The following is a 261307-nucleotide window of genomic DNA, read 5'->3' on the forward strand; positions in this document are numbered from 1 at the left end:
GTCTGCACCATAATCCCCCGTCACATTTATTTACATTTTTTCACAAACTAAATATTATTAGTTTTCCACCTCCAGTTCACATATATAGTAATTTCGAAATGCAGTAATTCAGTATGTCTGTGTACACGTGTGTGTATGCATTACTGCATTTAGCTATTCCATCTGCCGATCTCTGTTCGGAGTGGTTAGCACAGCGCGCTACTACGCCGAAGCTCTTTGGTTCGAGTCCAGCCCTTGACATGGGGGTTTTTGTGTGTGTCCCCTTCATCAATTTCATCATCTCATCACTCATCCTCAGCTTTCCGATTAGCCAAAAGTGGCAGAAAATCGATGTAAAATAAACCAAATCAATTAATCAATCATAGCTATTCTGCCTACTATATTTGTCCCATTCTTGAAAATGAGATGAATCACGGAAACTATTGGGTGAGTAGTTAGTAGATTCACAATTATCAAACGAGACTTTTATCCAGTAATAGATTTTAAGATATTAAATGTATTAAACACCTTCTACAAATTTTAGTGCTCTTTCATCTGCCCTAGATTTTTAAAGCAGAAATAATTCAAAATCAACATTGTGATAAAGTAAAGCAAATTTTTGTCATGTAAAATTATAAATAATCGTATTCGGTGCCGGCCCTATAAAAATAGGTGGGTGCGGGGCCTATGACTAAAGTTTTCAGAGGTCTGAAAAATCAGAGATTATTGTTGTCTGAAGTACAGGTGTCCTGTATAATATCAATAATAACATTATTACAATTAATTTATGTATTCCGTAATATTATTTGAAAGCAATAAGCAGCGCATGTTGAAAGTTTAAAGCCAGAAATTATGGGAAGCTAATAAAAGTATCTAAATTATTGTATCTTTTCAATTTCGAAGTGACACTGGTAATTGACTAATTGAGTATGTTCAATATCAAACTATTATTTTACCTATCGAATCATATCCAATGGGGGTATCAATTATTCTCTATCATAATTCTCTTTTGTTTATTTTTCATTGAATTTTGACGCTGTAGTGAATTCACACTATTTCATATAAAATAACATTTTCACATTATGGTTTCATTCTATAATTAGACGAAATTTATGATTCAAATATTTCAACACAATTTTTATGTAGGTAGAACTTTATTTAGAACATGATTTCAGCGATTTTAGATATTTCTAAATGTCAAAGCAATCCAGCAATGTCAGGAAAAAACAAATTAGTTGTTAATTGGAAGCAACATCGTTCTATAAACTTGTAATAAACAGTACATAAACAAATATATTTTATCTAGTGCGAGCAGTTGCGGCGATTAGGGGGTCAAGGGGGCCAGTTGCCCCCCACCACACTTTTCGCCACTCTTGCCCCTGCACTATGCTAAACCTTATCTAAAAATTGACCCCCCCCCCCGGTTTTGGAACCCAATCGCCGCCACTGGCCGGGCCTAATGAAACGTAGGGCCCCGCGCGAGCTGGTCGCATTCTATGTACTGTATTTCAGTGCGAGTTCAATGCATTAAACATTCCAAATATATTTTTCAGTACGACTTTCATGTAAATTAACAGTATCCAATTCTTTTCGGAAATGCCAGAGTTCATAAACAAAAGAACAACACAAATATCATTGAAAAATTACAAGAAAAAAACTGTAAACTATATCAGTTCACACGAACGGACAAAAGGCTTTGTGTCGTGTAACACAAATGGAAACTGAGTCAGACGAACCAGTTTTTACAAGTAATAAACTGTGTTAATCGGGTGTTATTGAGACCGACTTCGCAAACGTTGCCAGTGACAGATAAATCGGTCTGCTATTATGCGCTTTGCAACTGCAAGAAAAGGTCTAAAAATATTAGGTGAGATATCTAAATGATTAAAATTAGAGTGTGAATATTATGCTGTCTCATCCCACCTTCGTTTTATGGACAATTACTATTTGGTACATGACTGACGGTTTGAGGTGATTCCAGAATATTTTTTGGAGGTCGGCGGAGGGAGGGGAATGGCTTGTGGGGGGGCATAAATATTGTCTTATAAGAATTAATTAAATTGTATTTACATTCAATAACCTCAAACCCCACCCGCTACACCTACATACATTGAATATACTGACATGTGACATCCATTTACTGTGCAGGACATAAAGTGAATTTCCCCATAAAGACTTGTAGGTCTGTCCTAGATAGGTCTTTATGTGGAAAAGATTAGAAGAGATCGTGGGTTGAAGTCTGGAACGCAATGATTTCATAAACTGAAGGATACAGACGATCGGAATGTTATTTTCCATTCTGATATTGCTCGATAAGTAAATAACTTGAGACAAATTTCATACCATTCTGCCAGCCAACTACAACATATTTATAGGTGCACATCAGTGGCGGCGATTAAGGGGGCGAGGGGGTGCAGTCCCCCCACTTTTTGCCAATTTTGCCCCCGGACTATGCTAAACCTTATGTACCAAGGGAAAGTAAACTGTCCTTGCCCCCACCCACTTTTTGCACTTTGCCCCTCCTAGATTTGAAACTCAATCGCCGCCACTGGTGCACATGATTGGGTATGGAGGCGTTTCAATAGGGTTACTTGACCCTCCTCTGGTATATGAAAAAAAAAACTTATTAGTTCCTTTACCCGTTTTCTAAATTTACGCCTTCCTTCTTTCCTGTGACAGATTCTATTTATTTCTTCTTGTTTATGTCCTCCTCTTCTCCCGTTTTGTGTCTCGTTTACTCCTTTATTCTCTTTCCATCGCCCTTTCCCCTTCCCCCATGTCAATCTTCTTTCATTTCTCTGGATTGTTTTATTTATTTATTTCAAACGAGTCTTTTCCTAACTCATTTTCTTTCTGTCTCTCTCACTCACTCAATTGCATTTATTTACGTTCCGTTTTCTTTCTCTATTTTTATCTCTCTATTTCTCTGTGCTTGTTTTAAAATATGTTTGTTACCCATAACAGTGGTCACAGGATTTTCAATATCACTTCAGAACGCAACTTTATTTTCACTCAATATTACAGATTTGACACTAACGCTTTTTGTGATAGGGTCTCCCAAATGGCGCAGTGGTAGCGTCGTCGCCTTGTAATCAATACCCTTTTGGAAGCAAATAGTGGTTCGATCCCACTTTAAACTGTAGGTCCAGTCCCGATCATCTTTACTGTGCATAAAGTGGACTTAAAACACCAACTCAATCAATCCATCAACCTTCTTGTGACACTTGCAAGAAAAACCTACCTCCGTGGCGGAGTGGTTAGCACAGCGCACTACGCGACGCCAGGGGTTCCCAGTTCGAATTCCGGCCTGGGCATGGGTGTCCTTTATGAGTGTCCTTTCATCAATTTCATCACATCATCACCCATCCTCATCTTCGCGATTAGCCAAAAGTACGTAACAGAAAAATGAAGTAAAATAAACCAAATCATTATTGCAAGAAATTCCCGGGAGTTCAAAAACTAATACAGAATACGTGAATATGTTTATGTACGATTACATAGGCTTATTAATAGTAAAATTATTTGGTTTCAAAACTGCGGTACGGAGTGTCAGTAAATTTTTGTAGGGTGTAACCTTTATATCGTCTCTGAATTCGGAAAACTGCGAGTATTCATCGGGAACTTCTTTCACAGAAAGACGTTTGCTGTATAATTATAACTACGATTCGGAAGCTACCTGAAAATTTTCCAAAATTATAAATTATTATTATTATTATCATCACTTTGGAGGGCGAATTTCAGGCGGGCACTTTACCGAGGCGAAAAACTATTCTTTCATTTCATTGATTTTATATAAACAAAACCATTTGTAGTAGTACAGAAACTAAACGGATCTCCGTGTTCTAGATTAACGTATCGAACTGAGAATCCCGTAGAAATATTCCACGTAAAATGAAGAAACGTATGAACAATCATTTGTATATGAAAGTTGTATCTGCCGCCTAGGTGGCCAAGCACATGAGTAGTCGACTAACTATTGAAGGTAGCGAATTCAAGTTCTGTTTTGGGCATCGGTGTTATATTCTGAAAGTCCTTTCATAAATTTTATCTAATCAACATTCAGACAAAAGTGATAGAAATGCGATGTCAAATTCCCTTCCCTGCGGCGACATTGAAGGGAATTGCTTCCAAAAAGAAATCATCTCTATATAATATACGTACATGCAACAGCAAAATCGTTTCATCATAAATAAAGTAAAAAATAACTATAAGAAGACTTACTGCATAATGAAGCTAAGGAAAACAATCTACCTAGGTATATATAGACTCTGCCGCAAATTGTAAAATGCAGGAAAACACTCATTGTAAAAAAAAAGTTATTTTTCAGAAACCAACAAAGCATTAAGAAAGGATTGCTTGCTCAAAAAGACCAATAAAAGCACGATAAAGTGATGTCTATAAAAATGACTTTCCGCAACATCAACAACCGTTAATTTTGAAATACCATCTACATGTATATAAATTCCAATATGATATTGCCCTTGTAAAGTTTGGATAAGCGCCTTTCTTCCTAATTATTTTTACAAAGGCCCAATTTGTGGTCACTTTGGCGCCGGATTTACTCTTGCACCACCATAAAAAAGATATCGTACTCACTACGATGTTAAATTCTTGATAAGCCACTGGCAGAATACGAAATAGTTTTTATACGGACAATGGCTAACGGCGTCAAGTGAAAAGAAAGCGAAAACTTACCAAAAGAAAATTCTTGATAAGATGTTTGCTCTTTTCCATGGGTGTTGTTTCTCGGACTTCTTAGAGTGGGACATAACAACTAACACGTCAGGCACCTTTACATAAACTAAACCACTCGGACTTTTCTGTCGAGTTCTGGACAGCTAAGGCAACGGTATATTTCTTTATCGCGCCTTGGCGGGGGAACAGTTGCTCCTTGTATCCAACGAAAAAGGCAAGTGTTTTATCAAAGCCACAGGGATTGCTAGGCTTCCGAAAGGTAACACAACATCAGGGTCACACATGCAATTCTTCAAACCTGACAGGGGGAAAACAAACTTTCCTCGTTTACGACAAAGAAATTAGTTACTGTGCCTAGTTTGCGATAAGTGGTGCAATGAGTTGGAGGCAAGGGAGTGGGGAACTGGATTTAACGTTGTCCAAATTCTTATTTGCAGTCTCGATCCATGACTACAAACCACGTGGGAACATGTGCAGCCTATCTGAATCTGTTCAAGGAGTTGAATAATCAGTTAGGTAAAGTTTGGATAAGATAAGATTATGCTCAGATAGGATAATTGGGACTGGGCGTATTTTCCCATGCGGTAAATCAACTTGTCATATATATACAAATTGGCGGCCAGCCTCCGTGGCGGAGTGGTTAGCACAGCGCGCTTCGACGCCAGAGATCCTGGGCATGGGTGTTCTTTGTGATTGTCCCTTCATCAATTTCATCATGTAATCACTTATCCTCATCTTCGCGATTAGCCAAAAGTGTCAGAAAAGCTAAGTAAAACCAATCAAGTTAATCAATATAAAAATTGCCGGAAAATTTGAAATTGTCGGGCTTCATTTGTTATGCTTGCATTGGTATCTTGTTTCTATTATATCTAATTAATATATAATAAGTATATAAAATAAATAAGAATTATTGCAGTAAATCATGTCAAATTTTCAGAATACGCCATTGGGCTACAGTTTAAAGCGTGATTGATTGACTTGCTTCATTTTACTTGTGCCACTTTTGTATAATTTGCGAAGATGGGGATGAGTAATGATATGATGAAATTGATGAATGTACACTCACAAACATCCATGCCCGGGCCGGGATTCGAACCCGGGACCCCTAGCGTCGTAGCGCGATGTGCTGACCACTCCGCCACGTGGTCCGGCAGTTAAAAGTGTGATTCGAATTATTGTGAAATGTGTCTCAACCTGGAGTCTAACTCAGGACTCTTTGATTACAATGTGATTAAAATGGGGGGAGATCCTGGATAGGTGTATGGGCATGCTCTACATAGATAAAAATTATCTTTATATCCATAATTAGGGAAAGGATTTCTAATTCCATACTTTTTTCTTTTTCTTTTTGCTACGTTCTAGTAGATGTATGATATTTAGCTATAAGAAATTTGCGTTTTATGTACACAGCACCCCTCTAATGAAATTCTATAGGACCTAAACCACTAAATGAACCGTAAATTCCTATAAATGCCCAAAAACCCTGTTTGTACCTGCAAATGACTTTTAAACGTTTCGCATAAGTTTTGAAATAACTTTTATTAAGAACTACCTTTATTTTCCACCACAAAGGTTTGGGGCCATTGATCCTTGAACGAATACGAGCGACAAAAGAAGCAATGCAACAGCATCTATGCAAATTCCCCCCATCTTCTAGCCTGCATCACGAAATTTGAAAAATGTGGAATGGTGCTGATAGGATGAGGTGTTCTCCGTTGTTGAACGCTCCGAGGCCGAGTTGGAGGTCGGAGGCTGAGGCCGTGTGAAGTCGGAGGCCGACCTTCAACTCGGAGGCCGAAGTCAAATGGCCATCTCTGCTCCCGTGAAGTCCAGTTCCCAGTTGCTTGAAATTTACCAGCGCCATCTGCTGTTTGCGAGTTTGACCAGAAGTGAAAGCGGCGCCTCCAAACGAAGATTGTACCAACTTCTTGCAGAAACCGCAATAGGTTTGCTTCCTAACTCAATGTCTGCCAATTACCTTTGTCTGTGGTACTTCCCAGGCGATTAAAGGGATCGTGGGTGTAGTTTACCAAACAGGGACGTCGTTATGGGGGGGCACTGGCCCCCTCAAACGTACACGTGGCCCCGGCAAATGTTTCTGTATTTTACTGGAAATTTTAATTTGATGGCAAATATTGCAAATTTGTTCTTCAGTAAATTTTGCTTACAGTTTGAAACACTGCTCCCAAATTTCCCGCGCCATGCACGCCAAAGCAAGACTTGTACTCATTTTCCTACTGGTTGCCTGTCGAAAACAGATGCAACGCAGGAGCTGCCGTGTAACCCGTCCCGTTAAGGGAATTCGGAGGTCTTTTGAAAATGTACTTTTCCTCCCTGCCAGGACAAAATTCTGGCCGATTGTCTGGTAAGCGGTAACAGATGTCCCTCGGGATCGATGTTACTTCTTCTGGAGCTCTTTGAAAACAATTTTCATTCTTGTATCAGATTACCGAGACAGTCATAGTGTGGTGCGTGTGACTGAAGTTGCAAGATAGAACTTCAGGGGGAGGGGGATTTCCGCTAACACATGGCTATTATGAAGAATAAGCCACCCCCTCATTTATGGAGGATAACGAGGTATGTGCTAAATTATTAACAATGATCTACACGCTTTAGATACATTAGCTTTTCAAATTCTAAAGCGCTTTCTATTATCATTTGTATAATTACTCAAGAAAGATGGCGGAGTGGTTAGCACATCGCGCTCCGACGCCAGGAGTCCTGCGTTCGAATCCTGGCCTGAGCATGGATGTTTGTGAGTGTCCATTCATCAATTTCATCACTCATCTTCATCTTCGCAAATTAGCCAAAAGTGCCAGAAAAGCAAAGTAAAATCAATCAATCAAGCAAACCCCCATTACTGGGCTCGCCGATGGCGCAGTGGTAGCGTCGCCGCTTGTAATCAAGGGTTCCCATTTTAGGATCCCAGAGGAGGCACACAGTGGTTCGGATCCCACTTTAAACTGTAGGTCCAGTTCAAATTAACGACCCTCTGCATAAAGTGGGGTTAAAACGCCAACTCAATCAAGCAAACCACCATTAAAATTTGCCACGATTATTATTTTTTCTTGGTACAATTATAACCCCAGAATGTATTATCCACTTTTTCAATTCTACCCACCCCCCGCGCCAGAAAAAACATCCTGCGTAGGATGGTTAGTGGCGTGGTGAGAGTTGATTTTAATTTAACAAGGTCTGCCTGTCTCTCATTCTCTCTCTCTCACTCCTCTCATACATATATACAGGGTGTCTCATAAGTAATAGCGCAAACTGACACAGGTGACACAGGTGAAAGTACACGATAATAGAAGCAAAAAAGTCTCAGTAAACATGGGTCTGCAAACGAGCCGTTTTCGAGATAATCGCGAATGTGTGATTACAAGCCGCCACTGATTGCATTGTAAACGTCATCCTAGTTAGTAAAATGCTAATAATGTCTGCGAATGTGTGATTAGAAGCCGTCACTGATTGCATTTTATAAACACCGAGTGCTTTACTCCTTGCGCGTTCCGAGGTTTGCTCTTAGTTTACAAAACAGAACATTTACGAGAGGTAGCGTGGGAATCAAACAGGATGGATACAGCACTCGGTGATTACAAAATGCAATTAGTGACGGCTTCTAACCACACATTTGCACACATTATTAGCATTTTACCAACTAGGACGACGTTTACAAACAATGAAGTCAGTGGCGGCTTGTAACCACACATTCGCAATTATCTCTAAAACGGCTCGTTTGCGGACCCATGTTTACTGAGACTTTTTGCTTCTATTATCGTGTAATATATATATATATATATATATATAATACACATACATACATACATAATGTTGGTTGTTGTTAAATTTCTTAATGATTTGATCGAGGAATTTCTGACATTTGGGTTCCCCCAAACTGATCAACCTAGCTACGTCCCTGATACCAAACAAAGATGCAGGCTGAATCTCAGCTATAAAATCATTCAGTTGTTAAAACACGGCCGGCGTTATTCCCGACCTCCAACAGCGTAAGAGCGCAGGAAGATTCCAAGAATACCTGTCTGATTGGCTGTTTCGAGCACCTGCTGTGACGAGTAGGAAGGGATACATTGCAATTTGCAAGTGACCAATATCCTTGCCTATTTCCCCCATTGACACAACAGCCTAAGTGAAAGGGAGAAAGGAACTACAACTGCCCTAGCATAGTGGCTGTTCATAAAGGAGAGAAGACCATTGCGTACTTGCCTTTGGTTTGAGTTTGTTTTTTTCAGATCACTGTATACACAGATCGGGAAAACCTCAATTCTGCCTGCATTGCATGCATTTGTCTACATAAATCCTATTTTTCTCTTAACGGTACCACTCCTTATTTATTAAAAGAGTGGCGACGATTAAGGGGAGGCGAGGGTAGGCAGTTGTTGCCCCCCCCCACACTTATGTATCAAGGGAAAGTAAACTGTTCTTGGCCCCTGCAACACAACATTAAACTGAGGGATTGCCATTAACTGGCTGTATATTGACTGTACTTATTGTTACTACATCAGTGTTGTAGAACTATAGAACTGCATGTCCATAAATTAAGGATCATGGCACGTTAGACACATACAGCTATTTAACGTACACTAATTTGGTTTAAATATGTAAGATACCACTGAAAATAATAAGAAACCAACAATCGTGCCGGAAAACAATTGTAAAAATTGAAAAAGCAAATGTCGAGTTACACAGTGATTGGCACGTCTTCGCACAAAAGCAAATTTAAATGCTCCACAGAAATGTTAATAGGGAATATTGTGTTCCATCGTTGTGGCTCACTGCATACCTCAGCATATCCCACACATGTTCTATTGGGTTCAGATCGAGGGAACTCGCCAGCCAGTCTATGCGCTATCCTCTGATTCCAGCGACTGATTGACAAGGTCCGCACTATGGGTGCGAGCATTATCGTCCATAAACAGGAAAGCAAGTCCCATTGCATCCCTGAATAGATGGACAAATTGTTTGAAAATCACTAGGATCCCAGCACCTCCGAAATGATAACGTTCAATGATGTTCTCCTGGTTATATCGACTTCCACATGTAACCATGACGTGTGTGTACTTATTGTTTTCAGAGGATTTTCGAAAGGGAGGTTACATGTAAATTTTTAATATTCAATCCTCATTTTACAATATTTTCCTGCTATTAATATTCTTTTGGGAATACTGGGCCCCAAAGAAGGGTCATGACTCCCAACCCTACCCCCTTGGGCACACCACTGGTTGTACCTCACATATGTAAACCAGATTGCACATTAGCTAGCTGTATGTGTCTGATGTGCCATGATCTATAATTTATGGACATGAGTGTAATAAAACATGAAGTACTATTTCATTACTGATATTATTAATTAATACTGATACCTTTATGATGATCACTTCATCAAAATGACTATTTGCCAATTTGGGCGTCTCCTGTACTGCCAATGCTATTGGTCATTATCCATGTATTCTCCTTTATGCATTCGTTCGAACCATTTGTCAAAGCAGTTTTTCCAATCTTCTTGAGACACCTCCATAATATGGTTTTTGAACGCATCAACGGTGTCTTCCGCCGACGAAAATCGTTGTCCACGCAATTTATTCTTGACATTTGGGAACAAGAAGTCATTGGGTGCCAAATCAGGACTGTACGGTGGATGACCCATCAATTCGATTTTTTGACTGTTCATAAAGTCGGTTGTTAGACGAGATGTGTGACAGCTGGCATTGTCTTGATGAAGAATGATCCGACGGCGTTTGTTTGTTTTCTGTATTTGACCGAAGACCTCTGGCAAACAAATTGTTGTGTACCATTCAGAGTTGACCATTCTACGTTCCTCTAAAGGCATAGTTGCCACATGACCAGTTTTCCCGAAAAAAACAGGCGACCATTTGTTTCGATGTGCTTCGAGCGCGAACAACTTTTGTTGGATTGGGTTCATGTTGAAACACCCATACAGTCAACTGCTGTTTACGTTCCGGCTCATATGCATATATCCATGATTCGTCACCTGTTACAATCTTATATACGTCTTTTGAAGCACCACGATTGTATTTATTGAGCATGTGTTTGCACCAATTAACGCGAGCGTCTTTTTGAGTTTTTGTCAAATTGTGTGGGATCCAACGAGAACATACCTTTCTCACAGCTAAATGATCATGTAATATTTTATATATGCTGGTGGAACTAATGCCTATGGTTGTCTCAATCTCACAGTATGTCACATGACGATCTTGCAGTATTAGGTTTTGCACAGCATCAATGTTTTCTTGAACAACAACTGATTTTGGACGACCTTCGCGAATCTCGTCTGTGAGCGAATGGCGGCCACGATGAAATTCGTTATACCAGCGTTTCACAGTCGCAAAGGATGGGGCTTCATTGCCAAATGTGGAAGTAAGTTGATCGATGCACTCTTGTCTTGATAATCCACGTCGAAAATCGTAAAAAATCATCGCACGAAATTGTTCACGAGTTAATTCCATTTTATTGTTTGTCGCGCAATCTCCAAGGCAACATAAACAACACATATCAAGCTATTGACAAAACATTTGAAGTACGTTATGGTCAATAATGCCAGACGATTCCGTGCAAACGTCAAATCGCGCCCAACTTCAATCAGTGTTGCCAAGGCTCAAAATATAAATAGTGACCCTCGTACCTACTGCCAGCTAGGGACCTGCAGAATGTGTTTCGTGGTTTCCTTCTTGACACTTGACAGGAAGAGTTGAACGCAGTAGCAGGAAACAAGCTTCACGCCATTAATGCCACCACAGGTGCACAGCGTTCCTCATCCCGTTCCTCCCATCGATAAGCTCTTCTCAACTGTGTATTGGACACAGCCGTCTAACACATGGTCACTTGCTGCAAGGGCTGGACCCTCCGATGTGTTGTGTTTGTTATGTTGTTTTAAGTATTCAGCATATTCTTGTTGAATGTGCCGATTTTGCTTTCCTCAGGCAGACGTTTAATCTTCCCAAACAGTTTTCCATCCCTGTTGGGTGATGACAACTGTGTTTTATCAAATGTCTTAACCTTTTTGAGAAGAGCTGGTCTCTTCCTCTCTCTGTGAGGAAGATTTTTGTATATTGTTACTTTCTAATGTGTTGCGTTTGTCTTGTGCAGGTCCTTTTACAACTTTGCACTTTTAATTATTGAGAACGGACTTTTTACATCCCTTGTTTGTAAGAATTTTATATAAGGGGATATTTTCTATATACATTAAAGGGTGCAAAATGACCTAATGTGCCAACGCACCCAACAATTTTAATTTCGTGCTACATGAATACATACACTGCTCAAAATAATTAGGGGATCAGACAAAAATAAGTTGGGGATCAGACCAGATATGTTGTCAACACCTGTATGAGCTACAATCAGCTGCTAAAGCCCCGTAAATGAAAGTTCCAGTGCCTTAAACATGACGTAACCTTTGCACTGGCGATATCGAAGGGTAGATGGGAGGAGTTGTGCGTGCTAGAGTAGTATGCTAGTCGTCTCTAGTTAGCGATACAGTTCAGTTGGGGCAAGGCAAAGATTCAGGTGAGAAAGGCAATGCCGCACCAACGTGATTTACCGGAAGCTATGGCTTGAAGAGCCATAGGAAGGATTGAAGCTGGGCAGTCACAACGCCAGGTAGCACATGCCATTGGAGTGTCGCAAAGTGTGATTTCCAGACTGTGGAATCGTTTTGGAACAACAGGAAGTGTTCGCAGAAGACAAGGCCAACAACGAGCAACAACATCGAGAAAGGACCGTTATCTCTTAATCACAGCCCGTCGGAACAGTGGGCAGAATGCAACGCTACTGCAACGTGCCTGGCAAACAGCAACGGGATGCAGAGTGTCATCGCAAACTGTCCGGAATCGTCTTCATGAAGGTGGCCTCTATGCACGTAGGCCCATGGTGTGTTTTCATTAACGTTACAACACCTAGAGCCCGTAGAAACTGGGCGGAGGAACATCGTGGTTGGGGACATGCCGAATGGAGGTCTGTTCTGTTCTCTGATAAGTCACGATTCAGTGTGGAACCTGACTGTCGACGTGTTCTCATCTGGAGGGAACGCGGAACACGAAACAACCCAGCTTTTGTGCACGAACGCTCCCGATATGGTGGTGGTGGACTAACGTTGTGGGCAGGAATCAGTATTGGTGGACATTCGGACCTGCACATCATCCACGATGGCACCTTGACAGCTCGAAGGTATAGATACGAGATCCTCCGACCTTATGTCGTGCCTTATGCTGGTGCCATTGGTGATTCTTTCCGTTTCATGGATGATAATGCTCGTCCACACCGAGCTGGGTTGGTGGACGACATGCTGGACCAGGAGGGTATCGAGCGTCTGCCTGGCCAGCTTGCTCTCCAGACTTAAATCCAATCGAGCACATCTGGGATGCATTAGGCCGACAAGTTGCAGTTCGATTAGCACCTCCCACAACTCGTACAGAGCTGCAAATTGCCCTTCTGGCAGAGTGGTGACGTAACCCCCAACAGCTCATTGACCAGATCATTGATTCCATGCCATGCAGGTGTGCAGCAGTGTTGGCCGTTAGAGGAGACCATACACTGTACTAGAGGAGACTTGATGTATTGTTTGTGTCTGTTTTTGTGCTTTTCTTGTGCTGTCCTACTGATGCTCTAATTGGCATATCACGTCACATGTCATTAATGTCATTAACATCAGGTAGCGTGACAGCATATCTTGCTGTAACTAATCTCAGAATGAAATAAAGGATCTGGTATTAGTAAGCTTACATACGTTTTGATATCTGGTCTGATCCCCTAATTATTTTGAGCAGTGTATTTGGTGCACAGCATATCACATCACCGTGAACAAATCATAATCAATAAGCCGATCTCCATGGCGGAGTGATTAGCACAGTGCGCTATGATGAGAGTGCCCCAGGTTCAAATCCCAGCCTGTGCATGGGTGTTATTTGTAATATTATATAGCCTACTTCATCAATTTCATCATGTCATCACCTATCCTGAACTTCGCAATTTGCCAAAAGTGGCAGAAAAACTAAGTAAAATAAAGCAAATCAAATGTCTGCAATGACTGTCTTTTAAGCAACAAGTTTGTTTGAGTCCACTTTTTGCACTGATACGCTAGTCCAGGCTTACCTACTTTTTGAAGTGGGATCTGAACCACTACGTGCCTTAACCGGATATAGAACTGGGATAGGGTGACCATACATTCAGTTTTGACCAGGACAGTCCCGTTTCAGAGGTGTGTCCCGTTCATCCCATCAATATATATATATAAAAAAATATTATCCCGTTTTATAAAATCTAGAAGTTAGCTTGAAAACCAAGCCTTAATTTGAGACACATTTCACGCTAAAAGAAACGTTGATGGAATTTTAAAACTAGCGTGATGGCAACACTGTGGCAAAAGCTGGACTGCGTTTCAAGCACTTCATAACAATCAGAATGTTCCATTGTCGTCGAAAATGTTCGAGCAGATATCAGTTTACTGTTGAAGTTAGCTCACGTCGTGAGTTTTATTGCTTTGTGTGTGTTCCGTTATTTGTAGAGCAGTGAATAAGCATGGCCAAGAAGCGTATATGTAGTTTCAATACAGGCCTACAACAAGATTCTCGCATCTTGACACAAACTCAAAAGACAAATCTTAACCCTTAACTAGGCGCTCAGGGGTAAATTTGACCCCCCAGTAGGTATTTCTTAACACCCAGACACTTGTTGGTTGCCTCCTGTGTTAGCTTATCTAGTACCTTCCTAAAACAGTCTGATTCAACTGTCGAGGTCATTTCCTTCATTGTGTGTGTAATTGCAGCAAGGTGATGCTGTTCCAAAGTTGGTGGGGATCAAATTTACTCCCACGCACCTAGTTACGTATGTGATTTTTTGTTGTTCAATTTTTTTAACTTTCGCTTACCATGCTTCGTGAGTGAAATATTTTAATAGTTTTTACTTGATCTGTGTTGTGTGACCCTGTTTTAAAGTGAATGTTTACTTTTTCTAAGAAATCGTTCAAAAGCTCGTAGTATGAAATACAGCAGGGGAATATACGGTGGGTTGGAGAACATTTCGAACCTAGTTCATCTGAAGTGCTTCAAGATGAATAATTGACTTCAAATCAGATCATGATGTAGAATATCATGTTACCGAGTGAGAGCATTATACTAATTCTAAGGCAAATCATGATGATGAGAATATCATCCCGGATGAAGATGAAACTTATTTCCTGGGAAAAGACCAAATAACTCGATAGAAAGAAGCCCCTGATCATGTTCGAATGTTCACGAAAGAAGTATGAACATTGTTTTGTCTTCTTGGATCACTTGCAACTGTAAAAAATGCCAAATCTGCTATCGAGGATTTTCACTTTTCATAGATGACACACAACCGTGAGAATCATTGTGGAAAATACCAATACCTACGTAGAAATTGTACGGGGATATTCTGTAAGGGAAAGAAATGCCAAATTTGCCGATAATATGAAGTTTTAAAAAGAAGACATATTATTTGACATAATACATGATAAAAATAATAATACAATCGTCCCATTTAGTTAGTTGTATAAAACAATTGAGATTTTGAAAATTGATATGTACTGAAACTTCAATTTTTTCAAGGGAAAACGTACTAAAAAAAAAGGGTGTTTCATAAAGGGCACAGGTTTTAAATCGCTTGTAATTTTTTTGTATGAAGGTTGGCAACACTGTTCTTATCATTTTCGTTATCTCTTATCATTCCGATTATTAATTGAGCAATTTTTTTTTCTTTTCAGATGTTCAGTTCAGTTGCCATGGAGCAGTTCACTATCAAGCAACACATCGTTATTTTGAAAACACATTACAGAAACGGGGAGTGGCCTGCTCTGGATGAACTGGATACCGTGGATATGTGATTTCCCATACTTTTCTATTGTTGTCGGGGTGCTAGGCATAAACATCCATTAAGCAAACAATGCATAGCTACCACATAGTCGACACTTTATAAACTGTCTCTGCATAGCACAGCGATTTAAAACCTGCACACTTTATGAAACACCCTTTATTTGTATTTCTTTAAAAAATGATTTTGCTAAATTTACACAAATATTTGAAGTGTATACCCTACAAAAAATATTTTTTCTATTGCTTTTTCCACACTTTCCTCATTGTTATCATTTGATTTAACTATTGCAAGAAAGGGTTTTGAAATGTTGAAAATGCAATGTCTGTCCATATTATTTTTTTAAAATTAATTGCACCTCTTTTCTAAAACTACTTTAAGTTCTTGAAAATAGTCAATTTAATTGTATAAAAGTCTTATTTTGGTGCATATGTATCTTACTTGATTACAAATAATATTTTATATTTGCCTATTTAAGGTAGTGAAAGAGGTGCGCCTGGTTAAGGGTTAACACTGTGTGTCGGATATGTAGGGAGTTTAATGAATGACTGCTGAGAATGAAGTTGTTCTCAAGAAAATTGGCTCTTCTGATAAATTCTTCTGGCATTCCTCAACTTCAGCGTATGAACTAACATCAAAGGTTGATCAAAAGGGACCAGAAACATTACGTATATGTATTATAATTAATCCTAACCGATATTTCAGGAAAGGGAAGGGGGAAGAAAACTGACCTCTTTTGGATCATAATATTATGGTCACCCAAAACTGGGACCACTTGATTACAAGGTGACAGAGTTATCACTACACCATCTTGGAGATCCTTAAGCAGTAAGTATAAACTTTGATGTGCCTCCTACAGAGGTGGTGATAATGCGAGCGATACGAGAAAGAAAATTTGTTTCATAAAAACTGACAATTAATGGCGGCAATTTGGACAGTTTATTTTCTCTTGGTAGACATTTGGACAAGGCTTACCATTAAAAGGACATAGTGCAGTGGCAAGAAGCAAAGGGCACTGCCCCCATGCCTTAAACCCCCTAATTACCGCCACTGCTGACAATAATATTAATTTTATAAGCTGAGAACATTTTCATGGGATGCCTCAACTTGAATCCTGGTATGAGCATGGGTGTTCTTTGCGAGTGCCTCTTCATCAATTTCATCATATCACTCATCTTCATCTTTGTGATTAGCCAAAAGTAGCAGAAAAGTGAAGTAAAATAAATCAAATCAATCAACCATATTTCTGTTTTTAAAAACTAAATATGCTGACCAAGGCAGAAATTTATTTTATTATAAAACATAAACTAAATAATATAATAAAACAAATTTCTGCCTTGGTCAGCATATTTAGTTTTTATATCATGGTAACAAAGCTTAATTCTGTTTTTAGCATCGCTTTTTGCCACTTTTGGATAATCGCAACAATGAGGATGAGTGATTAGATGAAATCGATGAATCAGACACTCCCAAAGAATACTAATGTCCAGGCCGGGACTCGAAGTCGGAAACTTCGGTGGCTAGATCGAAAGTTGTCCACTTCATCCATTTTTCTTCTTCTTTTTTTTAAAAAGGACAACCCCTTAGCAGTAGTTCCCAGTAGTTAAATAGGAATCATACCTTTTTCAACAGAAGTACGTATATTACCATTACAAGCAGATGAAATCCTTTTCAGTATTGCTGACACCAGCACCACTACAAAAGAGGTACTACAAGATGTCCATATCACAATAAACTGAAACGCCTGTTTCGAAAGATGGTACAGAGACCTTGACGGTCTTTTAAGAATAGAGGCGAGAATGAGATGAGACTTCTCGAGAACGAGACAGGCTTCTGTAAAATCGAGATGAGACCAAGACTGAATATTCGATATTTTCGGTCTCAGTCAATAGTTTGGCTAATCGGGAATGGATCTGTAGTTTAGAATTGAATACGAACCACTGTGCAATGTGAATGTGCCTTTGCTGGGAACTAACCCGAGACCCCTCAGGGGATGGCAGACTTTGATATGACATTTCAAAAATGACTTACACAAAATTAACTTCTTCAAACATATTAAGCAAGTTTCTATCTGATTATTTATAAGTAAGACGAGCTACATATGTCAAACAGAAATAATATTGTTAAGAAATTTGTATGAGTGTATATGTGTGTGTGTATTTATTTCGGATTCAGTGTTTGAAGCTGGATGTAACATTTACTAAATTAAAAAGATTAGAATTCTCTTAGTCATTGTCACAGGTTGCTATTTTTTTTAAATTAGCCTAATTTGTACTTTGTACATTAATTGTTTGAAACAATGGAAGATATGCCAATTTTCTTGCATATGGAAGAAGCAATACCATGGATATTTTTGATTGTTGATATTTTAAAAATCAGCAGAGTTTTTCCATGGAATTAGTGCAGCGAAAAATCAGATTAGCACTAAATGTATATTTTGCGGTAAGCAAAGAAATAAGAAAAAATAATAGTGAGTGATATATTCATGAGGGAAAGGGAAAAAAGGTAGTGAAGATATAAGTAACATGCCAAGTAAAGAGCAATCACGGTCAAGTGTTGAAGAAACTGCGACAGATACAAGTGTATGTGCTGAGGCTGGGTCATCAGCTGAGGCGAACCCTTCTCAAAGCCCACTACAAAAGGCCACCGCAAAGCTAGTTCATCTCAAGAGCTTTCGATGGAAACAGCCGAGAGGGGATGATAAGGTGAGGAACAGAACAAAGAGGTTCCCCCTCACAGTGGTGAAGTTCCTTTCTGTCGTCAGCAACTGTTCACGTTCGATAATCTCAGAGCTTCGAATCCGGCAGGAGACTCCAGACTCAACGTATCAGATTGATGGAATATCCTGGTGAGGCGAAGTACTTAAAGAGGATGAAAAAGGCATTCTACTACCTCATTCCCTGCATCAGCTGAGGTGCACTGGCATACAAAAAAAAAGAGCTGTAGAACATTTAAAAAAAAAAAACTGCTCTATGTCATGTGGTTTGAGAGTTGTTTGATTGTAATGGTAACAGTACTTTAGGAACACCCTGTATATTAATATGCAGGCAGTGAATAATACAACTGTACATTATCCAAATAAAATATATTATCAATTTGGCTATTTTTTTTTATCCTTGATATTCCCACCTTTATCAGACATAAAATAGCCAAGAAAACAGATACCGTATTTACTCATCACGTATGAACACTTTTTTTCCAAAATTTTTGCTCCCAAAAACTGGAGTGTGTACTATGCACGGAATAATTTTGACAGCCAACATGAAACCATACAGGGTCATTCCATGATTTTCTAACACTTGCATTAATTGTTCATATTTACGGAACCCTATCATGTTATATATCATTGTAAAGCTTACATCCTGCAGTTTCTGAATATGGTAACAGAATTACATTCAAGATAGTGACACTAATGTGAAATGCAGTTGAATAACTTCATCACAAAATGAAAGAAGGTTCTGATTTTTATGGTACTTTGGATGAAAGAAAAGACAAGGAAAAAGAAAATAATAATTAAAATGTATTACTATTATATATATGGAGTATGTAAATGCCATAATGGAAGAAATCTTGTGCTGCTAACTGCTAGTTTTTATGGTCCTGAATGTGCCTCATACAAACGTTACATTACTCACGGAAAAAGTATATATTTTCAAGTTTTCTTGGAAAAAGTAAAGAAGGAATGAGCAAAACCACGTATAAAAACTTGGCAATTTCCCACGATTTTTTACTTTGTAATGTAATGTTCTGCGACACCAAGAAAAGCAGTGTCATTCTGGCGGGATTCAAGAATGCACCTCACGTCACATGGGATGCATATTAGCGGTATTTGTTGGGTAAGAAATAATAGAAAATAACTTCCTGATCACTGCAAATCCATAACATAATTTTGATCTTGCTGTCTACTATACAGAATAAATAAGGTGGTTAAAGATTGAAAGCTTTGGGATGCTAAACACAGTAGAGGGAGAGGGGGGTGGTGGCGTGGGTTGGTGACTCACACCATACACACGTGATATTCTCCTCCTCTTGGTCCACATAGCAACAAGTGATTCATTGAATAGGTATGATGTCATTCACTCTTGATCAGCATAACAATAGCTTTACGACCTACAACTAAGAAAGCCATTTCTTGTAACTGAATTATACTGCGCATTATATATGAGATATAATTGTTTGTCACTTTTTCCCATCAAATACCAGTGTGTGCATTATACACGTGTAAATACTGTATTTAGGTTCAATGAGAAATACAACCCTAAAGGCCAACTTTTTTTTAAAATAACAGAAATGGCGTTAATGGTTTCATTCTCACATTTTAGCTGATTTTATCTTAAATGTTATCAATTGACGTAGTACATCACCAATTTTAATCACTTCGAGGCTATGAAAAGTATTTTTTATAATAAAAGCAAGCCACTGCTTCTGACATGATCAGAAAGACAAAATTTAACAGTATGTATATTATATCGTTACATTTGATATATGTAAAAATAAAACTTGCATTTGACGAATAAGTACATCAATTTACAAATGTGAACAAGCTGATAGAATTCCAACAAAACAAATAGTTTGCCTGAAATAAAAAAAAATAAAAAAATGTTGCGTTAACGCATCACTGGCCTTTAATGGGTTAAGGAAGAGAGACAGAAGAAAACTGCATTATGCACTTTGCTCTGATTTTTTTGCAAAATGTTTCCAATCTACTCAACATCTATGGGTGTCTTTAATACTCAGGATAAAAAAATATAATTTACATATAAATGCACTTGATGATCCCTCAGAAAATACTTTAATTAAATTTAAAAACATTTACATTTATCTTTAAAAATGTATACAAAAGATACAGTACTTCAATTCTTCCTACATAACTAACCTATTATGCATCTAAATAAATACATAATGTACAAGTACAGATACAGCCTTCATTGAGATCTCTATGTGCTATAGTTTTCCTTTATGAAAATACACTTTTTTATATACTAAATGAAAACATTCCTTAACAGCAACAGAAATTTTTCATTGTAATAACCAGTTTTTATTTCTGGAGTTATTTCTATATTAAGAAAGAAAAGTATATTATTCATAATAACACTTTGTATATACAAATATGACAGTTCAGCAAGATTATATACTAGTCTGCACTACTTTTCCCCTCCTCTCGCATAGACATTAACCGTAGAATCTGAGTTCAGGACCATATTTTATGCATGGACTTGAATACACATATTGTTACCTTACTCAAAAGTTCTGTGAAAGTTGTGGCTCAACGAGGTGTCTTTGGCATTCTCTGCTAGTGCCCCACCATTGAGCTACCAAACTAACCTCAATTTTCCTTAATTTAAATCTCTACACCAGGAATGGACATTACAATCTTACACTGATCTAAATTGTAGCAACTGGATACTTTTGATGAGTGACCTGGTATTGCATTTGAGTGAAATCAATCTATGTATTTCACAATGGCAGACATTTTTTTTATTCTCCAGTATTGCAGGTGTTCAAAAGTTTGCTGGTATTTTCAGATTTCTGTCGAGACTAAGAAAGGAGTATTTCTGAACTTTAATAGCTGATAAAATTAGTAGAAAAGAATTTTTCTAATTTAAATAAATTAGGAATGTGCCGATATGAAATTTTGGCCGATCCCGATAAAGTACTGATATAAAATTTACCGATAACCGATATTCTACCAATCCGATATAAAATTAGAAATTGTCCTTGAAGAACCTGAAAGATTCACTGACCTCTTTAATAAATGTGTGTTTCGAGGTGACTGCAGTGCAAAAGAAGTTGAATATTTAGACATTTACTTTTTTAGAAAGTAGGGTATGGAGATTATCCATAAAAATTACAACAAAATGGCAGAATTTTGCACTAAATTATCAGATATTTATCAATATATCGGATCGGTAAAATAATCGGTAATTTTACCGATACCCCGATATGCCTATATCGGCCGGTACCGATAGAGTACCGATTAATCGGTCCCATCCCTAAAATAAATTAAATAATTACGGGTGAATGAACTGTAAAATACTATGTCAATGCACTTTGTTATCAAATAGGAGAGAAGGGAAATGGCATGCCGAGAGAGAAGATTGAAATATCGTTGAAAAAGTAGTACTAAAAATAAGGCATGGAAAAATTAGTTTTCTTTGTCCACTTCCCAATACTTAAGTTACATATCTCTCATTTTCTTACCTACGGATGGAGTAAAATTGTCATGTAAACACCTTACTGTACTGTGTTATAATGAAAATCTTTCTTACTTATCCACATTCACAAAACTACAAATAAATGTCTCATGAAGGGAGCATGCATTTTCCCGAAATGTTAAAAGATGTGTTCAAATGCTTCCAAGTGTAACTAGGGAGCAGAGGGTTAAAAAAGAAAGTTATCTTCTCTTTATTTCATTTACTTGAAATGATTTTATGAAAACACAATTACGAGAGAACTTTATAATGCAAACAAAATTTCCGTAGCTTCGATCTAAATAATTGCATTGGAAACTATTACCTGTTCTATTAAGAAATTTTGGATTATAAAAATTAGCAGTCAGGAGAATTGAAGTCCACTACAGTCTCATTTTCATCAAAATGCAACACTGTTCCCTTTTCTTTTATCAAACCCACAGATTAAAATTTGTTCTGTATTTATTGAAACTGATATAATAAAGTAAATGAAACGTGGTACCTGCTGGTTTAGCAGTGGATGCATACAAAAACATATCTTCATAAACATATGTTTATTAACAGTACTTAGAAAACAGTAGTCAAAGCAGTGCTGCACCTTCTAAACGACTCACAATTGTATGCACATAGTATACTACGTACACTGATATTAAATAAATAAAACACCACACTTGCATGAAAAAACACACTTTGTAATACTCTGAACAAGTATTTGTTTCATGTAAATGTTTCAGGTTCACACAAGGAACATAAGCTTGTCAGAAACATAAATAATTCTTCAAATATATATTTGACTATAAAAAAAAATATGAACCAAATTCTCTCCATCTTGAGTTCTATAGAAATCCAATGTGAATCAGGATCAGAAAAAACAAACAATTCTTTATTGGTGATATTTTGTGCACAAAACAAATTAACTGTACCCATATCAGAATAGAGGAGGGCATTCACTGTTGTAGTTTTTGATATGTAGCACATACATGTACTGTATACACATATTGAATTGCTAAGATACTACCAATTTATCTTCAATGTACAAGCTAGCAACTTACAGGTTACTTACACTTTCATACTTTGAACAGAAATTAAAGCTTGCATATTTAAAACGAAACTTAACAAAAACTACTTCAATCTCTCTCTACCCATCACACACACACACACACACACACTCACACAGGGGCATGCTGGTTTGCTCACAATAGGCTGGGGTGCAGAACAGAGTGTATGAATGTTGAAAAGATTCTCTCAGGCTATCGACCAGGTGAATTGTGGAAAAGATTCCAAGCTTTCGAGAGCCAGCATCACTCTCATCTTCACTTGTCGCCAGGAAAGCTTCAAGCCTTACTTTGAATGAATGTTATCAGTATTCCCAGCCACAGTTTTCTTCCTTTGAGAATACAATCCCTAAAATTTTATACTAAGGCTTCATGACTTGTTTTAAAAGGGCTCAAAATATTATTATGAGGAGGTGGGGACCAGGAGGTGCATGTACATTTCAAGTAAATGAAATAAAGAGAAGATTAAACTTTGTCTATAGGACAGACAGTATGCTCCTGCAGTTATTTACACACACAAATAAACATACATGAGCATTTTCTCAATGTACAGGTACATTCATTTTGTCTTGCCACGCACACGCACACAAAAACTACATTTATAACCATATCAACTGGAGAGAAAACTGCAACACTTTACCTGCCTACAGGCAGAAATCAGCTGTAGCAGACCTATAACAACTTCAATTAGGTACTTGTTGATAAAATGCCATCCTCAGAATCTTAATGGCACTTAGCAATGCCAAAAGTGTACACCTGAGGGGCTGTGAGAGTATATAGTGAGAGTATATAACTCTAAACTGGCCACTTTGGTTCTAGCTTTTACTTTTCTTTTTTAAAGAAGAAATCTCTTCTTCAACATCTGTAGCCCTAAGTTATATCCTGACCTTCCACCTTCTGTGAAGTAAAATCTTCTATGTGCATAGTTGTGGTATCTGAAATTTACAAGAACATGGTTAGATTTCAAAACAGTTGAAATATTTTTTATGGTCTCTTCAACTGATAAAAGCCATTGTAATATGAAAAATTCACATCTCTGAAACAGAAATGTACAGGATAAGGCAAAATATTACTGTTCACTTTATTAAGTTTTATTTCTTTTACAGAAATGCCAATATTGCTAATAAAATGCATATCTTTGCTTTGTGAATGAAGCCTACATTTGTAGGTGCTTTTTTTTTTATCATGTTCCAAAATCCAATTAATAAGCCACTCTTAAGTTAATAATAGTTATAACCTGTGTGGGGTCTGAAAACTTTTCCATAACTTTTGTGAGGCATGTGTACATACGTATACATTAAAGTGTGTTAAAATGTGACATAAACAAGACATACTGCAAAATTACACAAGTGTGCCCTACAATGTTCAGATGTAATGATCAAGTTACATTGAACACAAATCCAAATAGTGGTTTAAGTTGACAGTGTGAGTTATTAGGCTCTAAATGAATTCCTGAAGAATGAGCTTGAGGGTAGTGTTGTCTTTGTCTTCATGACACAAAAAGAAACACACACATGAAGAATGGAACTTCATAATAAAATATACATTAACTCATAACCAATGTGGATATATGGTTCTTACATATAAAAAACAACCTAAACAAAACTCATATTTGTTATTAGGCACAGACTATTGCACTTCATCATAGCTGACAATTCACCATGCATAATAATACAATATACAACTGTGTGGCTGCGGTGGCTCAGTCGGTAACGAATCTGACTACCATGCTCAAGGTCCCAGGTTCGATCCCCGGCCGGTTCAAATCAGGGAACTTTTCTAACGTTGGAAGTGGCCCCGGTGCCCACCCAGCGTCGAATAACATGGGTACCTGGGGGAAACCCTGGGAGGTAAAGGCAGTCAGGGGCATGATGCTGATCACATCACCCCGACTGATGACCGGATCAAGAAAGTGTGGGGCGTAAGCCCCACACCCCCTATACGCCTTCATGGCATGGTGCTAAGCACTGGGGAGCACTTTACCTACCAGGTATTTTAAATTTCATGTTATGATACATAACATAACTCAAATGATGATGAACGAGTGAATGGAGTGCCCTGCAGTAGTCTAGTGTGAATTAATTTCCCGTCTGTATTACTGAACCACAGTGGATCAAAATTCAAGCTACCATTTAAAAATCCAAAACAATCTTCATAATGATATTTTTCTTTATTTCAGATATTAACACTTCAACCCTTGGAAATTAGTTATCGAGAAATTTATCAAGAGCCAAAATTGTAATTTTCTTTTCAAATCGAAGGTTAAACAACGGTCAAACAAACGAGGTGTGCAAACAAAGAGCATACATGTGTCACTATCCAGTGACAAATCCACACTCTAAACCTACAATTATTTGTCTAATATATTTTTCCAATGTATAGGTTTTGTGGTCGATTTTCCATGCGTTGGGAGACCATGTTCTAGGCGAACCCTGGAAAAGAGAAATTGTGGAGCAAAGTATTCAGCAGGATGCAACAACATCCAATTGATGCTGTTTCTGTGACTGTTAATATCCCCAGTACGTCCGCCCAGCTAATCAGGATTAAATTTTTTCTGTGGGAAGTTTTTGAAACTCCACAATATCCAGGGGCTGAAGGAAAACTTCCGAACAAAAAATCACTCACTGGAACCTGACATACAGGATTTTTCCAGGGAGGGGCAAGTAGGGATTTTTTCCTGGGGGACAAACAATGCACATTTTCCCCAAAAATAGTGCTGTTCCCTAAAGAAAAACATTACGTAATTTTGAATTTATGGTGTTCATGCAATAATTAACAGATATTATTGTGGCTAAAATGAAATTATATGTGTGAAATATAAAATTTTTGGTTGACTTTCATTTTCCAGGGGGGTGGGGGCCATGGTCCCCCCTTCCAGACGCCCATGCTGACATACCGACAACATCATGAAAAATTTACTTCAAAGAGCAACCGCTTGTGGGGCAGCAAATGGAGGTCTCTTGAGTGACATTACGAGGCCCACTATTTATATCTTGAGCCTTGGCAACACTGATTGAAGTTAGGCGCGATTTGACGTTTGCACGGAAGCGTCTGGCATTATTGACCATAACATACTTCAAATGTTTTGTCAATAGCTTCATTTGTGTTGTTTATGTTGCCTTGGAGATTGCGCGACAACAATAAAATGGAATTAACTCGTGAACAATTTCCGTGCGATGATTTTTTACGATTTTCGACGTGGAGTATCAAGACAAGAGTGCATCGATCAACTTACTTCCACATTTGGCGATGAAGCCCCATTCTTTGCCACTGTGAAACGCTGGTATAACGAATGTAATCGTGGCCGCCATTCGCTCACAGACGAGATTCGCGAAGGTCGTCCAAAATCAGTTGTTGTTCAAGAAAACATTGATGCTGTGCAAAACCTAATACTGCAAGATCGTCATGTGACATACTGTGAGATTGAGACAACCATAGGCATTAGTTCCACCAGCATATATAAAATATTACATGATCATTTAGCTGTGAGAAAGGTATGTTCTCGTTGGATCCCACACAATTTGACAAAAACTCAAAAAGACGCTTGCGTCAGTTGGTGCAAACAAATGCTCAAAAGACGTATATAAGATTGTAACAGGTGACGAATCATGGATATATGCATATGAGCCGGAACGTAAACAGCAGTCGACTGTCTGGGTGTTTCAAGATTAACCCAATCCAACAAAAGTTGTTCGCGCTCGAAGCACATCGAAACAAATGGTCGCCTGTTTTTTTCGGGAAAACTGGTCATGTGGCAACTGTGCCTTTAGAGGAACATAGAACGGTCAACTCTGAATGGTACACAACAATTTGTTTGCCAGAAGTCTTCGGTCAAATACGGAAAACAAACGCCGTCGGATCATTCTTCATCAAGACAATGCCAGCTGTCACACATCTCGTCTAACAACTGACTTTATGAACAGTCAAAAAATCGAATTGATGGGTCATCCACCGTACAGTCCTGATTTGGCACCCAATGACCTCTTCTTGTTCCCGAATGTCAAGAATAAATTGCGTGGACAATGATTTTCGTCGGCGGAAGACGCCGTTGATGCGTTCAAAAACCATATTATGGAGGTGTCTCAAGAAGATTGGAAAAACTGCTTTGACAAATGGTTCGAACGAATGCAAAAGTGTATTGACCATAAAGGAGCATACTTCGAAAAACAATAAAGCAGTTTTCAATGCCAAATTCCTGTTTTTTCATTGTTAGGCTCAAAATATAAATAGTGACCCTCGTATCTTCCATAACTGGAATATTATTTTTTTTTGCCAAATGGCATATTTTCATTCACAGAAATTTTCTTCAAATAAATATTTTTAAAAATCAGATTCTTAATGGTAACATAACTTTTGGGCCACTGTGTAACGTGTTCATCTGAAGAATTAGGATTCTAATTAACATTCCTGCATAAAATATACTGTACATACATGGAACTTTCTAAATCATCTTCTAAGAAATGTGTGCATTATCTACAGTACAAGCAGATCAACTCATTATGAGAACCACTTACCCATATGACTTGGTTCTACTGTGACTGCTGTGCATTCTGTTGCACTTTCTGGCTTAAGATATGCAGGTATGACAGCGTGTTCCTCTTTCACTTCTTCTTCCTTAGAGTCTATCTTTGGAACAGATTCTTCTGCAGGTGTAACCTTAGAACAACAAAAAGTGATGCAAAATGTAAATTTACAACAAAAAATGTGGGAAATAGGCACTGGCATTCATAGTGATTACATACTTTCTTCTTTGGGTTTGGTTGGTTCTATATACATTTGATGCTCATATTGACTAATGGAGGTTTTAAAATACGATCAAATCCACTACGCAATGACCCTACAATGGGGTTCAAACCCAGGGCCCCTCAGTTACAAGGCAACACCATTACTACTATGCCATTCGAGAGACTTGTATGGGAACGTTGAAGTCATGCCAAGTACTGTTTAAGCCAAGGTCAAATGCTAGAGATCTTAAATTTTCACAATCACAATAACAGAGAAACGGTTGTTGCTAGAAAGTAGTTATAAAATGGACATAATGATATAATAAGCACAGTTGTATGCATAGCAAGTTGCAAAATAGCGTAAATTTGGACTTGTACAGTTTTCTTTAATTATTTGAAATTTCAAAAAAATTTAAAGTTTTGTCTCATACTTAATATGTCATTCTGAGTTTCTCTTTGAAGTCAAAGGAGGAGTTCAAATTACTTGGAAACTTAATTCATTTCTTGCATGCAAGATATATATTCTTAAAAATCTTGCAGTTCAATAAAAATGGGCTTTTGCATCTAATTAAAAAAGTTTTCAGTCAGCTGTCATATCATAGCCATTCATTTTGTGATGGAGAAAATACCACGTGTTTCTGGCTGAATGTTGTGTAATACAAATCACGTTTTTAGTAAAACAAAGTTTATTTTAACATTTTCTAAATTAAAATAACAATAACATATTGGTTACGTGCGTGTTACTCACTATCTATAAACAAAAATACGTTAGAGCATTCAAATTGGTCTACTTACGCAAGTGAGTATGTATTATTACGTGGACGACGTTTCGGAAGCTTTACTGCTTCCTTCCTCAGGTTGTCGTTTTCAGCTCGGAATATCAAGCCATGTCAGAGAAGTGTCATGTAAGGATACTGGGTAAAAGGTTCGGGTTAAAAACGCTTCATAGTGCTTGACCTATACAGAATTAAAACCACTTTGCTAAAAACCCATTAAAACTCACAATAAAACATGTAAAACCACCGCTACGGTAAACTGGAGTGGCCGTTGAGAGCCTAAACTCCCTGTCAAGGTGAAGCGAGCGGGCAGATGGCACCACGCAGCGGAGTGGTACTTCCCCTCCCACGATAGATCCCTCCCCTCTCTTTTTCTTCCCCTCGTCACCAATCCAAGGAAAATTCCCGTTCCACCTCGGCTGCTTTCCTTACTTCCGATGTGACATGGAAGCCCATCGGGGCCCTTTTATTATTCAAATTGTCCCACTTTTTAAAAAAGCTAATCCATACGTCATCTAAATTGCCCTCGTCCCGGTTCAGTTTATTTCTGTGTCCCGCGCATATCAATGCCGTTTCGTACACGTTCCTATCCAATTTACTGTTACTTTTTTTGACAACCTCTCTTTTTATTATTCTATGCCCACTGTTTATTATATGCTCTGCAAGCCCAGTTTTCGGATCGCTTTCTTTGATGTTCTTATCATGTTCGCCCCATCTAATACACATGCTCCGGCCGGTTTGTCCAATATATTCCATCCCGCAATTGCATTCAATTCTATACACCCCTTTTTGTTCATCAGGGTTATCTCGAATTTTTACCCCCCTCTTATAATCCGTGAAATGCTTTTCAATATTTCTAGGTGCTCTCGTCCCGCATTTCACACCATACTTTTTCACTGTTTTTTCAATTTTCTCAGTGAGCCCTTTACAGTACGGTATCCCAACATAGTTAACTTTACTATCCAATCCTCCCTCCTCTTTTTCCTCCTTTTCTAATCTGCTATCAGAATCGGGGTTCCCCTTTGAAATATTCTTCCTTGCTCTCCTAGCTAACACGTTCATTTCATATTTGGAAAATCCATTCTTCATTCCTACCTCTATTATCCACGATATTTCTTTTTCTTTTTCTACGGCATTATTGCATAACCTCTCAGCCCTTATGAAAAAGTTTAAATAAACATTCGATTTGACCCTACTTGAATGTTCCGATGCCTTATTAATATAAAGACTGAAACACCCCTGTCTTTATCCCCTTTTCAGTTTTAGTAATACTTAGGTCCAGGTAGTTGATATTACCTTCCACCGAATTCTCCCTAGTGAAGCTTATTCTGTCCTCTTGTTTTCCTAACTCCACAAAAAGGGTGTTAAGATCTTTTTCTTTTCCAAGTACAAGGATATCGTCCACATACCTACAGTAATATTTTATGTCTACTCCCACCCTTTCCATAACCGCTTTTTCTAAGTAATGCAAGAAAATGTTTGCCGCAAAACCCGATATCGGGTTGCCCATCGCTAACCCTTCTTTCTGTCGAAAAATCTTATCGTTTACGCGGAAATAATTGTACCCGGTTACAAGAAAAAACCACCTGACATATTCCCATGCTACCAATATATCCACGCCATGGTCTAGTAGCCATCTTTGAAGGCAGTCACCGGCTTTCTCTCTCAGTACACTAGGGTACAAATTTGTTACATCAAAACTGCTAATTTGGTCATCCCTCCCGATTTCTAAATTTTCAATTGACTTTTTTACCTCAAAGGAGTTTTTAACGCTATACTGGGTGTTAACATTAATCTTCTTCATTCTTTTAATTAATTCCTTTGCCAACCCATAACCTGGGTGTTCATAGGTGGGGATTATTGGTCTAAGTGGGATCAGTGCCTTGTGCGTTTTTGGAATGCCGAATGCTGTGGGGATATTCCCCTCCTTCACTTCTTTAATGAGCTTCTTCTTTTCCCCACTGCCTAAGGTTATGCTGGTTTCTATCCCACGCCTAATCTCATTTCTAATTTTACTAATTGGGTTCCCATTAACCATTTCGAAATCATTATTTAGAAAGCATTCTTCTAACTTACTTTGACAGGGTGGCTACAAACAAGCAAAAATGAAATTCCCTGACTTTTCCAGGACAAAATTTACATTTTTCCATGACAATTACAAACTAAACTAAATCGATGTTTTTGCAAATGGAAATAATAAACGCATACAGATCCACGTATGGTTTTGTTAAGTACCAATATTATCTTCTATGAAATTGACTTAATTTCTCTATTCTCTATGATTTGAATTCAAACTGCAAAATAGTGAATTTGGAAAAATATTACAATTCACAAGCTAGGGAAGGATTACGGAATTTTGTCATATGCAGTAAGTTTAAAATAAAATACTTGATTGTTTTTAAAATTACAACTAAATGAGATAAGAGTGAAGAGTGATTGATTAAGAAATACAACTTGTAATTTATCAGTTTCCTTATACATTCTCGGTATTATATGTTGATATTTCCACTGAGGTTTGGAACCCTCTGCTTGCATGAACCATCATGAGTGCGGACTCATTTTTCGATGCATAAAGCTACTTACTTCTCTGTTCTCTGCAAAGCAAACAACTTAACTCTTTCAGATAAGTGAAACAATTGAATTGAACAAAATAAAGTGTCATATTTCCTTACATTATCAATGGGATTTCTGCTTCAGTACAGTATATCCAAGTGAAGTACTGTGAAACTGACAACTTGCAGTTATACCATAAATGCTGACGGAAAGGGTATGTAGGTATTAGCATTTTAACGCAAGGAATTTATAGAATTGCATTGTATAGGTACCTGATTAAGCTAACCACACATTAAAACAGGAACACTCTGTTAATAACAGCTTCTGGAAGTTCATATACGAGGGACGTCCTTAAAAAAGCTCCAAATTATGCTATACGCAGCACTAGTGGTTGGAGAGCGACGCACACACATGCAGGCAGGAAGAAGTGGCATGTAGCTGTAATCTGGTACAGTTGCAATGCAGCCGTTTTAGGACAGTTCTAGGTTAAAGACTGCAGCTCTCATACAGTCTCAAAGACTGCAGCTCTCATACAGTCTCCCACTGACTGCGATGTAGCCTACATTGCACACTCAGAATTTGGCACAGAGCCACCAGCAATTGTGTGAGGTGTGCAGACCGGACGTCGTGAGTGATAGTATGGTCAGACGATGGTGCAGACAATCAGGAAAGGCCAATCGAAAGTGCACAACCCCATACAGCTGAGTACACACAGGCCCTTTGCATCACTTCAGGTGAGAGATCTTGGACCACTCCCTGTACAGCCCTGGCCTTGAATGTAACGACTTTCATCTCTTTGTTTAACTGAAGAGGTTTCTGGTAGGGCAAGGATTTGACTGAGGTAGAGATAGTTCCAGTCTTTGCTGTCAGAAACATATACCATGGGCATACAAAATTTAGTGCCATGCTACGACAAATGCCAGAACAACGGTGGTGATTATGCCGAAAATTAGGTTAGGAATCACTGTTACTAATGCAATAAATTACAACTGATATTCTTGTTTTATTTATGCCTAATCGGTAGGGACCTTAATACTTTGTTATTTTTTTCAAATTGGTGTATTTTCTTATTTTTTACTATACGGTGTAATTTTTCCCAAAATTCACATTTTCATTTTAGCGGATTTTCTGGCAAATATCTGAAATTATACCTTCATGGTGTTTTTAAGCTACTGTTTCAAATTGTAAGTCACATGGCTTACGCCTCTTCGTGAGAGTTTGATATCTTGAAAGTTATTTTGGAAAAGTTATTTTCCATACCAGTTTTTTAAATTTCAAGGTAAGGATTTTAGATAATGGCATTTTCCCCGTATATACTGAAGGGTGCATAATGAACATAAGAGGCGATGTACCCAAAAAATTAAAATCAATCAATCTCACGTGATAAATACCAATATATTATGGCACCAAAAATTGGTATTATCTTTTTTTGAATTGTTAGTCTTACGTTTCCCAAAATTCGCGTTTTTGTTTTAGAACATTTATCTACCAAATATACCGAAACTTAATACGCCATTGTGCATTTAAACTATTATTTTAAATTATAGGTCACATGGTCTACGTATTTTCGTGACAGTTTGATATGTTGGAACAGATTTTTGAGGAAGTAAAAGTAAAGTGCTCCCCTGCACTTTTCCATGAAGGTGTATAGGGGTGTGGAGTTAGGGCCCCACACTTTCTTAATCATGGCCGATGGTGGGGGTGATGTGATCAGCACCACGCTCCTGGCTACCTTTATCCATCAAAAAGTTTCCTCAAGGTACCCGCTTCGTATGATGCTGGATGTTGCAGTCCATGGAATTTCTGTCGCATGTTGTATTGAGATACATTGTCGGGTGGTGATATTCAATAAAAATCGTATGTATCAATGGAACCTACGTATTTGTTTCCATGTTCCTTCAGTTTGCCCAACAAAATGCCTTACTACGACGTCCGACAACTATCGGACGGCACCACCCGCTCTTATCCCCTCCATCTGTTGACAAGTCCCCTTACTACTCCCATACGGACAAGAAAAAAATATAATTCAATGTATTTTCCACGTAATATTAAGAGGTTTAACCTTTACTCCCCCGATGATACCATATGGTATCATCAGAGTAAGGTCGTACTGGCCCGATGATACCATATGGTATCATGGTGCTGATTACGAAATGAATGTGCTTTTTGGACCTTCATACTCTTATGTTTGGGTGGAAACTCTGACACAGGTCTGGAGCAAGCCTGGGGAATTCACATTGATGACCAACCTTCCGCCTCTCACCCCCCTCCCCTCCGCAACATATCCATGCCACATTTCCGAACAGAGTTTCACATTTTGGCTCATTATTCAACTTGTATGGCACCCAGGAACATGAAACATGTTTCAATCTCTTTGGAAACGTCCATTCTTTGAAGGGAATACTAAGGATTGTGCCTTCTCCCTAAAATAGCGGGAAAAGAGGGGGACAAACTCCAGATTTTAATGTTTTTTTCATTGAAATTCGGTGATCGCGCCCCCAAAACCTCCCTTCCTTCGTTCTGCGTTCTGAGTTGTACACGGTTGCATGCTCTGATGTTTTAGCTGCAAAACAAAACTTATCCGAAGTAGATTGATCCCATAGCGCCCGAGTTATAGCAACTTTCTGAGCAATATGCAAATTACCTATTTTTAGTAAAAAACAGAGTTTCACATTTTGGCTTATTATTCAAGTTGTATGGCACCCAAGAACATGAAACATGTTTCATTCTCTTTGGAAACATCCATTCTTTGAAGATAATACTAAGGTTTGCACCTTCTCCCCAAATAGCGGGAGAAGAGGGGGCAAACTCCAGATTTTTATGTTTCTTTCATTGAAATTCGGGGGTCGCGGTCCAGCGTTCTGAATTGAACACGGTTGCATACTCTGATGTTCTATCTGCAAAACAAAACTTATCCGAAGTAGATTGATCCCATAGCGCCAGAGTTATAGCAACTTTCTGAGCAATATGCAAATTACCTATTTTTAGTAAAAAACAGAGTTTCACATTTTGGCTTATTATTCAACTTGTATGGCACCCAAGAACATGAACCATGTTTCATTCTCTTGAGAAATGTCAATTCTTTGAAAAAGAATACGAAAGTTTGCGCCTTCTCCCCAAAATAGTGGGAGAAGAGGGGGCAAACTCAGATTTTTATGTTTTTTTCCATTGAAATTTGGGGGTTGCGCCCCCCAAACCCCTTCCTGGGTTCGGCGTTCTGAATTGTAAACTGTTGCATGCGCTGATGTTTTATCTGCAAAACAAAAGTTATCGGAAGTAGATTGCTCCCATAGTGCCCAAGTTATAACAATTTTCCTCCAAAGAGTGTTCGAATTTAAAATTCCCGCTGAGAAGCCCGCCCGAGAGAAATTTCTCTCTCTCTCTCTCTCTCTCTCTCTCTCTCTCTCTCCTCCTGCCATCACTGGTTTCTGGTGCCGTGGTTGTGTTGCGTATAAAAGGGACCTAAAAGTTATGAACGAGATTTCCTGTTCCCGTGCAGAGTTCCATAACGATATCTTTGAATAAATATTTTTTTTTAAAAAAAAAGTCAATAAAGACGAAATTCCCTGACATTTCCCTGACTTTTTTTGACACCTCAAATTCCCTGACTTTTCCCGGTTTTCCAGGTTTTCCAGGTCTGTCGCCACCCTGTTTGATATATGCCTTTTTCTATTACTACCATCTTATTTTCTTTGTCAGATCGAATGAGATACACATTATTATCTTTGGCCCATTTTTTCACAGTGTTTAAATCATCCCTAATTCTCCGGTCATTTTTCTCTTTTTGCGTTCTATTCCCACCCCTGGAAACACACCCTCTCTTAATTTGACTCAACATGTATTCATCAATAATCTCACTTACACCCTGCCTGACTTTGGACTTATCTTCTTTCTCGTCTAACTTCCCGATAATTTTCTCCGTGGCGATAACAACCTCCTCTTTCACAAACCGTTCGTTCTTTACAGCGAATTTATGCCCCCTGCTCAACATATCACCCAAAGCTTTTGGGTTGTTATTGGAAAAGAAAAAGATCTTAACACCCTTTTTGTGGAGTTAGGAAAACAAGAGGACAGAATAAGCTTCACTAGGGAGAATTCGGTGGAAGGTAATATCAACTACCTGGACCTAAGTATTACTAAAACTGAAAAGGGGATAAAGACAGGGGTGTTTCAGTCTTTATATTAATAAGGCATCGGAACATTCAAGTAGGGTCAAATCGAATGTTTATTTAAACTTTTTCATAAGGGCTGAGAGGTTATGCAATAATGCCGTAGAAAAAGAAAAAGAAATATCGTGGATAATAGAGGTAGGAATGAAGAATGGATTTTCCAAATATGAAATGAACGTGTTAGCTAGGAGAGCAAGGAAGAATATTTCAAAGGGGAACCCCGATTCTGATAGCAGATTAGAAAAGGAGGAAAAAGAGGAGGGAGGATTGGATAGTAAAGTTAACTATGTTGGGATACCGTACTGTAAAGGGCTCACTGAGAAAATTGAAAAAACAGTGAAAAAGTATGGTGTGAAATGCGGGACGAGAGCACCTAGAAATATTGAAAAGCATTTCACGGATTATAAGAGGGGGGTAAAAATTCGAGATAACCCTGATGAACAAAAAGGGGTGTATAGAATTGAATGCAATTGCGGGATGGAATATATTGGACAAACCGGCCGGAGCATGCGTATTAGATGGGGCGAACATGATAAGAACATCAAAGAAAGCGATCCGAAAACGGGGCTTGCAGAGCATATAATAAACAGTGGGCATAGAATAATAAAAAGAGAGGTTGTCAAAAAAAGTAACAGTAAATTGGATAGGAACGTGTACGAAACGGCATTGATATGCGCGGGACACAGAAATAAACTGAACCGGGACGAGGGCAATTTAGATGACGTATGGATTAGCTTTTTTAAAAAGTGGGACAATTTGAATAATAAAAGGGCCCCGATGGGCTTCCATGTCACATCGGAAGTAAGGAAAGCAGCCGAGGTGGAACGGGAATTTTCCTTGGATTGGTGACGAGGGGAAGAAAAAGAGAGGGGAGGGATCTATCGTGGGAGGGGAAGTACCACTCCGCTGCGTGGTGCCATCTGCCCGCTCGCTTCACCTTGACAGGGAGTTTAGGCTCTCAACGGCCACTCCAGTTTACCGTAGCGGTGGTTTTACATGTTTTATTGTGAGTTTTAAGGGGTTTTTAGCAAAGTGGTTTTAATTCTGTATAGGTCAAGCACTATGAAGCGTTTTTAACCCGAACCTTTTACCCAGTATCCTTACATGACACTTCTCTGACATGGCTTGATATTCTGAGCTGAAAACGACAACCTGAGGAAGGAAGCAGTAAAGCTTCCGAAACGTCGTCCACGTAAGAATACATACTCACTTGCGTAAGTAGACCAATTTGAATGCTCTAACGTATTTTTGTTTAAAATAACAAGGCTGTTTGAATTTCCAATGCTGACAGGTTGATTGATTTGGAAATTTTATTACAAAAAGCTGAGAATAATGGAATTACAATTTTTGCCATTTTAATGCATAGTACAGATTGTTTTTCGAAATTTGAATTTTTGGGAATAACACCCAAAAAAACTAAAAAATGTAAAAATAACACAGATAGAATTCAGATCCCTGGTTATAAGTAATCAAAGTTAAGGTTGCATGATTAAGTAGGGTGACCAGACACATACATTTGTCATTATCATAAAAAATTGCAGCACATTTGCCATTACCATAAATTTCATAAATAGGTACGTATATAAAATGTGCTTCCAACCCTATTCCAGCCCTGGATCCCTATTTTTGCAAAACAATATTGTTCCTGTTTTTAGTTCTTCTCCTCCTTTGTATAGACTAGTGCAACTGTAGGTTGAAATTTATTTTCTGTGGGGTGAGATACCCAACTGAAATTCGTCCCTACCAACTGCAACTTCTAGATCCGCCCCAATGTTTTCAAATTTCGGGATTCGAACCAGGGACCTTTTTCATTGTAGCGTTGTGTGCTAACCACTCTGCCACAGAGGCTTGCACTTTGGTATTTCACAAATGTAAATATTACTTAATAATCAAATTTCTCATTCCGCGTTTCCGTGTGGCGTATCATGTATAACTCGAAAAGGACCTGCAGTCTGGGACGAGTTGAAGGCTCATTTGGACAAAATGATAGTGGTTGAGCTTCCAGGTGGTCAATTAGCATTGATAGAATAATTATCATGCCTCAAGAGATATGCTTTACATGTAAAATAACACCTGGTTTATGGTTATAAATGGAAGCATTTTTCCAAAAAAGGAGGACATTTACAGATTCTTAAAAACTCCACCTGGATGCCGGACAGACACCTAAAAAGGAGGACATGTCCGGATAAAAGAGATGATTAAGGCTGTTGCTGTCATTTCATCACAAAATACATATTTGTCACATCACATTGGTAAGAATTTTTAAAAAATTGGGAATTTTGCATAATTCCTAGGATATTTGAATTCCATTAAATTATCAGTTGGTGTTGTTTTTTATATACCTTTCATAATGTCTATATTATGGAAAGGTATTAGTAACTAAATTCAAATCAATACTTTCTGAAATCAGTACCACTATTATCATTCTCATTCTTTATAGGAAGATATTGATATGAAGCATTTATATTATTGAGTAGCATGACAAATATGTTAGCAAAACCCAAATATAATTATGCTGCAAATCTTATACTTACTTCTTTTGGCACACTCCCCAGGACAACGGTTTTAATGGTACTAGCTGTTGAAAATGCGACTTTGGTTTGTTCTGAAGTAACAGAAGTTTGCGCTATTGATGAAACCTCAGTAGATCTGCTTTGCTGCTGGGACAGTCTTCCAGATCCTGCAAGATAAATGGCATTATTTAACACTTAGAGTGATAATCACACACATATATATATATACGGAGTTCCTGAACTTCTCTAGTGTGTGGATCACGTATATATACGGAGTTGAATTCAAAATTTATTTCAATGGTCATTTGTCGTACATTTACGGAGTTAGCAATCCTGAGTAATGTTTGGACATCGTACTTCCTCATACTGACACTAGATGGTGGGAAAATGCTCATAACGGTTCTGTGCACGTCTTTGTCTGATAGCAATATGCTTGCTTCCATTTTCTACAGTTCCGGCGATTAGGGGGGCAGTTGCCCACCCAATTTTCGCCACTTTTGCCCCCGCACTATGCTAAATCTTATCTACAAATGGAAATATACTGTCTTTGCTCCCCTAGTTTTGGCACCTTGCCCCCCTCAGTTTTTTGGGACCCAATCGCCGCCACTGCATGTCATATATCTTGTCAACTTTTTATTTTTATTGCATTTCATATAATTTATGGTGAAACGTCCAAGGTAGCCATGTGGTTATAATATAACATCATATATCAAAATAAAGAGGAAGAATCAAACTTTTCAACAGTATATGATACATATATTTTACATTTTTAGTTTTTGAGATATGATTTTTCAAAAACTAGTGAAAATGGTCAGCATTCTTGGGACGGAAAGCAACTTAGAGGTCAGGACTGTAAGTGTTAAAATATTAAACATATAACAAAGTATTCGGTACACTGCTATCACAAGAAATATAAATATAAAAAATAGAAATGATACCTCCACATTTCAAGAAATGTGTTGATGGATAATAGTTAAAAACTGAGAAACTAAGTATCATAGATGAATGAACTGTGCAATGCAATGCAAATGCTATCAATAAGGCTGTCTTTTTATGTAATTACATATTTTTCCTTCGTAGGTAAGTCAGGAAAAATGACAATGACAGCAAATTACAATGTTAGGAATGATAAAATTTCATGTTACATATATTTACATATTTTGAGGTATATTACATATTTTCCATTGAGTAATGTACCAGGTAACCAAGAAAGTTCATGCGGTTTTACAACTGCCCGTAGTTTTCGTGGCGTAGTATGCAGTTCAGCCGCCAGGGGTACATGTATGTGTGATTGGCGGAAAGCTCATTCCTTGGCACGTCGGCTAACGTAGATAACAGGTCGCAGTCGATAGTTCGGGAGCAAGTATTCGCAGTGAACCATGGCTGTGTCGAATGCAGTAATCAGGGCATGTTTACTGTATGAGTACAAGTTGGGCACAAAAGGAGCGGAAGCAGCAAGAAAAATATGTGCAGCGTTTGGAGAAGGTACAATTAGTGAACGGACAGCGCAAAAGTGGTTTCAGACCTTCTCGAGTGGCGATGAGACACTGGCAGACAAACCTCGATCGGGCAGACCGAAATCTCTCAATGTGGACCAACTGAAGGCAGCAATTGAAGAGGATTCAAGTCAAACGTGTCAAGAACTCGCTCAACGATTTGCGGTAAGTGCTGAAACAATTCGTGTGCACTTGCATGAGCTTGGCAAATCATGGAAACTGAGTAAGTGGGTCGCGCACAAGCTGACTGCTGCGAACCGTCTCCAACGACTGAACATTTGCGCTTCCTTGCTCACTAGGAACAACAACTGTCCAATTTTGGACCGCATTTTGACGTGTGATGAAAAGTGGGTAATGTACGATAACAAGAAACGCTCATACCATTGGCTATCGTCAAATGACACCATACCTTTAACTGCAAAACCTGCTCTTCATCAGCGGAAGGTGATGCTGTGTGTCTGGTGGACTACGGCTGAGATTGTGCATTATGAGTTCTTGGAAAGTGGTAAAACCATCAACAAAGAGGTGTACTCCGCGCAATTGCAAAGAGTGGCCGAACAGCTTGCAAAAAAAAAACCTGCATTAGTGAATAGGAAGCGTGTTCTTTTCCACCAACACAACGCTAAACCGCATACAGCAAAGATGACCCTCGAGGTGATTTCTTCTCTTGGCTGGGAACTTCTGCCACATCCAGCGTATTCACCCGACATCGCTCCATCAGACTACCATCTTTTTTTGTCTATGGACAACCATATGCGCAATCGACATTTCCAAACTCGCGAGGAGGTTGAAAACGCGGTGGTGCAGTTTTTTGCGGCCCTACACAAAGACTTTTTCAAACATGGCATCTACAGGCTTGTACAAAGATGGGAGAAGGTTGTAGAAGCGGATGGTGGATATTTTGCAGAATAAATATAAGGTAAACACATTTGTTTTGGACCTTTTCTTCTTTGTACTAAACCCGCATGAACTTTCTTGGTTACCTGGTAGATATATTTGTGGGACAAACATTCACAACAGCATTTCTGAAAAAAAAAATAATGGTAATATTTTCCTGTTTATTACAGCTCTGTCACCTTATTTGTTTGTCATGGAAATCAGATATAAAAAAAAAAGGCTCCCCTGTCAATTCTGGTCTTAACTACTATCATATTTTGCTATTTTGTTCTGGAAACAGTGACTGCAGGGTAGCACATAAAATATTGAGAAATGTATTTATATAATATTTTTTTTATTATCAAGAACCTTAAAAATAGCACAAGAATGAAAGAAATAATCAAACACTTCGGAAAATATTACCCATTACAATACACTTGCATATTTTGTAAATATATTTCGGTAACTTTCCCATGCATTTCTGTATACATTTTGCATGTTTATAAAACTCTTGGTCTTGCTTATCAAATATGGGTAAGAAGCAAGGGCATGACGAGAGGGTAGGATTTTGGTGCTTCAAACTCCTCTCAAAATATCTTTGAAATAATAGTATTAAAAATAAGGCATGTAAAATGTGCTTCTTTTATATTCCCAAGATTTAAATTTAAAATCTCTCATTTTCTTACCTACAGATGTGGTAAACCTGTCACGTTAACAGGTGACTCCACCACGTCGTAACAAAAATCCTTGTCAAACCTTAAAACTACTCAAGTAGAATATAACTTAACAGCCCACCATCTCTTGTGCAATATAAGTGAAGACTATTTGATTGTGTCACCACACATTTTAAGATTTTGCAGATCATTAGGAGTGAGCGGGAGCCCCGAAATTTCAATATGAGTTCAGGTAAAAACAAGTATAGACATCATATAAATATAAATATTAATGATACCAATATTATCAAGACCGATGATGTTAATATTATGGAGATCTTCAATATCGCCATTCTTATATTTGTCACTTTTAAAGTGCATGTTGGTCTCAAGTATGCACACACATTCTGTTGCGTTTAACGGCACCACCCCCATGAACCCCCTGACCCCTTGGTAGTGATGCTACCCAGACAGCCTTGTAAAATCAGGATGAGAACAAGCCCAAACTCTTCAAGGCAAGACTGAAACATGACAGACTTCTGTAAAATTGGCACAAGACCAACACTTTCATATGACATTTGAAAACCGTACCTGAACCAAATTTACTATGCTTTTTTCAGCCATAGCAAACAGATATCTACCTGAGATTTATAGATAATGTATATATTCTGTTATCCCAAATTCAATCTATAGTGACTATAATGAGCTTATGTTGCTTAGATGCAGGATACAGTTCCATTTTTCAAGGGTTTGTAGAGTGGTGGCACCAGAAAAAATTATCAGGGAGGCAAAGAATGCAGGCATATTTTCTGGTTTGGGCAGTCACATTTAGAGCACATCTAAACACCATACCACAATCCATATTTATGTACAAATTTCATCAGTCACTGTTTTACTGAAATTGTCTTTCAGTGCTACCGGAAAAGGATGTGTTGCATTTGAAATACTGATGACGTCGACGGTGCCTAGCTTCTGCAAGTATAGAGTTGTAAATTATCTTACAATTTAGCACAGAGTGAAAAATGAGGCAAAAACCAGGGCTGACTCAGTACCTCAGTTGGTAGATCAATGGCATGGTTACCAACCAGTAACCCAGGTTTGAGTCCAGGTCGAGCCTACATCTTTTGCTGAAATTTCTACATAGTACATCTCCTGCATATGCCACATCGTAAGGTTATGATCATACAAGGTACATTCAATAAATAACTGGAAAAATAGTATAAAAAATCTAAACTACGAACGTGATTGTTATATGTTTGTTATTTTGTGAAGGCATCTGTCATCGCCGCATTACAGTTCAGTACGGTGATAACTGTATGAGTCGATCACAATTGTATGAGTGGGCTGAGAAGTTCAAACAGGGCATAACCAGTGTTGAAGATTCTCCGCATCCAGGTCGCTCTGTCACTGCAGTCACGGAGAAAGCAATATTGCTCAAGTGGAGGACTTGATACAGGAAAACCGGCGTATAGCTGTCAGTGAAATTGCTTCCCAGATGGAAATAAGTGTAGGATCAGCCCACCATATCAGTCATGACATACTGAGGTTCAGGAAAGTGTGTGCGAGGTGGGTTCTGTAACGTGTGACACTGGAAATGAAGGAGAGATATGTTGATGTGTGCAGGGAGCTTTTGCGCTGTTATGAAGCTGATGGTGTGGTATTTCTTCATCGTATTGTCAATGGAGATGAAAGTTGGGTTCATTTCTATGAACCAGAACATAAGAGGACAACAATGAAATGGTGACATCTTTCATCTCCCAAACCAAAGAAGCTGAATGCCCAATGGAGTGTTGGAAAGGTCATGTTAACTTTGTTTTGGGACCACAAGGGGCCAATTTTTGAACATTACATGCCCAGAGGTCAAAATGTAAACAGTACCACCTACTCCAACCTTTTGCGCAAAAAACTGAAACCAGCCATTCTGTAGAGACAACGTGGTCTGGTGTCCACAGGTGTGCTTTTGCTCCATGACAATGACAATGTGAGACCACACACTGCAAATGTCACATTGTCTACCATCGAGGACCTAAAGTTTGAGGGCTTACCCCACCCTCCATATTTGACTGATCTCGCACCTTCCGATTTCCACACCTTTGGCCCACTGAGTAGTTACGCACCCGTCCGAAATATTTTTTTCCTGTAGAATCTGTGCCCTTATCAAGTGCTGGCGTAGGTGCATTGAACTAGGGGTGACTATGTTGAAATATAGTACTGTAGTTCTTTTGGTGCTTGTAATAAATATTTGTTACAACATATTTCCTATTATATATTGAATGAGCCTTGTGTAAGGTTAAGGTATCACATTTAGGCTAAAAGAGCATTTTATCTAGTTTGTGGCACTATCACTGCTGGTAGCATCAAAATGAGGCATCAAACAGAAAAACTTATTAGGAAAACGTTTGTGTGGTGACATGTTGTATGTGTGTTTACAAATCAAGATGAGACCATCATTTACAACTTGAGAGACAACTGAGATGCTGCCAAATCTTGTCTCATATCGTCTTGATACAATTCCTTCCATACACTTGTGCATACACTGGTTAACCAAGTTCTATTAAGCCGAATCATTACTCTCTTTTTGTTTGTTGCACGTATTTACTTTCCATGTAATCAGAAGCAATATCTTGCATTATTCACCTTCACTTCTGAATCCACAATGGACGCTACTTGCCCTCATAAACAACATTGTACTTAACTTAACTTGTATGCAACAAATGTAACAACAACATACAACTGTGAAGCATTTCTAAGTTCCTCAATAAGTGAGTGTGGTTGAGAACTACAGACTGCACTGCAAAGGACTCCTATTATTTTCAGTTCCTCAAAGAACAACATGATTTTTCTCCCCTAGTTAAAACTACAATTGAATCCTCAGATTGAATGATTTAGATGTGTCAGTATTATTGATACCTTTGATAGTATCAGTATCATAAATATTGATATTATTCATATCATTAATATTGATATTTTTGGTATTCAATATATCGACTCAATATTGGTATTCAATTGATATTGAAATTTGATACCAATATTGCACAGCCCCAGTTAGAACAAAGTACCTACTGAGCCACCCCCTGGTTTTACCACAATCTCACTTCTTAGCTACTCCATGGATGTTACATCACATCCTGTTGACATATGAAAATGAATTGCTTAAAACTGAGACAACTGTTGATATCAAAATTCCTTAAGCACTGGCATATACAGGGTTCCCACGCAAACTCCAAATCCATTTTCCCTGAGATTTCCCTGAGTTTTCCAGAATCCTCATATTTTTTCCAGAGTACTGAATGCACAGTAAATGACTACTATAATTTTACAATGGCCTCCTCCATTTTCCCTCATAGCCATACCATCCTCACCTTCTTTATTACTGTTTTCTGATGCAAATAACAAAACTAGTTCGATAATAAAATAAAATTACACTTCTTTGCATGTAATTAAGAACAAAGATGACCAGTTTTCTAGAACTTTAAACAACTCTGAAACAATTTCTAACATATCTGATATAGAACACTGAAATATTTTCATACTTTTCATACACATTCACACAAACAAATTATTGGAATTTTTAAAACATATAAAAATGAAGTGACAATTATTAGTACCAATGTAAAAAGAAATAATAAGTTACGGAGACTGAAATATAAAACAAGAAATGTACTTAATGTCTGATACAGCAAATTAAGAAACTTTACTTCTCAGAAACTTGAAGTTTTTTTTAATTGTTCTGCAATAGCCTTTGCTTCTTCTTGCATCGTTTGTTGTTTGGCTTGTAAAGCACGGACCTCGCTTGCTTTAAGTTTCATTTCTTTCCTTTTGTCTTCTTTGTGATCACATTTCTTTCTCATCTTCTGCAATGCTTCTTCATATCTAATACGTGCACCTTTAACACTCTGGATCATATCTTTGCTTACTTCTACATTTGACACTCCTCCTACCACTTTCACTGCATCATAAACTTGCCAAATAGCCACAACAGACTCTTCTTTCAAGTTTTCTATTAAAACCTGCTTATTTACAGAAAACCAACTTAACAGTGCTCCATAACTCAGAGAAGTCATCCTTGCCCTTCATGACACCTGTAAAAAAAGAATCTAGTGCATCAGTTTTGATTGAAAAGTTACAAAACTTCTCTTTCAATTCCTTTTCACTATGGACATTGTGCAACAATGTCTTAAACTGGCAAATTACTTTATCACCAGTTACAGCCTGAGATGTTCCTGTATCAGGTCTTCCATACGCTGAGCACATCGCATATATTTTATGTCATGTAAAAGATCAAAAACGGCTAATTAAATTTTAAAAAGCGCAAAATTTATGAGGTCACACTTGGGTCACCAGCCCTGGAATCACATTTAAAAACAAGAAACAGACAAACAAATAGATACGAGTTCCTTGCTGAAAGAGAAATGCTACAACAGCCTGGATTATCCACAGACAGAAGCATATTATAATCCCTCAGTTTTGCTTCATTGGGAACCATTAATCAATCACAAGATTTTCCCTGAGATTTCCCTGAAATTTGTATTTTTTTTCAAATTCCCTGAGATTTCCAGGTTTTCCAGGTGTGTGGGAACCCTGCATATAATATCAGGGACACAGGTGGAATCCTACACTAAGTCATGATTTTTAACTAACTTTTCAATTAACAATTTGGAAACATCTGTGAACATCTACATACTAAAATCATATAAATACAAGTTAACATGCAGTTATATCTTTCATGCATTGCATCTCATATGTAAAATGAAATTTTAGTCAAGCCCTGGACTGAAATATTATTATTAGGGATGTGCCGAAGCCGATTACAGATGTATGAAAATCGGCCGAAATTGACACATCGGCATCGGTATCGGAATCGGCAAAAGTCCGATATTTAAACCGGTACAGATTATACTAGAGTTTTTACCTTCTAATAAGTTTTATATTCTAGTTTTGTAAGATTTATTGAAAATTTGGTTATCATTTGTCATTATTGTAGAGTTTTTGTAATAAAATTATTGCAAACTTATTCAGAGGATCAACCTAACTATAAATCGGAAATAAAACAGTACATTGCTGAACCAGGATCTGCTGTTGTATTGGATATTCAAACCTGAAGCAAGTCCTGAGAAAATACTTGGGCATACCTGCTGCATCAGTGTTCATTGATTGAGTGTTCAGTGTTGCTGAACAGATTTGAGATAAGAGAAGTAGGTTAATTCCTGAAGTGCTTCCAAATCTCGTGTTTCTGAAGTTGAATCTGGCAAAACAGGAATTCATTTTGCATTTCAAAGAATTGCCTGTGTACTAATGTTTAATCTCTTGAGAATCCATGTTCTTCTTAAAGGTTCACATAACATTTTGTAGATGCAAATGTACATTCGCATCTCTTGAGAATATAGTATATGTATATACATATGATATGCAATAGAAATGTACATAGCAATTTATTTTTGTCATGCTGAAAATAACATCCCATTTCTGTTTAATAATCTTATGTATCGGAATCGGTTAAATATCGGCATCGGTATCGGTTCCAAAAATTATCGGTGAGTACATCGGCATCGGTAAATTTTCAGCTTCGCCACATCCCTAATTATTATACTTTTTATTACAATACTGTGGTTCAATTTTGTGTCTAATACACACAACATACCTCTTCCTTCTAAAAACACATCAGGTCAGGGGCTGTACAGTTCAGATTGCAGGCAATTATGTACATTTTAAGCTGATATTTTATAAAGTCCCAGATCATACAGCCAGACTATTAAACTTTTTAAAGCAGATGTTATATACCTCCTGTCAAAAATAAATACCAGGAATTGTTCATTTAAAAAGCCCGTGTAAAAGGTATGATTTTTTTTTTTTTTGCTGTAAGTTGGTACCAATGTACCTAATTGTTACGTAGAGTTTTGGTTGACAACCAAACTGTTGGTTAAGTTAGTCTACCTCAAGTGTGCTCTGCGATTTTTAATATGGACAAATACCAAACAAAGAGTTTGGCTCAAATTTTGTGGCCAACGAAATTTCTTGTGTTGAATCATTGAAAATCTTGGAGAAGGCCTATGCTGAGTCAGCTATATCGAAAACACGAGAATAAGAGTTGTACAAAGCATTCAAAGAAGGACGAGAATAGCTTGAAGACTTGCCTTGTTCCGGTCGACCTTCAACATCTTCGACTGACGAAAACATCGACAAAGTGAAGGAAATGGTGATGGAAAATAGTCATTAAGCTTAAGAGAGATGGCTCACGATCTGGACATGTCTCAAGAATCCGTTTGCACCATTTTAGTTGATGTTTTGGGAATGAGACACGTCGCGGCAAGTCTTGTTCCAAAGAAGCTCAATTTTCTTAAAAAAGAGCACCACAAAGAGATTGCTGAAGAGATGCTTGAATGAGCCTATATTCATGAAACCAGCTAACAAGCTTTGGAAGGGCACTTCGACGAGCCGAAACCGAAAAAAAAACACATCAAAGTCGCTCAAAAATCAAAGACATATTGACTGTTTTCTTTGACTATTGTGGAGATTTGTGAAAGAACAATTTTTGGATTTTGCCCCACGATAATGCACCATCCCACACATCAATCCTTGACCAAAAATTCAACAAATGTCATTGATCAAGCACAGTTTTCGCCAGATATGGTCCCGTGTGACTTTCTTTTTGTTCCCCAAACTCAAGTTACCACTTCATGGAAAATGTTTTGAGTCCATTTAAGCCATAAAACAAAATTTGCAGGAGCTGAAGGCCATACCAGAAAGTGCCTATAAGAAGTGTTTCAACGACTGGATTATTTGTTGGCATAAGTGTATCACATCAAATGGGACCTATTTTGAAGGAGACAAAATAAATTTGTATGATTAACCTTTTGGAGCCCAAGGCCATTTTCACAGATAACCACCTTGGTGCCCCAGCCGATTTTGATCAAAATACAGAGTTTCAATTAAATGAGTGTAGATCGTAGGCTAATTGCCCTAGAGAGATGAATGATATATCGTTGTACGCAGAATGAGATTCAGACTATACAAAATTTATGCAAATTTGGCATATATTAGGTCAGTCAAAAAGTAAATGCAATGTTTTTGTTTTCTTCCGTAGGTTGGCTGTACAGCTTTCTGCGCTCGCAAGCTGATAGATAGTATCGTTGTCTTCGCCTGTGGCAGGTTACAGCGTCATCACTTCAGTTCGCTCTGCAGCGTTGCCAAGTAAACATGGCTGCGCCACTGTCCGTGTGCACCATAGAAGAACAGCGTTCTGTAATCCGTTTTTTGTGGTCTGAAGGTGTACCATTAGCTGATATCCATAGAAGACTTTCAGCACAATACGGTGACAATGTTTTACCGCTGCGAAGTGTTTACCAGTGGATTGAAATGTTCAAAAGCGGTCGAACAAGTTCGGAAAAAAAAGTCAAGCATCAACACTCTGCAGGAAAAGTGATGCTCACACTTTTTTGGGACTCAGAAGGGGTAATTATGGAACATTATGTGGAAATGGGGACAACAATAAACAGTGAACGATACAGTGATATGCTTTCGAACAAGTTGAAGCCTGCAATTCGAAGCAAACGACGAGGTCGATTGTCGGAAGGCATTCTTTTGTTGCATGACAACGCGCGTCCCCATACCGCCGCCAACACCGCTCAAACTCTTCAGAATCTGGGATTCGAGGTGTTAGAGCATCCTGCATACAGTCCTGATCTCGCTCCGTCGGATTACCATCTGTTCGGTCCACTTAAAGATGCTTTAAGAGGCCGTCGATTCGACACAGATCAACATGTGAAGGAAGCGGTGCATACGTGGCTTGCTGCTCAACCGAAAACCTTTTTTTCTCAGGGTATCGGAAAGCTTGTGGAACGTTGGACCAAGTGTATTGAAGTGCAGGGGGACTATGTTGGAATATGATATCATTGTAAGTTTTCTATTGTTGCTGTGAAAAATAATAAAAAATGATTGCATTTACTTTTTGACTGACCTAATATGTGGCAAGGGGTGGGGAGAAACCACAAAAATCATATTTTTTTTAAAAAAAAATCGCCCCCCCCCCAGAAAAAAAGGACATGAAATTATCGCTGGCATGTAAGAAACAGAAAAATATTTGCAATCATTATCATATGACCAATGTAACGCGAGTTTTACCCCCGAAATGAAAGCCCTGCGTGGCAATGTTTCAAGCTTCGGATTTCAGTGAAATGCAGGGTTACGAGGGCCACTATTTATATTTTGAGCCTTGGCAACACTGATTGAAGTTAGGCGCGATTTGACGTTTGCACGGAATCGTCTGGCATTATTGACCATAACGTACTTCAAATGTTTTGTCAATAGCTTCATTTGTGTTGTTTATGTTGCCTTGGAGATTGCGCGACAACAATAAAATGGAATTAACTCGTGAACATTTTTGTGTGAGGATTTTTTTACGATTTTCGACGTGGATTATCAAGACAAGAGTGCATCGATCAACTTACTTCCACATTTGGCGATGAAGCCCCATCCTTTGCCACTGTGAAACGCTGGTATAACGAATTTAATCTCACCGACGAGATTCGCGAAGGTCGTCCAAAATCAGTTGTTGTTCAAGAAAACATTGATGCTGTGCAAAACCTAATACTGCAAGATCGTCATGTGACATACTGTGAGATTGAGGCAACCATAGGCATTAGTTCCACCAGCATATATAAAATATTACATGATCATTTAGCTGTGAGAAAGGTATGTTCTCGTTGGATCCCACACAATTTCACAAAAACTCAAAAAGACGCTCGCGTCAATTGGTGCAAACACATGCTCAATAAATACAATCGTGGTGCTTCAAAAGACGTATATAAGATTGTAACAGGTGACGAATCATGGATATATGCATATGAGCCGGAACGTAAACAGCAGTCCACTGTATGGGTGTTTCAAGATGAACCCAATCCAACAAAAGTTGTTCGCGCTCGAAGCACATCGAAACAAATGGTCGCCTGTTTTTTCGGGAAAACTGGTCATGTGGCAACTGTGCCTTTAGAGGAACGTAGAACGGTCAACTCTGAATGGTACACAACAATTTGTTTGCCAGAGGTCTTCGGTCAAATACGGAAAACAAACAAACGCCGTCGGATCATTCTTCATCAAGACAATGCCAGCTATCATACATCTCGTCTAACAACCGACTTTATGAACAGTCAAAAAATCGAATTGATGGGTCATCCACCGTACAGTCCTGATTTGGCACCCAATGACTTATTCTTGTTCCCGAATGTCAAGAATAAATTGCGTGGACAACGATTTTCGTCGGCGAAAGACGCCGTTGATGCGTTCAAAAACCATATTATGGAGGTGTCTCAAGAAGATTGGAAAAACTGCTTTGACAAATGGTTCGAACGAATGCAAAAGTGTATTGACCATAAAGGAGAATACTTCGAAAAACAATAAAGCAGTTTTCAATGCCAAATTCCTGTTTTTTCATTGTTAGGCTCAAAATATAAATAGTGACCCTCGTACATTGAAATGACTGTAGTTCAGAGGCTAATTGCCCTAGAGAGATGAATGATATACCGTTGTATGCGGAATGAATCACAGATTCAGACGATATAAAATTTATGCACATTCGGCATATATATGGAGGGGGAGGGGGAATCCCCCAAAAAATCATAAAAAAAAGGGGGAAGAGTCACACTTGACTCAAAAAATCATTGGCACATGGGCATAAAATGAGTCTCACGAACGCACAACCTTCCAGGAGGAAAAGCTAGAACGGAGTTGAAAAAGCGTGCCAATTCTTGCAGCTACTTGAAAATTATATTTTTAGACAATGCAGGGTAAAATTTGTAGCTACTTGTGAAACACTTGTGCTCAAAAACAAAGGCTTTTCTTCAGCGTGCCTCGAACTTACATTCTTACGATACAGTTTCAACAACCCCTCTTCCCCCTCCCCCAACCCCATCCCCCACTTGCGCCCGCACGGAAAACATTGACCTCAGGTACCGATGAATAAACTTCCTTCGAATGCAGTTTCCAGGGGTGTGGCACAAGCAACTTCTTTAGAACAACAAAGCCAGCCTTCCTTTGTCAGCAAAATTTTTCCCTTGAAAAAAGACGCACAAAAGAAGTCGCATTTTTCCCGCCATTTTCATGAAAAAAAAGTGCAACAATCATTTCTGTTAAATACATGTGTTAACAATATGAAGAAAGAAAATCAGAATTCTAGCCAAAAATAGCGAAGATATAACGTAAAAACTACGACCTTGACAAAGCATTGAGACGATAGAGCACCCAATGGTTACCTAAGAGCATCTCAATCGAGACGATCGGGCACCAAAAGGTTAAACCAATACTTTGAGTTTTATTGAACAATTTGCGATATTTATTTGACAGAGCAGTACACACACAAATAATAATAGCCCATACCCATTTCTTCATCCACATACTGGAAAGTGTCTAGGTTTATTTCTGCAGATGCCAGAGCAGTGCTAAATATATCCAAAGAGCTTGCACTTGGAGCACTTGTTACCTCTGTTACTACAGTTTTTGAATCATCTTCTATTTCAACTTTCTGCTCTTGCCCTTTGCCTGCAGGAAACAAATCATTCTTGTTAACAAATCACTATCACATACTTATTCACAAAGTTATTATTCTTAGCTGTGCAGAAGAAATAACATACCTTGATGGTTGGTTATTATTTTCATTGTAGATATTTTTCTTATGTTAGGAAGTAAACTGATGGTTAAAAGAATTTGTCAAAAGCAATGATCAAATCTCAAGCCTCCAAATATATAACAGTGGTGAAAAAAGCATGAAAATTTGTTGATCAATGCATGAAGTGAATGAATAAGATCTGTATTAATTTTATTCATAAATTTTGATTAAATCACGTGAAAACATAAATAGGGCTTGCAGTGTGCAGCTGGGGAGTACTATGACTGATGAAAAATCATTATTCACAATCCACAGTTGATATAAGTAGCCCCAGAGCATAAATTTATATTTTCACAAGTAGGAACAAAAGTCAAACTCTTAAGCACTTTCTTGTTCAATTTTATCTATTGTTCATGAGTCGGAACAACAGTCAAGCTTTTAAAATCATAATTATTCAGTTCTATTTTTTGTTCTTCATTAGCAGGAGCTACACTCAAGTTGTTAAAGGCTTCTTTGTTGAGTTTTAATAGTCATACTTCAAAGAACTTACTTGATAAGTTCTAACTATTGTTCTTCACAAGTAGGAATTTTGCCATGAAGTTTAAATCTCTCCTGTTCAGTTCTATCTAATGTCCTTCTTGAATAAGAACATTCCAGTCATGCCGTTAGAGCTTTCTTATTTATTGTTCTTCATGAACAAAAGCAACACCCAACCTTCAGTGTTTCCTTGTTTGGTTCTATTTAACTTTCTTCACTAGCAGGAACACTGCAGTCATGCTTTGTTAAGAGCTTCCCTGTTCAGTTCAACTTATTGTTCTTCATAAGCAGGAACAACAGTCCAGCTTTTAAGATGTTCCTTGTTCAGTTCTACTTATTGTTCTTCATGAGCAGGAATAAGAGGTATACCTTGATCAGTTCTATCTTTTGATCTTCATAAGAACAGAATAATAGTGTTATGTCACGAGCTTCACTGTGCAGTTCTATCTATTGTTCTCAAATAGAATGTGTTGATTATATTTATTCTGGAAAACATATTTTTGAGCCAAGTACGAGCGCTATTCGGTAATCAACCTCCGAGAAACATGAAATAAAAATGGAAATACGGAAAACCCATATTTATTATACACAAAAGTTGCACACACACGTGAACTATTTTCCAACATACGGTAATTGCCAACTGAATTCAGGCATCTGTCATAGCATTGCGCCATCTTCCGTATACCCTCGTTAAAGAATGTTGCTGCCAGAGAACTCAGCCACTCCCAAATACCATCTATCAGCTACTTATTTCGGTACCAACCTTGCACAAAACTTGTGATAACTTAGCTTTACAGTCAAGCTGAGAGAGGGTGGTTTGCCCAATTTCAGGAAATTCTTCAGACAGTTCCGATATTGTGAAGTGACGGTGCTCGCAAACCACATTATTCACTCGTTCGACCAGGTCATCCGTCACAAAAGATGGTCTTCCATGTCCACCATTATAATGCAAATCAGTTCGTCTTCCTTGAAATTTCCAACACTATTCCCTCACACAACCTTCACTCATAACCTTCTCTCCATACACAGCACTCATTCTTCAATGGATTTCAGCTGCAGTATGGCCAACTGCCTGCAAAAAGTGAATTGCATTATGAACCTCACATTTGGCAGAAATTTATATTGTACCAGCCATCAATCTCCGCTCACTACACACCAAGCACTAAACAAAGTGACCGACGACTTGATGGCATGGTGTTAGCCAACATGTGACAGATCATTTCTACCCATGCGCCGCAGCACTGCAGTAAGCCGTGTCCTCATACTAGCCAACCAGAGGTTGAATTCTGAATAGCCTATGCATTTCACCTGCTGTTGTTGAATTTGTTTATTTACTGTCGCTTATGTACTTCTTTAGGTTAATACATGGCAAATAAGGATGCACGATTAAGTGAGAGATGAAGGATCAAACCTAATGAAATGCACATGTGCCGGTTTGGACTACAATCCAGAATTTTTGGTGACAAGATTATCTGATTAACACTCAAACAATGTCAACTTCCCTTTTTATTTGCATCGAGCAAGCCACTACTACATGATTTTAACAATGATGTAAAATTAAAGATTGCAAATTATACACAGTCAAAAGTACAGTATTTATGTTCATATGGAATCATGATCTGCATTCTAAAGTGATCATTTGAAGTGATGAGAAACAATGTTATATTGTCCCTGTTCTTTTCATTTTATGGAACTTGAAATGCCATGTGGAGTATTATGATCCTCCATGTTTTTACGATTAGGACATTGCTGGTGCGTAATATACTGGACATAAGAGCCTCAAAATTGCTTATTATCTGTATTATTACATCGAATTCCAGTGCTGGAAAGAAATCAAGTATAAGTTATATTTTAAAAAAATGTAAGGCACAATGTTCTCCATTATTTTGAGAAAAATATTGTAGCATATTTTAGCTATCAAAAAAATTAATTAAACATTGTCATTCTTCTTCATACATTTACTTCACACAGTTTGAGAATGTGACTGTAAATCACGACTGTCATAATGAACTTTGCATTTGTGCTGAACCATCATCATCATCACCATCATCCTTTGCAGTTTCCTGCCTCTGGATGGGTCGGTTTGGAAGTCAAGCCTCTCCATTTTCTTCTGGCCTTCCACCATTCCTCTCTTTCCATGGTGTTCCAATCTTGTCCTCTTCTAACAGTATCTGTTCTTTCCGCCAACATCTTGGTCTCCCCCTTGGCCTGTGCTGAACCAAGGATTAAAATTTATATTTTTGAGTTCTATGACAGTGGAAAATGGCAGTTTTGAAACACAAAATAAGTAGTGTTTAGATTTGTTTTATAGCATATGCCATCCGTAACATATAATAAGCATGCCCTTGTATATAATATTTTCAGCTAGTCTTGTAAACAAACACCTGACAGCTATGATCACAATTTTTCAATTAATTAATATTTTTTGTTTCAGCTGTGCCATGAATTTTTCACATTTGTGGAAGTTTTTACATTCAATTCCTGGTTGCAATAAGTCTTGAACATTACACTCTTGTTCAGAATTATGTTGTATCAAGGTAAGATATTCACATTGCCCCTACAAATTTATAATCAATGTTTGCCATTTCTCACTAAAAATTCAGTCCAATAAGTATTTATCCAATACCTTTAAATCCAAGTTTCATCTTTTCCTCTCTTCTCGAAGAGAAGACTGCAGATATATTAAAAACCTTAGGTTCAACTATTCAGAACCAAGTATGCATCTTGGTGAAATAAAATGATGATGACAGCAGATGCAATGAGATTATTTATGCTATTTCAAGTTAATTTACTTAAAGGTTGCCTTGTATCCTGGTTTTCTATTTCTCCACTTGGTAGTGCATCTACTAGTATTTGTGTCATTGCTCTATTTCTATTCTAATATCTTCTCTGTGTGAGAGAGAAGCGAGTCCTTCATTACTATATGCTCTCATTCACTGGCCACTTATTGTTTACCTTGTCAAACTTCATGTCTGACAATTTGACAATAAACTGGATGGATATCAGAATGATATCTATTTTTCTTCCATGATGTTGTTGCAGTTATGCATATAAAAATATCTTCAGTCTCTTCCAGTGTAAACGATATCCGTTAAATGAATATAGTCTCTTTACAAATAAAAATGAGGCAGATCTGATCACATAAGACTGCATCCATGTGGAATTACTAGATAGAAATATGTAAGTTACAAATTACTTTCCATGACTATAGTTCAGTAAAAGCCTTTTCCTAACATTAAATTGTAAAAAAAACCTGTCAACAATGAGGTCCAAACACTGGCTAAAATTTAAAAATATTTCACTATCTGTAAGATAAACCTAAGATCCAGACTGATAATCAGAATGTGCAGTCACCTTGTCTGTGTGCATAAAAATGTCTACTGCATGGAATTACATACACAACATTATTGTCTCAGATGGTCTTTTTTTTTCTTCTTTATTCACGTGGTAGTGATTTTGTGCACTGGAGCAACAAATAATGGATATGTTAGAATGCTGTATTTTATTGGTTCCGACTTGATTAATTTAGGTCCTCCCAAACCCAGACTAGGCTTGCCTTTTCAATCTCCCACCAGTCGTATCCATAGTAAAACAAATGCTCTTCTACGATTTTTCAGTATTCCAATGGTAGTTGTTTGCTTCCATATTGGAACTTCGTTTTACAAGATGCCATAGAATATGATTCTCTAGATCGGGTGAAGATTTTGTTTCCTGGTGATCCGCTTCCTCAATTTATTATCGAAGAACTGGTCCCTTAAAGTAACTCCTCCTCTTCCTACCACTATCAGAACTAACATTAAAACCACCACCACATTTTGATACTTTTAAACAAACACTAACTGCACATGATCAAAATTATTCAAAATATAACTACTGCATAACCATGTGATGACATAATGATTACAGTTAAATAAAAACAAGTTGATCCTCATTCACTTACCCAGTTAAAATATAGTAAGTAAAGGATGTCTACTTGGAGTAGCTTACAATTTTTTTTTCTTTAAAAATGCTTGTCATGTGCTAAAACACAGGTATGTTTAACTCACCTTCTATAAATTACCACAAAAACAGTGAACAGTGAAAGACACTGAGACAGTGTCAAAAGCTTTGAACCAATACTAATGACTATACATACTCTTACCACTTTCCATTGATACCAACACCAATAATTGGAAATTTCTAGCAATTCAATGTAGTTTACAATATTAATAAATTTTATCAATATTGTAATTAAGTAATAAGTAAGTTTTACATTGGAACTATACCATAGAAATCTATTGGAGATTTAATTGAAAATATTCATGATTTCAAATGAAATAATCATTTAATCACAAAGCCATTTCTTCCCACAGCATAACAAAAATAGGGAAAATTATGTAGCCTGATTCTATAAAACTACAGATCGGTATCAGTGAATAAAATCCAACCGATATCATTACCACTGCCAATTCTATGGCTCAGCCCTACTTTGTGTTCATGAACAAAGATTCCTTATTTATATACAAAATTGGGCATAGATTAATGGTCTCTCTTTTTTTAGATTTCTTCATTAGTACCTCTAAAAAAATGCTGTCACATACAAGCAAATGCATTTTGTTACACACTTGAAGAAAATAACTCATTATTCATGATCCAGAGGATATGTGGACTTCAAAACAATAACTTTGACCCATCAGCAATAATATATGAGGACAAGCTGAAAAGTAATGCCTCCTACTTTTTTGTGACGGTGTAAAGACATTTTGGATTTTGAGCAACCATGCATTGTACTCTTCAGACTTTCCCCCTTCTCCACTCCAAGTTTCAAACTTCTATCACCAGGGGTTGCTGAACTAGAGCGAGGAAAATATGTTGGGTTGTTCATGCTCACAATGAAATCCCCTGCCAAGGTAGTCTCAACGTGTGTGACAAAGAACTTCTTGAGAGTTGAGAGGGCAGGGGTTTTCATTCTGAGCATGAACAGCCCAACATCATACAGTACTGACGTTACATATTCATTGCCATAAAAAGCCTTCATTCTCTGATGAATGTCAATTGGGGGACACATTTTCTGCAGTTAGAATCTCTGTCACCACACACACTTTCAGGTGCACCGACATAGTATGGTCACATGCTGCCATTTTCCTCACTCTAGTTCAGCAACCCCTGGTGATAGAAGATTGAAACTTGGAATGTAGAAGGGGGAAAGTCTGAAGAGTACAATGCATTGTTGCTCAAAATCCAAAATGTCTTTACACCGTCACAAAAAAATAGGAGGCATTACTTTCCAGCATGCCCCCGTAGATCAATTACTAGAAATACATCACAAATGGCACACAATAACGTTGAAGTTATTAGTTTTCACTTTGTTATATTTTTAAGTCAGTATTGTGACCTTAAGGAGTTTGTAGAATTCCTAGTGAAAAGAAAAGCAGTGAAATGCAAAACTCAAGGTTCTTTAACACTAAAAGAATAACACAAATCATTTTGCCAAATTATGAAACATTAATATAAAAATGGAAACAAATCTGAAAGTTTGTGCTTCAAATCTTTGATAACCACCTGTTATACTCCACGAGATATGAAAAAAGAAGCTACAAATTCAATACTTATTAAAATGTAAGGTTAAAACTGGTATACAAGAATAAACAGGAATAAAGGATATACTGACTGATGGAAAAAGGAGGCTTGTTGTAGCCACTTTCTTGACCTGCTCCTGTTCATTGTTCTTAAAATAGGTATACATTTTTAGCTTCTTTTTTCACGTCACATGTGGTGATAAAAACTTTCAGGTACTAACTCTTAGGTACATGTCTTGTTTTATTGAAAATCTGTTACAGTGTTGACAGCACGGGGTTTATGTATTATTCTGATTAATACCATCTCTAATTTCTTGCTTGGATTCACATGACAGTGCAGTTGCGAAGAACCTAGCTTGAGCTGAAGTTGTGCATGAACAGAAATATGGCACAAATAAAATAAACTATGGTAGAAAAAACTTACTTGACCCAGAAGACTGAATAGAGTAAACCCCTGTCTGAGGATCTAATTCTCCTATTAATTCGATCACTCTCGATGATGACATTTTGACTGTGCTTCTTGGTACTTCTGTTGCTTGCACAACGGGGGCGTGAGAAGTAACAATAAGAGGTTCAGTGCTAACCTCACCTTGTTGTACAACATGAGTAACAGAACTGTCACTGGTACCCTGAAATTGTTAACAAGAAAGCAAAATTATGTAAATGAATTGTACTATTAGAGCTAAAGTTATTTAACTTACTAGTTCATCAATTAATAAGTAACACACGCATGGTTCATATTAATTTCTTACATAAATATAGCTGGCTCCTGTGGCAGAATGGTTAGCACATTGTGCTACAATGTCAGGTGCCCCAGGTTCGAATCCTGGCCTGGGCATGGAAGTTTGTGATGTCCACTCATCAATTTCATCACTCATCCCTGATAGGTTTATATTACATTGTTAAGGGGGTTCTAAAGCCATGTTAAAGAATAGGCCCAAATTCCCAGACACAACTGTACCACTAATATAGATTTTGTAAGGAAGAAATTTTCGGATGTAAAAGATTGTTCTATTCACTACAACCTGGAATACCTATAATTTTGTTAAGATTAAAGGTATTGAAGTAAATAACAGAAAATATAACGTCTCCGTCATGTTCAAACTGCTGCATACAGATGGCGTTGAAGCGGTAGTTCTTGAGAAGACCAGTCCATTTTTGTCTTTTATGACTAATAAGAGAGATTTTGTTGTGAAACAATGAATCCAGTGTGTAGCCGCAAGTACCTGAAATACTATGTGAAAAGGTTAAAAAAATTTTGTATCTTCAGATAGTAGTGGATATGTTTATGGTTTTTGAAGTGACGTTTCGTCATTATGCAGTTTTAGCATACACTGTTGCCAAAATTTCACTCCGTGTTTTATAACAATATGGTCAATGCGAGTGCTTGGTTGCCCGAAACTCAAACCAAGTTACCAGAGACTAACTAATGTAGTTACAAGAAACACTGTTGTCAAGATTACATTCTGTACGTTTTGATCAAAGACCTTCTTTAGTTTTTACAATACGTTGATTGTTCAAAATGAGGAAACTGAAACACAGTCATCGAAGAAGAGCACACCCAATTTACTCTGGAAAATCAAGGGCCAAAAGATTATGTCGTGAACGTGAAAAACAAGAACAGGTTAGAAGGTAAGTATTATTTATATTTAATTGCTTGCTAGTTTCTGTTACAGATAAAAAGTAAGGTAAAATTCAGTGTGCATAATGTAAGATGGATGTTTATTGTACATTACACACATTTCTTTAACTTTTTATACCTCCTTGTTTAAACCAAAATCGGCAATTGTCTGCATGTGAAATGTGAAAAAGATATAATCAGGGTGGCTACAAACAAGCAAAAATGTAATTCCCTGACTTTTCCAGGTTTTCCAGGACAACATTTATATTTTCCCCTGACAATTACAAACTAAACTAAATCGATGTTTTTGCAAATAGAAATAATAAACTCATACAGATCCACGTATGGTTTTGTGAAGTACCAATATTATCTTCTATTAAATTGACTTAATTTCTCTATTCTCTATGATTTGAATTCAAACTGTAAAATAGTGAATTTGGAAAATTATTACAATTCACAAGCTAAGGAAGGATTATGGAATTTTGTCATACGCAGTAAGTTTAAAATAAAATACTTGATTATTTTTACAGTTACGAGTAAATGAGATAAGAGTGAAGAGTAACTGATTAAGAAATACAATTTGTAATTTATCAGTCTCCTTATACATTCTCGGTATTATATGTTGATATTTCCACTGAGGTTTGGAACCCTCTGCTTGGAAAAACTATGAGTGCGGACTCATTTTTCAATGCATAAAGCTACTTCTCTCTTCTCTATAAAGCAAACAACTTAACTTTTGCATATAAGTGAAACAACTGAATCGAACAAAAGAAAGTGTCATATTTCCTTACATTATCAATGGTAGTTCTGCTTCAGTACAGTATATCCAAGTGAAGTGCTGTGAAACTGACAACATGCAGTTTTACCATTAATGCTGATGAAAAGGGTATTAGAAATTTAACGCAAGGAATTTATAGAATTGCATTGTATAGGTACCTGATTTAGCTAACCAACACATTAAAACAGGAATTCTCTAATAATAATAATAATAGCTTCTGAAAGTTCATATACGAGGGGCATCCTGAAAAAGCTCCAATGGTGCCTATACGCAGCACTAGTGGTCGGAGAGCGACACACACACATACAAGCAGGAAGAAGTGGCATGTAGCTGTAATCTGGTACAGTTGCAATGCAGCTGGTTTAGGACAGTTCTAGGTTAATGATTGCAGCTCTCATAAAGTCTCCCACCGACTGCAATGTAGCCTACATTGCACGCTCAGAATTTGGCACAGCCAAAAGCAATCGTGTGAGTTGTGCAGACCAGACGTCATGAGGTGATAGTATGGTCAGACGATGGTGCAGACAATTCACGGAAGGCCAATCGAATGTGCACAACTTCATAGAGCTGAGTACACACGGGCCATTTGCATCACTTCAGGTGAGATATCTTAGACCACTCCCTGTACAGCCCTGGCCTTGAATGTACCTACTTTCATCTCTTTGTTTAACTGAAGAGGTTTCTGGCAAGGCAAGGATTTGACAGATACATTGTGGTAGAGATAGTTCCAGTCTTTGCTGTCAGACACATATACCATGGGCATACAAAATTTAGTGCCATGCTACGACACATGCCAGAACAACGGTGGTGATTATGCCAAAAAGTTTTCCCAAAATTCACATTTTCTGGCAAATATCTGAAATTATACCTTCATGGTGTTTTTAAACTACTGTTTCAAATTGTAAGTCACATGGCTTATGCCTCTTCACGAGAGTTTGATATCTTGAAAGTTATTTTGGGAAAGTTATTTTCCATACCCCTTTATTAATTTTAAGGTAAGGATTTTAGATAATGGAATTTTGGTGTGAAGTCAGGGCCCCACACTTTCTTGATCATGGCTGAAGGTGGGGGTGATGTGATCAGCACCACACTCCTGGCTACCTTTATCCCTCAAAGTTTCCTCAAGGTACCAGCGTCATATGATGCTGGGTGGCCGCCGGAGCAGTTTGAATAGGTGGAAAACATCCCGGTTCTCCCCCGCAGGGGATCGACCTAGGGTCTCTCGCATAGTAGTCAGATGCCCTAACAACTGAGCTCCATTATTATTCACTAGACAAATGCCGATAGTGTGCACTTAGCTTGGTAATTCAAAACATATCTCGTGCGACAAATACGAAGATGTGGCTCCCGTGTGACGGTAGATACGCACTCGATCTCCTGTTAGAACCCTGCCACTTTGCTCTGTGATGCAAATGGTTTTGATAGAAGTTGAAAAAATCGTGGGAAATAAATGATTTAATGTGGCTGTCGGAATTATTCCACGTACGTATGTATAACTCTATAGTTTACTCTTGAGTAAAATATTGGAAAACTTGCATGTTCTATGTACACAAACATAGCCTAGGAAAGACAAGGATGTTGGATTTCATGGAATTTTTCATTGTTTTAGGACATTTCTTTAAAAAAAATCGCTAAAAATGCCAACAATTCGCATTTAATGCCAAATTCGCATTATTTCGATATTTCGAACAGGCAAAAAATGTGTCCAGACATCACTGCACATTCCTAAACATAATTTCGCAGCAATTACCATTTTTCACGGTTTTGGAGTTTGCGAAAAATCAATGTACCTACTAATTGAAAATTACTTTCTGGCCACCCCTCGTATAAATCAGTAGATGGAAAGTGAAAATTTTGCAGGGCTAGCAGAGAAAAGTCAATTCTTGAAGGAAGTGATTTGCTGTTATGATTGAATGATTCGAGTAAATATGATATTAAAATATTTACGTATTTATTATTAGTATTTTATTTCATAATATTGGACATTATCTTCTCTCAGTGAGAGATTTAAGACCATCTCTCACGAGATTAAACAGACAGGACAGAGAGTGGCGTTAATTTCATTGCAATACTAGTGTTGCAGTAAATTTGAGGTTGGGAGCATCCACTTCCCAATTTTTAAAACGTTCACCAATGCAGATTTATGTTTCACTTTTTCGTGATAGTATTCAATATATATCCCGTTTTTTTGGATTCTTCTTGATATCTAAGAATATTGCAATGTCATTGTAAACTTGTGCGAAACCAGTAATACGTCAGGATGTTGAAAGAAAACCTTCGCAAGCACTGTTACATTCAATAAGGTGAAGTGAGCCAGAAGAGTAATAAAATTCCAGCAACATATTTGCAGTCTAAAGCTCTTCTTGTTTATGCATGCGATTTTAGTTGGATGTTTCAGTCCATGCAATTTCTGTCGCATGTTGTAGTGAGATACTTTGTCGAGTGGTGATATTCGACAAAAATCGTATGTATCAATGGAACATATTTGTTTCCATGTTCCTTCAGTTTGCCCAACAAAATGCCTTACTACGACGTCTGACAACTATCGGACGGCGCCACCTGCTCTTATTCTCTCCATCTGTCGACAGGTCCCCTTACTGATCCCATACGGACAAGAAAAAATGATAATTCAATGCATTTTCCACATAATATTTAGAGGCTTAACCTTTACTCCTCCGATGATACCAACCATATGGTATCATCAGAGTAAGGTCGTAATGGCCCGATGATACCTTATGGTATCATGGTGCTGATTACGAAATGAATGTGCTTTTTGGACCTTCATACTCTGACACAGGTCTGGAGCAAGCCTGGGAAATTCATATTGATAACAAACCTCCCCCCCCCTTCTCCGCAACATATCCATGCCACATTTCCGAACAGAGTTTCTTTCACATTTTGGCAAATTATTCAACTTGAATGGCACCCAGGAACATGAAACATGTTTAAATCTCTTTTGAAACGTCAATTCTTTGAAGAAAATACTAAGGTTTGCCCCTTCTCCCCAAAATAGCGGGAGAAGAGGAGGTAAACTCCAGATATTTACGTTTTTCTCTCATTGAAATTCGGTTGTCGCGCCCCAAACCCCCCTTCTTTGGTTCGGTGTTCTGAATTTTACACGGTATCATGCTATGATGTTTTAGCTGCAAACCAAAACTTATCCGAAGTAGATTGCTCCCATAGTACCAGAGTTATAACAATTTTTCGCAAAAAATGCAAATTACCTATTTTTTGTAAAAAAAAAAAATCACATTTTGGCATATTATTAAACTTGTATGGTACCAAAGAACATGAAACATGTTTCATTCTCTTGAGAAATCTCCATTCTTTGAAAAGAATACTAAAGTTCGCACCTTCTTCCCAAATAGCAGGAGAAGAGGGGGTAAACTACAGATTTTTGTTGTTTTTTTTTTCATTGAAATTCGGTAGTCGCTCCCCCAAACCCCCTTTCCTGGGTTCGATGTTCTGAATTGTACACGGTTGCATGCTATGATGTTTTAGCTGCAAACCAAAACTTATCCGAAGTAGATTTCTCCCATAGTACCCAAGTTATAACAATTTTCCTCCAAAAATGCAAATTACCTATTTTTCGTAAAAAACAGTTTCACGTTTTGGCTTATTATTCAACTTGTATGGCACCCAAGAACATGAAACATGTTTCATTCTCTTGAGAAATGTCCATTCTTTGAAAAGAATGTAGCAAACTCCAGATTTTTGTTTTTTTTCCATTGAAATTCAGGGGGTCACCCCCCCCCAAACCCCCCCTCGGCGTTCTGAATTGTACACGGTTGCATGCTATGATGTTTTATCTGCAAATCAAATCATATCCGAAGTAGATTGCTCCCTTAGTGCCAGAATTATAACAATTTTCCTCCAAAAATTCAAATTACCTATTTTTCGCCAAAAAAAAAAAAAAAAATATATCACATTTCGGCTTATTATTCAACTTGTATGGCACCCGAGAACATGAAACATGTTTCAATCTCTTTGGAAACGTCCATTATTAGAAGAAAATACTAAGGTTTGCACCTTCTCCCCAAAATAGCGGGAGAAGAAGACATAAACTTCAGATTTTTATGTTGTTTTTTTCCATTGAAATTTGGTGGTCGCGCCCCAAACCCCCCTTCTTCGGTTCGGTGTTCTGAATTGTACACAGTTGCATGCTATGATGTTTTAGCTGCAAACCAAAACTTATCCGAAGTAGATTGCACCCATAGTACCCGAGTTATAACAGTTTTCCTTTAAACACGCAAATTACCTATTTTTCGTAATAAAAAAAAATCGCATTTTGGCATATTATTCAACTTGTATGGCACCAAAGAACATAAAACATGTTTCATTCTCTTGAGAAATCTCCATTCTTTGAAAAGAATACTAAAGTTTGTGCCTTCTCCCCAAAATAGCGGGAGAAGAGGGGGCAAACTCCAGATTTTTGTTTTTTTCCATTGAAATTCGGGGGACGTGCCCCCCAAGCCCCCTTCTTTGGTCCAGTGTTCTAAATTGTACGTTGCGTGCGCTGATGTTTTACCAAAAAACAAAAGTTATCCGAAGTAGATTGCTCCCATAGTGCCGAGTTATAACAATTTTCGTCAAAAGAGTGTTCGAAGTCAATGAAGACGAAATTCCCTGACATTTCCCTGACTATTTTTGACACCTCAAATTCCCTGACTTTTCCCGGTTTTCCAGGTCTGTCGCCACCCTGTATAATACATCAGAAAAAAATGTTTGTCCGTTTTCCTTGTGAGTTTTGACACTCACAATTCATACAGTTTCTGTTCATTACTTCGTACAAATAGAAAGCGATGTCGAAGGACAAGAGTTGGGAATTTAAGGTATCTGCTTGCAAACTCTTAGAAACCAGACAAATTACGAATTCACTTTGCCCTTGCACTTTATTGAATAGACCTAAGGTTTTAATGAATATGAAAAAATCAGTCATTGTCATCTCTACACCGTGTGATATACTTTACTTGCTTGAGCACATTATCATTCATGGCTTAGACTAAGCACGATCCACTATTATGTTACGATAAATCAACTAAATTAAGATAGGTTAGGTTAGAATTAGTTAGATTATGTACCTTCTCCATAATGCCTTACATGTCACATGTTGCCTATCCATTGGATGCTTTGGTGCAAAATCAGCTTGTCTTTGTATTGCCTGTGTCCATGCAAAAATCAGATTGCTTATGTATTGCATGTGTCCATACAACAATCAGGTTGCCTATCCATTGGATGCTTTGATGCAACAATCAGTTTGTCTCTGCATTGTATGTGTCCATGTAAAAATCAGATTGTCTATGTATTGTATGTATCCATGCAACAATCAGGTTGCCTATCCATTGGATGCTTTGATGCAACAATCAGTTTATCTCTGCATTGCCTGTGTCCATGCAAAAATCAGATTGCTTATGTATTGCATGTGTCCATGCAACAATCAGGTTGCCTATCCATTGGATGCTTTGATGCAACAATCAGTTTATCTCTGCATTGCCTGTGTCCATGCAAAAATCAGATTGCCTATGTATTGCATGTGTCCATGCAACAATCAGGTTGACTAACCATTAGTTGCTGTGATGCAACAATCAGTTTGTCTCTGCATTGCCTGTGTCCATAGGGTGACCAGATACACCCATTCAAAAAAGAGGACAGAGCGTGGCAAAAAAGGAGGACAAAGTCATAAAAAAGAGCATACCCCAAAAAATGGCACCATATTTGTCATTACTCACAATGTAAGCAATATTAAAAAATCTTGCCAACAATTTGCTCACAGATACTTTTCAGGTGATTTCTTTCAATAACTTCCTCTTACCTTTAAGCAAAGAAAGCAATCGCCTAATCTGTTATTTAACAAATGACAAAGAATATCTACAATTTGAAGCACATAATTTAATACCTTTTCTAATTCTTGGATAATAGAATGAAATATCCCCACAAGTGAATGCAAATGTAACAAGTAAGATTTATTTTAACTTATTTCCAAAAACCGAATTAAAATTTTACGTAGTTTAGATTGTTTCAAGAAATATGATTTTAATGTCAGGAACACTCTTTCAACAGCAGGGGAAAATGACAGCCACCTTACACTTACCTCATATTCGTTTCGTCCATCCTTTTAAAAGCCGGATATTTTCTTGCAAGATCAATGTTAAATTTACACCATCGCTTCGTTATTTCATGAATAACTCGAAAAGGAACTGACTGATCTTCTGGCAGAGTGGTTTGCACACCACAGCACAACACCAGGGGCCCGGATTCTAATCCTGGGCCTGGTATGAGTGTTCTTTGGGAGTGTCCCTTCATCAAAATCATCATATCATCGCTCATACCCATCTTTGCGATTAGCCAAAAGTGGCAGAAAAGCGAAGTAAAATACACCAAATCAATCAATCAAAAAGGAATTGCACAGACTCAGTCGTTAGGGTGTTTGACTACCATGTGAGAGAGAGGTTCGATCCCCGGTTGGGGAGATCCAGGATTTTTCTACCTGTTCAAGCAGCTGTGACGCTCACCCAGCATCGAATTAAGTGGATACCTGGAGGAAACTTCAGGGGGGGAGGGGGGGAGGGGCTTGGTGCTGATCACATCACCCCCACCTTCGGCCGTGATCAAGGAAGTGTGGGGCCCTAACTCCACACCCCTTATACGCCTTCATGGTGTGGTGCAAAGCACGGGAGAGCACTTTACTTTTACAGACTACATGCGTTCCTGCAGTCTCAAAGGGTGAAGCAACGAGTTAGAATAATACTAATGATTAGGGTGTGGAATTTTGCCTATTTTATTTCTTTGTAGTAAAACATAGGTTTTAATGTTTAAAGCTCATTTCATGGTGTTTCTAGTCCGAAAACATGTTTTTATAGTGCATATAAATGCCTATTTCGTTTAATCCTGCCAAAAATTTTCTATTCTGCAATTTTTGCATACTTCAGATTTTTATTACGTGCCTTTGGTTTTCCCTACATTGAAGAAGGCTTTGTCGATCTTATCTGGTATTCGCCAGATTTGAGGGTCTCAATTGGAACACTGTTTACATATTTTTGGCACAATGATGCAAATTGTTTTTTCATCATTTGTTCAAATCCGCCCCTTCGTTAGCCCAAGCTCTTTTTGTGAGAATTGCTTCAACTGACGATTCCCCACAAATGTAAATCTCGATCAAAAGAGTATTAATAGTTTGTTAATCGTTAGCGCACTTTTATGTATAAACTGACGTGCTAATACAGTATAACTGTATATTATAAGAAGATTGAAATAAGTTCACATTCATTGCCCATTTTAATGTCTTTTTTAAAATTTTAGGGTGCCTATTTTTGTTAATTTTTTTAGTATATAGTGCCTTTTTAAGTGCCTATTTTCATAATTTTGTTGCCTATTTGAGAGGTTTTTAATGCCTATAAATCCACACCCTACTAATGACTCAGACAGGAAAGTGATCGTGTTCAGCCCAGATGCTAGGTGAGCATTGTTTGAATACTTAACGCACACCAAATGATATGATGATCGTTATGTGTGGAAGCTTTCTCTATGCAGCACATGTGCTATGGAATTGCTATACTCTTCCCAAAAAAGGAGGACATTTACAGATTTCTAAAAAATCCACCCAGATGCCGGACAGACACCTAAAAAGGAGGACATGTCCGGATAAAAGAGGACGTATGATCACCCTATGTGTCCATGCAAAAATCAGATTGCCTATGTATTGCATGTATCCATGCAACAATCAGTTTGTCTCTGCATTGCCTGTGTCTATGCAAAAATTAGAATTGCCTATGTATGCATGTGTCCATGCAACATTCAGATTGCCTATGCATCACATGCAACCATCAGGTTGCCTGTGCACTGCATGTGTTCATGAAGTAATCAGGTTGCCTATGCATTACATGTCCATGTAACAGTCAGGTTGCCTATATATCACACGTTACCATCCAACAATCAGGTTGCTTAAGTACTGCATGCTTTGGTGCAACAGTCAAGTTGCCTATGCATTGCATGCATTCATGCAATGATCAGGTTGTATATGTATTGCATGATTCCATGCAATAATCAGGTTACCTACGCATCACATGTGTCCATGCAACACTCTTTGGATCAGATATTAGTGCTTCTGAGTGGTTATGAAATCTACCACCGAGCAGCTTTCATCCTGAGGAATACTTCCAAGAGCCAGCAAGATGTCAAGTAACCATGTCAGTGTTTGAAATTAGCATATCCAAGTTGCAAAATGTGACAAAAATGTTTGGTTTTGTGTTTAGTTAGATTTTTGAAAGTTGTCAATTTTGGTGACTAGATAACAGATATATTCAAGGGGCAGAGCAGTATCTGAAGGAGCTCATGAATATTTTTCTTCACTCATAAATAAATATGGTGTTGTCATTTTGTTGCTTTGCCCTAAACACCCCTTCAATAGCCCCTTGAACAAAATAAGTGCTTACAAAATTGTTTCACTATCAATTTAGTTAGTGATTTTCATATGATCCAAATAAGGGAATCATGGTTGTAAGAATTCAATCCAGAAGCAGCAGTAAATTTTGGTTCTGTAATGTGCATAGTAGGCATGTTTGCTGTCCTGATTTCCAGTAGTAGTTGTGTGGTCAGACAGTCTGGTATAAAACATTATGTACTGTAAAATAAAATAACGTTTTATGTTTTTCATACATTGGAATTGGGTGTTTATTAATTTTAATTAAGGTATATCTTGGCAACTAACTCTTCACTTTAGTGACGAAATTTCCTATTTTGGCGACTAGGTTTCATGCATTAGAAAGCAAATGATGTCCTAATTTCAAGGTCTAGTTTCAAACCCTGATCCACATCACAACCTTTACTTGAAGTGGCTACTGCTATTTTCTGTTAATCTAAGTCTTAGAATCAATCTCTGGCAGAAGTAAAATTTGGTGTTTCAACCCAACTTAAAACGGTCTTCATATTACTTTGTTATAAATCAAATTATGAATGTGCTTATGGTTTTTTTTTTTCCATTTTTGTTTCCTTTTAAGCCTAATTTAAGTTTATTTTCGACAACTTAACTTCCCTATAACCAAACACACACACAATATATAGAGGATGGGGCAGATTAAACAGTACTCTATCAGTATTGGCCATTACAGGCATATCAGTCTATCAGTATTCCCTATAATCGAAGACACATACAATACAGTGTGTCCTCAAAAACATTCCGTGATTATAAACAACCACAAAATTTTAATTATGTATATTATGAAATTTATACTGATACCATTCGAAAGAACAGCTCAAAGAATTTTAACAGATGTGTAATTGTTGGTGTTAAGGACAACAATAGATGGCATAACAATGAAAGAATGAAAAAACAAGGAAAAAAAGTTTTTAATGTGTTATTGTAAATGGCATTGTTGTTAGAAGCAAATTGTGTTACTGTTGATGTTTAGGTTTGCATTTCAGTTCAGTGTGAATTCTGTAGCATTTAAAGAGATTCATGGCGAACCCACAGGAACGTACTGAAATACCATAACACACGGAGTGTAGTGACAGTTCAGCGTGCCTTCCGACAGACCTTCAGACATGCGACACCTACTGACAAGAAAGACGATTCTGAGATGGTACAGAGATTTTGTAGAGCGAGCATCCATATGTGATCATAGGAAAGGCCATTCAAGGAGACCATCTGCCAATGTGGAAATTGTGGAACATGTGCGGGAGACATTTGTACGTAGTCCTATGAAGTCTATGCATAGAGCTAGCCTACAGTTAAACATCCCTAAATCCTCCATGTCCAAAATCCTATGTACTCATTTGAAGTTTCATCCCTACAAACTGCAGTTACTGCAAAAGTTTAAACCTAATGACAGTGAAAAACACCTTGCTTTTTGTGAACATTTATTAACACTTATGGAGAATAATGAGGACCTGTCAGTGAAAATCATTTTCAGTGACGGCAACGTTCCACGTGAATGGGAAAGTAAACAAAAAACACTATGTTAGTATTTGGGGGACCCAGCATCCACATTTTGTTTTGGATGTTGAACGTGACTCCCCTAAGGTAAATGTGTTCTCTGCCATATCGAAACTGAAAGTGTATGGGCCATTTTCCGTTTACGAGGACACTATCAATGGTATGAATTACCTTGATATGCTCAGTGAGTGGCTTTTTCCACAATTAGAAGAAGACAATGAATTTATTTTCCAACAAGATGGAGCACCCCCTCACTGGCATCTCGATGTTTGGAATTTTTTAAATGAGAAACTTGAAGGAAGATGGATTGGGCACTCCAGAAACAAAGATGCTGTGTTCTGCAAGTAGCCACCGAGGTCCCCTGACTTGCCTGTCTGTGACTTCTTCTTATGGGGTCACATAGAAGATCTTGTGTACGTACCTCCACTGCCTTGTGTACGTACCTCCACTGCCTTGTGTACGTACCTCCACTGCCTCAAGATTTGGAAGATCTGAAAAACATTGTATCATTGCCACCATCGGGACCGTCACTGTAGATATGTTGGAACACGTGTGGCATGAGTGGGAATATCGCCTTGATGTTTGCAGCATGACATGAGGAGCACACATTGAGTGCCACTGAGGTAGGTAGTTAGGTATTAAAATTTTTGAGTTTCTGTTTCTAATGGCACCAATTTTATATAAATATGAAATACCGAGAGCAATGCTATATGTGTTTATAATCACGGAATGTTTTCTGAACATGCTGTATATAGAGGATGGGGCAGATTAAACAGCACTCTATCAGTATTGGCCATTACAGGCATATCAGTCTATCAGTATTAATATATCTATAAATAGCTTGTAATTTTGAGCAAAATTTTGACATTTTGTTATTATTTTCATCAATATAAATATATAATTTACCGTATTTACGCATGTATAATGTGCATGCATATATAATGCACACCCTGGTTTTTGATGAGAAGAAGCAAGAGACCGTTATATCTCATATATAATGTGTATATATAACAGTACAATTCAAGTTCAAGAATGGCTTTCTTAGTTGTAGGACGTAAAGCTGTTGCTATGCCAATCAAGAATGAATGCCATTATACTTATCCAAAGAGTTGCCTGTAGCTATGTGGACCAAGAACAGAATATCATCTTGTGTATACAATGAGTCATCAACTTGTGCCACCTACACCCTCTCCCTCCATTGTGTTTAGAATCACAAAGCTTTCACTTCTGCAACCACCTTGTTTATTATGTAGTAGAAGAAAGCAAGATAAAATTACATTATGGAATTGCAGCGTTCAGGAAGATATTTTCTATTGTTTCTCGCCAGACCAATACAGCTCACATGGGAGGTGCATGTTTGAATTTTGCCAGAACAGTGCCGCACTGCTTTTCTTGGTATCACAAAACATTCCGTTACAAAGTGATGGTCTAAGTGGTGGTGTAATTAATAGTTCATTTTTTTTAAATATTATTAAAGAAATCCAACCTGGTAATTTATATTTGCACCTGTTGATATTACGTGTTATATGCAGTGACATATTAAAAACATGCTTGGTTTTATGTTGGCTGTCCAAATTATTCAATGCATAATATGCACTACTGTTTTTGGGGGCAAAAATGTTGGAAAAAAGTGTGCATTATATATGAGTAAATACGGTATATACATTGGTTTTGCAAAGTAAGTGTCTGAATAAGCATTTTTTTCAAAGGTAAAATTAAATGTAGTCAACTGATTAAATACAACTTAAAGAGGTTAATAAACCAGTAGCGGAGTTAGGAGGAGGTGTGGCCAGTTGTGCAATATTGCTTCTTAATGCTAAGCCTTGTCTATCAGGAAAAAGTAAACTATCCTTGCACCCTAGTTTTGGCACCTAATTGCTGTCACTGTAATAAACCATTTATGTTTTTCAAACAACATTTGCAATTTTATATCAGACCTACTGGATATCTATTACTGGTAAATTTTTTGTTAGTGCTTTATCATTTTTTTCAAAAACTTAGCCATCTATCCTCGTTTTACCTCACATCATCATCATCCTTCGCCATTTCCTGCCTGTAGCTAGGTCGGCATAGAAGTCAAGCCTCTCCATTTTTTCTTTCCTGGTTTTCCACCACTCCTCTCTTTCTAGTGTTCCAATCTTGTCCTCTTCTCCTAACACTCTCCACTCTGCTTTTTCCGCCGACATCTTGGTCTCCCCCTTGGCCTTATTCCCACTCCTTGTGCATGGTAAGCTCTTACTGGTAGTCTTTCTGCATCCACCCTCTTCTGTCTGAACCATCTCATCTGTGCCTGATCTATCCTGTCCTGAACCTTCACCACATCCACTGTCTGTCGGATATCCTCATTCCTTATTCTAATCCTTCTAGTCTTCGCCAATATACTCCTTAAAAATTACACCTCCACTGCCTGCATCTTTCTTTTGTCTCGTTCTGTCATGGTCCAAATCTCTGCACCATACATAATTATTGGCACATAGTACGTGTTACATCACCTTTTTACATTTCATAGGCACATCCCTGTTTCTTATTAATCTTCGAACACCTCGATATAGTCCAATACACATTTGTCCTCTTCTGTTTACCTCATCTATTCTTCCACTTCTCTCAATTATGCTTCCTAGATATTTGAAGCTCTCCACTACCCTCAACTCTTCCGTGTCCATCTTTACTCTTGGTTCATTTCTGGCTCTGTTTCTTATTGTTATTAGTACCTCACTCTATTCTGCACTGAATTACATTCCTGCTCTTCTGATTTCCTCATTCAAACTATCAAGTTGTCTCTGTATTTCTTCTTCCCTGTTCCCCCATATTACTAAGTCATCAGCAAACAACTACACAATATAAAAGTATTCCATATTTTAGCAACTAACTACATAATAGTTCTGAGAGTCAAATGGTGCAGCTAATGAATCACTAAAAATTAAACTCCAGGTTTCAACTGCTCTTACAGGAGATGGGCAAAGTGAGCAATTTGGATCCCATCATTACTTTAGTCTTGTTTTCATATTTTCAAATAGCTCCCCAATTTTGTTGCTGAGTTAACACCAAGCAATCTTAACTACTAGTATTTAGAAAATTGTTAAGCCCACATTCATGTTTTGGATTCTATACAAGCAAATAACTTTTTAACTTATTGAAGTACCTGATTTGAAGATGTATCTTGAGCTTGTTCTGAAGAACTCAAGGTTTCTGTAACTTCTATACCAGCTTGCTTTAACAAGGCCTTTGCTTCCTCAGAGTTTGATTGTCCAAGAAGTTCCACAGCTTCTTCTACAACATAAAAGTAACAGCAATTATTAGCTCTTAAGTGTGCACAATTAGATGTGCAGGGTGTATGGGAAAGAACTAGAGAAAAAGAAAACACTACATTTCTGAAACTCATGCAGAAAGAGAAACTTAAAAAACAAGTTTTTACTTTGTGAAAAGGAAGACTGACCCTATCGATATCATCCTGTGATTATTTTTTTTTCTTTCTTTTCTTTTTTGTGATACAGCACTGTATGTGCCTGGACCTCTTCTGGGCAGATGCATATTGCACAGTGGTTCAGATCTCACTTTAAACTGTAGACACAGTCCTGATTAGCCTCAGCAGATAATAAAGCAGACTTTTAAACTTTTGCCAAACTGGCTGTCTCCTGAAATTTCAGGATGCTACAGTATCCATATATTTCCCCAATGCAGGATGCTGTCGGGGGCTAGGAGAGTCCTAGCTCACTCCTTCTAAAGACAACACTGTACTTGTACTTGTCTGACTGGTTTTATTTAACCAGCCTCAAAATGTACTGTGCCTTCTCCTGTGGGGTTCATATCCACTTTCTCTCCACCAGTTGGTATTCATACACAAAATATTTGCATTCTTCACCTTGCCATGTGCACTAGGCTTCTTTCCAGAGAATCTAACCTAACTTTTTGAGTTTCTCTCTCAGTGTATATATAAACCTGAGAGACAAAAAATGCACTACTCTGAGATGTAATGCTTTCTTTCTCACTAGTTCTTTCGCAAATAACCCGTATAATAATTATTATATATCTAATAACTGTTACAGTTCCTAATTTGTATAGATTTAAGCAAAAGATGCAGGCTTGACCAGGACTCAAACTTAGGTATCTGGCATATTGTTCTACCGAATACACTACTGAGTCAGCCATGGTTTCACTTGCTGTGCTGTTTTTACCTGTGTTGAATTGTCTCTGATATTGTACTGCGAAGTGATATATGGGTTCAAGTTGTGGTGAAGCCTACAGTTTGTGACATTGCGATATGAAAATACGCAACTCCACAGTAATAATCATGAACTTGCATCTTGACACACCAAGTTCTCATTCCCACCGTCAGGGGGCAATCCTGCCTGACAGCTCTAAGTGTACCTGCCATCTGGTAGCGTTCTGCAGAACTGCTTCTGTTGAGGATATAGTCGTAATTCTCAGGACACAGTTGGTGCCCGGAACTCGCAGGAAAGACACTGTTACATTACAGCTGCAATCGCCTGTTCAGGCTGTGGTCAAGTATAGGTTGGCTTGTTCTACATGTAAGCCGCCATTACATGTGCATAGGTTAACATGTGGTTTGTGAACTTTTCGACTTAGGAAGAAGTGTTAATATGCCAACGATCTTTAGTTACCAAGCACATTAAACATTTCAAGGTACGTAGACTAAACCAGTGGCACAAGAACGAATTTATAATGTGTTTAAAATCAGTACTTTTCCTTTCGACATATCATTGATACCTCATGTGACCTTGCGATCAATGTCAGATATAATTATTAATGTACGTGGGCATGAAAACAATTGCATTTTGATTGTGATTATTTAACGAACAACGTTCCTTAGTGAATTTTAAAATGAACTATTTCACGAACTTGGAACTATATTATTGCCTACGTAATAGAGGTTTGCCCAAATCAAACAAACTACTAGATTTATTCCATTCACGCATTTAATATACATATTTTGTGGCTCCCAAAAAAAACTAAGTTAATTCCACGACGTATTTTAAGTGTAGGCCACGTACGTATCTGTAATAAAATGCAAAAACCAAAGTAATCCTAATGTAAATCAATCCACCCTTTGTTTGACCTATTCGTTAACAAACCAGTACAACTCCTTATTGTAGCATCAATTATTCATATTTGTGTGTTATTATAAAGCACTAGTTATTGCTTGCGTAAGCAATCAGAACCTGTTTGTTTAAAAATGAAGGTTACGAGGTGTACATTTTAAATAATTAGTACTTAAGCATGCGTATTGAAACTGATCGTTGTGCAATGCACGAATGCTTGTTATAAGTTACTGAATCTGTGTTCTTCATGTAATGCAGCGAAACTCTTTATAATTGTTATTCAGAATACTTTATCTCGCCCCTTGAGCTTTATTGTTAATTGTGATATGAAAATTGTGGTAGAAAATGCATGCTTGTTGATTACGCATGTGAAATGAGTCTTTATGCAATTATGCAATCACGTTGTACAGTTAGGGATATAAAAATGAATAAAACAGGTCATGTTATTTGCAAACTTGTCTTAAATTATTGAATAAGCTACCTTTTATAACTGTAATCAGGGAATACTAGTTCTGAATACATGCCACTTTAGTAGTATTAGCAATAGAATATGGTAGTGCATGCAAATGATTAGCATTTTTAGGTATAATAGTGAATGTAAGTGTATCTTACATTGTTTGTATGATTGTTGAACAAAAATTAAGATTACAAACATGCACAACTGTAAGCAGGTGTTAATGCATGTACGATAGAGGGACAATTAATAATTGGGGGAACAGATTAGTTGATTCTTGCAACTTTACCAGAAATTGCAATATTAATTTAACGGATGCTTAGGCTTATTTCGTTTGGACCCTAAACAAAAAAAAGGGCTTGCTTCTTTCTTGCGTGCACAAATGAACCTTGTGATACTGCCGGGTATCCTGCACCGTAAGAACGAAGCATAAAACATACGATTGTGCGTGTTTGTTTTGGTTTTTCTCTGTAATTTGTTGACTGTTAACATCTTTAATTCAGACTGCACGCTTCCCATAAACAATTGTCGGTAAGTTCAACATATTGGAACCAAGTCACACGTCACTAGTTTTCACTCAAATTTCAACCTGTGTATGACTAATTATGGAGTAGGTGTGTGAAGTTATCAGTGCTTCAAAGGCAACAGATTCAGCTGCAGCATCACTGACAAAAAGCATTCTTCACATGGAGAAAAAAGTTCATTAAGGCCAGTAGCTCATCTTTCATATATATTTTACTTTTGCATTCTTTTGATTACAGTCATCTGTCATATAGCAGCACATGGAATATTTATGTTTTTATCCTTTTGCTTTGGGAACCCACAATATCTAGAATCAACTATTGTTTTTTTCTTCTCATATAGGTTTAAGCATCAAGAGTTTTCGCAAATTCTATCGCAACTAGGCCCGTAAATAATTCCAAGAAATTAAGTAGATATTCAAGTTTTACAGGAAAATGTATACCATAATAACGCAAGAGAACACTATTGCTCAAATATGAATCCCATAAACATGGATTGATTGATTGACTGAATTGGCATTTTAAGTCCACTTTGTGCACAGTAAGGCTAATTGGGACTGGACCTACAGTTTAAAGTGAGATCCGAACCACTATGTGCCTCCACCGGGAATCGAACCTGGGACCCCTTGATTACAAGGCGACGACGCTACCACTGCGCCATCAGGGAAGCCTATAAACATGGAGAATAAATCACTGAAATATGTAATAATATTTTTGTGCTCTTTAACCGTTTCCATCATCCTATGCTATTTTTTTAGTTTGAATGGATTTCTTGGAAATTCATCAGGGCTTCTATCTGAACTGCTGACCTGCAGTGACTATTTCCAGAAAGAGCAGGGCTTGTTTGGAAGGCTTATATGGAAGAAGTGCAGAATGAAGTTCACATGGAGCATTGCTTTTTGCAGTATGACTTCCTTGGCTTAAAACAAGATTAAGTGAAAGTAAAGGACCTACCACAATCAAATTAAAATTACAGAAATGGCGAAAGTTCTACTTATCATGTAAAAATATGTAATCTAAATGGAAATTATGTAATATGCCCTAAATATGTAGAAAAAAATATGTAATTACATAAAAATCCGGACCCTAATTATAGGACTCAAACTTTTCAGAATAATGTACATGTCAAATTTTAGAAATACTGTGAAAAAAATTGTACTGCTTTCGATATTTTTATAATTTATGATATAAAATTTTTACCTAGCGTAACAACTTGTCCTTCATCTAAATCGATTGGAAGCATGACCTCCCTTAAAGCTATTTGTGCTGGTTGCTGTTGGGTTGTTTCACTGGCAGTAGTTGTAGCTCTTTCACCCTGTTCTTCCACTGTGACAGGCTCACTGGGTGTGGAACTTGCAACTTCTACAGGAGCCTGGGACTGTTGTTTTTCTTCAGTGTCCATCTGTATCCACTCATTGCTTGAGAAATCTAAAAAAAGTAAAATTAATATGACCTTGCATGTTTACTTTATCATTTATACAAAAAAATAAAATAATAATAATAATAATGTATTGGCATCAAGTGAAGGAGAAGTGTCCCTTGAAGATACCAATGTATAAGAATCTCATGATTAAAAGCACAAATAATCTCAACAACAATTTATGTGGAGATCTTTATTTATCATGCTATAATACAGTCAAACTTAAAAACCCATCTTCCTCAGCCATCAATCTCAGCAAACAAGAACTTACCAACTGCAAGACCGTAACGACACCTTCCGGCAGACACAGCGAGTAGCATCAGCAGAACCTCAACAATGTCCCCTTCGCAGTTTCTTGACCAGCCCTGATGATGATTCCAGGATGGAATCAAAAGTTTGGACAAACTCTTAAAGTGTTTCTTATTGTGCTGTTTGTGTGTTTTGTGTTGCTATTAACAAATATGTTGCCGTGCTGGCATGAGGTAAAACGTTTTTTACTGCCATATTAATATATTTATTTGGGCTGAGCCAATATCACTTTGAACCAATGCAGATACTCTTATCAATTCCCACCAATACCGATACTTGGGATTGTAACAATTCAAAGAGGTTCAGAATTGGAGTTTTGCTTTAAAATATTTATAATTTTCATGAAATAAACATTTATTCAAAAAATCCATTTCTTCCCATAATGTTGTTGTAGAAATAAAGAAAATTATTCTTTTTACACAATTTCCAAGATATTTAGACTCCGTGAAAGTGTTGCATGGCATTTTCCCATACTCCGCAAAACACTCAAACTCTAGGAAAGTAACACTTTAAAAAATTCTACTGATATTTTCTGATACTGATACCACTGGTCTCAGCGGGAATAAATTGTTCACAAATGAGATTTTTGTGGTCTTTAAGTAGAGTAACTTTATGATACAAAATTAGAAGTGAAGAAATCTGAAATAAATAAAAGGTTGAGGGCCTCACTAATGGCGCAGTGATAGCATCGTCACCTTGTAATCAAGCGGTCCCGGGTTCAATACCTGGTAAAGGCACATAGTGGTTCGGATCCCACTTTAAACTGTAGGTCGTCCCGATTAGCTTTGCTGTGCATAAAGTGGACTTAAAACACCAAATCAACCAACCAAATGGAAGGTTGAAGTAATTTAAAAATATCAGTTAAACTGGAATTAACATGTTCTGAGGATGCCAGATAGCCAATTGCCCCGAAAATTATTAAATTACAGGCCAAAAGGAAAAAGAAATTTCGGAAGACCATATCACCAATGGAATGAGAAAGCATTGATTACCCATAACTGCAAGAGGAGAAAGAAGAACAATACATGAAAAAATTCACTTACTGCTTTTAGCTTGTCCATCGGAGGAAGAGTTATCATTTTCTGAGACTGTAATACTTTCTCCCAAAATTCCTGATGCCTGAAGGATTTCAGTTAATACAGTATTTTTACTCAGCTGTTCTTGACTCAGATCCAGCACAATAACATTGCCCTACGGGAAAAAAGAACAATTTATATATGAATAAATTAAAATATATGAGTGTATTTTACACTTACATTTATTGGGATTTCTAGCATGTACAGTGAAACCTCGGAAATACATTTTTCAGGAGACAAAGGTGAAAAAACTTTAAATGTGGGTAAATGTAAAATTCAGGAAAGTTTTATATTTTGCTCTGGCATTACAATGAAGAATGGATGCACAATGCACGAAAATATAAAATTCAGGAAGATAAAATCATGGTTCTACTGCATTTGGTTTTAACACAATATTCCAAATGTTTCAGTCTTCACCATGTAAGGTTTTCAGCCCTTTGTGTTGGGCTGGCTGCAGGTTGTTTTTTATTTTTCTTCTTTTTTTCAGTTAGGATCAGTTAGTTAATATAGGCACATAAGTTGGTTAGTAAAGTTACCATAATTTTACTGATCTGATCTTGCAATATAGTTGAAAATTCTGCCGTTTTATTATTATTTTCATGAAAATAACGGTATAATTCATATACCCTGATTTTGTACAGCAAATATGACTTCTTCTAAAGTGAAACATATTGTGGTTTCCTGTTTAATGAACCATTTCTGTTCTTCAAGAAACATTTCAATTTTATATCAGATCAGTAGAATATTGATGTCAATACATATAATATTGGTATTTATCAGTATCAGTGAAATTTTCTCATTTGTACATTCATGTCTATTAACCTTCTGTTTCAAGCACTGAAGCTGTGCATTACTTGGTGGTAATACCACATTTTCCTGTATTCACAATGAACCACGAAAGATAAATGTGAAGGCAAAAATTCTTATACAAATTACAATTACATGAAATAAATAAAAAAAATTACATCATATACCTGAAGGCAACTAGTTAAGAATTCAAGCCTGTGTTATCACAATTACATATATTGTGAAGAGAAAAAAGGAGACATCGTGAAATCATAACTTTTTAAAACCATCTACAGAAACTCTGTCAGGCCTTCAGTAATTGAAACAAACATCATTCCAATGCAACATCAGCAATGATGTCAAAACACACGATGTTCTTCTTCTTCTTTTGTTACTTCCAGGTTCGGCTAGTTTGGATTGAAACAAGAAACCACAGTCATCCTGGAACCATTGCACAGCAAAACAATCACGACAACAGAATCAGACAAACCCTTAGGAAAATTTGGATAGAGGGCAGTTATTGAGAATTACTTGAAGTGGTCAAGAGCTGCCTGAATCTGCAAGCCTTCACCGCCTTTCAGATGTGAAGTCGAGTCAGCGGGTGTCACCGAAGGAGACCTCAACACAAGTCACAAGTGCCATTGTCACTGATTCTCTAGGCCACTTGCCTTTGTCGTGGGCACACCGCTTGCTATCTTCTTCCCTTCTTCATAGCGATCCCTGTTGGTGACCAGAAGAGCTGACAACGATTGGAAGAACCGTCGCCAAGATCGATCCAATAGGCCCGATGGCGAGACAAGGTCCGGTGTTTGTCTACTTGCACAGAGAAAATTCGGAGTGCTGACAAAACCAGGTTGTCAGTGCCTAGCTAGCACACATGTTACTGAGAAAGTCGCTCCTCACACCCCTGGGATGAGAACCACTGCAAGCTCGCAATGGAGGACTGCCGACTGAGGGGTAAGATATCCACACACAGTGTCTACCTTTTCTCTCTCATACCTTGGCTGTGCCATCAGGGATGATTGTGGGGGGGGCCTTCAAACACTATCTAGCATTCTATTGGCTGGCATTAATAATTATTGTAAGCGTCTGAAATCGGTGGACCACTTACCTGAGTTGATGACATGGGAAGGTTGAGGGTCTGAGCAACACTGCTCGCCTGCACGTTTCCTGAGTGGAGATGTGGAGATGAGGTCGAGGGTTTCTGCACTGTTACTGTGGCTACCGATGGCTGTTGTATACTTGACGAAAATGGTTTTCCCATTAATACTTTCCCCATAACTTCCTGCAATTATTAAATATGTGTTAAGATAATGGAAATACTTTTGTTTATAATTTATAAGCTTAAACGGAACATTCTACAATGAATCATGAATCACAATGTTTCATGAACTTTTAGTCTGTATCCAATGTAGTTGTAAAAATCAAGGCATATATCAAGATGTGGTTGCCTTTCATTCAAGTTTTTAAAGCTTTACAGTTATAAGTAATATACAACAAAATATATGAAGCAAACAGTACAAATGCATCTGCCAACCGGAAGTAAACAGAGGAGTGACAAACTGCCATCTCCATTCAAGATGCCAAAACCTGTGTTAATGAACATGTAAATACGAAACTTTACCTAGCCTATAACTACTACTGTTGCCTCAGGGCAGGACTCACAATCCCACCACCCATGAGCATGGGTGTTTTTTTTTTGTGAATGTTCATAAATTTAATCTGATCATCATTCATCCTCATCATCACAATTAGTTTAAAAGTGGCAGAAAAGCAAACACAAATACAATGCAAACTACTACTTTAAAGTTATGGAATTGAATTTCCAGGTTTTCCAGATCCAAAATAATATCTTCTATTTCATTACTTTATATACTTCATGCACATGAACACCATTATTAAAATGTTCTAGTTACCAGGGAATGACAGAAACAATGAGTTTTCAAGAATGAAATTCAATCAAGAAAAGAATTGAGGCAAGAAACATTTTAATTACATAACACTCATTCTTTCACTTAAGTTATGAAAAAGGATGCCTTCTTCTCTAAATCATTTCATGACAACTGGCATCACTGTTTGGCTCACTCAAAATATTGTGAAGATAATATTGAAGAAGTGTAAATAATGTATTGAATGTTATTGGTAAATTTAAATTTTTCTTTCATTAAGTTGCTTTTCTGCTTCTAATTGCAGTTATGAGGATGAATGATGATTGCATGAAATTCAAGAGACACTAGTAAAGGATCACCTATGCCCAGAACCTTCAACTGACAGCTGAGCACTCGAAGTGCTTGGCTATAAAGGTGGCTAATTCCTCTTTCCATTTCGGGACTTTACATTGCTTGTCCACATCTCCATGCTAAATGTGATGATGGGGTGAATAATGAACTGATGAAATGGATGGTAGGCAAACACACATCCATGCCTTAGTCAGGACTTGAACCTACAACTCCTGGTGCTGGTGGAGGGAGAGATGGGGAGGGAGGGTAAGAGGAGAGAAGAGGGGTAAGCAGGCAGGCACACACAGTGTTCAGCAATTTAAAAATATATGATAAGCCAATAATTGGGAGAGCTACTTAAAAGCAACAGTAGTGGATTCCAGCCTCGAAAGACAAAAGAGATGAGACCTGATGCATTGACCCCACAGAATAGACAAACACCAAAAACATCAAAAACTTTCATTGTTACAAAACATTGTCAAAATTGTTGCTCAACCAAGATAAAACTAGAGTATTTGGAATTCTGTTTCAATCCTCCCATCAACTGAGCTACTAGCTTCACCTTTTGGCTGATCACAGTTTCCCCAAATTATATCTCTGTGTAAATATAAGTTTAAGTCCTTTCCACATAAATACTGCATTGTCCACATTTAGACATGTGAACTCAAGTGTCATCTCTCTGTGATGGAGAGCACCAATCCAACTGAACAATGCTTAATTTACGTTGTTTTGGATTATTTTCCAGTGCCAAGAGGTTTATTGTTTGTCAGGAAGATTGATATAAAATTAGTGTATAATATTCAGAAACTAAAACTTACAACAAAATTGTCAAAATTCAAGTAATATCTTATTTTTAATAATATTTGTGTATAGTGGCTTGGTGATCTATCTCACAGAGGAGTGACCACTCCTTTTCTATCCAGGGGTGGGGGTGGGTGGTGTGATGGGTAGATGAGTGATGAGAGGTAGAGAATAAAATAAAATAAAGAAGTAGACAATAACAAGCCTGTTTTGCTTCAACCAAAAGTAAAAAATAAAAGGGACTCTTTCTTGTTTTTATCCATTTATTTACAATGTACAGTTCATTGAAAGGTTGCAGTAAGCTTGAAATCATATACAGCATTGTGGAAGAAGTTTAAAGATTTGTGTGTGTGTGGATATATGGGGGTTGGTGAGGCTGTGAATTGTGAAGTTGAGTGAGCGTTGTAAGAATTATTATCATTTGATTGCAGCCCATATCATTTGTCTTTAGTATAAAGGCCATTTTCTCTGTGAGACTTACCATTTACCACAATCACTTCCATCTCATTAACATGTAATGGAATACATGCTTCAAAATATGACGAGCCCTGCATGAGTTGCACTTGCAAAAGTATCCAATATGTAATTTTTTAATACAGATTTTACTTTGTACCAAGATAACTTCAAATGTTGGAATGCAAAAGCTATTAGCAATCTCTTCATACCTAAAATTTCAAATTAGATTTATTATAATGATTTTGAATCAAAGCTTTGGAAGGTAAAATAAGAATGTATGTATTAATATTTGCACAACTTGTAAATTTATCATCCATGACATGAGGGATAATTGCACGAAATATTTCTGCATTTTAAACCCTCATCCATTGTGAATTCTTTACTTCACTTAGTAATCCATACAGGAGCATATGGAAAGTCAAAGAAATACACAAATGTAATCATGGCACTAACTTCGATTGTTATACTCTGCAATATATTTAATTCCACTAAACACCTGCTACTCACCTTGCCTCCTTGGGTAAGTGTGACTCCACGATTCAAACTTGAACCCTTCTGTACAACGATAACATTTGGCTTTCCCATACTTGGCCTAATGTTAGTTTGGCTCTGAGGTGTGATATGCACTGTTTGCAATGGCTTGGAGTTCACAGACAGAATCGTTGAAGATGTAGGTCGGATGTGAGTTGTTGTAGTACGCGGAAGAGTTCCAGTGCTCACAGTTACGACTCTAGGGCCAGTACCTGGAATGATACACACAGAACTGATTATTTAAATGCATATTTCAGTTACAAACTGACACCAAATGTGAAGAATTTGAATTAATAAAAGGTTTACAATAGGACTGAGCCAATACCAGGCATCAGAAATCATCAGTTAGAATTCAATAACTAATACTGGCCAATACCTTTACGGAGTTTGGGTGTCTTGGAGAGTGCGCAAAAATACCACACAACATTTTGCAGTCTCCATATCATAGAAATTATACAAAATTAATTGTGCACTAAATTTGTGGGGAGAAACTGATTTTATGATTAATTGATGTGAAATTATGGATATTTTGAAGCAAAACTCTGGTAGTTCCAATTGAAAACTTTCCTAACATGAAAACTTGTACATTAAAATTCATAAATATTCTGAACTCATGTGACTTGTTACAATTTTCAAGCACAGGTATAGTTGGAAATCAGTATGAGTATAGGCACTGTTATCAGTTCAAAGTGGTATAGGCTCTACCCTACTAATTTGATTAATTGATTTTTAAAATTAAAATGTGGGTTCCAGAACTAAGGCCATTTGCTGCCATCACAGCATGCAGGAACACACCAACCAAAGCTAATCTAAGCTATAATAATATTTTGTAAATGATCTCATTATCAAGAACAATGTGAAACACATCTAAAAATTAAAATTATATTGAGTTTAATGGAAATTGAGGCTGTATAAGAGCAATCAGCACACATATAGGAAGGAACAAACACAAGACAACCGAAAGAGGATTTATTTGAATTTGTATTTTGTTAATTAGCATTGGCATTTCTGACACTTTTGGATAGATGATGATAAGAATTGTTAAAGGAATACTTGCAAAGTGTATCCATGTCAGGACCCGAACTTGGGAACTTCAGTGTCAATATCGAAAGCCAATGACTTAACATGTTCGGCCTCTGAGTAATTCTGCTCCAAAGAGGATTATATTAGCTGTGTCTTTCAGGTGCCAGTCTCTACAAGAATGCAGTTTCCAAGCAGAGACGTTAATATTTAGTGCCTTCCAAAAAGGTCAGTCTTACACCCTGAAAGGGTATTAATAGTATGCTTCATATGCAAACTGTTTTTGATCATGAGAAATCAAATACTGAAATGTGTATCTACTTCACATTCCCTCCATGCCAGGCAAGTGAGCAGACTCATTGTTGTCTGCTTCTCCTGTTTGTTTTTAAGTCCACTTCATGCTCAGATGGGTTAATCAGGACTGAACCTGCAGTTTAAAATTGGGATCCGAAGCATTGTGAAATATTCCTCTATTGGAGATCAAACCTAGGGCCCCTTGATTACAAGCCTTGGTGGGAGGACCTGGACCATTCTAGCCTTCATTAACATCTGCTTTGGTAACTTGGGTACCATATATCATATTTGTAATGCAATGGATCAGGAAATAAACTTGCTCCACATGCTTCATAATGATGTAACTGGCCCCAGGTCTAATACCTGGTGGAGGTACATCGCACAGTGGTTTGGATCCCACTTTAAACTGTACGTCCAGTCCTGATTAGGCTCAAAACAAAAACTCAAATTATAATGTTGTAACTTATTCTGATAAATATAAATATTTAAAGAAACACATTGTCACTTTCAGAAAACCAAATTTACTGATGATAAAATTGATTAAAAATGCATTACTTCATGCACCATTTTAGAAGACATTATATAGTGAATTACTGCGGAGCCCACTTCCATGCTCTTGGAATTTACATTCTTGCACATTATACATCCAATCTTAATGGTCCTGAGAGAGCAATCTATATATTATATTATATATACAGGAAAACCTCGTTAATACGAAGTTCAAGGGACCAAAAAATGTCAACTTCGTATTAAACGACTTCGAGTTATCCAAACTTTTCAAGATGGTGCCTTTTTTTTCAGGTGTAAATAAAGTAGAGTATAAATTAGCCCCACAAAGAATATTTTATACTTTGTGGTAGCTCAGAAAATAAGCTTTATATGTACTATATAATAATATTGTACGTTTTAAAGGAAGTGTAAAAAATGTTACACAAAATGAGAACACGGAGCTTAACGTGGACACAAAGATTACAAGGAGTCGGTTAACACCATTTATCCTGCCTAGTTATACAACCGGTTATGCACAGGATGCATGTTGTGGCAAAAAGTCTTATAAAAACTGTATTTTCTTTTAATTGTGCAAAGTTGTTGCTCTTCCACGAAATTCTTACACTCGTTTATTGCAAGAAGTGAATCTTGACAGTAGTCACATGCGAGCAAGAGACGGGAGATAATCGAACAGAATGAATATTGGATTTTATGTACTAGAACATCGTCCGTTACAGGATTAACTGGTAAGAGAAGATTCTCTTGGGAGAGAACACAACCTTTCCCTGGCACAAAACAAAACAAAAAAATCGGGCCTGTAAATTTCATTCTGGTTCGGCTGTCTAAAACACATCGTAAAAAAAAAATCACGTATTCTTTGCTTCAGTTAACTTCATATTCGCCCCCTCCCCTTTTTCAGGGAGCAGTCAAAACTCTTCCTCAACTTGCATTGTAATCAACTCTGAAAAAGTAAACACACAACTTGCAATGTTTGCACACAATGTGTATCCTAGGACACATTAAACAGTGCCGCACTCGATAATCACTCTGGTTTGGATCCCACTTTAAACTGTATATTTAGTCCCGCTTAATTCAGCAGTATAAAATGAACTAAAAACAAGTTTTACGAAACTTGCGTATTTTCAGATTAATCGACAATTTATTGTAGGTTTCAGGAGTATTCTGGACGTCAAACACTCGCTCCGCCAAAACTTTTCCTCTCATATTCCTACATTGAGCATTGCAGTTTTTTTTTTAACAGCAGCACGTTAATGGTTCTGAAGAAAAGCGGGGATTATATGGCTTTGCGAGATTCAAAACAATGAAGCAATGAAGCTTATTCCTTCCCACTGGATGAGTCATTGCAGTTATCAGCAAGCCAGAGGTTTCCAGACGCTTTATAGACTAAACACTGGCGCCAGCTGCAGCGTAAACACAATGAGACCGGCTGGAAGTTAGAGACACCAGTGGTGGATAATGAGCTGTTGTAGGAGAAGGAAGGGGGGAAGCCAAAGGAGCCGTTGTGCGCACACGAGCAAGAATATCGTGGCCGAAACAATTAGCAACGGACCCCCCCCCCCCCCCGGTTGCTGATCGATAAAGGGGAGAAGTCACTCAGACAACAAAACACTGTTTTGGCAAATTTTATGACTGGCACAGTTGGGAAACGTATGAAGCGGGAAACTGGAGTTGCAACATACGTAAGATTGATGTCAACTTTTGCGGGAAACCTAGATGACAACGCATTAAGCGGGTTGACGATCTTTAGTTGGCCTATGCGGCTTTGATTATCTGTAACAGTTTCCCTTTTTTTATGAAGTTTTACAGGGCACAAAGAACATGCTTTTAATGAAAGTGGTTACCGGAAGTTGTCTGCTACCAGGTCAAAAGTTTCTCGCTCACGGAAAATTGCTGTATCTCGAGCTCAGAGCTAGACAGATTGGTGAGTCTTCCAGGCACCACGCATCTTGTATTTTGGAACATTCGTGCGATTTTATCTCGCATTTCTCATCTGGCACTGGTGAATATTTCCAAGGTGGCGCATTAACCGGGAAAGAGCTTGACCTCCCATGCACATTGACAAAGAATGTCAATGTCCAGCGGGCATTTCGGGCTACTTCCCTCGAGTTGTCAGCAGCTCTTAGGACAAGGAAACATGTCAAGGTCAAGTTAAAATAACGTCCAAGCTCTTTCCACATTCGATCTTCTCTTGTCAACTTACGCAGGTGTCTACTTCGAATTAAGCGAAACCAGTTTTGCGGAAGGGTCTTGTAAACAACTTCGTATTAAAAATTATCTGTATTTCGATTTATCCGTACTGAAATACATTATAAATCCTATCTTATCGGCTGGGGAATGGGAAGAACTTCGGATTAAAGGGTACTTCGTATTAACCAATATCGTATTAACGAGGTTTTCCTGTATATATAAATGTATGTTTGTTCCGGCATAACTCTCGAACGCCTGGAGTGATTTCAACCAAACCTGGTACACATATGACTTACAATCTGGAAAGAAATACTGTGGGGGTAAGACACCGATGGCACCCCTAGGGGGGGGGGGAAGAGGGTGACATGTATAAATAATAATAATAAAGAAACTGATATTAGTGTGGAATCCATAGCTTTCGGGGTCACGAAGATGAATAGTTACACTCCCAATGCCATTCAATTTATTTATTCTTGCTCCTGGAGGTGAAATGAAAAATGTTGTTTATAATCAAGTTTTGAGTTCAATTAATATTATAGTGAATTTGTAAAAGATTTTACTTTATAATTTGTATACTGTACTTATACTTTTAAATACCTTAAATAAAATTAGTTACATTTTACACTATAGTTAGAATTCATTATTTTTTTGTCTAACAGAAGATTGGGATAAATAAATACCTGGGCAACACTGGAAATCAGCTAGTATATTATAAAATCTTCCCGATTTTACATTTTCAATCATTTCAAAGTTTATTTTTCTCCTTGGTCCCTTGAAACATAAAATTGAGATTCCATTGTATATTCTTAATTGTTTGTTAGTTTTCGCTTGCAACTAACAAATCAGATACTTGGACCAAAGGAAGAAAACAGAATGAGCATAATCTATACACGAGGAAGGTTTTCTTTCTTGCTTATCTCTTATTCACCTAATGATTTCAGAGGAATGCTGTCTGAGCTGTCCATAGGGCAATGGTTTCTTGAAGGCAATACTATGTCAAATTACCTGCACTCACAAAGTCAAGGAACAATGGAGGTAGTAGTCCTCCAAAAAATAAATAGAGTTCATAATTGGGAAAAGAGAGACGCAGTAGTATATAAATACGGAGAAACTAGTACTCACATTTATCCGCGAACCTGTTTTATCTTTTTTGATTAATTTCAGTCGCCACTGCCACCATCCTTGTTGGAACTTGCTCTGCTCTACTGTTGGTTGGCGTGCATCTTTTGTTTGTAGTTCTCTGGCTCCCGCTAGGTGCACTTGTGCACTTCCCGCACAAGCTAAACATCGATAGCGGGCAAGCGCACCACACTTGGATTCCCCTACTACAACAGTTATCGCCCGGAAATAGCAGACGACACAGACCCAGACGCACAGTTAACAACAGCGCACCTACCGGCAGCCAGAGAACTACAAACAAAAGACGCACGCCAAGCAAGAGTACAACAAGTTCCAACGAGAATGGTGGCAGTGGCCACTGAAATTAATCGAAAAAGAAAAAACAGCTTTGCGGATAAAAGTGAGTACTAGTTTCTCCATATTTATAAATAGGGTATTAAGAAATAAGTAATATGTGAACCAGGATTCTCTCTTACAGATATGTTAAACAGCATTTTCTGGGGCAAAGGATTACCTATGTACTCTTCGTACAATTCTACGCGAATCGTCCTTTGACCATTAAAAAACTAAGGCGCAATGTCATGTACCTTAACGTTTCTTCCATTATGAAACGACATGATGTACTCGTTGACTCTTTGCCATTTCCGCCACACACTAGAATCTTTGTCTCGCATAATTCTTGCTAAAGGAGCTAAGGTTAATCAATGTATTTCCTTAGTCCTTTCAGACAAGAGTTTCAGAGTTTCTAACAAACATTCATTAATAGCCTCTACCCATCTGGCCTCTGGCCGCGGTGGCTCAGTCAGTAACGCATCTGACTACCATGCTATAGGTCCCGGGTTCGATTCCCGGCCGGTTCAAATCCGGGAACTTTTCTAACGTTGAAAGTGGCCCCGGTGCTGTCGAATAACATGGGTACCTGGGGGAAACCCTGGACGTTTTCTGATATGGTGAGTTCAAAAGTTTTGCAAGGCAAGAACTGTGCCACCCTGAGCTTTCATAGTGGCTTATGAACTCAGTTTTAAATTGTTCATATGAGACTACCTGTGTGTTTCTTTCAGAAAACCAAAGTTTTGCACTTTCTGTTAAGAGTTTCGCAACGTAATTTATATACTGAACTTGATCAATCCCATATAACTCCAAAAATTCCTCAACCTTTTCCAGAAATTCAGTTGGAGTTACATTCGTGATCAAGCCATTCAACTTTGGAGTTGGACAACTAAGTGGTTTCACACGAGTAATACTAAGGTTGCTGTTAAGATCAGATTGCTCCATATACCCTAACAACGACTTTCCTTGATCGTCTCCTTTCCCTGGAAACCCGCTCAACTTAGCCCTTTTGTGTCTGGTTTTAAGATAGCTTTTCTTATTTGAAGCAGAATTGGCTCCCCACGGTTTCTCCGTATCAGTCGAGGAGTCTGCATTAGTAGCACGCAAATGGCTTCATCATGCTACCCGGTTTAGTAGGAACTGCATCAGAGGCATCCGTAGACGTGGCTTTATCTACACGACCCATCCATGCAATACCAGACACAGAGTAATCAAGACCATTGTCCTTGAACTGTTTCCGAACGATATCCTGCAGTTGACGAGCCTTACGGGAGTCCCATTGTTCCCAGTTATCCAAAACCTTACTGAACCTATCCAATGAGTTCTCAAGAGACCTTAGTGTCACCATAACTTTTGCAGGCATAGCGTTTACTACTGAAGTCCCACTCCCTTGGTGCCGAGAAGAAACCTGCCTTACAGGGGTGACAGGATGAAGGAAATTCCTTCTTTAACCCCACCAGTTCACCATCACTGATGGTTTTTCCTAACTGAGACCCATTTGAAACTTGACCCAACTCCTTTTCCCTACACACTATCTTATCCAACACTTTCTCTACAATTTTCCCTTCCAAACATCTGATATGTTTCTCATTGTCTATTTTTCATCTGCTTCATAGATTTTTGCACACCCTGCACTTCCGAATCCAACTTATTTGCAAGCTCCTCATACTTTTCTTCCAAACCTTCTGCCCTGCTCATGCACTCTACTCTATATTGCGAGACCAACAAAGTGAGATAATGAAGACCCTCACTAGTCTTAACAATGTCTTGCTGGAAGTCCAAAATACATTTGTTGGTATCATTGAAATCAGACTGGAGTTTACCCACCAACTTACTGGTATGAGCAGTGAGTTCTGATTTCAGCAACTGATTGCTTTCTTTAGAGTTCTGATTTCAGCAACTCTGTGCATTCTTTGCTCCTTTCATCATTTAGTTTGATGAAAGCAAAGAAAGAATGTAATGTTACAACTTCCTGTTTTTTTAATTTTTTTAATTATTATTAGTAAAATAAGTCAAACTACAAATCATTTGTTTCATGCCTGATCAAATCTGATCACTGCAGCTACACTGCCCTTAAGTCTCATAATCTTTTATCACGGCGTCGTTCGGATCCCTTACTTAACAATATCAAAGAAAATAATCTGATTTTGGTACCAAGAGCAATAAAATACCCATGTGCGCCAATGAGCCGCACGTCAGGCTAAGTTTGCAGCAGGTTTTATGTATCAATCCACGCGAGAACTGAGCACATAATCTTCCGTGCCAGTCTTGCCTCAACCGCCGAGCTGCTTAAATCGCAGACACTGAGAAAATCCACAGTATTGCCAAACGCACAACACATCAAAACCCGCATGCATGTCAAGCGGAATATATTTGTGTTTCTTTTTGTCTCCTGAAACATAACATTTTAGAAGTACTTTCGGCGCATAAATTATTTAAAAAATGTGTCATTACTTAATATAAATGCGAAATATCTTCGAAACATGAGAGCATGTGCATGGACGTACGCAGGATTTTTTCCAGGGAGGGGCAAGGAATGTATTTTTTCCCAGGGGGGCAAACAAGTCTCATTTCCCCCCAAAAGAGTGTAGTTCCCTAAAAAAAAATTGCTTAAATTTGAATTTATGGTGTTAATGCAATAATTAACACATATTATTATGGCTAAAATGAAATTATATGTGTGAAATACATAATTTTTGGTCGACTTTCATTGTCCAGGGGGGCACGGCCCCCTTGCCCCCCATCCGGATGCCCATGAGCATGTGTGTATATTTCAAGCACGCAAAAATAAAAATAAACAAAGATATAAGTAAACAACGACAGGCCCTCTTGAATTTAATGACAAATTATTGTTTTTGGTTTATAAAAAAATACATTTATGAAAACCTTTGTTACTGTAAGACACACGCACTTCAAGTTATACCAGCAAAAAAAAAGAGCATGATTTGATATTGGGGATATATACAATCAGGTGCATTGTCTGCTGCTATTACTCTGGTTTCAATTTATGAATCACTTCACTAAACCAGGATTCAAATCTTGGTCTGTCCATATCTTGCTAATCATCCATCTTTGCACGGAACAGTAAATATTCGCCTTCAACAAAGACGTCATTGCCGCCAGTGTGTGAAACAATAAGCCTCTCCCTTCACCTCTCCCTTTCTCGTCGGTTTCGTCAGCCCTGGCGGTGGTTTTGCACGACGGTGGTATATAAAAAAAAATTCAATATAACGCCCACGCCCCTCCCAGAGTTAAAGCCTCTGGTCCAAATAATAAACGTGTTTCTTCTCACGGGGATATCTTTTAATACCGGGGACATTCTTTTGTCGTCAAACAACAAACAATCGTTTCCTCTTCCTAAACTCAAACTGCAAATCATTCAACATACAGGATACAGTTCGTGCACACATTGACGGCAAATCACCTCACGCCCTGTTTTACTTTGATCTTCTTTCCGTAAGGAAGATTATGCATTTTAAACAACTTGCTTCATTTGAAGAGCTTTTCGCTTCGGATGAAGCCCAGAATAACACTCGCTGAACAGGAGACCTTGATTCAGCCATTCTCGCTGCTGTATAGCACGATTATTAATCACAATAAACATAGGGTTAAAATAGTGGGATGTGCAACACTGGTATCACGGATTCCACGCGCTCTGCAACGTATTCACTCTTGATCGACTCGCACTTGGGTTTCAGCGATTCCTCAGCGCAATACAAACTACAGTTGGCGAATCTGCAGATCCAAGTTCGTCTGCACAGTGATTGCATCTGATCAAGTCCACACCTGCTAATGGATGTATTATTTTGTCTGTATTTTACAAATTAAATAACTGTTTTCTTGCAAGTATGCAGTTGTGTCTGAATAGAACCCGTCTCAGTGAAACTATATTATGCGCGCATGTTGGGATCTACATATGCGAAAACCTGCTGCAAGGTTAACCTGACGCTTGGCTTAGAAACCAACAACTACTAATTTTGCCTACCCCTGAATTCCTGTCCATTCTTCTCCTTCCCTCATCGTTTCTAGGACAACTTGCCTGGTAACGACGGTAACGCTGACAGGTGGGTGCAGTATGTCTAAACTTGATTAAGCTTCTCTGAATTAAAATTAAATTGTCCCTGATGCACCTCGATGCATATTCAAAAATATACCATACCTTACTTGTAAACAGAATATTATATCAATAATAATTCTGACAATTTAGTGTACTAGATCAAGTTCACGTTCAATTTTACCGATGTAATGAAGAATTAATGGTACTATCTTTAATAGTGGTTTAAACGTACAACAGCACACACCCTATGCTACCCTCGTATACACATGAACTACACCATCACAACTGGTTCTTAAATTTTTTTAGAGCATCCCCTTTCCACATGCAACTTGATCCGGTGATGTGAATATGCTCAAATCTATGCTAAATCAATAACATTTAATTATGCAAAATTTATACTATGTCAAAAGTAGGTCAAATGTGCATTAATAACACCTGGACACTACAGGAGCTGAATAAATGATTTCGTGAACATAAGACACCAAATCATATGAACAGAGCACCCAGAATTCCCCCTTCTGAAAAAAAGACAATCATTAATACACCTATGTAATCAATAATGATCAATATCTTTGAGGATGTTCATTGAACTGAAATGTACTCAGTAGATTAATAACACATTTATTATGCTCAGACAATACACACTTGCCATCAACGGGCACTATATGTTAATTTAAATTTTGGTCAATGCAAAGAAGTAAGCTTATTAATTACATCACATTAGAACAGCTGATATTTCAACTACGAAAATAGTTATTCACTATTCATACCTGGATTAGTATTTTAGATAACATACTCAACACGCTCATAGGCCTTGTACTCTAAAAGTACGTGAAAGTATCTATTTACTGTACTTCAATTATACAAATGGGATAAATATGCAATTTATCTCAAAAACTCTACTATTCATGGCAGTATTGAAGGTTAACCTTGGACAGAGGTTAGACAGAGAGCCTTTGCGTGAGATTGTATGCAACCCGCCAACCTCTCTAGCATAAAGATGCATATGCTATTTGCAAGCACTTCCAAATAAGGTCATGTGACCTTGACAATATTTTAAGATAAAATATACGCTTTCTTATGGTACAAATCAGGGATGTGAATAATGTCTGATCACATTTATACCCAAATACTAACTTTTGTAATATTTCCACTTGTTTTACGTCCAAGTTACAAGAAAATTATTTTTTTTCTTGCAATGGCGTCATTCACCATTGCACTCGAGTCAGGTGGAACGAAGCAATGATATGAATCTTTCCTTTATGCGACACTCTGTACACAGGCTAGCATGCTTTGTTTCGATGAGGAAATGGGAAGATCTACCGAACCTGTACGTTCACATGAGCTCATGCAACACTATTAACCTTTTGGATCCCAAGCATCTCGATCGAGATACCCAAATGTAACCCTCACGGTCCCAAGCATCTCGATCGAGACGCTGTGTCAAGGTCATAGTTTTTACGTTATAACTTTTCTATTTTTGGCTAGAATTTCGATTTTTTTTTATATTGTTCCTAACACATGTATTTAACAGAAATGTTTTTTTACATTTTTTTGTCTTCATGAAAATGGAAGGGGAAAGGTGGGGGGAAAGGGGCATCTCTTTTCAAGGTCAAATTTTTGCCGACAAAGGAACACCGGCTTTGTTGTTCTAAAGCAAAGCTTTTTCACTCCCTCCTGTGAACTGCTTTCGAAGGAAGCTTGTTTATCAGTATCCCATGTCAAAATGAAAGTTTTCCGTGGGGGGAGGGGGAAGACTGGTTGCTGAATCTGCATTGTGAGAATGGAATTTCGAAGCGTGCTGAAGGAAACCTTTGTATTTTTGAGCATAAGTGTCCACAAGTTGCGTCAGGGGTTACCATGCATTGTCTAAAAATAGAATTTCAAGCAGCTGCAAGAATCGGTGCTCATTTTTCACTGTGTTCTACCTTTTCGTCTGTGAATGTTGTGCATAGGTGTCGTTTTGTGCCCAAGTGCGAGGACATTTTTTGGGTGAAGTGACAATTTTTTAAAATAATTTTTGGAGGTTTTCTCCCTTCCCCCTCCATATATATGCCAAATTTGCATAAATTTTGCATTTTGTGCATTTTGACATTTTTTCGGGGGGGGGGGGAACACCATTTTTTTAAAGAAAAGTATTTTTGAGGGGATTTCCCCCCCATATGTACGCCGAATGTGCATAAATTATATATCGTCTGAATCTGTGATTCATTCTGCGTACAATGGTATATCTTTCATATCTCTAGGGCATTTAGTTTCTGAGCTATAGTCATTTCAAGATACCGCTGCATTTTGAAGCTTGAATCAGTAGCCATTCCTTTTGTGGGTACAACTCAAGTTACATTGGTCATACGACAATGATGCAAATATTTTTCTGTTTCTTACATGCCAGCGATAATTTCTATGTGCATTTTGAACTTTTCATATCCTTTTTTTCGGGTGGCAGATAGCGGGAGGGGGCAAAAACATATTTTTTAAGGAAAAAGTATTTTCAGGGGATTTCCCCCCTTTCCCCCTCCATATATACGCCGAATGTGCATAAATTATATATCGTCTAAATCTGTGATTCATTCTGCATACAACGGTATATCTTTCATATCTCTAGGGCATTTAGTTTCTGAGCTATAGTCATTTCAAGGTACCGCTGCATTTTGTAGCTTGAATCAGTGGCGTGCCAACCATTCCTTTTGGGGGTACAACTCAAGTTACACTGGTCATATGATAATAATGCAAATATTTTTGTGTTCCTTACATGTCAGCGATCATTTCCATGTGCATTTCGACACTGTCATGTACTTTTTCTTGGGGGGAGGGTGGGGGAACCAATTTTTTTTCCCGAAATTTTGGAATTTTGAGAGTTAGCCCCCCTCCCCCGCCACATATACGCCGAATTTGCATAAATTTCATATAGTCTGAATCTCTGGTTCATTCCGCGTACAACGGTATATCACTCACCTCTCTAGGGCAATTAGTCTCCGATCTACACTCATTTAATTGAAACTCTGCATTTTGCTCAAAATCGGCTCGGGACAGAGAGGCTTACATGTGAAAAAGGCCCTGGGTCTCAAAAGGTTAACCGAAAGCTGGCTTACCTTCACCATGCGATGAGGAGACAAAGCATTCCACTACAATACCTTATTCTTTCATCTGCAATGGAAGTCCTGCTGATGCACCGAAAGTGCACGTTATTACATTCACCCGACGTTCATTGAAGACCGGCAATCCATAGGCACCATCCACATTTTGCTGAACTGAGAAATTTGAAGATTTGCATCTCACACTTTCAATTGCGAAGCAGCTTCATTTCCACCATCTTTCCACAGGATCTCCTTCGCACTCGCTTTTCACATACTTTCACTTCACTTTTGACCAAAAGTAGCATAACATATAAATGAATGCACGTGTGTGTATCAAGGACATTTATGTAATTATAACATATACAGGGTGTCATTTTAATGGCGGCCACGGACCACGGAAACGTATAGAGAACATCAAAACAAACAACTTTTCTCAGTAACGTTTTTCTCATTGGTGCGTCGTTTCGGCGCTACAGTCGTTCAAAAAAGCCCGTTTTGCTGCCTGAATGCTGGCAACCACACACAACATTTTATTGCATTTGTGACGTCATATCTCGTCGTGAAGCGATGCGTTCCAGGGTTGCCAGGAACACACATGCTCTGTGAAAAATGACATAGCTACAATCAGCCACATTATGTACCGTAACACAAAACGAGAAAACACGTTCTGTAACCTAACAGGAAGTAAACAAACGATACGAAAAATAGTAGAAAGAAAATTTTGTCTCGGCGTACATGTCAAATATTTGCAAATCTAGTTACCAAGTTGGCATCTACAATTTAGTCTATCCACTTCGTCCTTCTGATACTAGTTGTCTGTGACACACTGAACAGATGACAAAATAGAAATGAAAGAACTCAAAATTCCAAAGGCAAGCAACAGATAATATAATGTATATTCGGAGCATTATAAGGCAGGTGTCAAAAATGATTGAAAATACAGGGATATAAGTAGTAGTAATACAAGCTGTAAGACGACTATGTGTTTATCTATGAACCGGATACACATGTAATAGTTTGCAAATATGAACAGGGCAGTATATTCATCATTAGATTGTTGCTTTGATTGTACTTGTTTTAGCCGTAATGTAACAACGTGAACCTCGGATACTTCCGTTATCAGCACAAAAGTACCGCATGGTATCTGGACACAAACCTGTAGATATCAACCTTGCAACGAGATTTGCAAATATTTGACATGTAGTTGGGCGTAAACAGCCACGTGTAAGCTGCAAGTCCAATAAAATGTATTGTTGTTGATATTTTAGATGTAGGCTGAGACAAAATCCGACATTGACATTTAATTTTGAATACGTTTTTTACCATTTCTCATATCGTTGGTTCACTTCCCCCATCCCCTGAGATGACTGCTGATCTTTTGGATGGTAGGCTATGGTGTTCGGTCTGCTGGACGCGTTTCTCGCTTCGTTTTACAGCTAATAATCTGGTTGGTAGTTTGTCATTTTTCCCAAATTTGTGTGTTCCTTGCAACCCTGTCGTGCGCTGTTTCGCCGCAGGATATGACGTCACAGGTACGATCAAATGTTGTGTTGGGTTGCCAGCATCCAGGCGGCAAAACGGTCTTTTTTGAACGGCTGTAGCGTCGAATCGACGCACCAACGAGAAAAATGTTACTGGGAAAAGTTGTTTGTTTTGATGTCCTCTATACGAATCTGTGGCCCGTGGGCGCCATTAAAATGACACCCTGTATAATTCTAATTGTCTATTTATGCAATAGCATGGAGTGTATCATGTTGTATCTTTTAATATCTAAGTTTACGTGTGCAGATACAGCACCCCGTAAAACCACTGTCCCTATGCATAAGACGACACCAAGCTTAACGAGTTATTCTTTTGAAAATGAAAGATTCAATAAAGTTAGGTCAAACTGCACTACAATGAAACTAAAATAACAATGAAATTGATTTTGCCGTATGGTTGACAAACAGGTGAGACGTATTTTGATAATTTATGGTTTAAATGTGTAGAATGGCCAGTGCCATTTAGCGATTTTTTCTGATACTAACATACCCAGAGATGCTTTCTTTCAGCACCTGCACTCCATCTATCGTGAATTCTATTCACCTCATGTACATATGACCATTGGAAGTAAAATGTTTAACTCAAACTTCCGGCATACAAAAGCAAAACAGTGAGATAAATAAGCCTTATGACAACACTCATCATAAAGGGAAGGGTGATGTTACCTGAGGAGACAGTCCGAGTAACCATGGAAACATTAGCTGTTGTAGTTGTCATAACGTACACTGGAGAAGGACTACTGGATGAAAAACTTGGTTTTGGTAGAATCTTTGTGGCTCCAGGTACATTTGATATTGGCATAATTTTCATGCTTGCTGAAAAAAAGCAAATAATTTGCCATGATGAAATTCACCATTTATATAAGAACTAATTAACTATAGTTCTACATACTTCTCTCCTGTTTATTATTTCTTTAAAAAAAATATTATATCTTACACTCCATGAGGGAAATACAATTAGAAAATTAGAAATATTTCTGCTGTTATGGTTTTTATCTTTTATTAGAGCTGAGCCAATACCCATACTAATGTTTGACAATAGTAATAATTAAAAGTTGTTCAAAATATTGATTAATATCAATATATTACTAGCATATTGTGGCAATTTTCAGGTGATAAAAGTCACAGCCATAGTTATCAATATCACTAAATGTCATATTAATTCATTATCAGTATCAGTTAAAATTTCATATCAGCCCATCTCTACCTTCTATACTTTAACTGGAATCTGAAATGTACTGAAATACATATCTCTCTATCAATACAAGAGTATGTAAAACAGCTTCGCGGAAAATGTGAGTACCTTAAATATCTATTACCACGTCTCTCATTCCCATAGTATGAAAGAGTATGAGGTTAATCTTATGAAAGTATAACACTTACTGCCTTCCTGTTTGATATGCAAGTTCGGTTTTCCTGGTTGAACAGAAGTCTTCAGGTGAACCCCTTGTACATTTGGTATGTTTGCAAGACCTTGGGAACCACTCATGCTTTGCTGCTGGTGTGGAGTTAGTGGGATCACAATAGACCCTGTGCGTGGACGAGGTTTTGCTGGCTGTGCAATTGCCTTGGGACGTATCTTGGGAATGCCTCCTTGTGAAGTAATGTATGCAGTTGTCGGTACTCCACCAATAGAAACTGAAAAAAGAAGTTCCATTTTTAAGCATTTTCATTGTTTACACTTAAATATCTTCTTACACAACATGCTGGATAGGGTATGCTTGTGATGGATTGATTTAGTTTCCTTTACTTAGCTTTTCTGTCACTTTTGGCTAATCACGAAGATGAGGATGAATGGTGATATGATGAGATAAGTGAAGGGACAATCACAAACATATAGGGATGACACAACACATGCCCCACAGAGGATTGATTATTTTCCTGTAGTTTACGGTTATTACAAGCATAAGAAAACAGTTTTTCTTTGTGACGTTTCAGGAGAACACACGCTCCTTTCATCAGACATTTATTTTCATTTTGACAAAGAAAAACTGTTTTCTTATGCTTGTAATAACCGTAAACTACAGGAAAATAATTCTATAATGCAAGCAATGCGTACATACAAGAAAAAAAGAAAGAGGATTGATTATACTGGCTATGAGTCCAGATGTCAGAGCTTTTGCTAAGGTTTGCAAGTGCAGTCCAGGGTGTACTGCACTATATGGAAGGGAGGTTGACATTTGGGTGTCTTTGGAAAGGGTCACTCCAGGGTATACTTGTGCCTGTCACTGTAGCTGTTCAGGAATAAAAAGGAAAAAGAAAAGAAAAAAACAACATAAATTCAAGACTCCACAGTAGTCACCTGAAGTATAAACAACATTTACTATAATCTATTATAATTTTATTTCAATGAGAATATTTTTACCCAGAACATAGAGCTATAACAGATCAAATAAAAAAATATTAATGATAATTTAAAAGGATATCAAAGCAATACATGCTATTAACAAAATCAAATTGCCAAAACAATTGTAGTATGAAAAGTAGACAAGACAAAAACGGTGATTCAAAAGTCATGCAACCCTGACCTCGTTTTTTCCCTTGAATGCTGAATGCAAAATTACATGAATAAAAATGTGAAAGACATTTGTAGAACTTTACAATTTTCTATGGTTCAAAACCAATGCCAGATTCATCATCATTACAACATTGTCTGCTGTTAAAGTGATTTGTTTTAAAAATATATAAAAGCAGGAAACGGTAGGTGAGGCCAAATAATGGCAATACATTTATAAATCAGAAAAGTGCTGCTCAAACATGTCCAAGGCAAAGTCCACAATCATTGAACAAAATGACAGGGCACTGAATTACTCTGGCATCTAACTTTTAAAAACATATATGAAGGGCTCAGGTGTAAAACATGGTAAGTGACATTTTGGTCAATTTGAAGTTACAAAGTGCACCATGTAGCCCATCGTAAATGGAGTCAAATCGTACTCAAAGTGTTTTATTTTGTTAAAAGCTGACAGCTAGATGTGTTGAAAGTTATGGTATCTACAAGTTGTTTCAAGTAAAGTGTGGTAAGTAGAAAAGATGGTGGCCAAACGGCTGTTACTGAGATGTAATGTGTCTCAGAAAGTTCCCGAGTATTGAGGCCACAGCAAGGATAAGAATGAGTTAGAAAGTGTATATGATTCCCATAAGACCAGGAATATGTACCACCGAAAAAGAATGAGTAGAATGAAGAGGTTACCAATGCAGATGCAAGTAAAACTGTGCATGGCCATGTATATTCTATTTCATGTAAAACATGGTATCTACTGTCTCAGAAAGTTCCCGAGTATTGAGGCCACAGCAAGAATAAGAATGAGTTAGAAAGTGTATATGATTCCCATAAGACCAGGAATATGTACCACCGAAAAAGAATGAGTAGAATGAAGAGGTTACCAATGCAGATGCAAATAAAACTGTGCATGGCCATGTATATTCTATTTCATGTAAAACATGGTATCTACTGTAGATACCATTGTTTACATGCAGCAGTGCTCATAACGCCAGTTTCGAAATAAGTTTCACTCTCGTACCCGGATGTGAACTGCGATCTAGAGAGAAGTATATACTTTTCTTCTACTAGATATAAATAACTGTAGTCACATAGAAATTTGTTTAATTTTAATTTGGGTATGCACATTTAAGGCTACTTTAAGATACCATACTTTACACTTGAGGAATATGCGATATAATCTGAATCGTATCAATTATTAGGAACTGTTTAGCTTTTTTTATCAAACATTTCTTTCATAAATCTGTAATGAGCATTTTAAAAGTTATGACATTTTTATGGTGGACCTAATTACCTATTTGTAATTTAATTAACTTTTGTATTTATGATATTTGTGTGGCCGCGGTGGCTCAGTCGGTAACACGTCTGACTACCATGCTAAAGGTCCAGGGTTCGATCCCCAGCCGGTTCAAATGCAGGAACTTTTCTAACGTTGGAAGCGGCCCCGGCACCCACCCAGTGTCGAATAACATGGGTACCTGGGAGAAACCCTTGGGGGTAAAGGCAGTCAGGGGCGTGATGCTGATCACATCACCCCTACTCATGACCGGATCAAGAAAGTGTGGGGCGTTACTCCCACACCCCCTATATGCCTTCATGGCGTGGTGCTAAGCACAGGGGAGCACTTTACTTTTTTATTTATGATATTTGTTACTTTGATGGAAGCAAATTATTTTATTGTTGATATTCAAAATTATAACTATGTATTTTAATCCATAAGAGCTAAATATCAGTGAAAACTATTAAAAGTGTAAGCCCTGTGTACATTTGAAATCATTCTTTACAAATATGTCAAGTTAAAGAAAAATATAACAGAAAGCTTCAAGGGCATAATTGTTGTCTTGATTGATTTGATTTATTTTACTTCACTTTTTGTGCCACTCCTGGCTAATTTGTGAAGATCGATATGAAATTGATGAATAAGCACTCACAAACATCCATGCGCAGGCCGGGATTCGAACCTGGGACCCCTGGAATCATAGCATGATGTGCTTACCACTCCGCCACGGGGGCCGACAATTGTTATCTTGAAGATAGAGATTTAAACTTTATGTATAAATTGCTTATTGAATCTCAAAAATCTAATATTGCCATTGTACGCAATTTCGATAGTCTACGTAACAGAACTTTGTATCAAGAGAGGCTTGCAAATCGTAAACTGCTTCGCATGCTGAGGTAATAAATAGAGCCTCTGTGTGTGAGAAGTAGATATGTGAAGCTGAAAAACCGTTCATATAAAAACATTTTCTTATGAATATTGATCTCGATATAGAGATAAGGAAGTTATTTTTAATCACAACCATTCAGAACTTATTTTTTTAAAATATTATCGTAATAAAACAAAGAAATATACTTTTCTAATGGTGTTCATTTCAGTCACAGACATAGGAAAACAAGAACTTTCCTGTTACAAGTAGCTCAGGTTATTGTTTATTGAATAAAATTATTATTATTAAAAGCTTTCATTTCTGTATTACAAATTGTTATGGTTGCTATAAAAAGTCGGTCAAAATATTATTGAACTGACATAATAAGTCAGCTTGAATAAAGCGGTATCTGATCATTCATTTTGATAATATCGTTGCATGTAAAGCATGGTAACTACAACAATTCCTTGAACAACCCTCAAACAAATCAGATGTAGCACCACCGAAAAAAATAATTAGGATGAAATATCATGTTTGTATGATAGTAAACATACAAGTGAATCACATTTGCTGTAAATATTTTAGAAATTTATTTTAATTTGTAAGTCAGATTTTTTTGAAACATCAACTTTCATTATCTCAAAACCTGCATTTTGTTACTTACCATGTTTTACACCCGAGCATTTCATATATTGTGTAATACCTCCTGCTGAAAAACCTGACAATGCTAAGTAAATAATCAGATTTAAACAGAACCTGGCAATGGTAAGTAAATAATCAGACTTAAACAGTCTTCAAGTTCATTTTACATTTGGCCCCCAACTTAATATTTTAATGACATGAAATCTGTGACGTTAATTAAATAAAGAGTTTTCCAAAAGTCCTTCCCTTGTTTAAATTCACTATAACTTCATAATGAACAGAGATATTCCAGTGAAATAAAGTTTGTACTTCATAGCAGTCCTTAAAGTTTTACCTGTCAACACTGCATGGCTGTCGTCCTCATCACTACACCACCAACTGGGCACCATTCACATCGATGCATTCCTGCCATCTCGACCTGAATCCGAAAGGACTGAGATGACTGCAGATATTTTTGCTTGTCATCCAGATCTCTTGGCTTTTCCGCGTACACTTCCATCTTGACACATCCCCACAACCAAAACTTACATGGAGCCAGGTCTCCCGGCCTTGCATACCATGATGTGTGTGCATCCTCTGCAGCCAATCCACCTGCCTCCTGAATTGACGCCATCTTGGAATCACCTGATCACTTGCAGTCACGTGATCTTCTCAATGACAATGTTGCCAGAGAAAACTTTAAAAGACTGCTGTGCAGTACAAACTTTATTTCACTGAAATATATCTGTTCGTTACAAAGTTATAGTGAATTTAAATGTGGGAAGGACTTTTTGAAAACCCTGTATAACAACTAATTTTAATACACAATTCAAAAGCATCTACCTACCTGTAGTAGCAGTGATATTTCCTGCTGAAGGATTTCCTGTAGATATTGTGACGATGTTTCCAATGGTGCTTCCACCAGCCTGTTGATTAACTCCCCCGGAACTTTGTGCACTGTTGTTAATAATAAGGGAAGTTCCACGATTCTGAGTCAATGTGCTTGTTGAACCTGTTGCTGAAACAGTCTTCACTATGGGAACACTTAGTGACCTCTGCAGAATACTTGGGGAGCCTGATGATGATGTGCTGGACACAATTATAACCTACAAGTAATGGACACAAGTAAAACAGTCATAAAATACTTTGAGCATATGAGTTTCAGCTAGATGAATGAAGGTAAAAAAACAATTTAAATTATTTTGTTTAATGTTGAAAAATAAACAAAAAGTAAAAGCAAAAACTATTTTCATATGAAATGTTTACAATGAATAACCCTAGGCCTCCCCGATGGCATAGTCGTAGCCTTGTAATCAAGGGGTCCTGGGTTCGATGCCCGGTGAATGCACATAGTGGTTCAGATCCCACTTTAAACTGTAGGTCCAGTCCCGATTAGCCTTACTGTGCACAAAGTGGACTTAAAACACTAACTCAATCAATCAAAACAATGAATAAGCCAGTTAAGGGAAAAAAGGTTTCAATTCTCTACTCCCCGTAAGTCATAAAATGAATGTGTGAAAACAATTATTTTCCAAATTGCATTTCTTCCCAATTAAGATTCATTAAATCTGCTCAAGTCTTTAGATATCACTGTAAGTGTCACAGATGTTCACTGTACTCAATTTCCAGGAGGAAGTTGGGCCTTGGCTTCACACAGTCTTAGCCTTCTATCATGAGCTGAGTCTCCACCTTGGTGCAGCTTCAGCCATTCAGCACAAGTATGGCTGATTTGTGACCCACAAGGAGTTAATGCAACCCAGTTTAACCTTTACATGTCTGCTGATCCGTACGTTTGACTACCTTGTATAAGGTACCACTTCTGTTTGTGTAACGTATGGACCAGCATCACATAGCAGCATTTAACAAGCAGTCCATTCCTTCAATGACCGAAGGCATATTGCCAGTAATCTCTAAAATAACCTTGTATTCTCACAACTAATAAATTATTCATATTACAAGACATTATTGAGAAAAGTGACAGATTCTTAAATCAAGATGACTTAGGTGGCCAGGCCATGTGGCATGAATGGGAGAGGAAAGAAGAGTTTACAGGAATCTTGTTGGGAAACCTGGTGGTAAGAGACCTGTAAGAAGGTCAAGACGAAGATGAAGGGATAACGTTGAAATGAACAGAAACTAAAGGAAATTGGTAAGGATGGAATAGATTGGATTGATCTTACCCAGGATAGGGAGAGATGGAATGCTTGTGTTGCAGCCATAAATGTTCGGGTATAAGAAGGCTAGAGAGTTAGTTAGTTAGTTACAAGACTTTAGATGTGGTAAGATATTAATATACACATGTTTATTTCATTTTATTAATTTCAGTGATCACCGTCATCATCATAATCGGAAATTTTAGTTATTGGCTTGGCAAGTTTCCAGGCTGTGTTGGTATGCCGATGGCCGCTAGGTGCGCTGCTGTTGCTGGATTGTCTACTGTGTTGTCTGCCATTGCATTGTTTTACTTGCTCCAGTACATGCCAAATATGCTGGGATTATCCATTATCAATATTTAGCATAATGGTGCGAGTTTCTTTGATTTTTGTGTCAATTACAGTATGTGCAACATGCTTGGGAAACATTTTCTTGATTAGGTGGTTGCTATATCTGATGTGTTTAGGTCATAATGGGTTGGGTTCCTTTGGCTCCCTATCCCAGCACATTTGGCTTCCATTACTGGAGCAAGTAAAACCAAGCAGTGGGGGCACCTAACAGCCACTGGTATTCAATATGGAATTGTCAATCGTAGTTCTACAGTTCTCGTGTTGTAAAATTCTAGTAAAGCTTTTAACACACAGTCCAGCCTCCCCAATGGTGTAGTGGTAACATCGTCGCCTTGTGATCAAGGGGTCCCAGTGGCGGCACATGGCACAGTGGTTTGGATCCCACTTTAAGCTGTAGGTCCAGTCCCGATTAGCCTTTCTGTGCATAAAGTGAACTTAAAACCACAAATCAATCAACACACAGTCAAACACAATTTGTTGATATCCAAACATAAATATTATAACTTTGGCACTTAGTTGTAAGGTGGTTTGAATCATATTTATTTAATAGAAAACAGAGAACATTCTTTCAAACTTTACCCTCACAAATCTCCAAACTTGTCGTTTTAAAGGCAAGGGTTCCACATGGCTTACTTTTAGGACCATTCCCTCTACACTGCAGACTTAAATAAGGGTATAGAATTTTTCACACCACACTTCATGCAGACAATATACAACTGTACTTTTTGGCTACACTGCTTGAGAGCAGCATATCCTCCCTCAATACCAATTTAAATAATATTTACATCTGGTGTACATCAAACAGTCTTAAAATAAACCCTGACAAATCGCTTTACATGCAAATAGGAATGAAACAATCTCAAAACATTGATATATCCCAAAATGAATAATTAAACCATTCCTTGTACGAGTTCAGCAAAAAAATCTTGGCTTGATTCTTATAGATTCACTGGACTGGACTAGACAGATCATATCAATGCACAATGTAAAAAATCTTAGATTCATCCAATCATAATTTTGGCCATTATTTGATTATGTGACATAGTACATGAACCCAAACTTGTGAAAAAAAACCTCAACAGGAAAATTCAAATTGCACAAAATACATGAGATATATTTTTTCCTGGCCAAAGGCAATCACATTTTTTCCATTTTAAATAAATACAAGATTTTAAAATACACTTTTCATGAATCTGTGGATGCCACATTACTCTGAAGTTAACTGAAAAATTCCAAAATGTAGCTCTACTATGTACCTACAATCATGCCAAGTATAGCTGAGTTTGAGTTGGTTGATTGATTGATTGATTTAGTTTATTTTACTTCGCGTTTTGTGCCTCTTGGCTAATTTGCGAAGATGGGGATGAGTGATGAAATGATGAAATTGATGAATCGACATTCACAAACAATCAAGCCCGACCAGGATTCAAACCCGGGACCCTTGGCATCGCAGCGCGATATGCTAACCACTCAGCCACAGGGTCGGGCAAGAGTTTGAGTTGGTGTTTTAAGTCCACTTTATGCACAGTAAGGCTAATCGGGACTGGACCTACAGTTTAAAGTGGGATCCGAACCACTTGTGCCTCCACCGGTTATCGAACCCAGGACCCCTCGATTGCAAGGTAATGACGCTACCACTGCGCCATCGGGGAGGCCCCCAAGTATAGTTGAAAATCGTACCATACTTTATGAAAATAATTATTAAAATGTATTACACAATAGCATAAAAGTAGCACTGCCAACTATTCCAGAGTAGGGTATCGATTTCCAGCAATCCTTATGTAACCTAGTTACTTCAAGTTTATACTTACTACAAAATATTACTCTTTGGGAAACTTTTTCTTTTGATTTTTTGTAAAAATCTGCAAAAATATTAAAAAACATAAAATTTGGCTCTAAAATGTATTTTTTAAACTTCCACCTGGCCCTGTATGACCCCTACTTAGCACACAGTGCCAAAAAAGTATGCGGCAGTAGAACATGTATATCTATGCAGAGTACCTAAAATACAATTATGTTTACTTAGCATATTGTTGAATTAGGGTACTCATTGGCATCTATCATGCTTTTTTATTATTATTATTTAATATTATTGTGTAATACAATTACATTTTATATGAACTATTATATCAACACAACTTCATATGGTTGTAGAATCGTACCAGTACTACATTATAGAATTCCTTTTCTTCACTTTATCATATTACAGGGGCTACTTGAATACTAAATAACCAGCTGCATACAGCTTTACAGAAAAATGTGTGGATGCTGAACATTAACAAACTATGATCATACCTTTTGTGTAGTTCCAGTAGAGTTGGTGGTTGAGGTGGTTGTTCGTGTTGATGTCGTTGTTAATGTAATTTTCATTGGTGTCACTCCCACTGGTATAGTCACAGTTCTTGTTGTAGGTTGTGGTGATGTAACAGTTGGCATCTGCAAAAAATTGGATTATACATAAATATGTTCCTGTTTACACATGTATTATTATATTGGCATGAAACTAGAAGAACTGTCTTATAAGTCAGGTCCTTGCAACTGTCTGTACTACCACACTCTTCAACAAAAATAATATTTACATAATGTAGTGTGGTAAATAGGGCTACACAGCAAGCAAATGGTTAGCACTTTTGCATTTATAAGGCAGGAGTGTTAATCCTACGTTTAATCAGGGTTGCTATGAATTTTAAGGGAGAGACCCCTAATAACCTTTCGGCACCCAAAGCCATTTTCACATGTAAGCCTCTCGGTACCGAGCCGATTTTGAGCAAAATGCAGAGTTTCAATTAAATGAGTGTAGATCGGAGACTAATTGCCCTAGAGAGATGAGTGATATACCGTTGTACGCGGAATGAACCAGAGATTCAGACTATATGAAATTTATGAAAATTCGGCGTATATGTGGCAGGGGGAGGGGCTAACTTTCAAAATTCCAAAATTTCGGGGAAAAAATTTGGTTCCCGCACCCTCCCCCAAGAAAAAAGTACATGACAGTGTCGACATGCACATGGAAATGATCGCTGACATGTAAGGAACACAAAAATATTTGCATTATTATCATATGACCAATGTAACTTCAGTTGTACCCCAGAAAGGAATGGTCGGCACGCCACTGATTCAAGCTTCAAAATGCAGCGGTACATTGAAATGACTTTAGCTCAGAGACTATTTGCCCTGGAGATATGAACGATATACCGTTGTACGCAGAATGAATCACAGATTCAGACGATATATAATTTATGCACATTCAGCATATATATGGAGGGAGAAGGGGGAAATCAACTGAAAATACTTTTTTTTTTTAAAAAAAAAAAGGGTTTCGCCCACCCCCCGAAAAAAAGGATATGAAAAGTTCAAAATGCACATAGAAATTATCGCTGGCATGTAAGAAACAGAAAAATATTTGCATCATTGTCGTATGACCAATGTAACTTGAGTTGTACCCCCAAAAGGAATGGTCGGCACGCCACTGATTGAAGCTTCAAAATGCAACGGTACGAGGGTCATTATTTATATTTTGAGCCTAACAATGAAAAAACAGGAATTTGGCATTGAAAACTGCTTTATTGTTTTTCGAAGTATTCTCCTTTATGGTCAATACACTTTTGCATTCGTTAGAACCATTTGTCAAAGCAGTTTTTCCAATCTTCTTAAGACACCTCCATAATATGGTTTTTGAACGCATCAACGGCGTCTTCCGCCGACGAAAATCGTTGTCCACGCAATTTATTCTTGACATTCGGGAACAAGAAGAAGTCATTGGGTGCCAAATCAGGACTGTATGGCGGATGACCCATCAATTCGATTTTTTGACTGTTCATAAAGTCGGTTGTTAGACGAGATGTGTGACAGCTGGCATTGTCTTGTTGAAGAATGATCCGACGGCGTTTCTTTGTTTTCCGTATTTGACCGAAGACCTCTGGCAAACAAATTGTTGTGTACCATTCAGAGTTGACTGTTCTACGTTCCTCTAAAGGCACAGTTGCCACATGACCAGTTTTCCCGAAAAAACAGGCGACCATTTGATTCGATGTGCTTCGAGCGCGAACAACTTTTGTTGGATTGGGTTCATCTTGAAACACCCATACAGTCGACTGCTGTCTACGTTCCGGCTAATATGCATATATCCATGATTCGTCACCTGCTACAATCTTATATACGTCTTTTGAAGCACCACCATTGTATTTATTGAGCATTTGTTTGCACCAATTGACGCGAACGTCTTTTTGAGTTTTTGTCAAATTGTGTGGGATCCAACGAGAACATACCTTTCTCACAGCTAAATGATCATGTAATATTTTATATATGCTGGTGGAACTAATGCCTATGGTTGCCTCAATCTCACAGTATGTCACATTACGATCTTGCAGTATTAGGTTTTGCACAGCATCAATGTTTTCTTGAACAACAACTGATTTTGGACGACCTTCGCGAATCTGGTCGGTGAGCGAATGGCGGCCACGATTAAATTCGTTATATCAGCGTTTCACAGTGGCAAAGGATGGGGCTTCATCGCCAAATGTGGAAGTAAGTTGATCGATGCACTCTTGTCTTGATAATCCATGTCGAAAATCGTAAAAATCATTGCACGAAAATGTTCACGAGTTAATTCCATTTTATTGTTGTCGCGCAATCTCCAAGGCAACATAAACAACACAAATCAAGCTATTGACAAAACATTTGAAGTACGTTATGGTCAATAATGCCAGACGATTCCGTGCAAACGTCAAATCGCGCCTAACTTCAATCAGTGTTGCCAAGGCTCAAAATATAAATAGTGACCCTCGTACCTTGAAATGACTATAGCTCAGAAACTAAATGCCCTAGAGATATGAAAGATATACCGTTGTACGCAGAATGAATCACAGATTCAGACGATATATAATTTATGCACATTCGGCGTACATATGGAGGGGGAAAGGGGAATCCCTTCAAAAATACTTTTCTTAAAAAAATGGCGTTTCCCCCCCCCCCCCCACCCAAATGTGGATTTAAACGTAACAGATCAACTACAGATCAAATTTTTCACATCAGACAGACACTTGAAAAAAAGTGGGAATATAATCAAAATGTCCATCAGCTATTCATTGATTACAAAAAAGCATATGATTCGGTCAAAAGAGAGAAATTATATAATATATTAGTAGAGTATGGAATACCTAAGAAGCTTGTTAGTATGATAAAAATATGCACCAGTGAAACAGAAAGTAAAATTCGTGTGGGTATTAATATGTCTGACAAATTTACAATTCATGATGGGTTAAAACAAGGAGATGCATTATCTCCATTGCTCTTTAATTTTGCCTTAGAATATGCTGTTAGGAAGGTAAAAGAAACTAAAGAAGGACTAAAATTAAATGGTGTGACTCAGTTGTTAGCATATGCAGATGATGTAGACTTACTGGGGGATGATGTGAATACAATTAAGAATAATGCTAAAATATTTTTCAAAACTGCTAAAGAGATAGGTTTGGGAACCTTCGGGTTTAAGAAGGCTAGAGAGTTAGTTAGTTAGTTAGTTAGTTCCCCCCCAAAAATGTGAAAATGCACAAAATGCAAAATTTATGCAAATTTGGCGTATATATGGGGGAAGGGAGAAAACATCAAAAAATTATTTTAAAAAATTGTCACCACCCAAAAAATGTCCTCGCACTTGGGCACAAATCGACACCTACGCACAACATTCATGGACGAAAACCTAGAACGCAGTGAAAAATGAGCACCGATTCTTGCAGCTGCTTGAAATTCTATTTTTAGACAGTGCAGGGTAACCCCTGTCGCAACTTGTGGACACTTGTGCTAAAAAAACAAAGGTTTCCTTCAGCATGCTTCGAAATTCCATTCTCACAATGCAGATACAACAACCAGTCTTCCCCCTCCGCCACCCGATGCTTGCACCCTCACGGAAAACTTTCATTTTGACATCGGATACTGATAAACAAGTTTCCTTCGAATGCAGTTAACAGATGGGAGTGAAAAGCATTGCTTTAGAACAACAAAGCCCATCTTCCTTTGTCGGCAAAAATTTGACCTTGAAAAGCGAAGCAAAAGAGAAGTCCCTTTTCCCGCCTTTTCACCTCCATTTTCATGAAGAAAAAAAACGTGCAAGAAACATGTGTTAAATACATGTGTTAGGAACAATATAAAAAAAATCAAAATTCTAGCCAAAAATAGAAAAGTTATAACGTAAAAACTACGACCTTGACACAGCGTCTCGATCGAGACGCTTGGTACCGTGAGGGTTACATTTGGGTATCTCGATCGAGATGCTTCGGTCCCAAAAGGATAAGTAATCCTCTCACATCCCATATGACAATCTTTTCTGGGATGTCAATTGCCCATATTTGAGAATTTTTGAATGTATCAGTATTTCTAAATGCATAGATTATCAACTTTTCTTTCACGGTTAGTGGAGCATTGTGGGACAGATGGTATGCAGTTCTACTTCCCAACATATGGCTGTGCTTCCTCTGCACTCTTTGTACTCAGTAAGGATGGTGCATGGGTGCTGTTGTAAGTTATATTCAGTGTGTTTCAATATGACAAGGTGAGTGGTAAACATAACATCTTCTGATACAAAAAAGATGAAACAACTGTGAATATTTTACAAGCCGGGGTTGGACAAAGATGGTTGAAGGATAGTGATAATAAATATAAGGCAAGATGCAAACATTGTAACAGAGAATTTTCAATAGCACATTGCAGGTTCAGTAATGTAATGTCGCATGTTCTAGGAATGAAGCACACAAGGATAAGAAAGTATCTTCTTTGTGTTCAGCAGGGTTTAGTAATTTTTCATAGGAAAGGACTCTTCTGGAGATGAAAAAGTGATTAAAAATATTTATAAGGCTATATCTGAGATGGTATCCAGAATTTTTTGGACTGGTGCTGCCATCTGGACAACAGTTGCAGGAGCACAAATCATATCTTTGGAGTCAGTGTACAAAGTTTCATGAAGGTGGGTGAATGTACTACTCATTCACATCCCTTTATTTGAAGTCGTGTACAGTGGAACCTTGATTTTACTTTTTTTAGGGGACCAAGCCAGAAAAACTTAAAATTGTGGGGAAAATGTAAAATTGAGGAAAATTTTACAACATTTTGCTACGTTGGGACCATGAAGATTGAATATATAATGCAGGAAAATGTAAAATCCAGGAACAATCGGGGTTCCACAGAATGGGGTGTGTGGTGGTGATTCTGAAATAGATCCAGACAGGAATAAAAAGTGCGCATCAAATTTTGAGTAAATCTCGGGGAAAGGTGCAATAACCATGATTACACTTTTTTTTTTAGGAAGAAAGCATGAGCTTTCTTGGTTGGTTCAGAGCTGGTCGGACATACATTAAGGACAATGAATACACAGGGAAGCCCCTCAGATGCACAATGCCTGACATTGTTGCCAAAATTGAACAGCTCAGTTGTGAGGATCAACATCGAATCATTCATCACCACGCTAATGAGCTAATGAGATGGGAATTGGGACATGTCAATGGCTTATGCTATTAATTTTAATTAATTTTGCAGCAAATATGTGTGCCAAAAATTAATTCCATAATTATTGTAACTAAATGTATACAAAAAATATACATTTCGTTACATATGTAAAAAGAAGTGAAGCGTCTCTCATATAAGTTGTTAAATTGTCATGGTTTTAGTTTTCACCACTAGAGGTCAGGTTTTGTTGACTTCCTTTTGATATATGCTGCCTCCTAGTGGCAATTTTCGGCACTATAATTGCAAGCTTGTTTGCTGTCGATAAATCACTTTCACTCGGCATTTGAATCAGCTGGAAGGAACATCGCTTTCTAGACCGTGCAAGGCGAAGTGGGTTACGTGACCCAGCCACATTATGCACGAGACATTTCGTCTACTCCATCTGTAACACAGCGCCATTTGTAATTTATGGCAAACCATGTGCTTTGTTTGAAGAACTTCGTACCATGTACTTTTCATTGTAGTCACACATATCCTAGGTGTGTAACTCGCATCATGACAAAATACTTCAGATACGTAATTTTTGTGATTAAATTAACTTAAAATCAGTGATTGCCGAAAGTGTTTAAACAAGTGGGTTACTCACGAACTCTGTTATTTCCAACAAGGCCGACCATAAATATGATCGATAAGAACTCTCTTTTCGTTGTTATCAGTAAAATGCGATAAACTTTTAATGTTCCTCCAATTTCGAACTTTAAAGTGCGAAGTCAAAATTAATGTTTAAAATTGTTCATGTCATCAACCTTGACATTTTTGTGCATGCACACGTTCTTTGCTTAAAGCTACAGTTTACAAGTGACTTGAGAATTATCATTATAAAATAACATACGATTGATAATTCCCCAAGAAGAATGCAAGCAAAAAGCCGTAAAATGAAAGAAAGAAAATTACGTTATTAAGTACGGGCAAAAATAACTTATCCATCCATTTCATCTCTAAGATAAATTAGCTACACATTCCTTATCCTAGTAGCATTAAAAATGGTAACAAAAATGTTAATGTAGAATTAAGGTTACAATATCAGGGTAGCTACCATTTTTTGATTATGAAATTCCCTGACTTTTCCAGGTTTTCCAGACCAGAAATATTTTTTTTCCAGACATGTTTGTCGTCATGATTTTTGCTTTTGAACCTCATGTTTTTCAATGAAATATGCAGGCACGTTAATTATTATGAATATGAATATACACAGTTATTAGCTGAAAATTTACCAAGTGATTAATATAATGCTATTCAATGAAAAAATAAATAACTATTTTCCCTCCCCATTTTCACTAAGTCATTACAATTAAGGTGGTGTAAAAAAATCAATAAAAAAATGTGGCATATATCAAAGCTTTACAATGTAACCTGTATACAACCTCAATTAGCCTATATCAATACAAATGAGAAACAACAGAAAATTAGGTCATGTACCTTTAGAAAATATGCAATAAGTTTAATGATTATATTTTTTAATTTATTGAAAATAGTACATATTACGGAAATTCAGAACTTGAATGGGGCCGGTGACCAACCATACACCTAAAAAAAATATATACGCGGGCCATGCTTTGGAATCAAATATCTCCATTATTTGAGTTTTCCACATGCTGGAACCAATTTTATACCGTGTTTGTTACAACCTGCCCCGGTTCCCGCGCTAGTTGCTCCCTGGCTTTTCTCGGTGCTGGGGAAAGTCAAAGCCAGGCAGCCAATTAAAATACGCAACGTCGCAACAGCGTCTACGTAAGCACCTCTCTTCTGGCTTCCATTCGCTCCTCGCTGCCCAGCAGACGATTTTTTCCTCGTTTCTCATTGGCACAGAAACTGTCGAGCGCTCCCTAGCGTGGGAAAGGGGACAAGTTGTAACAAACATGGTTTATATTATGGAAAACATCAAAATCTGTCTTTTAAAAGGTAACAGTTCCGAATGTTTTATGATTTTTTTTCAAATTTTCCTAGCAGGAAGACTAATTATCATAGAATTTTGGCAATCATTGTGACACGAAATTTGAACCTTCCTTAAAATAATGAGCACTATTTGGATTTGAAAAAAAACCTTCAAAATGACCTTACTCAATCATACACGCTTTCCATGGACAAGGTATTCTCCAGTTGACAAACGACAGTAAGTATCGTAAACTAGTGGGAATGAATGTAGAAATAAATCGGAACCTTAGTAGAGTGCATTCAGGGTCTTTATTTTTATTCTAAGACAACCAAACCTGACATTCCTAACCTAACCATAAAAGCATATATTCACAAAATCTTAAGTAATCGCTAAAACTCTGCAGTATGTGTTAACAGACATAAATCGAAATCGAACCATGTAAAAGTTGCATTTGTAGATTGACGACATCGTAATAAAACAAAAGGAACTTGGGCTTCACCACTTTTCAGCATAATTTCATTCTACACGCAAACAATACGTAAAATTACTATCGGCATGAAACCAACATTCCTAACCTAACAATGATATGTGACCAGCGTACGTTTAATTCCTCTATTTCACACCAGTTTTTAAAAAATAAATTCGTTCTACATGCACAAAACATGTGCATATTTGAATAATGACGTCACTGATACTGCATAAAATCACTAATTTCTCGGGTGTAACACATCTCTGCAATGTAAAAACTACGACAACGAGCAAATGAACTACTTGATCAGGTTGCTTCTGAACGGGTCACAAACGAAGGACTCAAATTCACAGAACGGGTTCACGGGGGGAACGAAGTAGTGAGTCCCTTTGTTTTTACTCGGCATCCGCACCTGTCCAGTGTGACATCAACTACAGCCAGTTACGTGAAATTCTGCTCTTCAAGCTTTATTGCAGATCCAAAACCAATGAACTGTCTGAACACCAACCTGCTCTGCTTCACGTATCAAAAGAGAACGGTTCCGAACGGGTGTGTTCTTGAAGAAAGAAAATTTCCTCACCACACACAAAGATAAAGCAACATTTTTTCCGCAAGAAATTCTGAGGATGGCTGGTGCGTAGGTTTCGTCTTGAGTAGCTTGTTCTCTAAGGAAAAATCTCACGCCTCTCCAAATTCCAGTCTTTGAACAGGTTCACAAGAACGAGTCGCAAAATGAACCTAGATCCAGGAACCTAGATCCGAGAGTGAATAAATATAGAATTGAAATGCGAAGGAACCATAATTTTGTACGTAACAGACTAGAAGTCATAATGATGAGAGGAACAAGTTTCTGAACTGAATCTTTTGGGGGGACTGGAATCACAAGAACCGAATTCGGAAGTGGAAATGAATCATTCGTTCATTTTGTAACTGGTTCTCCTGAAACTCCAAAATGCGCATAAATTCCAGAAAATATGCAAAATTCCCTGACTATTCCCTGACCAACCAAATTCCCTGACTTTTCCCTGTTTTCCAGGTTTTCCAGTCGCGTAGCAACCCTGAATATAGAAATTCTCAAAAGCCATATTCTTTTTGGAGTTACGCCAGCTTTACAAATCTAGTCTTATTAGAAACAAAGAAATATTAATGGTTCTAGTTAGAACTTGAATGCATTTTATACGTTTTTGGTGCAAGCAAGCACATGTGCCTGTATACGGGATAACTGTATATAAATTTGAATCCAAGTATTACAAGAGTGATTCATGTAGATATACTCATGAAATAATTGTTTGAAAAAGGTTGATTTAAATGTTTGTCGTTGTTGAATTTATTTACTCTCACGTGAGTGCTTGTTAATGGACAATGTAAGTATTTTCCTTTGGCATGAGCACTAACGTAATGATAAATTGCATGTCTATTGTACTAATATTGAAATGATTGCATAAATGAACTTTTTTTTTAAAAAAAAGGAACGCATGCGCTGGCATGCTTGATTCATTTGTGTTGCATGAGTACAGCATTTACGTTACTTTGTTCATGCGAGAAGCACGTATAGATTGTAAGAGTGTTAATTATTACCTATTGCGAATCTATTTAGCATCAACAGTGCCTGATTAATATTGCTTTTGGGAGATACACGGAATAGGGTTCTATTTTGGTTGCATGTTTGAATTGTACTATTGTAAAGTGGGGGTTGGATCCATATTGCTCTCTTCCCCCCATTTTGCTTACTAGTCTCTTTTGCATGTTTTCTCATGTCAATGAAACTAAACGTGCTAAACAGACTGAACCTCATAGTTTGTGATTACTGGTGGATTTTCGAATCTCTTAACATCTTTAGCCTTAGCATGCTACTTCCTGTTACCATCATCTGGGCTAAGATTTGGGAATCTTACCGGACGTTACATTATATCTCAGCTCTTTTCATATTCCAATTACCTCACATGTCAACCTTCAAATATTTCAAGGCAAAACTTTGGAAGATTGGTGTGGTATAATTGCAATGTAATATTTATAAATTAATAAATACGGAGAAACTAGTACTCACTTTTATCCGCGAAGCTGTTTTTTCCTTCTTTTTCGATTAATTTCAGTGGCCACTGCCACCATCCTCGTTGGAACTTGCTGCGCTGTTGCTTGGCGTGCGTCTTTTGTTCGTAGTTCTCTGGCTGCCGCTAGGTGCGCTGTTAGGTGCGCCGTGCATCTTGGTGCGTCGTCTGCTATTTCCGGGCGATAACTGCTGCAGTAGTGGAATCCAAGTGTGGTGCGCTTGCCTGCTATCGATGTTTAGTTCGTGCGGGAAGTGCATTATGGCGTGCGTTTCCTTGATTTTGGTGTCTATGAGCGTGTGGGCAGTGTGTTTGACTCGAACCTTTTGAATTTTATGGCTATTGTATTTGATATGTCTAGCAAGACCAGTAGTGGGTTGGGCTTTTTTCGCATCTGCTAGGTGCTGTTGGATTCTTTCATTGACAGATCTGATGGACCTGCCGATGTAATGAGCCTTGCATTCACACTCTGCATCATATACACCTGGGTTGTCAAGGGGAGAGAGGAAGTACCGTTTGTGCTTGTTCAATTTATCAGTTATTTTGGAGTTGGGTTTGTGCGCTACTTTGATGCCAAATGGGAGAAGGGCTTTGGCTATGCGGTTGGAAGTGGTGGGATGGTAGGGACAAACTAAACATCGATAGCGGGCAAGCGCACCACACTTGGATTCCACTACTGCAGCAGTTATCGCCCGGAAATAGCAGACGACGCACCAAGACGCACGCCAAGCAACAGCGCAGCAAGTTCCAACGAGGATGGTGGCAGTGGCCACTGAAATTAATCGAAAAAGAAGAAAAAACAGCTTCGCGGATAAAAGTGAGTACTAGTTTCTCCGTATTTATATACTACCGCGTCTCTATTTTCCCAATTATGAATATAAATTAATGTTTTTAAATATTCTGAATAATTTGTAATTGCATCAGCATTGGTTCAAAGTGGCATCATATTGTGCACTTATGTCGCAAATTCATTCAACATCACTTATGCTGTAAATTCAGACACCTGCAGAAAAGTGGAACCAAGGGAGGACGGAAGTTGCTACGAACCTTACCACAAATTCAGATAGGCAATGACTGAACTCGTGGCACAATGGCCTTTGATTGATTGAGTTAATGCTTGAAGTCCACTTTATGCACAGTAAGGCTAATCGGGATGGGACCTACAGTTTAAAGTAAAATCCGAACCACTATGTGCCTCCACCAGGTATCGAACCTGGGACACCTTGATTACAAGGCAACTGTATCAATGGCCTTTTATTTCTTGACTGGAGTATTCTTCAAGTAGTTTTTGGGTTCTCTTCACAATGTGGGAATCGAACCCACAACTACATCATGCAAAGGTGTGTTAAGCAGGAATCCTACACACTATATCACATGAAGGAACAAAGCACTATGGGAACAGAAATATATAATGAGCAACTATTTATAAAAACGATGAAATAATCTGAATTCTCTGTGGTAAAGACTAAGAAAAAACATTCATACCTTGGGTGGTGGGGGAGCAGGTGGTGAAGGTGGACGAGCAGCTGCGGGCACTAGAGGTTCAAGTGAAGAAGATCTTCGCCTCTTCCTTCCCTTCTCTTCATCCTCCTCTTTTATCTGGATAGACATCCCAGGAGGAAACATCATCATGTTTGGAGTTGGGCTGGAAGCACGCTGAGCTGTTTTGCTTCCTTCTGGGATATTAGGTTGTGCTGGAGATAATTCTTCTCCTGAAATAGAGAACATTTTTTATATGTACTTCACAAAATATACTCCTAGAGTTAGACCATGTGCACGCAGGAGATAGCAAATTGGCAGACAGTGATCTCTTGAAGGGATTGGAAATCACACGGTCAATGCTTCCAATTGAGAATTGCTTGGTAATCTCTTGTCTGTGTACATCTCACTTGCAATAGGTAGAGGCATGCATATTTCATTTTTGACAAAAATGCAAAATGTGAAATAACACATAGTAATGTTAATTTTTATCACAAATTGATGTGAAATGAACTGCAAAATGCAAAATAAACTCTTAAACACGAAATTTAGGGTTTATTTACCGATGTGACACCTTCTGAGGTCTGAATTATCCTGTGAGTTATGCAAATCATGGAAAATTGATTAATTCTGCTGTAAATATTTGAGAAACAAAAATGGGACTCCTTTACAAAGGAATAAACTTTATACTCTGGTAACTACAAAAATGTGCTATTAGATGTGAAATGTTAATTTTGTGTATACATGGGGAACACACGTTGCCCATCTTTATGCAACACCTAAACAGCCCAAGACCCACAATCCAATTCACCATAGAAGTGGAAAATAACAGAACTATACCCTTCCTAGATGTACTAGTTACAAGGCAAGACCACACACTTTCTACAAAAGTGTACAGAAAACCTACCCATACAGGACAATATCTAAACTTCCTCTCCAACCACCCCAAGTCCATAAAAACCGGCATAATAAAAACACTCGTGTACTGAGCAAAAAAACATATGTAAAACCAAACAGGACCTTGCCAATGAAAGGAAATCACTCTACAAAGATCTCAAAACCAATAACTACCCACACAAAATAATAAACCCGATAATATGAACAGAAGAAACAACAGACCCACTTCCAAAAGAAAAAAACACTGGCCATGATCCACACACCATACATAAAAGGGATATCCGAAAGAATCCAAAAAATAACCAAGAAATACAACATCAGAATTACATTCCACTCCAGAACACACTCCGATCCAACCTGATCCACAGCATCCCATGTGAATGCGGGAGAGAATGCATTGGGGAAACATGCAGAACACTTGAAGCGAGGGTTGGGGAACACAAAACAAACCTCAGGCTGGGATACTTTGAAAGATCCAAACTAGCAGCCCACGCATGGGAAAACAGCCACAAAATACAATGGGGTAAAACACAGATAATAAACAGGGAAGAAAATGGCTACAATAGAAAATTAAAGGAAACATCACTTATGACTGCAACATCAGAACCGATCAGCCAACCCAGCCTAGAGATCAGACCAATATGGACACTATTAGTCAGAAACTTTTTCAAAAAAAACAATAGATGGCAGCACTACACGAAACGCATCCACGTGTCATACATTTACCCACAGAACACAACATAAACACTAAAAAATAGTGAACAAAATTGTACAAAAATCATAAACAACGGGACCCGAGTACACAATTGGGACACTATCTCTCCATACACCTAAGATCTCATGCACAGTCTCTATAGATTATTCATATACATTGAACAACAACCTCCCTTCACGTCCTTTACAGATACATATCCAACCTTCTTTGGAAAGTCAGCATACAAACAAGCATCAGTGTACAGAAGGTCGTTTCATGTCCATGGTAACGAAGTTAGAACCCACCTCACCTTAAGAAAATCCGTGATGCCACCAGCGGTGGTGCTCCACGTGATACAACTGTTTTGCAACAATGGCCCTGCAGCGGAGTTTCCATTGGAGGAGACTGCGTTGAAGAACACATTGGTCCAAACGATCCCATTCCTCCTGACAAGCTTTCCAAAGACCCTCAATTGTGCGGGGCCGTCTGCTTCCCAAGGCTCGTTTTAACAACGGAAACCCACAGAAATCCATGGGAGAGGCATCAGGGATTTCACAGGAATGTCTGTAAAGAGGATTGCATGAATACCCGTTTCACGTGCCATCCGATCCATGTATGCCTGCGTGGACTTTGCCGTATGACTGGATGCCTTGTCCTGGTGGATGGCAACACGAGATGTGTCATTGCCATAGAGAGAAGGGATATCATGTCTGTAAAGTGGATCCAAAATATTCGTCTGGTAATAGGCTGCATTTATTTAGCCTTTTTGTCCACTCTGCGCAGTGGAAGTTTGCCATTCATTATAGCAGTAACCACCAACAACCATGAACCCACGTGGAAAACTTTCAGCACATTCACGTACCCTCAGATCGACCTCTTGCATCACATGGACGATAGTAGATGGCCCTTTTTTTATCACATCCCGACAGATACACCCATGCTTCATCCAGGGACACCACATACTTCCAGCGGTCCCCAGCCACATGTCATTCGTAGAGCTTCCAACTGTTGGTCTTCCTCTCCTGGACATCTGAGGCATGCAGCTTATGAACTTGAGCCTTGTGCTTCCGCACAAGTTGTAAATCTTGGGCTATGATACGATTTACAGTTGCAGGGGAACATTGCACTGCCTGTGGAATCACTCTTTGCGTTGCAGGGTTTTCACGTAGCACCAAGGATCTCACTTTCTGCACAACATCGGGGGAACGATTGGGCTTCCGATATGTCCGAGGCCCACTTTGACTGGTTCCAGCAACAGATACGGTGCAAGCTTTATGGCGATTCAACACTACGTTGATGCCCTTCTTTGACACATGGAAGGCTTTCATCTGGCACTGTTTAATTATCTCGCTATAACTATACCCAACGTTGGAAAGGGCACAGATGTACCCCTCCCAAAAGACTGAAATTTTCGGTGCCATATAAACACTCACTCACACACCAACCATCTTCTTTGCAAGTCAACACACAGTACTTTCGTCCTATCGGCTCTGGCTGCTCTGTGCTGTGCCTATGTGCTACTCCCTGGTGATTGAAATCATTACCATTGACGTGAAACAACCTTCTGTAGCACACACACTGGGAGAACTGTAAGACCACAACCATTCAGGGTCTGACAATTGCACGTAAGCGGCACTGAAGGAGCATTACATTTTTTGGGGTTGATTCCCAACGGTATCAATCCTTTGACAAGGTGGAGCCTGGGCCACCGCAAATTAATCCTCCCTGGCAACCTATATAGAAAAACAGTCTTGACGTGACCAAAAGATGAAATGGAGCCTGGGCTACTCATAACTCTTATGACCATCATTGCATTTTAGGCCATATGGAAATCCATGGGAGAGGCATCGGGGATTTCACAGGAATGTCTGTAAAGAGGATTGCATGAATACCCGTTTCACGTGCCATCCGATCCATGTATGCCTGCGTGGACTTTGCCGTATGACTGGATGCCTTGTCCTGGTGGATGGCAACACGAGATGTGTCATTGCCATAGAGAGAAGGGATATCATGTCTGTAAAGTGGATCCAAAATATTCGTCTGGTAATAGGCTGCATTTATTTAGCCTTTTTGTCCACTCTGCGCAGTGGAAGTTTGCCATTCATTATAGCAGTAACCACCAACAACCATGAACCCACGTGGAAAACTTTCAGCACATTCACGTACCCTCAGATCGACCTCTTGCATCACATGGACGATAGTAGATGGCCCTTTTTTTATCACATCCCGACAGATACACCCATGCTTCATCCAGGGACACCACATACTTCCAGCGGTCCCCAGCCACATGTCATTCGTAGAGCTTCCAACTGTTGGTCTTCCTCTCCTGGACATCTGAGGCATGCAGCTTATGAACTTGAGCCTTGTGCTTCCGCACAAGTTGTAAATCTTGGGCTATGATACGATTTACAGTTGCAGGGGAACATTGCACTGCCTGTGGAATCACTCTTTGCGTTGCAGGGTTTTCACGTAGCACCAAGGATCTCACTTTCTGCACAACATCGGGGGAACGATTGGGCTTCCGATATGTCCGAGGCCCACTTTGACTGGTTCCAGCAACAGATACGGTGCAAGCTTTATGGCGATTCAACACTACGTTGATGCCCTTCTTTGACACATGGAAGGCTTTCATCTGGCACTGTTTAATTATCTCGCTATAACTATACCCAACGTTGGAAAGGGCACAGATGTACCCCTCCCAAAAGACTGAAATTTTCGGTGCCATATAAACACTCACTCACACACCAACCATCTTCTTTGCAAGTCAACACACAGTACTTTCGTCCTATCGGCTCTGGCTGCTCTGTGCTGTGCCTATGTGCTACTCCCTGGTGATTGAAATCATTACCATTGACGTGAAACAACCTTCTGTAGCACACACACTGGGAGAACTGTAAGACCACAACCATTCAGGGTCTGACAATTGCACGTAAGCGGCACTGAAGGAGCATTACATTTTTTGGGGTTGATTCCCAACGGTATCAATCCTTTGACAAGGTGGAGCCTGGGCCACCGCAAATTAATCCTCCCTGGCAACCTATATAGAAAAACAGTCTTGACGTGACCAAAAGATGAAATGGAGCCTGGGCTACTCATAACTCTTATGACCATCATTGCATTTTAGGCCATATGGAGATCTCATTTTTGGGTTTCATTTCAAAAAATTGTTATGATTGGCGATGATCTTCAGGTCTAGTAACATTTTAAACACGTAAAATTTCACTAAATCAAATCTAGTATACATTATTCATACAAGAGAATTATATCCGTACAAGTATACAGACAATGCTACTTACCAAAGCCATGATCTCTCTCCCTTTCAATGTAGATTTATCAATGTATTTCAGTGAATATGTTTTTACCGTGGTTTTTATTATTTTCAAAGCCATAATATATGGTATTAAAGCCATCCTAATTGATAATAGTTAGTTTGCATAGCAGTAACATTGCATTTGATATCATCTGCACATTTTGCAATTTGTTTATGCACGTAGTCAAGTCACAGTTTACGTATAACCCGTAGAAATTGAGTCATGCCAAGGTAATGAGCCGGCAATGGTGTAGTTTGTATATTTCAGCTATTTTGATGAAATTATGGCAGCTGAACACAGTCGGATGTGCTGACGATTGTGACATATAGAACCCAGCACAATGACATCGATCTTGTGAAAGGACTAGGCAACTATAACAGATTGATGGTTTGGTATCCTTTATAAAAATCCCGAGCTCTGGTAATAAATTAGAAGATGGACTAGGATTTAAGTGTTTGCTCATGCGATACTCCGTAAGGCCTTTTAACAAATATTAATAAATTAAGCAATTGAAGAATTTCAGTTCAAGCACATGTAAATTTTTATCCAATTACTGTATCTAGTACACAGAAATTGACGTAATAAGTCTTATGTAACTGTATGTAAATGTTTTCTTGCAAATTAAATATGTTCTTTTTTACTACAGGGTGGCGACAGACCTGGAAAACCGGGAAAAGTCAGGGAATTTGAGGTGTCAAAAAAAGTCAGGGAAATGTCAGGGAATTTTGTCTTCATTGACTTTTTTTACTTATTTTATTTAAAGATATCGTTATGGAACTCTGCACGGGAACAGAAAATTGTTATAACTTGGGCACTATGGGATCAATCTACTTCGGATAAGTTTTGTTTTGCAGCTCAAACATAAGCGCATGCAACCGTGTACAATTCAGAACGCCGAACCGAGGAAGGGGGTTTGGGGGGCGCGACCCCCGAATTTCAATAGAAAAAACAAAAATCTGAAGTTTGCCCCCTCTTCTCCAACTATTTTGGGGAGAAGGCGCAAACTTTAGTATTCTTTTCAAAGAATAGACATTTCTCAAGAGAATGAAACATGTTTCATGTTCTTGGGTGCCATACAAGTAGAATAATAAGCCAAAATGTGATTTTTTTTTAATGAAAAATATGTAATTTGCATTTTTGGAGGAAAATTGTTATAACTCTGGTACTATGGGAGCAATCTACTTCGGATAAGTTTTGTTTTGCAGCTAAAACATCATAGCATGCAACCATGTACAATTCACAACGCCGAACCGAGGAAGGGGGTTTGGGGGGCGCGACCCCCGAATTTCAATAGAAAAAACAAAAATCTCCCACTATTTTGGGAAGAAGGTGCAAACTTTAGTATTCATCTCAAAGAATGGACATTTCTCAAGAGAATGAAACATGTTTCATGTTCTTGGGTGCCATACAAGTAGAATAATAAGCCAAAATGTGATATTTTTTTTTTAATGAAAAATATGTAATTTGCATTTTTGGAGGAAAATTGTTATAACTCTGGTACTATGGGAGCAATCTACTTCGGATAAGTTTTGTTTTGCAGCTAAAACATCATAGCATGCAACCATGTACAATTCACAACGCCGAACCGAGGAAGGGGGTTTGGGGGGCGCGACCCCCGAATTTCAATAGAAAAAACAAAAATCTCCCACTATTTTGGGAAGAAGGTGCAAACTTTAGTATTCATCTCAAAGAATGGACATTTCTCAAGAGAATGAAACATGTTTCATGTTCTTGGGTGCCATACAAGTAGAATAATAAGCCAAAATGTGATATTTTTTTTTAATGAAAAATATGTAATTTGCATTTTTGGAGGAAAATTGTTATAACTCTGGTATTATGGGAGCAATCTACTTCGGATAAGTTTTGTTTTGCAGCTAAAACATCATAGCATGCAACCATGTACAATTCACAACGCCGAACTGAGGAAGGGGGTTTGGGGGGCGCGACCCCGAATTTCAATAGAAAAAACAAAAATCTCCCACTATTTTGGGAAGAAGGTGCAAACTTTAGTATTCATCTCAAAGAATGGACATTTCTCAAGAGAATGAAACATGTTTCATGTTCTTGGGTGCCATACAAGTAGAATAATAAGCCAAAATGTGATATTTTTTTTTAATGAAAAATATGTAATTTGCATTTTTGGAGGAAAATTGTTATAACTCTGGTACTATGGGAGCAATCTACTTCGGATAAGTTTTGTTTTGCAGCTAAAACATCATAGCATGCAACCATGTACAATTCACAACGCCGAACCGAGGAAGGGGGTTTGGGGGGCGCGACCCCCGAATTTCAATAGAAAAAACAAAAATCTCCCACTATTTTGGGAAGAAGGTGCAAACTTTAGTTTTCATCTCAAAGAATGGACATTTCTCAAGAGAATGAAACATGTTTCATGTTCTTGGGTGCCATACAAGTAGAATAATAAGCCAAAATGTGATATTTTTTTTTTAATGAAAAATATGTAATTTGCATTTTTGGAGGAAAATTGTTATAACTCTGGTACTATGGGAGCAATCTACTTCGGATAAGTTTTGTTTTACAGCTAAAACATCATAGCATGCAACCATGTACAATTCACAACGCCGAACCGAGGAAGGGGGTTTGGGGGGCGCGACCCCCGAATTTCAATAGAAAAAACAAAAATCTCCCACTATTTTGGGAAGAAGGTGCAAACTTTAGTATTCATCTCAAAGAATGGACATTTCTCAAGAGAATGAAACATGTTTCATGTTCTTGGGTGCCATACAAGTAGAATAATAAGCCAAAATGTGATATTTTTTTTAATGAAAAATATGTAATTTGCATTTTTGGAGGAAAATTGTTATAACTCTGGTATTATGGGAGCAATCTACTTCGGATAAGTTTTGTTTTGCAGCTAAAACATCATAGCATGCAACCATGTACAATTCACAACGCCGAACCGAGGAAGGGGGTTTGGGGGGCGCGACCCCCGAATTTCAATAGAAAAAACAAAAATCTCCCACTATTTTGGGAAGAAGGTGCAAACTTTAGTATTCATCTCAAAGAATGGACATTTCTCAAGAGAATGAAACATGTTTCATGTTCTTGGGTGCCATACAAGTAGAATAATAAGCCAAAATGTGATATTTTTTTTTAATGAAAAATATGTAATTTGCATTTTTGGAGGAAAATTGTTATAACTCTGGTACTATGGGAGCAATCTACTTCGGATAAGTTTTGTTTTGCAGCTAAAACATCATAGCATGCAACCATGTACAATTCACAACGCCGAACCGAGGAAGGGGGTTTGGGGGGCGCGACCCCCGAATTTCAATAGAAAAAACAAAAATCTCCCACTATTTTGAGAAGAAGGTGCAAACTTTAGTATTCATCTCAAAGAATGGACATTTCTCAAGAGAATGAAACATGTTTCATGTTCTTGGGTGCCATACAAGTAGAATAATAAGCCAAAATGTGATATTTTTTTTAAATGAAAAATATGTAATTTGGATTTTTTGAGGAAAATTGTTATAACTCTGGTACTATGGGAGCAATCTACTTCGGATAAGTTTTGTTTTGCAGCTAAAACATCATAGCATGTAACCATGTACAATTCACAACGCCGAACCGAGGAAGGGGGTTTGGGGGGCGCGAACCCCGAATTTCAATAGAAAAAACAAAAATCTCCCACTATTTTGGGAAGAAGGTGCAAACTTTAGTATTCACCTCAAAGAATGTACATTTCTCAAGAGAATGAAACATGTTTCATGTTCTTGGGTGCCATACAAGTAGAATAATAAGCCAACATGTGATTTTTTTTAAATGAAAAATATGTAACTTGCATTTTTGGAGGAAAATTGTTATAACTCGGGCACTATGGGAGCAATCTACTTCGGATAACTTTTGTTTTACAGATAAAACATCCGAGCATGCAACCGTGTACAATTCAGAATGCTGGACCGAGAAAGGGAGGTTTTGGGGGCGCGACCATCGAATTTCAATGAAAAAACAACATAAAAATCTGGAGTTTGCCCCCTCTTCTCCTGCTATTTGGGACGAAGGCGCGAAGTTTAGTATTCTTTTCAAAGAATGGACATTTCTCAAGAGAATGAAACATGTTTCATCTTCTTGGCTGCTATACAAGTTGAATAATAAGCCAAAATGTAATTTTTTTTTTACGTAAAATAGGTAATTTGCATTTTTGGAGGAAAATTGTTATAACTCAGGCACTATGGGAGCAATCTACTTTGGATAAGTTTTGTTTTACAGATAAAACATCCGAGCATGCAACCGTGTACAATTCAGATCGCCGAACGGAGGAAGGGGGGTTTGAGGGTGCGACCACCGAATTTCAATGAAAAAAACATAAAAATCTGAAGTTTGCCCCCTCTTCTCCCACTATTTTAGTGAAAAGGTGCAAACCTTAGTATTCTCTTCAAAGAATGGTCGTTTCCAAAGAGATTGAAACATATTTCATGTTCCTGGGTGCCATACAAATTGAATAATGAGCCAAAATGTGAAAAACTGTTCGGAAATGTGGCATGAATATGTTGCGGAGAGGGGGAGGTTGGTCATGAATATGAATTTCCCAGGCTTGCTCCAGACCTGTGTCAGAGTTTCCACCCAAACATAAGAGTATGAACGTTCAAAAAAGCACATTCATTTCGTAATCATCACCATTATACCGTATGGTATCATCAGGCCAGTACGACCTTACTCTGATGATAACATATGGTATCATTGGGGAAGTAAAGGTTAAGCCTCTAAATATTACGTGCAAAATGCATTGAATTATCATTTTATCTTGTCCATATGGGAGTAGTAAGGGGACTTGTCACGTAGTAAGGCATTTTGTTGGGCAAACTGAAGGAACATGGAAACAAATAGGTTCCATTGATACATACGATTTTTGTTGAATATCGCCACCTGACAAAGTATCTCACTACAACATGCGACAGAAATTGCATGGACTGCAAATATGCTGCTGGAATTTTATTACTCTTCTGGCTCACTTCACCTTATTTAATGTAGCAGTTCTTATGTAGGTCTTCTTTCATCATCCTGATGTATTACTGGTTTCGCACAAGTTAACATACGTTTCCAATGACATTGCACTATTCTTAGATATCAAGAAAAATTCAACCAAACGGGATATATATTGAACACCATCACGAAAAAGTGAAACATAAACTGCATTGGTGAACGTTATAAAAATTGGCAAGAGCATGCTCCCAACCTCAAATTTACTGTAACACTAGTATTGCAATGAAATTAACGCCAGTCTCTGTCCTGTCTGTTTAAACTCATGAAAGATGGTCATTAATCTCTCACAGGGTAAGGTTAATATCCAATATTATGAAACAAAATACTAATAATAAATACGTAAATATTTTAATATCATATTTACTAGATTCATTCAGTCATAAAAGCAAATCACTTTTTTCAAGGATTGACTTTTCTCTGCCAGCCCTGCTAAATTTTCACTTTCCATCTACTGATTTATATGAGAGGTGGCCATAAAGTAATTTCAAATTAGTAGGGACATTGATTTTTCGCAAACGCCAAAACCGTGAAAAATGGTAATTGCTGCGAAGTTATGTTTAGGAATGTGCAGTGATGTCTGGACACATTTTTCGCCCCTTCGAAATATCGAAATAATGCGAATTGTTGGCGTTTTTAATGATTTTTTTAAAAAAGAAATGTCCTAAAAGAACGAAAAATTCCATGAAATCCAACATTCTTGTCTTTTGTAGGCCATGTTTATGAAAATAGAACATATGCAAGTTTTCCAACATTTTACTCAAGAGTAAATTGTAGAGTTATACGTACATGGAATAATTCCGACAGACACATTAAATCATGTATTTCCTACAATTTTTTTCAACTTCTATCAAAACCATTTGCATCACAGAGCAAAGTGGCAGGGTTCTAACAGGAGATCGAGTGCATATCTACCGTCACAGAAGATATGTTTTGAATTACCAAGCTAAGTGTGCACCATCGGCATTTGTCGAGCGAGTAATAATGGAGCTCATTCGTTAGGGCGTCTGACTAATATGCGAGAGACCCGGGGTCAATCCCCTGCGGGGGAGAACCAGGATGTTTTCCACATATTCAAACTGCTCATGTGCCCGCCCAGCATAATATGAAGCTGGTACCTTGAGGAAACTTTGAGGGATAAAGGTAGCCAGGAGCATGGTGCTGATCACATCACCAGCCACCTTCAGCCGTGATGAAGAAAGTGTGGGACCCTAACTCCACACCCCTATACACCTTCATGGAAAAGTGCAGGGGCGCACTTTACTTTTACTTCCTCAAAAATCAGTTCCAACATATCAAACTGTCACAAAAATACGTAGACCATGTGACCTACAATTTAAAATAATAGTTTAAAAGCACAATGAAGTATTAAGTTTCGGTATATTTGGCAGATAAATGTTCTAAAACAAAAACGCGAATTTTGGGAAACTTAACACTAACAAGTCAAAAAAGATAATGCCAATTTTTGGTGCTATAATATATCGGTATCTGTCACGTGAGATTGATTGATTAAAATTTTTTTGGTGCGTCGCCACTTATGGTCATTATGCACCCTTCAGTATATACGGGGAAAATTCCATTATCTAAAATCCTTACCTTAAAATTAAAAAAAAGGGGTATGGAAAATAACTTTCCCAAAACAACTTTCAACATATCAAACTCTCATGAAGATGTGTAGGCCATGTGAAGCAGTAGTTTAAATACACCGTGAAGGTATAATTTCAGATATTTGCCAGAAAATGCGCTAAAATGAAAATGTGAATTTTGGGAAAAATAACACCGTATGGTAAAAACTAAAAAAATAAGAAAATACACCAATTTAGAAAGGTCCTTACCGATTAGGCATAAATAAAACAAGAATATCAGTAGTAATTTATTGCATTAGTAACAGTGAGTCCTAACTTAATTTTCGGCATAATCACCACCGTTGTTCTGGTATTTGTCGTAGCATGTCACTAAATTTTTTATGCCCATGGTATATGTGTCTGACATACAAAGACTGGAACTATCTCTACCGCAGTGTAGCTGTCAAATTCTTACCCTGACAGAAACCTCTTCAGTTTAACCAGGAGATGAAAGTCGGTACATTAAAGGGCAGGGCTGTACAGGGAGTGGTCCAAGATCTCTCACCCGAAGTGATGCAAAGGGCCTGTGTTGTGCTGTATGGGGTTGTGCACATTCGATTGGCCTTCCGTGAATTGTCTGCAACATCGTCTGACCATACTATCGTTCACGACGTCCGGTCTGCACACCTCACACAATTGCTGGTGGCTCTGTGCCAAATTCCGAGCGTGCAATGTAGGTTACATCGCAGTCTGTGGGAGACTGTATGAGAGCTGCCATCTTTAACCTAGAACTCTCCTAAAACGGCTGCATTACGACTGTACCATTTACAGCTAAATGCCACTTCTTCCTGCCTGCATGTGTGTGTGTACCTCTCCGACCACTAGTGCTGCGTATAGGCACCATTGGAGCTTTTTTCAGGATTCCCCTCGTATATGAACTTTCAGAAGCTTTTATTATTAGTGTTTTAATGTGTGGTTAGCTAAATCAGGTACCTATACAATGCAATTCTATAAATTCCTTGCGTTAAATTTCTAATACCTACATACCCTTTTCGTCAGCATTAATGGTATAACTGCATGTTGTCAATTTCACAGTACTTCACTTAGATATCCTGTACTGAAGCAGAAATCCCATTGATAATGTAAGGAAATATGACACTTTATTTAGTTCGATTCAATTGTTTCACTTATATGAAAGAGTTAAGTTGTTTGCTTTACAGAGAAGAGAGAAGTAGCTTTATGCATTGAAAATTGAGTCCGCACTCATGGTTCTTGCAAGCAGAGGGTTCCAAACTTCAGTGGAAATATCAACATATAATACCGAGAATGGATAAGGAGACTGATAAATTACAAATTGTATTTCTTAATCATTCACTCTTCACTCTTATCTCATTTAGTCGTAACTTTAAAAATAATCAAGTATTTTATTTTAAACTTACTGCGTATGACAAAATTCCGTAATCCTTCCCTAGCTTGTGAATTGTAATAATTTTCCAAATTCACTATTTTGTAGTTTGAATTCAAATCATAGAGAATAGAGGAATTAAGTCAATTTCATTGAAGATAATATTGGTGCTTAACAAATCCATGCCTGGATCTGTAGGAGTTTATTATTTCAATTTACAAAAACATCGCTTTAGTTTAGTTTGTAATTGTCAGGGAAAAATGTAAATTTTGTCCTGGAAAACCTGGAAAAGTCAGGGAATTTCATTTTTGCTTGTTTGTAGCCACCCTGTACTATGTAAGATTTGGCATTATTCAAAGTGCAGTAGTTGCTTACATTTTGATTGTGAGTGTAACGTTTCAATGGTTGCATAATTAATTTAAAGTTCAAGGTCTTACAGCATGAATCAAATGGAGTTCTCTTAAAGGGGGCACTGCTCCTTTAGTAAATATGTAATTCTCGTCCTGAGTCACATCACATCAGACATCTACTTTCATCCCTAGGGTACCTAGAAAGCTGTGCTACCGGCCGTGTTGGCTCGAAAGGTCTGAACCAAACTTGGCATATCAATTGGTACTAAGGTGAGGCCGATAGCGGGAAGCACGTTGTTATACTCTCCCTGGCAACTTCATGTACGAGGTGAAGCTTTGGCCACTGAGAATAATCCTACAAGGCAACAATTTATTCTCTATATAGACACCATCCCCAAAAACACCATGTGTCCAGGGATTGCAATGTGATTTAGTACATCACAAACTACCCTGAAGACGGAGGTATTTTTAAAAATAACACAGTGGTTAAAACTCCAAAACCAAGAATGCTTGCTAAATATCTTCGCATTCACTATCTCCTATGTGCACATGACCTTAGAGAAAATATTTATATTAGTTCAAATTTGTATTTTTGGTTAATGTCACTTTTTCTACTCTTCAATATAACAAATAAATTGATTGATTGATTGATTTTTTATATTTTACTTCGCGTTTTTGTGCCACTTTTGACTAATTTGTGAAGATGGGGATGAGTGATGACTAGGCATCAGACTATATGCAAATGCATACTTTCAGTGTCTTCAGGATATATTGCATATTTTACCAATATTTTCTTACAAATGCATATTCTGCTGTTTCTGTCTGAAAATTTGTAGTTTCCTTTCCTTTGGAGAAATTCAGAAACATGATTCATTTGTCAGGTGTTCTTCGTAGTCAAGACCGATTTGTTATCTTTGTTCGCAGGTGAGTCACGGCTCTCTGGAAATGCCCCTGCTAGAACAGGTGCTAATGCAGTGCAGTGCTAATGCATGTAATTTTAATCTTTGTCTACAAGTTGTTTTTGAGTGGGAGAATCGTTAGTTTTACGGTGGCTGTGCGAGAGTGCGATCCAAAGATGCCGAAGGAGAAGCGTGTGATCTGTACTTTGCTCAGTGCATATGTAAAAGAAGTTAAAGTTTTTTCTACCGACGGCTCAGTCTTCTTTTGTAAATGCTGCAAAACCTCAGTGTCAGCTGGGAAAAGGTTCCAAGCAATTCAACATCTACAAATTTCGAAACACATCAAGAACAGAGCAACGAAAATCGAAGGCAAGAACCAACAGTCTTTAATCAAGCCATCAGTAAGTAAGTCAGGACCTCAGTTCAATGAAGATTTGTGCAGGGCCTTGGTGTCAGCAAACATACCACTGGCAAAGTTGAAAAACAAGGTCTTTGCAGACTTTCTGAAGAAATACACTGAACGGCCTGTTCCAGATGAATCTACCCTAAGGAAAATTATCTTCCGGTGTTATACAACGAGACATTAAGTAAATTGAGAGCAAAAGCAGTGGACAAATCTATTTGGGTTTCTTTGGATGAAACAACAGATTCTGAACAGAGGCATGTTGCTAATTTTGTGTTTGGTATTCTTGGTGTTGAAGAAGAGAGAGAGAATTCTTATGTACTCTCAAAAATGATCCACGTAACTTGTGTGGTGCAAGAACTTCATCGTGTAACTGAAGTGGTTCATGCGCTTTATCCTCAAGTAAACAGGGTAATTTCCTGTGATAAAAGACCCAAATCGCAAAGCTAAGTTTCAAAACTGTGACATGAACACTCCCTTCCCTCCCTTCTCCATTATAACAAGATGGGACACTTGACTTCATGCTGCAGCTTACTGTGCAGACAATTTTGAAGCAGTGAGCAACATTGTTGAACAATTAGATCCCAACGAGGCTGTTTGTATCAACGAGGCACAAACAGCCCTGAATACAAACAGTGTCAGAGAAGAGCTTGTATTTATTAGCTTGAATTTCATGTGCATTACAGCTGCAATAAGGAAACTGGAGACAAGGGGATATAACCAACCAAAGGTTGGCTATACATCCCCAATACATACAAGCACCACTCCACTCCAACAAAAGTACAAGGCTATTTCACTCCATGTAAAATTAACAGGAGTAGCCATTTCCCTACATACTAAAATTAGCAGGAATTAGGCCTCAGTGGTAAAATCATGCTAAAACACCAAAATATCAAGTAAATAATAGGTCACTGACCCAAAATCATTGGTTATCAAAATGCTAACATCAAGGAGATGTTGTTGTAAAGTTTCTTCACCCCCATGCCACTTCCCCATCATTCTATTGGCCAAGACATGAAGTTACATGTGCAGTACCCATTCCCCATGTGCTGGCTGTTGTTGATCCACCAGAAACAACATCTGGATGGCAAAAGGTTCTAAGTTCAATGCACAAGATAATTGAACGTGTCAAAGTATGCAACTTGTGTCACAAAGTAAATTTTTGTAAATGTTGCATGCACATATATGAAAAAGTAAAAAATATATATAGGCAATATATGGAATATTCAGTAATTTTTAAACCTGTATTTTGGTCAATCACATTTAAATATCTATATGGATAAATCATCAAACACCAAATGTTGAAGCAGGAGGGGATACCATAATAACTGATATTGTTCAATAATGATTTCATATTAATAAAATAATATAAATTATTATTATTATCATTATTGTCATCTTCATTGCTATTCTGTCTCAGGTAATGTTGACATATCATCAAACTGCTGCTTACAAAGAACACAACATTAAACAAAGATTTTTTTGAACCATATATATTTTGCTTATATATGGATAAATTATTTTATAAATAAGCAAGGAAATAATAATACAACAATGCTCAAAGAATAAACAAAAGTGTAGAATTTCGAGTTTGCTTCACTGATTAATTTATAACACATTATTTGATTGATTTTGAGTAAATCAAAATATTTTAATACTCCGGAAGCCATTTCATCCAAATATCAGACATAAGTATATTATATTTATAGAACAAATAAAATAAGCATAACTTTTATTGCTGGGTAAGTTAGAATACATATCCAGGTAAATTTTAAAAATTATTATGCTGGTATTAATTCATTCCCTTTTAATGATAATATAAATTTTAGCAAGGCATGTTTTCGGCAACAAAATCCCGCTAATATTTTTTTTATTAATTTTTTGTTTTACTAAAAAATTGATATCATGTGATGTCATAATTTTTTTCTGAAATGCCTATTGTTTGGTTAATATGGTTGTGAAATTTCAAAAGGATTGAATCATGTGTGAGCGAGATTGAATTTTTTTTGTAAAGCACTGCAGGTTTCAATGAGGGCTTCGGAAATGAAGGGAAACGAGAGTTGGCTGAAAGTTTGAGAGGCCGTAACTCTGAAACCAGATGAGTTAGAGGCGAAAAATTTTATGTGGTTTCTTACAACCATGGAAGGATTGAATGTACCAAGTTCCATAAAAATCTGAGATAGTGGGTTCCCAAACCTCTTTTTTTTGGTTGAATTGATATGGAATGACCCCAGTGTAAAAACATCCCTATAAATTTGTTCAGTGCTTGTTTATATTTAAATGTGAGAGACTCAAGAAAATTAAATGTGTCATTCCAACGTCTTGGTTTTTAATTCATATTTGGGCGGATAAGGCCAGGGAGTTCTCCTCTCGTTCTGACTTAGATAGGCTAAAAGTCCCTATGATAAACCAGCAATCATTCCTAGGAATGGATGCTGGTCAGCTGGGGACATCCTCCATGCATATGGTCATAGGAGGACAGCGTAAAGCTGCACAGGGATAAGTACGTCCAGGTTGCATAGCCAGGTACACTTGCAAATTCAGTCAAGCCCAAAGTTGGTGAGTAGGTTAGGTTCACCTATCCTAAAGGCAACGTAACCTGGAGGCACGAATCCCCGGAACATCTCATTAAAGGGACTCTCTCTTAAGAAAAGTTTTCAGGTGGAAAAGGTGGAACAAGTTCTGTTGAATGCTGGAAGGCCAGGAGTACTCGAAAAATTTCAGTATGTGTTTGCAAAGAATTCTGGCTACAAGCTCCTAAAGAATATTTGCTCTATTCATGAAGGGAAACAAAATGTGGACAGTGTTCCAAGTGAACTGGACGGTTCCGATTTGTTGAAATTACAACATGCGCCTATTGTTTCTTGTGATGTGGAGAGAGTGTTTTCAGAGTATACAAGTATTCTCATGGATAACAGGCATAAATTTAGTTTTGAGCATCTCAAACAATACATAGTTATTAAGTGCAATAGTAACTTTTCATGCTGAGTAGAATGAGAGACAGTTGGTGAAATTCCACCTTCTGCTAATCATGACGGTCAGTGAAGTCAAAAACAGTTAGTGGACTTATGATAAAGATACATATACAAAAACCATATGTAAAATATGGTCAATTGTCAATAAGGTAAACCAAACCATATTTTTTTTACTTATGTAAACAGTGTAATTAATAAATAGTTACAAGCTATGGACAAATTTTCGGAGTTCGATGTCAATTTTTAAAATTTTAAATGCATATTTTGATCATTTAAAGAGCATATTTCAAGCATTTTAAGAGCATATTTGCTTGCAAATTTAAAGGATTTTTAGTGCATAACTATCCGAAGCCTAGTGATGACATGATGAAATTGATGAACGGAAACTCACACATATCCATGCCCAGGCTGGGATTCAAACCCGGGACCCCTGGCATCATAGCAAACAGAGAAATGAATGATGACTAGATGAAAGGGCAAACTTAATGCAACTTCCATGGCCTAGCGAAGGTTCTAACCTAGAACCATTGTAGGTGAGACTGCTGTGCACGAAACCTCTAATAAATTCTACACTCTATAAGCTGATATAGGCATATTAGTGTACTGGTTTATTAGTGGAATTGCCGATAGTATCACCAATCTGATATACCCACAAATATTTTGTAATTTAGTGCAATTTTGTTAGTATGTTTATGAATTTGTTGATTTTCTAAATAAAATGTCTAAATGTAAAGCCCTGTAGTCACTGGTTGCTTACACTAAACAAACAAACAAAACACACACACACACACACACACATACAAATCCTATGTTGAACTATTCAAGTTCTTTCACACATATCACACTCTTTTACTATTTATGGAAAATTCAAGTTTGTATTTTGTAAGACCTTTAAGGTCTTTTTTTTTTTGTAATTCATGATTTATTTATTTTATTTTTTTATATCTTTTAGGTCATCAACTTCTGAGACCTGGATATAATAATGTACTCCCTTTTGTGAGAGACATGTGCTCCCATACCCTTCCCCTTGCTATAAATTTGCAAATGATCTAGAACATGCAATTGTTGTAAGCAGGTTTGCAAGCAAAATTTATGGTTGGTTCTGGAGGAACAGATAGTCACTCAAAAGAGACCTGAAATCCAATAGATGACCTACTTGACACAGCAAAATTGAGTACAGGGAGAACTTACATTACGAAACAGGGGAGCTCCTACATCCAAAGCCATTGCTACTTAATTCTTCACAACAGTTGCATAATCTGGAAGCACACAATGTTTGTACTAAATAATTTACTTACCACCTTTCTTTGCAGTGAATGATGGAGGTGGAAGCTTAGCATTTTCTGCTGCAGCGATATTTGCTACATTGTTTGCTAAAGCAGTAAATGCTGTTTGTGGAACCAAGCGTGGCATTAGTGGGATGAGCCGTCTTCCTTCAATTGCCCATTCTGTAGATGTGTTAGGTCCTGCCATGCTGAAAAGTAAATATTGTACATAGACTAATGTCTAAAGAATAGAAACCTTAATTTTTTGCAAATGCAACAAAACCAAAAAGTGTTAATTGTTGCAAAAAATGGTTATGCATGAATGCACAGTGACATGTTCTGAACACATTTTTCATGCATTCAAAATTATGAAATAATGCAAATTTGGAAAAAATTACACATTTTGTGCTTAATTAAAAATACATAAAAAATCCAACATTCTGGTGTTTTAAACTTAATGTAAGCAATTCCAAATAACACAATGATTTAACTCGCTGAATAACCACTGTAGCCCAGTAATTATAAGAAAAAATAAAATGGACCATATTTACACTGTATAACATGCACGTTTTCCAAATATATATCTAATAAGAAACTATGGTGAACGTTATACGTGGAGCAATTCTGACAGCTACAAGAAACAACATGTAAATTGATGTTCCCATGATTTTTCAACTTCTATTGGAACATTTGAAATTGTTCACCTGCAAACAAGAGCAGTGATGTTCTATTGAAATATAGTGTTAGAATAGGTATCACTGTTAGAAGCAATAAGCAATGGATAATGTTCAATCAACAATGATTGCTAGTGAAGAACCACTGTCGCCACTATTTTCCATAGAATTATTAATCTTAACTGAGCCTACAATAATTAACACATTGGGGTCTCACGACGGACATAGCCCGCAGTGCACTTAAAGTCAATGTGGACGAACAATGGGCATAGTCCATCCTCCGGTATGCAATCGCTTTGCCGATTGAACTACGGGCTATATTCGTACTTCGTCTCATGTGTGTGTTCATTCAAGCCGATCTGTTGAAATTCCGACTGCTAGGTGACTCATGTGCTATTTTTATCTCGCACCTGCGACTGTTTGTTGTCCGGTTGATATACATTGAATTGTTTAGAATGGCGTCGTTAGATCCAGACTGCATAGTGGAAATTCTGCATGACGATTCCACCTCAGAGTTTGAAGTTAGCGACGATTTTGATGATGCAGATGAATTTGAAGATTTGGAAGGTAGGTTATATTCGTAATAATTAATTGTTGACAATATAAACAGTGTTGCAAACTCTAGTATTTTATGAATGAAGTGAGAAAAGGGTCTATTCATCTTGCCTCTTGCTTGATTCTCCTACATGCACTGATGTATTTTTAGTTTTTCCATTCATTATTTTGTATAGCGTATGTCAAATGAAAATTTATTTTATTTATTTATTTATTTCTTTAATTTTTACAGATGACACAGAACCAACTGATACATCGTCTGGTCCTGTCCTGCAGCCACTTTTTCATACAAAATCTCCTGAAGCTTGGACCACAATCTGTAGTCCAAAGGGTATAGGTCCGGACTTGCAGAAGGCCAATCTGAAGTGGAAATGAAGTCTGGAACATTTGCTATGAGGGCACGCTCCATTTCTGTGAAAAAGGGGTCAAAACATCAGCCAAAGTGTACCAGCAGACAGTTCTTGAGAGACTAGTCAAAAATCTCAACAACACCCTCTTCCATGGGCAGAACTAGAGCATCTAGCAGGATTCAGCCCCAACATATGAGGCCTGAACAACACAGGAGTGGCTGGAGGCAAATGTACCAGACTTAATTTTCACTTCGGATTGGCCTTCTGCAAGTCCAGACCTATACCCTTTAGACTACAAATTGTGGTCCAAGCCTCAGGAGATGGCTTGCAAGAAGAGACATCCCAATATTGAAAGTTTAAAGCGGTCTTTTCTGAAAGCAGTTGCTCATTTTCCAGTCGATGTGTTGCATAATTCAATTGATGCGTGGCCACAAAGACTTACGGAATGTGTGCGTGCTAAGCGTGGCAATTTTGAATAATGATTTGTGATTTTGATTTGTCATGCATCCATTTCAGTAATGTTATTAGGATATTAAAATATCTCTCAGCATTTTGTGTCAATTTACTTAAAACTTTGTGACAGTATTTATGGTAAGACTAGGTATTAACATTTGTTACAATGTTCGCAAAACATTGCTGAAAAAAATATTCAAAAATGTCTGGAAATGAAAAGAAAATTTAACAAATTTTTGTTCATTGAAAAGAGTAAGTTTTGTAGATTCAAGAAATGTGTGGTAAATAAAAACAAATTTAAAATATTTTTTCTATGATTTTTTTAAAAACAACCAAAAACCGCAGTCCAGAGGTATAAATGCTGTATTATGAGGCCAGACCCGAATGTTTTAACTCTGATAAACTTACTTTTCATTTTTCGCTACAAATTTATTTCGCGATCAATTTTGCCACCTGTCTGGTGGCTTCGTCGGTCGTGTACTGTCTTGCTGAGGGCAGCGTGGTTTCTTCTTCTTCCGCTTGTGCTCGTGGCGTTGCTAGTTGATGCAGTCCTTTCACTTTCTGCCGTTCCCGTGTTCCTTCAGAAGTGCTACAAACAAAGAGTGCTCCTCAACTTTCTTGCGTGGAAACCTATATCCCGCGCCTCGTCTGTGACAAAAGTGCAAAAAACGGGCCAGTTTTGTGTGTTACGATCCCTAATAAACCAGATGCATAGTGAAATCAGTGCCCTTAGTGAAGTGTGTTACAAGTTGTGGTCCAGTTTATACGAGTTTAGCAACCACATGGGCTGCTCCGACTTCGACGGAATTTTGCAGAGCAAGCTAAGAAAATTCACATATGACAAGCTCTACACCCTCAAAAGAAAATTCTCTAAGCTGGTGGAACCTGGAATCCACCCCACCCCCTGTAAGCCCCTCCACCCTCCCCCTCATTTCACGAGCTAGACAACCACCCAATGATCATAAACCTATCAGATTGTGAATTCACCAGTGAGTTCAAGTGTATCCTAAAATTCAGCTTCAAGTTTGCACTACAAGAAAAAAGAAACCCAATGCCGGACATCATAGCCTCTGTGGAAAAAGCCGCCTTCCTTGCCAAAATGCCAGAAGAGGGGCAAAACATAAGAAAATTGTGCGCAGCCATCCTTGAAGAACACTTACGTGCCCCCTCCCCTCCCCTGCTTCCCGTGGTATGCCTAAGCTACACTCCAAACTTAACAACAAACTTCGGAAATCCAAAAAATGGCTCTCCTCCAACAACCTCTCGTGCATGCATGCAGACAAAGGAAACCAATACGTAATAATCTCCAAGGAAGCTTATTCAGCAAAAATGAAAGAAAAACTCAACTCTGAGGGTTTCAGGCCACTTGACTCTTCACCCTTGAACAAAATATGCCAAGAAATCAAAACCGCTCTCGACTCATCCCCCCTATTCACATAGAAGGAGAGGAAAAACCTAAAAGTTCATGACCCGGATATCCCTGCCGTCTACGGCATTCCAAAACCCCACAAACCTGGAACCACCTCCGCATAAAAGTTGCCGGCTTCAAACATCCAGGAAACCACCTTGCTAAGTGGTTATAACAAAAGATCAGTCAACACAAACACCATCAGAAATACTGTGTCCGAAACAGCCAGGAAATAAAAGAAATGGTCACTGGATACGTGGGGGATGACAAAATAAAAATGGCCAGCATATACGTGCAGGAAATGTACCCATCCATACCAAGAAGTCTTGCAATAAGTGAGACCAGGAAGTGGCTATTAACTAACACAAAAAGCCTGTATGAGACCGAACTAATCATATCTCTCCTGAAAGTTTGCCTGGAAACCTCTGCCCTACAGTTCGAAGGCCAATACTTCTATCAAGAGGAAGGTCTGGCCATGGGAAACCCCCTTTTCTCTATCCTCTCCAACATAGTTATGAATGCAATAGATTGGTTGTTGGTTGATTTGGTGTTTTAAGTCCACTTTATGCACAGTAAGGCTAATCGGGACTGGACCTACAGTTTAAAGTGGGATCCGAACCACTTGTGCCTCCACCGGGTATCGAACCCGGGACCCCTTGATTACAAGGCGACAACGCTACCACTGCGCCATCGGGAGGCCCATGAATGCAATAGAAACCAATGTCTTTTCCTCACCCCTCCTTTCTGGAATTGGCTACAGACGGTATGCTGATGACTCCATTCTTCTTTACAAAAACCACAAGATATTACAAGAAGCTGTATGATTATTTAACTCGGCCCACCCAAGCATCCACTTCATACCAGAGGAAGAAAAGGACAACACACTAAACTACCTGGATCTCGCCATAAACAGAAAAAATGACAAATTCAAGACCAATGCGTACAGAAAACCCAACTCAGGAACGCAATACATCCACAAACATTCCGGTCACTCTGCACAACAGAAAAACAACATTTGGATCAACTTCTTCCAGAAGGCCATCAACCTTACCTCGGAACCCGAAGATCTGCAAACTTAATTCAATCATATCATCTCCCTTGGCATCAGCAATGGGTACAGCCGACAGGAACTCCTCCACCTCCTGGACACTACCAAAAGAAGAAAAATGAACCAGCCACGCTCCCTGAGAGAAAAGTCGAAAAAAAATGGATCGGCCTCCCTCGACATCCTGGCCTAACCAAGGAAATTCAAAAAGTTCTAACCAGGCACAATTTCAAGATAGCAGACCAACCCCCTCCTTCCATAGCCTCCCACCTAACCCATTCCAAACTACATTACAATGACCCCAATGCAAGAAGAAGCATCTACATGATCACCTGCACATGTGGAGGCAAGTACGTAGGTATGACAAAGCACCGGCTCGAAGATAGGTTCAAGGAGCATAATGCTGACCACCGACATGGGAGGAGAAGAACAGGTCTTTCCTGCCACCTCATAGACGAAAACCATAACACAGACTCAGCCAAAATAGTCATGCAAGCAAAATCCATATTAGAAAGGTTTTCAAAGGAAACTTATGCAAGTGACCACGCCTACTGGACCTCAACACTAACCCCGGGGCCCTCAATAAAACCTGGCTTCCCCCTATCAGGAATAGGCACACCCACCCAACCTGCTCCTCCCCCACGACAATAACCAACCACATACCTCAAGCGTTCGCAAAAAAGCCTGCCTGCACCGCTCCACGAAAGCAGATGACGAGAGTGGGAACCGCGGCTTACAGTGCCAAAACCCCTTTGCGCATTAAAAGAAGGAAGCACTACGCCAGCACGGGAATGGCAGGAAGTGTAAGGACTGCATCAACTAGCACCGCCACAAGCACAGCGGAAGAAGAAGGAACCACGCTGCATGCAGCAAGACAGTACACACCTGACGAAGCCACCAGACGGGTGGCAAAATCGATCGCAAAAGAAATTTTTGCAGAAAAATGAAAAGTAAGTTTAACACTAGAAGCGCCACCTCCGGTCAAAATGACCGGTATTTAAAATTTGACCATTTCTCAAAATGGATATTGCCAATAATCATCTTATTGCTAATAAAACAAAATATTTTTTAAAAGAAATACAAAAACATCATGAAACCCAGCAATTTTTATTTTCCATGCACTAATTACAACAATAAATATTCATTTTCTTCAAGGAAATAAATTTCAGTCATGAAATTTCACATATTACATTTTTTGCTTTTCAGTACCTTTTCTACACCAGAAACACATTTTCCACAAACATATTTGTTGCACATTGAACAAATGTCACTTGTTTTGTTTTCATTGCACGATGCCATCTGACATTGGCGCCTCTTTCTGGAAACAGAGCCACTTACATTCCGTGCATGTGATATTGATGTTGACAATATTTTATTGGGCTTTGCATTCAAATGTCCTTCTCTTAGTTCCTCAGCTTATTCTATCAAAAGGTTATATCTCGTAACATTCCTCCCCGTGACTGCTTTGTAAACTACCCATGCATTTATTGTTGCCAGATCTAAGATATTGTAAAACACATGTACCGGCCATCTACGTGATGAAGCACGGACTGAATATTTGCGTGCCATTTGGTCAACAACATCAACACCGCATTTAGTTTTGTTGTAATACTTGATTGTTTCTAGGAGTTTCTTCTGGCTTTGCAAATCTACTTCTACATCTGAATACACGGAGATTAGGAGTAGAACATTTTTGTTTGGTTTAGCTTGGTATGCACACAATGTAATGTCCCCCTTTTTTAGCAAACAAGTTTCATACACTTGTGTTCTAATGTTCACAATTTCATTAGGAATCTCCTTTTTATTTTTCTTCATAGTGCCAATTAGGTTCGTCTTTTTCTCCTTTAGCTTCTCAGCGAGTTTTAGCGATGTGAAATAATTGTCAGTAGTTACATTTCTTTAGATAAGGTGAAGTAATTCTCAATACAACATTTTCAGGTACAGAAACATTATCATTCCAAGATTAATCTTTCCCAAGTTATAGAAAGGCATTGCACGTGTATTTGAAATGTACGTCCACTAGCATCCAAAATTTTGTACCAAATTTGTCTGGTTTGTTTGGCATGTACACCTCACTTTCGAAGGAAACAATTGTTCGTCAACTGTCAGATTTTCCCCTGGAGTGTAGCAACTCCTACAATTTGTCCCAAATTTCAGAGCACAGTGGAAATTTATCAGTTTGTAATTGTTCAGATCTGGATGATTTTGAATCGAATCTAAGATATTTCATTATTTCCCTGAATCTGTTTCTTGACATTGTTTGTTGACAGAAAGGTGGCCCCCAAAGTAGTTTTCCATAAAAAATCGTAGTCTATAGAACTGCACCCATACACTCCTCTAGCATATAAAATAGCCAGGAAAGCGTCAAGCTCTTGTAATGACAAACGCCAATTGGGTTGCTGCTTTCGAGCTGCTGCTTCTTCCATACACTTCTGTATGTGATGAAGCGTGGAATCGTCTACAGTAAGATCTGGGTCCTCGACATCGGATTCATTTTCACTAATCTCCTGTAATACTTTCAAATATTCCTGGACTGAGGACACATTGTCTAGAAAACATGCTTACAAACTGCTGTTAAAACGAAACTGAGTCTTCACTTTCTCCTTCTTATCAGCTTTCACAATACGCCAACATATATGGGCGAGTCCAAAAGAGGAAGGAAGAATAGGGATGGAAACTGTAAGTGCAACGTTCCAACCGAGAAGTGGTTTTCCATTGAAATACATTAGCGGTCAAAATGGCCGGCAACGGCGCTTCTAGGTAGAAACACAAATATTTCCATTAGTATTATTTTTTTTATAAATAACGCATAGCAGTAATAATGTACTGCAAATTTTAGGAAAAGTCCCAAAATTTCAATGCACGAAGAAATTTTTTTCTGTACAAAGCAGAAATTGAAATTTGAAAAACGGTCAAAATGACCGGCTTGGTGCTTATAGTGTTAACAGAGTTAATTACCTATCAACACGTAACTGCCAAACAGATATCTTTAGATACAATGTGAGCCTAGAGTTGAAATTGGGATACAAACCACTCTCCAATGTGTCTCGACAAGGAGTTGAACCCAAAATCCTATGATTACAAAGTAATAGCATTACCATTAAGAATAAATCTGCTTCACAAGAGTTATAAAAGCATGATCATGTGGTAAATAAAGTTTGGTACTTTAAGTCCACTTGATGCACATGCTGGCTAATCACGACTGAATCTACAGTTTAAAGTGAGACCAGAACTACTATATTTAGGGTGACCATACATCCCGTTTTGACTGGGACAGTCCCGTTTGAGAGGTGTGTCCCGGTCCATATTATTAAAAAGCCACTATTTGTACCGTTTTATAAAAGTCTAGGACTTATCTTGAAAACCACGTCTAAATTTGAGAGACATTTTATGCTAAAAAAAGATGTATTGTTTTGTATATACAAATCAATATGTGTTCTGTTATTTGTAGAGCAGTGAATGAGTGTGCAGTTTCTTTACGGAATTGCAACAAGAATTTAAACAAACCCAAAAGAAAAATCTAGAGCTGTGTGTCTGATATGTGGGGTAAGGTTTTGAGGGAGATTAACACTAGAATGATGAGAAAATTAACCACCCTAGAACAACAAAGGGTGGTCATTTTGACCACCATAAGATTTTAATTTAATTTTGAAATAAACAGCTGCAAAATGTTGAAATACATGTAGTTTGTTGTACTATAATATTACATTACCTTTCAGTTTCTTCACTCTCTACACACACTGGTAGCAATAGACGTCCTTCTGGGCAACGCAAGATGCACACACTCCATATTTGTCTTGTTATGGTTGCATCTTCCAATTTGGCACTGCATCCTTTTCTTGATATCCACCTTGTCTGATGCATCTCTCAACCTCTTCATTCCTCTCTCTGTCTTTGAGCTTTGCCGCAGGAAGTTCTGTCGCAGCTCTTCAGACAATTTCCTGATGAATTATTTTTTTTTCATCTTTTAACCTGTCACTTTGCAGTACAAAATATGACTGTTGATAGCTGCAATATCCAACAAATTGTAGAAAACGTGAACAGGCCAACGTCTGCAGGCTGCCTTTGTTGTGTATTTCCTTGACATCTGGTCAAAAATATCTACACCAAATTTTGTCTTATTATAGTATTTAATTGTTTCAGGTTGTTGTTTTTTTTCCCATCAGCTTCAATGGAGACCTGACTGTGCAAGGAACTGAGAACAGTCACATTTTTAGCATGCTTTCCTTGATACACAGTCATCGTGATGTCCTTGTGGCGTAGAATAACACTGGAATAAAGCTCTTCTTTTGACTTCCTTGCTTCATCAAGAACTTCTCTGCGAGATTTGTTCATCGTGCCCACAATGGAAATCTTATTTTCTTTTAATGCCTTGGTCAATTTGAGTGTTGTAAAACTGTCCGTTGTAACATTGTAACCTTGATTCAGGAAGGGTTCCATAAGCAGCAACACAACACATCCCCCAAGGGACTGCCCTTCTAGTCGATTCTCTTCTTTTCCAAGGTAGGGGAAGGAGTTACAAACATAATTTGTTTCAGTATCAACTGCAACCCAAAACTTTAATCCATATTTATCAGGTTTACTGCCCATAAATTGAGTAAAGCGGCATCGTGTTTTGCTGGGTAAAAGCTGTTTGTCAATTGTTATGTTTTCACTTGGTCTGTAACAACTTAAACAATTGTTGATAAATTTTCTCCAAACTTCTGACACGAGCGCATATTTGTCAGTCAAGATTCTTTCCTTTCGAGATGACTTTTCATCGAAATGCAAGTATCTCAGTATCTCCTTGTAGCGATCCCTTGGCATTGTGTCTCGGAAGAAGCTGACTCACCAACTTTGAGACCACAGATCTTCGACTGATATTCCTCTTGCACAATAAATACCTCTTACATACATCAAAGAGATTGCAGCTTCCATTTCCTCCAATGTTAGGTGCCATTCCTGTGTTCCAAGCTGATGTCTTGCCTCTATTTCTGTGCATTTTCGGATTAGGCGTAACATGGATTCATCAAAAAGAAGGCGAAAAGCACTTGAAACTCCCCCTGCACAAATATATCGTTTGGCGTAGCTTGTAGGTAAACGCTGTTCTTTCAGTACATTCACGCCAGCTTTAATGCCTGTTACCGGAATATGACCCTTGACTATCTACCAAACAGAACTGTCTCTTCCCAACCAAATCTCCTTTTCAATAACCCGAGCATCTCCTCCTGCCTCTTCTCTGCTGTGGGAAGACGACGGTGCAACTGTTTCAACGGGCATGTCATCTTCTCGGTCACACACCACTGCATCCTCATCCGAAGATGATGATAGAGGATAGGGTAGTATTTCTGGACCTGATCCTCCAGAATCTTGACTTGAGTAACCCCCTTCTTCCTCAGATAGCTCCAGAAAGCTTTCAATTTGCTGGGAAGACAACCTACGTTTACACGACATCTTCTCAAGTCAAGTACTCCCTGATGAATGTAAGATCAAAGAACAAAGCAATTTGCTAGCTCAAATCGAAACACCTGCATTACTAGTAAAAGGAACCCACAAGCAACAATGAAGTAACATTCATTGCATGTGTACATGTAAAGAAAGAGAAGTTAGCTTCCGAACAATGAAAATAACAATAACACAAGCCTACAATCGGGCATTCCAATTATTTTCTTATGACTGTCATTCTAGGGTAATGTACTCATACAGCCCATATCTTGGATTTTTTTTTAAAAGTGCTGACATCCATCTAAAGAAGATATAAAATTATGAAAAGTCAAGTACATTGAGAATGTTTGCGCAAAAAGTAAAAGAACGTGAAAAAAAAAGAATATTGAAAACGGTCGAAATGACCGCTCCCGTCGTTCTAGTGTTAATAAACGATTGATGAAGAATAAAGCTGATCTCAATAAGCTTGGTTCTTCTGCTAAATACTTCTGGCATTACTCAACTTCAGAATAGGTATAAAGGAAAATAAATAGGAATGAAAGGTAGAACAATATGTTAATTATAACAATAACTTTATAATTAGGCCGAACAGATTTTTCTGATCTCCTTGGGATGTCCTGTTCTTGGGTCAAATATTATGGTCACCCTAACTATGTTCCTCCATCAGGAACGAACCCATAATGTAGTAGGTCCCATCATGTTTGTAAAAACAACAATTAAGGGAAATACTAACTTCAACATGACTGAATTTTGCTTTATAGGAAGAAAGAACAAAAAAACATTTAATTTTGATTATGAGAGCAAAAATAAATAAATGATCACATGCTACAACATCCATGTAATAAGGACAATTGCTCAACAGCAATGATTTAGCACTATTGTGAGGCAAGCGCTAAATGTCAACAAGGTAGCATAGAATTAAAAATGTTACTCCTTAGATATTCCAAAATTGCTCAATTATTTCCACAGATATTTTATTTACAGCTGAGCACAAACCACTTTGAACGGATACAAATACCAATGCAGATACTCTTACCTATTTTCTCTGATACAGATACCAATACTTGAAAACTGTAACAATTCAAAGTAGTTCATAATAATTTATGATGTGTGCGACTTACTCACTTTTATATAGATTAATTCGTATTTTCAATAAATTAATCAAAAATACAAAAGTTTTGTACTTACGTGTAGCGAGTTTCTATTATTTCAAATGATGTTTCGGGAACTACTGTTTCAATCTTCAGGTTCTTTTCATAATTTATGATGTGTGTGACTTACTTTAATATAGATTAATTCGTATTTTCAATAAATTAATCAAAAATACAAAACTTTTGTACTTACGTGTAGCGAGTTTCTATTATTTCAAATGATGTTTTTCGGGAACTACTGTTCCCTTCTTCAGGTTCTTCAGGGGAAATTGGAGGGGAAGGTTAGTGAGGAGAGAAACGACACGTGCACAACTTCCTGCAGATGACGAGGAATAAACGAACAGCACAGGGAAGTGAACAAGCGGGCGTCTTTTTAACGTTTTAATTGTATATAGGTTTTTAGATCGAGAAGTTTTTACAGCTATGGTTTTAAACAAACGAGGGAACATGGAGGTAGTAAAGGTTTTAGAAAAATTGTCCAAATTCTGCCTTCACCTAAACTGTACCGTTTCCTTTTTTCCTGGCGTTTGAGATTATTTGACGTGACTATGACATATTTCTGGTAGCCGAGAAAAAGAACCTGAAGAAGGGAACAGTAGTTCCCGAAACGTCGTTTGAAATAATAGATGCTCGCTACACGTAAGTACAAAAGTTTTGTATTTTTGATTAATTTATTGAAAATACAAATTAATCTATAGTTCATAATATTTATCAATTTTAATTTATCAATATTGATGCTGATGTATTGGTGTCACTATGAGAAAGTACCAGTTGGATTATATTTACAGCAAGGTAAATTGATTTAAATCGGGTGATTTTTTTTATCACTAAATAAATAATTTATAGAATAGTCTACATAAGAATTTTTTAGATATCATAACCACTTTTAGTGAAAGTACATTAATCTTGTAATCATTTAATGGTGGTTATTTTAGCTCTTGTCTGCTCTTACGGAGGGGGCTCTACATGTTGGCAAGTGAAGTGAAGAGTGGGGTATATGCAGCAGACCAACCAGACAACACGACGGCGTCGAGAATTTTGAGAATGAAGGAAGTACTATGCACACCTCATTCTACAGGTTGCTGCATTTCTTATTGTGCTGGATTGGTTACTTTCATACTCCCCACTTCCCTTGCCAGCATATAAAGTGCCCACCGTATATATAGTTCCAGCTGTGTTGTACAGCATTACTGGCATCGCATTCTGGATTGCAGCACAAATGCGACGTCATAGGTTAGGAAGGTCGCAATCTCTTCTTTCGTACACTTAAGACAACAAAACACAACAGAAAAAAATCAAGCAGAGTAATATCTGTAGTAGTCTTCAGTGTACCAAATACGAGTTTGTAATCTTCCTGATCTGCACATCGCATCCAAAACGTGATGCTAGTAATGCTGTACAACACATAGCTGGAACTTGAATATAGGTTGGACGTCTGTCATACTACTAATGGTGTATACATCGAGGTAAATTAGGTATGTAAAAAAACTTTTTGAGTTACTCTATAGGTAGAAGAAAGCTGTACAGAATAACTTACGAGTTAGTATTCTCTTATTATACTTTTAAGCCGGAAACACTGTAATTTGAAGCAAAACTCTGATAAATTGAAGCTTATAATTGGAGTGGAATACTCACCAATTAATATTAATCAATATTTTGAACACTTTTAATTGTTGCAGTTTTCAAGTATTGGTGGGAATTGGTAAGAATATCAGCATACGTGGGTATCAGTTCAAAGTGGTATTGGCTCAACTCTAATACATAAATTTTCATTTGGAACTATACCATAGCAATCTGCCAGAGTCCTGTTTTAATATACTCATAGCTTCACATGAGATACTGACTCACAAAATCCATTTCTCCCCATAACATTGTTCCAAATGTAATGCATTTTGCATAATTTCCAGAATATTTAGACTCCAAAAAAGTATCGGATGATAGTACAGGTGATTGAATTTCAACTCATACTTTCCTAAGGTTGGTATCACTATTGGGGCAGCCCTAGTGTTATTACAACATTCAATGAGTGCATTGGTTTATGCTTTGCAAAATACTATTGACATGCTTCTGAAACATAAGACTCCACTTGCTTGATTCATACAAGAATACATATTTGACAAAAATCACTGTCAACTTCCAATGACTTTAAAACCTTGGACAATGTTTATTATTTGTGTGCTGAAAATACCTTCACTACTAAGTTGGCTTTAACAATGGTACTGCCATGTCAGTGCCTGAGTGAGTTCAGATGTCAGCTCACATTCTTGCTATCAAACATTTCCTCTTCAAATACCAGCCATGCAAGATAGTTTATTGCAAGTCTCTCTGGATTAATTTCATGTAATCATCATTCATCCTCATTGTTGTGATTAGCAGGGCAGAAAACTGACCTAAGGTATCAAAAGTACAAGTACAACCTTTAGTACTGGATATTATTATGTTTGGATTTAAGGAAAATCAAGTTACAATGTATTTTTCATACAGATATAATTACATATCCATTAACAATCAACTATTGCACTATCATAATGTCATGTAACTCCAACCTTTGCAATTTATTTTCTTTCACTTGATCTGATTTTTGTTCTTTAGCATTGCCTTTCTGTCACTTTTGGCTAATGACAACGATGGGGATGAGTGATGTGATGAAATTGATGCAAGTTTCTTGGAGTCGTAGCACACTATGCTAACCACAATATATTTATTTTCTACTATACATACAATTCAATCAAGCATAAAACTTTACTCTTCTACTTACTGTTCAGCTATCGTAGCCAGTTTTTCATCATTTACTGCTCTGCGGATTTCAGCCCGATGTCTTTCTGTTGAAATATTCAAAGCAGTCCCCAGGTCTTGCAAGAGCTTCCTCTTCTCTTTTGTCAAATCACCTTGGGCTCTCAAAGCAGATACAGCTGAACTGTATGCTTCAAGTTCTGGAAAAAAATAATAATAAATGAGCAACAATGTGTACAATTATTGTTCATTTGTAAGATCTAATTTTTTCTTAGTGTTGAACCAGTTTTCTGCTTTAACATATTAATGAATTCATTGATGGTGGAATTAGAATATTAAAATGGTTATCATTTAATCACAAAATCACATTTTGATGACCAATTTTGATCCCAAAAAACAATTGTTACTTATGTTTTATTTGCACTGTAATTGTGTAAGAAATATGAGTCCATTAATCTTAAATTTGTGTAACAGAGCTCAAGAACTGCCTAAGTTTGAAAGTCTGTCCAGGATGGTATGGAAGAAAAACAATATCTTGCAGGTCCTCTAAAACTTGAGCTCGTTAAAAGGAACCACCTATGATCTCAAGATTACTACGTTTACATCAGCAACAATACAATAAAAACATTTCAAGAAGGGACAGAAAATATTTACAAATTACAGAACCCATAAAGATATCCATTTTGTCATTTAAAATAATTTTAACGTGAATTTCATGAATTTGGAAATTAACTTGATAAATGAAGGTTTATGACCTGCTGGTAACTGTGTTTCTACATCATTCAATAGCATCTACAAATTTAACACATACAGATTAAGTTCACTGTTCAATAAATTGTATGACACATATACTGCCAATTACCAGGGCACTGCAATATTTATGCTCCAGTGACTTGATGTCACATAACTTCAGATACCATAATCTACATTAAAGAAGACAGTGAACTTTCAAAATTAATCATCAGGCTCAAGAAAAAAAAGAGCAACTTGCATAGAAGAGAATGTAACTCACTTCATTTTGTTTGAACACAACACATTAACACCGTAGGTGCACCTCACACATTTATTGAAATAGAATCCTCCCTTCCCCCAATACTCAACTTTGAACTTATTTGCTTGAAAAAAATATAATTCTTTCGCTCCATTTTCCAACCCAGCATTCAAAATGTTTTTCTGCAACCACACCCCTTCCTTAAAAACATTCAGGGTGTGTTTATTAACCACATGTGTAATAACTCACCTAATCGACGTAGAATTCTCCTGCATTCTTCTCTAGACATGTCCAGGAGCATTGGCCACATGATGGTTATTATGTGTTTATCCCTGAAATAACAAATGAAATATATGCAGCGTTCATAACTAAATCACATACTTTTATATTAAGGATTGCAAGTAGATTGAATAATTCCATGATTTCTAATTCTGTGATTTCAGGACTAATGACTAGAGACATGCATTTTTCGTTTTTGACGAAAATGTGAAATAATACATTGCAATGTTAATTTTTCATATTTTGGAAAGGTGTGATGTGAATTTTCCTATCCTGCTTTGTCACAAAATGATGCGAAATGAACTGCAAAAAACTAAATAGATTCTTAAACACAAAATTTAGAGTTTATTTACCGACGTGACACTTTCTGAGGTTTGAATTATCCTGCGAGTTATGCAATCCACGAAAAATTGATTAATCCTGTTGTAAATATTTGAGAAGCAAGAATGGATGTATTTATACAGGATTAAACTTAATACTCTGGTAACTACCTAAATCTGCTATTAGAAGGGGTATATTTATTTTGTGTAATAAGTGCAGTTTTTAAATGAAATTTAGGATTATATTCACAACATTAAAACCAAAATGTCTTTTATATACTGCTTTTGATCTGATTTTTCACTGCTATAACACTTAAATTTTATTAAATTTACTGCTTTTGAATCCAAAATTGACTTTGTTTTTGTACCAAAATTTTGCTTTTTTATTTACCAAAAATATGTGCCTCTACTAATAACTAACTCTGGGATTTCGGAACAGATGGCTAATTTTGGAATCCTGATCCTTGGTGTTGATCTGCCCCTCCTCTCTCCCCTTCGATGATTCTAAATGGCTGAAAAATACAGCTGACATGTGCCAAAAGCAGTAATGCATAACAGATATAGAGGCGGTCATAAAACATAATGGAAACAAAGAAAATACTTTCTGCAGAGGGCTGTCTTGACACTATTCAATATGCAACAATGTGTCAGATGCTGCAGGCGGCAGACTAATGTGAGATAAATTAAATAAACAATGAAATGAAGGGTTCAGAGCATAAATGGCATAACTCCATTCAAGACAGTTTTGAGTTAGTACTATGTTTAGCTGTTCAAGCACAAACATAGTGGAACTTAGGAGATACTACTAGCACTGAAATGCTGATACTTCACAGTTCTAAGTTATACATGTAACTCAATTTCCACAAAAAGTGGTTACGCCACTTGTGCTCTGAACCCATCATAACTCTCTCTCCAGCCAAACCAAACAGTGTTCCCCATGCTCTGACAGGTAATTCATAACAATTGTTATAAATATCATGTTCACACATTTCTCGGAAATCAGTCTAAACTATTTAAAGAGTGCATAATGGGCGTACTGTTGTCCTGTATGAGTTTTATGTAAAACTTTAAGAAAACATTATTATAACTTGTTCTAAACTACAAGTAAAAGTTTTCACAATTTGACACATATAGAGGAAAATAATACAATAAGTTTCATTTTATACTAATTGTATTATTTTCTACATGGCTATGTGAACATTTAAGAAGAAGAAGAACACTGGTGTTCTAGGAGTAATGGTACATAAGGGTTAAATTTTACTCACTTTTTGGAAGTATTTTGAACCACAAGAATGGTCTTAAATACATATTTCTTCAGAAAGGTGTTAAGCCAAACAATATTCTTTACAGTACTCATCAACTGGTAATGATGTTTATCTCAGTTTCCAGTCATACAAATTAGAGTAAGTCATGTGAGTTATATCAGAATGGAGATAATTGTGTGGTGGATTGCTCAGAAGCACTACTTCATAGCCGACTGCCTGGAGAGGAATTAGGGAAGTGAAATGTATAGCCTGAAATGTTGCAGGAATGTTGAGTTATAAGAAGTCTAATAACATGTTTTCTTGTGTCCTTGGGGGGTTCTGATCATGGAGCCAGAAAGAGTTGCTTATTTGTTGTTAAAACCATCGTCTGATGTTCATTTGGGATAACTGTTCTGTTAAAATTTGTTTGGGTTATGAACTCTTAGTCCCGCACCGTGGCCGTGCGGTCTAAGGCATCATGCTTTGGGTTCAGGCTACAGGACGCACGCAGGAGACTCTCCTGGGGTAAGCGTAACAACTTTTCTCCTGAGATTTTGGCCTGTGCACGGGACAGGTGGCCACCCACTTTTGGGAGGAAATTGGGGAGTTACGAATGAGTAGCGTAACCCAGTCATGGAAACCTACAACAACGACTGGGAGTTCATCATACTTTTATAGTTTATATCAGAGTAAATATTGCTGCATGATGTTTCATTTATAAAATAATACCGTGTAAATAATATGAATATAATAATAATAATAATAAAAAGCAGCTTCTTACGAAGTTACATTTAAGCAATTTACAAATTCAAGTTACGTAAAAGTTTACGGAACGAATTACTTACGTATCTCGGGGGGGTTATTGTACGTTTATCAGTGTGCATGATTCTCTTGAAATCATCGAAGAAGTGAAAATTAAGTTATCAGAGCTGTAGTGAGCTGCCAATTATGCTTGTTTCCACAAAGGTGTAAAGTTGACATAATAGTACATGAAACTTAGGATAACTGCACCTCACAATATTTTCGGTATTTTCCCTCTACATTGTTCGGTTAACAATACTGACTTCATTTAATACTAGAGTTGGAAGTGGTCGGAAAAAACTGGCTTTTTTGGGGGGGAAAAAAGCAGGAGATTTTTTTCCGTTGCTTTTTACACAAAAGTGTCTCAAATCAATGAAAATACAGGAGTTGGCAGTATTTTTCCTGTTTCATGGTTTTCGTTTATCTCCCTACTGTAAAATAGACACTAATTTCTACATATAAAATACAATTTACAATATGAAATTCGTAGTTAGACAAAAAGAGTGTCTTCAAGAAAGCTGCCTTTTTGAAATCCGCGGTTCTTTCCAAGTGTTATCTTCATAATTTGGTAGGCTTATTAAATATATCTGTGTATTATAAGTAGAGCCCGGAAGTTCAGGCATTTATTTTCATTAAAATAGGCAGGCAAAAAGGCATTTATAATGTGGAAAATAGGCACTAAAAATGAAAAAAGGCAAAAAAAAAACCGAAAAAAAAAGACACATTTCGAAGTTGCTTACTTTTATCTATAATCTCTGGCAAATTGTTAAAATCTACATTGGGAAGAGCATTTCAATTTTCTCCGCCTTGATTGCACATAACTACAAGGAGTTTTTTTAAGTTCTCAACATTCACTGATAGTCGTCTGTTGGAGAGAATGTTTTTCATAATAGAAAATTATCTATCTACTTCGACAGAAGTTATTGGAGCATACATAAAACAAGCTAATGTACCTGGACTCATTTCCGTAACAGCATTTTCACATTTTAGAATATCACAAATTGTTTTCAATTGTTTCAGGTCCTCATTTGCACTCACTACCCGTTTGCACTTTTTCGCAACAGCTGACCCCCTTTTCTCCTGGCACTTCCATCATCTGCTGCATAGATTCCTTGAAGATTTTCATGGATGCTATAAGAGTCTCACCTCTTTTTTCTAGCTTTGTAATTGTCTCTGGCAATGCATCATAATGTGCAAAAATAAACAACAGTTCATTCTTCAGTTCTGAATAGCACAGGAGTTTTTTTCACTTCATGTATTGAAGCTGCTTAATTTTATGGAAGAGCATCGATCACCTCACTGATTTTTTCAAGGTTGTTAGCATAGAATATAGCTGCTGATATCTAGGTTCCCCATCTCATCAAGACTGGTTGCGGAGGTAACCTAAGCTCGGGCGAAACTTCCTGAAATTTTCGGGTTCGAGAGGGAGATTTCAGAAATATCTTCTTTGTGTTCGAAATCAACCTGTCCACTTCTGGGTGCAACACTCTAACATCTTCGGCGATTCTGTGCATTGCGTGGGCTACACATGTGATATGAAGCATGTTCGGGAAGAGAATTTTCAATTCTATGGCAGCCTTCTTCATATAGGGAGCTGCATCACTGATAAAAAGTAACACGTCATCATGATGTACACCATATAGCCAGAGCAGAAGTAGGGAATTTGAGAATAACTGAGCTATTGACGAACCATTGGCTCTCTCTAGTTGTTCTGACGTGAGAAGAAATGACGAGGATTCTCCGCAAGTTGGTTCCATAGTTCCTATGATGACGTTGGCTATGAAGTGTCCCATAGCGTCAGTAGTTTCATCTATTGAAATGCAGATCTTCTTTCCACCAACTTCAGCACGAATTCTTTGCAGAGCTTCTTCGTAGCAGACGCTTAAATATGTTTTCCGCACCATAGATTCCGACAACATGGTTTTTTTAGTGTATTTCTCCAGGAATTTCCTCAGCGACTTGTTTTCCACTTTCCAGAAAGGTATTCTTGCTTCCATGAAAGCTTTGCACTGTTCAAGAGAAAACTGAGATTGCCTGTTGGATGAAGTGCCCACTGTTGAAATTAGGGATATCTTCTTCAGTTCGATCATATAACCAACTGCAGATTTATTTTTTGCTGTTGACACATGCTGAGACATAAAGTATTTTATCTCATGGTTGATTGTTTTTTCACATACCTTGCAGAGAAGAATATGTGCTTTCACCAAATTCACGCACGTAACCACACACTAAATATAAGCAATGATGACAACCACACGGTGGCTCAGTCGGTAATGCGTCTGACTACCATGCTAAAGGTCCCGGGTTCGATCCCCGGCCGTTTCAAATCCAGGAACTTTTCTAACAATGGAAGCGGCCCCGGCGCCCACCCAGCTTCGAATAACATGGGTACCTGGGGGAAACAATGGGGGGTAAAGGCAGTCAGGGGCGTGATGATGATCACATCACCCCCACTCATGACTGGATCAAGAAAGTGTGGGGCATTACCCCCACACCCCTTATACGCCTTCATGGCGTGGTGCTATGCACAGGGGAGCACTTTACCTTTTCTTTTCTTTTTGACAACTACACAATCCTTTCCCTCCAAAGTGCAGAACTAAACTAAAGATAGAGAACTTGATTTTGGGATCCATGCAAAGGCCCTTGGGCATTAGTGCTGTTTTCTGTCAATAACCTCCTGACACGGACGCTGGATATGATGACGTAATTGTGCAGGTGTTCTGCAACAGGTTTTTAGCAGTCAATCATGCACAAGGAAATATTAATCGAAAGGCAATATCCTAAATCAGCATGAAATACTTTTTCTCACACTTTTCTCCTTCAGCAATGTTGAAACATACCCGAGTTCAATATTACTTAAATAAGGCGAAAATTATTCACATAATAAACGAAAGAAAAACAAATGCCAACAACGTTTTTTGGGAGAAAAATAATTTATATACACATTTTTTTAAAGAAATTGTCAAATTTAATTGAAAAGGGCAAAAAAAGGCATAATTAAAAATAGGCAAAATAGGCAAAATGAAAAGGCTTCTAAAACATTCGAAACAACATAAAAATCGTATATCCCGAAAAATTTTATCAATATATGTAGTAGATAAAAAGAGGCATTTTGCCCAACTTCCAGGCTCTAATTATAAGCATATTCACATAACTAGAGTAGTTTTGTATGTGTTTTTAATAGAACCTAATAGTATGATTAGTATAATATGATTTTCAATGTTTGAATTTGTTATACAAACAGGTACATGAAGCAAAAAAGAAAATACTGCTCTACCTTTTGAAAATCTAGTGTCAAATCTCTTTACATTAAATTTTGTGTTCAGTAATATATATTTGTATTCTTGCTTTCCAGTATATCATGTACAATTTGGTAAAATGGCCGCTAAACCTGGTCACGGAGCAACTAGTGATGTATTTTGGCTGCTTGTTGCAGTGGTTCTCAACCTTTGTGAGACAACAGTGAGGTAAATTTATTTCTTACAAGTAGATGCCCTGATCTTAACAATTTCACTCACAAATTCATTTCTGATCTTTAAAGTTTATATGGAAATTAATATGCAACGTTAACTAAAATTAATATATTACGTCGTTCGTAAAGTAAGTTCCACTGATGAATACCGTGGCGCTGCAAGCGGGGCAGTGTGAATGCGCATGCGCATTGTGTAGCCACAACCTTGATGAAGTGCAGACGTCAGTCTGAGGCAGGTTGGTCAGGATAGTAGTGCGTAGTACGTTGTTGTTATGTTTCAGACAATCCAAACTCCCGCCACGTGTGAGGTGCGATCCGTGATCCGTTTTCTGGATGCACGTAATGTTCCAGCTGCGGAGATCCACCGTCAGATTTGTGAGGTGTATGGAGAAGGAATAATGAGTGCTTCAATGGTAAGAAGATGGGTGAGACAGTTTCGTGGTGGACGGGTTAGTGTTCATGGTGAAGAACGAAGTGGTCGACCGTCAGTTGTGAATCCCAATTTGGTTCGTTTAGTGGAAGAGCAGATTAGGGAGAACAGACAATTCACTTTGTCTGAGCTGTCATTAGAGTTTCCACAAATCTCCAGAACTGTGCTGTATGAAATTGTGACAGTGAATTTGAAATTTCGCAAATTGTGTAACCGTTGGGTCCCTCACCAGCTCTCCGAAAATGCCGAAAAGGAAAGAATGGGAAGTGGATTCGAGTTTTTGAAACGGTATAGTGAGGAGGGGGAAGAGTTGTTGGATCGGATTGTGACTGGAGACGAGACATGGGTTTTGCATGAAACCCCAGAACAGAAACGAAGCACCATGGATTGGAGGCACTCCGCGTCACCGTGGAAAACGCAACCAAAACCAAAGCTTACAAACAAAAAAATCATGTGCACTGTGTTTTGGGATAGGCATGGAGTATTGCTTGTGCAATTTATGGAGCGTGGACAGCACATCAGTGCCGAAAAGTATTGTGTGACACTTCACTGCAATCCAAAATAAACGACGTGGCATGCTCAGTCGGGGTGTCATTCTCCTCCACGACAATGCTCGTCCGCATGTGGCAAATGCAACTCAGGAACTTCTGACGACCTTCCATTGGGAAAAACTACCACACCCTTTACAGTCCTGATCTTGCCCCATCTGATTTTCATTTGTTCCTCCACCTTAAGGCATTCCTTGCTGGAAAACATTATGGTACTGACGAAGAACTGAAACGTGCAGTTTCCCAATGGTTCTCCATTCAGGCGGAAACGTTCTATGATAGGGGTATAAAGAACTTGGTATCTCGCTATGATGCGTGCTTGAATTCTTATGGCGATTATGTGTGAATGGTGTACCATGTATATATTCTCATCCCTATAAAGGTCGTGATATTACTATTTATATTTTTCATTTTATTGCATGATGGAACTTACTTTCCGAACGACGTTATATCAAGTATGGCATAATCATAGTTCAAATATGCATAGACTTGTTGTCAAATATAAAATTTGTCGTCAACCTCTCGGTGCAACGGAATTTTTGTGGCCCGACGGTTGAAAAACACTGGCACTAAAACTGAAGTAGAAGCTAATGGTTCTTGCTGCAAATGGCAAAAAAAAAAAAAACCTATAAAAGAAACCTGGAGTGGACCTACAGTTTGAAATGAGATCTGGAGAACTCTACCTCCACTGAGGATTGAACCTCAGACCCCTTCTTATTACAAAGCAACAGCATTACTTTATTTCATTCCACTCCAGAGGCCCATTCATGATTATAAATGGAACATTCTAACAAAAAGCAGGCCTTTTCCATCAACAGTATTTGCAATTTGTTCTCTGTGATTTACAGGCTAAATAAAATATTAATCTCTGATGAAGTAGCTAACAAACTTGTTAAGTATAGAGAATATTCAGACCGAAGCAACACATAACAGTGCAAGGGGGGGGGGGGGTAAGGGGTCACATTGAAGTGACATCGGCATCTGTCAGTCTGTAAGCAAGCATCCATTACGCATGCACAAACAAGACCGAGGCAACATGATGTGTGGCATTGAAGGAGCTTTCAGACTGAAGTCGCAGATGACAAGCGACAAAGACTTCTTCAGTATAAAGCAAACCATTCACCGTGCATGTAAGAAAAGCAGACCGATGCAACCGTGCATGATGCATGCCTTTGAGAAAACAGTATAGTCCGAGCAACATGCAAGTGACATGTTTAGCTCATTGTCGAACTTCAGTTCAAAAGGTTGAATGGATTACTGCTTCCAAGTGACACATGTCACTTGTTGTTTCAGTCTGAAAGTTCCCTGAGAAAACTGTACAGACTAAATGGCACTTGCAGCTTATGTTGCTTCAATTCGAAAGGTTGCATTTACTTCTAAGGGTCGATTTCCAAGAGCCACGTGTCGCTTCCGTCTCAAAGCTCTGTTAAATGGGATATATACACACATTCACGTATATACTTCTTCATATGTGATGCGAACAGTAAAGATTTTTAATTGTCCCGAAACATTGAATATTTTGATACTAACATTTGTTTCATATTTTATGACATCAACATTTAAATTGAGAAAGAAACATGTAAAAGCCTGTTTTAAGTCAATTTCATGGTCATGTGTGCTCATTAGGACTTCACGTTTAGTTTTAACCCTAGCTTACCAGTGCCGTACGATAAACTTAGATACCGGGGGGGGGGGGGGGGGGTCCATAATTTTTATTAAGGTTTTTCAGTTTGCAGAAGTGCAGTTGTTTATTAAATATGATAATTACAATAATTACCATCATAACCAACCAATTGTACACTGTCATTGGCATGAATGTCTCGAATGACACACATTCATTCGAAGATTACGCCTGATATGCCCACCAAGTGCATTTTGCATCCTAATTACATTCATGTTTTTATAAACAAAAGAAATATTGGGAACATCCTAGGAAACGAATATAATTTATTTTCAAACAGTAGTAAAATATAAATAATAGAGGTTTTGGGCCTGCAAGGCCCACTCCTGTAAGCTAGGGTTATAATTTGTATCTGAAGCACTATGCAATATGTGTCCACTGGGGTTGGCTAATATCGGTCTCTTGACTACTACATCATGTAAATTTATTTTAGTTAGTTGTAAAATATGTCACTACAAACCTGTAAACTCATAACAGTAACTTCAATTGAAATAGGTTAGCTGTAATTGGTAAAAATCTGGCTTTTTATCAGAAAAAAGCCATCCCTTCAAAAAAGCTGGCTTTTTTGTAACTCTATTTAATACACCAACTCCACCCTCCTCGATCTTTCCTAGAAGAAACTGACATCTCATAAAATGAGAAATTTGAAAGTAATGTTGTTCATATTTTTGGCTTCACTGGTAATGCTTCTGCATTTTTCTGACATATTTAATTTTTCTGGCATAATTACATACATATTTTACAGTTTTATAATTACATACATATTTTAGTTTTATAGAACAAAGTCCCGCTGACTGGAAACCTGTTGGGGGGTCTTGGTCTGACAAATTATGAACGATACACAAACTGCCATTCCAAAGATGGTAAAGTATTCAGAAACGATCTTTAAGGACGAGGAGAAAAATGAAAGGTAACGGTTCCAATTGTTCGATGATTCTTCCAAATTCTCCTAGCAGGAAGGCAAATTAGCGTAGAATTTTGACGACGACTGAATTGGTGTTTTAAGTCCACTTTATGCATAGTAAGGCTAATTGGGACTGGACCTACAGTTAAAATGGGATCCGAACCACTAAGTGCCTCCACCAGGTATCAAACAAGGAACTCCTTTATTACAAGGCAGCGACGCTACCACTGTGCCATCGAGGAGGCCCCACATGAAATTTGAACCTTCCTTAAAGTAATGAGCACTGTTTGAATTTCGGAGAGAAAAAAAAAGGCATGCACGCTTCCCATGAACAATGTGTGGATGGACAATCAAATTAATTTAATTAGGGACTTTAATTTAATGCTAAGAGAACCAAACCTGGCCTGCCTAACCTAACTACGAAAGCATATATTGAACAAAATCTTAAGTAATCGCTATGTATTAACAGAAGTAAATCGAAATCGGACCATGTTAAAATTTCATTCGTAGCCAGTCACGGATTAAGTGGGTGCTATTGATGCTGCAGCATTAGGCCCATTCCTGAAATAGGCCCAGATGAAAACAGAGGAGAATTTTCTGAAAGCCGAAAATTTTTCTTTTGCTATATTAGGCTAGAGTCTAGTTTACGTCCTTCTTGCCCACTCCTTCTTACCCGTTTATGTCTTTCTTGCGCACTCCTTCTTGTCCATTTACAAAACCGTGCTAGCAGACAGCCGGCGCTCTGGCATCCGTAGAGTAAGTTTTTCTTTTTACACTTTCTGTCACTAACCATTCACGGGAACGAGGTATGCCTACAAGGTTAGGTTAGGTTCCATTAGCACTCATTTCACCCCTAAATATGTGCTTCATCATCGAAAAATGTCCTCAGTACGTTCAATCACGCATATCCGGACAACATCGGTTCTTCTCGATTTTCTCCTCCAGGAAATTTTTCCTCGCCTTGGGATTTACTTTGTTGAATTTCTTATAAAATAACCTTTCCAACGATATATGACACGTATTCCTTAGGAAAAGGGCGTAAACTAGACTCTTACCCTATATTAAACTGAAAATAAATCTTAGAATGAAATTTGGGGCCCCAATTTCGGACGCCTAGACACAGCTTTACTTATTATACAGTTACTATTATTCTTTGCGCTGTAACGTAACTATAACGTCGTTGTGTTTATTGTTCACTGAAAATTTCAAGCATGAGGCCCAATTTCGTCTTAATCCGGCCCTGTTCGTAGCATGATGAAATCGCAATAAAACAAAAGGAAATTGGGTCGAGATTCGTGTATAGGAATGTAATTAATAAATAGTGAAATTCATGAAAATATAGTCTTAAAAATTTCCGCTTTCCAACCAGATTCCGAGACATTAGTGCGTCCCGATGAAAGTTTATGGGATACCGGGATAAATTATACCATTCCGGGACTGTCGCGGAAAATTCCGGACGCATAACAAGGGCTTATCGCCGCGTGTGACGTTCAAAAATAGCCTATCTACTGATGTGCTCATAATATAAAAATCAAGCAATCAACCAGTCGGGAACCTTCACACAACCTTCGGTGGCGAGAACTGAGTCAAGTACTCTCCGCTCCCGGAAATATTCATAGGTTTCATAAAGTTATGATAAATTAAACTAATATATTTTAGATTCGGTACAGGTAATTACCTGGTATGTCACAGTTGTAATTACTTTTTCAAATCCTAACCAAAACAACTTGCACTACAAAACATACACAGATTATTCACATGTCAACGACCATCAACAGTAGATGCGACTCGTTCCGATCTTTTTACTACATCATTATGCAGCGTCTTATAACGATAATATCACAGCTACATAGGAATTCAACAAGGATTTATTTTAACCTTTCTTTGGAATATTACTTTCATAAACTGAAAATATTGGATAGATTTTCCTCTTCCTTAAAGATATAGTCTTGGAAGTACTTTAACACTCCGTATTGTATAAAAGATAAAAATTGCTTTCTGTCATTTTTGTTGTTTTTACTGGTGTATGTATTCCAAGGACTAACATTACTAAAACTGGACTGTTACGAAGACTGAAAGTGGAGAGAGAAATGGTTGTTTTTCCATTTATAATGAGAAATAATTCGAGTTCATTTGTTGTCATGTTAGATTAATTGAATATCTATTTATATATTTATCCTCAAATATAACGAATAAGTTTGGAGTTTCTAATTCATAGAAGGAGGAAAACGCACCTCTCGTACTCGTAGTTGTAGTAAGATTATCGTTGAAGCATACACCAAATACAAACTCAAATGTTCATTTCTTTATTGCTATTGTCGAGAATACTAAAAGAAAACATGAAAAATCCCGCATTCGGAAATGATGTTATAAACCGCATTCAGAGAGAAGAGTATGAAGTTCAAGCTTTTGGCTATCGAGTGGACGCTATTGTAGAAGAGGGTTTGTTTATATTTCGATTTAAATCATTAATTTATAAGGTGTACTAACAGGGGCAAGGTACTAGTTTACTATCCTTCGGACAGATTTCTTCATTTCTACAGAAGAAATTACGATATATTTCGCAATTTTTTACATTGCTAACGTACTATTCTGCATTGAGGAACATTTCTTTAGGTGAAATAATGAATTTCTAACGGAAATAATGTCTATTTCTTACATTAACGAGTACTTACTGTTGTTCCTTATTTCCCACAAACCATCCACGGGTAGCCCCAAAAACCATTTACGTTAGCCCAAAAATTCACGATAGCCCCACGAACCATCACGGGGACGAGGTATGCCTACTAGGTTAGGTTAGGTTCCATTAGCACTCCTTTCGTTCAATTTAGCATATGCGGACAACATCGGCTTGTAGCAGCAGCAATAGCGCGTATTGTGCTCTCGTGCAGAAAGCTAATGGCGGCAGCAGCAATAGTGCGTCGGAAATAGATTTTTGTAGAAAACCACATGCATTCGCATTAAAATGGATCAAAACTACATTCCCGAACATCAACAAAGCTACAGAAAATTATTTGCGTAAGTACTTTCTCCTGTAAATTTTAAGAAATCCGTCTCCGGTATAGTAAAGTGTTACCGTTTTGGGTATCCTGGAAACGATTTCACAAATTTAAAAGCTCATTTGGGGGCAGGTGACTCCAGCCAATTTCTAACATGTCTTTAACAGGGAGTCTATAGAGAAGGCGGAGCCCTTAATCGGTGGGCAATTTAGACTCAATAATTTCAAAGGAAAATAATTTTTTAGTTTAAATTTCCCACCGATTCCGGGATGGATAGCCCCAAAAACCATTCACGGAATGTTCCGCAAAGCAGATAGGTAAGTACGAATGTCAAAAATTGATGAAACTAAGAAGTTATAAGTGTCCGAAGGATAGTTAACTGTTACTGTTTTCTCCCATTGTTCATTGAATTTTGCCGGTTAATCATCTATTTTTCGATATAAATGTGTGACCGATGCACGAAAGCTGTTGCATCCATTTCCTTCCAGCGGGATGTTGCCTGTGTGTGATGACGTAATCACGGTCAATGCCGGTCAGTGTTTCCAAACACGTGTTTTTGTTACTAAAGAAGGTACATTTCCGCAAATGGTTTGTGGGGCTATGTGTTATTGGTTCATGGGGCTATGCGAGAATGGTGTGTGGGACTACTCATTTTTTTTTCTAAACCAATTCTTAACGGTACTTGTTTACTATCCTTCTTACACATTTATTTATTTTTACATAAGAAACTACTTACTGTAATAAGTTCCTGTAGCATTGTCGAACATTGGGAAGGTGTTTTGTGTGATCTGGGAATGTTTCATAGCTGAAATTCATGTTGTACGTTGAAAATTAATTCTCCGACGGAGAATAGCTAGCTCCACGAACCATTGGTGCATGGATAGGTTAGTTCTGTTACGTTAGGAAACATAGTTAAAATTTGGTGTCGTGTTAGTATCAGGATCTAGAAATTGGAAATAATTGCGAACCATTAGGTTAGTTCGTCTCAGGCAAGCGAAAAGGCCTATCAGAAAGACGTTCTGGTAATGTGAAAAATTGCAATTAATTTCATCAAAACAACGTTGATACACCTTCAGGAATGTTCCGTGAAGCAGATACGTAAGTACGAATGTCAAAAATTGACGAAACGAAAAAATTAGAGGTGTCCGAAGGATAGTAAATTTTTACCGTTGTAATTTATACTTATATGATTTATTTCAGTGCAAGATCAAATAGCAGCTGGAATAGAAGAAATATTTGAGTCTCTTGAAGAATCCATCAAGAAGCAGGCACGCATAAAAGTTGATAAAGATGAACTCTCGAAAGTTACAAAGGATGTGACTGAAATCTGTCTAAATTTTGCTGCACAGCCAGTAAAGAATCTTGAGGTAAATATGTTTATGTGTTTTGCATTTACAATCTTGATTTGTCAACATATTTCATCGCTCTTATTTAAGAAAGATAGTGCTGTCACAGGCATCTTTATTTAGAAAGAAAAGTCATTCTTTCAACAAGTTTGACTTCATTCTTCAAAGTGCTATTACTCATGATGTCATACTTCAAACTTGCTATACAAGTGAGTGAGTTAACCTGCAGCCTAACAGCAGAGAGAAGGATAGGGTACTGTCAGTTCCTTTGATCTTCCTGTCCCTCGCGTGGCGGGCAACATGATTGATGGCATGATTTCTCACCTAGCAGAAACTGTTTCGCCATATCTGTGGTGCGTTAGCTTTTGAAAGTCGCTGCACTGAAAATGTTGTTTGAAGCTGCACAATGCCTACAAAAGAGTTATCTTGGCATTCTGCAATAAATTGCAAGAACAACAGAAGAAGAAAAGGTGAACCTTAAGTTTCTTCTGCTTCCCAAAAGAACATCATTTTTCTGAAAGTCGCACAATGCCTAATTTTGGTTGTCAATAACATGGAAACTGTTAGAAACATCCTCTCCTTTTTTAACCTTACAAAGATCCATCCTCTGGAGTGTTTTTAAAATCATTTTCCCTTACTTGTTTGACACCGTCAAATAATGTCATCAAGAAATTAACAAATGTCCCATCCAGAAGTGTATATTGATAGTTTATATTTCACAAATCGACTAAACGAAATCTACCAAACAGTTGCTGTGATGTGATTTATTGTGTGTGATGGTGTGAAACACCTGGTTTATTACTGTGCGTGCAAGAAGGGCGGGGGCCAGTAGCACACTTGCAGTTTTGCATTTATCGTCATCATCATCATCATTTACAATAATTTATTATTTTGTCAGGTCTATTCTAACTTGAATGTCCCTAACTTGGATATCCGTTACGGCGGCACTCACGAGGGGACATTTATTATGATTTATTATTTGAGCAACATGAAAAGTATGCTATTTTATCAGGTTAGAGACAATGATAAGTTGTAATGACCTGCATTGTAATTCTTTGATATGTAGTTAAAATATTGTGTTTGTACATTTTTAAGTTTGCAAATACAAGGTAACCAAAAAAGTTCTTGCCGTTCTAGAGCAGTGATAAACAAAGAGCAATACAGTAGATGGTACGTATCTTTAGGTTTCGAAGTAATCTCCATCATCATCCAACACCTTTTGCCAACGTTCCTGCAGCTGCACAATACCCTGGTGATAAAGCTCGGCGGGCTTGTATGCAACGAAGTCCGTGAGTGCGTTCAGCAGGTTTCCCCCATTTGCGAAGGATCTCCCACGGAGATGGTTGTCTAGGGAATGAAACAGGTGGTAATCTGTTGGTGCAAGGTCCTGTGAATATGGTGGATGGCACAGTGTCTCCCAGCTAAGTTGCCGAAGGGTCTCCCGGGTCCTCTTTGTCACATGTGGCTTGGCAGTGTCGTGCAGGAACAGCACACCCTTGCAATTCACCAATGCCAGCTCCTTCTGCCGCAATGCACGGTGCACTCTTTGCAACTGCTGAGAGTAGAGGTCAGCAGTGATGGTTTGACCAGGTGGAAGGAGCTCATAATGCACCACTTGCCGACAATTCCAACATACAGAGAGCATAACCTTTCGTGGGTGCAGAGGTGGTCTTGAGGTGTGAGGAACAGGGTCACGTGGCGACAACCAATGTCTGGTACGCTTGGGAGTGTCATAGAGGACCCACTTTAAGTCACCAGTAAGCAAGCGATCAAATGTGGGTGTGTTCATGTGCCGAGTGAGCAAGGACAAACATTCTGTCACTCGTTCTTCCTTGTTGGCTGCCGACAATGTGTGGGGTACCCACTTGCTTAACTTGTGTGACTTCCCTATCCCATGCAGGTGCAGTCTGACTGTTTCAACGGAAACATGGAACCTTTCTGCAAGTTCATCACACGTTAGACCACTGTCCTCCTTGATGGCTGCTTTCAGGACCTCGTCATCCAACACATGTGGTCATCCACTGCAAGGTTCATCCAAAAGGCTCAAATCTCTCGAACGGAATTTCTGGAACCAATGCCTGGCAAATGCGCCAACTTGATGCGGTAGCTGACAGGCCCACTTTAAAGTCATACAACAAACACACGCGAACAAGCTGCTTCGATACCTCCATTTCTCTTCGACACTGGACGAGCTATGACTGCTGTGTGTGCTCAACGTGCCTGTATTACTGACAGTCGATGGTCAGACTAACTCCCGATCGCTTGGCAGGCACGTGCGTCATTTCATTTCCTCTCTATGAGCGCATGATTAATGGGACGTCAAAGACGGCAAGAACTTTTTTGGCTACCTTGTATTTATGATGTCATAGACAACTACTGTCAGATAGAAAATAAACTAACCTTGATGTGCCAGGACCTGGCAACATTTAACAAACCGAGATTTATCAAGAAGCTAAAAATACCATAAGAACAGGAGAATAGTGCTAAAAAATGTTGAGAATAATGTAAATATGTGGTTTAAAGTTTATAAAGTGCTATTATGAGATTTTATCTAAATATAAACTGTTTATAAAAGTGAAATACAGTGGAACCCTGATTTTACATTTTTCAGGGGCCTGTAAATAAAAAACGTAAAATGCGGGAAACATAAAAAGCGGGAAATCGTAGGAGAGGGGTGAATCTCAAGTGCCAGTAAGAAACTACTTTACAATCGAATTTTAGGGGTTATATTGTGTCAAAAATAATTCAACAATGGTAAAGAAGTATATTATGAATTTCTAAGGGAAAAAAAGCAAGACCTGCTGTGAAAATCAGTGACTGATTAACGTGACCCACTTTCGACTGCTTCTATCTGCCACCTATTAGGTTCTATTTATGCTTCTGATTGTGTGGGATCTTGATTTACTCTGTAAACTGGTAATTAATTGCTAGTTTTATAAGTATCGGGTAATTGGAGGAGGGTGATCATTTATAGTTGGACGTCTGGCATCTATATATACGGTAATCAAAGTGCCCTGGATTCAATTCACAGTTAAAACATGTAGAATGATTGCTGCATGCATGTCCAGTCCTGATCAGCCCAACTGCATAAACTGAACTGAAAACAAGCTTTGTCAAAGTTATGCATTTTTTGACGTCACAATACGAGGAATTTGTGTAAGTGACGTGCCCATGATTTTAGAAAGGATGTGGTGAGGGCGGTTACTTATATATTTTTTTTAATAGTCAGCCCTCATTTTGCATCTTTCCCTGCCTTTGATGACCCCATCAACCCCTCCTTTTGGGCATGCCACTGATTGTTATTTACGTCCATATTAATTGATGATTTATTGTTAGATTTAGCATTGTTGTTTCCCTTTGTTCTTTTTTTCCTCCCTGTTTAAGTTTAATATTTCACGATTTATTTTCAACAACACGTGAATGGTTCCCAAGAAAAGTATTGAGTATATTATTATTAGCATCATGTGCATTTCCTTCCTGCACTGTTGTGCGAGTTCAAGATGTTTATCAGAAGGCAAACCACGAAAAAAAATTAGCTTGTCTTTTAACTCATCGCTTTGTGTCTGGTGCTGGTGTTTCGTATTAATCTTCAAAAACAAAACAACCTTCTGAGGCGAGATTCAAAAGAATGCAGTTTTTCTTCCCTTTACGATGGATGAGTCATTGCTCTGGAGCCAGGAGACAAAATGAAAACACTGGTGCCGGCTGCCAGCTGCTCACTGCCCACAGTCACCACTCCGACCAGCGATAACAGGATGGAGGGGAAGGGAAGTCGAACATGTGCTGGAGCGGCGCCAATGCAGTTGAAGAAAAGTCTTATGAGAAGTGTGATCATTCCTGGCCAAGTTGCAGAAGGAAAGAAGGAGCGGGGAGGATCACTGCTTTGAGCTCTCCCATGCTGTCACCTCAATGCTACTGACACCAGTGGCAGATTAATTACCTCGTGGGGGTGTGAGGGCAGAGATGGGTGACTTTTCTTTTTACTTGTAGTACGCTGGGGGCAGGGAATGGGTGACTTTTCTCTTTACTTGTAGTACGCTATGTTCATAGAATGTACGTATCCAGGAGTGACTGCTTAATTGTAACCGCAGAGAAAAGAAGACGGGACAGTTTCTCGTCTTTATGCTAATTGATTGTCTCTTCCACACGAGCAAGAAAATTGGGGCAGAAAGGGCAAATGCCCCCCCCCCAAAGGAAACTAGAAAAAGTGAAGGTAAAGTTCCCCGTGTACTTTGCACCATGCCAGGATGCATATATAGGGGTGTGTGGGAGATGATGTGATCAGCACCATGCTCTGGCCACCTTTACCCTCTATTTTTCGATCTCTGCCAATTTGGAGGTTATGTGATCAACACCATGCTTGGGCAGCCTTTACCCCCCCCCCCCGGTTGCCCCAAGGTACCCATTTATTTGAGGCTAGGTGAGCTCCAGAGCTGCTTTATTATTGTTGAATCAACGCAAAATATTACGCATATGCTTTAACATTATGGGCAAGTGGGACCAACATGCCAGGCAGCCAGGAAGGTGTCGGCCACTGCGGATCTAGGGTTGCCAGACATTCCTCTTTTATCTTTAACTTTGCTGCTTCTAATTGAGGTAATATCCTGCATTAAACCATCTCGTTTCTGAACTTAATAGTTAGTTTATACATTTAAACTGAAATCCGTTTTGTTATACCTCCCGTGAAGTATTGTTGAAACAACACGGGACTCGATTCTCTTTCGACTGTGGCAGACATATGAGTCGGACACAGCGGCAACTATGCCAGCGTTAGCTTCGCTCGCCTGGGGACTCTGCATCTCCGTATGTGTCCGAGTCTGCAGCGGTCAGTGGGACTTTTTGTGGCTGTGTGAAAAATGAAAGATTTCCAGGAGCAACGTGTGTGCGTTAAATTTTGTTTCAAGCTCGGTAAAAGTGCCACAGAGACGTTCACAATGCTTCGGGAAGCCTTCGGTGATGAAGCAATAAGCCGATCACAGTGTTTTGACTGGTACACTCGGTTCAAAACTGGGAGAACTTCGACGGACAAAGATCCTCGAAGTGGGCAACCGACCACGTCAACAGACGATGTTCACATCAACCTAGTGTGTGAATTGGTGCAGGGAAAATCGTCGATTAACAGTGAGGGAGCTAGCAGAAGAGGCTAACATTAGTGTGGGATCGTGTCACGCCATTTTGATGGACAAATTGAGCATGCATCGCGTAGCATCAAAATTCATGCCGCGTGTGTTGACAACGCACGGGTTCACACCACTCTACTTGTGACTGAATTTTTCGCCAAAAACAGGACGACTGTGATTCCTCAGCCTCCATACTCCCCAGATTTGGCTCTAGCAGACTTTTTCCTCTTGCCAAAATTGAAACAGGACGACAGTGATTCCTCAGCCTCCATACTCCCCAGATTTGGCTCTGGCAGACTTTTTCCTCTTTCCAAATTTAAAATCAACATTGAAAGGTCGTCGGTTTGACACAACTGATGACATCAAACAAAAATGTACGAGGGACCTAAAGAGCATTCCAGAAGCAACGTTCCAGGAGGCGTTTCAAAGCTGGAAGAAACTTTGGGAGCAGTGTGTGGCCAGCCAAGGACAGTACCTTTGAAGGGGACAAACATGAATAAGATGTACATGTTCAGGTAAAGTTGCTATTCCAACAATCCGGTCTTTTTTTGAACACACCTTGTATATCATTAATTTTATAACACCTTTGAACCTTGTTTCCATGATATAAAAATTCAATATGCTGACCAAGGCAGTAATTTAATTTTATAATAAAACGTTTAGTTTATGTTTTATTATAAAATTAAATTACTGCCTTGGTCAGCATATTTTATATGTACACTCCTGTTCAGATAAAGTGGCAAATGCTTCAACTTTCAACCTTATAAAACGTGCCAATTTTTGTGACAGGAATGTACATAAATCTGTAGTTTCAGAAAAATGGCATGTTAATTGATGTATGAACCAGCATTCTGGTAGAGCCTTCAGTTTGGCAACCCTGTAAACCATGACATCAGCCGGCCGATGTTACTCAAAAAAAAACATTAGAGAATAAATGAACTTACAGACATAAAAAGTAATAATTTTATGTTGCCTATTCATCCCGTAATCACTTAATTCGCTCAAATTGTATTCGCTAGTGTATTCAATGTTATTTTTCATAAGTAAAGCAGTATTAATGTTGAAGGAAATAAACAACGAGGTTGATAATATAAGACGTAAGCGAGTTACTAAAGATATATCCGTGAAACTTAGTTGTATATGTTCTATTAATTTTGGTGGTGCCACCATCCACATGTTTGGCTCCCGCTATTACAACAGGTCAAACCCATCACGCGCAGCAGACTAAATGGCTACACCAGCATCGCTAGCGGTAGTCAAGGAAACAACAACAGGAACCGGAAGTCAACCTAACAGTAAAGCATCGAGTTCCCAGTGGATGGTGGCAGAGGCCACTGAAATTAATAGAACATATACAAGTAAGTTTTGCGAATATATCTATAGTAACTTGCTTCTGTCTTATATAAAGCAGTATGTTATAAAGTTGTTAAAAATATACATTAATTTTTTGTGCCGCATAACAGCATTTCACAGAGCATTCCGTACTTTTTACATGTGGCAAATTATCAAATACAATAAATATCCAATATTGATGTCATTAATATTCTTAATTATCATGTGCAAAATAAATTAGACACATCGAAGAGCTATAATCATGACATAGAGGCTTAAAACATGTTTACGCAAAAAGCAAATGCCACGCTGACGCTGAGAAAAGTTGTGTGCATGAGGCACCACACGCTGATTTTTACTTGTATTAAGTACTCCTTAATCATGGTGAACGTCTCTGCAGTGGTTTTTTCAAGCGTGAAGCAAAATTTAATGGTGTATCTTTGCTCAAGCAAATGCTGCATTTTGACCTTCCAAAAATCTCGACGTCGTTTTTAAACACGGTTCACGCGATAAGCGACCCCCTCTACCAGAGCTCGGAAGCGACTGATCCGGGTAGCGTTGGTTAGCTTAGACCCCCCACCATCAATCCCGCTCGTGGCGGATGCGCTGTTGATGACTGGAGCGCCGTGCATTGGCCAGTCTCATTACTTTCCGGACAAACCCTGTATGTTCATAAGATTATTTCAACTCTGAATGTAACACTTGTTCATGCTGGTTTATCACATCCACAACTACTTTGTACGTCTTACTTTTAGAACTTTAAGGCCAGTGTGTTAGATCTTCCAGCATTTAAATATTTAGTTGTTAAAGAAATGCGAATGCCGTTCCAAAATGCTAGCAAATAAAATAAGGGCAAACTACACATTATTGGAATGTTCCATACTGCATATGAAATGAAAAGTTGGCCTTGTATTTTCTGCTTATTTCCAGTTACTTAACAGCAAATTTATATTTCTATTGTTAATGTATGTTTTCCACTTACATCATAATGTCACTCTTCTGTCCAGATTTGGAAAAAAAAAAATACACAGATTCATTCCCTTTTTTCTTTAAGTCAACATCAATTTTGCTATTCATGCCCATGTTATGTAGCTTGCTGTTTAGGCCAGCAAGACAGCATTGCCAAATTTAAGGATTCCGGCCTTGAATGCATGAAGGCATATGGGGTGATGTGGAGGTAGAGCTTCACATATTCTTGATGTCAGCCATAGTTGGGATGATGTGATCAGCATCACACCCGGCCACCTTTACCCCCCAGGGTTGTCCTCAGAGCTACACAGAAACAGGGAAATGACTGGAAAATACCTGCTCTAGGATTTGAACCCGGGTTTTCACGAGCTACCATGGCTCATATTTATCATAATTCAATACATATGTAAATTCACAGGCATATAGTAAAATTCATACAACAGAAAATCTACATAAGCCATTTAATGGGATAGTTTAGAACTACTAATCTCTTGAGTTCAACAACAGTAAACACTAATGTTTCATTGTGTATTTGCAGAATTTGAAAATAAATAAAATAGTTTAATATTTGCTTTTCTTCTCTTTCCCCTCATTAGAAGTACATGAAAGATACAATATTCTACTTTCCTGCTAGCACATTGCTTCCAAGTGATGCACCTCAAGAGACTCAATTCTCTGATGAAGATGCCTCCAGACTGGCAGAAGATTTGGAAGCCCTTAAACAGGAGTTGCAAAGAGTAAGTACTTACTTCATGGGTCCTGAACATTTGGGTTTGGGTATCCATGTACCTCTAAGGTACACCCAGCCTCTTATATGGAAAAAATAGGAGGTTAATGATAGTGTAAGAAGCATGGTGAAGAACAAACCACCACTCTCTGGTTCTTCAGTGGCATTGTTGTTAACCCTAGCTTACCCGTGCTGTACGAGAAATTTACTTACCTGAATAATAGGGGAGGGGGCTGACAGGTCCACACTTTTTTATCATTAAAATTCAAGAAACCATTTTGTTATTGAATCATTGCTTCCTTTGTTGATTACATATGTGGTTATTTATTAATTATAATAATTATCATCATTAACATTAACAGGAAATAATAACCAATTATTGCAGGAGTGTCTCACATATTTTACCATTCACTTAAACTCACAAAAACCATAATATTATTTCATTAATGTTTTTTTGTTTATAGAGGTGTAGTTGTTCATTAATTATAATAACTACCAAAATTACCATCATTACCAACCAATTGTACACTCTCACTGGCATGAGTGTTTCAAATAACATGCATTCCAAGACAACACCTCATATGTCCACCTAGTGCATTTTGCCTCCTATTTACAATACATTTATGTTATTCTGAATAAAAATAATACAGAAATATTGGAAACACCCTAGGAAACATAACTTATATTCAATTTTTACATGAATTTTCAGTTTGAAAATGAAAAGAAACAGAGGTGGTTGGCCTGACTGCCCCCTCCCCTTTAGGTAAGCTAGTGTTAAGCCCAGAGATAAACTTCTAACTACAATTTCTCCTACAATTCCTACAACTTAACTCCCATCTGCATAGCTAACCATAGATTTAACAACTTTTTGGGCAGCTTAATTTGTTTTTCAGTAAATGTTCAGGTTTTAGCTAGTGTTTTCTAAGCTATCTTTTGTATGTAGCAGCATATGCTGTTGGAAACTTGCAGAAAGAAGTAGAATCAATGCGTTATATCAACATAAATCCTTCAGTTTATTTCTGCCTATTTTAAATAAGTAGCATGCATCCAGGCATGAATGTATGAAAGTTAGCTAAGTTTCTCTCAGTGCAGAGGTAAAATGCATCTCAGTCGTTTAGAATCTACTTAGAGGCATGTATGCTGTAATTTTCATGTTTCTGAAAGATGTGGTGTATTTTCCTACCCTGTTTTGTCATTAAATGATGGGAAATGAACTGCAAATGCGAAATAGACTCTTAAACACCTAATTTAGAGTTTTGAGTTAGAGAAGTTTAGAGAATTTATTTGCAGACCTGACACTTTATGAAGTTTGAATTATTCTGCGAGTTATGCAATGCACGGAAAATTGATTAACTCTGCTGTAAATATTTGAGGAGCAAAAATGTACCCCTTTATACAGGAATTCACTTAATACTCTGGAAACTACATAAATGTGAAGGTATATATTTATTTTGTGTAATAAGTGAAGTTTTTCTTGTATGTACACATTGCTTGCATTATAGAATTATTTTCCTGTAGTTTACGGTTATTACAAGCATAAGAAAACAGTTTTTCTTTGTGACGTTTCAGGAGAACACACGCTCCTTTCATCAGACATTTATTAATTACTAAACTAATTAAAAAAATTACTAACCATTGTTATAACTGTATCTTTAGTCAAAATGAAAATAAATGTCTGATGAAAGGAGCGTGTGTTCTCCTAAAACATCACAAAGAAAAACTGTTTTCTTATGCTTGTAATAACCATAAACTACGGGAAAATAATAAGTGAACTTTTTAAATCAAATTTAGGATTATATTCACAACTTTAAAACCAAAATGTCCTTTTATATATCACTTTTGATCCGATTTTTCACCACTATTACAACAAAATTTTATTTTATTTACCGCTTTTTAACCCAAAATTGACTGTTTTTGTACAAAAATTTTGCTTTTTTTACCAAAAATATGTGCCTCTAATTCTACTTCTCAATAAATTAATCTGTTGCTAAAATTAGATGATTTGCCTTGTTTGCACATAAAACCAACTTTTTTTTTGTATGGAAATAATATTTTTGTCTGATTATAGGTAAACTTCATGGATGCATGCTGCACAGAGGAGCTCAAAAGAACTCAAAATCCATTACAATTGGATGAGCATGTTCTCAGTTTGGATAAGGAGTTGAGTATCAGCATTAAGGAAAACAGACAACAACTAGATGCTGTTCGGACTCTCAGGGATTCATGGATGGACGTTGGAAAATTACCTGCAAACAACATGATAAAAGCAGATATCATTGACAGTGATTTAGCAAAATACTTTTCATGAGTGATATGTGAGTGTGTTTGTGTGGGTGTGCTCATGTATTTTTTTTTTTTTACTTCTGTCTACGTATGCCAAAATCTTTTTAAAAGATTTTTGTGCATTTAATATTTGCTATCTGTCCTTTTTTAAGCTTTTGATGAGTATGGTAGGAAGAAAGTTTTTCCTGTATACTATTTATATTTGTCAAGCCATAGGTCTTGGCCACATTATAGATTCTTAACGTGAATTCTTAAAATTAGCTGGAATTTATGAAGCATTAGAGAAACAGACATTCAGACTTAATTTTGTTAGGTTTTTGATCTTTTATTTTAGTGCTGAGATTTTCCTTTTTTATCTGTAACATTTGTAAATGTGTGGAAGATATTTTAACTATTAGGACATTAAATGTATTTTTTTTGGTACTTTTTACATTGACGGAATATTGAACTAATATTCATAGTTTTTTAATGAAAGTAGAACATAGTTATTGATGCTTTTCAAGTAATAAAATAATCATTTCAGAATTGTTTTGTTTATTAGTAACTTAATTATAAGGTTTCATAATAAAGTTTGAACTATTGTCCCACACTTAAATTCAATTTTCTGATAGTCATCCATATCCATTCACAGACATAGTTTGTAATAATTATTCTGGCTGAAAGAACCACAAGTGTTCTTTATTTGCCATCAATAGGGCATGCATATTTCGTTTTTGACGAAGAAACGAAATGTCAAAACACACACTGTAGTGTTAATTTTTCATGTTTTTGAAAGGTGTGAGATGCATTTTGCTACCATGTTTTGTCACGAAATAATACGAAATGAACTGCAAAATGCGAAATAAACTCTTAAACACAAAATTTAGGGTTTATTCACTGACACAACACCTTCTGAGGTCTGAATTTTCCTTGGAGTTATGCAATTCACGGAAAATTGGTTAATTCCACTGTTAATATTGGAGAAGCAAAAATGGGCTCCTTTACACAGAAATAAACTTAATACCCTGATATAGTGATGGGTCGTTCGTGAACGAAGCGTTCCTTTTGAACAACTCCCTCTTGCGAACTGTGAACTGCTCGCTCCTTGCTGTGTATGTTCTCTGGTTTTCTTGTGGAAAGTCGAGTAGTAAGCGCAGATCCCTCTCCCCTAATCCTTTTCACTCAAGCTAACTCCAGCAAGTCCGCCCCCACCCCTTTCACTTCAGCTGCACGAAACCAACATCGAGAGGTGTTGGTCGTTCTTTTGAATGACTGCTTGAGTGAGCGAGCTCCATCAAACTGCCTCCCGAAAAGGAACTGCCATGACCCATGGTAGTTCCTCGGGAGTCATGAGCTTTGCATGTATGTTGCAGTGGTGCAACCACAGCTGCCACCCAGCCCCCCAAACCTTCAACGGAAGTCAATTCTAGGGGGGGGGGGGCAAACATTGATGACTAAGGACACCTGCGGGAGGAGGGGCACAGGAGAAATTACCACCCTCGATTTCAAATTTTATGCAAATAAAAATACATTTCGTAAAATTTTCTTGCTCGCTTCTTTTGCTATCCCGTAGCTAGGGGGTGGCGGGAGTCAGCCATGGCCGCCAAGCAATGGAAATGAAACACGCCAAGCAACAACACAACAAATTCCAACGAGGATGGTGGCAGTGGTTACCGAAATTAATAGAAAATAATGTCAAACAGCTTTGTGGAAAACGTGAGTACCTTAATTATATATTACCGTGTCTCTCATTCCCATAGTATGAATGAAAATATGTTGTAAAAGAGAGAATGCCATAGCATTCAGTGAAATTATTTGCACCCTATTAAATCAATATTCTTTTCAATTGTAAAAATTGGATCTAAAAATTTTCTTGCTCGCTTCGCTTGCAATTTGGTTGTTTTACATAATGTCATGTATTTAAATAATATGTGTTGTATATATGTATTCAATAAACTTTGAATATGTGCACAATTTAGTGTTAGCATCTTGCATATGTATTTTCTTATTTTATGTCGCTTTATGTTGCATATTTGTAAAACATATGTTGTACAGTCACAGACACTTCTAGGTTGTAGCAATCCCATTGAAAGTATATGGGCCTGTTACAACCCAGAAGTGTCCATGACTACATATTATATGTACAAAAAGAATTATCTTCGGAATGCATTTATCATTCATTTTCTGCCATTCAAAAATACAGTTCGTGTGCTTGTTTTCCATTATTAGCTAATGTGAAATTGACTGTGTTGAAAAAATATTTAAAATAGTTTGTTCCAAACAAATGCTTTAACACCGACTTGTACTCCCTTTTTGTGCAATTTATGAGGATAATTACATCTTTGATACTACTACTACTACTACCACCACTACCACTAGTATGCAACGTCCTCCCCACGTGCTCCGCACTACACTAACAACACAGCGCAGGAGTACTGGCACGGGCTGCGTTCTACACACTAAACCTTGCAATTAGGTGGATGGCAAAAGTCTACCCAGATGCGCTAACTTTTTGTCAGCCGTAGAACATGGACTCAGAATTATCTCAGGGCTTGCTGGGTGTAAGGAAAGATTATACCAGCTTTATATATATATATGTTTATTATAATCTTAACACAAGGGTGTCCGTTAGCACACTTACACACGTGTCTTTACCTGAAATCCTTACCACGCGCGTGCATTTACTTGTACCACCCACGTGCTTTTACTTGTACCACCCACGTGCTTTTACTTGTACCACGCACGTTCTTTTACCTGTACCACCTTTGGTCTCGAAGAGAAAAGGGGGGGGGGCAGGGAACATCCAATTTATTCCTCGCTGTGAGGCGCCAGGGGGAGTATGGGGACCTAATTTTATTTAGGGCCTTGGTCGCCGCTGACGTCACGGGTTCCCCTGTAAAAGAGAGTAGGTTGTGCGTAGTACCCCAACCCCAACCAATCGGTACTCCCGAATAACGGGCACCGGGTAAAAGGATTAAAGGATGCCGTGACACCCCCGGCGTTAGCTGGGAATTGGCAAGCCAACCGGTGTCTCCTATGCAGGGACGGCAGGTTAGAAAGGAAGTTCCGGGTGCTCCCAGACAAGCCGGGCAGGTAGAACCTGGGCACCTATCAGCCTAAGCGAGCGGACCAGGTAGGTAGGTTGCTGCTAGGCTCTTCTTCTTCTTTCTTCTTTCTCCTTTCTCCGTCCTTCCTTCTGGGATGGCTTCTAGTTCTCAGGCTGGGAGGCCAGTTAACCCTGGATGTTTGCCTGTTGACATCAGGGAGCCAACTGAGCTCCGGGCCTGGCTGCGCTGGCTTTATACTCGCGGGGGCGGCGCATTGGTGGTGAAAATGTTAACTACAAGTACGCGTTGCTAACTCATTTTTCTACATATTGCAACCTTCGTACTGAGAAATGTCCAAGAAGTGACATTAAGAAATCACTAGTGGGAAAATCACTAGATGCATGCGTTAATATAAAGTAAGACTGTGTGCATTCAGACAATACAATTAATAATGAGCCTCGCAGGTCTCTGCAATTCTAAACAACGAGTTGAACAGTGTAAATGACAATAATTAATAACATTTACTGAATACAGCAACCACCCAGGGTCAAATAATAAGCAAAACTAATAAACATAGAGGTGGATCTGTTAAGGTTTACAGAATACAGCGACCACACAGGGTCAAATAATAAGGGAAACTAATTATCGTAGAGGTGGATCCATTAACACATTTAAACTAAAAGCGTACGCCTCGCAGGGACATATAGCATGCATTCTTCTTAACAAAATAAAATATGGCGACACGCAGGGTCGTTACAAGTAATAATAATAATAATAATGCCATTATCATTGTTGTTGTTATTGTTATTGATACGTGTATCCTGGTACTTGCCCCCCCCCCCCCCCCCGACAAAAATTTTGTGGTTGCGCCTCTGGTATGTTGCCAACACTCCCAGTCAATGACTCACTCCTATGAACCTGAGAGAGAGAGAGAGAGAGGTGTCCCTTCTTTTGTTGCTGATTTTTGATAGTGGCGGTTTTCCACATAGCTATGCATGCAACTCTGTTTAATGCAATGCTGCAGAAGCTCAACAATGGAAGGGATGGGCAAGTAATTCACCTTGAACCCTTTTTGTGGCATGTTTTCGCAACTTACATTGCAACAAACTGTAGAAGGAACTTGACAGATAGAACATTTTGTCAACACCATCCTCAAAAGCATACCATAATATTGCAAAACATAATACACAATTTCCCTTACTATGTGACAAGTTTCATATTGCATTAACAATTTTATATTTAATAACGCTTCCAGTGATCTTCCTTTTTGCTGGTTTATATGCAGATGCAAATTTTAATCCAGATTTTAACTTTTGATGCACAATAAAATTCATTTTGACATCACTTGTTTCCCTAAAAGAAGATGTTTTATTCTTTATGGCATGGCATAAACATACAGGGTGATTCAGTAAAAGCATGCAAACAGGAAATAGATTATGGACCACTGAACAATTTGTGAGATAGGGAACTTAGGGTTGGAGATACGGGCTGAAACATGTCAAGTGCTAGTGCATAAGGTCCTTCATAGGAATGACAACATAAAATTAGTATCGACATTTATGGGCATTGATTTAAGAGTATGAGTTACGTGCTTGACATTTAGAAATTAGTGTCATAGCATTGACAAACAGGTGTTAACAATTTACAATTAGGTACCTCACTACAGTTGTTCAAAATGACAGCGAGCATGGCAGTGTACAAGATTCTGCTGCACCCTTTCAAATATCCTTGGTATATTAAGAAACACAGCACCAACAGTGGCAACTAATTCCATGTCCCTATCCACTGAGGTGTCATAAATAAGTGTTGATTCCCAGGCAAAAAAATGAGTATATTCAGGTTGTGCAATCTCAAAGGCCAGGCAAAGAGCCTTCTCATCCAATCCAGTAATCAGGAAAGGTAACATCCATATGGTTGTGGTAATCCACACTGAAGGCAGTAATCAGTATTTCGGTACTCTAGCTTCTCCCACACCAGGTTCCCTATCTCAAATTATTCAGTGGTGGATCACAACTTCAGAGCTGGTCGAGGAAAGATGGAGTAGACGCGGTTGTCGTTACACTGGCGTTACTTGATGTGTCCTGAAGATGACTCCGTGAAGGAGTGGAAAGCTTGGAAGAACTCCGAAGTGGTTTTTATCATGCTGTTTGTGTGTTATTTTAGTATTTTAACAAAGATAAAGATGTTTGGATCTAGATTATATATATTTTTCCTCATACTCAGTTGTTATCGCTACACTGGCGTTACTTGATGTGTCCTGAAGATGACTCCGTGAAGGAGTGGAAAGCTTGGAAGAACTCCGAAGTGGTTTTTATCATGCTGTTTGTGTGTTATTTTAGTATTTTAACAAAGATAAAGATGTTTGGATCTAGATTATATATATTATTCCTCATACTCAGTTGTTATCGCTAATTTATTAAAAATATCCTTAAATGTTTTTTTAATTTCCATTCATTACACAGGGGAACAATTTTTTTCTCATTTTCTGTTGCATTTGATTTTTCAACTGTTTTGTGTAATATTTCAACGCTGATTTCAAATATGGTTTTCCCGTACATGGTATAGTTATCATGCATTTTGAAACTTTCACTTTTGGGAAAAAGACCACTCAGTGGTATTTACATTGGGGATAGGTAAGGTGGACACGGGGTGGCGAGAGACCTGGAAAACCAGGAAAAGTCACGGAATTTGAGGTGTCAAAAAAAGTCAGGGACATGTCAGGGAATTTTGTCTTGATTGACTTTTTTTTTAAGATATCGTTATGGAACTCTGTATGGCCCCTTTTATGCACAACACAACCAAGGTGCCAGGAGTGAGAGAGAGAGAAATTTCCGGAGGGGCAGAAAAATGTTTTAAGCCTATAAATATTACATGGAAAATGCATTGAATTATCATTTTTTCTTCTCTCTATGGGAGTAGTAAGGGGACAGAACTGTCAACAGATGGGAGCGGGTGGGGCCGTCTGATAGTTGTTGGACGTCGCAGTAAGTCATGTTGTTGGACAAACTGAAGGAACATGGAAACAAATAGGCTTCATTGATACATACGATTTTTGTCGAATATCACCACCCGACAAAGTATACAAACTAGTTTATACAAAAACAATAGGCGGGCATAGCTGTGGTCGGTATTGAGTTGCAAAAAAGACTAACGCCACGGTGTGACAAAGAAGGCAAAGAGAGGCGGCATGAAATCAAAGGAGAACGATTTGCCACAGTTGTTCCTAACACAAGATGCATTTTCTTTTGTAGGTAATTGTGATACAACACAAGTAAAAAGATGCCAGTAGCTGATGCTTGCAATGTACCATAATAAAAACACAACAGAGGTTCTTTCAGTGAAGGTTTTCGGTTGCTGTGTAGAGCAGGAAGAGAAAATGTTTCATGCTTGCCAGAAAGTAAAATTCACACGGGAAGTTACGTTAACCTACAAGAAACTTCAGATTCAAACTTCTAGATTCATTAATTTATCACTTTACGACGGAAATAACATATATTAGCATACTCATACGTACGTGCTTAATTTCGTGTGACGTTTTATTTTTTCTCGAGCTTGCCAACAGCTGGTTAGCCTGTCCACCTGTTTGTGCGAACGTGGCAATGCAGAAAACCACCCCATCTATCGTCGTCTTCACCAACTATTCCCAATACGTTTACCGTTGGCTCTGCTCATCCCAGCACTCAACAGACATAAGAAAGCAGCTGAGTTATTAGTATCCAGGCTGCAAGAAAAAAATATACTGCACTGATTAGCAAAAGTGTTCTATTTCTGAAAGTGATTTTTGTGGACTTCTTTTCAGAAGACAAGCACTCTGTTTACTGCCATGATATCTCAGGTCTTCTCACCCAATTAAGTCTTACCTCGTATAGTCCAAAGAATGGCGATAATTTCTTGATAGCTCTAAGCACAGTACCATGTGTGTTCTCTTGCACAATGGGAATGTTTAAGGATCAGTTCCAGTTGGTCACTCAGTGCATTTGTGAGAAGAACATAACGACATAAAAGAGCATGTCAAAGGTGACGGGTCAAGAATATGATGGCAGACTACATTTCTAGTGAGATTGCCCTGAGCAAGTCCACAAAGCAAGAGCTACACGTGCAGATTCTTGCCTGAATAGAACCTGTTTGAACTTTTCATGCCATCCATATCAAATTTCTTATATTGCCTTCCATCTACATGTAGACATGTGTTTTCTTCTTTTAAAAAAGCCTTAAATTCATACTCATATTTTACTATATTGAATACATGTTTGATACTCCAAAAAGTGCTTTCATCTTGTGGTATTTTCAAACTGTAATGCATATTGTGATGCACTTACACGTGTTTGTGAATAAATTAAGTACAGCTACGCCAAGATGGCATCCAACTTTAAAATGTAGAATTGAATTTTGGAAAATGGATATCATGGTGAAAAATTTAAATGTTGAATTGCAAGAAAACTAGAGCTTACAGAGAAAAACTAACCTCAGATTTGAAATCAGTACACCTAAATTAGGTTAGAATAAGTGCTGATATCAATGCAACAAAAATTTTGTTCCCCGGTGCTGGAAATTGGAAACACCAACTTTTCTCCTCTCTGATGGAGAGGTTCTCTCAGGATATCAGATGTCAATTCCAGACATGAGTCCGTGTTTCTATAGCTAACATCACTCTCATCTTTGGAAATTTTAAGTGTTTTTTTTTTCTTCTGGTTGTTCATAGGTTTGTGTCAAAAAAAAAACAACTTAGGAACACTGTAAAATTCTAGCTGTCTGACATCAGGTTGCTTAGATCATTCTCTTTCTCTCTCTCTGCGTTCTTAAATAGGAAAACCATAAAGACATGGTGCTCAATTGATAGGTATCCAGGCACAAAATATCAAAAAAACAAAATGAGGCAAATGCAGAAAAAACAAACCTAATGTATGGATATACAGTTACTTGTCCAATTGTCATAATAATCCTGTGTGTTATACCTTGCTGAAAAATCCCCACAAATAAGAAAAGCAGAAAGGTAAGACGGAACATACTTGTGTGGAGGGCCACCGTTAGGGAACGCGAGGCTCTGTGCAAACTATAGCGCTGAGGCCCCTGTATTATGAAAAGTGAAAATATCAACGTCATCAATTTCTCGTAAAATTCTACGCTAAAGCAAACATTAGTATTATGTAATTATTACACACTCGCATCTTCGTGGTATTCCATTTTACAACCAATGAAATTTAAAATTTAACACGCTGCAGAGAAAGGTGACATCAAGGCAAACAACTTTTCTTAATAATTTGTTGCAGATTGAGACCCTGTATCTGTGCTATTAGCCGTAAAAGAAAATATCGTTGGTGTTTGCAGCCATGTACTGCAAATTTCTTGTTTAAAACCAACGGTCACTCACCTGACTCTAGAAGCAGAAGCAGAACTAATCTAACATCTAGTGCAGAAGATGAAATAAACTCTTCCTCGCAGTTTGTTCCTACATTGCAACTTGGCTCACAGAAGAGTTAAAGTTTAAAAAAAAAATATCGCCACTAGCACTCATGGCTTCGACTTGTCACCACCAACAACAATTAACACTAAACCCCAGGATTTCACTATTATTTCGGTTTTATCAATCGTGGCAGAATTTGAAGCAAAAACGGTATTTAGAGAGTGTAAAAAAAAATTTCAAGGCACCCTTCTGACTTTTTAAAAAAGTGCCCCCTTCTTTACTTATTAAAGCCTTATTAAAGCCATGCACAATTTTAGTCGCATTTTTTATTGGCAACCTCTTCATTCTCCTCTTAATGAATGGTACATGTTCCTGGTCATTATGGGAATCATATACACTTTCTAACTCATTCTCATCTTTGCTGTTGCCTCAATACTCGCGAACTTTCTGAGACACGTTGCAATTCAGTAACAGCCGTTTCGCTGCCATCTTTGCTACTTACCATACTTTACATGAAACAACTGGTAGATATAATAACTTTCAACATGTCTAGCTCTGTCATCTGTTGACGAAACAAAACACTTCAAGTACGACTCTACTCCATTTACGATGGACTACACGATGCACATTGTAACTCCAAAATGACCAAAATGTCACTTACCATGTTTTACACCTGAGCCCTTCATATATAATACATACTATGTACCAATAATTATGTATGGAACAGACTTAGACAATGGCAGAGAGAGACAAAAGAAAGATGCAGGCAGTGGGGTGAAATGTTTAAGGAGTATATTGGGGATAGAATAAGGAATGAGGAGATCTAACAGACAGTGGAGGTGGTGAAGCTCCAGGACACAATAGATCAGGCAGAGATGAGATGGTTTGGCCACATGAAAAGGATGGATGCAGAAAGACTTCCAATAAGCAGGGTTGGCATTTTGCCTGTTTTTTTTTTTTTTAAAAAAAAACCAATTGTTTTTTTTTATAAAACCTGAAAAAACTGGGTTCTATTGGTTTTTTTCTGGTTATGTTTATAAATATATATTTTTTAAAAATGAAATACATTTTTCCCTGATATTAATATATGGGAACATTCAATTTGTATTGTTTTAGTTCACTGAATCAAAAACTATTTAATATTTTCTGTTAACATAGTTAAGACTTGACAATCAAGGTCTCACACCTTTGAAATGATTAAGGGGAGAAGTTACAGTTACGCACCAATTGTGCATTTATTTCAATATCGCCAGTATGGGCAATGCTACTAAAAAAAACTGTGTATCCAAGAGTACGAATTTCTCTCCATGTTGCAAGTGGAAGCATTTTTTTATGTTGATTATTAAGCTGGACACGATGTTTGAAAAATATAATGAATAAGAATTTTCGAAATTGGGGAATCAACTTCAACATCACGTTACGGCTAATCAAATGAAAGTTTCAACTTTTCCGATGCTGAAATGAATCTTCAAACTGCTCTCTTCCTGTTGATATATTTTTCTATTGCATCGGAAGTTTGATATTCCCAAGAGAACTATCAAATAATACTCCCATAAGTCCAATGCATTTCTACTTGCCTACTATGGCAAACCTGATGCGCATAAAAGAGCTACATTTCACCTTAAATGGAGTTAAAACTGAGTTTCAAGGATTTAGATTTATGAAGGCTGGATAAAGTGCTTCCTAGGGTAATGTTAGTTGTCAAAGGTTTCATGCTATTACCATGAACTCGAAATTGATGACAATTTATTCTTAGTTTTCACCATCTAGATCTGGCGGCATCACCTATCTCAACAATCGACCAATGGTCATATGAAATCGAAAATAAAGGATTCCCTGATAAAAATATTGTCAATTTCACGTCAACACGGCGCTATAAAGAAAGTAGCTGGGGATATAAGAGGGGGAGGGGCGATGCAGCCAATATAACAATATCACGTCACATGCAAAATGTATAATCATGAAAAAAGTTGGTCTATGTCTGGCGGGACCATCATAGTGGGGCACGGGGGCAGGTGCCCCAGTTCACAGCCAAACGAGTGCAGGAAAGAGCCAGATCTAACTCTAAGAGAGCTAAGTTGGTAACACTGCCATGGGACTGCCGGCCACACTCCTGTTACCAATTATGGGTGGCGTGTGGTCAGCACGATGAACCCCCAGTCGTCGTCATAGGTTTTCATGACTGTGTTACACTACTCATTCGTAGTTCCCCAATTTAATCATGACGATGAGTGCTCACTAGGGGTGGCCAGATCCGGATCCGTTTTGCCATCCAACATGCGCTTCTTTGGAAAGTAAGAATGTGCTTATAACATATTGTTACCTGCTAATATATATATATATATATATATATATATATATATATAAACTCCTCACAAAAAGTTTGGAATATAAGAAGAAAGTGAAGAAATGGGAACAGACACATTTATTGTAGCAAAAATGATACACCCTGTGATAGGACAAGTGCAAATATAGAGGACAAGTGACGATGCCAGCTTGCCAAGTTCACCAAAGCAACCAAATATAGTGAACGAAAAACAACCAAAATCAAGGGAAGGAATAAAACGTCTTCCCTATGAACTGTGCAAAACGGCCACAGTGTGTGACACACATAAAGTGAGTCCCTCAATAATGTGTATGGCCTCCTCTTGCACTGTGCAGTTCCCGCACACGTTGTGGCATCCCAGAGATAAGTGCATCGATGGCATCCTGTGGGAGACGGTTCCATTCAACCTGGGCAGCCTGGATGAGGTCTGGCAGTGATTGCGGAGGCTGTGGACGACGTGAAATGGCTTGCTTCAACATCGCCCACACATGCTCAATGCAATTCATGTCCGGGGAGAGTGCTGGCCAATCCATGCGACGAACGTCAGCATCCTGCAGGAAATTGGTCACTGGTGCTCCACGATGTGGACGTGCGTTATCGTCCACAAAGACAAAGTCGGCACCATACTGGTAGCGAAATGGAAGCACGAAAAGCCGTAGCACTTCATCCACATAGCGTCAAGACGTCAACCGCCCTTGCAGTGGAATGAGAGGTGTCCGTCGCCCGTACATGATACCTGCCCAAAACAAGATTCCACCCCACCAAAGGGATGGACTTCTTACACATGCTGCTGCCTCCCGTGGCGTTGGCGATGTCGCCAAACACGTTGTTGTCGCGTATCAGGCCGCAAACAGATCCTTGTTTCATCGGAAAACATCACATTCCGCCATTGTTGCACATCCCACCTACGATGTTCATCAGCCCATATTCGTCTGTTCCGCCGATGGTGAGGTCGCAGTGGCACACGTCTCAGCGGCCTATATGACCTTAGTTCGACACTATGCAAACGATTACGCACAGTCTGGGTCGCGATAGGAACGCTGGATGCTTGCAACAAGTCCTTTTGCAACTCCCGGGCAGTCGCTGTTGGCCTTCGGCATGCAGTCACAGTAATGTATGCATCCTGACGGCATGTTGTCACTCTTGGACGACCACTTCTCGGCGTGTCTGATACACTGTTCGTGTTCCTGAATCGTTTCCATGTTTTGGATACCGCTCCTTGGGTGACCCCGACCACACGTGCAACCTCTGCCTGTGTACGCCCTTGTTGCAACAATGTCACAATCCTGGTGCGATCAAACTGCGTTATCACCATCGTTAACGCCAGATATCCATTTAACGCTTGCACTGCTTCGAAGACACTGGATTTGACATGCTGCGTGATGGCCAGGTAAACTCGGCCGGTACTGATAGGTTGTACCACATTGTAGATGGCGCTAGCTGTTGCCTGGATATGCACGTACATCACATGGTGTTCTGCCTACATTCTTTTCTCATGTTTCCAACTACATTCCACCCACACTGCGCCCTGCCCATGTTCTCTTTCCCCGACAAATGGAATATTCCAGACTTTTTGTGAGGAGTTTATATAGCGCGTGTGTGCGCGCGATTTGTAATTAATTAATACACTTACAAGGGAGGTCTAAGTTTCTCCCTCCGAATTTCCATGAAACTTGGCAGGTGTATAGAGTCCCCCCCACCTCAAATGTCAAGATGAGGAGAAATTGAAGTGGGGATCTGACACCGAAACCACGTAAATATGGCATAGGAAGAAACAGGGGGCATAGGGCCTCTCTATACACCTCTCAAATTTCATGGGAATCGGAGGGGGACACAGGGGTCAGATGATCCCCACGTCAATTTGTCCTCATCTTGACATTTGAGGCCGGTTTTGCCCCCTAAAACAGTTTTTTAGCCGAAACAAAAAAACACGCATTTCTTCCTTTGGGCCCCTCTATACACCTGCCACGTTTCATGGAAATCGGAGGGGAACACAGGGGTCAGATCCCCACTTCAATTTGTCCTCATCTTGACATTTGAGGGGGTTGCCCCCTAGAACAGATTTTTTGCCGAAACAAAAAACACGTATTTCTTCATTTGGGCCCGTTTATACACACACCTGCCAAGTTTCATGGAAATCGGAGGGGGACACATAGGTCAAATACTCACTTCAACTTTGACCTCATATTGACATTTGAGGGGGGTTGCCCCCTAAAACAGTTTTTTAGCTGAAACAAAAAAAAAAACAAGTATTTCTTCATTTGGGCCCGTTTATACACACACCTGCCAAGTATCATGGAAATCGGAGGGGAACACAGGGGTCAGATCCTCACTTCAATTTGTCCTCATCTTGACATTTGATGGGGTTCCCCCCCCCCCCTAAAACAGTTTTTTAGCTGAACAAAAAAACACTTATTTCTTCCTTTGGGCCCCACTATACGCCTGCCAAGTTTCATGGAAATCGGAGGGGAACACTTAGATAACCTCCCTTGTTAGTCTTACACTTTGTAATTATATAACACTGCATATATTATAATGTTTTATTTTAATTTGTAAAACTGTAACTGTAGAACAATTGTATAATTTTTGTATAACATTTCTATCTTGTTATATGTGTTAAAGGTTTCATCCTGGAATGGAATGTCTCACATTTATGTGCGTTTTCATTTCCAATACATTCGAATGAATACATATTCGTTTCAATGGCATTTACAAAATCATCTCTAACATTTTATGTTAAACAAGTAAAATTATTTTTGTGCACGAGTGTGTTAGCCGATGCGTAGCAAAGTATTTTAGGAACAACACTTGAAAAAAATTCTTGTAGGACTAACTAATGAAAAATATCTTTGTAATCGAAGATCATAATACCTTTTAAGATGTGGTAATATTATAATGGGATTGAGATACGAAACTCTTGGATCCGGATCCGGATCCAGATCCGAAACTTTCGGACTCGGATCCAAATCTGGAATTTTCGGACCTGGATCCGGATCCGAAACTTTCAGACCCGGATCCAAAATTTTCGGATCCGGATCCAGATCCGGAACCGTTTGGCCATCCCTAGTGCTCACCAGTCTCATACAAAGGCCGAAATCATAGGAAAAAAGCAGTTACATTTCCCCCAGGAGACTCGAACCTGCACGGATCCCGTCGCAGGAGCCCAAAGCATGACGCCTTAGACCACACAGCCACAGTGCGGGACAAATGTTTAAATTATCTAAAATACTATGTTCGGAAATATTTGACTAACAGTTTGATTCTAGTCTTCCTGGATGGCGTAACAATTAATTCATCTGTGACCAGTTACCATAGTTGCGCATTGCAATACTACACTAATACTTGAGAGCTGTGGTGGTTTAGTCGACCTCTGTGGCAGAGTGCAATGCCAGGGGTCCTGGGTTCAAATCCTGGTTCGGACATAGATGTTTGTCCCAATGAGAATACAGAGAAAATTGATGTGTGTGAAAATTGAGAATATAGAGACAAAACAGAGGTGATACTACTGCTTAGGGTTAGTATATAAAAATTTTTTAAAAAAAGTCGACCAGTTGTCTGCCGTGTAGAAGCCCCGGGTTCGAATCTTGGGGTGGGTGATCTAAGGTTGGAATTTTTCCAGTCTTGTCCTTGCATAAAGCAGCTCTGGGACTCACCCAGCCTCAAATCAATGGGTCCCGGTGGGTTAAGGCAGCCAGAGTTTGGTTGTGATCCCATCACCTCCAAAATGGCCGAGATCGAGAATATTCTGGCCCTACCCCTATATCCAATCCCCTGAATGTGCCTTCATGGCACGGGGAACCTTACCTTTACCTACTATACAACACACAATAGCTGCACACACACACACTTTTAAATCTGCTTCAATACAGTTTGTTCATATCACAGTTGCATTTTCCCATTATTATTGTGGATGTTTCAAGCTAAAATATCTCATCCGTGTATTAACCATGCTAAAATTATAAGGCTGCCATATTTAACTGCCTTGGCTGATTTCATCCACATGGAATACCATACCCATCGTCCAAAATATCTGCTTGCTATGAAAATTACAGTTCCCATGGACAAAACATTAGTGACCCCAATTTGTCCCCAACATACATATGCACTATATTTTTAAAAAATATCATTGTCAAGCCATAGCTTAGGAAATGCCCTAAAATATTTGTATCTTTTCTTAATGTCCAAAAATGTAGTTTAGGCAGATATTTGAAAGTGGCATCAGAATTTGGAGCTACCTCAGAATATGAAAAATCAATTTTTCATCCTCCATCTTGAAATGCTTTCAACAAATGCAAATGCAAAATAAAATCATTCTCCAAGTGTATTTAGTTGCAACATGAATTTCAGCTTAAAAACTCTAAATTTGCTACAGATATCATGGTCTCGAAATTGATGTCACTCCCCCACCCTTCCTAAACCACACACTATATTAGAGTTTTTATTAAAAACTTCAAGCTCTAATAACGTCCTAACACTGTCTCAGTGCAAGGCATTGTAAAGAAAACATAACATGTGCACACATACTAAATTTTGAGAAATGAAATTAATCATTTGAAAAGTGTTTGATTTAATTATACCACAATTAACTTCATTCTACTTTCATGACATTTCAATAAATTGTACTCAATTCTCCTTTGTAATGTTTTATACATGGAAAAATTATTGTAAAAGTTGCAATTGTCACAGGTGAAACTATGTGGCTTTTCCACATACGGAAGTGACTGATATCTAAAGTGCTACCACATTTCAAAATTATAAGCTTTGTTCGTTCAATGTTTTACCTAAATATTCAGACCCTTTTGATTTTTTGTTTCTTGGATATATGTTTGTATTATTCCTGTTAAAAGTACATTTCTAGCATGATTTGAGAAAAATATCCTGAAAAACCCACTGCGACTTATATCACATTCATTATTTTGAGTATTATAAGCTTAACTAAGACTTTATTTTACTAGTTTTCTCAAACTGTTGACAATTCTAGAACCTCACTATTATTTAAAGCAATAATTTACATTTTCTGGAAAAAAAGAAAAACATTTTGAGTGGATTTTTTCTGAAAAAACCCACGTGGGTAAAACTGGGCTGGGCGCACCCGGGGCAAACCCTGCCAGTAAGAGCGAATAAGGCCAAGATGTCGGTGGAAAGAGCAGATAGTGGAGTGTGTTAGGAGAAGAGGTCAATATTGAAACACTGTGGAAAGAGAGGAGTGGTGGAAGGCCAGAAGAAAATGGAGAGGCTTGACTTCTATGCTGACCCAGCCAGAGGCAGGAAATGGCAAAGAATGATGATGTTGACGACACTGGGCCATGGACGAAATTTCAGCAACTCTCACTAGAAATTGAACCTGGAACGGCTCGCATCAAAGGCAAGAGTGCTAACCATTTGACTATGAAAAGGCAAGAGTGCTAACCATTTGACTATGAGGGAGTCCAAAATGATACAAACATATGTTTATTAATATAATTTTGAAATTGTATTGGTGTGAGTATTTGCAATCTTCTGCTTAGACCACATGCTGTACGACAAAAAACTGGAAAAAAAATTCACTTTGTCTTGGTATAAAGTAAAATGCATATGAATGTATTAGGAATGGAACAGTTGGGTAACTGCTTACATGAGCATATTCATTTATCTGTAAAATTGCTGATAATTTTACCAGTCCAATATTTCTATAGTCTATCATTTGGCAAAAAATTTGATCATTGTTATTTTTATGTATATAAATGTATAATTCATATGCAGTACTTATGTTTTGTACTGTTAGTGTCTCTTTTTTGAAGCATAATCCATTTCAGTCATCTGGTGACACATTAACAGTTAAATCAACAATTTAGAATCTTCATGTGACATTTGTAATATATCCGATCAGCAAAAATTTCATCAGTCCATCGTTCCTAATATATACTGTAATTACATGTAACAATAAAAGTTAAATTATGCATATTAAAGAAAAATCATGAAGCAACTTCACCGATGAATTATGCATTACCATTCATTGTCATCAATGTAATTAATGTAGAGGTTTAGGCAAGTGACAAAAAACCAAAGTATACATGAATGTCAAAAATTTATCTGACTTTCAAAACATTCTTTCTTGTACCAGAACCCATGACATTCAGTACCTAATAATAAATTACAACTAAAAATGCCAAATTTTTATTCAATTACTCATTTCCACAACATAAAAAAATGCTTTCTTACAATAAAAAGTTAAGTGAACTAAAATAAATGATATGTCATAAAACACAGAAAGTGATAATTTAAAATAAAGTGTTGTTATTTACAGAAACAGAGCTTTGGCATACTGCTATTTGTGAAGTAGTAAAATTAGAGAAAATTGTTTTGCCAATTACGTAAATAAGCCAATGCAAACTAAATTCAAACACAATATATATGAATGGAAAATGCTTGAATGCACAATGTCTGTTTTTGTATTTCCCACTCCACAACTTACACGAAGCATGCTGCACTGTATTTTCGTTCACATCTTCAGAAACAGTAACTATGATAACATCCAGTCACTAAATTCTTTGTTGTATGTAATACATATATTGAATGTGGAATATACTTGGATGTCTTGTTCTACACAAATTCAAGTAGACCTTACATTTAGTAGGTTTTGTTCCTCTAAAACACTTTCTCATCACTTCACATTAAAATAAACATGCACATAGCAGTTGTCTGTGCTTTTAATTTTCTGGTTCGTTTTCAGCATCTTCAAACTGTCCAGCATCCACATCCATTGGTTCATCACCATTCATTGTTGCATGGTGGTTTCCTACTGCAATAATTCAATACATATTTTATCACCAATGTAAATGCAGAGAATAAGCTTCACATGACCTCTTAGTAAAAGATGTATTATGAGTTGCAAAGATTCTATTAGTAATCTACAACCATGTTAATGTTTAACCTTTAAATATCTAAGAGCTATCCTGATTTAATGTTACTTATTTCGTGTGTATTTCTTATTTTTCATTGCCTGTCTGCCACTTTTGGCCAGCTGCAATAATTTGAATGAATGATGTGACAGTTGACAGTAGCTGAACCAAAATCATTCAAGGGTGAAATCATGTACCAACTTCCCAAGACAACTACCATATTTACTCATAGATAATGCACACTTTATTTCCAAAATTTTTGCATCCAAAACCTGTGGTGCATATAATTCAGACAGCTGACATAAAAGCACACATGTTTTCACTATGTCACTGTGCATAACACGTATGTATCAACAGGTGCCAATACAGAAGCTTTACAACCTTCAATGAAGAAAGCCATTACTTGAATCTGTATTGCACTGCGCATTATATACGAGATATAATTGTTTGTTGATTCTCCCCAATACAAACCAGGGTGTGTATTATACATGCGTAAATATGGTAGTTTCTCTTTTCGAATTTCCTGCAATGTTAACTTAACCATGATGGACAGTCCATCAATGTAATTATTTAGAGGTCCTTTCTGGCTCGATGACTAAGTGCATTATGTTATCAACATTTGAACTTGCCATTGAAGTGCAAGTCCCATCCTGGGATGGTGTTATTTGTGAATGTCCCTTCATCAATTTCACATGATCATCACTTATCCTCATCACTGCAGTTAGCCAAAAGTGGCAGAAAACTGACGCCAAATAACAAAAATACAAATACTTAGGGCTGCTTAATGTTATAACTTATTGAAAAGTTATGTGAAAATTGTGGGTCTACAGTATTCCCTGCCTACCACCTACTACATAAACCTATGGCCTCAATGCAACTTAGATCTCTCTTTAAGTTGTATATCTTTTATTTCACGCACAACCAATTTCATAAGCTAGTTTAGTTGAATTAGTTCCCTTGTTCACATGGTTTGTTACAATAACATGCAAATCTGCAGTAACTTGGAATGATCATCATAAACTTACACAGTGATCAAAATTGTTTTATGTCCAACATAAAATAATGCAATTTTCATGGAATGAGAATTCTATTAAAAAAAGTTTACACAACTCGGCCCTGTACTTGAAACTGAACAGATTAGATGAGAATAAATACAATTTGTACATTATAAAACACTTAAGAGTTTGATGTGGCACTGATGTTTTCAAATTAAGTGCGTGCAGCCCCGATTTTACATTTTTCAGGGGCTCACAAATAAAAAATAAATAAAATGAGGGAAAGCATAAGTGAGGGGCGAAACTCAAGTGCAGGTAAGAAACAACTACACAGTTGACTTTTTAACCACCCCTCTTTTGTGGGTAGGAGGAGGTTAATTTTTGACTTTAGTTTCTGGATTCCATTTACAGTAGGGGCATGTACAATGGTTTAAATACTACTTTGAACTGTATATATAGTCCCAATTAGCACATGGCCTAAAGTGAACTCAAAACAACTTTTATTATATTTTCGCATTTGTATGTCAAACTGGGGGATTGTTATTTATGCTTATGTTAATCAACGATTTATTTTTGAATTTAGGTGCCTTGTTAAGGGGAAACCGCTTCTGCCAGTACTTTTCTTTTTCATCAGTCCCGACATCCATTCCTACGTTAAACATCGTATGATTTATTTTTAGCATCAAATGGTTTTGAAGAAAAGCAGAGATTATACAGTGCAACTCCAAGGAGACACAAAAAAAAGTTCGAGTTAACAAAAACATCACATCATTGAAGATGGTTTCTAGGGGAATTTACTTAGTAATTCAAATTATCCAAGTTCAAATTAAAGAGAGTCCATTGTATTATACTTAACATTGTGTGCCTTTCCTTCCTGTACTGTTTGAATGTTCAAGATGTTTATACTTGTGTCAGCTGCAAGATAGATTTATGGTTTTGTTATCAAAAGGCAGCACAAAAACAGAAAGTGGTTGGTCTTCTTTAACTCCTGGTTTTGTGTTGGGTTCGTATTTCATAATCATCAAAGCAAAACAGCCTTGGGACTCTGCAGACCCAAAATGGACATTTTTCTTCTTTATGTTGGATGAGTCATGACTGTTAGAAGTGGATATTGGCAAGTGACATCTTTGAAGATGCAAGACAAAACACTGACACTTGCAGTAGCCTCTAGACAGATCAACAAGAAGGGAATGGAGGCGAAGTTAGAGGAACAAGACATGGAATGGGAGATCCTCAGCATTTTAAAGATAATGCAGTTGTTGAAAGACAAGTTGGATTGCAATATTTCTTTATCACCAATCTGCTTATTCCCGAACCTAATTGCACAAATAAAGGGGGAGGGGGGGAAAGGATCATTGCTTTACGTTCCCTACGCTGTGAATGTCAGACACATGAGCATTTACCTATGCATATAGTTGCATTAAAAATAAAGAAAAAAGCTGAACCATGCAAATATCGCATAGCTACACACACTGGTAGTGGATTAAGCCTCTGGCAATCATGCCTTTCTTTCTAACATGAATGGTTGCATTTTTTTGTTTCATTTAAAAATTGGCTTGTTTATAATTATAAATGAATGTACCTTCATTTAGAGAGATTCTTACATATTTCATTTGTGTCAGAGTTTAAACATGTTTATTTTATTTATTTATTTTTGCCATACAATAGTAATGGGCAGTGTTACAAAGGTATAATTTTTATTACAGGAACAATCATGTGGTGCACTGTTGCACCACAAGAAAAATATATTTCTACTAATGTCTTTAAATGGAGACATTACAAAGAAGCCGTCCACCATACACTCCACTGAAATGTGATAAAAATTACAATAAAAAAAACATGCAAAGGAAAAGGTGACTTTTTCCCATGACCAATCGTGCAGCGCATTCAGTGCGCCAATGAAGGAAAGATTTTTCTGCTGTGTAGGCAAAGGGAGACACATGAACGGCACTTTCAAAGCTTGACAGCAGACACTCCACTGGAGGAATAGGCAGGCAATGGCAAAGTATCATAATAAAAACACAAGCATGGTGCACCGTGTGCACTGGTGCGATAGCTGATGGGTTAATGAGCTCTTGTGGGAAGGAAGATGGGTGACTTTTTTTTCACTTGTTCATTGATTAGTATTAAACTTAAACAGCATATCAAGAAGTAATTGTTTCTTTTAGATATCAAAAGGAGAGGAGGAGGCACAATCGATATTTACCCTGATACTAATCATTTCAGATGTCTTAGCTAAGGGGATTCCACTTCCACCATCACACTTAATCTGCCTAGGAGTACACACGAGGAAGAAAATCGGAGCTGAATTCACTAGCGTAAGGAAGATTTCTTCAGAGGTGACCAGAATTGTAAAAGTGGTTATCACAGCTGTGTTCTAGGTAGTGGGCAGGATATATGATAAAATATTTTGTAATTACCATTTCTAATTTTCATTTTAAAAGTTGTTCAAGACAAAAATTGTAATTGGGGATCAATCCCCAATCCCCCCTCCCAAGTTCTTTAGTGCTTTCATTATCTCAAAGTTTCAGTCCCACTCAGCATTTTGTTCTAACCCTAGGGAAAAGGAAAGCAACATTAAGTGACTATAGGTCTGGCAATCATGTGTTTGTTGTTCTATCGTAAGGCAGCCTGGGATGGTGTTATTTGTGACTGTCCCTTCCTTTTCCTGTTCATCAAGAAAGGTATGATGAATACAACTTGTGCCCCCTTCAGCCATGCTTCTTCTCTCCCTCCTCTCGCATGAAAAGCTTACCCACTGGAAGTTCAAGGTTGCATGGTGATTGAGACTGCTGTAAAAACAAGAGTGAAAAAGGGGAGGGAGAGGTCATGTGGCCAACCAAACAGGCAAAATTTAAGACATCCACACAGGAAAGAAAACGTATAAAGCAGGAAACAGTAGTTGTGGCAAATGTAAGATTCAGCTAAACATAATATTATTTAACATGGCCTTTTGCTGGGACCTGAATAGCTGAACATATTAAGCGGGAAAATGTATAATGTGGAAATGGAAAATCGGGGTTCCACTGTACTAGAAAATATTCTCCATTTCATTTCAAACTTTCCTATCTTCTTCCAAGACCCACTCTCATAATTTGTCCACCACATAGAAACCAGGTTGTTTTTATTACAATATTCCACTTAGTTGTTAAAAATACATTACCTTACCGTGTTCAATTATCTGTGCTTCCCCTCCATCAAGATCATATTCCCCATGATCTTCATCAGCATCTTCGTATACATCATCACCTGAAACAGGACAAGCTTGGATTCAAAGAGCAATCTACTTCTGTAATGAGTAATGCAAGGTAACTGGAGTGATCTGATATAAATTAATATCAGTGATATTCATATCAGAAATTACCAATTCAAATTGAACCACTGGAAACTGAGGACAAACACGTTGTATTTTGCCAATGTTTTCCTTTTCATCAAACACATTTTGAAAACACATTTTTCCTATGTTCGCAAATTTCCAAAGGACATAAAAAAAAAAAAATTGTGCATTATTCCATTGAAATCAATAAATACTTTTTCCCTTTTGATATAAAATGTTATGTAGTACCCAAATTTTTCACGCTACAATCTGAAAACAGTGCTTTTAAATTTATCAATTACTGATATTAACACATGAAACAACAAAATTTTATAGTTACAAGCTATTTGTAAATATATCACATCAGTAAAATTATTGGCACTTTTACCAATATACCTGTATATGCCGATACAAATAAAGTACTTATCAATCTGTCCCATTCCTAATATCTAGATTACTCTATATCTGAATATAATTTTAAACGGGTTTCGTCACCTCTAAAGGCCGAATCACGCGGAACTAGATTTCCAGTAGGAATGCCCCAGTTGGGACTGTACTGGGTACCTGGCTGGAAATAATGGCTGCAGGGTTGGCTGATAGACTGGTTTTGACAACTAGACCGTGTTCTAATTGCAACTGCCTTTCTCTGCTAGATTCTGTGGAACAGCCAAGCTGAGTGAATGTTACGTAATGTGAAGAGATAATCTGAGAGTACAGCAAGGGAGTTTTTGACTGTGGCTTCGAGTGTTGGTTGTTTTTGTTCGGTGCTCGATGAAAAAAAAAAGTAATGATGTGCATTCGTGTTCATTAATAATTAGGAATTATCCAAAGCGATGAGATTTATACACAACAAATGTGATTAGTTGATAATGAAAATCCCTATTACTACCAGTGTATTAAAATGTTCCACATATTTAGTTGAACAAAATATTTTTTTGTGAATGAATCCTGTGAATTGACACACACCTACACTGGTCCTCTTAGTGCCCGTGGCTGGTCACAGCTGGATTACCCAAATCAGACTTCTCAGGCTAACAGAGTAACAGATGACCAGGCCCTGACTGGCCACTGGTGTCAGATTTATACCTTTCTTTAATAGGAAATGAAAGGTGATGGAAATTTATCCCAATAGTCTTATTTATTGTTCTCTCACAAAGTTACAACAAAATTTATCCACTCGCAATACTGGATCGAGTTGACTGATGCAGATCTGCTAACAAATCTGTAACAGGCAACCCTTCCAAGATTAATCATGGTTTGATGGTATCACAGGAACCTGGCTCGAAAGCAGAGAAAGGTTTATGAGAAACTAGCTCAGGCATAAGCCGATTCACCCATTTAGGGTACAAGTTGTTGTCCCTATGAGGTACCTGTTATACCAACATAACGGCAACCGGGTAAGAAAACCCAAAAGTACAGAAATTTGGTCCCTTTTTATATATAAGGAAACTTGGTCGATATTTACAGGTATCAATGGATTTGCATAATTACATCATGTATTACAGTTGTAAATTACATACCTTCTTAAAATATTTTTTAAATGCCGAAAGAAATCACAAAATGATTAATTTTTATATCTAAAGAGATTGCATACTAGAATGTTTGGATTTCATGCATGGCCAAGATAAATGTACACACAGAAGTTGCGCTGCAGCTTTACAAATGTAAGCACCACCAGAGTCAACAGTAGCGACACAAAATATTATGAATAATGAATATACATACCAGAGTTTATTAAAATGCTTGTTGAGTACACCTTGAATGCTATATCTTCTTTCGAGAGCTACAAAAAAGGTAAAGTGCTCCCCTGTGCATAGCACCACGCCATGAAGGCATATAGGGGGTGTGAGGGCAACACCCCACACTTTCTTGATCCGGTCGTGAGTGGGGGTGATGTGATCAGCATCATGCCCCTGACCGCCTTTACCCCCCAGGGTTTCCCCCAGGTACCCATGTTATTCGATGCTGGGTGGGCACCGGGGCCGCTTCCATCGTTAGAAAAGTTCCCAGATTTGAACCGGCCGGGGATCGAACCCGGGACCTTTAGCATGGTAGTCAGACGCGTTACCGACTGAGCCACCGCGGCCACCCTTTCGAGAGCTACAACATTCTTCAAATCGCTCATTCATCTTTTTTTAGTTTGTCTGCTCTGTGGTCTCACTAATCACACCCAACTCAAATGCCATCTTGGGCAAGTGCAGTATTTTGTCTTCTAGTATCAGGCTAAATACTTTCGTAGTTAAGCTAAATGTAGTGTATTTATGGTAAGAGATTTAAACCTAACAAGCCTAACCTAACCACGAAATGTAGTGCTTTGGAGTTAGATGTGATGCCTTGTGGGTACATAAGTATACTGACAAGTATGTTAGAAATCGTCATGTGTGTCAAAAACTGGCAGTTAAACTAGACCAATTCCAACTGGAAATCCAGCAGAAAATCTGGCCTTCTGTGATTCAGGCATAATTTGTGCACTGCAAATTCTTCCACATATTTTTTTTATTTCAATTTGCATGTGGAGACAAAACTAACATCATACTACAAGCAAATAGAAAAAAACTTTTTCAATGGCAGTTTGAATGTTGGAATTTTGCCCAGATTTAGTCCCCTGGTTTGGCAACAATAAGAAGAAAACATGAAAAATATCACTTGGTAATTGCTCAGTTCTACAGTGTTCAAGATATCCCCATACCATTAGTACATAGTACACATTACCTCTAGATATATATACATGGCATTTATTTTATTATAATATATGTATCTATTTATTTACATTATAACATACTTGGGAACTTTTCATTACGTTACAGTGCATCGCTTGACCCGTGTATTGTCATTCATGCACCCCACACATACATACACTAGCCATTCCTCAGCATGGTTCCATCAGCAGGGATGCCAGCTACGAAAACAAAATTATTCCCAAGCAACTGAATACAATTTTCAACATGGTCGCAACAAGATACGTGGATTTCTCAGACTCTCTGTACTATCAAATTTATGCATTAATCCCTAGCAAAGGAAATTCTCATATCCACTCTGACCCTTGACTTCATTCAGAACCGAGACAAACATCTTGCACACTTACCATCCGACAAACTGTCCTGGGGATCTGGATGCAGAGCCTGGCATTCGCTCATAGCATGGAATATAGCATCCAGCATTCCCTTGTCTTCCGGTATTAAGCGCATTTCTGTCATTCCCGAGTCAGACTCCTCATCTTCATCATCATCTTCATTGTTGTCTTGGGGTTTATTTTCTGATACACAAGGGATAAATAAATGAATTAGAGCAACTACCTCATGCTACATGACAACATTTCATACAGTAATATTCATTCACTTTTGGCACATACACGTTTTCACCTCTTGTTTTTGGCACATTGTGAGGCTTCAGGAGGAAAGACAAGTTTTAAAAACTGTTGTGTATTTGGAACACATGCAGATCTTACACAAGGTGTCGAATATATTGTCAATGATAAGCACTCATAATTCAACAATATTTAATTGATCACAAAATTCCATTCAACAAACTATAATGAACTCCATTTATACAAGACAAAACACAATCTGTTTTTACCTACATTTTGACAACTTCCAAGGTCTTATAAACCATACAGACTATTTACGCAATAAGCGTCACACATACGACATTCCCCCGCGTCGATGAAATTTTGCATTAGCAAAATTTTGGTTTTAATGTCCTTACTTCTTTTAACCATAATCACTCAAATCGAATCTGTCAGGTGGTTTTCTTTGCCTCTGACTTCTCCTTAACACTCTTGACTCTGCTGCTTCACGTCTATCTAAATCTATGTTACCTCTTGCAGCTTCTTCCACCACTTCATGATTGTCTCCTCTCTCGTAATCCTTAAACGTATCATTCGCATCTAAATATCTTCCTTCGTGGACTTCTGAAGATGCGTCATTATTCTTATCGCCTGTTTCATCACTATCATGATGATATCCTCTATCATTTTCTCTCACATTTCTCCATTTTATCTGGTTCCCATGCACTAACTTAACATCTTTACCAACTTTAATATACCAAGTATATGTCCCTGCTCTCCGGACAACTTCACCTTGAACATAGGATGCACCACTGGAATCTCGGTTGGCAAGTTTCACCCAAACTTTGACACCTCCTCTGGTATCCTCGCGTTTGCTTTTATCAGGAATATCCTGCAACCGACCTATATCATCTTTCGGTCTCGGCTCAAATGCATACATCATTTCAGCAGGAGATTTCAAATTAACGATGTTTGGAGACATTCGGACACAATGTAGCACATCCAGCAAAGCATTATTTAAATCAAAATGCTTGTCATCTCTTCTAGTTTCGTACAATTTACATCTCAGAGCACTTTTTATAATTTGTACGTGTCTCTCAGCTTGTCCATTACTAGCCGGATGATAAGCTGGTGAATGCATCAAAGCAATCCCTTGATCTTCACAATATTTCTTGAATTCTGCAGATTGGAAGGGAGGACCATTATCCGTAACTAAAATGTATGGCTGATTATACCTTGAACTTAGTCTTGACATAAATCCTTTTACATCCCTGAATGATGTAGAAGATACAACTTCACATTCTGGCCATTTTGTAAATGCATCAACAACGAGACGCAACACTTTTCCTTGAAAAATAGAAAAAATCCATGTGTGCTCTCTCCCACGGCTTATTTACTTCCTTCCAATCAATGTATTCTTTCTTTTTTGTGTCAGGTTTCACAGCATTACAAACGTTGCACGATTTTACGTGATCTTCAACGCATTTGTCTATACCAGGCCACCAATATCTTTCACGCAATAGTAACTTCATTTTAACTACGCCATCGTGATTCTCATGAGCTTTCTCCAAAACTTGTTGCCTCATTGAATTAGGTACAATAACTCTAGAAATCCACAGCAATATATCTTCTTCACATTGTAGTTCATGTCTTCTTCTTCTCAGCGCTTCGAATTCACTTGCATCTATATTTGGATCCTTAATCTTAGATTCTGGCCAACCTTCCATAACGTACCTTTTGACCTGTTTCAACATCACATTTTGTTCTTGCAAAGTTCGGAAGACATCTTTCAGACGATCCGTGAGCTTGATTGCATTTACAAACTGAATCCCGTCGATATCAACTGTTTCCCCTTGCAATGGCAACCTCGACAACAGATCCGCTACTTCAACATTCTTCTTGTACACAATTTCATATTCATAATTAGCCAAGAACAAACACCAACGTTGAATCCTGGATGAAGCCATAATGGGTATAGCCTTTCCATATTGAAGTAGTTGTTTGGCGGGTAGTGAATCAGTCCATATTTGAAATTGCTTTCCATAAATATATTTTCTAAATCTCTTCACGGCAAATATAATTGAAAGAGCTTCCTTTTCATGATGAGGATAAGCCATTTCATGTTGCGAAAGAGTAGTAGATGCACACTCTATTGTTTTCAATTCACCATTAATTCTATGGCATATCTGAGCTCCTAGTCCATAGCTCGAAGCGTCACATATGATTACTGTATCCTTGCTAGGATCAAACGGAGTTAAAGTTTCGGATGACTGCAGTGCTTCTTTAACCTTTTTGAACTGACTTTCACAGTCATCACTCCAATTCCAATGCACATTCTTCTTTAATAAATTGTACAAGGCTGGAATCAGTACAGCCATATTTGGAATGCACCTTCGAAAAAAATTAATGCCTCCCAAAAACGACTTCAATTCCTTCACGTCATGCGGACGTGGACAATTAAGCAATGCTTCAATCTTGCACTGGCATGGTTTAATTCCTTCCGCAGATAGTTCATATCCTAAGTATTGAATGGATGATTTAAAGAACTTGCACTTTTCCAAATTAACCTTCACGTTATATTGTGCTAACCTGTGCATGACCTCAATACATCTGCTAACCGTTTCATTCAGTCCAGATCCACAAATTAGAATATCATCTTGATATGGAATTACATAATGCAGACCTTGCAATATCTGTTCAATTACTCTCTGAAATATTTGAGACGAAATTTTAACTCCAAATGGTAATCTTGTGTGTTGTAATAATCCCCATGGCGTGTTCATTACAAGCAACCTTTTTGCTTTTTCACTCAAAGCTATTTGCCAATAAGCTTTTTGCAAATCCAAACTAACAAATACGGCATTTCCTCTAACTTTCTGGAAAATATCCTCTAACAGTGGTAGGGGATAAGAAGCATTTTCTACATATTTGTTCAATGTACTTTTTAGATCGCAACAAATGCGTAAATCTCCATTTTTCTTTTTAATGACAACCATCGGACTGGCACATTCACTAGTATTGACTTTTTCATAAATGCCATTTTCTACCAATTTATCCAATTCTGATTTTACTTTATCTTTAATTCCATAAGGTACATTGTAAAATCTCTTAAAAATTGGAGTTGCGTCAGGTTTTAATGGAATATCAGCTCTAAAATCTTTTATAGGCAAGCTTAAATCGCCATCAAATGTAGAATGAAATTCTTCCTTTATAATATCAACGATCCCTTGTACATTATTAGTTTTTATACAATTGTCACATTTATTTAATATATGCTTGACATTACGAACATCAGAGTTCATTGCATTATTTCCTGTGACATTGTGTGCAATAATATCAGATTGCGGAGAACAAGTTCCCCTTGCACAAATTTCAGTCAACTCACAATGTAACTTGGGTATCATAATTTGAATCCAACTTCTTCCTAAAAGCGGATATTCTAAATGACAGTTAATTATGTACAAATCTAGACAATAGAACTGATTTATCCACGCAACATTCACATTAACTTTTCCCAGTAAAGGTATTACATTATTATCAGCACCTTTCAATGTACAGTTAGGTTCAGACATTTGTACATTATGCAAAAACTTTTGATAAAAATCTTTACTAGCTACAGATGCATAGGATCCAGTGTCAATCTCAAACGTGGCTTCATGACCATGTACATTAATATCTATTAAATATGTACGCTGGTTAATGTTGGAATCTAGTTCCCTTGTACACACCTTTATATCATTTTCCGAATCGTTGACCACATGTTGTGATGATTGAAGTTTGGATGCATGATCCACGATTTCTTCTTTATCAACTTTACTATTAAAGTTGATTTGAGTATCATTAGAATGCGTAAAAATAGTGGCAATAAATAAATCTTGAGTTGCAGCTGTGTTTGTTGGACTAGCTTCAGAGTTAGGTGCGGATTCTAACTCAGTTGTATGAGCAACAAATTTGTTATTGAGTTCATAATTTGTGGATTTTCTGCGTTCAATGTTAATCCTTTTATAACATTTCAAATAATTATGTCCTTGCTTCCCACAAAACGAACAAAAACTTCCTTCATAATGTCCTTGCACTTTGGACTTTGATTTATATGATTTTGAATTATTACCTTGACCATGAAGATTACTTTGCTGATTGCTAAATTTGGAATCAATCTCATTTTTACGTGAAACGTTATTCGTTTCATGAAATCTTCTGTCATTGCCCTTGCACTTAATATTATTCATTGTGCCTTTTAAGTTCACTTCACGGTAATAATCCTTCATATCACACTCGAGTTTTTCCATTTGTCTAGCTAACTCAAAAGCTTTCTGGAATTCCATGATATTTTCTGCTATTATTTTCTTCCTAATAATGTCAGACCTTAAACCGCTCACGAACGTGTCAAACAATGCAATAGGTAAAAACTCACCATATCCACATGCTTCACCTATCTTTCGGAGCGTTCTTGTAAAATCTTCAACCTTCTCCACATCCAATTGCGTACATTTTCTTAACTTTAGGCGTTGCACTATAAAATTACTACTTGGATTGTAATAAGAAATGAGCCTATCAGAAATTTCTTTGAACGATTTCTTCTCTGGTAGTATTGGAGAGAACAACTCGCGTAACACTTCATAAGGTTTGGCGCCAATTACAGATATGAATCTAGGAACTTTGCTTTCCTCAGATATGTTGAAAACTCGGCAATAATTATCATATCTTTCCAAATAAGAGTTAATGGTTCCTTCATCTGGATCATATTTGTCAAATCCTGGCACATACGCCATGATGCCTACCGCAACGATTAAATCCAATTAATCATAGACAAAACTCACCTAAATCTGTACTACGCCCTTAAATATTTTTCTCGTCGCCATTTAATACATCTGTTGTGTATTTGGAACACATGCAGATCTTACACAAGGTGTCGAATATATTGTCAATGATAAGCACTCATAATTCAACAATATTTAATTGATCACAAAATTCCATTCAACAAACTATAATGAACTCCATTTATACAAGACAAAACACAATCTGTTTTTACCTACATTTTGACAACTTCCAAGGTCTTATAAACCATACAGACTATTTACGCAATAAGCGTCACACATACGACATTCCCCCGCGTCGATGAAATTTTGCATTAGCAAAATTTTGGTTTTAATGTCCTTACTTCTTTTAACCATAATCACTCAAATCGAATCTGTCAGGTGGTTTTCTTTGCCTCTGACTTCTCCTTAACACTCTTGACTCTGCTGCTTCACGTCTATCTAAATCTATGTTACCTCTTGCAGCTTCTTCCACCACTTCATGATTGTCTCCTCTCTCGTAATCCTTAAACGTATCATTCGCATCTAAATATCTTCCTTCGTGGACTTCTGAAGATGCGTCATTATTCTTATCGCCTGTTTCATCACTATCATGATGATATCCTCTATCATTTTCTCTCACATTTCTCCATTTTATCTGGTTCCCATGCACTAACTTAACATCTTTACCAACTTTAATATACCAAGTATATGTCCCTGCTCTCCGGACAACTTCACCTTGAACATAGGATGCACCACTGGAATCTCGGTTGGCAAGTTTCACCCAAACTTTGACACCTCCTCTGGTATCCTCGCGTTTGCTTTTATCAGGAATATCCTGCAACCGACCTATATCATCTTTCGGTCTCGGCTCAAATGCATACATCATTTCAGCAGGAGATTTCAAATTAACGATGTTTGGAGACATTCGGACACAATGTAGCACATCCAGCAAAGCATTATTTAAATCAAAATGCTTGTCATCTCTTCTAGTTTCGTACAATTTACATCTCAGAGCACTTTTTATAATTTGTACGTGTCTCTCAGCTTGTCCATTACTAGCCGGATGATAAGCTGGTGAATGCATCAAAGCAATCCCTTGATCTTCACAATATTTCTTGAATTCTGCAGATTGGAAGGGAGGACCATTATCCGTAACTAAAATGTATGGCTGATTATACCTTGAACTTAGTCTTGACATAAATCCTTTTACATCCCTGAATGATGTAGAAGATACAACTTCACATTCTGGCCATTTTGTAAATGCATCAACAACGAGACGCAACACTTTTCCTTGAAAAATAGAAAAAATCCATGTGTGCTCTCTCCCACGGCTTATTTACTTCCTTCCAAACAATGTATTCTTTCTTTTTTGTGTCAGGTTTCACAGCATTACAAACGTTGCACGATTTTACGTGATCTTCAACGCATTTGTCTATACCAGGCCACCAATATCTTTCACGCAATAGTAACTTCATTTTAACTACGCCATCGTGATTCTCATGAGCTTTCTCCAAAACTTGTTGCCTCATTGAATTAGGTACAATAACTCTAGAAATCCACAGCAATATATCTTCTTCACATTGTAGTTCATGTCTTCTTCTTCTCAGCGCTTCGAATTCACTTGCATCTATATTTGGATCCTTAATCTTAGATTCTGGCCAACCTTCCATAACGTACCTTTTGACCTGTTTCAACATCACATTTTGTTCTTGCAAAGTTCGGAAGACATCTTTCAGACGATCCGTGAGCTTGATTGCATTTACAAACTGAATCCCGTCGATATCAACTGTTTCCCCTTGCAATGGCAACCTCGACAACAGATCCGCTACTTCAACATTCTTCTTGTACACAATTTCATATTCATAATTAGCCAAGAACAAACACCAACGTTGAATCCTGGATGAAGCCATAATGGGTATAGCCTTTCCATATTGAAGTAGTTGTTTGGCGGGTAGTGAATCAGTCCATATTTGAAATTGCTTTCCATAAATATATTTTCTAAATCTCTTCACGGCAAATATAATTGAAAGAGCTTCCTTTTCATGATGAGGATAAGCCATTTCATGTTGCGAAAGAGTAGTAGATGCACACTCTATTGTTTTCAATTCACCATTAATTCTATGGCATATCTGAGCTCCTAGTCCATAGCTCGAAGCGTCACATATGATTACTGTATCCTTGCTAGGATCAAACGGAGTTAAAGTTTCGGATGACTGCAGTGCTTCTTTAACCTTTTTGAACTGACTTTCACAGTCATCACTCCAATTCCAATGCACATTCTTCTTTAATAAATTGTACAAGGCTGGAATCAGTACAGCCATATTTGGAATGCACCTTCGAAAAAAATTAATGCCTCCCAAAAACGACTTCAATTCCTTCACGTCATGCGGACGTGGACAATTAAGCAATGCTTCAATCTTGCACTGGCATGGTTTAATTCCTTCCGCAGATAGTTCATATCCTAAGTATTGAATGGATGATTTAAAGAACTTGCACTTTTCCAAATTAACCTTCACGTTATATTGTGCTAACCTGTGCATGACCTCAATACATCTGCTAACCGTTTCATTCAGTCCAGATCCACAAATTAGAATATCATCTTGATATGGAATTACATAATGCAGACCTTGCAATATCTGTTCAATTACTCTCTGAAATATTTGAGACGAAATTTTAACTCCAAATGGTAATCTTGTGTGTTGTAATAATCCCCATGGCGTGTTCATTACAAGCAACCTTTTTGCTTTTTCACTCAAAGCTATTTGCCAATAAGCTTTTTGCAAATCCAAACTAACAAATACGGCATTTCCTCTAACTTTCTGGAAAATATCCTCTAACAGTGGTAGGGGATAAGAAGCATTTTCTACATATTTGTTCAATGTACTTTTTAGATCGCAACAAATGCGTAAATCTCCATTTTTCTTTTTAATGACAACCATCGGACTGGCACATTCACTAGTATTGACTTTTTCATAAATGCCATTTTCTACCAATTTATCCAATTCTGATTTTACTTTATCTTTAATTCCATAAGGTACATTGTAAAATCTCTTAAAAATTGGAGTTGCGTCAGGTTTTAATGGAATATCAGCTCTAAAATCTTTTATAGGCAAGCTTAAATCGCCATCAAATGTAGAATGAAATTCTTCCTTTATAATATCAACGATCCCTTGTACATTATTAGTTTTTATACAATTGTCACATTTATTTAATATATGCTTGACATTACGAACATCAGAGTTCATTGCATTATTTCCTGTGACATTGTGTGCAATAATATCAGATTGCGGAGAACAAGTTCCCCTTGCACAAATTTCAGTCAACTCACAATGTAACTTGGGTATCATAATTTGAATCCAACTTCTTCCTAAAAGCGGATATTCTAAATGACAGTTAATTATGTACAAATCTAGACAATAGAACTGATTTATCCACGCAACATTCACATTAACTTTTCCCAGTAAAGGTATTACATTATTATCAGCACCTTTCAATGTACAGTTAGGTTCAGACATTTGTACATTATGCAAAAACTTTTGATAAAAATCTTTACTAGCTACAGATGCATAGGATCCAGTGTCAATCTCAAACGTGGCTTCATGACCATGTACATTAATATCTATTAAATATGTACGCTGGTTAATGTTGGAATCTAGTTCCCTTGTACACACCTTTATATCATTTTCCGAATCGTTGACCACATGTTGTGATGATTGAAGTTTGGATGCATGATCCACGATTTCTTCTTTATCAACTTTACTATTAAAGTTGATTTGAGTATCATTAGAATGCGTAAAAATAGTGGCAATAAATAAATCTTGAGTTGCAGCTGTGTTTGTTGGACTAGCTTCAGAGTTAGGTGCGGATTCTAACTCAGTTGTATGAGCAACAAATTTGTTATTGAGTTCATAATTTGTGGATTTTCTGCGTTCAATGTTAATCCTTTTATAACATTTCAAATAATTATGTCCTTGCTTCCCACAAAACGAACAAAAACTTCCTTCATAATGTCCTTGCACTTTGGACTTTGATTTATATGATTTTGAATTATTACCTTGACCATGAAGATTACTTTGCTGATTGCTAAATTTGGAATCAATCTCATTTTTACGTGAAACGTTATTCGTTTCATGAAATCTTCTGTCATTGCCCTTGCACTTAATATTATTCATTGTGCCTTTTAAGTTCACTTCACGGTAATAATCCTTCATATCACACTCGAGTTTTTCCATTTGTCTAGCTAACTCAAAAGCTTTCTGGAATTCCATGATATTTTCTGCTATTATTTTCTTCCTAATAATGTCAGACCTTAAACCGCTCACGAACGTGTCAAACAATGCAATAGGTAAAAACTCACCTATCTTTCGGAGCGTTCTTGTAAAATCTTCAACCTTCTCCACATCCAATTGCGTACATTTTCTTAACTTTAGGCGTTGCACTATAAAATTACTACTTGGATTGTAATAAGAAATGAGCCTATCAGAAATTTCTTTGAACGATTTCTTCTCTGGTAGTATTGGAGAGAACAACTCGCGTAACACTTCATAAGGTTTGGCGCCAATTACAGATATGAATCTAGGAACTTTGCTTTCCTCAGATATGTTGAAAACTCGGCAATAATTATCATATCTTTCCAAATAAGAGTTAATGGTTCCTTCATCTGGATCATATTTGTCAAATCCTGGCACACACGCCATGATGCCTACCGCAACGATTAAATCCAATTAATCATAGACAAAACTCACCTAAATCTGTACTACGCCCTTAAATATTTTTCTCGTCGCCATTTAATACATCTGTTGTGTATTTGGAACACATGCAGATCTTACACAAGGTGTCGAATATATTGTCAATGATAAGCACTCATAATTCAACAATATTTAATTGATCACAAAATTCCATTCAACAAACTATAATGAACTCCATTTATACAAGACAAAACACAATCTGTTTTTACCTACATTTTGACAACTTCCAAGGTCTTATAAACCATACAGACTATTTACGCAATAAGCGTCACACATACGACAAAAACTACTGAGGGTGAAGGTTATAAAGGTTATAACAGGTAAGTTTAAACTACGAAGGTGTGGCCTGTCAAGATGTCTGATGGTATGTGCCAAAAGTGAACATTCCTATATAAAATAAATGTATCACTTCGTTGGTATGGAGTGAGACGTAAATGACAACAAAGTTGTGTCACTCATTTACCATGAAGGCACTTGAGCCTTCTGCACTGTTCCTGAACTGAGAAATTGCATGTGCCAGATTATATTATTTGCTAACTTTTACATGGTCTAGGCTTTAAGAACAAAGATTATGGGGTGGCTTTGTATCCATATCTTATATATAATTTTTAAAATTAATAAATTTTCTTCATTGTAACCTATTCAAATTTAATAACACTTGAAAATGAAATGACAAAACCTCATTAAAAATTAAAATATTTCAGGTGACACAACCACCACTAATATGAAAAAACACTATGATATTCCAAATTGTGAAAGATTGGGCATTTCAATGTACATATCTCTGTGTGGTTTGCTTTTGCCTGGATATCTGTGAAAAAACAGGCGAACAGTGCCACAAAACTACCATATTTCACCACATAAGCATCACATCCTAATTTTTCAGTCCAAAAATTGATTAAAAACCTTTCACAGTGTAAGCATCGCATCTGCATATCAGATAACGAAAATAATGATAGCAGCATAGAATCTTCGGAAGTCTGTACTTTGCAACAGTAGTAAATTTTCTCAAATGTAATATTTTGACTATAATGCACAAATCTATATCAACTAATGTGTCAACTTTTTTTAATACCTGAAAAATATTGCTAAATTGTCATGAAGTAATGACCTGCATCAATCTGGACTATTCAATTTTAGAACATATTCATGAGTATTTCATGTAGCCTAATCCTGTGCCAAAGACAGTTTATTAATAAATGATTTTTTAAAATACTGGTAATTCCATCACATTTCTTTTTTTAAAAAAAAGCACACATAATGGTCCCACCCATAATTTTGCAAAAAAAAAAATGGCATAAAATCTGCAACAATTATGTGGTGAAATATGGTATTACAGATATTACAACAATTACAGACTACACCACAAGCAAAATGTGCAAAGATTCACTTGGGTGCTCTATAATGAATTCTAGACAGATGTAATTTTTCAGAATTTTGAATATCACCGTGGCTTTTCAAAAGCAGATATGTAGATTTTCAAAACTGGCTTTGTTGCCACATGTCAAAGTTCCAGCATGGCCTTAAATAAAAGAGGTAAAAAATTGATATAACATAAATAAAATGCAAATATAAATGTGTGTTCCATAAACTGCAATGGTGGCAATTAGTGCAAATTATCATATACTTGCAACATATAAATTATTTGTTACCTTCCTCATCCACTTGTGCATCAATCATTACATATATGCATTCATGTGGGTATGCTCGGAGATCCCTTGAAACAGCATGCAAAGCAATGTGTGGATATTCCAGGGAAAATCCTTGTCCAGAGGCATTGTTCACCCACGATAAACGACTGCAGAAAACAAAAGTGAACATGTTAGCCAAATCCAGCCTGTTGGCCATTATGTAGGTTAGGTAAGTGGATAAATATAAACCCTTTTCTTTCATCTGGGCATTGACTGAATAACATTGTCAGATTGGTACTGCCCTCTGCCATGAACAATGTTTCAAAGAAGCATGCACTTTCTACGATATTATGTCATAATTAATCACATAAATCACCTGTAATGCATAAAATGTTGAAAAAAATATCATTCCTTTTATGAATCCGATAAAAACCCACATACACTAGCGATACACATCAAAAATTATCACAAGCCACTCCATAGCTGTGTTTTAGGCTAGAGTCTAGTTTACGTCCTTCTTGCGCACTCCTTCTTGCCCATTTACAAAACCGTGCTAGCAGACAGCCGGCGCTCCAGCATCCGTAGGGTAAGTAAGTTTTTCTTTTTACACTTTCTGTCACCATTCACGGGAACGAGGTATGCCTATGAGGTTAGGTTAGGCCTGTTAGGTTAGGTTCCATTAGCACTCATTTCACCCCTAAATATGTGCTTCATCATCGAAAAATGTCCTCAGTATGTTCAATCACGCATATCCGGACAACATCGGTTTTTCTCGATTTTCTCCTCGAGGAAATTTTTCCTCGCCTTGGAAGTTAGTTTGTTGAATTCCTTATACAATAACCTTTCCAACGATATATGACACGTATTTCTTATGAAAAGGACGTAAACTAGACTCTTACCGTGTTTTATCCATGTTTCTGACACTTCTTACAAAACCTTTTTCTTTTTACACCTCGGTAACTTTTTCCCCATATTGGGTCAATACACGTGATATCACCCAATTGAAAGACAAATAGTTGCTTTCAACTTTTGTTACCAATAGATACATGGTCCAATATGACAAATATGCAATATTAGACTTGTCCATCAAATATGTTGGAAGTTACAATTTTTTGAAAATTTTCAGAAATTGGTTGGACGAACGAATGCACCATGTGACACAAAATATGTCATATCTTGGAAACCATGTGGAGTATTGTGGTGATTTAGGTATTGTTGGAAAGAAGGAGAACAGTCCTAACAGATAATAACTGTGTTATTACTAGAACCTGCTCAGAAAGTAGAAAAAACCTTCAAAGATAGTAACATGTGATGAAAATGATAATCCACTTTGAGTAATTGTTTGATAGTTCATAGGATTCATACAGGACTGCACCTGTATGATCCTAATGCTTTTAACTGTGCTAATTAGTTTCTCCAAGTTTTGAACTTACTTGCACAATCTTTTTCCAGCACTTTCTAATCCTCGTATATAAAAGTTGTGAAAATTATTAAGCATTTGCAAATATTAGCATTTTTTCAGTAAATAATAAATGTAAAGCCTCTACAACTGTGCTAATTATTTCTGAAAACTTCAAATTTCTTTTCACCATAGTATCCAGTATTCTAAAACACTTCCTAATACCTCTTTAAAACTTGCACAAATCATTAAACATTCAGAACTGTTAATGTCATGAAAAGCAGTATAATTTGTAATTTTCACATTAGTAGTTTAGCATTGCATTTCTGACAATTAGGATGAGTGATGGTGGGTGTGTGTGTGGGGGGGGGGGTGTATGAGTACTTTCTCTATTATATATTCATATTAACTGGTTATATGCACACTCAAATTGTGAACAAACATGCACAAACAGCCCTGTTAGTTTGCTGCACTCTTTGACTCTCCTTGCACTCACACGTCTAGTTGGTTAGCAAGTGACAGAGAACCATCTGCTTTGCTGATTTGGTGTCATGTTGTGTATTTGGTGTTTGCACTGCCAATCAAATTAATGTTGAAAGCAGAAGGCAAGCATTTGTTTAATCTTCTAAACTACACCACCACCATTCTGGCGTACAGTGTCTACTTGGTTGAATGCAATCTCATTGCCCCAGCCTGATACTGGAATGCACCTGCATTACACCTAGTAACAAAAATTGCAGCAAATTAGACTGTATTAATGATGGCATCAAACAGAAAGAGTAAACTGAATCAAGAATTTTGAATTCTTTTTACGATTCTGGTTGCTCCATTTGAAATTAGATAGGTTTGAGACACTGAATTGGGCTTTTCTCCACCTGAAGGAAATCGGCATCAAGTTTGAGCAGAAGCAGGTAAATTTCTGAGAAGTTCATGCGTCATTTTCTTTGCAATACTCTGCATAATATCGAACAGTCCTCAAAAAATCATTATACTAGAGCAGTTGGTTAGATGCTAGCGTTCTTATATTTGGTCAAGCATGAAAGGTCGCGGGTTCGAATCCCACCCTCTCCCTTTTTTTATATACACAGAGTGTTTCGTAAGTTCGTAAGTTACAATGCTTGGGAGGTGATTGTATGGGTGAAAATAAGGTGGAAAGTTCATGTAACAAAATTCCAGAAACGGCTTTGTTTCCTAGTTAATGACGTTTGAAAATGTGGGAAAATGATTTTCCGAAGTGAATAATGGCAAAAAGGGTGGAGAGAAGTTGTCGGTGTTGGGTGGTCCACTAAGAACTTGGGTACGCTCTTATCAAAAAATCACGCGGCAATGTTGTGCAATGTCGGTGCAAGGGATTCCCCAAAGGATGCGAATGAAGATGTTGACGGGAGTGGGGTGGGGTGAGTGTGCGTTCTGCATGAGCTGGTATCGACGAAAATTGGCATGTGTTGAATGGCACCAAAAAACAAAGAAAATTTCCTGAGCACCATGACATAAAAACGAAAAAAATGAACTGCCATAGGTTGCATACCCTTAAGGGCAGATGGGTGTCCATGTGATCTGACATTAAGTACCACATTTCCCAATAGGGGCGCTAACAGTGTAGGTTTCCTCATGAAGGAGTGCACATGTCTGTGCTATTCGTGCTTCAGGTGCTGTGCCAGCAGCAGGTTGTTAAACAACCACGGTTGAATGGAAAGACGTGAGGTTCTTGGACAGTAGTGTTGGGCAAATATTTGACCTAGCAGTGTTACTGTGTTAATTCCTAGCCACAGCCCATCCTGTTCTGTGAAGTGTACTAGTGTTAATGGCCATAAACACTTGAAGCCCGGTGTAAGTGATGGCTGCATACACGTCCCAAGAGCTGGAGGACATGCATCTATCTGATTCACGGGGACGCTGGAGGTAATAGCCGTGCTGCAAGGCATCTGTATGGGGCATGTTTTCCAAATAGGGTGTTACCATCGAACACCTTATTTCAAACTGTAGACACTCGACTTCGGAAAACAGGATCAGTGTTGCCACCTCGTCGAGAAGTTGGATGACCGCGAAGTGTGCGAACACGACGGTTTGTGGAAGATGTGCTAACTGCAGTGATGGATCATCCAGGCACCAGTACGCATGCACTAGCCCACGAACGAAACACCTCCCATGTGAATGTGTGGTGAGTCCTGGCAGAAGAGGGGATGCACCCGTACAAATTGAAGAAAGTGCAAGATCTTTTACCTCGGGACTTTGGCCCACGTGAGGACTTTTACCAATGGTATGTTCATCAAATTGAAACTATCCCCAATTTTCAGAATACGGTAGTATGGACTGATGAGGCTATCTTCACGAAAACTGGTGTGTTCAATAGTAAAAACAGTCATGTGTGGGAAAATGAAAATCCACATGCACTGCTAGTGGCACATCATCAGCACAGATTTGCAGTGAATGTGTGGTGCGGGATACTGCATGACCATTTGATTGGACCGTACATTCTCCCTGTTTGCCTATGTGGAACCACTTATCAAGCATTTCTCAGTGAGGTTTTGCCTGAACTACTAGAGGACGTGCCCTTGGCACTGAGACAAAGACTGTGGTTTCAACATGACAGTGGACCCCCACATTTCGATTGGAATGTGTGCCATTTCGTCAATACCGTATTCCACAACCAGTGCATTGGCAGGGTAGGGCCTGTGCCATGGCCACCTCTATCGCCTGATATTATGCCCCTGGATTTCTTCCTCTGGGGAGAAATGAAACCCCTCGTTTACAAAACACCTGTCATGTCAGCCGAGGACCTCGTTGCCCGTATCAATGTAGCTGCAGCATCGATAGCAGAAACACTGGGGTTGTTGGGTCGCACTAGACAATCCTTGATTCGCCGTTGTTGCCTCTGCTTGGAAGTACATGGTGAACACTTTGAAAACCGTCTGTGATGAGGTTCCCTTCACATCTCCATTAAGCATACTGTGTGCCCTTCAGGGTATGCAACCTGTGACAGTTCATTTTTTTCGTTTTTACGTCATGGAGCACAAATGGCACAGACACGTGCGCTCCTTCATGAGGAAACCTACACTGTTGGCACCCCTAGCGGGAAATGTGGTACTTAACGTCAGATCACAAGGACACCCATCTGCCCTTCAGGGTATGCAACCTATGACAGTTCATTTTTTTCCTTCTTACGTCATGGTGCTCAGGAAATTTTCTTTGTTTTTTGGTGCCATTCAACACATGCCAATTTTCGTCGATACCAGCTCACGCAGAACGCACACCCACCCCACCCCACTCCCTTCAACATCTTTGTTCGCGTCCTTTGGGGAAACCCTTGCGCCAACATTGCACAACATTGCCGTGTGATTTTTTGACAAGAGCGTACCCAATTTCTTAGTGGACCGCCCAACACCGATGACTTCTCTCCACCCGTTTTGCCATTATTCACTTCGGAAAATCATTTTCCCACGTTTTCAAACGTGAATAACTCGGAAACAAAGCCGTTTCCGGAATTTCGTTACATGAACTATCCACCTTATTTTCACTCGTACAATCACCTCCCCGGCATTGTAAATGAACTTACGAAACACCCTGTATGGGCACAGAAAGGAACTATTTGTTCCAAAACTCTGTCAAAATCTTACTCAATCACAGAAAAAGCAATCAAATGGAGAAAACACAGCTCAAAGAAACTTACCAAATATTTTTAAAATGTTCAAATCTCAATTTGTTTCTCCTACTCTTACGAGGTACACGTAAGAAAAAACATACTGACTCAAATATAAGGAACCGAATGTTGTCACTTTTAATATAGTTATTTTGACAACTCCGACATTTTGTATGGATACTGCAATGGTTTCTGCATACAAATAATTTGCATTCCCAACAACGTATCATGCTTTTGTTCTTCTTATTTCCCCCAAATTCATGGAGGGCGTGCTGTAATTTAAGATATGAAACGTTCCCACGTGCGGTAGAGTCCAGCACAGATATTTCTGCCTTGCAATGTGCGACAGAACTAAAGAAGCAGTGTTGCTAATGGAGCAGTCGCTGCAGTGCGCCGATGCACAGCTGTTACGTACAACAAGGAAATTAGAGAATTCAGGTCTATCTAACATTGAGTTTTAAACATCATGCATTATACAAGGACTAGGATTAATATGTACTAACAAGTGGCTTTGTATGTAGCTACATACATATGGACTAAAAATTCGCAAAATATGAACTAACACATACGTAAAATTACCAAAAATGCTGCAAAGAAGACTTCTTCATACGATTCCTTATTTGAGTGATTTCAAACAAAATAAAAAAATATTATTTTTCATTGCATTAAGGCACTGGTGGCATTCTAACTGTTCACTCCCAAAACCCGTATACACTGGTACGGAACTGCAACGGCAGATAACAACATGTCAACGTGTTAAACCGCGACAATTGGACCACAACACTCCTCCTCAAGCAGTATTATTATTTCCTCTCTGTGATCGGCGAAAGTCCGTTGCCTTTGTTCTACATTTACAAACGATGCCGGCTTCCACAACAATAACAAGTACATATACTGCCACTAGACGATAAGCTGCGCAGCTTTTTCATTTGCTATGAACCAGGGCTGGCGCTAGTCATTTTGCCTCCCTGGGCGGTGGCGGTAGATGTCGCTCCATGTCGACCCCCCGCCATTACGCAGCAACGGGAAATTGAAAATCAATATATTCCTAAGTAAAACATCAAAATATAAAATAAATAATGAGACTTCTTATGCTATTTCAATACTATTAAGCGCAAAAGAATATCTCGCTCGACCACAGTTTTCAATAGGCTTATTTTTTTCTTCTCTTCAAATTTTGCTGCCTTGGCCGGTGGCATGGTCCGCCCTCCCCTTCCCCCTGGCCCTGCTATGAACTTGGTCACCCATCAAAGTATGGCAATTTTAACACAGAAAACAATATGCATCGCATTAAGCAGCAAAAATGACAGCCTCCTCTTCCTCCACCTAAATCCCATCTTTCACAGCAAACGTCGCAAACTCTCTTGACTTCCCGCAAAATGTATGTCCGCCTGTAATTTGACATGCAATTTTTTCAATGTCGGCACTTCATTTTCACACAGAGCGTAGTCGTATATGCGCCTACGGATAACGTTTTCATCGAAAGCGTCCACTGACGATTTGGTCGCTGGTCTTTGTCGTTCTTTCCCGGGAGTGTGGAATGATGTGGAGGGGCCTTCTGACATCTCAAGAGATTGTCTTTCGTTCATGATAGCTGATTGTTCGTTCAGGAACTCCAGTCGCAGCCGCTGCTCTCTTGCCAAAATGCTGTATTGGGATGCTAACACCTTCACTGGCTTCCTCCTTCATGAACTCGTACACGTTGCTTAGAATTTCCCGAGCTTGGCTATGCAAGGTTTTTGATTTCAACTTTGACAGAACTGGAGGCATTATGGAATTTAACGTTCATTAACAAACACACACTTTCACATACACACACGCAATAAATGCACACAACGTCAAACCGGTAAAATACTTAGTATGAAATAAAAATATGGTGCTTCCAATCCAACAAAACTCACCGTCATTTTACCTGCCTTTCCCCTTCCGTGACAGAAATAGTGCTTCATTATTACAGTTGGCAACACTAGTTACTAGCTAGCCAATGAACATGCACTGCATAAAAGAAGCAACCACTACGCCATGCTATATTGCCACATTACCGTCCCTGCCGAACGGTATGAACCGCGAGCTGGAGCGCTATTCAATTGTTTTCAATGATGTTTGCACGAGTGTGTCCAGGAATGGAATGACAATATGGCAACAATAGCGAAGGTTTTCGAGCAGGGTAGAACACGTGATACTAAGACAGAGGGAGAGGAAACGAAAATTGGAATCTACGCAACGGCAAATTTATGTGTGTTGTACTCTACTGAGTGCCGTCAAAGGGAGACCGGTCACTTCAGAGGTGTGTAAGCAAGTGAAAGAACGACAGAAAAAAAGACGCCAACGCCTGTATGCTTTTGGGAGAATAGTGAAGATAAGTTACCTAGTGCTTTCCCGACCATTATTGTGCTTGTAAGGAAAATAATTAAACATTTTTAAAAAAGCGGTTCTCTGGTCCCAGGAGCTTAACACAAGTTCCATCAGCTTCTTTAATTCTGAAAATTTGTTAGGTGGGCAAGTTTCTTACGCCTAATTACTCTGGGACTCCTTGAAAAAAAAAATATAGTGATTACCATTAATATATATCTAACGCACATCATTGTGTACATAATTTCATGATCAATTGTTGTTACGGAGCTGATCAAGAGAATGATCAATATCGATTCTTCTGTATTTTTAGCCATGATAATTTATAAATGTGTTTAGCTTGATGCAAAATTACAACACTATCAATTAGACAATGCATGCTGAGACTGAAAAATATTTCCAACAAAGGATACCACTTTCCAACTCGCCTACATGTTTTAATCCGATAATGTTGAAAGATTATGTATGTGTAACTTTTCATCACTAGATACATCAAGCCATTGCCCTGTAATTTTCCATTTCTTAAATTTTTCACGGGCAACCAACAATTAAAAGGAACTCACCGCTTTACTACTACTTCCTTCTTGTGTAAATGCACTTGCAAATTTTCAGAACCGATCCTTTCATCAACACGGCCTTCACCGCCAACAGCTTTATCAGATCTCATTCATTTTGAGGCAGATTCCTGATACTGCAGAGTCTGAAACTCATAATGCTCAATTTTTCACTAACATTCTAGATTCACAAATAAATCTAGGTCATTATTCTAAAAAAAAGTACACTATCGCGCTCGCGTCAAAAAATCCATGTAGGCTATCTCCATGCACTATTGTTCCACTCATACAAGTACAGACGTTTTGTGGTGACAAGTTTGAGTCACGTGACAACTCATTCGTAACTTTCCCGTTCATTGGAATGGAGTGGCATTTTCCTGCCAAATTCCGTGACAAAGAAAAGGGAAGAGGGGAGGTGGTCTTCGACCCTGGTCACTTGTTTGACAGTTTCAGAAATAAAGCAGCGCTTGAAGGTAGATCTGCGTTCACCAAATGACGCTTCCAGTTGTCTGACAGAAAATGTTGCAATTAAGTGGGGAAAAGTAACTAAATTGCCAATAATTTCTTGTTCCCCCCAAAATATCATTCCCCCCAAGGAAAAAATTATCAAGCAGAGTGAGGGAATCCCCCCACCCATCCCCCCTACAAATACAACACTCTGTACCGCCTTTTTAACATGGACTGAATTCACTAAAACCGCCAAAAATCCACAGTTTGGTTTGGGTTTTATATATGTCCAGTTTCTATTGACTGACGTGGAGGAGGGGTTGGTTACAGGGAAGAATGGAAAATTTTGGACATTGAGAGGACAAAAGGGTTTTTGGGAGAGAAAGTGAACAAATATAGCCATCCCCTTTTGTGGGCTCTCAAAAGGGGGAATGGCAAATGGCTTTCACTTCACTGGAACTGACGTGCTGATGTTCGATACAATAATAATGATGTAGAAGAAAATAATATATATTGATAATAATGTGCACGTATGAAAATATGGGTATAGATTTCAACCTACGATGTTTCGTTCTTGAGGGAAAAGTATAACAGGATAACATTCTATCCAACTGCTTTTATACCTTTTTGCATTCAAATGTGAGGCAATTCTCTCCAGGTCGAGGAGAACCTGTTCAGTGTTTCAAATTGCACATACATTTCCCTATTTTCAATTTCAGAATGAAGAATCGTAATTATTTATCAACATTCATATTTATGCTTTCAATTTTTGATTTATTGTGTATTGCATTACTGGTTTAGGGCTTCTAACTTCATGAAATCGGAAAGAATGATTTCTTTTTCACACGAGTGTTTTCATTGAGATGGAAGAACTGTTGGAAAGTTGCCTACTATAGCTGAACCACAAGGAAAAAAACTTTCCCTCAAAAGCGTTTGCGCACCTTCCCTGCCGTTATCAGTACTCGGGGCAGTGTTTGCCAGGTTAGACTTGAAAAAATTGGGAGATTGTTCCTTGGGAAACCAGAAGATCTGCTACAAAATCCGATGATCTAATAGTAGCGAATGAACAACGTTCTCGGGGGTCGGGGGAGGGCATAGACATGCGCACTGGGGGGCAAGGGCATGTCCACAGATTTTTTTCTAGCGAGGGGGAAACAATGTATTTTTATCAGGCGGGTAAACGACGCATATTACCCCGTGATAATGTTGCCCTCTCAGAAAACACCACTTGAGTTTGAAATTATTACGTTCCTACATCCCTATTATAATAATGGATGTTAATTATTGTGACTGAAATCATCTCATACGTCTGAAATAATAGGTACTTTTACGTCAACATTCATTTTCCACAAACTTTCAAGTCATGCTAACAATAACAAATTAATTTGCCTTCTGCTGGTGTTAGGTGTACAACTACAGCTATCGTTAGGGGTGGGCACGCGTCCTGCACCATAACGAGAAAATGCATTACGTATGTGAAATATATTTGGTGAATTAGACAGCATGTCTTCCTCAATAATTCAAGATAGCAACGCGTATGCTAGGGTGCCATTTATCCTCCCCATCTGCTAGAAATATACACACACACACAACACCCACATACATAAAATAATTTGCCCACGCTACAAAGTCAGTGTTTCTACCTAGTAAGGCATGGACATTTCACTGTGTTTGTGTCACTTCATCCATTTCATCAGTTTTTCATTCATCCATATTGTCGTACTTACCCGTAGAGACACAAAAGCGACGTAAAATAACTAAAATAGAAATAGATTTTCGGATGGGATAAAATACAAGCATCTAAAAATAGTAATATTAATAAAATAATAATAATAATGTCCTAGCACAATTGAGTATCGTTTGACATAATTTCACAGTTCAAACAGCACTTTTTATGGCTGAGTGGAGTTCCACTCTACCTCTCCCCTCCATGTTCAAGTAAGATGAGCGGGAAACGTGTTTTTGAGCAGGCTGTTGGAGGTTCCATAGCAATAGTTTATTAAGGAATTCTCCCGAGAAATCCATAGGTCTGGCAACACTGGCGTGAGCCGGGATGAAGGCTCTTTCCCCCACCCGCCAGGGGGATGAGATTCTGCGCAGGTTTCTTTCCTTGTGGTTCCACTATACATGTTAGCTCTGAAGTGTTATGTTGCCAAATTTACGAATCCTAGACTTAGAATTTTTTCAGGACGGACAAATAAGGTGTTGCGAAGAGTATATTATTTCCCCATTACACATCTTCATCAAATAAAACAGAAAATCTTCATACCGGTAAATCATTCAAAATCGTTCACTTTTCAGCAGGGGTACAGATAGTTAAGAGTACTGGAAAACATTCTATATACATGAGGATATAAAGGAAAGTATAGAAATACAAAAACAATCAAACCATACAATCTTAACATCTTAAAACGTGTAAATAGTAACATGGTAAAAATGTACGAGAATAATTATGTTAACGGCAGCAAATGTGCAATAACCTAACCTACTCATGTAAGTATATAAAAACTTATGTGTGTGGTTTATATGGTAAATATGAAAGCATTTGATTGATAGATATAAAAGATGAAGTTTTGCAAGTTTAGAAAACTAGGTTTTGGGTTTAAAAAATGCAAAAAAGTTTATCTTGGATGCAAAATGTGAGTTGAAGCAAGCGCTTGTGTGTCATGGTAATATTGGAATGACACAATCGGAACACTGGCCATATTTTTCAATTATGGTAACAGTATGATATAGTGAAAACACTTTTCTTCAAATTTACAGGAGAAACTACTTATGGAATTGAGTTTCTGTAGACTTTTGGAAGATCGTGGAAGTGTTTTCTCCCTTCGTTCAACTTATTTGGCCAGTAAATCATGTATTTTTCGACATTAATGTATCTCCGATGCATGATAGCTCTTGCCACCATTACCGTCGACTATGTGAATCAAATGTTCCGTGCGTTCGATTATGTAACCCCCTGTTAGTGTAGCAACCACACGGTAGTTTTACAAGATGACGTGTGAGCGGGTATTTTATTTTTCAAATTTAATTTTCTGTGTTTGCCTAACCTAACTGAACCTAACCTTCCGTGAACGGTTTGTGGAACAATTTTTGCTTAAAAATATTCTGTGAATAGTTTGTGCAGCATTTTTCAGTTAATAAGTTTGGAAACACTGCATATCAGCTGATGATAGACAACGTGAGTCCAGATTGATAAGAATTTACAATATAAAGATATTGTGTAATTAGTTTACTAGTTGTTATACTCACTAAATATGCAGTCGTACTTACGTATATGTACATGATATTTGGGGGTTACGTGTTTAAATTGCACATTGAGTTGTAGAACTTGTAAAATAACGTTGTTAATTATCACGATGATTCCCCATAAACAAACATAGCAACCATGTTTGATGATGTGAAGAAATGACGATCAACGTCCGTTCCGCTGTCTAGAGCGTTGCGATGCTGTTCAGAGCGATTCTCTTTGGTTCACAGCATTGGTCGTGGAAGAATGGCAGAGAGAAATGAAAAGATTGTTAATGTGCTACAGTTATATAAGTGGAGTGTAGAAGAGGATGGTCGTGGTTTGGTTAACAAATTGATGGAATTTGGTGTTCTGCCGAAGGAGGGTAGTTACATGTGTACATGCAGGCACGCTTTGAAATTGCACAGAAACCATGCGTGTATTGATAAGAGCATGTGGAATGCGGATTTTAATTAGAGGTAAGTTTGAAAACGGTGATTCAGTTCCTTTGATTTAAAATCTCTCTTCACCAGTTACGTGCTACAAAAGTGTAGAACCATGAACGTATAGGTCACACACATTTGGCGAATAGCCCCATGCTATTCACAGGGAGGTTAGGTTAGGCAAACAGTTACAATTTGGGGTCGTAGAACCATGCATGCATAGGTCACGCACCATTGGCAAATAGCCCCACGCACCATTCACAGGAAGGTTAGGTTAGGTGGCAAACAGTTAAAATTTGGGGTTGTAGAGCCATGTACGCATAGGCCACGCACCATTGGCAAATAGACCCACGCACTATTCACAGGAAGGTTAGGTTAGGTGAGGCAAATATAGTTAAAATTTGGGGTTGTAGAACCATGCACGTAGGTCACGCACCATTGGCGAATAGACCCACGCACCATTCCCAGGAAGGTTAGGTTAGGCAAACATAGTTAAAATTTGGGGTTGTAGAACCATGCATGCATAGGTCACGCACCATTGGCGAATAGACCCACGCACCATTCCCAGGAAGGTTAGGTTAGGTTAGGCAAACAGTTAAAATTTGGGGTTGTAGAACCATACACGCATAGGTCATGCACCATTGGCGAATAGCACCAAGCACCATTCACAGTAAGGTTAGTGTTATATATTAGTGGAAGTCTAGTTATGAAGCCATGGGCTGAAACAGCCATAAATTTCAAAGGATATATATATTGTTGTTATAGTTACTTGATGTTGATTTTATATACATGTGTTATGGAGTTAATATAAAAATGTTCGAACCCAAGTGTTTCATTGAATAAGTTCTTCGAATCAATACACGATAAGTGGCGATGATGGATTGGATACATTTGTGAGTTTAACAATTAATAAGATTATTATAGTTGGATAAAAGATTAAAATCTTAGAAGTTCGAAAATGAATACATTGCCATTCTTCGAGTCCTATGAGGTAGGAAGTAATATTAAAGCTTATGTACGAAGATTTGGTTCATTTTTAAAAGCACAAGAAGTTAAAGAAGATAAAAAGGTTCATTTATTGTTATCAGTGATTGGAAATAATGTGTATGAGGCATTGTATATTAAATTAGCTCCAAATGATCCTAGTAGTTTTCCTGTCGAAGTTTTGCTGACAGAACTCGTTGATATTTATGAACCTAAAACAAAAAAGTTGCTTGATATATATAAATTTAAAAATGCTAAAAAAGAGCATGGTGAATTAATGGATGATTACATATCACGAATTAAAAAGTTGTCGTTAACATGTGGGTTTAAGCCAGAAGATTTTGATGAAGAATTAAAGCAGCAAACCATTTTTGGACTTGAGGAAGGTACATTAAAAAGGAAGTTAATTATGGAGACTCCAAAGACGTACAAAGATGTTTGTAACTACATTAGGAATCATGAAATACTAGACAGATTTGGTAGCCATATTCAGCAAGACTCAAACATCCATAAAGTTAATACATACACTACAAGAAATATGTACAAGGGCAAATTAGAGGTAAAGAAATGTTATAAAGGACAATTGCAACAGGACAGTCCAAGGAATGTTAACTGGATTTGCTATAGATGTGGTTCGAAAACAAAACACGGAGCTGAAGGTTGTCCAGCTATGGGGAAAGCTTGCAGATTTTGTGGCAAGATAAATCATTTTTCTAATGTTTGTAGATACAAGAATGAAATAAAGGATGTAGATAAAAGATCACCTGGGAAGAAGGCAGATTTCATGCATCAAAAACAACCTAACTACACCTCAAGGGTTGTGCAATATTTTAATAAGACTACATCTAATGTAAGATTTTCTTCTACACCCTCTGAGCAGGAAGATGCGATAAACAAAACCCGAGGTAATAATTTTGACTACAGTGGAAGCCAGCACAATATATTCAGTATAAATGTAATAAATACTGTACAGCATAAAAATGAAGAAAGTAGCAAGGATGTTGAGGAGTTATTATGCAATGAGATTCAACCCTTACATGTTCAGCTATATATCTGCAATGAACCAGTTAAATTCATAGTGGATACAGGAAGTTATGCTAATATTCTACCTAAGAGTAGTGTATGGAAAAGCAGCGACGTTTTACGATTAAATCCACTCAAAAATGGCTATGGTACCATCACAGGAGAAAAGTTGACGTTTGAGGGTCAAATTTCCTTACCTGTAAACTATAACTCACTGAGTTATGAAATGCCGTTTATAGTAGGAGATTTAAATGATTTAAAAACTATACTTGGTCGAGCAGGATTGCGTATTCTCTTGGGCAATTGGAGAAGAAGTTTGGTAATTGATACTGTGCAAGGGCAAATGGAAGAAAAAATTTGGAATAATATTACAAGGAGCTTGTACACAAACACATCAAATGAGGAATCAGCAAAGTTGAAATCTGATATTTTAGTAAAATTTGAAATTTTGTTCAATAATGACATTTCAGAACCCATAAGAAATATAAATGTTAGAATTCCATTGAAGCCTGGATTTGTACCTGTGAAAAGGAAAGGTTACAATCTACCTTACTTTATGCGTGATGAAGTAGGCAAGGCAATAAAAGATTTGTGCCAGCAAGGAATCTTAGAAGAAATAGAAAGTTCTGATTGGAGTAGTCCTGTAGTTCCTGTGCGAAAAGCAGATGGAAGTATTCGTGTATGTGCTGATTATAGCAAAACTGTAAATCCAAATGTAGATACTTTACAATATCCACTTCCAACTTTTGACGAGCTTTATCATAAGTTAGGTTCACATAAGTGGTATACGAAGATTGATCTACGTTCAGCTTTTCATCAATTATTAGTAGAAGAAAAGTCTCAACGTGTTCTTACCATTGTAAATGAAGGTCATTTATATGTACATAAACGTTTACCATTTGGAACTAAAATAAGTTCTCAAGTATTTCAAAGAGCCATGGACACAATACTTGGTGATATTGATGGAGTGGTATCATTTATTGATGACATTCTTTTAGGAGCAGATACATTGTATGACTGTTACAAACTAACTGTATTAGTTTTGGAAAGATTGATGCAGTACAATGTAAAAGTAAATTTGCAGAAGTCTGAATATTTTGTTCATGAAGTAAATTTTCCAGGAAGGAAATTCACGGAACATGGAATTTTACCTACGAATGAACATGTTCAGGCAGTGTTAAAATGTAAGGTGCCCGAGAATAAAAAGGAATTGGCGACATTCATGGGTTTAGTGGCATATCATGCACGATTTTTGCCTAATTTGAGTTCTACGATACCTAATCTTTATTTATTGCAAAAGAAGAGTGTACAATGGTTTTGGAACGAAGAATGTGAGAGGGAGTTTCAGCTATTAGTTTTAGTCACGGATGCAAGTGGATATGGGATAGGTTGTCAGTTGACACATGAAATAGAAGGAGTGCTGAAACCTATTGCATGTTTTCAGCTACTTTAACAGATAGTCAAAAAAAGTTACTCTCAAGCTCACAAGGAAAGTTTGGCAGTAGTGGAAGGTATAAAACATTTTCATATATATTTGGCAGGAAACAAATTTAAAATTCTAACAGATTCTTCAACAGGTAAATCAATATTAGATCCGGACAAAGCAATTTCTCCTACAGTATCTATGAGATGGCAAAGATGGAGGTTACTTCTAGCAAATTATGATTATTCCATTCATTACACGAAGAATGTAGGGATGGCTGATGTCTTGTCCAGATTACCTGTGTCATGTTTAGTGAATGAAGAAGAGGATTTACCTATTTATTTTTCTGGATAATGAGACATTGATGAGTGAAGATCCTTTAAGAGTTGAGAAAGTAATTGAAGCAATGAAACAGGATGAAACATTGTTACTAGCATATGAATACACAGTGAAGGATTGGAGGAATGTAGCACGTAAATAAGCTGATGGAGAATTGAAAATTTATTCTCAGAATAAAAATGTCTTAAATTGCAATAATGGAATGTTATGCCATGGTGAGCGAATTGTAGTGCCAAAATTATTGAGAAATAAGGTTCTACAAGACTTGCACAAATTTCATTCTGGAGTTGTGAAGTCCAAACATGTTGCAAGAAAGTACTTTTGGTGGCCGAGCATGAACCAGGATATAGAGAATTATGTTCTGTCGTGCGATGTGTGCAGAAGACATGCAACAGCACCAAATAAACAAGAGTATGTTTCATGGAAGCCTGAAAATGAACCATTTCACAGAGTACACATAGATCATTTTTTCTTTCATGGATATAAATTTCTTATTTTAGTGGATGCATTTAGTAAATACGTAAATGTTTGGCAAGTTGTTCATTTAACGGCTGAAGAAACTGTTGGGAAGTTGACAAATCATTTTTCCATATTTGGAATACCAAATACCATATGTTCTGATGGTGGCGCTCCATTTGCCAGCAGGGATTTCCAGAGATTTTGTAACAATCATGGAATAAAATTAATTCACACTCCACCGTATAGACCATGTGCAAATGGAGAAGTTGAAAGGCATGTACAAATCATCAAAAGGTACATGACTTTAACAGGAGAGATAACAAAAGGCAACGTCAACAGATGCAATGCTTCTGTAGATAAATTCTTAAAGAGAATGTTGTTCTATCACAACAATACTGTAAATGTGATTATGGGGAAATCACCAAATGAAATTTTCATACAAAGTAAATGCCAATAAATTAATTCATAATGATAGAACAAGGGTTATTTATGAGGCAGAGCATTATAAGAAAGGATCTGGAGTATATTATTATTGTCCAGAAAAAAAAGCAGTATGAAAAAGGCGAGATAGTAGGACAATTATCGTACTCAATTTTCAAAGTTAAGAGGGACAATTATACAAGAAATGTTCATTTTTCATTTTTGAAGCCAGAGATTCCCAGAAGGAACGAGAGTGGAAGATATGGAAATGGTGAACGCTCGAAACGATGTACAGACGAGTTTGGTGGTGAGCATCATCAATTTGCTAACTTGGACTATATGGAATTACCTTCTGTGGCTCACAATGAAGAAATGGAGCAGCAGAGACAAGGAGGTATGCAGGGCCTGGAGAAGCCAGGATGTTTGAAACAAGAGTTCACTGCAGCATCCGCATTTCCACGAAGGTCTGCAAGGATACATAAACCAACTTGCAGATATGAACCAGTTTAGAATGGTTATAATTGTTGTTATTATTATTTTTCATTTTGCAACCAAGGGGAATATTGTTATATAGTAGTGGAAGTCTAGTTATGAAGCCATGGGCTGAAACAGCCATAAATTTCAAAGGATATATATATTGTTGTTATAGTTACTTGATGTTGATTTTATATAGCCTACATGTATTATGGAGTTAATATAAAAATGTTCGAACCCAAGTGTTTCATTGAATAAGTTCTTCGAATCAATACACGATAGTTAGGTTACTTGCAGTTGGGTTAGGCAAACATAGTTAACATTTGTGGTTGTAGTATATCAGGAATATGTATATTTCGTTGTGAAACGATAGATCTTGCGATAAATAATGAGCAATTCTACATTGTTGGCCGAGATCATGGAACCCCATATTTTCCGATTTCTAGACGTGACCCCCAAATTTTAATTTCAGATTCGTGGTTGTGAGGCCTAAATTAGTGAGTATGAGAAATTAACAAAATTGGGTCAAGATTTCCCCAAGAGCAATGAACAATAAATACTTGGCAACGAACAATAAATACTTGTAATGTGAAAAATTATGCTTTTTTCAGTGCAAGAAGCAAAATCCCTCGTTCAAAAATGTTCCACTATGCATAACAGGTTAAGTACAAATGTAAAAAATTAGGAAAAAAACGAGTGAAATGTGTTTTCACTATACCATACTGTTACCTTCAATTATTTCAAAATTGTCCATTTCTAGTTGGTGAACACTTATTGATTAGATACTAATGATAAAAAACAAAATACAGTATCCTTGTGGCAACAAAATTTCAAATATGTCCAACATGACACATTAACATTGAAATAAAAAACAATTCAAGAATACCAGTTTCATAGACCGGAGAGACATTAAAATCGCATATTTTGTGTTTAGCATGGTTTGTACTTACCAATTGTTAACCAATTACTTAACATAGTTCAAGGTGCCATTATGCTTTTTACACGAAAACAAACACAATTTTTCACATTCTGAGTGCATTTTTTTTATACCTTTCCTCGCTTCCGGAACACACAATATGGCGGGCACATCTTGACTCATGTTGTGGGTGTGCAGTGTTTCAACCTTCTTTACCAAAAAATACATACTATCGTGTTACTCACCGGTGGAAATTATACATTATGCACGGGTAGCTGATGGATAGCCCCACAAACCATTCACGGATAGCCCCAAAAAACATTTCCGACAAGGTTAGGTTACATTAGGAAAGCATAGTAAAAAAAGGGGGGGGGGGTTTGAAACACTGACAGGGGCTCAAGTCATCAAACGTATGCAGCATCCGGTTGTCGTAGGGCAAGCAAATGAAAGCAATAGCAATTGTGTGTCGGCGAGATATTTCTCTTGAAAAATACATGATTTCCCGGTCAAATATATTCCACGATGAAAGAAAATACCTCGACGAACGTTGTAAACCTTGGAGAAACTGATTTCCGTAAGTATTTTGGTAACGATCAGATATACCGGAAACACATTTCTTGAAATTTACAGGAGAAAAGACGAGAAAGTACTTACGGAATTTAGTTCTTGTGGACTTTCTGAAGCTGGGAAAAGTTTTTTTTCGAATTGTGCAAGTTATTCGACCCGTAAATAAGGTATTTTTCGACATTCATGTGTCTCCATTGCACGATAGCTCACGCCACCATTACCGTCAACTATGTGAATCAAATGTTCCGTGCATTCGATTACGTAATCCCCTGTCAGTGTAGCAAACATGCGGTAGTTTTACAAGATGACGTGTGAGCGGGATTTTTTTTTTCCAATTTAATTTTCTGTTTGCCTAACCTAACCTTCCGTGAATGGTTTGTGGATTAAAAACAATCTTTTTTCGGTTAATAAGTGTTAGTGTAACAACCACGCGGTAGTTTTACAAAATGACGTGTGAGCTGTTTTTTTTTTTAATTTAATTTTCTATGTTTGCCTAACCTAACTGAACCTAACCTTCCGTGAATGGTTTGTGGATCAATTTTCGCTTAAAAACCTTTTGTGAATAGTTTGTGCGGCATTAATCGGTTCATAAGTTTGGAAACACTGCATATCAGCTGACGATAGACAACGTGAGTCAAAATTTGGCCGCCAATTAGTAACGACCAATAAATACTTATAATGTTAAAAATAACACTTTTTTCATTGAAAAAAGAGTAATCCCTAGTTGAATAATGCTCCGCTATGCATATGAGGTAAGTAGAAATGGATTTTATTTAAAAATAAACGTGTTTCCGGTATATCTAACAGGTACCGTAGTTTCTTGTGTAAAATTGAAGAAATTTGTCTCCGATGTATGAACTGTTACCCAATTCCAGATTGGTGAGGCACCAGAATTTTTTGTCAAATAAGAAGTTAGAACATTTGTCCGCAAAATAGGCAACTTATCTTCTTTGGTGCAAACTTACCTTTCTGTAATGTACAACGTGCCTTTCCCTATGTCTTTATTTTTTAGGTGTACCGATGTCAGTGGTTGTTGAAGCTTAATACCTTCTGTTGGCGGTGGAAAGTTACTTAATACAACCATTTTACTGAAACTGTCAACTCAATGTCAAAAACACTTTCCCACACAAATTGAGTTCTTAGTCCTTCCAACTCTTAGTCGATAGAAATGGCAAACTGACACTCAGTTTGGACATAAAATGATTTTCATAAAATGACAAATAAAAAGTACAGTTCATTCACATGCGTGTATACATAATAATACTTCGAGCACGCGTTATTTCCCACCATTGGCTACCACTGATAGTGAATGTAGCGCAATATTTTCCTCTTTCGAGGCAGATGCTAGTAGACTCTAAATAGTCCTCTACTCGCACCAATGTGGAGCACATTTCTATTCTGTGCCATGAGGGGAGCTACAGAATCCTGGATTCTATTTGCAAAGGAGGCATAAACTTTCAAAAGAATGAAAGAAAATAAAATCGAATGATGTCAATGTTCGTTGAATATCTCGGACGTTCCCATAAAAATGTGAAGTAATGAAAATAAATAAATAAAAATGGAGCACGGATGCCCACGGGGATGAACCATATGGCTGAACCTCGCCCGCTAAATAAAGGAATTTTATCGAAGGTGGGGGGGAGATATCCAACTCTAAAGCCAGTCTCACACGGCAGTTAGGAGGGCCTCACTTCGCCATCGACTTCTAGCTTCGTTACTTAACTACCTAACGATCGTGTGAGAGCCAGTGATGTGCGTCTACGCGTAAACAACGATAGTCTACATTCTACACGTAGACTATTTTATACACGTAGATTACGTAATCTATGTAAACAACATGGCGAAAGGTGATAACTTAGCAAAGGGCGCCGTGGAATAAAAAGAATATTATACTGCGTATCATTGCTGATGTGTGAGGAGAACTTTTCATACTCTTTCTTCCAAATTCGAACAATTTCTCACCTAGGAAAAACCTAACATAGGAAATATTCTATTATTTTATGGGGAAAAGACCACTCTTGCCTCACGACTGCCATCTGCTGTTGTTTTTTTGCATACTATTTATCTTCTTCCATAGTTGATGAGAGAAGAGAAGAGAAATTTTGTTGTAAATAGGATTCTTTTCAGTTTGTTAGAAACCAATATATTTGAAAATGTCACTTTTCTTTCATGAAAGCCTTGAAAATTAATTTTAATGCACTTTATATTGTCTACGTAGTCTATGTAAACTACAACCCAATATAATCTACGCGTAGATTACATGTAGACGTAAACTTATAGCAGTGGCGGAGCGTGACCTTTCCAACAGTGTAAGCCTATCATGATGAAGGTTATTTCCCCTTGTGCTTATTTTTGGGCTGACATGGTTAGTGATTTATCCACACACATCGACCCCCCCCCATTTTTTCAGAACACTTCCCTGGAATTTTTCACCAAATTAAAAGTCCTGGATAAATCCCTGGGATTGGTGTTTTCTTTGCTAGGCTGTGTATCTCCTACATTTCAACTGATAATTAAGTCAGTCTTATTCCTATCACAATGAGTAACGTAACGATAAAAAATATGCAAAGTAACATAAAATTAATAATAATAATAAAGAAACGAAAACAGAAGGAAACAGAAAAGTACTGAATACTTTTTACAACCGCATAGCCAAGTATCAGCATCATACCCTGAATCACAAAATCGGCGCACTTTATTTTCCGTTTCTGTTTCTATGCCTGCTAGAGAAGGAAGGGGTGGGCCTATCTACATCCACAAGTTTCTTCTTGGCAGCAAAATCCTTGCTGGATAACGGAATCTTCAACAAGTTCTCCACCCCACCACACAATCACACTCATTTTATTCCATAATGTTTGAGTTTGAGTTGGTGTTTTAAGTCCACTTTATGCACAGTAAGGCTAATCGGGACTGGACCTACAGTTTAAAGTGGGATCCGAACCACTTGTGCCTCCACCGGGTATCGAACCCGGGAACCCTTGATTACAAGACCCATAATGCACTTCACTATCACACCACAGCACAGGGCCGACAGTCCGCTTTCAACAGATGAAATTCGCAAAAGCAATACCTCGACAACAAGAACGGGGAAACAAAAAGAAACCAGATCCAAAATTGCTCACTGCTCAAAGCAGTGATCTTTCGGACTGTGAGGGGAATATCCCTTTCGGATATAAATAAATTCCCTCTCTTGCCTTATATATATATATATATATATATATATATATATATATATATATATATATATATACACAATATTAATTATAAAAGATATGCTCACTAATTGTAGGAGCACATCCAGAAATTTCTATCAAAGGACATGTAAGTGCTTTCTTAGGATACTGTAAAAGCAAATCTAGCGCCTAAAGGAACATAAACAGGCTTTTCGAACGCTGTTCGAAGAGTGTTTGAATCACGGACTGCATAATTAATAATATTTGGTTCACATTTGACATTAGATTTGTAAAATTGGTCCAATCTTCAGCTCTTATTAACATTTATTTATTTATTTTTGCACTTTTTAGCTCAATTATTACCAGCTGAGTTCATACATAAAAGGAAAACAGAGATCTTAAAATTTCTGATGTTTATGCTCTCCTACAAGATAAAAACAGAAACAAGAATGTAGCACATCAATGTGTATCTAGTTTTCCCGTATCCCGTTCATTTTTAGGTTTGTCCTTTTTCTCCTTCCTGTTAGATTTTTGCTTCAGAATTCCCTGTTCCTGTGTTCCTGGAAAAAACCTCCTTGAAGCACCACCGGCTCAAATTTCCTTTGCAGTCAACCATTCATACCCGACAACTACCCTCCTCTTGCAGGACCTGTGTCTCGCTGGAGCGTGTTCAGTGAAGCCAACCCAAGCATAATGGTGCTAAATCTTGCACAAGTTTAAAAAGTCGTTTGTAAGTTGGGAATATAAATAAAACAAGAGGGGCCACTTTTTGTTGTGGTTGAATTTTCTCAAACTTTTCACGTATAACGTCGAACCCATGCCGTTGGTTGAACCATTCGAATTTATATTTATGTTTTTGTTATAAATTAATATTAATAATATGAAAATCACAGAACAATTTAGTAGTATGTAGCATAATTTCGGAGTTTAAACGACACCAAGGATGTCCAGAAAGGGCAAGGCAAGGAGACACTTCCTGAAAAATGAATGTCAACCATTTTCACACATACAATTTCATTTCAGTCACATCAAATTGTTAATTTTTGTAAGGGCGTTGCAGAAAAATGTTAACTTCAAATTGAATTAGTATATTTTGAGAAGGAAAATATACCTAGTTTACCCCAACCCCTGAAAAAAAAAACTTTCCTTAATCCTCCCTGGTGGAAAGAAATACTGCGGACGTCCATGAACAACACTTTTTCTAAACATGAGGTTTGCAACGCTGCTGTAAGCCTGTGGCCGTAGGTTTACAAACGTACGGTTCTGGCCCGCTCTTCTCCCTATATTCCTTGCTCCAGATACGGTAGGCACTGCTCCTTTGCGGTCAGAAATTTGTAAGGCAACATTCAGACGGCTTACAACTTTCCGCAAGCAGATGGCGGGAGTTCTCATGTGCCCCTGGTGCTGAAGTGTTGCAATCTAACAAACAGGATCTCGAAAACTGGTATCGGGCCGAGTTTAACTTCGAAGTTTTTATGATTTTTGCCATCATTTTACTAGAACTAATAAAGTGTAAGCCCGGCTTACACGACTTACATGGACGTTCCGCGCCTGACTTATAGTCTACGGCACATCACTGGTGAGAGCTTTCTCTTATTCAGTTCCCGACAGAATTAGAAATTGTCTCTAAATCCATCGTTAACACCACAGAACTACCAATCAGAATTGAGGAGCACACTGGCAGCTGAAGTAGGAAACAACCAATGAAAGCGACCTCTAGGTCACGAGTGCAGTTGTAATGGCGGCCGCGTGAGATGTAAATAAACAGTGTATCACTTCACATTTTCAAAAGCCGTATTGAACCGAGAGAAATAACGTTTAGTGTGAAACGTTATTAGGTACAAAACAATGGTGCAGCTTAAATACATACGTACTTTACTACGTTCACTGTACACGTGTGAAAGAATAATTTAGTTGTTTCAAATGTAATAAACACCGTGCACTCAACATAGATGGTGTAACTCAACGTCCTTTCATGCTGTATATGTTATTCATTGTAATCGCAAAAGCTAGCCGAAAAGTTACATGAAATTAGGGGTGTGCGGGATCCCGAAAAGTCGGGACCGGGATCGGGAAAAAAAATTTTCATTCCCGATTTCGACTTCGGGAAATTACTTCCCGACTTTTCGGGATCCCGAGCAGTCGGGAAATAAAAAGTCATTTTAAAAGTTGTTAAGGGGGTTCTAAAGCCATGCTAAAGTATAGGCCCAAATTTCAATGGATGAGCGTACAACTAATATAGATTCGGTAAGGAAGAAATTTTCCGTTATAAAAGATTGTTTTATTTACTAGAACATGTGATCCTTATAATTTGTTACGATTGAAGGTATATAAGTAAATAACAGAAAATGAAAGGTATTCGTCATGTTCAAACTTCTGCGTACAGATGGCGCTGAAGTGGTAGTTTTGTCAATACCGGTGAATTTTTTTTCTTTTATGACTAGTATGGAAGATTTCGTGGTGAAACAAAGATCACATGTTCTTCCCGCAAGCATCTGAAATACTATGTGAAAAAATGAAAACATTTCGTACCTTCAGAGAGTAGTGCTTATCATTAAAATTTTTGAAGTGGCGTTTCGTCGCAATATACTCCGTGGTGCAGATTTTAGCCAACACTGTTGCCAAGATTTCGCTCCGTGTTTTCTAACGATATGATCAATGCAAGTGCGTCGAAATCGTGAAAGTTAAACCAAGTTACCAGAGAATAACGAATCCCAGTAAATATTTGAAGAAGGAAACATCGGAAAAACTGAAATGTAAGTCTTATATTTAAATGCTTGTTGCTTCATCCATCAAAAGCAAAACGTTTGCAATATGCAAGAGTGATGCAGAATGTATGATTTATTTATATGTTGAGGAAATACCTTCAGATATAATTTCTGTGAGAATATCGCTTCGATGTGTCTACATTTTCAAGGCAGCACGCCTTTTTTCCTTACAAACGAAGTTCATAATTCTTTTTAATTGTAAAATCAGAAGAAAATGTTATTTAAAATTAGGCATAATGCAGATATTACAGTTTTGTGATTATTACTAGAGCATGAAATACCTTGATATAGATTATATTCTGGCATTAAATCGATATTGCACAAAATGCTCTACTATCGTTCCTGTGAGATGAGATTATTTTCGTATTTCACTGGTGCTATTGAAAAGTACGTACTTACATCGGAATTTGTATTACAAATCAGTCGTTCATTATAGTTTCACTTTGCCCTTGTACATGGTTGGAACGAGTCGTTTCTGTCCTGTTTTGAACAAGATTTTTGTCCTTTATATATACATATATAGCTCGTAAGTGTTAAATGCATTAAGTAGGTTAAGCTAAGTTAGGTTGGATTGGAATAGATTTAATGTGAGATCCCCGAATTTTGTGCAAGTTCTGGACAACGTTCTGTTATCTTCTTTCACAGAATCAGGTCAGAAAACCGGTTTTGTAAGCTGTATAAAACTCTTTGGTTTTCTCGTTCTTTCATAATTTTGAACGCCATGTAATGGTAGTGCAGCATTTCCAATAAGTTCAAGCTTTATGTACTTAAAGTGTAAAAGTACACCCTAACAGCTAAAAAAGTAGAGTCCTAACAGTCTACCAAACAATAGTTTGCGTGTTTACTGAGAATTTACAAATTAGTATAGATTAGGAAAGTTTACTAGTTTACATATTTTACAAGTGCAAAGCCAATCATTTATTTGTGGGTAAGAGTGATTGATTTTCAGAGAAATCATAATCTGTTCTGATTATGTTACGAATATTTGATTCAATAACCTACTGAAATCCAAGCCATATTTAACATGCACTGTAAAGATAGATCTGAATCTCAGCTGATATAGTGAATCAAACCTTTAATAATTCTGTTATAACAGGACCACTACGTTAACAATTATGGTGTAGTTTAGATCAATTATATTCACATCCACTTACACAACATCTCTAAGTTGTTTTCATTTTATTATTAACTCAACTTGTCTCAGGTTGTAACAATATAATGAATTTTTTTCATCTTTGTTAAGTTCATAGTCTCATACACCATATTAACAATATTTTTATTTGCTCCTTTTGCAGATGAACATTTGAGAATCCATTTGATATGTCTTCTAAGAATACCTTGAAATTTGTAAAAAGGACAACAGATTTGACAAACAATGGCAACCCAATACCGTGGAAGTTTGTGGATATACTTCTATGGAATCAAATTCGTCTTTGTGGATTGTTTGACCTGTACACAATTTGCAGATACATGGTTGAATGGTGATGGTTTACAAGATATCAAGAGTCCAAAATATACTCAAGAAATTATGTTGCAAGACTTCTTAATATCTGGTTGCAAGTAGTCAGCAATTGGGAACGGTATATTAGAGAAACTGAAAATAATGGGAATGGTATAACGTGTGTCTTGTCTGTCAAGTTACAGCACACGTTCCTTGAAATTTTTGCTAGTTCCAATTTTTAAGGGTATTTGACCATCATTGCTTTCTGAATGGGATGATGATTACAAGACAGCAAGAAGCATACGTATCTATGAAAGAACGACATAATGTTTTGCAGGATGAGCAAGAAGGAGAATGAAGTTACATTGAAACAAAAATGTTAATGTGAATTTATACGTATATCCCGAATATATAGTTCTTGTAGTCCTTTCATGCAATGATTTTTCAATGATTCGAATTTTATTCAAATGGTAATTATTACCATATTGTATCTTAGAAAACTTTTCTTACAATTCTTATCTGAGTAATGCTGAACTCTAAGATATCAAGTGTTTGGAAAGTTACTTTTCAAAAGTAATTCGAAGTTAATCACTTGAGAAATTAATTCAGTTATAATTACTGTTGCTTTAAAAAGTATCTAATTTAGTTACTATTATAATAATTGTAATTATTACTTTATTCTAGATTAGTTGTATCTTTTAAGACATGGTTCAGAACATGAAATGCAAGCGCACTATTCATTTCAACACAGATGACCACCAACAACTTGGCATTAAGTTTCATATATAATTATAACTGCTGATCTCCGTGTTGGAGTAGTTAGAACAGCGAGTTACGACGCTAGAAGTATCTGATTCGAATTCCGGCATGGATATGTGATCCTGCATAAGTTTCATCATATTTTCACTCATTCTCATCTTTGCGATTAGACAAAAATGACAGAAAAGCGTATTAAAATAAACTAAATCAATCAACCATATAATTATAACTAAGTTAATATATTTTATATGTAAATACAGAGGCAATAAAATCCACAATTTTTACTTAAAGATGAAAATATAATATTTTATTGTACTTTTGTTGAGCAAACAATATATTATTCAGAATTACTGTTGAACTGTGGTATACCAATGAGGATTGTTGGAGATTATATAGCCTTATGTCGAAATTATTCTAATTAAAATACGCTTGGAAGAGATACATTCTGGTTCTTGACAATAAATAAGATTGTTCTCATGGTCTCACGATTTCAATCCATTGTTTCAAGCGAGGATATGATTCAACAAATTGTAAAAATGGAACAAAAGAAAATTCCTTTCTATGCGAAAAAAATAGTAATTGTACACTTCTGTTCAGATCAATTGGTACATACTTCAACTGTTCGACCCTATAAAGAGTGACACTTTATGTGAACAGGAGTGTACAACTAACTTTCAATTTAGTTACTAGTTAGGTGGAAAAATAACTGAATTTCAGGTACTAATTTCATAAAGTAAGTAGTTTACAGCTACTGTTACACGAAAATGTTACTGTTACTTCCAAAGACAGCTGTAGACAGGGACGTAGCTAGGTTGATCAGTTCGGGGGGGCCAAAAACTCAAGATTTTTTTTCTATCAAACCATTAAAAACTAACAAACTAATAATATACCATATAGGCCTACATATGTATATGTACAGTATGTATATATATATATATATATATATATATATATAATCTTGTTGGAAGAGAACATTATTTTCTCCTGTAGTCCCCAAAAATTTACGGATATAGACTCGCGAAATCCACGGCCATTATTCGGGAATCTAAATGCAGAATAAACTTATTAACTTAATGACATCTAGACAGTCTTTAAAATTCCATGTATTTTCTCTTATGTTAGATTTTTGAGACACCAAGAACAATGTCATTAGTCCTTACTCCTTAGATTTGTAAATTTGCGCTCTAGTCTTTCAAGGTTCGATCCCTGGTATGAACTCCAAAATTTCTGTGATGGCCTAACATCGTGAGGACAATTGGGAAGCTACTTGAAATCAATATGTAAGCGAATTCCACTCTCAAAACTAGATGGGACTCGATGTGATGACCACGCGTCACCGAATGGAAAAACACTTCGGAGGCTTTGTCCTTCAAAATTAATTGTACTGAATAACTGTACTTTTCTTTAGAGGACCTAAACATGGCTCTTTTGCACAGTACAATGTTGTTTTCTTTCACCCTACTTTTATAGTTTTTAATTCAAAGGATTCCACTCCCGCAGCATGAGCATGACGCACTACGAAACCAGAGGTCCAAGGTTCGGACCTTGGACAGGTGTGGTTGCATCATGTCTCGCATCGCTATTAATTCGGATCATCATTCAGTCTCATCGTCGCATTTAACACAAGAGGGAGAAAGCGGCTTAAAATAACGAAATAGAAATTATTGATTGACTTGTTTCATTTTACTTCACTTTTCTGACACTTTTTGGCTAATCGTGAAGATGAGAATGAGTTAAGATTAACTTGATGAAAGGACCATCACAAAGAAGACACATTCTCAGGCCGGAATTCGAACACGGGACATTCTGCTTCGTAGCGTAACCTGCTAACCACTCCACCACGGAGTTGTCGGCCCAAATAGAAATGAAAATTAGAAAATGCCGTCTTGAATTTGCAGGAACCGAGTTCACCAGCAAGGGCAAAAGATTTTCGCTCCCACTAGGATAGACAAATAACAGAAAATGCTTGATAAGTAATTTGGCTCTCCGTATTTCATGATATTATTATGTAAGCAACTATTATTCGCTATATACCTTTGGATAAATTTTATTTGTATGTCTAGTCAACTTTTCCGCCTAAGCAGCAGCCACAGCGTCTGCATTTGGGGATGGAGGCCAGGGTAGATGGACCTTTGACAACCCTGGTGGAGGCTAAATGAAGAAAAATCACAAAATAAGCAGAATTTTGAAACGTATTATTTCTAGAGCATGCACACTACTTTATAAAGTTGACTACATACCTCGTTTCCTTCCTTAATTGAAATGTGACTTATTCTTCATCACATGTAAGATCAACCGTCCTGGGAGTTAAGCCCGGTCTCCTGTGTGGTAGTCGGACACCAATTTAGAAAGTCATGTGTTGGACATTTGGTCGATCAGTCAATCCTACTTCAATTTTTTCGAGAAGAAAACGAGCTGGCAGCTTCCAACTCGAAATTTCACTTCACCTACCCCCGTGGAGGAGTGGTTAGCACATCGCGCTACGACGCCAGATGTGCCGGGTTCGAATTCCGGCCCGGGCATGGATGTTTGTGAGTGTCCATTCATCAGTTTCATCATGCAATCACTCATCCCCATCTTAGCAATTTAGCCAAAAGTGGCACAAAAAGCGAAGTAAAATAAAGCAAATTAATCAATAATCAACTATTGAATTGATGCTAATGGAGAGGTTGTTTCTTTTCTTTTCCTTTCAGATCTTGGTACTCCCATTGTGGTCGTTTTCAGTACCATTATGTATAATGTTATTTAAATGTACAGTCACTGGCAATAGAAATAGGACACCTAGATCCTGAAATGCTCGCTTCTCTGTAAAGCGTTATGTGTGTTGCCTAACTGTACGGCGGTGGTAGAAGTTGCCTATGAAAATTTGCTATTAAAATACACTTATTGCCGAAGAGTTAGGTAACATACATAATATATTGCAAAGAAGCGAGTATTTAAGATTATAGGTGTTCCATTTGTATTGCCGGTGAGTGTACAATGCAACCAAGTCTTAATAACTGGCCAGAATAGTGAGAAATAAGTTCCAAGGTCAAGTGAGAGTCCTTGGCTTACATGCATTATACAAAGCAAGGGATTTAGTTTTCCAGTTGATTGTAGAATATGACGTCACACAACAAGAAATTCCAAGAGGTTGCTGGTTTGGAGGTTTCTATATTTCTCTGAGAACTCTGGAAACTAATGGCACCCGTGTTTACTTCTGCTTTCTTCATCAGCAAGGAGTTAAATTTGCGTATTGTGTTGAATTAAGAACAACTATATTTGAAATTTTTGTTCAATACTTCAAGATAAGTTGAAGTATAGTTGCTTTCTTCATGTTCTTAATTCTCAAGGTTATCCCTACAGGTAGACCTGTGAGGTAGTGTTTTGTGAAATTAGATTTGCACATAAAGACTGTTTTACATTAATATTAACGCCTCATTTGCACATTGACAGTTTATGGGGTATTCAACCACACATTTCATACCATATTATCCAACGATTTGATGTGAATACAAATTTCTTCTGCACATTTTTTTTAAATTCTTGGTGCCTTTTTATCATTATTCCTTCTCTTCCAATTAGTTTCTTGATGTATTGGTTTATGTGCAGTGCATACATGTCTGAAAGAAGTGTTTGCTGGTTCGTGCAGGGAAGGTTTGTGTGTGTGTGTGTGTGTGTGGGGGGGGGGTGACACTGTTTCCTTGCACATGGAAAACGATAATTTTGTTACAATCAAGCAATCGTAACTTTTACCTGATTAAAGATAAGTTGAAGAAACCTTCACCACTGCAATTACCGTCAAATTCCAACCCGATTAGACTCTATTCTGACTACCGCGCGGAAAAACCAAGGTGGGTAATTTAAGGTCCGAATTTTTCCGGCTCTGTCCCCTCATAAAGCGGCTGTAGGGCCCACCCAGATTCAAATCAAATGGTACCCGGGAGGTGGGGGTAAAGGCAGCCGCAGCGTGGTGCTTACCACAACACCTCCAAGATGGCTGATATCGAAAATATGTGGGGCCCCTAAATGTGCCGTCCTGGTATGGTGCTATACCTTTATCTGTATACAGGGTGTTTCTAAAGGTCGTTTACAACGCTTGGGAGGTGATTCCTCACACGAAAACAAGCAAAAAGTCTAAGTTCCATTTTTACGACTGAGGCTTCGTTTCCGAGATAGGAGCCTCGCAAAAGGTGACAAAGTGAACGTCACACCTGACTGGGACGAATACTATAACATATAGAGAGGCGGTTCCAAGGGAATCATAAAGGAATCGTATGTGCTCAGTCCGGAAGTCACTATGAAAAGTTCACTGCACGCATGCGCAATGAAGTCCTCAAAGGCAGTGGCGCAGGAACGGGGGGGTACAGGGGTACATTGTACCCCCCCAAAATTTTAAAGGGTGGTACAGTACCCCCCTAAATGCTTAAATCCCATTGTACCCCCTGTACCCCCCTACAGTTCATTTGACAAGGAAAGAAGAAATGTGTGACTCGGAAGATTCAAATTAATTTAAGTTTTTCTAACTCAAACAACTTGAGTAGAATTGAGTTGAACCGTGGCAAAGTCGCAAGTTTTTTCCTCTTTCTTCCTCTTCGCTGTTGAAGTGACATTTTGGTTTCCTTCCCTCTGCTACTGACCAGAAGGAGAAAAAAAACACATTTCAGTCAACACCGAAAAGTCGCAGTCTTCGCTGGACATGCACTAATATGATACCCACGCCGGACTTGAGGGTGGGTGTGGGTCCAGCCGGCACCAGTCAACGTAACTTTGGGTTTGTCAGTTCTCACGTTCTTTTCTGTTCGAGTGAATTGGTAGTGTAGTTTGGTGCGACACTGGTGTGCAGGGAGCAACTGTCAATGATTCAGTGGCCTGCATACACGTTTTCTTCGAACTTCATTTTCTATCAGAACGTGTATGGAAGTGGTAGTGGGTGTAGTTTAAACAATGGCGAAGAGAACTATAAAGGACTTTTTTGTTCCAATTCTTGCCAAAGAAAGGAAAGTGGAAACGAGCGAAACAAATGCTGAATGTCGAGAAGAAGATAAATCGATAAAAGAAGGTATGTGATTATATATTTTTTCTCCAATACTTAATTAACAGCTTTCAAACATGGCTGTATTTGAAGGGAAGTTTAACAGATAAAAATCCTTTCCACTGCTTGTGTTAGTTAGTAAATTACTATTACGCTGCAACATGTAGACTTCTCAATGGTGGTAACGTCGTCGCCGTGTAACAAAGGGGTCCAGGGTTTGATACTCGCTGGAGGCACATAGTGGTTCAGACCCCACTTTAATCTGTAGGTCCAGTCCCGATTAGCCTAGCTATGCGTAAAGTGGACTTGAAATTCAAACGGTGAAATATGTTTGTTTTTTTAATACGGACAATTCATAATTCTCTTTGTGGTTTTGTAGTTCATGCCAAGTTGAATGTGGTCATAGTTTATTCCTGTTTTAGCGGTAAGAATTACAGTAAAACCTCGTTAATCCAGACTAATGGGGGGGATAAGTTGACTGGTTTAACAAAAGTCCGGATTAACTTAAATAACCTAAAAGAATAGTAGAAATTGCATTAAAACTCCCGTTTATAGCAACAAAACACGTTTATTGTGGTGTATTTAAAGGGCATAGGCCTAAATACACTATACAGTACAATAAAATGTATAGCACTACTGTGTACATATAATGCAGTACGAGGGCATTCCTGTATCAATGCGGCTTCTTCCGAAAGCATTCTGCTTTTTTCCCTTTTTTCTTTTCCTTTTGCCTGTCCGGATTAAGCGGAGTCCGGCTTATCAGGGTCCGGATTAACGAGGTTTTACTGTACTTCTAAGGTAAAATTGGTATGGTGTTTCTTCGCTGTTTTAATACAAAAATGTTAATAAATTGCTTCTACTACTAAATTTTATTAAAATTGGCCGGGAAAAATTGAAGTTTCCTTTCTTAACCAATGTGTATGTATACAGGGTGACTGGTAATTCGATGTATTCCCAGAAAGGGGTTAAAGTAGAGACAATTTGCAATAAATTTGACCATATGATACCCCGTCCGAAAATTAGTAGTTTTCGAGATAATCGAGTTTCAATTGTTTTTTTAAAAAATGACAATTTTCCACATAAAAAGATGAATTCAGAAAAAAACTGCTCTTTGTATGGAACTTATTTCAGCGTTTTCTGATAGCTAACAAATAAGTGGTTCGTTGAAAAAAAAAAATCCCAAATAACAATCACATGTAAGTAACGGGTGGGTCTAAACTTACAAGTGATGATAAAAAAATGCACTCTTAGTTTACTTGGCAACGTATTAATAACAAAAATGGTATGACACGAAGCGTTCAAATTACGTAAATTACTTCCTTGTGACATCTACTATCCAACAAGATACAAATGTTGCTAACATTCACATTTGTGTACAAGAAATAATACTTCATTCATCTTCATGTGAATGGAATCAATGAACAATACAATTAAAGAACATTACACGTCTTGCTCAAAGTGGGCGCCTCCGTTACGAATGTAGGCAAGCAGGTTTTTACGGACATTTGGTCTCTTACCTCGTGATGTGATGGTGTCATTGATGTGTTGACCAGCTGTTCAGATCCTCTCCCTGAGCTTTTCGGACGGGGTATCATATGGTCAAATTTATTGCAAATTGTCTCTACTTTAACCCCTTTCAGGGAATACATCTAATTACCAGTCACCCTGTATATACACACGGCTATGCTTATAAGATAGACGTAACGAAACGTGGAAGTCGGAAATCAGGGCTAGTACGTTTAGATTAGCGCTAGATATAAACGGAATGCGTTTCATGTAATAATTCATAAACATACATTTTTTTAAGAGAGCAATATTTTCAATGTACTAGTTACGTAAGGTTAGATCAGTGGAAGTCTGTGTGGCAGTGGTGCTAGAACGCCAGAGATTTTAGGTTATAATTCTTAGTAAGGAGCTTTCTATTTACATACTACATCAATTCACCATTCATCCTTATTGTCACGATTAGCCAAATGTGGAAGAAAAGCCATGGAACAAAATAAGAAAAATGCAATTCGAGAAATTATTTTAATATATTTATGAAAATCAATAAAGTAAATAAAAAATAAACTCGACTCCGTGGCGCAATAGTCTTTTAGGGTCCAGGATCTGCCGAGCGCTTGTTCATTGGCTGATGCATGATTATAGAGCACTGAATCCTATCGCTGCTGTTTTCTGCCTTTGAAGACCTTAATCCGCTATTATTGCTTTCAAGTAGCTCTGCAATTGTCCTCACGATACTGGGTTAACATCGAAATCTTGGAGCTCACACCTCCATAAAATCTAGTAGCGCACTCTTAGTTTTAGTTAAGCTATAGTTTTTTTGAATTAACAAGAATTATTGATAGCCAGCCCTCGTAGTGAAGTGGTTAGCACATCACTGTCAGACGCCAGGGATTCCGGGTTCGAATCCCGGCTTGGGCTTGGATATTTGTGAGTATCCATTCATCAATTTCATCATATCATCAGTCATCCCCATCTTCGCAATTAGCCAAAAGTGGCACAAAAGCGAAGTAAAATAAATCAAGTCAATCAGTCAATCAAGAATTATTGATACGCAAATAATAAATATATTTCCGATATCGTGTTTCGAAATTAGTTAACTATTTACCCTAATATGAAAAAATTAAGGTAATTTTTCCCCACTGGATCTATAATAAAAGGGCATTCCTAATTATCTGGTTTGTCTTATTTAATTTTGTAGAAAATATACTCCTATTTACTGAGTGTGCTTTCTGACCACGAAATATGCAGCTAATGGTTGATCGTGTTGATAGTCTTGGTAATTTTTACGTCGCTTTGCTATGTGAAATTGATGAAAAGGACATTCATTTTGAATCCTACACTTGAACCTGAAACTATTCGTAGCGAGTTAGCGTGTTATTGGATTGAAAATGGTCCTTAATTATAAATTTGTTGAACACTCCTGACTGAAATATTGTTGAAGTTGCCAATTTAAATGAGAAAGTTTGTAATTTAAGCAGCGTTGCCAGACGCATACGCACAGAATCCACGAAAGCTGCTGTGAAATTACACACACACTGATTTTGAAATTACACCTATATTTCTTACATATGCCGAAAAAGGGGGGGGGGGGTGTTTCAAGCGCAAGCAGGTAATTTCCAATCTTAAAAAAGAAAATAAACTAAAGAGGTTAGAAACATTATTTTTGCTTTATTTGATTGCTTTTTTAAATTCCTCATAAGTAAGGGTGTCCGGAGGATTGAGCGTGAGGCGTTGTACAGTGGGATCCATGAGTATTACCGTGCAAATTGTGAATGGCTATTTTCATTCATTTTTCTCTTACATCATATGTGTTTTTAAACGATGGATTTTTATGTATGCTGGTACAGAAGTTGTCAACAGAGTGTTTAGAGTTTTCTTTTAATTCTTGAAGCTCTTATTGGATCAAATAAAGTGCACGAACATGGTGATGGACAATTTACACGGTAATACTCATGGATTCCACTGTACCCTATGGACTGGATCGATTTTTTTCTAGAAGACAGTGATTTGGAGGAAAATGCCTTTCTTCTCCTCTTGAAAAATGCGTCGCTTTGAAAAAATCTCGCACATTTTTATAAGCAAAGTTGGTGCGGGGGGGGGGGGGGAGCAGAACGGGACAAAGTCACCATATGATCGTTCAGTAAGTCTTTAACAAAAATTTACAAAGCAACCTGTATATGTAGCATACACGACTGGCTAGTGTATCACAATTCATCGGTTTGTGAATTATTGTAATAAATTTATTGAGCTTTGACTAACAAAATATTCTTAAAAAATCCATTATTATAGTGATTATTTGTTTGTCCAAATAATTTCATAAAAGTTAAGATGTTCCTATTTTCTAATGGGCGTGATCATTGTGGCATTTTAATAATTCGAGTGTCGACATCTATGGCAGAGCAGTGCTCTACGACACTCGGCGTCTCTTGTTCGAATCCCAGCATGGGCGTGTTTTTGTCAGTGTCCCTTCATCAATTTCATCACGCACAGCGCGCTACGATGCCGGGTTTGAATCCCGGCCTGGTTATGGACGCTCTCTACTGTGATTGTCCTTTAATCAATTTCATCGTATCAGCACTCATCCTCATCTTCGCGATTAGCCAAAAGTGGCTGAAAACTGAGTATAATAAACCAAATCATTCAATCAATCAACTTCATTAGTATATCGTCGTTAGGGGGTGGATTTATATCAGAGAATATTCAATTATTATTTGTCTGCGTTTATGTGCACTTAATAAGGCCAAAACATGCATTAAAAGTAGCATAATATGCACTATAAATTTTAAAAGCGTGTCTCAAAAATTGTGTTATTATTGTCTACCTATATATTTCTTGACATTTTCAATTAGCTGCTTTGATTTAGTGGCAGTAGAACGAGAGAAATTAAACCCTCTCCGCCCCCAGCTTTCCAACGGTTGTCGTCAGCACTGTCCACCACGGCCAGTACCTCCAAGGACCTCCCTTCCTCCATCCCCTGCCCTTCTCAAGTTTCCTGTCCCTTCCGTTCCTTTGTGAATGCAGCAGGGAGAGGTAATATTTTAAACTGTTACAGTGGATCTCTCTAAGGAAGACCGAAGCAGCAAATGAGAATCTATTTGTTTTGTTCATTTCTTGATATAAGAAATACATGATCTGCGAACGACAGAAAAAATAGTGTCAACAAAATTTGAGATATTGGAGCATTTTTATCAGAATACACACACAATCCACACACGTTTCCATTACACACATTGGCAACGCTGATATTTAAGTTAAAGCTATAAAAATCAAAACATTACACAATTCTTTCTAAAGTTATTATTACTCCTTGGCATATTTTCGTGGTGTTCTTTCTTTTAAAGCTGTAATTGCGTTTAAGTTGGGTAAATCCCATATGTTTGTTACACAGGTGGAAAAACAGCAGTAAGATACATCAGGGCTAGCTCTTGTGCTTCCAAACCACGAAATTGTATAATTTTATTAATTTGTCTTGTACAAAGTTAGTATTTTGAAGGTTTAAATCAACGAAGAATCACATAAGAATATTTCAACTTTGAAAATTAATACTTTAAAATTGATTTTAAGGGAATCCTGAGAATACTGACATATACTTATGATATGGCGAATAAGTTCTTATAGTATTTGCATTAACTATATTTAAAGGATTTTTAATTGCACTTATTTAAACACAGGGATAAGTACTTATTATTTCCTGAATTTTCCGTTCCAGATGTGCGTGCTGAAATGAGTGATGTTGTAAGCTCTTCAAAAAAATCTCTTAAAGATTCTTCTGAAGAAACATCTTGTTCTGGAAGTGGAAGTTCCAATATGTTTGACAACAGACCATATCACCCCTTCAATATTTCACCACAGATAATTAATGGGCGTAAGTTCTACTTTCAAACGAAGCTCTATCGTGAGTATCCTTGGCTTCATTACAATTCATCCATAGAAGGATTTTCTTGTTATTATTGTTGCAAGGCACTGAAGAAAGGACTCTTTCGACAAAAGTATGATGAAGTAGTGAAAGTGTCCGATCTCGTGAATGGTCGTGGATTCCGTAAATGGAATAAAGCAAATGAGAAACTGACTTCACATGAATGCAGTCCACTTCATAAGGACGCTGTAACGATACTCGGTGGTCTTGAATCCGTTCCAATTTGCAGTGTGCTTTCTTCTGCAAAGAACGAACAGCAGAAATGTGCAAGAGTGGCTTTGCGTGCAATGATTAATTCTTTGCGTTTCTTGGCTAGGCAGGGAATTCCTTTGCGAGGACATTACAAGGAAAGTGGAAATGTATACCAGCTCAATCAACTCAGAAAAGATGAAACACCACAACTTGAACAGTTTTTGAAAAGAAAAAAGGACTTCAGTTCTGATGTTATTCAAAATGAAATACTACAAATTATGGCTCACTGTGTTTTACGAGAAATAATTTCTGAAGTAAGAGAGAACAAGTTATTTAGCCTAATTGTCGATGAGACTTGTGACATTAGCTGTAAAGAGCAAGTTTCAATCAGTGTGCGAACAGTAAATGACTTAGAGGTACGTGAATGTTTTTTGGGTCTATACGAAACATCTAACACAACAGGAAGTGCTCTGCATGACATTATTATCGATGGTTTGCAGCGATTTAACTTGCCCTTAGAACATCTTAGAGGGCAATGTTATGATGGGGGCGCTAACATGTCTGGTGTAAGAAAAGGCGTTCAAGCATTAATCAAACAGAAACAGCCTTTAGCATTATTTGTACACTGTAATAACCACAATTTAAACTTGGCTCTTCAAGATACCACAAGAACCATCCCTCTTTTGAGAGACACAATGAACTTGATAAATGATATTGGTGTATTTCTAAAGGATTCCCCAAAAAGAATATCACAGTTCAAAGACATCAAAGCTGCTGAAGGAGTGTCGGAGTTTACCTCACCTCGCCCTCTGTGCCCAACAAGATGGTCAGTTCGTACGTCAGCTTTACATGCGATAGTTGAAAATTATTCTGCATTATTAGCGTTCTTCGAGAACATTTCTAGTGCTCCTAGTGATTCTTCAAGCAAGGCCCGTGGTCTTCTTGACAACCTAATGAAAGGATCTACAGTCTTTGGAATCTTACTTTGTCAGTTAATTTTTGCGCCTACTGAAAAACTAAGTATCTCTCTTCAGAAGTCTTCCCAAACAGTCATCGGTAGCAGAGAAGCTGTTGAAGTAGTATTGAATCATCTGAAAGGAAAGCGAAATGATGAAACATTTCAGAAAATTTGGAATAATGTCCACCAATTAATAGAGGACTATGCTTTACTTCCACCGCTGCTACCTAGAGTACGGTGTCCACCCAAACGTTTAGAGCATTCTGAGAAACCAGCTGAACCTCATAGGTGGTCCTCTGTTGAAGATATGTACAAAACAGTATTTTTTGAAGCACTAGATAATATTTGTGGAGAAATATCGTATAGATTTGATCAGCCTGATTTCAAAACCTACTGCGAACTGGAAAATCTAGTACTTTTGTCACCTGAAAATTGGAAGCAGTCTATGATAACTGAAGCTGAAAAGAGGGGAATTCCAGCAACAAAACTGAAATTGGAGATGGAGATGTTTTCAAGACTTTCGGAGATAAGAGGAATCCATCAAGTTGTAGCAAAATTCAGAAGTTTACACAAGGAAACTAGAAACCTTTTTCCCTTGATTGAGGCATTATTGAAGGAACTTCTTGTAATTCCAGCAACATCAGCAACTGCTGAGAGAAGCTTCTCCACATTGAAGAGGATTAAAACTTACCTAAGGAGCACAATGTCCCAAGAACGATTGAATCACCTTTGTGTGCTTCATGCTTATCAACACCATTTAGACAACTTGGACCTGGCAGTATTGATGAAGGAATTTGTTAACAATGAGTACAGAAAAAGTGTATTTGGAAAAGTGTAAAGGCAGGGAAATAACACTTCAGTTTTCATGTTGCTTTCTTAAATATTGAAATGATTTGAAATATTGAAATATGTTTAGGTTCATGAAGTGTAATTACAACATAACATTTGCATTCCATTTATGTGTATGCAGTGGATGTACAGTATTGCCAGGTTATCTTGAAGTACATTTTCCCATGTTTTATGCAGTAATACTACTGAAAAAGTATAGCTTATTTGAGACTTATTATTGTTGCATTATTTTAACGATTATATCATTGAAATTCTGTAGCAAATTCAACTTTTAATCAATAATATAGTCATCACAGTACCCAAAGCATGACATTTTACTTTTAAATAGTTGTTTTATTCTCGCTTACATATTCATAAATGTTACTACGTATGCATGAGGTTTGAGAGATTTGCAACATTTAGGTTCATCATTGTCATTTAAACTTTCAATCTGAAAGCAGATAAATAATTCTTCTAAGCTACTATATGTACACCCCCATATGTTTTAGGTTATATGTACCAGAAAGAAATCTGTGGACATCATTATATATGTATGTATGTATGTATGTATGTATGTATGTATGTATGTATGTGTGTGTGTGTGTGTATGTGTGTGTGTGTGTTGTGTGTGTGTGTGTGTGTGTGTGTGTGTGTGTGTGTGTGTGTGTACATATGAAGAACCAGACATACACGGACAGACGAAGAGGTGGACTTTGTACCCCCCCAAATCAGAAACGTTCCTGCGCCACTGCTCAAAGGAATTGGGGATTTCCAGCAAGAACAATACATGGAAAGGGTATGTAACGCAGCAAGAAGGACCGTGACAATGAGAAATGCGTTCAAGACAACACATCCCGACCTCAAACATCAAAACATGAGCACCGAACACAAAATCCGAAAAGTTGAGCACGGTTGCATACCCCAGTTACACGCGAGGAATGAACGAATCATGTCATGTGGCATACGAGAGACACATTACTCCACCAGGAGGAGGGAAAGAAAAACACAATATCAGATGATTGCGACAACGTGTATTTTTACACGCGACAAATACGTAATATCCCCCCCCACACACACACAACAAACAACAAATGCTACAATGTCTTATGCACAGACAGTGCGTGTCACTGTACACCAACTGAAGATGTCACTTTCAACACACAAAGGGGGTGGGGAGCAATACCAAGAGTGTTCTCACTGAGATTTGCCGAGGGCAATAATCACAGACGGTTTTCAAAATGTCTGCCGTTTACTTCTACGCAGAGATGACAGGGACGAATCAAGGATTGTCGAGTACGAGCAAACAAGCCAGGTGTATCTGCTACCGTCGCGGCGGCGACGTTGATGCGAGCAACGAGGTCCTCAGCTGATGTGACAGGTGTGTCGTATACGAGGGTTTTCATTTCTCCCCAGAAGAAAAAAATCGAGAGGGTTGAGATCTGACGACCTCGGTGGCCAAGGCACAGGCTCATCCCTACCAATGAACCTATTGCGAAACACGTTATGCAGGAAATGTCGTACATTACAATCGAAATGAGCTGGTGCACCATCGTGTTGGTACCACATTTCTTGCCGCAGTGCCAAAGGTACGGTCTCCAACAGTTCAGGCAGAACCTCACTAAGAAATGCATGATACGTGCGACCATTCAGGCAAACAGGGAGAATGTATGGTCCAATTAAATGATCATGTACTATCCCGCACCACACATTCACTGAAAACCTGTGCTGGTAATGGGCCACAAAAAGTGCATGTGGGTTGTCAAAGTCCCATACATGACTGTTTCTACTATTGAAGACATCCATCCTGGTGAAAATGGCTTCATCTGTCCACAATACGTTTGCCCCGAAGTGAGGGTTTGTGTCCAGCTGATGCAACAACCATTGGCAAAACTCCATACGAGGGCGAAAGTCACGAGGTAACAGTTCTTGTACTTTCTGCAGTTTAAAAGGGTGCATTCCTTCCTCTGACAACACTCGCCAAACATTCACATGAGACGTGTTTCGTGCCCGAGCGAGCAATCGCGTACTGGTGCCAGGATGTTCTGCGACCGCTGTTAACACATCTTCTGCAAACAGATGTGTGCGTACACTTCGGGGTCTTCCAACTTCTTGCCGCGGTGGTAACACTGACCCTGTTTCACGCAGTCGACTGTCCACTACCTGAAAGAAGTTGTGAGACGGTAAACGTCTATGTGGAAAGCGTTCTCCATAAAGACGCCTTGCCTCACGGCTATTACCACGTGCCTCCCCATACATGAGATGCATGTCTGCTAGCTGCTGGGTCGTATACGCAGCCATCTGTGTAATAGGGAGCTGGAACTGAAAAGTATTGTTTTTGTTTAACACTGGCACACTGCACAAATTGGCCGTATCACCGTACGAACACCACAGACCAATTGTTGCGATACTTGACTTGCCCACTCTACCACGTCAACTTCTTTCAATACAACATACTAGAACTCTTCAATGCGTATGACAACCTAGAGCGAACTGCTGATCATATCCCAGCACCTGCAATACGACTGGAACGACTGCCGGAGGGAACCAACCCTTCGAGCTCCTCTCGCGCGAACAGCAGTCATGAAGGTCAAACGTAGACTACGAGAGCCAGACTTGCCTGTGCAGCGCTTCCAAAACTGGTCTCTTTTACGTCACAATGATCGCGTGCGAACACTTTTGGTATTGCTCCCCACCCCCTTTGTGTGGTGAAAGTGACATCTTCAGTTGGTGTACAGTGACACGCACTGTCTGTGCATAAGACATTGTAGCATTTGTTGTTTGTTGTGTGTGTGTGTGGGGGGGGATATTACGTATTTGTCGCGTGTAAAAATACACGTTGTCGCAATCATCTGATATTGTGTTTTTCTTTCCCCCCTCCTGGTGGAGTAATGTGTCTCTCGTATGCCACATGACATGATTCGTTCATTCCTCGCGTGTAACTGGGGTATGCAACCGTGCTCAACTTTTCGGATTTTGTGTTCGGTGCTCATGTTTTGATGTTTGAGGTCGGGATGTGTTGTCTTGAACGCATTTCTCATTGTCACGGTCCTTCTTGCTGCGTTACATACCCTTTCCATGTATTGTTCTTGCTGGAAATCCCCAATTCCTTTGAGGACTTCATTGCGCATGCGTGCAGTGAACTTTTCATAGTGACTTCCGGACTGAGCACATACGATTCCTTTATGATTCCCTTGGAACCGCCTCTCTATATGTTATAGTATTCGTCCCAGTCAGGTGTGACGTTCACTTTGTCACCTTTTGCGAGGCTCCTATCTCGGAAACGAAGCCTCAGTCGTAAAAATGGAACTTAGACTTTTTGCTTGTTTTCGTGTGAGGAATCACCTCCCAAACGTTGTAAACGACCTTTAGAAACACCCTGTATATTGTATTCGTTTCTGTATCCCTGTGTAACTACGCTTATTTTTTACATACGCATATACGAACCCTCTACTATGCCCATCGCTGAGAGCCCCCTAAAGGCTTATTTGACTCCGCCCCCCCCCCCCCGCACTGCGGGGTTTTGCGGTTTGTAGATCCGGCACTGATTGATGTGTTGATAGAAAGCTGGTTTGGCTCGTTACTGACGTGAATGTGAAGTTTTATACTATAGCTGCATTGCAAGACATGAGCGATATTCATTACTAACATCACTTCTTAAAATATAATACTTAGTGTTAGTATACTGCTTAATTTATAGCAGGTGCACCATTTGGATCAAAAATATATCGAATCCGAATTTCTAACTTCTTGTCACAGGAAAATTTTACATATAAATTTATCGACCAATTAAAAAATATGGACAGTTTAATAGCATTTCATTCAATAGACATCAATTGTTACATATTCATTCAAACTATTTTGGGGAGCTTATGATGAACGATTCTAGGGACGGCCTTGAGTAATCGGCACCTCTGTTTGGGGAGGAGGGGCAGCTCAAGTATTGTTCAGTAAGGCTAAGAAAATTGTTACTTTCGGTAGACACGGTGTCGTAATTAAATACTTTGTGGGAATTACGATATGGTTTGATAATAATATGATTTGGGGGGACGCATGACATGATTTGGGGGGATTGCGGCATTGGCCTTGGGGGGGGGGGTGGATGGGAACTCCTGAAATGGAGCAATTTCTTCAGTATATGAAATGCAAAATCGATTCTAATATGTCTATTTTTCGGCGTCCTGCAATTACATTATCGAGTGTTATTTATTGATATAACACTACAATTTTATATTTTTTAAATCAAAATAAACATACGAAACCTCAAATCATTCGCATGTTAAAATAGTTCGGCATATTCCGGATAGATGTCGCAGTCGATTAGCAATCTGTGCATGACATCTACCGGCAGAACTTTGCACCAGAATCTCTAGGTAAAAACTGAATTGTGCGATGAGAGACTTCAAACAGGTACTAAAAGTATTTCGTCGTAAACCTCGAATTAATTGTATTTTTCTCTCAAAATTTTAGTCACCCTAGTGATAAACAACATAAAATCCGATAGAAGTCAATATAATGGTGTATTTGCATCAATAAAAATTTTATAGAAGATCAAGATAGAGAGAGGGAAGAAGAAAATATAAAATCGAGAGAAATAAATACATAACAGAAGGTATAGCAGAGAGAGAGAGAGAGAGAGAGAGAGAAAGAGGGAAAGAAGGAAAATAATAGCAAGAGAATGAGAGAAATAACCAAAGCTCTACGTAGAATAAACAGAGAGGGGCGGAGCAAGTGTAAAAATGACACAGAAATTAAGAGAAAAGAGAGGTTTCCCCCCCCTGTAATACTGAAGGAAATAACGCAGAACAGAGATATAGAGAGAGAAGCAAGAAGAAGAAGATTGTAAGACACCGAAAGGAAGGAAAATATTTTGAGAAACAGAAATAGGGAAAACAAGCATAAGAACAAAATTAGTAATAATAATAATAATAATAACCTATCTCCCAGCTGCCAGGTCCCTCCCACAATCCTACCACAGGTAAGGGTACCCTTATCTGTGATCCTACCTATACCGCGTTTGTTACAACCTGTCCCCTTTCCCGCGCTAGGGAGCGCTCGACAGTTTCGGTGCCAATGAGAAACAAGGAAAAAATCGTCTGCTGGACAGCGAGGAGCGAATGGAAGCCAGAAGAGAGGCGCTTACGTAGACGGTGTTGCGACGTTGCGTATTTTAATTGGCTGTCTGGCTTTCACTTTCCCCAGGACCGAGAAAAGCCAGGGAGCAACTAGCGCGGGAACCGGGACAGGTTGTAACAAACGCGGTATAGAGGTGTGGAAATCTTCAACCGGTAATGAAGTGACGTGGTGTTAGCACGTCGATCCCCAGGTGAACCCAGGCGACTCGAACCCCGCAGTCGGAGACCAAAGCACAACGCATTAGACCGCACGGCCACGAAGGAGGACACGAAGTTAGTAATCAGTAGCAAATGTTTCCATAAGCAGGGGACTAAGTTTTTATATTTGATTTAATTTTTGTTATTTAGTGTCGCTTTTCCGCAACTTTTGGCTCATCGCAACGATGGGAATGAGGAAGGAACACTCACGAAGAACACCCATGCCAAAGCCCGAATTCGAACCTGGAACCCTGGCGTCGTAGCACAGTGTGTGATAAGCACTCGGAGGTTAGGCAGGGGGGGCAAGTGATATCATCCACAGCTTGGTACAGCCGGAGAGTGAGAGAGAGAGAGAGAGGGAGAGGGAGAGAGAGAATACTAACTGGAGACATTATCTGAAATGATGTGTTCAGTTACTCTGCCCATGCGCGTACACTCCGGTACAGCAAGGCCAGCAGTGCTGGCACACAGCAGAACTGTTACAAAATTACTTCTTTCACTTTTGGTGTTTCATTATTTTTTCCGTGTTGGATGCCTCATCAGAATCAACCTGCAAACCTCCAAGGTTCGTCCTTTTGCGATATGGGGCTATCAACACCCTCTCGTGGCGTCTTGACAAAACATCTGCGTAACATTACCCTGGCCAGCCTGTAGCCTGCGATGCCACCAAAGGCCCGAAAAATCAACAGGCGACCTTGAAGGATCCAATGGGAGGATACGTAATGTGGAGGGAAATTTTGTTTTCCAATAGGCAAGACCAGGGACTGCAGTTGAAACCTACTTTCAGTTTCAGTTTCAGTTCGGCTCGGAATGAAACATTGCGGTTCACTTTCAGTTCTCGAACTGAAACTGGAATGAAACCGGAGAATATATGTCCGAACCGTAACTGAAATGATCTGGGGTTTTAGTTTCAGTTCGGCCCGGAATGAAACCCTTCTGTTAATTTTTAGTTCTCGAACTAAAATTGGAACGAAACCGCAGTATACCGGAGTAATATCTACCCGAACTGTAATTGGATGGTCTGAAGTTTCACTTCCAGTTTGGCCCGGAATGAAAGTTTTCAGTTCAGTTTCAGTTCTCGAACTTAAACCGTTTCCAGACCCAAATGTTAAGGATCTGGGCGCGTTTTGCTATGTTTGAGATCGAGAAAAATACTGAGTAACTTTTACATTTTCTTCATTTAAGAACTGTATCTCACATTGTACTGACAATTGTACTTTTTTGTAATTATCTGTGAAATAAAAACGAAAAGTTTATATGAATCCGCCGCGTCACTTTTACCTCAGTTGATTCAGTTCAAAATGGCATCAAACACTGGGATGAAAATTAACTGTGAAAAATGTTACGCATCTTTATTACAGTAACCAAATTGTAGTTAATCAAAAATACATTTCTGAAAGTAGCGTATGTCATCACAGTACAGCAACCAAATTGTAGTTAATAAAACAGATACAATTCTATGTGAGCTGTGGCTAGCTTCATTAGTGTGTCCATTTTCCCGCAAAACTACATCAATAAGATTAATACACATTAGATTTTCCTATGGCAGCAAATTTTCCAATTCATGGAAAATGGCATTTACTCTTTTGTATGTAATTACATAATTGTGTATGTAATTACATAATTTTGTTTCGTTTTCTGAATTCCTAAAAATAGAAAATTAAAATAAAATAGTGCATGAACTGTTAATTTATGAAAAACGCAATAAGCATCTATCCTCGATGGATATCTTCACACCTACAAATAACCATGGATTAAAGAAAAAGCACTTAAAGATATACTTCACAAACTTTGGTTGATTGTAAATAATACATGTCATAATTTTGTAGTACGAGTTCCTCCTCCTCGTATGTAACATAGTATTTGCACTTTAACAGCTATTATTTAAATGTTGAATAAAAAAGGAAATTAGGTCATACATAAATCTTACGATGTTAATCTTTTAAATGTCTTTCCAAACGAGAATTATGAAAAACGACAGCAAACATGTGAGCATGAAAGACAATGACTATTCACCTTCCTCCTCGACGAACTCGTGAACACTACTGGAACTAATAGAGGAAATGAAAGAATTTTGATCTTGGTTTCAGGCTGGCAAGTGCTGATCAGAACGCTTTTGGAATAAAGCATTCGTCCGCAAGACCATGAGATCATCAAGTGTTGGAGAGGAAAGGTTGTACCTCAAATCTGACATTACAAACTTCACACTTGAGAACAACCGCTCCACGCTTACCTGGGTGGCTGGTGCAGCCAAAACCACCGGTGTCGGGAAAAATGCGCCCGGGAAACTCTCGGAATGAAAGTGGGAAAGGTGCGCCCTCCCAAGAGTAACCACAATGAAAAGTGAGAAAAATGCGCCTTGTATTTGCCTTCCCCAGTTCCCCATTGAAAGAAAATGTATTGTGGTTTAAGCCGACAGTGTGTCGATCAAACTTCTTTCGTGACCGCAGAACCAATGACCACCACTCTTGGACAATGCCGATATGAGAATTGTTTCTTGAATTGCGCTGCAGCTGTGGTGAAAAACACGATTCCAATGTGGATTTGATTAATATCTTGTATGAGCAGGGTTATTTATAGTACCTGGATTTAAACAGTTTGATGGCATGGCAGTCGGGTAGGAGGCCACGTGATTGGTTGGGAACGGGAATGCAATGCGATGTAAGGCACTGTTGGAAAATACATACTTTCTGTTCCCTTCCTACAGGTGGTGACGCAATAGGAACTGGACCGGACGGACGTAGTGACTAGTGAGTCACCTACTGACTATTTGAATCAACAATGTTATTTTTTTATGTTGTAACAATATTACATTTATTTTCTTATAATTGAAATCTGGGCTATAAAATATGAAAAATGACACCAAACACGACCAAGATATACGAATTACAAACATATTGCCACTCAGAAGTAATAACTACGTATCCATATTATTATGTAGCGTATTGGAAGCAATGAGTTCGTGTTTGGTGTCATTTTTCACACTTATTTCATACAATTTTTAGGTATATAAAATATTGAGAATTCAGGGGGTACACAGAAATATTCAATTATGTCAAGGGGGACTCTCAGGCAAAAAAAATTGAGAAACACTACCTTAATGGCATTTCGGATCTTATCTATTTCCAAATATTCGGATCTAGCAGCCCCCAAAATACAATTGTTCACTACGAAGTTTTATTCCGAAACAAAACTTAAACTGAAAGTACACGGAGGGTTATGGTGCACCGGAATATAGCGAAACATTTCAGTTCAGGTTCGGGTGCGAAACAAAAGTGTTCACAATGAGGTTTCATTCCGGAACTGAACTGAAACTGAAAGTACACGGAGGGTTATGGTGCACCAGAATGTAGCGAAACATTTCAGTTCAGGTTCGAGTGCGAACTATAAGTCGAACTGGAGCATGTTTCAGTTCGAGTTCAAATTCGGTTCGCAGTCCCTGGGCAAGACCTCAAAGAAAGCCAGAGTGCCATCGGTTCAGTCTGTTGATGTCCTCATGGCCGAGTGCACCAACGCCGATTATTTCGAAGTTCAGATGAGCGGGATCAATTTTGATCCACTCTAAATGAACTTGGTTTAAAGATTTGCATTGCACCAACGAAAAACGACGTTCAAGAGATTCCGTTCAAATGATCCGAGATTAATTTGTAAGGCTATACCTGATTGGTTGGCTAAAACAAATGACAATCAAGAACCCCACCGAATAGTGTGATGTGTTAAAGTATCAACGTGTAGGAGAAGAAAGTAATTCGGGCTGCAAACTTATCTGAATTTGAGAAATGTACTGATCAACCTTGTCGACGAGTACAAGGATGTAGTAGGGTGTAAAGAAATAATAATCTTAAAAAAGAACTGAC

The 261307-nt window shown here is 37.9% G+C and overlaps 5 protein-coding genes across 8 annotated transcripts; 2 read left to right on the top strand and 3 right to left on the bottom strand.

Annotated features, from left to right (window-relative positions):
- Positions 1-20255: 20255 nt before the first annotated feature.
- Positions 20256-163466, bottom strand: LOC145987882 (BRCA2-interacting transcriptional repressor EMSY). Of its 2 annotated transcripts, XM_083122668.1 has the most exons (19): positions 163387-163466; positions 152279-152361; positions 151064-151238; positions 137279-137454; positions 118487-118713; positions 107407-107547; positions 103455-103713; positions 98720-98974; positions 98003-98152; positions 83178-83413; positions 80306-80479; positions 78376-78523; positions 76804-77031; positions 72711-72838; positions 57663-57867; positions 50915-51076; positions 37540-37685; positions 27298-27439; positions 20256-23718 (listed from the first exon to the last, which is right to left on the bottom strand). In XM_083122668.1, the coding sequence occupies exons 2-19, from the start codon at positions 152337-152339 to the stop codon at positions 23654-23656; spliced, it is 3078 nt and encodes a 1025-aa protein (XP_082978794.1). In that variant the 5' UTR covers positions 152340-152361; positions 163387-163466; the 3' UTR covers positions 20256-23653. The 2 variants fall into 2 exon arrangements, with proteins under 2 accessions (XP_082978794.1, XP_082978795.1); XM_083122669.1 differs by lacking the exon at positions 50915-51076.
- A 361-nt stretch (positions 163467-163827) lies between these two features.
- LOC145988395 (uncharacterized) lies at positions 163828-177059 on the top strand. Its single transcript, XM_083123276.1, has 4 exons — positions 163828-164150; positions 165908-166074; positions 174071-174211; positions 176270-177059. The coding sequence occupies exons 1-4, from the start codon at positions 164003-164005 to the stop codon at positions 176507-176509; spliced, it is 696 nt and encodes a 231-aa protein (XP_082979402.1). The 5' UTR covers positions 163828-164002; the 3' UTR covers positions 176510-177059.
- A 10959-nt stretch (positions 177060-188018) lies between these two features.
- Positions 188019-188555, bottom strand: LOC145988073 (uncharacterized). Its single transcript, XM_083122909.1, has one exon. It carries the CDS (start codon positions 188553-188555, stop codon positions 188019-188021), a length of 537 nt encoding a protein of 178 aa, XP_082979035.1.
- Positions 188556-193380: 4825 nt separating this feature from the next.
- Positions 193381-232882, bottom strand: icln (chloride nucleotide-sensitive channel icln). 3 transcript variants are annotated; one of them, XM_083122671.1, is made up of 5 exons: positions 232531-232882; positions 212918-213063; positions 201518-201688; positions 198285-198365; positions 193381-194018 (listed from the first exon to the last, which is right to left on the bottom strand). In XM_083122671.1, the coding sequence occupies exons 1-5, from the start codon at positions 232647-232649 to the stop codon at positions 193930-193932; spliced, it is 606 nt and encodes a 201-aa protein (XP_082978797.1). In that variant the 5' UTR covers positions 232650-232882; the 3' UTR covers positions 193381-193929. The 3 variants fall into 3 exon arrangements, with proteins under 3 accessions (XP_082978797.1, XP_082978796.1, XP_082978798.1); XM_083122670.1 differs by having other exon boundaries at positions 193381-194021; XM_083122672.1 differs by having other exon boundaries at positions 193381-194021; positions 198280-198365.
- An 18147-nt stretch (positions 232883-251029) lies between these two features.
- Positions 251030-252130, top strand: LOC145988074 (zinc finger MYM-type protein 1-like). The gene has a single exon (XM_083122910.1). The coding sequence runs from the start codon at positions 251030-251032 to the stop codon at positions 252128-252130; it is 1101 nt and encodes a 366-aa protein (XP_082979036.1).
- The last annotated feature ends 9177 nt before the right edge of the window (positions 252131-261307 follow it).

This window comes from Lepisma saccharinum, chromosome 5 (genome assembly GCF_977018435.1).
Source record: "Lepisma saccharinum chromosome 5, izLepSacc3.1, whole genome shotgun sequence".
Classification (NCBI taxonomy): domain Eukaryota; kingdom Metazoa; phylum Arthropoda; class Insecta; order Zygentoma; family Lepismatidae; genus Lepisma; species Lepisma saccharinum.

Bases quoted from the DNA above. Each gene is read 5' to 3' on its own strand.
- icln (XM_083122670.1), bottom strand. From the start codon at position 232,649: ATGGTTGTATTAAGTAACTTTCCACCGCCAACAGAAGGTATTAAGCTT. The intron at 201,689-212,917 runs GTAACAAATAAT...CTTGTGTATCAG, and splicing joins TGCACAAGTGGATGAGGAAG to AAAATAAACCCCAAGACAAC. The intron at 194,022-198,284 runs GTAAGGTAATGT...GAATTATTGCAG, and splicing joins AGCACAGATAATTGAACACG to TAGGAAACCACCATGCAACA.
- LOC145988395 (XM_083123276.1), top strand. From the start codon at position 164,003: ATGTTCATTTCTTTATTGCTATTGTCGAGAATACTAAAAGAAAACATG. The intron at 164,151-165,907 runs GTTTGTTTATAT...GATTTATTTCAG, and splicing joins GGACGCTATTGTAGAAGAGG to TGCAAGATCAAATAGCAGCT. The intron at 166,075-174,070 runs GTAAATATGTTT...TCCCCTCATTAG, and splicing joins AGCCAGTAAAGAATCTTGAG to AAGTACATGAAAGATACAAT.
- LOC145987882 (XM_083122668.1), bottom strand. From the start codon at position 152,339: ATGTGGCCAATGCTCCTGGACATGTCTAGAGAAGAATGCAGGAGAATT. The intron at 98,975-103,454 runs GTAGGTAGATGC...TTCTTTTTTCAG, and splicing joins AAATATCACTGCTACTACAG to TTTCTATTGGTGGAGTACCG. The intron at 80,480-83,177 runs GTGAGTAGCAGG...TAATAATTGCAG, and splicing joins CACTTACCCAAGGAGGCAAG to GAAGTTATGGGGAAAGTATT.
- LOC145988073 (XM_083122909.1), bottom strand. From the start codon at position 188,555: ATGGTGATAACGCAGTTTGATCGCACCAGGATTGTGACATTGTTGCAA.
- LOC145988074 (XM_083122910.1), top strand. From the start codon at position 251,030: ATGAACTTGATAAATGATATTGGTGTATTTCTAAAGGATTCCCCAAAA.